The sequence below is a fragment of the Anser brachyrhynchus genome (assembly GCF_964034855.1).
Source record: "Anser brachyrhynchus genome assembly, chromosome: Z".
Classification (NCBI taxonomy): domain Eukaryota; kingdom Metazoa; phylum Chordata; class Aves; order Anseriformes; family Anatidae; genus Anser; species Anser brachyrhynchus.
The window spans coordinates 17,558,026-17,788,516 of NC_137697.1; the positions used below are offsets into that span (position 1 = coordinate 17,558,026).

The window sequence follows — 230,491 nt, forward strand, 5'->3', positions numbered from 1 at the left end:
ACAGTAACAGAAGTCAGAGTGCACCTAAAATCAAGAAGCTGAGTAAGAAAATGTCAAGTCCTAGAAAATAAATCTTCCAAATGAAAGGATAAAGTCCTGATTCGGTAATAAAAGTTGTCAACAGCCCTTGTATTTAACCTGCTGCTATGGACAAATCCTATCTCTTGCTAATCTTTTTTTTCTACCACTGCACCAGCCGTACTGCACCTGATACTTGTGCTCCACTCCGCTTTCAGCACAGGAATCCTCACAGGGATGACAGCCAGCATAGCTGGCTCCATGCAGAACCCCTTGGCATTAGGAAATCACACAGATGGCAGGGAGCATCATCACATGACCATGCAAACTGACCATGCACTTCCAGAACAGACTTGAGGTGACTGCTACAAAAAGTGTGAATTCAGTGGCTGCAGCTATCCAAATGTTCCTCCTTTATTCCCCAGAAGGAACTGTAACGCAGAATGAATTAGACTTTGATCCTCTGAAGGTCCTTGGTACTCCCCTAACAGCAATATCTACTATATGTACTTATCACTGATCACAGTATTCTTTTTTCTACAGTTTATTGGCCAGAGTACTTAGAGGAAAAGGATTTAAACACATACTTCTGGAACCAAAGCTTCCCTTGTCCAGACCAAATGCCCTAACCACTAAGTGATTATGGAGGCACATGAGGTTGTAGCAACACTTTATTGTCAAATGAAAGAAAGATATTAATATCTGTATTTAAATACATTATCAAGTCCAGTAGATGGAATTTCTATGTTCCTCTTTCACAGAAATTCAATGTTTAAGATACGTGCTTTAGCTGGGAGTATGTGCAAGAAGGGGAAAAGCGGCAAATACTAAGTTTATGTATGTATGACTGTATGACTGTAGTGTATCACATCCTTCTGGATCTAATCTCTCTTCTAGATAGAGGGAATCTCAGCCCTCCTTTGAATTTCAGTACCCTTGGCAAATACCTAACTTGAAGATCTGAGTATGGCAATACCCTGAGCCCGCTTAATCCTGGTCTTTCATGAATCCAGCTCCTAGAAAACAAATGTTGTTTGTAGTTATGAAAAATACCCCATTTCAGTATTGGAAAGGCAGCAAGAGCTTTTTGAGGCTACTTTGAGTATGTTCTGTAAGTTAAATGTAACTAAAACCACTGTCCAAGAACTCTTAGTATTATTTAATATTTATGAGATTATTGTATTTTTGTATGTGCTGGTTTATGGAGAGAAGGTATGGCTATAGATATTTTATCATACTAAAATCCTAACATATCAGAGTAAATACCTGATTAAAACTGTGGAAATACTTCTCTTTCACATTATTAGTCACAAAGAAAAATACTTGATGAAATGGTTTCCATTCCTATGTCAATTTATGCCAGTGGTCTCAGCATCCTCCTGCAATCATTACTATAACCTAGATAAGCATTGTTATAATTATATTAGCTATGTTTATGTTGGAAACCATCAGATTTCTCATTTATTTTTATATTGATGAACAAATTTCCAACTTAATACCATAAACAAATTTTAAAAATTTATTACAAGCTACTTCTTTCAAGTAGTGGATTTCAAAATCAATTGAAATTTACCGTAATAATAAATCAGTGGGAATATGAAAAAAATAGTTTAATAAAATGACCAATAGTTAATTATTAAATAACTGAACATTTGTTTCTCAAGTTCAAAAAAAAAAATCTCTGAAAAACAAGAAAATATATTTCTCTTTTCAGATATTTGGTGAATGCAAAAAAATGTTCAGGGTTTATTTCAAATAAATGTCTGTAACAACAAAACCTTTCAACATTAATGGGAAAAAAAATAACACTAACATATTTGTGCTAAAAAAAAAAAAAAAAGAAATCAGTGTTTGACATTACCAGTTTTAGAAGATGCAAATTTTTATGTACTATATTGGCCTTGAGGCTGTTTATGTTGGAAACGTAGAATTATAGAACGGTTTGGGTTGGAAGGGACTGTAAAGATCTCCTCCATATCCTGGGTGGCCAGGTCTACCATTTCCATCTGGAGAGGGACCATTTTCCCTAGTGTTTCTTTTATCATATTCAGTCAGAATCAGAGTGGTTGCAGTTCTTGCTGAGAGCCATAGGGAACATATGCAAAGCCTCCTCTCTCACCATTCTGAGTTGTCACAGGTGTTCCTTCATTTTCTGGGAAATATGACAAATCCTTCCTTCTATAGCAGGCACTGCAGTTTCTGATGTTCTTTTAACTATGTTTTCAAAAGCCTGTGGCAAATTCAAAAAAAAATGTTGTAATAACGTAATATAGATATATGCATTATAAAAGAATAGAATAAAATAATTATATTAACTACAAATCACTTAATGAACTTAAATGTTGATCCAATTCTGTGGTGACTATTGTATATATAATAAAAACTTTAGAACCCAGGTTTTTATTATAACCTAGAAATTTGATAAATAACCCAACCTTCATAATTTCCTATAATTTTATCTTTTGCTTAATGAGAACTCAACACTGCAGTAGTTCAGATAACAACAGATGAGCCAGACACCAGTCTCTAACTACTTGAAACTATGTCAGAATCTAAGAAATAGTATTTGCAAACTTCATACAGTGAAAAGCAGATAACATCTTTCCAGATTACAAAGGCTATGAATATGGAGTGACTGGTTCAAGTTTTCATAGGATGAACGATTCTTCATTTCCAGATCTCTGCTTTCAAACTCATGCAGATGAGTTCAGCCTAAAAGTTAGTCTTACTACTTTGTTTCCTAGAGATTTCTTATATGCCAGTTACATATACAGCTGTTATATGACGTGGACCCCCAAATCTCCAGCTTGAAGGAAGAACAGTAAACCTACATCTGCTGTCTTTTCCTCCAGAAATACCACTAACACTGTGCAGTAAATGCAGTATAGTTCTACATAAAATCGGTTCTAACATGTGGGGTGTACATGAGCATGCAGTGCCAAGGAGCTTTTCAAGTGTTAAATACTCCTGTTGATCCACAGACTGAGAACATGCTGGATATTGTACAAAAGGAGCGTGGTAATAAATTATTCTAATAGAAGAAAATTATCAATGAATTTGAATGGTATGACAAGAGGAGAGAGAAAGCATCCTCAAAAAGAGAAACATTTTTTGAATCTTCTGCATGAGGAAAAAGACTTTAAATATGATGTGGTGATAATGAAGGAACCAGTATGGGATTCAAAGGGAGAATAACCTGACTTGACCTGTATTCACAGGTCAGGGAGCCCATTAGAGAGCCGCAGCCCACTGTTCTTACAAGCCATTTTAAGTAACCTAGGGGCTGTATTAGCTTTGGACAAACTGCAAATAGGATGACTATTTCCTGTGCCCAACATGTCTACTGCCACAGGATCAATAAGGAAAGGTAAGAAAGACATCAATTAGGCCACTTATATTACCTATCAGAAGGTGCTTATGCTAGGAGTAGGTCCAGCAGAAAGAGGGCTGCATCTTTTTCGCTGTCTTTTCAAAGAGAGGAAAAATGGGAATAAAGCATTTCACACAGATGTAAGGAGATAAAGAAGCCCGGCCAGTGAACCTAAGGGAGGATAGTGAAAGAAAGACTTAGAAGGAAAATGAAGGACTTCTGTTTCTCTTCTGACATTTAAGACATCTACTTTTCATTAGAAATCAGATAATTGTTGCATTATCTTGAGCTCTCTATTGTGAAATAGTAATAGTGTTTCTAGGTTTTGTTCTGTGGCTTTGACCCGATTTCCTAAATATCTTCTCACAACAAAGCCATCTACTCCCAACAGAATTTCTGAAACCTTTTAGGACATAGGGTTATAAATTACTTTGGCAAAATTCCAAATAAAAGATTTTAACTGATGTGAATGGTTTGACATGGACTTTTTTGTACTTTTCAGCACCATCCACAGGAGCAGGTGAACCTTTTTCTGTCTAATGTAATTTAGATCTATAAAAGTGGTTCCAACTTTATTCACTTTCCACACCATCCTTTGGATCAGAAATATAGCTGCTTAGCCCAGAATGTCAGGTAGACTCTCCTAGCCTATTCTGGAAGAGATTAAAACATATTTGATACTGCATCTACTATAAAGTTATTTCTCTGTCCCTCAGTACAACTGGTTTGAAAAAACACATTCAGACTTTCCTGTCTGTGAAGCAATACAAATTCTAAATAAGAGTCACAATTGCAGGTCTGCAAGGTGAGTTGAGTGATACAAACAGAATACATCACTTTATTCGCAGTCTTTTAGGTGTAGGGAAAAATAAACACAATGCAAGATAGCCACCATTAGAATGTGACATAAACTGTTCATTTAAGTGCAAAAAACTGTCAAAGACAAAGAATAATGCCTCACTTCTTGAGCATTTTGTATGTCCTTGGCTAAAGGAGAACTGCTTTCTAGACTGTTAAAAGGATTTTACTGTCTTAACCTGCCTGTAAATAAATTCAATTTTTTAGCTTTTTCTTCTGTATTTCAAAATGGGAAGAGAAGTGCAGTTTATTGTTATGAAAATAAGAATATATTTCACTGTGTACAGGCCATGAATAGATGGCAAAAGTCTCTTAAGGAGAATAATTTTAAGTTAGTATTATAATCATCTAAAGAATTCTTTAAATCAGAACCCTTCCCTTCTCATAATTAAATGGTCTTCTGAAAGAAACAGCTTTGTTCAAGCATCACTGGGGAAGAACTTAAGAAAAAAAAACCTGAAGGACCATATTTATATTTGTGGCTGTAAAGAAGAAAATCTTGGGTGGGGGTTTTCAAACCTGACCAAGTAAATCGGGACTTAAAATCTACATATTCCTCTCTAAACTCAAGTATACCAAAACTAAATGGTGTCATCTTCCAATAAGATCTTAGCTCCCTTTAAAGCCTACTTTTCAGTGTTGACATTATTATAAATTCCAACTTTTGTAAAAAGATGTTAGTATTGATGCTTATGAGATGCAAAGAAAGAAAAGGAGATAGTGACACTGTCAAAATATATCAGTAGATCTGCACCCTGCAAAAGCAATTTTGTCACAGACTCTTTGTGAAGGTAAAGAGGGGAATGGATCAGAAAAAGCTTTTGTCCCCTAAAAGCCTTATATGCTAAATCCAAGGCATAGGTATGTTAAACCCACTTCCTCACAGGGGGACTGGAATTTCTAAACAACTTGACCTCTTAAAAAATATTTTTTACTTCCTCCTTTTTCACGTCCCTTCAGAAACCCATCTCCACACACCTGCAGGTGTGATCCCCCCAGAAAAATTAACAGGGAATAATGTTAATGAGCTTGTGTCTGAATATAGTAGAACATATCTGAACAGGTGTATCTGAACCAGTTTTTATCTGAATATCTGTACCTAAACTTATTACCATATTCATAAAGCTACAACTCTGTGGACTTACAGGGTCAAGTACTCAGAAGCTGCCACAGATCTTTCCTTCCTTTTCTCAGCTTTACTCTAGTAAAGTTCCCATAGACTAACTTCTGGTATTTGGTATATTTTATAGCTTTATTTTTATTATTCACGTTCCCAATAATCAGATTGAAAGATGATAATAGCAGACAATTCTCTAAGAGAAATCAGAATCACTCTCATATATGTTAGTTCTATAAATGTACACACTTAAATGACTATTTCAAAATGATTTTGAATTGTAAGATTGCAAAAGCATTTTTATTAAAACTATCCTTTTCCTCCTGATTTATTATAAATATTTTATTCATTGGAAAAGTAAGCCAAAATTGCTTGAAGCTACCTTCTTAAATAACTTCCAGATTGAACATGTACATTTTGCATGCAAATAGGACTGAAGAATTGTGGCTACAAATAGCTATGCTTAATCTGAATATGCAAAAATAGTATTTGCATATGTGAACTCTACTAGAAGATGAGTAAGATAGTTTAAAAAACAGACTTGATATCTGTGTTTTCTAATTTTCTACAGGATGGCAGGAATATTTATCAAACTAAAAACACGTAGGAATATCAGGAAATTAACAAATTTGAAAACTGGTGACATAAAGGGGGAAAGAATAGAATTATAATCCAGTATACTCTCACAATTCAGCAATTAAGCCACCTGTATTTTATGGAAATAAAGCTTCATGAGCATGAATATTTTTCAGAAACTATAAATAAAAAAAATATATATGGTCTTTGATTTTTTACTGAGCCTCCTATAAGTCTGTGCCCCTGTTCTGCATCTGGACCAAGTTCAAATTCTATTCCTGCTACATAAGGAAATCTGGAAGTTAAGAAGACAAATGCTGGAGAGTAAAAAGGAATAAATCAAATTAATGAACCATTCAGAACAATAAATGCAGTAAGAAGCAGACTCAGAGCAAATAAGACATTGTTCAACACACTCTTAAAATAACAAAATTTGTAAGATCATACTTGCAACAAATATCCTACAATGAAGGGAAGGGAAGGGAAGGGAAGGGAAGGGAAGGGAAGGGAAGGGAAGGGAAGGGAAGGGAAGGGAAGGGAAGGGAAGGGAAGGGAAGGGAAGGGAAGGGAAGGGAAGGGAAGGGAAGGGAAGGGAAGGGAAGGGAAGGGAAGGGAAGGGAAGGGAAGGGAAGGGAAGGGAAGGGAAGGGAAGGGAAGGGAAGGGAAGGGAAGGGAAGGGAAGGGAAGGGAAGGGAAGGGAAGGGAAGGGAAGGGAAGGGAAGGGAAGGGAAGGGAAGGGAAGGGAAGGGAAGGGAAGGGAAGGGAAGGGAAGGGAAGGGAAGGGAAGGGAAGGGAAGGGAAGGGAAGGAAGGGAAGGGAAGGGAAGGGAAGGGAAGGGAAGGGAAGGGAAGGGAAGGGAAGGGAAGGGAAGGGAAGGGAAGGGAAGGGAAGGGAAGGGAAGGGAAGGGAAGGGAAGGGAAGGGAAGGGAAGGGAAGGGAAGGGAAGGGAAGGGAAGGGAAGGGAAGGGAAGGGAAGGGAAGGGAAGGGAAGGGAAGGGAAGGGAAGGGAAGGGAAGGGAAGGGAAGGGAAGGGAAGGGAAGGGAAGGGAAGGGAAGGGAAGGGAAGGGAAGGGAAGGGAAGGGAAGGGAAGGGAAGGGAAGGGACCTGGAAAAATCACCTAATCCAACTGCCTGACCACTTCAGGGCCAACCAAAAGTTACGGCATGTTATTGAGGGCATTATCCAAATGCCTCTTGAACACTGACAGGCAAAGGGCATCAAGTACCCCTCTATGAAGCCTGTTCCAGTGTTGGACCACCTTCACTGTAAAGTAGTTTTTCCTAATATTTTTGTATATAGATAGAACAGACCGGATGATCACTCTAGAGGTTTTCCATCAAGAACATGGGAATCTATAAAACTCATTTTCAAGAACTTCCAGCTGTTGTCTTCCTGGAATTCTGACTGCTAGCAGTGGATCTACAACAGGGAGGATAGTAAAATTATTGTGCATAGTAAAAAGCCCTGCTGGGTATACTCAGTTTGAACAACGGGTGCAGAAGTCATTGCAGAAAATAAATTTCCTGTAGGATTATTCTTTCATGAAAGTTTGGCTATATGATACATTTTCCCTACGAAAGACTTGATTCCAGCTGTGGTTTGAGGTTATGCTAAGAAAGAATATGTCTAAAAAGACCTGTTTGAATAACAGTGATGAAGGAGTTGATACTGCAAAGACGTATACACATACTGTACCATATATACATGTGAGGTGAACAGTCCTAGAAAACTAAGCAAGAATACTGATTTAATGATGTCTATAGTGTTTAGATTTTATTTTTTTTTAACACAGCATACAGGAATATATGGAGAAGCCAAATCTTTATCTTAATCCTTTCTGTCATAAAATAACAGTACAGCCATCTTGAAACTAAAGCCATCAAGGTACCAGGTTAAAAGTAAACAAATAAACAAACAGCATATTAGCTAGGAAGAACAGGTAAATGGAGATAGCAGTGCCACCAAAATTGATTGTCTATGAAGATTTAAAGAAGATTTCATTTTGTAAATAATTCGGTAGCTTTTTGATTTAAAGCGTATTTGGCAAAACCAATTGCTCTGCAGATTTAGTAAGATTAAGGTTTTACACATGGGAACAGAAATGTGTTCTCAAATTGCTTCTTATTTGATTGGGGAGTGGAAATAATCACAAAAATATGTTGCTTTTTAGACTACAACCAGGATTTCACCCAAGTTGTTTTGTCATATTACAGTACTGCTGTACTTAACTAAGTATCATTCTTCACTCTTACCATATTTGTTCTACAAACACAATATGCTTGATTCCTGACTTGGATACCATATACTTTAAAAGACAAAACAAAACAAAACAAAAAAACACAACTCACAGCCAGGGAGAATGCAGAAAAGTAGATCTTTTAAGTGATGGGAATCACCACTACAGTCTATACTATAAATATAAAACTTTCAGAATATGTGTTCATATACACACTAGCATGTATGTTACATAAGCTGAAGCAGCTAACTTATGTGTTTCGTTCACAACTAACGTGTTAATACGTATTGATATCGATAAGCATTAGACTCATTTTTACTTTTTTTTTAAATAAATTTACATTCCTAATTACTTCAGAGGTTTCTTTTGTGGTTGTTTTTTATTTGTTTGTTTGTTTTTGCTTTCTCTAATATGACTGTTTCAGAATGCTTTAAACTTCTTTTTTCTCACAAACTCCTAACTTCTGGATTTGTTCTTATTCAGATATCTTGGAAGAGCTATTCCATACTAATAATCCCATACTAAATAATTAAGACACATTTCCAAGGTTAAATTTTAATATATTCCAAAGATTTTCAATTATTAGAAAAGTTTAAATGATGACCAGTTAACTAACATCACTATCAATGACCTAATTAAAATTGTCTTGTGAACTCCAGAGTCTGCTCAGTGGTAGAGAATATGGCAGATAAAATACTACAGCACAGCAAAGAATGATTTATAGGAATCCACTTGTGGTTGTCTTTAAATGCTTTCACTGTTACATAGCAGAGAAAATAGCTTATTTAAATTTAATACGTTGTCAGAAATATTTTTATTCACAGTGGGAATGCACTATGCAATTCAACAGTGATAACTACATACAGAATTTAAGTGTGAAGCTCTGGGGACTGGCGTATTACAGTAATAATATTACTAATAAAAATCTGTAATAATGAAGGAAATTCTTAATTATGGACAATGATCTTTCAATTAGAAAGTCCCAGCATCCATAAACCAGAATGTTATTGACTGCTGCATTCTTTCACTCTGTCATTGCTTTTAACTATTGAATTAGTAGCTATGTCAAGGATAATTTCAATTAATTCATATTAATCCATGTGCTACTCATATAATTCACATACCAAATAATTCATATACTTTTACCCACTAATTCCCTCAGGAATTCAGAAGGTAACAGACAGAGGTGTGTCAAGGGTACTTTTTCTTACTAAGAGTTTTCCTATATTCTCAGATATAGTGATATTTTAGGGTGAAACTGGATAAATTAAAAGATTTCTAAATGCACTTTTAGGTGAGCTTAAAAGTATGGTAAGATGATGTATTGTAATAGTAATCAACTCATGGATACACTAGAGTAACCTTCCATTAAAAATTAAACTGAAACAATTAAAAATAATAGGCCACATTCCTCTCTGGTCTAAGTCTACTGAAGTCAATAGAGTTACATCAGAAAGAAATATGGATCTCCAGTTAAAAATAAATCTAAACTATATTTCTAAAAGCAGGAAAGTCCCCTGGCTGCAATGTAAATACATTACAGATAATTGTATCTAGAATAATGCAGAATATAGAACACAGAGCACAATCTGGGGGGCTTCCCACCCTCTAAATCCACATTCAGAACAGAGAATCATAGAATCAAAAAATCAAAGAATAGTTTGAGTTGGAAGGGACCTTAAAGATCATCTAGTGCTGACACACACACACACCTTGCTATGGCCATTGAGACACCTCCCACCAGACCAGGTTGCCCAAAGTCCCATCCAGCCTGGCCTTGAACACCTCCAGGGATGGGGCATCCAGAGCTTCTCTGGGCAACCTGTGACAGTGCTTCACCATCCTCTGAGTAAAGAATTTCTACCTAATATCTAATCTATATCTACCCTCTTTTAGTTTAAAGCCATTATGCCTTGTCCTATGATTACGCTTTACACTCCCTGACAAAGAGTCCCTCCCCAGCTTTCCTGTAGGCCCCCTTTAGGTACTGAAAGGCCGCTGTAAGATCTCCATGGAGCCTTCTCTTCTCCAGACTGAACAACCTCAACTCCCTCAGCCTGTCTTCATAGGAGAGGTGTTTCAGCCCTTTGATCTTCCTCATGGCCCTCCTCTGAACTTGTTTTAATATTTCCACACCGTTCCTGTGCTGGGGGCCCCAGAGCTGAATACAGTTCTCCAGGTGAGGTGTCATGAGAGCAGAGCAGAGCAGAGGGGGAGAATCACCTCCCTTGCCCTGCTGGCCATACTGCTTTTGATGCAGCCCAGGATACGGTTGGCTTTCTGAGCTGCAAGCACACATTGCCAGTTGAGCTTCACATCAACCAACACCCCCAGGTCCTTCTCCTCAGGGCTGCTTTCAATCTGTTCTCTGCTCAGCCTGTATTTTTGCCTTAGGATTGCCCTGACCCAGATGCAGGACCTTGCAATTTTCCTTGTTGAACCTCATGAGGTTCGCACAGGCCCGCCTCTCAAGCCTGCCCCGGTCCCTCTGGATGATATCCCTTCCCTCCAGTGTATCAACCACACCACACAGCTTGGTGTCATTGGCAAAGTTACTAATGGTGCACTCAATCCCACTGTCCATGTTGCCAACAAAAATGTTAACAGGGTCTGTCCCAATACTGACCTCTGATGAACACCACTCTTCACTGGTCTCCACTTAGATATTGAGCTGTTGATCACAACTCTTTGAGTGAGACCATCCAGCTAATTTCTTACCTTCTAAGTGGTCCATCTGTCAAACCCATGTCCCTCCAATTTAGAAACATGGATATCATTTGTTAGTTGCTCTTCCCCTATCCAACAATGCTGTAGCCCTGTCATAGAAGACCACTAGATTTGTCAGGCATGATCTGCCCTTAGTGAAGCTATGTTGGCTGTCACCAGTCACCTCATTTATTTTAATGTGCCTTAGCACAGTTTCAAGGATGATCTGCTCCATGATTTTGGCAGGCACTGAGGTGAAACAGACTGGCCTGTAGATCCCCAGGTCTTCCTTTCTTCCCCTTTTAAAAATGGGAGTTATGTTTCCCCTCTTCCAGTCAGTGGGAACATCACCAAACTGCCACAACTTCTCAAATATGATGGCTTAGCAACTCATCTGCCAGTTCCCACAGGACCTGTGGATGCATCTCATCAAGTCCCAAGGACTTGTGCAACTTTAGGTTACCTAGTTGGTCTCAAACCTGACCCTCTCCTACACTGGTCTGTTCATCATCTTTCCAGTCCCTGCCTTTGCCTTCTGGGTCTTGAAACCCTGAGGTAGACATTGAGGAAATATTTACTTCACCTTAAGATAAAAAGTTTATATTTAATGCTCAGTCAAATAATTAAGGTAAAAAGTCTCTCTCAGCGTAGTATGACTTTATTTTCTTTATTGAACATGAAATAATATGAAGAGGGCAGAAATAAAAATTCTCAGCACCACACAAAAAACATTAAATAGTATAACAGAATCACAGAGTCACACAGAGTCACAGAATGGACGAGCTTGGAAGGGACCTCTGAAGATCATCTAGTCCAACCCCCTTGCTGAGAAGGATCACCTGGGGCGTGTTGTGCAGAAAGGCATACAGGAATGTTCTGAATATCTCCAGGGAAGGAGACTCCACAGCCTCCCTGGGCAACCTGTGCCAGTGCTCTGTCACCCTCACAGCACAGAAGTGCCCTCTCATACTCAGCCAGAACCTCCTGTGCTTCAGTTTGTGCACGTTGCCTCTCATCCTGTCGCTGGGCACAACTGAAAAGAGACTGGCTCCATCCTCTCAACACCCTCCACTCAGATATTTATACACATTAATGAGGTCTCCCCTCAGTCTTCTCTTTTCTAGGCTAAATAGGCCCAGCTCTCTCAGACTGTCCTTGTACGACAGGTGCTCCAGTCCTCTCATCATCTTCGTAGCCCTCCTCTGGACTCACTCCAGTAGCTCCATGTCCCTCTTGTGCCAGGGAGCCCAGAACTGGACACAGCACTCCAGGTGTGGCCTCACCAGGGCTGAGTAGAGGGGGAGGATCACCTCCCTTGACCTGCTGGCACCACTCTTCCAAATGCAGCCCAGTATCCCTTTGGCCTTCTTGGCCTCAAGGGCACATCGCTGGCTCATGGTCAGCCTGCTGTCCACCAGGACTCCCAGGTCTCTCTGCAGAGCTGCTCTCCAGCAGGTCAGCCCCCAAGCTTGTACTGGCGCTTGGGGTTATTCCTCCCCAGGTGCAAGACTCTGCACTCGCCCTTGTTGAACTTCATAAGGTTCCACTTGGTCCAGCCCTTCAGCCTTTCGATGTCCCTCTGAATGGCAGCACAGCCCTCTGGGGTATCAGCCACTCCTCTGAGCCTACAACAGTAGGCCTAAGAAATGCCAGCCACACTATTTTCATATGTCTGTCTATATTTTACAGAATCCTGCATAAAGGCAGCAGAGTGGTCTTTGGTTCAAATCCTGGTCCTGGTGTAGTCTCTGAAAATGTCCCTGAATATCCCTCTTCCATGAATTATCCAAGAGGGTTCCGTATGCTAAGCTGCTTCTGCAGAGGATTTAATTGCCAAGCCCACATACTTATTAAACCTGAAATAATATTAGCATGAGCAGAAGGACTATTTCATATGACTATTGGTGTGTACACAGGCAGTTTTCTTAGCGATACAACTACCTTACGGTAAGAACTTTTCATTTTCATGCTGTATATCTTCTTGCTTAGGAGTACATGTAGAACAAGAGTGGAAAACCAGTTTTGATCATAAGGAATTTTGTTTACTTCCTAAAAATTGAATAGTTTCTGAGTTTTGCAAAAGAGTAACCAAAAATAGTAAGAACTGAAAAAAGTCTAACTTACCCTTCCACCCAACTAAATCCACAGCCGAAAGGACAGACATTTAGAAACACAAAAAGCACCTATAAAAATAAATAAATAAATAAATAAAGAGAGAGAGAGAGAGAGAATCATCTATTTGACATATTTTTGCTTTTCCTGTTTCTTTTCCTGATAATAAAAATAAAAATAAAAATAAAAAAATAAAAAACTTGCACTTGCTTGGCGATCCTAAAGGCCTTTTGCCTTACCTATATGGGTACTTGCCAAAGAAAATAGTTTCTACTTAATAATTTGGTAGGTTAATATACTGCTATTTTCAGTAACCAGTTTTGTTGTCTACTAGTTCTGAAACTATTTGTCACAATCTCATTTGTGAGTCTGAACACTTGCTGCCCACATCAAAAGCAAAGTCTGTTACATCTGAAGCATCAATTATTCTGTTTATTAAACAGCATTTCCTCCCAAAAGCCCACTTTGTATGGTTTGTCTGTTAATTTTGAGGCAAATTATAGGCCAAACCAAAAATCTTATATAGACTTAAACAGTCTTGGATTTAATTCTCCCTTAAAATAACAGTCACACAGCTGCCATAAGTAGCACTTAAATTAGTGATTAACTGCATTCTTTTTTAAAGAAGCTACTGTTCAGTGATAATTTTTACATTATGGTACCATGCAGCTAGGAGTAGATTTTCCTTTTATTTTATTTCTGAAATTTTAGAGGATAAGTTTTTTTCTTGACTCAATCCTGAAGAGGACACTCCACTTGTAGAGAGGAATTTTGGGGGAGAGGCTACCAAAGTGCATCTCCTACACCCTATGTATCCTATGAAGACATACAGACATACTGTGGTACATCCCTAGCCGGGACTGGAAGAGGGCCAAAGGTGCTGCCACTATACAAACAGCGTGTTTGTTCTGCTGTGACAAAGGGTACACTTCAGCCACTGGATCCAAACAGATTCTACCCGTCACATCGAGAATTTAGGCTGTGTTGACAATGCAGAGACCATGGTCTGTATAAAAGGTAAGAACACAAAGTCCTGCCTGGGATAATTTATAATCAAAAACCTGCAGATGACCCCATACAACTGTGAATAAACCAACAAACCACAGGTATTATGAAATTCAACTTACCTTGTATTTATTTACCAAAGACTGCAAGTGGGCAGAACATTTAAAAATGGAATCATATGTTTTCCCTTTGTAACTACATTTAAAGCTGATGGATTTAAGCAGTGTTCATGAAAAATAATAAAGGGATTAAGGGAATCAGGCTTCTTTGTAGCTGTAGCAAGTACACAAAGGGAAAAACAAACAAACAAACATGCAAAAAATACACAAGCTGTCCCCACTTGATACAGTCTTTTTGCTGTTCATCCATATTTCTAGTTTCCATTTCACTGTTGAATTAATAAAGATTTAGTTTGGCATTATCTCAAAATAAATAAAAATATTTACAGATAAAACAGAACAATGCTTAGAAAAATCCATTATTTTACAAATGTCAGTGGCAGGTGTTCTCTGAGTAGAAAGGGAGGGAAAAACAACAACAACAACAAAAATCTACAGTCAAAATGTGGACTTGCTCTTTTGCTACATCCCACAGACTTGTATTTTCTTATTTTGACCTTCACTGCTATATATCTTACCACTTTCATTTCACTTTATTTTGTAATTCACAAGTACTCTCTATTGCTGTTCAGCTTTTTTCACCCTGTTTCTTCATGTTAGTAAGTTTCTTCTTTTTCCTTTCCCACCTTTCTTCCCCAATTTTAAAAATATTTTTAAAAGCTGTACAAATTCCTGGAATATTTAATAGACTAATACTTCTGTCTAATCACTTCCCTGGTGCTCTGTTGAAAAGAGTATTTCCAGTAAACAAATATTAAGAAATGTTGCTTCCAACAGTACTGAATCTGAAAAGCAGAAAAGATGTTGAAGTAGTGGCAAATACAGTGAAAGGATCTGTCTCCTGAGTTCATAAACTTCCATGAAACAGCAAAATAAGACTAGGGAAGGTTGAAAAAGCATTTTTACCTCCTATGGGAATATTTATAAGTGACTATTTCTTAAAAAACTGACACGATTTTTTTGTAATTCCAAAAAGCACAGAAAAAATAAAGTTGAACAGGACCTAGAGGAGCCTATTAGCCAATTTTCTGCCAAGAGATGATTAACACTACATTCATAGTTTCTGACAGAAGATTGTCTAAACCTCCTAACAACCTTCAGTTAAAGTTTCAAGTAGAAAACTAATCCAGATCTTTACTATCCTTACCATCACAAAGAATTTTCCATTTAACCTGAATGTTCTTGCTGAAATTTACTATGTTTCTGTGATTCCAGATTTTTTTTCCTTTTGCAGCAGCATTTTTTGTACTTGAGAACTGCTGTTATTTTCCCTCTGTCCTCCACTTCCAGTACCTTCAACCTCTATTGAGTTCCCATTTTCTACTCCCCCCTTTAATTGTTTTCTCCACTACTTTCCCTTCCTTCCAAGAGGCCCACATCTTTCTTGAAGTGCAAGACTTCATATTGTACCAGCTAACCCACCTTGTAAAGCCGAGGCTGAGTAAAGATTAAGTGGAATTACTATTTCATGCATCTTAGCTGCACCACTAGTTATACCATGTATTAGGTCTTTTCTTCCTAACAGATTCATCTTCAACTCAACAATAAAAATGCCTAGATCCTGTAATGCAGAATTCTGCATGGCCAACTCTCATTTGTGTGGTGGGTAACTTCTACCAAAATGCTGTGTCTTGCACTTTTCCTTACACAATTGTACAACATTTTTAAAGATGGCATCTTTGCTTTCCCATGATCCTAATAAATTATCATCTATCAAAGTCTGGGCAGCAATCCTTTTCAGATTCATGTCATTTAATTGAACAATTATATTCCCAATACCATCATCTGGGTGACATGAAAACTGCATTCAATGTTAAGAATAACCCACTGATTATATCTTGAGATATAGTTTAAACTGTTTTGTTCTCCCTTAGCTTTGGTGTTCTTCAGGGAAAGAGGAAAGAAATAGTATATGTACGGATATTAATGCATAGTATGTATGTATCCCATATATATATGACATATATTCCAAAGGATTTCTCCAGTTCTATGTGGTTATTCTTGGAGAACAAAGGTGGGACTAGGAATCCAGTCCCGTAAGTCTATCATGCAAAATGTATTTTGCATGTATGCATATAGTTCAATATAATTTAAAATTATTTGTAGAATAAACCATGCTCTCTCACCATGAGTTGAAGTCTATGCAGGGAAAGATATAAATTTTTTTTATATTTGCTGATTAGCACACTAGCTTCAAAACTACAATTTCACCTGTCATTTACAAGAACAGAACATAAATCAATAAACCATTCTTTGAAAAAAACAGATAGGAATATGGACAGCAGAGAAATGTGTGATAATCAAGATGGGGAAAAAACAAGGACAAAATATAGAGTAGAAAGGTAACATGAGAACAAAAGAACAAGTGAAACATGAAAACAGGCCAATTAAAAAAACATGGGGTATAAACCATGAAGAAATTAAATCGAAGCAATAGGACAAAGTTTAAAAAAACAGGAAAAAAAAAAGTCAGGAACAAAAATCAGTTGATGAAAAAACATTGAAACTAAGCACTTACTTTTTTGGTTTTAAACTATAATTCAGTCCTGTATTTTTAGTTATACATTCTCAAATCTTTAGCTCTTTATTGACAGCACAACAGCTTCATGCGGGATTTTAAAAACATGCTTCCAGACAAAGATGTGATATATCTTTCTGAATCTCTGCAGGTCCTCCCACATGCTGCATCTTTTTTTTCAGTCTAAGATTCATTAAAACTTAAGTTGTTTTGTTTTTTTGTCTTCTAAATACATTGCCAGAAACACTGGCCTTAGTGGAAACCCTCCGCTTCAGATTTCATGATTGTGTTTAATCTTTTCTTTTAACTCTTACAAAGCTGTTTATCACACTATCATATAAAGCCCAGATTAGAATTATTAGAAAGGGTTCTTTTATCATCTGTGAAATAGAAAGAAGGAGGACAAATTAGAGGAGACAGATGCACAGCCAGATTCTCAGAAGTGCACGGAATTCAACAAGAACAGTTGCCATTTTTGTTTGTTTTGTTTTGACTTGAAAATTATAGTTATTAAATGTAAAGATAATGGGAATATACTAGGTAAACAAGCTTGGTGCAAACAGATTGATAACTCCCAATTAAGAAAAAGTACAATATAGGAACTTGCAGTATATATTCCTGTTAAGAATGATGTGATTTCCGTCCAGTTACTCACAGCAGCAAAGCTGAAAAGCTTGCAAGGCAGAGAAAGAGCTCAAGGTTCCCCACTGAAATCACTGTTCATTTCTTTCAACTCATATTGCATTTTCATATAAAAATTAACTGTGCTGCACCTGCCATGTACCAAAAGTAGATAAGCAAGCGTTTGTGGTGTGTTGTAATGATTCTTAGATGGAAACCACATCATTTTCTGTGTGATTTAAGCTTTTATTTAAAGAAAATATGAAAATGTGGTTATTAAAATAATCCTCTAAATGTGAAAATTTATTGAATCTGCAGAGTAACAATCCAAATTATGACTCTTAAGAAGATGTAATCTATTTCTATTCATTTCAATAAAACATTAATTTCTAAGTGCTAAAATGATAATTTTAAGAATCAATATTTTATCTTTTCTGACCATTTAAGAACAGATAAACAGAAACTGTAGTCAAAGTTTGCTGTGTAGGACTACAGCTTCTCTTTCAAACTTGTAGCCAGTGAATGGTCATGATGGGCAGAATATTGGAGGTATAAAGCAGTCAGTAAAAGCATTTTCACAAACACCAAATTCACATGGCAGACAGAAGAGGTTTCTAAGTACTGCTGCCTCCAATGCATTTCCTAATTTTGAGCTGTATTCTCATAACACAAACAGGATTTTCTCAAAGTGACTAAGCCTGTGTGTCCAGTCTGATTTAGCTTCCAGATTTTCATTAGGTCACTAACTTTGAGAGTTTTCTTTGAATCGTTCCCTGCAACAGCATAATTGTGTGGTATTCACATCAGATACAGTAGTGAAATTTTACTATCCTTGATTTGCTTTTGAAATCTGAAAATATTTGTTCTTCTTTAAATTCAGATATTTGTTTTTTTAATCTTGAAAGAGAACCACTAAAATATTATAAAAACAATCTATTCACAAAAAGTATAGATGTTTGCATACAACCTACTAGCAAGACCCTTTTTGTTGGTATAGCTTATGCTGGTTGATATCCCATTTCTGAGCACCTGATCCATGATGAGTAAGAGACAGTATTGACATAGTGACAAATCACTTCTCATACTGACTAAGCCAGAAGTTTTATATCGGACTTTATTTCTGATAACTGCATAGGTCTACAGGGCAACCACGGTCACTACAATGGCTATGTATTTTGCCATCTATGCCTCTTCTGTAAAGTATATGACTTTTTAAATGTTCCTGAAGGTACAGTGGAAGGCCTCTCTATTGATCCAGGCATTTTTCCTATAGAAGTGAAGGCAATGAAGCTTATTTGCTTTTCGTATTTACATGTTATTCTCAGGTTCTCAAAAGATTAGACTTGTTTTTTTAAATTGTTTACTTTCCTTCAATAAACAAAGGACAGCAATTTATATGTTTAATATAAAAACACAAACCCCATGTATTTCTCCTATGCATCCATCAAAATTCTGCCAAACCACTGTATGCCAAACTCTGCATTTTCGAAGTAGCAAAGCACCTGTACATTTACAGGCATTAGTTTCTTAAACATCCATTTGACTAGACCTGTATATTCTCACTCCTCTGTCTTAGAGCTCCTCACAAGTCCACTGTATGTTATTTCCTGTATCTATTCCTATTCTACTTTTAATAATAGCAATACTTTACTTCAAGAGTTTAATCTTCACCATTCTGTAAATAATGTACAGATTTTTTATGTATAGGAATTTATTCTAATATTTTACTACCCAGTCGTTTATGAAAATTGTCACAGGACATTTTAGTCACGAGGAGTTTAAATAATATAATAAAAAAATTTAACAACTAGTTCATAAAAGCATATTTTATTTTTTTTCTGTGCTTTATGACCTAAAATATATTTTTCTTGATTACTTTAGTCATACTCATTATTTTATTTTTCTTGATTATTTTATTTACACAAAGATGTATCTGTGGACTTCTTTTATCTTCCACTCAGTGTTTGATTTTGTTTTTATGCCATATTTTCTATCTTAAAAAGAAAAAAATTAGGCAAATTTATATTTACTTATTGCAAACCTTGTGCTTTACTTACTGCACTAAAGCCAAATATAAATTATCTCATTGATACTTTCATAACAAGAAACTGGTGTTAAACTCATTCTTTTCAGAATAATTTCAGATATAATTGCTAATTTCTGCAGTTTGAAGACTTGTAAAGCTAATGTTTATTTTTTTAAGTAGGCATTTTGTTCTTTTTTTTTTTCTCATAACAGGATTGCCATTATTTTAATGCCATTAGCATTATTTTGCTTTTTACTTTACTTTTTTTTTTTTAATATAGAGGTGAAAGAAAAAAAATCTGATTGTATGGGCCATCTGAGCATCTGAGATTTCCTTGTCTTCATATCCTACCTCTTTTGGGCCAAATCTGGATAAATTTGAACCAGGCAGTTATCTGGCTAGCTGTGTTCCCAGAGGTATTTCCATATAAGCTCATGTTGCAATTGCATATGTAAATACATGTTGTAAAAGCAATAGAGAAAGTGGAAAAATATCCTGGATTATCTGATTTATAATTTCTTTCACTCCCTGACTTAAGTAGTAGTTCTTAAGTGCCAAAAATCTCAGTGCAATAATCTCTAACATCCTCAGGGCATAACTTACACATCATATGCAGTGTTTTGCTACGCTTAAAGAAAAGGAACATAGAAGCAGACTAAAGCCATTTTGACATTTTGCTAGTTTAAGCTTGTTGTTTCACACATTCATATCCAGGAGCAACATGCTGATGGGCTGGCAGCTACAGACTCACTGCATTATTTTTTTATATATTTCTACTGCCTGCAAAGCAAGATAAGCCCCTTCCCAGTGTCTCTTCTGCTATATACTGTTTGGGCATTAGTTTCCTAAACTTGTAGATTTGCTGAGACTGACACAACGGGACTTGGAAAAATGTTGGTATTTTCTTTATAGTCTCGTGTAATACAGTGTCAGTCTTCACTGTATTGTGGATATAAATTTCATAGGACAGAGGTATCTTTGCTTTGAGAGATATCTGCTTAAATTATTTTTAAAACATTTAAAAAAGAGACTCAATGCATTTGGGGTCAAAAATACTGTATTGACTTTTAAAGAGGGCAAATACAATATTTTTTCTGTACCTTGTTATTAGAGTAATAGACACTAAAATGTACTGATGTGCAATCTTTGGTACAAATGTTTCAACTTGGTCAGCACTGCATCACTGGAGGGTCTCTGAATTCAGGAAGGCTAAGGCTCAGTGATGGATCCATTAAAGACTTATTTATGGAGCTTGCCAGAACAGTGTATCCTGTGGTTGTCCTTTCCCTAACTTCCCAGCCTGGAGAAAACAATTAATAAAAAAGAAACAGTCACTGAAGCTGTGATTCTCAAATGCGTTATTACATTGTTATTTATGAAGGTTAAATGTTTTTACTCCACTGGAGGCCTGGTACAAAAATTGAATACTAAACCTCAAGACCATTCTGACCCTTCATTTTCAGGGAATAAAGTTTGTGCTCTGTTTAAAACACTCCATATTTACTTAGAAAGAAAGTCAGTTCACTTTCTTTAAACTGTATTTTAAAGACATGAAAAAAAAAAATCTGTTGTTATTCTCAATTTTTCATTTTCAATCTAACTTTAAATCTTATTCTTTATTTTTCTGCCTGAAGGAGATTATACAGAATTACTTTTCTTTTTCTTCCATACCTGTTTCTTGATTTTCTCTTCTGTATCTGTACCTATTTCTGTAGAAATGTCCTCTTCTTTCCTTCTCTGCTTCTTTGCCTCTTTTTCATTTTCTTGTTTTCTCCAAAGTCATCTCCCCACATTTCTCAGCTAATCAGCATTTGTCTCATAACTTTTCTAGTCCATTAAATTCTGCTCACCCTTGGGAAATACTACCAGAAACCAATGGCCAGAGAAATAAATGGATTAGATAAAGATTACAACAAAATGGAACAAAATGGATTCCCAAATAGTTAATCTCAGTTCATTTTTCTAGAATTACAGTGCAGGCTATGTATAGCAAAACCTATATGTTTACCTGTATTTTGTTATGAGCTGTGGAATTCGAATTCAACTACCTAACGAGCCAAGTACTGCCTGAATTCATTTCAAGGTCACCCACCCATGCTCTTTAGAGGATATTGCGGGAGGGAGAAGCAAGCCCCTGCTTGTTGTAATCTATTAACCACTGCTGTCTTCTGCACCTCAGACTGAACAATTCCCCAACTCTCCTGCCTCTCCAACATAACCCTGGGGTGCCACCAAGTCCACACTGTTCTGTGAGGATTTCAGAGGTCAAAATCTGAATTATGAAAGAATCATGAAAGACTTAGTTTTATAAATTACCCAAAGGATCATCGGATCCATCTCCAATTGTGGACATACTGAAAATGCAGACAGGAGTGAACCTCCTCTAGATGACTGGGACTTCAAAGCTGTTCCAAATGTTGGCTGCAGGGCAAAATTCACCTCTGACTCAGCTTTACACGGGGCAGATTTATAACCAGGAACTAAGTTTTTTAAAAGGCAGTGGGACTTCTGCCATTGATTCAAGGGAACAGAACTTCAGCCAGGATAGGTAATGTGTAAGCAAACATGTCACTTTGGTAGATTTACTGTTATTGTTGTTGATTTTATTAGTAGTATTAGTATAAGTATTATTTCATTATTAGTATTCCAGTAGCTCTTAGAGACCTAAAATAAGACTAGAACATATGACTAAAACAATATATGAGCAAAGATTAAAACATTAGCATTAATGTGGCATAGTACTGTTTTAATTTCCCTTTACAAATATATGTGTTTTGTTCTACATACATAATGTGAGGACAAGGCGCATTCATTTTGCTTTCTGCCGGTACTTAAATATTTTCCTTGTCATTAGGTAATGGTTTGTCTGTGTATGGAAGCAATATGATGTCCTGGCTCAAAGCTTGTGTTTATGCAGCACTGAATTCAAACATTTATTTCATATGAGTAATAGAATTAAGTTTACTACAAAAAGAAAATGTGGTGTCCTTAAAATAGCACTTGCAAACTGCAAGTTCTCACTACTCCGGATGCTGAAGATCTTGTAGTATGTTTACAAGTGTAGCATTATAATTACAAGGTCAATTCAGCTTTGCCGAAAGTGATGACAGCGCTTGCAAGCACTGCAAAACCCATCAACGCTAACACACATGCAGCAGCTTCCATTTCCGGGAAAAAGGCAGGAAATGTCTAAAACGAGTTTCAAAGAAGACAAGATAGGCGATGTCCAGACTGAGGCAGATACAGGGTGTCTGTGTTACACTCATGCGGAGCCTTCAGAGGGGTCCTCAGCCTGCTAGAGGGCCTTCACTGGCATATTTAGGCCCCTTGGCAAGGCTGGGTATGTGTGTGTGACACACTTGGTATTCATCAGGTGTCAAGAATGTTACTGATATGAAAGGTTAAAGTGGCATATACAACTAATTATAATTTTAACGTTTAACGTTCTGAAGAAGTAAAATTATACCAGAAGAGAGGTAAAATCCTAAGGAGCCGCAGCCACCCAGATGCAGAGGGGAACAGCCACAGCCTGGGGGCTGGAGCTGGCCCAGGCTGAAGCCACCGAGGAGAGATGAGGAGGGGGCTGTGGAGCCAACCCCGACCCAGCCCCGCCGGTGCCCGCGGCCGGGGGAGAGGGGAGAAGCAGCAGCAGCAGGAGCCTGTTGAAGAGCAACTGCACTGTGCTGGAGCAGAGAGGGAACAATTCCTCCACTCGATCATTATTTAATCTTTAATGCTACAACAAGAGCGGCAGCATCACGCTTACCAACCGCTTGCTTAGAGACCCAAGATAAGATGCCCTTTTTTGTTGTTGTTTTGTTTTTGTTTTCCATGAAAAGAAAACAAACGTGAGCAGCGAACCAAGTCCTCGCAAACACTCCCAGAGCCACCGTCTGGACGACTCAGCACCAACTTCGGCCGCAGCCCCGCGGGCGATGCGCTGACGCCTGCCGGAGCCCCGGGGCGGCTCCCCCGGCGCTGCGGCCCCCGGCGGTGTGGGGACGGGACCGCTTCGCCCCCGCGGCGGCCGGAGGGGCTCTGGGGAAGGGGTCTCGTCCCCGGGAAGGGGGCGGCCGCCGCAGCCGCTCCCGCCCTAGGGAGGCGGCGCGCTGTTACCGGCGTCGGCCCCCCCGGTTCCCCCCGTGCCCCCTGCCGGCGGAGGGGCTCGGAGGAGGGAGGTGCGCGCTCCCCCGGGCGGGGGCATCGGGGGGGCGTCGCCGGCCGCCGATGGCAGGCGCTCTCCGCCGGGCACGGCTGCCGCTGCTAGGGGCAGGAGGCCGGCGGAGCATGCCGCCGGCGGCGGGGCGGTTCCGCGGGGACTGACAGCCGCGCCGCCGGAGGAGAGAAGGCGCCAGCCCCTCCGCCTCTCCCCGCCGCGAGCGGAGGCGATGCCGCAGGGCGCTCCGCCGCCCGGTCGCCACCCGCGCCAGCCGCTGTCGCCGCCGTGAGCGGCGCGGCCCCCGGCGGGACGGGGCGAGGAGCGGCGGGGCTCCGCAGCCCTCCCCGGCCGGCGGCTCCGCGCGGCGGATGCGAGTGCATGAGCTCTGCAGCGAGCGGGCGCAGGAAGCGCCCCCGCTCCGCCGCCTCCATCTTCCCGGGCAGCAGCAGGACCTCGCCGCACGGCCGCGACTCCGAGCGGCGGGGCAGCGGCTGCGAGGGCGCCTGCACGACCCTGAGAGCCCTGGACGACTGCAAGATGGTGGGTACCGCGGAAAAAGAAAAAAAAAAAAACTATTATTATTATTATTACTGTTATTTATTTATTTATTATCTTTTTTTTTTTTTTTCTGAGCCTTTCCGTGGCTGGCAGCTTGCCCATTCCCATCACGTGCAGTTGCACTATTTTTAAAACTGCAGTCCCCGCCGGGGGGCTGCTGCCCTGCCGCGGGAGGCGGGAGGGAGAAGCGAGGTCTCCGGCCGTACGGGTGGGTCGGGGCCGGAGCCCGGCTCCTCGCCCCGCAGGAGCCCGCAGCCCCGCACACGCTGCCTTCGCGGCGCTGACAGCGGGTGGAGTTGCTTTTTTTGCTAGATACGGCCCGATCTGTCCCCAGACTTGCACTCGCTGAAGCCTAAACAGGTGAGCAGTTGCTTTCGCGGCATCAGCACACGCTCCGCTTGCTGTCCTATTGGGGAAAAAAACCAACAACAACAACCACTCTTGCCCTACAATCTTTCTAAAACTGAATCCAGAATTTGAGGCCCCAAAATTTTGTCCCTGACATACATGATACGTGCTTCCAGTCTACCCAGAGTAGCTGACTGCAATTGTAAAATCTCAGGTCAAGCACCCGCATCCGTGCTCTTTTCGGACCGTCACGTTACAATTTGGCATTTTTCTCCATTTGTGCTCAAAATGTTTCGATCTTGACACTTCCATGCAAGCCAGCGGCATCTGGCTCCTCAGGCTACATGGGTGTTGGGCCCCAAAATTGCTCATCTCACCCACCACAGAAAACAAATGAAGTTGCTGCTACTTTACCTCAAAAATTCGGGTCTTGCCACACCTCTGTCCAGTAGCATTGGACAAGTGTCTGCCACTTCTGTTCCGCTGGACTCTGGCAATATTTCTCTCTAATACTGCAAATTGTTCTGGCAGATATCCACTCTGATACTTCAAAACCGGCAGCAGCTCCCAGTGCACCAAAGAACAAAAGCTGCCACCGTAGCTGTATAAATATATCCAACAAGTGGATCCTACTGGGTCCTGCCTTTTCTCTCATTCCCAGTACCTTAATTTGGTTAGTTAAACAGAACCGCTAGCTTCCTTTCTTCGCTCTTTATCTGGTAGAATTCACTGATTAGAAATATAATATGATTTACAGGTGGATTGCCAAAATGCAGTGAGATTCAGGAGATAAAATGAGTGCATTTTTTCTTGTTCTGTCTGAGTGCTGCAATATTGGTATGGTTTTGTTTTCCTTGGCAGTGCTGAGAATGCTCTGTTTAGACAGGGGATATCAGGTGAGAACCAGCAAAATGTGTCTGGCTTACCAGTGGCAGGATGAGAAGCTTTTCTCGTTTTCTTAATGCAGAATAATTATGCCGTGACACAATGTAGTACATCTTTTTATCCCCATTGCTTTCTTGCATCCACCGAAGCTACAGAACAGGAGAGTTGAAGCCACGTTTAGCAGAGTACGAGGATTGTGTCTGGGGCTTTGTTTGGTGTGTGAATTTGGAAGAGGGGGAGTTTGGTTTTTTTTTGTTTTTTGTTGTTGTTGTGGTATTCTTGCGGGTGTGTTGGAAGGCATTGGGATTGTTTTGCTGCTCCAGAAGCAGTGAAACCTATTTGCTACTCTTACAATTAAATTTGAGAAAGCATAGCTTAAAAAAAAAAAAAAAAAATTGGCCCTGATACTAGTTCTTAGTTATGCAGAGTAATTACAGTGGTACTCATGAAGAGCCAGTGTGGAACTCTGCAGGAGAAGCGACTCACTTATTTTCTGCTTCTGAGTATGAGAATTTGAAGGCTTGACTTTAATGTTTGGTAAAACTGATAGAATCCAGGTCCCAGACCTGTTTTTTCACTGTGCTTGTATGCTGGGATATGTTGAACTCCTGGTGGTAATGATGGCTGCAGAATTATTAGCAGTTACTCTCATCTGGTTTTATATTTTGGAAATTGAGGTCAAATTAGCAAAACAAAGATAAATACATATTTTGTTCTAATGCTCCCTTCCTTCCACCCCCGCCACCATGTGGAGCAAATGGTCTGATGTGCTTCCTTTAAGATAGCAAATGCTTTGTTTCCTTAAAATATCATCCCACATTGGCGATCAGTGGAACTAAACAATAATGATCTTTCCATCACTGTAAAAGTAACCTATGTATCCAGTAGCATCCACATGTATCTGCTGTGTATTAAATTTCTGTGAAAATGTTGAAACGTTTTTTGTCCTTTGTCTGTTTTTCTCCCCACATTGGAAAAAGTGCTTTCTAGAATCCTAACTGGAAAGTGTGTATCTGATACATCTTCTCAGCCAATAACTCCCAATCAGTTTCAAGTCTGAAATCTGGGTTAGAGGCCAATGACAGAACAGAAATCATTACAAAATAAATTAGCAAAATCTCCAGTGTAAAAGCAAACGCTACATTCCAATCCCTAAATGTGCTGTTAATCAGGAAGCAGGAGGAGCAAAGGCAATAATTTCTGGAGATATTTTTGTCTTTAATGATAGCAAAAAATAACCTCATGCTACTAGTAAAACAGCTGGTTTTCTGTCTGCTTAATATTTAGGACTAATAACTCACACTTCCAGAGATTAAAAGCAGAAGCACTACTTTCCTGCAAATGAACATTTACAGCACACAGAAGAGGCAGCTGGCGTGGAGGCCCTAGTCATTTATTAAATCTTAGGCACTTGGTCTTGTACACTATGCATGCCTGCCTGGAAGCAGTAGGAACAAGCCCTAAATTGGGCATGTTTTTTTTTATTTAAAAAAAAAAAAAAGGGTTTTATCAGTGTAGCTAATTGTCTCATGTAAGTAAATTGTCTTTGTTTTTCAGCTTGTCCAGGAGTTCAATACCCAGGTGGCTCTATACCGGGAGCTGGTAATTTCCATTGGGGATGTCTCAGTCACCTGTCCATCTCTGCATGCAGAAATGCACAAAACTCGAACCCGAGGATGTGAGATGGCCTATCAGGCTCATCAAAAACTAGCAGCAATTTCCGGGTAGGAGACTACTTATGTTTAATTAAAGCAGTACTCTTACGCACATCTTTGCTAAATATTACATGGAGGAAACATTCAGCAAGAGCATTAACTTGTGTTTCTGTTTTAGTCATAGAGATACATGGCCACAAATCCTGCAGAATGCTTATGTTCTTATTATAGTGCAATTTGGGACCAAATCCTGGTCCCCTTATAAAGGTGGTGTCTGACTGATTTCACTGGATGCTGTTATTTAAGGTGAATGTGTTTTTTCTCTGTATCACTAGACAACTTAAAAAGATTAGGGGAGAAGCCTTGCCTTTCAAAGCCGATGTGGCAATAACTTCCTTCCCAGTTCTTCACTGAGTATATCTAACTGAACAGATAATGACAACTAATTCAGCTCAAGTAGAAACTTAGCAAAACCGGAGGTAAAAATAATTAGGTGAAAACTAAGTCTAATTATTTATCTTTTTTCACTGTATGGCAAGTGGGACATTTATGGTAACATATCTACATCCCGAGTCTTGTCTCACTGACCATGCTTTGTCAGAGTTTTCTGCACCTGCCTTGTCCAACATAAACCACTGCACACCACTGGAAAATCTTTTCAGCAGCTATGACTAATCCCCACTGAAGTTCTTTCATCAGTTTAACATACATGAGAAACATGTCAGAGGTTTAGTATATAGGGAAAGACCAAGAAAACACTGGTTGATCATTTTAGTAGAGCTGTTGATGTTTTCAGATGCAATTTTGAGCAAAGACTCTTCTCTTAAAATATCGCGAACTCCGATTTTTTCCTCAAACATATGTTTTTAAGACACTAAAGTCTGTAAGAATTAAAAAAAAAGGATACAGTTCATTGTAACCAGTATACAGTACCTCAACATTATAGTACTGAAAGTGTGTAAACAAACAAACAGTAGTGAAATTGATTCTGTGTACTTTTAAACTCAAAAGAGAGACTAATACAAACAAAAAGAATACAAAAAGAGTAGCAGAACCTAACTTGGACTTTTTTTTTGTCTTTTTATTTATTTTTTTTTCTTAATAGGGAAAACCATAGATACATGCTTATTTAGAAATAGAGAATTAAGTAATAATTTCACAGCTGGGAGCCTGTCACATACACAAAGATGTCCTGAAGGTTGTGCAGTTGCTGTGAGATTGACATTTAGCTAATCTAAAACTGTTTTAGGTAACTGTGATAATAGTATGATATGCATAACAACTGGTAGGTGTTAGAAACCCTCTGGAAATTACTTGTTTAGTTTGACAGACATTTTACAAGATGTGCTTCACATCCTCACCCTTATACAGCTGAGGAAAGCTATATGAGCCACCTTAACTTATTATTATCTGTGAGGGATTCAGCATAGAAAACAAATAGAAGGAGAGGAGTGGTGAATAAACGTAGAGGTTCAGTCTTTAATTCGGCAGGAAGGGCTATGTAGTGCATATGGCATAGGATCTGCAATGGGAACCTAATTTGGTAGGAAGAAAATCAAGAAGGAAGGAAAATATTTAGGTGCAGGAATGCATTAAATTATCCCCAATATTAAACAGTCAGGAGGGTGGTGTATTGCTCAGAAAACACTGGTAGTCAGGAGTTGAGACAAAGGCTCACTTAGTTTGCTGCTTTAGTTTAGAATCTGTAACACTGTGCTGTGAAAACTTCTGGGTAACACCACATATTTCATCTTCCGAAGCTTGGTAAACATAGCTATTGCTTTCCAAGGCAGAGACAATAATAACAATTAGCCAATTATGTTACTAGACTATAAAATTTCATTACATATCAGCATTTAATTAGTTAAGCTCATCAATAACATTCAGTCTCTAACTAACCCGAGCTGTTGCAGGGCACTCTGAGTTTCTTTCAAGAAGTTGGCGTCACCATATCAGACAACATTAAGTGCATTCGTCTTGTTTGTGTTGATATCCTCCTTGGAAAATTAGCAGACAGCTTTGTTTGGTGCTTCCTGTTTGAATACACTAGGGTTTGAGACTCAGACCTCCTCCTGATTCAGGCAGTACCTGTTTCCCTTCTTGGCTCACCTGGTCTAGCAGACTAGGGAAGGTAACAAAGAGGAAAGGTGCAAAGACTCAGAAGGAAAGAAACAGGAACAACCCACTAGCAATGATAAAGACAGCTCTGGAAGAAAATTTGGCAGTTGTGGGAAGGGAAAGAAATGCTGAGGTGAAGGCGTTACATTATGAACTGGCCAAGAGAAAAGTCATGAAGAAGAAAAGTTTGGTCATGGGAACATCAGTTCTGGAATATTGAAGGGACATCAAAGGAGGACAGAGGTTTAATTCGAACAAAAAGAGAAGACTCCAGCTGTAGCTGCAGCAGAAGTATACTCTTTAGCTACAATAAGGAGCTAGGGAAATGGAGAGATTGAAAGCCACGCTTAAATTAAAAAAAAAAAAAAACTTGAGAGAAAAGAAAGAAAAAAGAAAAAAGAAAGAAAAAAGAAGAAAGATGATGACAAAGATAAGGAAGTAGCAAGGAAACATAAAACCTTATGAGACTGGACTGGATTAGATCGTATCGCCCCATCTAGCCCAAATTTGACAGCAACCAGTAGCAGAAAGTCAGTAAAAAAGAATAAAAAACAGGCTGTACATAGAATGATGCCTTCCCTAGCATATTTGCCACTTCCTGGCAATCAGTAGCTTAGGAGTTTCCTGAGTCAAAGACCATATCTGAACAACTAGCGCCTGACAAATGTAAGCTCTTACAGAAGATTTAAGGATTTGTCTAAATATGAGGGTCTTCTACATAGAAAATGCAGAGGATGAATAATGACATCTATACACTGTGGTGTGTTTGAAAACTTTACAAATCAGTTTATTTAAAAAAAAAAAAAAAGAGAGATTAAGCTGATCGAGAAGAGAAACTGCAAATTCAGTCTCTAACTTAATACGGCCTCATAGCTATTACACCCTCTTCTTAACTTGCTCTGTTATTCTCTATGTAGAGAGAGATGAAATTTTTCTTAAAGAGCAGAGGCATACCTGGGTTTACAAACACTACCATGGCTTTTAGAGAATAAAGATTAGAAATAGAAATATTTTAAATTGAAATAATCTAGTTCTAGCTAATGATCTTTGAGTCAGAGTGAGCTGTTCATTCAATGTTGGTACCTCGGGACTTCAGGTCAATTTCTGCACACTATACTCACAATTCATACCAAAAAATCATATTGATTTTTAATGAGACTGTCTTCTGAGGAAACCGAGCAAGCTCTGGTCCTTTCATTACATTTTCTACTATATTAATGTAACATAAATTAAATAACTGAATTACATTGTGCACCTTGTAGTATCAGAAATTATAACCAAACCTGGAGAAGGTAAAGCAGCAAGAAAATGGATCAGCATTTTTATGTAAAGGAAAGCTAAAAGATTGGGAAAACACTTGAAACAAAAGGAAGAACGAAAAAAAATGTGTAAACCTCTATTTTAGGATCTGTTTTTTGGGATGATAAACACTCTGCTAATATTTTAGATTAGAAGCTATCAAGTAGAGACCCAGCTTTATTAGGTGAAGTACACTATGGGATATAAACAGAATAATAACTCAGAATTGTATTTTAAGATACAGGTCTGCACAACCATGTGCACACTTTTTTAAATGTCCCTTTCATACTCCCAAGCACTTGATATGCTTACATAATGCAAGTATTTCTGTGCACTCTTGGCACGCTGGAACCAGAACTGTCTCTGTGGTGGGCTGATATATATGTTGACAGTGTATTTTTCTTGCATGAAATGAAAGTACGTGAGGAGCCCAGGTGTGCACAGCAATTTATGTGTGTGTGAACGTAACTTTCGAAGTGATTGTCCTCTGTTATTCAGACTGGTGTTGAAAACTTCTGAATCAAGGAAGGAATAACCCCATTCACCAGTACAGGCTAGGGGCCAGCTACCTGGAAGGCAGCTTTGCAGAAAAGGACTTGGTGGTTCTGGTGAACACCGTGTTGAATATGAGCCAGCAGTGTGCCCTTGTGGCAAACAGAGCCAACAGCCTCCTGTACTACATTAGGACGTGTCACCAGCAGGTCAAGAAACATGATCGTTCCCCTCTGTTCAACGCCTGTGAGGCCATCTGTGGAGTACCATGTCCAGATCTGAGCTCCCTAGTAGAAAAGAGAAAGGGACATACTGGAGGGGGCCTAGTCAGTGGCAATGAAGGTAATAAAGAGCACACAGCATACAAGGAGAGGCTGACAGAGCTGGGATTGTTCAGCTTGAAGAAGAGAAGGCTTGGAATGGGAATTCTATCGGTACATATAAATACCTGATGGGGGAGTGTAAAGAAGAAACAATCAGACTCTTCTCAGTGGTATGCAGTGACAGAAAACTCCACCACCTCTCCGGTATTTCTTGGAGAGGTTGTGGAGTGTCCATCCTTGGAGATACTCAGAACTCACCTGGGCATGATCCTTAGTGACCTGCTCTAGATAACACTGACTTCAGCAGGGGGGTGGACTAGATCACCTCTAGACATCCCTTCCAGCCTGTGATAAAAGTTGCAGTAAATCTTCTCCTCAGGAAAATTCCAAAATAAATTTTCATTATTTTACATTGTGGTGCATTCATTGCTTTTATAATACAGTTGTTACATGTGGCTTTCCCTGAGTTCAAGAAAGTTGAGGAACTAGACCTAAAAATCACATTCTGATTGCATTCCTGTCTTTGTTGCAGTACACAGAAATGCAGCCATAGTGTTGCTTTAGTAGCTTTAGTTCATTTCTGCTTTTGTTTTCCATTTCAGTCTACACTAGATTTCTGATGTTTTCGTTAAGCAACAGAAGGTAGTTTCTCAGACCTAATTAATATTAAAGCGGCTCCTAAGGTTGTGTTCAAACACTTTGTTGACACCCGGTTGTGGCCAAATTTGTGTTAAAATGTCTGAATTTTCCCCAGATAATGACACTTTAAAATGAGTACCTACATACTAAAGCACATAAGCAAACAAAAAAGACTTCTCCATAATATTTTAAAAATTAAGAGAAAAAGAGACCAGGCTTGTAAGTTAATGAGAGCTCTATTAAGACAGACGTAATAGAATCCATGTTAACTGTTTAACTTCAGATGTTAAATAAAGCACTGCTGACAGGCAGCGTAGGTCAGCAGAAAGTGAACATAGCAACACTCAGCTCAACAGGGAAGAATTTTTATAATCATGAATCAAAACTAAGGTAATGTTAGCAGACATAGTAACAAACTAGAGCTCTTCCCAAGCTAGATATCAATCATGCAGCATGCATGGAGATCTCTGCCTTCCTCCCATGACTTTACAATCCCTGCCATTGTAGTCCCTCTCTAACCATACGTACCAGAGGTTAACATTGATCCCTGGAGATCTGAACTACAGGCACTGGCCCTGTGTCCTGCCTCAGTTAAAGTCAGTGCTTTAACACCCAAGTGAAAAGGTAAGGATAAGGTAAACTTTTCACAGGGGTTGCACCATGATAATTAGAATATGACTTATTGAGAGTATAATTAAATACTAAAAATAATGTGATAAAATGTAAGAAAACAAACGTGGAAATGTTTTGGGAAGTAAGCTCAGATTCAGATATACCATGAACTAAGTTTTTACAGACAAGCTAGAGCACAAGTGTAAAACAGCTTGCCCCCCTCTGAAGAGAATAAGACTCACATACATTGCTCTCACAAGGTTCAAAATGTCTCTAATTATACAAAAAAATTTGTCCACCTAAAATGATGGAAAGGGGGCATCGAAAAACTACAGCAATTTTCTGTGGAGCTTAGTCAAGATGTGTTCTGTTGTTGAGAATAAAATCTATTTACTCAATTTAAGTTGCAGGAAGAAAAAGAAATCATTTAAGTTGGATGTCTCAAGCTTAATAGGCAAAGTTAGAAAGCAAATAATGGAGGAGAAAACAAGGTTACTTACTAAAACTAGAGTTCTCAAAATAGCTAGCCTCCACAGACTCACTTTTCCTTTGTATCTTTGTGCTGTGCTTTTATAGACAATTGGGACTTAAATATACAAGATATTAATATCTCCCTTTGTGGATTTGGTTTTTGTAACTAGGGCCAGGTTTGGTAAAGGGCAGATGTACCTAAAATTGTATTTAGCATTTACTTCTCAGTGTGCAAAACAGAAATTCTGAAAAGCCTGGAAGTTCTATATCTGTGGTTACACAATATAACGTAGTTTTCAGAAAGTGGAAGAGCTAAGCACCTTGCTTAAGGGTAAACCTAAACAGCAGGCAGAACTGGGTCATTCTTCCTTGTCCGAGCTCTGACAAGCTTGATCCCATAGGCACCATCAGAGCATCCTTCCAGCCTAACAGTTTTGTACTCGCCACACAGGGGCACCCAGCACTTTCTTTTAAGGCAAAGCCGAAGGTGAGTAAACCTAATTTTTAGAGAACCTGTGCCTACCTCCCAGAAAAATGCCCAGACTTCCAGACTACAGTCATGGAGAAGTGGGAGATAAAAGCAGGATGGGCATCATCTTCTTGATCATGAAGAAGTTCTTTGCCCCTTCCTTCCATCTCACGCTCAACCAGCACATTCACTGCAGCTCCCTGGGCAGCATTGCCACTTCCACAACACTTGAGGACCACACAGGCTGGGTAAGGTAGGTAGATAAGCCTGCCTCTTCTTGGAAGGGTCCTCTAACAGAAGAGAAGCTGTGTCCAGCCCTGAAGCCAGAGACTCTTCCCCGTGTTCAGGGATCATTGCAGATAGGCAGGATAGGCATTGTCACTTTTCCTCTGTGCCATGACCTGAAACTGAGAGGTAACTGCAGGGAAGGAAGGGGCACATTGGCATCATCTAGCCCAACTGGCAGAGTATGGTGCACCAGGGAGCAGTATGGTGCAGGGGCCTGCACTCTGCTTCTGTTTCAAGCAGTGCCAGTGTGGGTAACACTGAAAACTCTTTAAGGAAATTCCTTGGTAGTAAGGAGAATCTGTATTCTAGTCCTTGCTCCTATGACGTTTCTGTATTTTAGGCAGATAAAACACAGAAGGATACAGGGGAGCAGAGATGGTGAACTTGCATGAGTGCTGAGTGTTTTTTAGCGTTCTGATTTTTAGCCTGCTGAACTGTAAGTTCACCTACATAAAATTTCGGTCTAGGGCTGGAGTAGGCTGCAGGTTTAGGGTGGTTTGGCTTCTGTGTTGACAGGACTTCTGCATTTGGCATTCCATTCTAGGTTCCAAACTCCAGCGTGGAAGAGGATGTCAAAAGGTAGGATGCTGCCCTGTCTTAAGTCCTCAGTAGCACACGCTTTGATGTTATGCACATGCAGCACTCCACTACAGCTGTGTGTGTGAGAGAGTGTGTGTTTCTCTAAAGCTAACTCAGGAACTGTGCAGTGCTACGTCTGTAGCTGAGCCTATGCTGTTTTGTGCTCCCCTTTTTAGCTATACAAACCTTTGACATCACAAAATTGAAGTGAGAGAAAACAATATGTTTCAAGCATTCTCTAACTTCATGCTCTTCTCTTGCCCCATTTTGTCCTTCTTTCTGAATACCTAGCAACACTGGTGGACATAAAAGCTTTTCAGACTTCTTCTGTGTAAGTAATTTTCTTAGACAGTAATCAGCAAGAGGATCCAGCTGTTAGGTACATCTATAGAAGCAAGAAACGTAGGGATTTTGAAATGCATACAAAAATGTATTGACCTGTTTACAGTTGCTGTTACCTTAGCTTCACTACAAATTTTCTCACACCCTCTTCTCCCTTGTTGTCATGCCTTTTCTGCAGTGGTTCTCTTTCTTGCACTTTTTTCTCCATCACCCATCACCAAACAGTAATGAAATTAATACCACTTTTTGCTGCTGCTGCCACACTAACTCTATCTGGAAACTTCAAGGCAAACACAGTATGTACGTTTTACTATAACGAGTTCACCAACATCCATTTACATTTGTTTTTTTATCATTACCAGTAATAACCAAGATTGAAAAGAATAAAGAATGTTTTGAATATATATGGATTTGTTAAATTCTGGGAAATCTTGAAAATCTTTCATTCAGCCTCTGCCAGATCCTTTAGGTTAATCATGTACTGAATAGGTGCAGCGTTACTTATTTTCTCTGAAAAATAGTGTACGTTATTTAACTCTTCTATCTCAACTTCCAGTCTTTCAAGAGAAAGTATAATATAAAAATACTCCATTTTATTATTGTTACAGTGTTTTCTAATTAAAGCATGTGAAGATTACGTGTTTATCCTGTCATTTTCCTAAATTATTTCTTTAAGATTTGATTTTAAATTATCAGTTTGCTGGAATATTAGGCCCTAGCACTTAACAGCACATAGCGTTCCTATATTTATTTTGACCCATCACAAGTGTAATCAGTCATAACTGAGCAAAAACTTGAATGACACTAACTTATATCTGTAAATAATGCTTGAAAGGGGGATTTAGAAGTAAATTTTAAAAGGTATTAAGAGACTAGAAGACGAAATATGAGGCATCCATATCATGCTAATGACCCTAAACCCACAAAAATAAGGGGCACTGAAGTAGCCTACCATCTGGCTATCATTTGAGCTCATTAATTAAATGGATTTGATATTTTGAACCCATTAATTAAAGAGCAACTGAAAATAAATATTTCATCTCAGTATTTCAAAGAAAAGATATTTTTCTTGGAAAAATTTTGTTAAAAACATCTGTTGAAAAAAAAGGTATACTGAAGCTTCATGCCTAGCTTCACAGATGTAATTGAAAGCTGGTGGGTTGGACTGGTAAAGAACCATCCCTATAACCACAACAGCCAAAAAGAGCTTCTTTATGTTCCATATAGGTCCACTGCTTTGAGATCTGTCTCACCAGCATATTTCAGTAATTTTCTTCTCTAGATCTCTAGTGAAGCACGGCTGTGGCCATGCTGAGATCTAGTCATGAGTTTTACGTGCTTCTTTCATGATCATTTTCTTAAACATTGATTGATTTAAAAAATCCCACATTGCTGAAATTTTTAGTTCTAGACACTCTGCTTACCTTGATTCTGTATTAGCTTTGATTACATTGTTTTCAGAAAATTACTTGGGATTCTCACTGAAGTTCTAGTAACCAGACTATTTTATTGAGATGTTGATATATCCTCAAGGAAGAAAGAACCTGAGATAACAACTGTGTGTTAGAAAGACTTTAACATGGGGTCCTAGAACTACCCATTTTCTGGTGATTTTTTTTGTTGTTGTTCTTTTTCTCCCCCCAATTCCTTAATTCCTTTTTAAGTTTTATGCTGAAAATTTCCAGCTAGCTCAAATAATTTTGCTAATTCTCAGTATTCCTCTAGATTCTGAAACATTGTTCTCTGATTATATTTTTTTTTCTGTGTCCCTCATTGAAATCATCCAGCACAGTTGCTAAGTTAATTGTGCAGCCCATGCAATTAAATGTGTGTCCTTCTCACAATTCATGTTCTGTCATGTGCCTTCAAGTGCTTGACTTCTTGCAGTCTCTTCTAAAAAAGATTTCCTATTTATTGTGACCTCTTTGATGCATGGAGATTTGCTCTAGTAAGATGTCAAGTGCTAAACGATAAAGAATAACTGCTCTTAACAGCATCATCAGTAATTTGCAAGACCAGTCATCCAGCCAACCAAGGAGGATCTCAGACCTGTCAGGGAAAATTGTAACCAAATCTGAATTCATTATAAGTTGTGTAAAATTTGTTCAAGTTTTTCTAGTTACTTTATCATTCTTTTTCATAATAATTAAATATTTGAAATTGTTATCAAGGCATTAAGGTCTCAGCTGGACAAAGCATTAAATTAGGCATTCCTTAGCCAGGAATTGTTCCAGTACTATCAATTAAATGATGTGTAAATCCATGTTTTAAGAGTAAATGTATACTGAAGTGCTTCTGGCTGTTATTGGATTCTATTTCCTCTTTGCTGGATACACTTGCAGATCTACATTTAGATTTTCTACGCCACTTCTAACTAAAAGAGAAATAATATGCTCGGTTATTTGTACACAAACAATTAAATCGGTGTAGTTCTTCCTTTCCTTTCTTTTGTTCTCTGTTTACCTTTTTATTCTTATCTTCTTTATGAATACTTTCTGGATGAACAGCATTTCCTGACAGTGGATTTGGCATAAGTATTCACATGCTGTCACATTATACTAAATGATGTACTCAAAGTTGTTGAAGAAACTGCCTTCCGGTAGGAAAAGAAAAATTTGGATGTATCAGATGAGCAAAGAAAAGCTGATGCTTTGTATCGCTGTCATGCCAAAAGAGATTGTTGCAAGTGATCCGTTGGTAAAGTTGTCAGCATAGGAAATAGTTAAAAGGCAAAACACTGTAAAGTGCTGTGTTTATACAGCAACCCCCAGTTCTGTTGCTGGAGCTGTTCTTGTGGTGAAGCAGAGCTATCCACTTATACACGTTTAACTCCTTCCTCACCCACCCACGAAAAAGCAGTACATGCACGTTGAAGAACACCAAGGCCCCAAAGTCAGGGGTCTGTTTCAAAGTCTGTGCGTTTAATTTAGCTGCAGACTTACCCAAAATAGCATACATATGTCCTCGCTATTCCTTTTACATCATTCAGGAAGTAGAAATTACTAGTATATCTATGTAACAGTTAATGCAAGGAAGACTTTGTGAAGGCATCCTTTTTCCCCAGGAGGAAATAGGCACTTGAGGGGGGAGGGGGGTGCAGAAAGTAACGCCAATTCACAAAGTCAAGTGGAGACTACAGCAGGATTAAAAAACTCCAAAGTGAAAAAATGCAAAGTTCCTTATGCTAAAAAAAACTGCTTCCTGAACACATTTTATCAACAGATGGTTTTAAAAATTTCTTTCTCTCAGTATGAATTTAAACGTTTCAGGAAGCTAATTTTTTTTTCCTTTTTTTTTTTTTTGACACATTCAAGTTTTCTCACAGTCTCTCAGCTGTGATTTTTAGCTTAACTACTCATACAGATTAGATCTGTGAAATATATGGTGTGGCTGTGTAAGATACTTCTTTATACCACAATTTCACATAGAAGACTTTTATGTGAAAGTGTTTGGATATTTGACTACAAAATGGTTAAAAAAAATAACCCAGGGCATAAGTGTGATCTGTTCAAAGCACTCCTAGAAGCATTTGATATGTCCAGAATCCCTCAACCTTATTCTGAGCAACATAGTAGTAATCTACTCGATGGACTGTTTTCCTTCCAGTGTATGCTGCTTCTAGTGTAGCAGTCACATTGACTACAAGTAAAAAATAAATATATATTTTTTAAAAAAGTTTAATGAGAATGTATGGATTTTTCAGTAGTTTTTAATGCAGTATTGTGCAGTATTGTTCTTATCTGAACCCCAGTGAAGCTAACAGAACATTTTACCTTTGGTTTCAATGGTTCTTATTGCAAACATTTCTTTTTTTTTTTTAAGGAAATACAAATATATTTATCCTCTCTTCACATCTCCTGTTTTTCTCATTTTGACATATGGAAATCCAGAAATTTAAGTTACAAAGAGGTAACAGGTATCCAGACCACACAAGTGCTTTATGGAATGCCCTTTGGAAAAATCTTTTTAAAATTTATATTTGAAGTAGGTACTAGAAAAAGAAAAAGGGGAAAACAGAGGTGTCATAAATCAAAGCAGTCATCTGGTTTAGTGTCCTGTGCATGGTCAACAGCAGATGGCATCACTTGCCTGCAGCAGACTTCCTTCTAAACCCCATATGTTAGTAGTTTGTTATGACCTAGATCTTGCAGCACCAAATACCCGAAGCATTTTGTTCATTTTCAAGCTTTTCTGAGAAATCTGACCCATCTGGGAAAATGTGTTCACACCAATCAGAACAAATTTTCATAAATTGTTGCACAATAGATAATTGTTTCAATACTTGTCAAAGATTCAAACATCCTCTTTCCAACTATTAACCAAAGGTACTAGACAAGAGTGTAGATGTGGATTCTTAGCATTTAAGTTTTGCATACTTTTGTGATGCAGAGTTTAGAAATTAATGAACAGTAAGCAACTAAGGACATTTTAAAGAACTTGGAAGCTTAAAATCAAAGGGGAAATCTATAGGCAGTACGAGTTTTATTTGTGTAGGCAAGTTATAAGAGTCAACATAGAAGTAGACAGTGTTTGAACTTGTTGGCACAGGCAACATTTCTGTGTTCTCACTACTGGTTTATCAAAGAAACTTGTTTGAGAATTACTTGCAGATAGATGCTGACAAAGCAGGGTGCTGAATAGGAATTTCTTCAGGAAACTGAAAAATGGTTGCATTCAGCTAATCTGACCGTCTCCTTCTTGGTCATCACAGATGTTTCCTGGAAGGTCTGTGCCAAAGCTTGGGTTTATCTATTAATTAGCAGTGTCTGTTGTTTTTATCTGAGGCAGTGAAGTGTTGAGTCAGATTGCTGGTCTAGATCAGGCTAGAGTGAGGCAAGGCCGATTTGAGAGCTTACCCAAGTGACTGCTTTCATCTAACTTGATGCTACCTCTTCTCAGTGAGGAGCCTGATACCATGCAGAGAGAAAGGTCCTGTTCAGCTCATCATTGGATAGTGCAGAGTCTTATGGATTTCCCTAACATGAAGGCAAAGGGCAATGAGTTGAAGAAAAAATGATGGCTTAATGAGGCTTAGCATTAGTTTCTGTAAAGGTATGCTGGTCATGTTCTGCATTTACTTTTTTCAAATCTTCCAGTAAGCGCAATTAAAGATGCCTGTGCAATTTCACTTGGAACTCTGAGTGCTTAGAAGTAGCTTGTCAGGAATTTTAATGTGTTTTGGTTTGGTTTGGTTTTTAATTTACCTTATTTTCTGAAAAAACATGATAATACAGTACTATTTGGCTGGATATTGTTGCATCATGCATTTTAGGAGAGCTGTATGAGAGACTCTCTCTTATGCCTTTTAGGAGCTCTGGGAAACTTTATCCTTCTAGGATGGACTGGGGTTAGGACCATGCCCTCAAGCAGTAATCTTGGAATATAAGGCCCAGGGGTAACTTGCTTTTGGACAATTGTGATAAAGGAACAGCCATTCCAGGAATTGCAGAAACAGCAATTCCAGTTTTGCCCAAGGAAGAAATCAACTGTCTCCAGAATGCCCACTCTGGTTTAGCTAGTGTGGTGGATTGGCATTGGCCAACAGCCAAAATCCCACCCAGCTGCTTGTTTACTCTCCCCTTAGTGGGAGCAAGGGAGAAAATAGGAGGAACAGGAATGAGAAAGCTCATGGGTCAGGACAAAGACAGGAGGATTGTTCATCAATTACTCTTGCAGGCAAAACAGCCTCGACTTCAGGAAGATTAAGCAAAACAAACAAACAAAAAAGAAACAAAGAAACAAAACCACAAACTTTAAAACAGCACCTTTTCCACTCACTTTCCCATGCTTGGTTTCACTCCTTCATTCCAGACTCCTCTACCCACCCCCCTGAACAGCACATAACAGAGGATGAGGGCTGAGGGATTATGATGAGTCCGTAACAGTTCCTTCTGTGGTGCTCTTTCCACTTTTGTGGTGTTCCTCACCACTTTTCCTTTGCTGCAGCATGGGCTCCTCCATGGGCTTCAGTCCTGTTAGAAAATTCTGCGCCAGCATGGGTTCTCCACAGGTGGCAGTTCCCTCAGAAATATCCATCTGCTACGGCATGGAGTCCTTTGTGGACTGCAAGGAATATCTGCCCTGGTGTGACCCTCTCCACAGGCTGCCAGGAATGTCTGTTCTGCCACGGAGAACCTCCTACTACTACTTTCTCTGACCTTGATGCTTCCTGTCTTGTTTCTCACGCCTTTTCTTCCCTCCTCTCCTTCTGTGGTGTCTTCATCTCCATTTTAAGTGAGTTTTCAGTGATATTTGGCTGTTGGGCTTGGCAGCATCCTGCAGTGAGGCCTCTGTGGAGCTGGCTAGAGCTGTCTGTGTCTGATAGGGGGCAGAGGCCACCTCCAGCACATGCCAACCTGCAGCCCCTGTGGCTACCAAAACCTCCGTCCAGCTAGTCTTGCCTAAGCATACAGCAGAGTGGGTTTGAGTAACATTTCTTATATTAGTGCTGTTCTACCTACCTTCTACCTTTGTTTTCTGGTAGAAAAGTTTGGGTAGGCCTATGATAATTCTTGTCCACACTTGTGCATTCAGCCAATAAAATTCACCTGCAAACACTGGATAACAGCATCTGCAAAGTACATGCAAAACTCTTAAAAGATTTTGATATTTACTTGCTCTCCTGATAACAAAAAGTCAGGGATGTGGAAGAATCACAGTATTAATGAGCATGTAACAAATTAATTTTAAAGGCAAGATTACTGTGTCTGTAGCTATTATCTCATATTGTTTCCAAAACAATTTTAAGACTTCAATAAAATAAATACTATATTTTTATATATATATAGTATATATGTATACTATATGATAAATAAAAATATTTAATGTTTTGTAAAATATATAATACAGTCTAATAAATAGAGGATAAGATATAATAAAGACGTAATAAATATACATATATATATACACTATATTGGAGTGAGACAAAAAAAATAAAAATGACAATGATTTGCAGACATATATCACCCTTTGCTTGTAAGACAATGTCTGTGGAAGTTAACAAGATTTTCCTGAATGGGTTAAAACCAAAAAGTATATTTCCTACTAGTATCATTCTAACTAAACTGTTCTAGCTTGGAAATATCTAAACAGCAGTTAGTTTGGGAGCTAGAAATGTATCTATGATATGAGTTAATGCATTGTGTCTTTATTCTATTTGTGTTGTCATACACCCAGAATGGCTCCCTCAGCCTTATCAGAGTAACTGGAGACTTACATTATTCTGTGACCAAAATCTGGTCACATATCTCCTTCTGTTACTGAGAGCACTCAAGAGCGTAACTGCTTCAAAACAACTAGTTAATGAAAACAACATAGCAACCATTTATAGGTCTACTAGAAGGAGCTTGCCCTGTTCTTCCTCTGATGGACTGGGATGTTGTGCAGAAGTTGTATCACATTATTTCAGTGTATTAGTAGAACAACAACAACAAAAAAAAATATGATAATGAAAATGACAGCAATTTGCATGACATACTTTTATTTTAGAAGAAAAAAATAACCCTAGCAGATGGGAGGAACACAAATAAGAATATTTTCTCAAGATCTCTTCAGAATAAAATATTGTAGTTTGATGGCTTTTCTACTTACATTCAAAAACATGAATGATGAAGTGTAAAAGAAATAATGTGTTTAAGATACAAAAGCAGAGGCAGGTTTATTAGGCTGTTGCACCTGAGCCATAACCAGAGAGGACTTTTGCTGCTTTCCCTCAGTATCTAAGAAGATTAAGCATATACCTTCTGAAGTATTTGTCACATTTTTCACTCTAGCAGAAGAACTATAATCTATAAGGCTGATTTGTGGCATTTTATGCAGTGCCTGTATATTTCTAAATGGCAGTGTCTATGCACCTAAATTAAAAGACACTTTACATGCTAATATTTGTGGACAGTGAAGTGCGTAAGTTATTTTCCATACCATATTTTTACAGGAAGTACATATAAGGGGCATAAAGCAGAATTTGATTAATTAGTTTTCACTTTTAATTTGGCACAAGCTTATTTTCTTTTAAACACACATTCTAAAATACACATTCTTTGTTATATATGTAGATATTTGTTGGTGTGGTTTTTTTTTTTATCTCATGTTATTTTACATCTATTGGTACTGTTAATTAAAATGATACTCTGCCTTATAGTAAAGGATGTAACTTGTTAACACAATATTTTTACCAAAAAAGTATATCAAGCCCTTTATATAACTTACCCATTCTTTTAACCACAGACAATATATCAGCATGTATTTTTAAATGTTGTTGATAGTACTCTTCTATTGTAAATGTTTGACTAAAGTTTTTAAGTTAAAATCAGATTCAGACCAGAAGATTTGTTCAATTTTGAGAGTCTTAAATTTCACTGATTTAAGTGGGCTATGAATGTTGGGCACCAGTGGCCATCCAGGAATATCTGAAAGTGTTTTCCATTTCTAACCAATGTTTTGGCAGTGTAATAAAACCATACATCAACCATTTTGGGGAGAAAAAAATATATATGTATTTCTTTGCAGCTGAAAAATAATATGCATTTTCACTCTTTACCTTTTTATGTTATGGACAGACATTTTAAACATATATTCTTGTATGTTAAAATGATTATTCAAAGCGATGCACTCACCTTTCTTATACCAGGTAGAAAAAATAATGGTATAAGAGCTCCCTCTATTGGTTTTACTTAATATCAGCTTAGGAAAACCCAAAGTAAATACCGCCTCTCATCAGTGCTTCATAAACATAATCAGTTGAACAACTTTATTAAATTTTAAAAATCCAAATTTTATAGAAAGAAAACTATGAGTTTTACCAGTGGACAAAGTATATAAAATATGATAATGCTACAGATTTCTTTATTACAGTTGTATTTAAAAAAAAAATCATTGCAATTTTAACAGCCTGATAAACTGTATAACTTAAGCTACTGGTGTATAAACAAACAAATCAGCATTTTCTGTTTGTAACTACTTTTAATAATTGTAGATATCAGAGCTCTCAAACTGCAAGTGTGGCTCACATAGTAATCTGAATTTCTCATCAACTGAGTAGCATTTACATCTTCAGATAAGGATTTCTATTGTGTGGCACCCTGGTGATATTTTATCCACCTGATAAGTACAGAAATTCTTAGTAAAGGAAGGGCAGGACATTAGAAAATATTTAATATACAGCTATAAACATAATTTAGCAGAGGGAAAAAAAAAAAAAGGAAATTAGAGACAGTTTTTCTTGGACATCATGAAGTGTTTTTAGGTCATGTAAGTAATCCTATAAAAATCTCATGAAGGTAAGTGTAGTTAGTAGTAATAAGTTAACACAGGTTTTCTTTCATACAGAGTTTTTATTATTAAAAAGAAAACTGTATATACATATATATATATATATATAATATTTGAAGGGTGAAGGAGCCCATTTCTCTTAGTTCCATTTGAAAATCAAAGCCTACAGTTCTTTTGTGAAGAACACTCTAAAGTGAAGCCTGGCATAGTTATTAAGCTACATACCAGCTTGTATGGGCCTATAAACAATACCCTACATGTAAAGTGCTTCCTTGAGTAAATTTACGCATCTCACCATTTCCTAAGCACATGTACATTTATCTCACCATTTCCCCTTCCTCAGGTGTGGGAACATGTGCATTTTGCAGCTTCACTGACAAGTCAACAAACAGGCTTTCCCTGGGCAGTTGACTTCCAGCACAGTCTGTCTTTGGTTTCTCCCTGTGTGGGACGTCCGTGGCATTCATCCAGTGGAGGGCAGCAGTGCTCCCCTCTCAGTGGAAGTAGTCCCAAGAAGCCATCACATGCGTGTGCAAATCCCGTAAATGTTACCAATACCTGTTTTTCTTACTTAAGTGCATAAAGAGAAGCAAATTTCTGTTCCATGATGGATGCAGGCAGTGAGCACAATTCCTATTCAGAGTCTTGCAGCAGCTGTGCTCAAATGACAGTGATGATGTGCATAGATGTGTTCAGATGCCAGGAACTGGTTATTGATTCATGGGCAGGTGATCGGTGCTGTGCTAATTCTTGTATGGCCAGCAGCACTTCGTGGTATTAACCAACTCCATTGACAACACAATTTATCACAGGAGTTATATGAGATCATATTATTTGAGATTTTATTTCAATATCTAAGTGGTCTTCATCAAGAAATCAACTGGAATAACTGAGGTAGCTGGTGTTTGGGGTAATAATACATAAACTTGTCTATGTAACTAAACACAGTTTGGTAATGTAGCTACTTTGTAATTAATCTATAATTAGCATTCTGAAAGTTATGTCTGTACCAGTCCCCTGTTCAATATTTCTGGTGACTTGACACTGGACATATAAGCATATAAATCTATTGAGAGAAGTGAATTTGTTGATACTTCGAAAACGCATTTTAAGCTCACAACAGAGAACTTACATCAAGGATTATAAAAGAAATCTTTATAGGCGTTAGCATTTGAGCCTATGGCTTTCAGAGATGAAAATGAGGCTTATATGCATGCATAGGAGAAAATTGTTTGGCTGAAAATTAATGGAATGCTTGTGGTCATTATTGCTGTTAAAGACTAATTAACCCGTCTGAGACTGTTAGTGAGGGTAGTGGCCTGGAAATAATTCTCATTGTATAAACCTTGGATAATGAAAAATAATTTCCTTGGATGTCACTGTTGTTACTCTGGATTTGCAAATGAGAGAAGAATTTTGCCAACAGTCTAATTACAGATGTTCCATACTCCTGGAAAAAAAAAAAGGAAACAAGAAGGGGTCAGACAATATATATATCAGAGATGCCTCTAGTTCATATTCTTGTACTATTCAGAAACCTGAGTTTACAACAAGAATCTATTAGACTTACAACAGAAAAAAAAAAAAAAGTCAATTAAAATACCTATTACTGTGTTTCCCAATTAATGTTACAGCTCATCTGTGAATAGAAAGCCATTGATAAATTAAAATTGGCTTATGTGCCAATCTTCTTGTATATAATTGCTGGTTTCTTCGTTTGCACAATTAAAAAATCCATCAGCAAGTCCAAAAAAGTGGACCATTTTTGCTTCTCAGAAAATAAATAGCTGTATGAGGAGCATACTGTTTTCTCATAACTACGGGCAAACCCTCAATCTTTTTCCCAGTGAGAAGGGAAAGGAAAAAATACCTTCAAAATCATAAATAAAGCTCCCTTAATGATGATGATTCCTAAAAATTCTAAGGATTTATAACATTTGAAACAACGCAGAGAAAGATAGGATGACAATCCAGTCTTATCTAAATCTTCTACAAGGGAATTATTATTGTCTCATCATGTATTTTCCATAGTGATAGTCTTAGGGTTAAAGAATCATTGTTTTCAGAAGCAATAGGTAGATTTAGCTGAGTAGATCTGTAGATTTGTGTCTCCCTGTGAGAAAGTGCTCTCATTACCGAGCAGAAGGAGGTCATTGTTGCCATCTGTGGTGTCTTTATTTAGTGCAGGTTCCACTACGCGCAAGGAACAGTTATGGGGCAATGCCCTGCATGTGGAACGTGCAAATAAATGTCTCATTTGTCCATTAATAGTTGTGTAACTGTTCGTCTTCAGGACAGAGGAAGTCCTGCTTAGAAAGAAAAGTCTAGACTTTTGAGAAGTGCAAGCAGGCTCTTGAACATGCTCGTATGCATATTGGGACACGAGGATTTAGGAATTAGAGGAAAAGAGCAGTAACTCTTAAGAGCTAAATTTTGGATCTGTGTGTTGAATGTGACAAGTGTGAGGAACTACAGTCTTTTTGCAAACCTTTTGTTGGTAAGAATAGCTCAAATGAAATTAATGTATTCCAATAAATCCAGATGATGAGGGGAAAAAAAAAAAAAAGAAAAAAAAAAAGCTGTATCCCCATCGAACCCATCTAATGCAGTAATTCCATGGTGCTGAACTGGGAAACAACGTTCAATGCACATCTAAGAATATAGGTGACACTAAAATGTATAAAAACATCTCATATGTAAGCAAAATGTAGGACAAATCAGTATATCAAAAGCCTCCAAAAGGCCATTTATTACCTAAGTACATATTTTATGGTTCTTACATTCAGTTATCAGAAAAATAAAAACAAGTGTATATATAACCCAAAGTTCAGAAATTTAAAATACTATTCCAGAGGAAGAAAACATGGTGTGTTCTACTTTTGCAGTATTTGGCTAATTGCTTTTTCATACTGTATTTGGTTAGATGAATTCTGTAAGGTTAGATTTAGCCCTGGGACTGTCTCTTGCATCAAACATCAGAATCCTATTCTTCTCTAGGATTTATCCAAACCTGTAGCAACTCTTGCAGAAAATGCTGAAATTACTGGGAGCACTTCATGCAAAATGGAGGGCTAGATAGTGTTCTTGAATATGTTAGTGTGGTTCAGAAATAACAGCCTTCTTCAGAAGAACTATTCCTGATTTATACTAAAACAAATTACATTTAAATCTGAGGTATATGTGTTTTATCTTCTTTGATTAATACAAATATGATTACATTAAAAACTGTTCTGCCATCTGCCAGTTTGAAAAGAATTGCTGTTAAACATATTGTGGTTGTTTATGCAGAGAGAAAAGTCCAATTCTAATCAGCTAAGTGATCACTGATCATACAGGTGCAATTCTTATAGGAGATGTGTTACTTAAAATGACAAAGACAGCAAACAAAACTGCAGAGATTATTGTTAAGATTTAAATCATATTAAGCCAGTACTAGATACTGTAGATTACTGCAAGATAAAAAGTACTACAAAATATTGTAAAATACGTAATAGAACTTAAAAGTGTCTGAGGAGTCTTAATTTATGTACAGTTTTTAGGATTTTTGTTGTTTATCTCAGAGTAATTTTTTGTGCATTTAAGTATGTTTTATTGCTGTGTTTTCTAAGCATTATTTTCAGTTTGAGAATTAGCATTCTATATTCTTTTAAAATACTCCTTATGCGGTCACTGAGAATATTTATTTTCATATCCTTTGAAAACAATGTGGGATTTGAAAAAGGATCCATTTTCAGTATGTGTTTTTATAAGCAATGAAGGACTTGACTCTGTATAAACCAAAATAATAATAATAATAATAATAATGTCTGTCAGGCACTTAATATTTCAGGAAAACTAATCAGGGACTTAAAACTATCAAATGTTTTCAGAGCTGGAATCACTGAAAAGAGTAAGAAATACTATAGCAAACATCAGAAGAAGTATGCTAAAGGTGGATTCCCTTCTTGTTCTGCCCTAACAGCAGTTCTGTATTAACAATAAGCTGCAGAAAATACCATGTCATGTATCGTACAGTTTTCAACAAATGCAGACTTCAGTTTAAAAGTAGAAAATTAGATGTGTCTGAAAAGAAAAGCACATATTATAGCCTAGCCAAAGAAAATAAATCTCCTAGGATGGGCAGCTTTATTATTATGTGTATGGTCCCAAAGCAACGCAGATCACAACAACTGCAATTTCCAGTTATCATCTCCTGCCTTTTTGATGAGTTCTACTTTGTAATGGATCAGAGCAGGTGGGACCAGTCTTCCTTTGTCCCTTTTTACTAAGTCCAACATGCTTGCTTTTCAATCCTATGTCTTTTACAGCCTTCTCTTTTTTTTTCTACTTTGGCTGCATTTTTTGCTTGCTTAAGCATTCTTAGAGCAGCTTATCACTACTGTGATTCTCAACTGTTTTCATTGGTGTGTGCAAACATCAGTAGTCTTCCTTGATATGCTGTGGAAGCGCTAAGGTTGTTCTTTCCTTTTAGGAAGGTTCTAGTAAGTTCTGTGAAACCTTCATAGTTCCATTTGATTTCTGATGTCACTTGGAGGGACAGGAACCATTGAGAACCTTAGAAAACCACACAGTTTCTCCTTCATTGGAGCTAGATAATGGCAAATCCATGCGTCAAATATTCCTTTGAGGTTGCTCCCTTCTTCTGCCCACAGAGCCACATGCACAGAAATAAAACAAGGCCTATCTTATAATGGCCTCATCTATTTTCTTACCTCAGAATATGTCTGAGCATTTTCTTCCTTGGTGTCACTAAAATACGTGGCAGAAGGTACATCCTTTCTAGGCAACATATGGTCTCCTTTGTCAGAAATGATTGTGAATCTCAAATACAAGAATTAACATGTTTTAGTATGCAGTATTCATTTGAACTGGACTACAGTAAAATTGTATCTGCACAAACTGATAGGGTTTTCCTTAAAACACAGTATCTAAGCGTTTCTGACAAAAGAGCTGGACTTCACATTTTGACTGGATTGAGGTACAAATAATGACCTCTTAATTTTGGTCAGAAAGAACCTATTTGACTAGTTTAAAAATGTATTGTCTGCTCTGTGTCTTATAGTCTTTGGCCTAGATTGGTATTAAGAAATCATTTGAGCATAGCAGTCCAGTCTAGCATTGCTGCAAATAATTTATCGGGTAAGTTGCTTTGGTTCCCATGAGGAAATCTGCAAGTCTAATTTTATTTCATATTCAGAAGGGTCTTTTGAAATATCAGTTTAACCACAGGAAATTCAATCACTGTAAAGAATACTAGCAATTGTTGTATTGTGAAAGCTTCATTTATATTATTCATGGGCTAGAAATTTGAAAACATGCTGAGAAAATGTTTTTCATTTCTTGGTAGTAGTATTCAGAAATGCTACAGGTTTACTAGAAAATCAGGTTTCTGAATTGTCGTAAAATCCAGTCTGAGGGGTTGTTTTACCTTTTAACAGCACTATACAGCAAACCAATAGCAAGAAGGTCTGAAGATGAAAAGGCCCAAATCCTGACTCTTTCGTCTTACCAATTACTTCCCTACTGAAAGCACCTTTTGAAAAGGCACTGAGAACCTAATTCTCAGGCTATGACTGGGTAGATCAATTCTTTTGTACTCACAGAAACAGATGAGTTTTAAAAAATTGTATCTTTATGCCCATGCAGCATCCTCAGCCCACAGAAGTGGCTGAATCTGAGTAAATTATTTTCTTAGTGTCTGAAGCAACTAATTGGATGTGTGGGATTACTCTTGATTTCAATTTTTGTTTTCAAAATTGTTATTACTGAGACACCCTGCAAAGATAGCTTTTGTGAAAAAGATCTCTAAACTTCCATTCTCCTCACAGTGTTGTATCACATGACTAATATTTTAAACACTGGGGGAAAAAAAAGGAAATTTGGGCAGAAACTACAGAACCTAAAGACTACAACTGATTAGTTTCCAATCTGAGTGTTTCCAAAGAAGGGTGGATTATGCCTCATCCAGCATTTGTAACCTGAACTGTGACTGTGAAAGTGGCCCTGCAATCTCTTTATGCAGCTGCATGAGGACCAAAGGTAGCTGAAACAGGATGGCAAATGAATCCTTCAATCTACCAGAAAATGTCTCTTCAAAGCTTCTAAAGAGATGGAGAGAGCTCAGTCACTTATTTATGCCTTTTCCAAAAGTGCACAGGGGAATAAAAGGACCGTGTAATCTTAGCAAAGACAAGCCAAGTTCAGCTGTTTTAAGCCCAGAGCTTTATAGAGCTAAAGAATTCATAGAATCACAGAATGATTTAATTTGGAAAGGGACCTTAAAGATCCTCTAGTTCCAACTCACCTGCCATTTGCAGGGATGCCTTCCAGTAGATCAGGTTGCTCAAAAATCATTTTTAAATAGAGTTTAGTATAAACAGCTTTTTCATAATATATTTAGTAGTTTATGAAGTAGATTATTATGCAGTTGCTTGCAACGGTAGGAAGCAGGTTTGATGACTGTCAGGTCCTTCCAGTCCCACTCCTAACTAATTTTTTTCTTTTTTGTTGCAGCCCAGAAGATGGTGAAATTCATCCTGAAATCTGTAGACTATACATCCAGTTGCAGTGTTGCTTAGAAATGTACACAACAGAAATGCTTAAGTCCATATGTCTGCTAGGATCACTGCAGTTTCATCGGAAAGGTATTGAATTGCACAAATATAGAGATGCTGATTTAAACAAAAGAACAGTCTTTGGGAGAATGCTTGGGTGTTCATGAAAGACAAAGCACCAAACTGTAAAAGGAACTATACCACTGAACCTTTTTAGTTACTGAAGAAAGCTGTATTTCCATTTCATTACCATAATTCTTACAGGAGTGTGTCATGTCAGGCATGTGTCGTGTCAGGCATGTGTCACTAATGTCTCTGTAGTTTTGAAGTCTGAGTTTGTTTTTTTGTAAGAGTGGTCCCAAACAAAAACAAAACAAACAAAAAAAATTACTGCCAATAAATCAGTGGAGCCAAGCTATCTTAGTCATTAAAATAACAACTGCAGAATGAAATCTTTAGAAAAATTTTAGTTCATGTAATATCATGAAATTTTGTTTTGGGTCAGGTTTCAACACTTAGATGTGTTTACTTTCTTATGAGCTTTGTCAGAATTATAGCCAGGATACCCTATGTACATGTTTTAATTCATAGGAGAATTTTTCTAGCCAGACTACAGTTACAGTCATGCTCAGTACTCAGAGGACACCTGCAGGACCTTAGTTAAAACAGAAGATAACAAGAAACTTGACCTGTAACACAGGCTGCCTAACAATTTAAAATAACTACCTCTCAAACTAAAGTTCTTTTTTCTGTTTCCTTTGCAACATAAGTTTGTTGTATTCTTCTGTTTTTGTTTTACCACAGAAAGAGTTTTGTTCCCAAGAGTTAACTTTGAGAAAACTACTAATGTGTCCCTAAGTAAAATACATTTTTAACAGCCCTTTGAGAACAGTGGTGTCTCTGTGCCTTATGTGTACTGTTAAGGCTTGACTGGTCAAAGGCTGGACAGAGTTAAGGCTCATCAATTGAACTAGACAAAATGAAGTTTGTTCTCCAGAAATATCTTGACAGAAGAAAGCAAGTTATACACCTCCAAAATTACTTGTGTATCCTGAATAAACCATTTTAAGGCTTGTCTAATCAAGCCACTGTGCTTGCCATTTACTTTACATGAACTCAAGTGCTCCAAAGTCTCAGAGGTATCTACAGACAGAGCATTCACCCATCCTACTCAGACAAAGAAAGCGTGAGAGTACCCTGAGGGCTACAGTGGCAAAGAAGTTCACCCCACATTTCATACTAATGAACAAGTCTCTCAAGTATTTTGGATGACTCTAAAATGTCATCTCTCATGTGGGCTTCCTAGGAATTGTGTAAGGTGATGTCTGACAGAGCTGATTCTGGTGCTGTGTGTTTCCAGAAACGTGATGTCAGTGTGTCAGCTGCTTTAGCCACACTGTCCTTTCTGGCTGAACCTGCCACAGTTCTGTCAAAGAAATCCTGATTCTCAATGGTGCATGTTTTACCTTTTCTAATGGTTAGCCCACCTGTAAGAAGCTGCTGATGAACTAAAGGAGTAGATAGTATAACTTGAAGAACTCTCTAAAATAAGCAGAGCAATTCTGATCACACTGATATCTGTATTGGTATGAAAAAAAAAATAGTAAAGAAACAGCTAAATTAACAGAAGCTGATTACTGCATAATTACCATGTTGAGGTATTTCTTGGGTAAAATATTTAATGGCAAGTGTTTGGATGAGCAGTATGACAGGGTGTTAGCACTAAACCAATCCATTACTATGTCCAGCAATGCCATTTTATAGAAAAATATGGATAAATATTATGAGCATTTTATGATTAAAAGGCCATCCACCTTTATAAAAATATATACTAGATTCAGAACTGGAACCTGCCCAATAGGGTATGTTTATACACAAAGGAGATATCCTTCATTCAGTGAAAATGTGCCTCTCTAATAATTTCACGTTTCATTAGCCATCCGTTGGCTAAAATGTAGAAATGCAGGTAATTTACTGAAAAGGTTACACAGTAACCTCATTATTTGCTGATGGGATACACTGATTGGAACTATATATATGATAACAGTAACTACTTTTTTCCCAGATAATATCTCAGACAAAGTTATTGTTTTGTAATAAACCTTACACATTTCCTGTCATGCTGAAAGATTCTGTAAAGCATTTTCTATATCTAGCTATAGGGTACAGCTAATGCCAGTGGTACTTTTTATTATGAAAATTAGAGGTTTATAACTGCAGAATTGAACTTCTTAGTGATTTTCTCAAGTCAAAAAGAGATCTACAAAATTTAAAGAGGCAGAATTAACAGAGCTATCATCTACCAGCTGCTAAAATGATTCATCATTTTTTAAGACAGAATGTACTACATTTCCTAGCATTGGCTACAGTTGTCAAAGTACTTTATGTAACTGCAGAAATTATGTAGCCTAGAGTGACCCAAGTAACCCAGATGAGTCTGTCTCCCCTTTATGTCTGGATGGTACCTACATGATTAACCTAAACCAAACTTCTATTACATGTCTAAAGTTGGATAAGATGAATTCAGCATCACAGTACGAGCCAACTCATTTCCTCTCTGGCAGTACTTTTGTTATATGCAATACGCATTGGTTCCTCATCTCACCATACAGAAAGTCATGGTAGCTATTCAGCCATTGCTAAAGAGAATAATTTTTATCCTTTAATTATCCTTTATCCTTTAATTTTTAACGTAGAGATAACAACAGTAACTTGGCTCAAAATTTCTGTGACATCCTTAGAGAAAAATGTGAATAGGCAAAAATTGTATTATCACAAGGATTTTAATACACTGAATTGTGGAATGTAGCTAGTAAAATGCTGTTTTCATATATGAAGTACCTGGATACTTACAATGCCTGTAAGTCTTGCAAAGGCATCATGCAACAAAGGAAGTTCCAGTTACATGTTAATTATTTTTGCACCGTGGTGGTGGTCAAACATTGAAATAGGCACCCAAAGAGGCTGTGAAATCTCCATTCTTGGAGATACTCATAACTCAGAGGGACAAGACCCATTTGAGGACTTGCAACATGACAGAAGTTGGCCCTGGTTTCAGCAGAGAGTAAGACCAGATGGCCTTACAGACAATTTTGTTCTGTGATTCTACGTGTACCAAAACAAATTATTTCCCAAGGAGCAGAATAAACCATTTCTTTAATTTCTTTACATCTGGAGAACGGTACTGCAGTGTAGGCAAAGTGCATAAGTTTACCTCTAGAAATGAAAGAGACAATAATTTCACCACTATAAAATATATTGTCATATTGCTAGCATATAGCTTTTACTTTTTTGTCTGTTCAGTTTTTCCACCAGTTTTTCACCATCTGACAAATGATACTAAACAAAATAAATTGTTTCTCTTGTCCATGAAGAGGACTACCCTTAGAAACAGTGAATATTTCCAAAATACGTTAACTTTGATAAATTCATGTCTGGTATTATTCGCTGCATCTAATTTCTTGCTATATCTTGAAGCTTATTTTTGAAGGTAGTATTTTCCATTTGTCTATAATATTTTCTGTTTTTTAGTCCTCTTAACTGTTGGATAAGTGGTTTGTTGGGCAGCTAAACTCCACCTCAATTGCTCTCTCACTCCCCTTCCGCAGAAGAAAAGTATGCTGGAAAGGGAAAAGAGAAAAAAAAAAAAGCCAACAGGTTCAGATAAGGATAATTTAATTAAAGGGAAAGGGAAGAGGGAAGAAACAAGCACAGGCCATGCAGAAGCACAGAGAGAGGGGAAAAAAAAGCTCTCTACTTCCCATCAACAAGCAATGCTCAGCCACATCCCAGGAAGCAGGCCCTCATTATAACTAGCAGCTTTTTGAGAGGACAGACATCTTTGTAACAAGAGCCACCCATCTCCTTCCCCTTCCCCACCTTTTATTGCTGAGTGTGACACCACATGGTATGGGATATCCCTTTGGCTGATTTACATCAGCTGCCCTGGCTGTGTCCCCTCCCCACCTCTTGCCCACCCCCAGCCTGCTGGCTCTGAGGGGTTTGGAGGGAGCCTTGGTGCTGTGCCAGCACTGCTCAGCAGCAGACAAAAAATTGGTGTGATACCAAGGCTGTTCTAGCTACAAGTGTAGAGCATACCACTGTACGGCCTGATGCAGGGAAAGTTAACTCCATCCCAGCCAAACACAGTACAGGTTTTTAAATCTCCTATAAGTTTTCACCAGTTTGTATTCTTATTTTGGAGCCATCAGAGATTAAAGAAGAATAACATACAGACTGTTCTCACCAACCTGCAGTTAATAAATAATAATATGGGAACTGCTATCCTGACCTGGTATCTTGACCAGACATTATCAAATAAACTACAGAACTGATAAAGCTAAAGCAGTAAGCTGATGCTCTTTTCCCAAGAGGAACACAGCCAATGATCCCTACTGGGAAACAGATGCTCTTTTATGAAACACCACGCTGCAGTTCAAAGGGCTGAGCTCTGGGTATTTTCATTCTCTGTCTCAGCACTGATCTCCTCATCTCTCCTTATCTTTCTGTTCTACCAAACAAGCATTACTACATGTACTGCATATTATATATCAAGCTTCCTGTACAGAAATTTCTTGCATATTTACAGTACTTCAGATTAACTTACTACTGTCATACAACCTCTGCTAGAAAAGTCAGTCTGTTATTATTTTTTTTTGAGATGTAAAAGTCATAGTGGGGCCAATAGCCATAAATATTTCCAGCTGTGTTATGCAGTAAGTAACTGAGGTAAGTGGTCTCTGATAAATTTGTTTCTAAGACACATACACCACAAAAGTGCAGTGTTGAAAATACGTTTTGATTGCAGAGTTCAATATTCAAAAGGTTTGCAAATGGCAAAATGAAAAGTGCACTAGTACCCTTAATTCAATCTTTTTGTATGTATTAAGTCTTTGCTTATCTGATCATGCACTTTATTATTCCTACTTTTCACAGTCCCAGAGGTCCTAGATAACTAATACACATGATAATATTACACCAATATTTACTTGGGCGTTTATCTGTCTTGTATCCTAATTGTCATATATTGTATTTATTGCACATAATTCTGTTCTAAAGGCATTCTGTTCTTTCGACCTTTCTTGGTAACTCATACCTTGATGTGAGTGTCTTCATTATGTTGAATAGTGAGGTCGTAGCAATTTTTCCCATTGTAAATGAGGAACAAGAGCATTTAAACTGGAGGGTGATAATTTAAGATTTGAGATTGCAGCATACTTTTTGTGGTGTTGTGTATATGTTTAGAGTAATTTCTCAGTAGCTTCAGTTGCAGCTGCAAGCAAGGAGTCTTGGGGTTCAGCAACCAGGTGCTTAAAAGTATTTTGTCGGTAACTATTTTGAGGACCTGGGCTTAAGCAACTCAGATCACATGAAAACTCTGGTTCAGAGGAAGGTATGTAAGTTCAGTTTTCAGTGCAGCATTGTGTCTTCCTGCAGTCCCTAACATCATGGCCTTAAGGATCTTGCTGTCTTTTTTTGTCAGAACAGGATGACTATGGCAAATACTTACTGATGAGGATGACAAAATGGCAGATGACAGCTCATGTTCCATCTCTTCAAGGAGATACGAAACTTCTCACTGCATTTGTTTACCCAAGCATATTTCACCTAATTTTCTTCTGCATTATTATCACACTCTGGCAGAATTTCTCTGGATAGAATCATCTTTCTCAGACTTTGTCAAGCAACAGATGAGTTCCCTTACCTGGGGCCTGGAGCTTCTATTCTAGTCCTGGTTTTGCTTCATTTGTCCCCCTGTGTCTTCTGAATTATATAGCTTTGAGCCTTAGGAGGCAGTGTCAAATACAGGTCTTAAACCTGGTAATACTTTTAAAATCATAAATTATAGTTTCATGGAAAGCAAGATATTCTAAATTAGTTTAGGTACCTCTCTGAAGTGTTTACAAAATTCAGCTCTGATTTCTTTACATGCTATATATCTTGTTTGTTGACATTACATGTTCCCAACATTGACTATTTTGTTGCTTTTTCAAACAAAACCTGTCTTAGCTCTTGGATATCAGAGGAAATAGTTGACATATTTTCTGTGTATGGAAGCTGCTGGATGTGATGATCCTTTTTCTCAACTAATAGTGAGATTCTCAAGATCCTACACTGAGAAAACACAGAATTACCTCACAGTTTTAAGTGTATTGGTGTATTCAGTCACAAATATTTGTGCTTTGGCTTAAAGGTTTGCATAGATACCTAATAAAGGAATTCATTGCAGTTGAATGTACAAAAATAACAGATAAAAATGCTTTGCTTATTCATATATATACACGATAATCATATATTCCTTTCATTGTAAGGCACTGTAAAATGTTACTATAATCACTCGATCATTATAGCATGTCACTGTAGAAGTATATGTCACTGAAGCTGAATGCCTGTACATGTTTACCTAGAAACCATTAACTTCTTAGGATCATCTACAGATATAATTAGCTTGTTTGGCTATGTAATTACATATATTAGAAAATATTCTAAGAAATTCTAAACTGCAGATTGCAATCATGCTGCTACCTAGTTATGCAGTATTGGAGCAGGGTACTCATTTTTCTAGTTATGGGACTAAGCCCATACAACAAATCTCTGAGTGGTATAATCATAGCTGAGGGCAGAAGGATACCAACACTAGGATACCTGAGTGGTAGCTACATGAAGAAATTCTAGGAATATTTAGATAAGACAGGGAGGAATTGAACACAATGGGAAAATTATGGTTACATGCTATGGACAGAATATACTATGCTTTTTTGATGTAAATTCGTACTCTTTATTTCTTCCACTGTTGGTACATCAGAATGATAATAAGTCACACATAACTGTGTATTATGTACCATACCAGAAGTTCATAGGATAACTGGTGTCTTTCCAGTATGCATTTTGTAATAGAAACATACGTTTCCTTAAAATAACACCTAAAAGTATGTGATAGATTATATTACAGATTACAAAAACAAACCCTCAGTTTAGTGAAAGGATTTTTGTTTTATGTGGCTCTGTTTAAATTGCATGCCATTTAGAATTTTGTAGGGAAAAGGAAGGATTGCTTAACAATCTCAGCATTCTATTTGAAGACTGACAGATAGGTGTGAGAAGGATCAGATGTGAGAAAAGAGAAGCACACGTGTGGAGAAACAAGCACTTACAGCCCCAAGAATCACCCATTCCCATGTGGACACTGTGGAGAGGCCAAAATGAACAGAAAAAAAGCAGACATGGAAGGAGGAATAAAACACACTTTCCTCCACAGACTTTCTGTTCTTGATATTAATATTTACAATGAACCAATCTCTTGAGTTCTGCAGTTCCAAGCGTAGGTCAAGAATGAAGTATATCAAGCTCGTAGCTGTATTTGCAGCAACACATTTCCTTTTTACTTTCTACGTGAGTCTTTCCTATTCACCTTTTTATGTTCTCTTTTTCTTTTATTTTATGTGTGATCTAGTGCTTTTATTCTTAATTGCCAAATTAGAAGTCTGATACAAATGCTGCCTTCTTTTTGAGATGTGTTCTCTTTGATTTCCTTCAAAGATCTTTCCAATTCATCTGCAGTGAAATCTAACTAGCTTTGAGGGACCTATCATATATATATGTATGCATTATGCAAGTTTCTCTGGGACACAGGTGGTGATAAAGGGAAGGCACATAGGGTAGCATAACAGAATCAAATACAGAGGTCACCACAGAAGTGGTAAGGAGCACAACAGGTGAGGGACATAAAGCACAGTGATCACAGGTGGTGCATGTACCCTTACTGGAAGGATCATTTTCTAGCTTATTTATCCTCATTCAAGTAGGAGCTTCAGCATTATTCAATTCAATTAATTTAATTTCACGCTAAAGGTGAATCTCCACTTCTTAAATAAAAAGATATACTGAATTAGAGGCTAGGAGACAAAGAATTCATAGAGTTTTGTATTAAAATATCACCAACAGTAAAAAGAGCCTCTGTCTAATCAACTGGCACAAATAGCTACTGTGTGTCGACACCTCTGAAAACATTGTATGCATGATCAAACTCCCACTGAAATTAATGAAAGTCTTTCCAACTAGTAAATAGAAAGTAAAATTTAGGGTTCATATCTCTTTTTAAGAATTGGTAATATAATACAAAGGATATCTTTACCACAGTAGAAGGGTGAGAAGATTAAAGAGCTTTTGTTTCCCTACGGTGTGTACCATGTAGTACGAATGTTAAGCCTGAGTCATATATATTATTCAAGCAAAGCCTTTATTATTAGCTGACTCTTTAACTGTTTTCAAGTGATTGAGCAGATGCTCTGAAATTCAAGGAAAGCTTCATGAATTGCTCACAATACAACGGAATTACTGGTAAAGAGCTCCTTTCAATTGAAAGGAAATCTGTGCCGTTCATTCTGCTAAATCTGCAAGAGCCTTCCTTTGTGCTAACAAAAAGAACATTAGTCTCAGTCAGTCTGTTCTTGAGCTGGGAAAAAAGAATCTTTACTGTTTTTTCGTCTGGAAGCAGTATTGTTTCCATTGAAATACCTTTAACGTCCCTGATCAATGCATCTATAGACAGGGTTGTTCTTGACAGCATGTCACCAAAGTTCGGGTCAGAGTTCCAAAACAACACTTCAAAATAATGGCAGAATTAACTAATACCAGTTGCAGTAATAACACCTTGTGATAAATTAGTTTCTGTGAAGCAACCCCCTTTTACTCTAGTGGTGAATTATTTGTAACAGTATTTTGTGTTACGGGCTCCTTGTACTGGGAAAAGTAATGAATAGCGGAGCTTACAGAAATGAACAATTCAGATTGCACAATATGAACTACCTTAACAGCATAATCTGCAGTTAACTACTAAAAATAATCTGAAAGTTACACTGTTGTGGTTTAACTCAGCGGGCATCTAACCACCACAGAGCTGTTCGCTCACTCCCCTGAAGTGTGATGCAGGAGAGAAGAGATAAAAGGTAGAACTCATGAGCTGAGATGAAAGCAGTTTAATAAGACAGAAAAGGAAGGGATGATGATAATAATAATAATAATGCATACATACATACATACATACAAAATATGATGCACAATGCAATTGCTCGCCACCTGCTGACTGATGCCCAGCAAGTCCCTGAATATTGCCCCCACCCACACCCAGTTGATTGTTCAGCATGACACTGTGTGGTATGGGACATCCCTCTGGCCATCCTGGGCCAGCTGTCCTGGCTGTGTCCACTCCCATCTCCTGGTGCACCCCCAGCCTCCTTGCTGGCAGGGCAGCATGAGGAGCTGAAACGTCCTGGGCTCTGTGCAAGCATGGCTCTACAACAGCTAAAACATCAGAGTGTTATCAACACCGTTTTCATCAAAAATTCAAAACATGGCACCATACCATCTGCCACAAAGAAAATTATCTCTATCTCAGCTGAAACCAGGACATACATCTACAAAGTGACGCACAATAAAATGTATAATCTGACAAGTAGACTTAGGCTGCTGTTCCACAAGCAGTTGAGTCAGCATAATAGCTTCTTGTCACCAGAAAGGCTTGGATCCCTTAGTTTCTATCTCCCCTCTTACCTTGCCTCCACTTCTTCCTGCCTTTTCCTGCTTCTAGCCACATGATCAACCTCCTTCTGTCACATGCCTGGAACATGCTGGGTTCTTTAGTGACCGGATTTAAATCACTGCAACATCAGAAAACTGTTCACTGTTTATTTTTCCATTTGTTGGGGTAATCTTCTACCATTTGATGGGTTGAAGTGGCTCACAGAGGGATCTGGCACAGCAGAAGCTAGCAGTGGATGCCACAGTAAGCAGCAGAGAAAGGACACAGGACATATTTTTTTATATATGAGAAACAGGTTATGCCATCTCTAGGAATCACAGTTAGATGACTTTTTTTTGGGTGAGAGGAAGAAGCAGGGAGAAGTGTTTCCTACTGATTTTATAGGATAATGAAAACAATAACCAAATATTTTCCATGTTATAAGTAATATCTAATTTGCCATTCAGACAAATAGCTGAGAATTATTTCTTTTTTCAATGAAGGAATAATTTACCAGAATACAACAGTTTAGGTAACCTTCTCAAAAAGAGATTTTTAAGGTCCAGGAATTTCTGATTTTTTTTAAAGGGTTTACAAGAATTCTTATTTGTGATATGGAGAATTAATATGGTATGGTCTGTAATCTTAGTCTCTAATGGCCAAAAATATATATATATATATATATATACTTAAGAACCACTACTATGTTCTTGTTCTTGTTCCTGTTCTTTGTCAAACCTTAAAAGTTACTCAGGTTTGTCCAGATGTGAAAATTTTCCAAGTTGCAAACATCGTTAGATGAAAAAACATTTCCTATTCAACTTCTCAGTACCACTGTTCAAAACTTTGGTGTTTATTTCTTTATTTGTTTCTTTCTGAAATTGATTACATCATTTTGTGAGATAACTAAGAGAGGGAAAACTTTAATTTCTCAATATTGTGTTTGGAATGAACTCCAATTTGAAATTTATTATTTAAATGATGCTTGCAAATAGAATTTGTCCAATCCTATAGTTGGTACCAGGTCTGTACTTGATGCTACAGTGGGTGGGTACCCAACTGGCTGTCCATGAGAGGTTTGCAAAGATACCAACAAATTCCCTGAATACTTAACTCTCTTGCATGCTTTTGCATAGTCCACATCCTATATTCCATTCTGTCTCTGACAAATGCCCTAGCAGATCTGTCATGAAGCCCCCACTCAGTTCCAACACTACGTTTTATTTTCATATAGTAAGCATGAATTACGCAAGTATAAGCATGGCAATTCAGAATATACTGCATATTGGACTGTGAATGGCAGCAGCTATATACAGTTATTAACATCATCAAGTTCGAAACTGCACATTTTTGTCTTTTGCTTTCCCTTAGTACTGCAGTAATACTAAGAGACACGGATTACAGTGTTCTTTAATGTGAGGATTTTTGAAGTTGCTTTTAGAATGTATGCTCTAGTTCTCTATTTATTTTGTTCTGTTTTGTCCTCTGGTCCTTATTTTATGTTACAGCTGCTGGAATTTAACCAAAAATCTTTGTGATACTTAATAAGTAAAATTTGAAGCACCACACATGCCAGCATAATATTTATTTTTGTGCAGTTTGGCAGGAGTAACATACAGCAGCAACATGATTAACAGATTGGTGTGGCCTGCTCTGTCTCTGAATGTTTCTTACTCAGAATCTGGATTCACAAATCTGTCTCATTTATGCCATGCAAGATCAAAACCAAAACATCAATGACATAATCTGAGTGTACATTTTAATTTATTAATAACAGGATTACATATTTTTTAAAAATATTTTAAAGGAAAAGAGCCTTGTGCCCCACCCAAGTTCATGGATAAAGTGGAAGAGAGCTCTGAAGTACCTATTTTGGAAGACACATCATCATCACCAACAGATATTCAACATTTATGGCAGGTTTCCACAGATATTGAAAACACTGAAAGGTATGTGTATGTGGTGGTTTTACTCGGGTGGGTGGCCGAGCTCCACGACAACCGCTCTCTCACTCCGCCCTCCTCAAAGAGGAACGGGGAGAAAATATAATGAAAAGGGCTCAAGGGTTGAGATAAGGACGAGGAGATCTCACAGTAATTATCGTGATGGGCAAAACAGACTCAGCATAGGGAGATAGTAAGATTTATTGCCTGTTACTAACAAGCTAGAGAAGCGAGAAACAAAGGAAAGAAACCAAAAGCACCTTCCCCCCCATCCACCCTCTTCCACCTCCTCCCCCCAAGCGGTGCAGGGGAATGGGGGAATGGGGGTTATGGTCAGTCTATATCGCTTCTTCTCCGCCACTCCTTCTCGGTCACTCTCGTCCCCTGTGCTGTGGGGTCCCTCCCACAGGATGCCGTCCTTCCCGAACTGATCCGGCGTGGGCTGCCCACAGGCAGCAGCTCTTCAAGAACTGCTCCAGATATGGGTCCATACCACGGGGTCCATCCCTCAGGAGCAAACTGCTCCAACCTGGATCCGCCATGGGCAGCAGCTCCTGCCAGGTCACCTGCTCCTGCGTGGTCTCCTCTCCATGGACTACAAGTCCGGCCTGGAATCTGTTCCAGCAGGAGTCTTCCACAGGCCGCAGCCTCCATCAGTGCAGGTCCACCTGCTCCACCGTGGTCTCCTCCACGGGCTGCAGGGTGGAACCCTGCTCCACCGTGGTACTCCATGGGCTGCAAGGGGACAGCCTGCTTCAACATGGTCCTCACCACAGGCCGCAGGGGACTTCTGCTCCAGCACCTGGAGCACCTCTCCCCCTCCTTCTTCACTGACCTTGGTGCCTGCAAGGCTGTTTGTCACTCCTCTCACTCTCCCAGCTGCTGTGTGACACAGCATTTTTTTTTCCCCCCTGTCTTAAATATGCTCTCACAGAGGCTCAAACAACATCGCTTATTGGCTCAGCTCTGGTCAGCAGTGGTGCTCTTACCTAACATGGGGAAGCTTCTAGATCCTTCTCACAGAAGCCACCCCTGTGGCCCCCTGCTACCAAATCCTTGCCACGTAAACCCACTACAGTGTATCATTTTATTCTTAAGTAAAACAAATTTCTGTCTATGATTTACTTAGTCTTTCCCAATTAGGCAGCCATTGTTGCTACCATAAAAGATGTTAGTAAATTAAATAGCTGTTAATATTTCTGTTATATGTAATATCTGAGAGCAAATCCAAAAAGAAAAGCAGACAGAAGTGACATTTTTAATTTGGCTAATTACCAGAGGGTAATTGTCTAAAACAAAGGGCAGGAAACTATGGTGCTTATGGGCCAGGATCTCTAAAAGGGAGAGCTTCCATTTCATCTTAAGTGGCTTCTGATTTTGTATCTAAAATCTGCTTGCCTGCGGTTCTTTATTCATAAAAAGCACAGAACGTAGTCCACAGAGTTGCTTCTGCTCATAGTTATGAATGTGGAAGCCTTAGGAGGGGAAGGAAAAACCATCCACAAGTGGACTTCTGTTACCCTCTTAGCTGCAGTTGGAAGACAAAACTGAGACCCTTTAGTAGGGAGTAATCCTGATTACCAACATTTCTTTGTAAAAATATCCTTTTGATGATTTTGTATTATAAGCAGCTGCTGAGATTGTAATGGTTACCCTGTTTACTTATATAAAATATCTGTTCTATTGAGTAACTTGGTAAACATAACTGAGCAATAAGAAAGACAGTCATGCTGCTTCATTTCTAAAAAACATTTTATATGTAGATGAATGAGGGAAGACCACATTACTTTTAAATCCTGAATGCCTTAAGACATTGTGAGCCTGCACACAGAATTGCTGGTCTGCTATTGATCTGTAAAACAAGAACCTTTTTGCAACTTCCGGCCTCTCTCAGAATGTATCTTTATGTAACTAGCTTTGTGAGATGGTATTTTGTTAGTGTATTTTCAATCTACTGCAAACGTCACGCCAAAGTCCTCCTAAGAGGAGTGAGACAGCCCAGTTTCTAAAATTTTCACTTAATGGCCAGGGAGCTTTAGTAACATAGATTGGCCATATGTATGATAATTGCCTTTTAAACAATGAAACACATTCATGGCACAAGCTATAAAATGCTGATACGGTTAACGTTAGTGTTTGTGCTAATTGTAAGGCATATTGTGCGTTTTGCCACATGGGATCACATTGTGCCCACCAATTCATTTAATATTGAATACTCGGGAGCCAGAATGGATCACAAATTTGGACTGGAAGCCACAAGTTAAAATCAGGCTGGCTTAGAAGTACACCCATATTGAATCTACTGCCCTTTATTTTGGTATGCACCTTCTGATACATGTGTTTGAACCATATGCTTGCCCAATACATTTCTGTATTATTTAGCTTGGTTTATTGCCTCATTATTTCAGCATACAAAGCTATGCTGTGAGCAATTCACCATTTAGAGTCTTCAACTGCTGTTCTATTGTATCTCTTCCAACTTCTGTTTCTACAGAGATATGAGAGAAATGAAAAACCTTTTAAGCAAACTCAGGGAGACTATGCCTTTACCACTGAAAAATCAAGGTAGGTTTAACATTTTCTTCATGTAAGGAAAATTAAAATAATTAAAGGTTTTGCCCTCCATTAAATCTGAAAAAAAAATCTAGTTTTTTTTTTCGTTTTTTCTTTTTTTTTTTTTTATAGAAGTTACAGAAAGAAAAATCTAGGTGTAGTCCCTTCCCTACTGATTCAGTGGAGCCAGAATTTGTGAACTTTGTCCTCTCGAGTTTTACTTGAGAACATTACCCTTCAATGTACATTATTCTGGAAGTTTGTAGATATGCTATCTATAGATAAAATAATAGACTTTTCCTGGTGAGATGAAGGTAACTGATTCCCTGTGTCAGGAGGCTTTCTTTTTCAAATGTAATGAAGGCGTAAATTGCACAGACTATGATGGGGATCATGCTGGGTGATAGGGTTTACCTCTGCAAGGTTTGTAGCTTCTGTATCATGACTCAGTGATAAGAAGACACTGACCCTATACAGAAGAGATACTTGCCTGGAGACTGCTGATAGCTTGCTTCTCCCAGTAGTCAGGTATGAGGCATCCTATAGCACACTGGGAGTAGGATTTCCATCTTATGCATGTATTTAGCAAACGTGCCTCCATTTTGTGGCATAACAGTCAAATATTCGGCACCTATAGGGACTATCTTCATGTGAAGAACAATTAAAAGATAATCATTTCCTTTTTTTTTGTTTCTTTTTGATAATGTGCATTTCTTAAATGCTGCGTAGTCTAGCAGCTGGTGAAGTACACCTAAAGTGTCCTAGAGCTTGTCTCAAGTAACTAAGCAGTCTAACATTCATAATAATGTGTAAAAAGATAAAGATAGAATGGATGATTTCATCATACAAGTAAGAGTTTATGTCAGGGATGGCTTGATAGAAAACCATTCGGAAGAGAAAGGGAATTGCTTAGCACAAGAAGGACATGGACCCATTAGAAAGTCCAGAGGAGTGCTACAAAGATGATCAGAGATGTGGAGTACATCCCCTGGAAGACAGGCTGAGAGAGCTTGGGTTTTTCAGCCTGGAGAACAAAAGGCCCCGGGGAGACCTTACAGCAGCCTTCCAAGTACCTAAAGAGGGCCTACAGGAAAGCTGCGGAGGGACTCTTTGTCAGAATCACAGAATTGCAGGGGTTGGAAGGGACCTCAAGATATCATTGGGTCCAACCCCCCTGCCAAAGCAGGTTCCCTAGAGCAGGTAAAAGGGAGTGCAGTGATAGGACAAGGGGCTGTAAAGCAGAAGAGTGTAGGTTTAGATTAGGTATAAGGAAGAAATTCTTTACTGTAAGGATGATGAGGCTGTGGAAGCTGTGGATGCCTCATACCTGGAAGTTTTTTTGGCCAGGTTGGATGGGGCTTTGAGCAGGCTGGTCTAGTGTGAGGTGTCCCTGCCCATGGCAGGGGGATTCGAACTGAATGATCTTTAAGGTTCCTTCCAACCTAAGCCATTCTTTGATTCTGTTATTCTATGATTATGATGCATGATATTGATGTGCTATTGTAAAGACTGGGAGATTGTCATAAAGTCTGTGCCTAGCCTAGAAGAAAGGAGCGTGGTAGAAATAAAGAATGAAAAGACACATTTTAGTGTATAAAGCATATAGGAACTTGAATTCAGAACAAAAACAAAGGCATACTGAATTCTCTGCAGTCTTGTGTCTATACTAGCCTTCAAGACTGGCACAAAAATCACTGATCACCTATGTGGCAGGCTGGGAAACACACGTTAGAGTTTGAAGGTTCTGAGACATGCCTCAGGATCCAGGAATCACATTTTTTTTGATTGTTTGTTTGGGTTTTTCTTTGTTTTTTATTTGGTTGGTTGGTTGGTTGGTTGGTTGGTTGGTTGGTTGGTTTTGTTTCCTGCTCCCACACAGCACAAATATGATAGTAGTTTACAGCTGACCTCTGAGAGCTGATGCCTCAGAAATGGCCAGTTACACTCATTATTAATACAGAACCTATTTTTTTAATAATCTAAGACCTTTAATTGACAAAATTACATTAAAGTATATGTAAATAGAGCAAATGAATAGCACTATAGGTAATTTATGTGGTCTGGACTTAATTTTTGCTTTTATGTAAATTACAAGCATGGTTTATGAGATGACTGAATGCTATTGAATGAGTTGATCTTTACAAGACCTGATCTTGCTTTAATTTAATTGAATGTTTCACTTTTGACTTCAACAGCCAAAAGGTTTAAGGTTGTAAGCCCATTAAAGCTTTACATAATGTTACTGACTGCTTGCAGACCTGTTTTTTGTATGGAATCATCGTAAGAGAAAGCAGGAACGTTACTATGCTAAGAAGCTGATGTGATTTGTAAGCTTAGGAGCCATAATATTAAATGATGTCTTACTTATGTTCTTAAGCATTTGTATTACAGTGGTGTCTAGACCCTACAACCAAAACTAGGTCCCTGATGTGGTAAGAATAGGAACATTCTTACATTCATTCCTGAGCAGAATATGCTTATTAGCCATAGTTCTTGGTCTGAAACACTGCATAAAGACAATTGAAATTAAAAGTAAATTCTAAAGGTTTTTCAAGATAGTTCATTGACAGTGCATGCGTTCAGATAGGTATAAGCATTTTGAATTAATTTAAAAGAAGGTGTTGTTTCCTTAAGGTTGTGTCATTGAACTGGTATTCATCTTGCCAAAACTTCTGTTGCATTATCAAGGAAATCCTGATAGCATTTTAAGACTCCTGTAACAAGTTCAGGTTATTATTTTCTCTATGCCTAGAACAACAGGATCTAGTCCTTGGTCTTGTAGGTGCTCTGAAGACACATAAAAGATATAAACTCATTTGTGAATGTGCATGTTTATATTAAATTGTGTTTTTTTTCTTTCATCACAGATGATAGCAGCCTCCTAAACTTGACTCCTTACCCCTTAGTAAGAAGACGGAAGCGAAGATTCTTTGGACTGTGTTGTCTTGTCTCAAGTTAGAAGATTAAATACAGAAACACCAAGAAAATCATAACTTTGATTAAACCACTGTCATTTCATCACTGAAAAGAAGAACATTACTACTCTTGATTATAAAATATATTTTCTATGCTGGCCTATTCCTTTTTCTCTGTTGTTCCATCCCCCTTTTCAAAATAAGGGTTTTAATAGTTCAAAGTTACGGTGGTCAAGAACAAGTTGTGGAATAGATCTAGCATAACTAAGAATGTTTTTAAAACTTTTTAAAGTATGTTTTGCATGCTTACTTTCAACCACTGAGAGAAAAAAAAGAAAAAAAAAACATGAATTATGGTTAATAGGTCATTTTTAAGTTTTTTATTGTTTGAACTACAGCAAAAAGTTTGTGCATAGTACAGTATTCTTATTAGTATCATATTGAAATACTTGATCATATTCTAACAGTCTTTAAGCATAGAAAACTATTTAACAGCAAAAGTATTAAACTTCTAAAATATTTAAACAATATTGTAACAGAATTTGCACAAAATCTCCAGTCGCTTTTTGTGCTCTCGTTCATAATTAGTCTTCCACTATATCTCAATTTAAAAGCTTCATAGAAAAATATCTTAATTTATGATACAGAAACCATATATAAAAGTATTTAGAACTTGTAAATACAGAGAAATCATAATATCTACATACTGTACAATGCATAGAAGTAACAGATTTCCTTTTAAGCCAATAGTATCTCTACTGGCTTTTGGGAAAATAAATAAATAAATAATTTATTAAATGAAGATGTAGTAAAATAAACAATGTAAAACACAACACCAACCCATTTTGTTTCCAATAGAATTTAAAGCATGGTGTCTGCATATCACTAAGTATTAACTCTTATAGGGCATGCTAGAATTATCTCAGACTGTAAGATATTAAACGTTTTACATTGTTAATAAAGTTTTTTATTTAAATTATCCTGTGTCTAGTTATATTGCCAGAATATGTGTTTTTGCTAATTTTATTGTCAAAATCTATACAAAGCTTTGATAATTTTTTTCATTTCAAGATGTGTGTTTACAAACAGACAAAATATTATAATGAATATATAAATGCTAAAATGACAGCAAGTAGCAGAAATAGATATGAATACACCAGACTTGTACTGGTATTTCAGGATGGTAGGCAAGATACTAGAAATAAACTTGTGCTAGACAGTCACACTAATCTGTAACTATCATACAGAGCAGGTCACACTAATCTGTAACTATCATACAGAGCAGGTCACACTAATCTGTAACTATCATACAGAGCAGGTCACCTTGCCCATGTAATGCATGAGGAAGGTGACTTTCTTCCACTCCATCGTGACCCAGCATATTAACAGGAATCAAATTCCTTCTTACTGCATAAAGGTTTAGTGGTGGATAAGGAGAAATTGTTTCCTTGTCACAGGAAACACCTATACAGTTATATACTCCATGTGTTTTGTTTGTGGACTATTTTTGGTTGGTTGAGTTTCGTGGTGTTGTGTTTTTTTTGTTTTTTTTTTTGGGGGGGGGGTTTGGTTTCGTTTGTTTTTTTGGCAAGACAGTCCCAAAAACAGTTTATTACAGAAAGCTATTAACTGAATTGTATCTGGCAGCTATTAAATTTGTTCTGACTCATTTTTCTACCATTTTTTTTCTCATCAAAATGCTGAAAAACTTTTTCAGCTGTCTGCTGAAAAAGTAAGAAAACATGCACATTGTCAGAAGCATTAGTGTACTGCATGGCCCAAAAATTGAGATCTAATTTAATCCAAAGAGAGGAAGACAGGATTTTTTTCTTTCTGAACAGTGATCCTATCAAAGGCACACCATTCCAGTTTCAGGAAGTCATTCAACAGAGCTTCCAGCATTTCCCTGAAGGGTTATTTTTCCTTTCACTGAGACACAGCAGACAGTTTTTTGTTGTTCTTGTCATTGCTTTTTTCCAGGTTGTAATCATCTGCTCACCTTTCACTCTTCCAGACAGAAAAAAATATTTTTGAATAATCACCCCCAAATAAATCCTTTAAATGCAATGAGGAAAAATGCATGTAAAAAACCTTAATAGAAATTGTGTGTTTCCATAAGTAAAATGAATTCCATCTGAGGAATGCGTGAATACATACTTCAAGAACACATAGCTGCAAGCACAATTGTATTCTTTAAATAGTACAGAAAAAGGTAACTCCAATGTGTTTTATGATTTCAGGTCACATTCTTCAGAGCATACCACATTTAACATGGGAATACCCCTATGTGGTCACAAAACAGTGTGTGCACATGTGCACATACAGCATGTGCATGTATTAAAGGAGCATGGAGTCAAAATCCACAAATCTATGACAATTTCCCCACAGCAATGTCTTCATTAATCAGATACTAGATTTCTGTAATAGTAACAGAATGTCCAAGAGATGGCAGCACTGACATGTTTCCATTAAAAGTGTTCCAACTGATACATGTGCTCTATACCTCCATCCCCAGAGACAGAACGGGTTTTGCAACTAAGAGAACTGGAAAAAAAACAGCTCTTGATGTTTAATGGTTATTAAAAAATACTGCTTGGGATGATAATCTGTAACTACAGTTAACCAATTAATTTTGATTCAACGTAAGTTAAAGAAACAGACAAACATTATTTAATTAATCCTGTAGACATTGATGCCAAAAAAAACAATGAAGACAACAATACTGTGTATGGAGCAAGAGAGAAAGAGAGAAAGCAGATGGCCTTTGTACAACTTTCACACAAGCATATAGTGTTAATTCTTTAAAATCTTGTTATATTGGTACATACACAGAAATTGCGCTATTAGGTCAGTGTGGTGTCTTTAACTACTTTCAAATAAAGGCAGATTAAGCAGTAGGCATGTCTAGTGCAATACCTGCCCAGCTATTGTCACATGGAATTTAACATGCTATGTTACATGACAGTTCATATCTCTGTATTTTTAATGAATTTATTGCAATGGAATATGTATTAATGAGACAAATGTATACATGTTAATTAATTATGCAAAGCTCTTGACATCAATCTTATCACAGTGAGTTTCACAACTTCAGCTCATCCTGTGATGGAAGAAGATTTATGTACATTGTCTTTAAAGGTTCTAAGTCTTTTTTGTTCTCACTGTTTTGAAGTGAACAGTAGTATGTACATTCTTGTACCTTTTGTTATTCTGTAAACTTTACTTGTTTCTCTTCTAAAGAACTAAAGACGGAACTAAAGACAACTCAAATTTCAATCTTTGTTCATTTTGAAACCTCTCCATAGTTCTAATCATTTTTGCAGCTTCTCTTCAGTCCCTGGCATTCATTATAGTTTACTGATCCTAATGGACACATGCTTTCACTTCCAAGCCTAAAGAATATTGGTGATTGGGAGCTAATGGATTGTCTTCCAGTTATTCTTTAATAGATGGTGGGCATGATACAAGGCCTAGTAAGTATCCAAACTGAAGAGGTGCTAAGGGATAAATTGGCTTCTTCAGGAATACAGAGGATTGTCTTTCACTAGAATTTGAAAGGAAAAAAAGGTACCACAACTCTTCTGCATGGTAAGAAACAATAAGCATAATTTCTGCACCCACCAAATCTTTCTTATTAAGGCTTTGTGCAAAAAGCTCCATCTTTTCAGATCAAAACCAAATCCTTTATAACCACCAGTCATTTGTATTACCCTTCTTCTTTTCACAGATATTTCATTTTGTACAAAATTCCTGTCTAAATACTCAGTTATCTATGTACAGCGTAAGACCTTCAGAGCAAAAGCAAAATACAGGCATATAGAAATAGACAGTAAATACATATTGAAGATTGCAGTAAAATGTTGTTTCTTTGACTAGTTAAGTCTTATTACCTTTTGATCCCTCAACAGGCTTACTTGGGATGAGACACAATACAAAGACATTTATTTTTCACCATAAGATAAATATATAACTATAAATTAAAGGAAATTCAAGAGTTTGAATCCTAGAATTCATTTAGACTGCTTATGGTAAGGCTAGGACTGCCGCAACAGATATTTATTATGTAACCCAAAACTTATTTTATCTGAAGCAGACTTAGAGACTGCAGACATAAAGACTGAAAGTCAGTGGAATGAATACAGTAAACTAAATGAAAACAAATATATCTCAGAACAGTATTAGAGAGCACAACAACAAGCTTAACAAAACTGTTTTTGAGCACTGACATCATATTTACTTAGCCCCTGAGGTTAACCTGTTAATATGCTGTCAAGGAAAATTCAACTTGCAGTGAGGCACTAGCTTCTTCATATGTGAATGAACAAGCATCATAAATGTAAAAGAAGCAAGGCTTTGAATTTAGCAGGTATATAGTGGTAAAGTGGGTAGTTGGGGGTGGAAGTGGGGTGGAGAGAGAGAAAGAGAGAGAAAGCTGTGAGACTTTGACAAGATCCAGATAAATTTAATAAAACTTTAAAGAATACTTTTACTTTCCCATTGTGTCAGAAATAAACAGCAGTCAGCAAGGGATAAATACTTCATTGATTTAGAAGAGCCTGGTGACCCTGCACTTGCAATTTGTTGCAAATATTGACCAAAAAAATATATACACAGCATATTTTTCACGCAACCAGTGAGGTAACTGCAAAAGTGGAACTATACTAGCTTCTATGTCAGTATTTTATAAATGCATGTACTGTTGAGTCTAGATCTATTTACATATAATTCATAAGAGGGACTTATGCTCCAGAAACATTGCTGAATTATTCATATTTAATGCATAAAATATGTAGATGACTTTGAAACATTACACAAATTTGTCAAATGTGTAATGGCATTATAAAACCCTGAACTGATTGTAAGCTATTGATACGTTTTATATTATAACTAGAACCACACTCTGCCACCATCCTGGTATGATAACAAATATTGCTATTGGTAATCCATGAAAAATGAGTTGCTAATACAGAACTGCGTATATGTGGGCTCCTGGGATACAAGGAGTAGGGAATACCTGGCACAGACTGGGGAATGGAAAAGAGAAGAAGCAGTCGGGGTATGCTGGCCCAATTCTTCTGTTAACAGCCTGGGGTTACTCACTCAGATGGCTGAGAGAATAGCAGTATTCTCCAATTCTTAACAATAGAAAACTGCTATTCACAAAGTGATTTCAACTGATTCTGATTTAATATGGTTAATAAAACAAGAGCAGCTGACAGGGAACAGTTCTATGTATATCCACTCAAACTCCTGTTGCAGAAAATGGACAGAAACCATTGACCTCAGGGGAAGGTGTGTCAAACTCTTCAAGAAAGCTAAGAACAAATGGCAACATTTTCAGGAGTAAGAGAGATTTGCATTTGCTTCCGTATGGAAAGCAAATAATCTGACTGTCTTTGTGGGACTAGAGACAAGAAGAGATGAGTTTATCTCATCACTGCCCAGCTCAAGACCCTTGGCTAACAAAGTTGAATCTGGAATTGTAAAGAGGTGATTGGGTGCCCTATAAAATAAGCTGATCTTCAATACCTGAAAGTAGCATGAAACAGGAGCTCAGTTGCTTAGTCCTGTCACGGCAGGCACAGACAGAAGCAGTAGATAAGACACAAAGGAAGTGGTTTAAAACTGCAAACTCAGGTGCTTGATCAGTTATCATTTTCATAATTAAAGCATTGGTCTTTGGCACCTAAATTTGCCTAAGATCTGCTAAATTTTATTTTGGATCTGGTCTAGACATGAGCGAATGGAGCAAGTGTCTTATGCTCTGATTTGGGACTCTTATCTACTTCTAAATGAGATACAGTTTGCAAAGCAGCTGCCAGAATGTGATTTTCTTTCTAACTAGTGCACATCTCAGCCATATGATCATTACTAATCTATATCCTAGCCAAGATTGATGAAGTTATTTTAAACAACAACAACAAAGCTACTGTAAAGTGTTTTCCTACCAATACAGAGCCCAAAAAAAAAAAAAAAAAAAAAAAGTGGTGGTGGGGGGGGGGGGAATATAACTGCTACAGACTTAGATCTTTGTCAAGTCCCAAGCAAGACTCTAGTATTAGCCTTCCTTGTCATGAAAGGCAGTCCAGGAGCACACTGAATTTTACAACATAAAAAGAAATATTTTGAAGACTACCTCAGAGATGTCTAACAGTGACCAACTGATTTTTCAGATTATTTCTATATACTGGCAATTAATCAGTGACAGGAAGTTTGAGGAAATAAAGAGTTTTCTGCCCATACTGTTGAGATCTTACTTATTCAAAGTTGGAATATTTTACAGACAAACATAAACTCATTACAAGAAAAAGGTATAAGAAATTTGGGTAACCATTTAGTTTTTTTCTAGTTGAAAATACAAAAATAAATAAAATAAAATAAAATAAAATAAAATAAAATAAAATAAAATAAAATAAAGCAATACAGTTGCTCTGAAATGATTAATTCCTACTACTAATTATGCAGTAGATAGCATCTTGCAACTATTCAAGGAGTTCTCAAAAAGCATTCATAAGAGGCAGCCCTGTCATTCTGAAGTATAGTTTCAGCTCCATAGCTTGTAGAAGACAAAAAAACTAGTCATGAAATTAAAGAGGTTAATCCAAGTGTACCCCACATCTCTCCCAAATTATCTAAGTACAGAAGCAAGATAACATAAAAATACTTATGAAAACCTTTTTCTAAGATCCTGTGTCATCTACTGGAAGTAAATCTGTTCCACTTTCAGATCTCAGTTCTCACTACTTGTAACTATAATCATACTGAAGACTTTTTAATAAATAGAGAACTTCAAACCCCAGTTTTCATACTGGGTAGCATAAAGCAACAGTTCAGACAAAGACTAATTATTTCTGCATTATCACAGCTAGATCATTCTCCTTGGGTAACTAGAGGTTGATACGTACAACTTAAAAAGTTCTGTGAAGTAAGGCTCAACCACTTGTATCTATGACCAGTTTTTCAGATTAGTAGGACTGTTTGTTCCATTTATTTATGGATGATCCTGTGCATACCCTAAAAGTAGGTATTAAAAAGAAAACAACAAAAACAAACAAAACAAAAAACTAAACCCTACGCAACCTCTGAACTATCTGCTAAAATTTTGATTAGGAAAAGCAATTAGAAAGTGAGCATGACTGAACTAATTTAGAGTGCGATGATTTTTATTTTTATTTTTATTTTTTTGGTTTGTGTTGTAAGCAAGTTGTCAATGTTAACAATTCTTATGCAACCGACGAAAAAGACCATATTTATAGGGCGGAAAAAAAAAAAAAACAGTTGATAAGTAAAAGTATATAAACAATGCTCTTCAGATAACCCTATGTTCAGTAAAACACTAGCTGGATGCCCATGACTTTCAGCTCCAGCTTTTCTTTGACAGTGCATACTTTCTCTGATTTAACTCTGAGATGAGGTATTACACTCCCCAGATGTCATTTCAGAACATCACTGAACAGTTACATTTATTTCTCAGTTCAGTGTCCTGGATGCTATGCTCATGCCAACACTCAGATAGGAGTCCATCATGTCTCCTGTTTACAGTGATATTCCACACCTTCCTAACCTGTTTTTAAATACCATCATGGCCACCATATTTTGATCTTCCTATGTGCAGGATTCCTACAGGATATACTAGATACTGTCTTTATCTTTTGTGCATTTAATGATTTTTCCTGAGCAAATATAAAGGAATGACAGAAGTGTCAAAGGTAAGGCAATAATTAAGAGTTTTGCTTTTCACATTGGCATGTTTAAAGAAGTGCTTGGCTTACGTTTGTCAGAGAACAAATTTTCTTGATCATATGGTTACACTGTAGCCAAATTCTCACCACAAACTGGAAGATCTAAAAACAAAAATCACAACCTTTCTATTCCCAATGTAGAACGAACACCTTTGACCTTCTTTTATGAGCATTGCACAATATGAGAGCAAAAACCACAGTCAGAACTACTTCACAGAAGATGCAGCTCCTGGTGAAAGAATAATGGGAAAGAAAGAAAAAAAAAAAAGAGCCACTAGGCAATTCTAGTGACAGTGGTTAAAGCTCAGCTGAAAGGCACTCACATACTACAGTGACAACAGTGATATTGGAACCCTGACCGAACTTAAAGTTCATGTGATGCCACTTTGAGCATGGTGCATTCAGGAACAGAAGGTTAGATGCCAGATGTAAGAGATTCCTAACGTTGCTGTGTAGTCTTGCAAGTACAAAATCTGATTTTAAGTTTTGCTACACTACTTCTTAACACTTTTTGCCTCCTCAACAGTTTTTGAGGGAAAATAAATAAATAAATAAATCCCAGAGAATTGATTACTATTTTAATTAATTAATTAATATTTAAATAAATAAATCCTGAAGTCAGAATCCTGACTGCAGAATCCATGTCTTCTAATCACTTCTTCAAAAATCCCTCTTCCACCAGGAGCTGCGCCCTCCTCAGCGCGGCCACCAGGAGGGGGAGAAGAGGGGGCGGGAAGCGCGGACGGGCAGGGCGGTGGCGGCGGCGGGGCTCCCCCCGCGGGGCGTCCCTTCCCGGTCGGGGCCCATCTTCTGCCGCTTCTCTTCCCTCCCGACGTCGGTGCTCGGCGGGGCGATGGCGAAGCCGGGAGCTGCTGCGGCGAGCCGGGAGCTTCCAGCCGTGGCGGCCGGACCCAGCCCTCTCAGGGGACGAGGCGCCGCCCGGTGGCGGCAACGGCCGTTGGCGCTGAGGCGAGGGTCGGGGCCTCAGGGCGGCGCTGCCGCGTCGTGTCACCGCACACGCTTCCTGAAGTAAAAACAAAGCCTGAGCAGTTTTGTTTCTTTGGCAGACAGCTCATCTGCATCAACTAGCTTGTAGGAATTTTATCTATATACTCCACGGTGGCATCCAGTCCATCTTGGCTCAGATGCCTATGTATAAATGTGTAAACCCATTTGAGTGTCATATGGTATCTTTTCCTTATGTGAAGGACAGCATTTTCCTCACAGGTTGTTTATCACAAATTGCAAGATCTGTACAGGTGCCTCAGGGTCCTGAGAGCATCTCAAATGGCACTAAACACTTACGTTTGGGCAACTGATTTGGCCTTTTAGTGTTAGCAACATCTTTCTCATGCCAGTTGGGTGAGGTGTGGGTACCCTTCGTAACATGGATGAACCTGCAACAAATTGATTAGGGAAATGCAACAGAAATAGGTTTGCAAGAAGAATAGATTGGTTCATCCATAACTAGGTGGTGTGATATTAGTTGTCATGCCATTGTAAATGAAATTTAAAATTAATTTTTTTAAGTTCTTTTTTTTTTATCTTGATTTGTTTTTCATCCTGTAAGATCTGTCAGAAAAAGGGGAAAAGGCTAAAACCAAACTTTTCCCATTTCAAGAACAATTGCACAGTGATGCACTTGCACATCTTTTTAAAGAGTTTGCTGGCCTTATGTCAGTGTAAAAGTGGGATTCTTCATTACCTATTTAAAAAATACTCTTCCTATTGTCCATCTTCATGGACAAGAGGCAAGAGGAGCTATGGAGACATCTGTTCCTGCTGTTTCATAGAATCACAGAATCACAGAATAACTTGGGTTGGAAGGCACCTGAAAGATCACCCAGTTCCAACCCCCCTGCCATAAGCAGGGACACCACCCAATCGATCAGGTTGCTCAGAGCCTCATCTAACCTGGCCTTGAACACCTCCAGGGACAGAGCACCTGCAACCTCTCTGGGCAACCTTTTCCAGTGCCTCACCACAGTGAAGAATTTCCTCCTAATCTCTAATCTAAATCTCCCCTCTTTTAGTTTAAAACCATTCCCCCTTGTCCTGTCATTATCTGATTGAGCAAAGAGTTGCTCTCTATCTTTTTTCTAAGTCCCCTTTAAGTACTGAAAGGTTGCAATGAGGTCTCCTTGGAGCCTTCTCTTCTCCAGGCTCAACGGCCCCAGCTCTCTCAGCCTTTCTTTGTAGGAGAGGTGCTCCAGCTCCTTGATGGTCTTTGTGGCCCTCCTCTGGAACCACATATCTCAGTTGTTCTAGTCACTGAGGAGATGTGTAACATTGTTTTGGGAAGTTTGTGGTCCTGCTTAAGGTGCAGGACCTTTATGGAAACAACTGACAGGCAAAAAAAACTTTTCCTTTGTCAGCAGGAACCTCAAAGTCTTCCTTTTCTGCTTCAGTAAGAGCTAAGCCAGGTTAAACCTGGGTGGAGAGGAGATATATTCTAGGGATCACAGTGTGGCAAAAGTTGAAAACTCCGACTTTAAACTATTCCACAGCCCAATAATTTATATTAAAGCTAGAAATCTTTTCTTCTGAGGTTCTATTTCCTTATAATCTTTTTTTAATTTTTATTTTTTTTTAAATCTCATTTATTAACTCAGTCATACCTCAAGTAAGTGGTACACCTTTCCCCCTTAGTTGGTGATTGTAACCTTTAATGTATTTTTTTCAAGTTACCCAGCTGTCAGTGTATACATACCTGGAGCTCAGATCTAGCCTTATGCTGCCAGTCTCAGACATTTTCTTTTTTGCTCTCTGAATTCATCTAGCTGTAAACTATTAGTCTCATTGACATTTGAGTTGCAAAGTGCAACAACTAGTGATCTCCCCTTCCTGTAATATGACAACTTTAAGGATTATAGAACTAGGCTTTCTGTGCAGCTTATTTTTTTAAAGCTTCTTTCAGATTTACTGCTCCCCAAACTGCCTGATTTTCTTTAGTTTTTAGGCTGAGTCTCAGACTGGTAATCGTCTGTTGTTGTTCTGAATTCTTCAAGTCTACTTTTATTATCCTTCTGCCTCACTACTACTTGAGACTTCACCTTATTTGTTGTTAAAAAAAAAAAAAAAAAGGAGAGAGAGAGAAAAAGTTGCTGATCCCAGGAGCAACACTCTTTTGACCTTCTTTTTCCAGATTCAAACCATTAATCTCTTTCAGTTGGGAAAAGATACAGTAACAGAAGAAACCAACTGTACATGGAACGGATCTGGCAGATGTTCGAGAGAGAGAGAGAGAGAGAGAGAGAGAGAGAGAGAGAGCATTGTTTAAGATACTGAACACTTTAGAGATTTTGAAAGGTTTGGCAAAACAAATTACTAGAATTTGAATGTAACAGAATAGATTTCCTTAAGGAAGTTAAAGTTATATATCTAAAGAAAAAATATCTATATCTTTCAAAAGATTAAGTCTGCTTTTTCTCCTTTGAAAGAAGAAGAAAAATACACAAATACACAAAGGAAAGGAGAAAAATATACAAATACACAAAAAGACTTTTTTTGTTAAATCTCAATCTTTCAGCTCACTTCCAGTCCTAGTCCCTAGTACAAGCAACCTAGCTCTTAGAAATAAAACTTTATTCTCCTTGTCCTCCCTACTTCATTTATTCTGAAGTTGAGCTTAATGCCACAGTAGATTTTTTTGTTTTGGTTTGTTTTTTTTTACATTTTACAGCATTTTACAAGTGTAGATATCTCTAGACTCCTTGCATATGCCCAACTCAAGAGTGTAACCCACTCCTTTCTAAAAAATGTGGAAAACTGAAGCCTGCACAGTGACATTTGTATGCCACGTAGTCCTATATACCCACGTCTTACATATATTGAAAAGAAAAAGAGTGCCTTGCTACACTAGTTTTGATAAGTTTGGGCATTTTGTTGTTGTATTGCCATGACTTTTTCTGTAACATTTCAGCTGAATTAATGTTTGTGGGTTTTGGATCAAATAACTAATTTTGAGTTTAATCTGTTTTCTCAACAAGTAGAATTGACCCCCAAACCACAGAAAACACATACTTTTCTAACTAATGTAGGTCATCTGTTTTGGAAAAGATGTTTTCCCTGCAAGTGGAATAAAAAAAGCGTTAAGATTCAAAAAAGTGATGAAGTAAAGAGAGAGAGAGGAGGAATGTAACATCTGTAAAGTATTCCTTGGTGTTGTCTTTTGGAGCGTATACAAGATCAATTAAGGTGCAGTTGTCTCACTGTGAAATGACTAAATTTTTCTGCAGAGTAGAACACCAAAATTTTTTTGTGGTGGTACAAAAACTTTGTACAATCATAAAAAATCTACACTGGCTTCTTAAGTCTGGAAAGAAGCTCATACTTGATTTGGCTGAAGAAACAGCTATTTTTTATGGACTTGCTGAACTTTCTGTAAGAGGGCAAATGACTTACAACAAAATAGGAAAATGAATGTAGGGCTTTAAAATAAACACTGCAAGTATGGAGCATAACTTAAACTAGCATTCCTGCTATATTTAAAACCATCTTGAAACTCCCCTTTTCTCAGATCTGGGCCGGATACTAAAGAATCCGTGATGAAATATTTTGAAATAGATGTACATACCAGAAACAGTTGCTGAAGCTGATCAGCTGTTCTTGTTTGCATTGTCTCAAGACCATCTGTCTTCAATTTTAAATAACTGTAGTGGAGTTGTCCCCATAACAAGCTATAGAGATTTTTTTTCCCTGTTTTGGTTTGGTTTTGTTGTTGTTGTTTTCTTTTAACTTAGTGTAATAGTTCTATACAGATAAATTTTGTACCTTGTGAACTATTGTAACCAGACTAAGAGATCCTCCCTTGAGCCCTAGAGGCCCAGTGAGTCCTTTTACACATTTCACCCAGAAGTGAATCCTGGTGTGCTGAAACATCATGACCTTGTGTAATGCCAACTCACATAGCTGAGTTAATTGCACAGGAGGAAATGTTTCTTTAAAGCAACCAGCTCGTGACAAGATATGCAGAACAAAGTGCAGCTGTCATCAGCAATATGCCATCTAAACCGTTCCAGGAGAAGAACCACAATTACAAAAGGAGGAGGGAGGAGTATGTCAAAACTGGGAAAACTCTGCACGTGACAAGTGAGGTATAAATATACTCAAGACAGCAGGAAATTGAGTCCTTGTTAACAAGCACATTGCTGTCCAAGTGGTAACCACCTGCCAGGAGGGGACATATTATTCCATACATTTCTTTCCCAGGGAACTGAGTGAGAGACAGTGCTTATGACAGAGTTGGCAGAAGGGTGAGTGGAATTCCAATTTAGTTCATAGCAGCTAGATAATAACTGTAATTATCACAGAATCACAGAATCATCTAGGTTGGAAGAGACCTCCAAGATCATCTAGTCCAACCTCTGTCCTAACACTAACAAGACCTCCACTAAACCACATCACTAAGGGCTACATCTAAATGTCTTTTAAAGACCTCCAGGGATGGCGACTCAACCACCTCCCTGGGCAGTCCATTCCAATGCCTAACAACCCTTTCAGTAAAGAAGTTCTTCCTAACATCCAAACTAAACCTCCCCTGCCACAACTTTAGCCCATTCCCCCTCGTCCTGTCACCAGGCACGTGGGAGAATAGACCAACCCCCACCTCTCTACAGCCTTCTTTAAGGTACCTATAGAGAGCGATGAGGTCTCCCCTGAGCCTCCTCTTCTCCAGGCTGAACAAGCCCAGCTCCCTCAGCCGCTCCTCGTAAGACTTGTTCTCCAGACCTCTCACCAGCTTCATTGCCCTTCTCTGGACTCTCTCGAGCACCTCCATGTCCTTCTTGTAGCGAGGGGCCCAAAACTGAACACAGTACTCAAGGTGCGGCCTCACCAGAGCCGAGTACAGGGGCACAATCACTTCCCTAGACATGCTGGCCACACTGCTTCTTATACAAGCCAGGATGCTGTTGGCCTTCTTGGCCACCTGAGCACACTGCTGGCTCATATTCAGCTGCCTATCAACCAATACTCCCAGGTCCTTCTCTGCCAGGCAGCTTTCTAAGCACTCATCTCCCAGCCTGTAGCACTGCTTGGGGTTGTTACGCCCCAGGTGCAGGACCCAGCACTTGGCCTTGTTGAACTTCATGCAGTTGACCTCAGCCCATCCGTCCAGCCTATCCAGATCCTCCTGCAGAGCCTTCCTTCCCTCAAGCAGATCGACACACACACCTAACTTGGTGTCATCTGCAAACTTACTGAGGGTGCACTCGATCCCCTCATCCAGATCATTGATAAAGATATTGAAGAGGACCGGCCCCAGCACTGAGCCCTGGGGGACTCCACTAGTAACCGGCCTCCAACTGGATTTGGCTCCATTCACCACAACTCTTTGGGCCCGGCCATCCAGCCAGTTTTTAACCCAACAAAGCGTACGCCAGTCCAAGCCACGAGCAGCCAGTTTCTTGAGGAGAATGTTGTGGGAAACGGTACCAAAAGCCTTACTGAAGTCAAGGTAGATCACATCCACAGCCTTCCCCTCATCCACCAAGCGTGTCACTTGGTCATAGAAGGAGATCAGGTTCGTCAAGCAGGACCTACCTTTCATAAACCCATGCTGACTGGGCCTGATCGCCTGGTTGCCCTGTAAGTGCCGCGTGATGGCACTCAAGATAATCTGCTCCATGAGCTTCCCTGGCACTGAGGTCAAGCTAACAGGCCTATAGTTCCCTGGGTCTACCCTCTGACCCTTCTTGTAGATGGGCGTCACGTTTGCTAGCTGCCAGTCGACTGGGACCTCCCCTGATAGCCAGGACTGCCGATAAATAATGGAAAGCGGCTTGGCCAGCTCCTCCGCCAGTTCGCTCAGTACCCTCGGGTGGATCCCATCCGGCCCCATCGACTTGCGTACATCCAAGTGCTGTAGCAGGTCACCAACCATTTCCTCATGGGTAGCGAGGGCCACATCCTGCTCCCCATCCCCTTCCACCAGCTCAGGGTACCAGGTATCCAGAGAACAACCGGTCTTGCCACTAAAGACTGAGGCAAAGAAAGCATTGAGCACCTCAGCCTTTTCCTCATCTTTTGTAACTAAGTTTCCCCCCGCATCCAGTAAAGGATGGAGATTCTCCTTAGTCCTCCTTTTTGTGTTGATGTATTTGTAAAAACATTTTTTTGTTATCTTTAACGGCAGTAGCCAGAATGAGCTCCAGATGAGCTTTGGCCTTTCTAATTTTGTCCCTGCACAGCCTCGCAACATCCTTATAGTCCTCCTGAGTAGCCCGCCCTCTTTTCCAAAGGTTATAAACCCTCTTTTTTCTCCTAAGCTCAAGCCACAACTCCCTGCTCAGCCAGGCCAGTCTAGTTCCACATCGGCTCGTCTTTATAACTGTATACCGTGTTAATTTGGATCAAAAATTCTATCACAAGTTGAAGTAACTGAATTAATACAGTTAGTTGGTTAACAATTAGGTTGTTTGACTCATAAAGTTAGTTGATTAACTAAGTTGTTTGATTCTCTTTTTTTCAATCATGATGCCTTAAAGAACCTGTTAGCTCTGGCCAGGAGATACTGGTGTAGTTATGTAACGGGATACTGGTGAACTGTAAGAGAGAGAAAATATGCAAATGGAGGCTTGGACAAATTTTGAGATAACCTTGGCAGGGAAGCATGGGCAAACCCTAAAGAAGATACAGAAAAAAAAAAATGTACAGATTCCATTGAATTAGGGTTTGATTTTTGTAAATGGCAAACAGCATGTAAAATGAAAAAAAAAAAGTGCATGCACCTTTATTATTTTTATTTATTATTTTTAGTTTTTATTTATTATTTTTAGGTTTCAAAGGTTGTTGAAAGATGCATTACAAGTAGTTATTGACTGATCTGGAAAGTTATGAGTTTAAAAAAAAAAAAGTAAAAGAATGACATACAGGTAAAGTGATATAACCTTCACACTTATACCAGCATCCTTTAGGGAAGTATAGTACAGCTAGAAATACACCTATCTTCATTAGTTATTGAAGAAAGGAAGAGTTAATTGTTCATAGATGAGATAATAACCCTGAACCTAATGATGACTAGAGGGTAATAAGTCACCAGAAAACTACTAGGAATTGTGACCTTGGAGAACTCTAAGACATACAAAAGGATATGGCTGAAAGGCCAGGGGAGAGTGTACTAAAACGATTATCCCATGCATGCGACAGTGGAGCAGGAAATAGAACCTTCTGCTTGTGGAAGGCAAGGCAAATGAATCTGGGACCAGGAGTATTTGTACATAGATGAGATTAAGCTCCTAGAACTCTATGTTTATTAACATTAATATAGGTAAGAGGGCTCCACCATGCTGGCCTTAAAGAACCAGCTAGTTCTGTGGACCATGGAAAGGGTGACAAGGAAGCATCTGTGCCATTGTGAATCAATCTTGATTCTTTGTTAATAGTTCAGGTTTAATTGAACAAGACGTATATAATTTAAAATGCTATACAGGGTTTTCATGCTGGAGCAACTATTGCTGAACAAAGCTTTTTGGAATGGATATTTTCATATCTAGGTAGATCACTCTTCTTGTTTGTTCTCTTACACCTTAAGTTTGTGATAATAGTGTTGGATAAGAATGGCAACATCTCCATCCTTCCCCACCCATCACAATCCTGAAAGATCACAATGAATCTGGGATACTCTACAATGAGTATTGATCCATCTCTGACAAATCTCTGGCATGAAGACCAAATGATCTAGGAATTAGACCTATTATTTCCTTTACGTCTTTGAGGTTTTAGTTCTGTTGTCTTTTCCTTACAAGCCTAGCAAAATCAGACAAGAATATGCAGGTCTCTGACATACTTAGTCTTTCTTGTTCAGCAGAGGCAGATTCCATCTTGAAAGTTCCTTAAGGACAGCTTGTCACAGCTAAGAACTGCTGCCACCCCATTTGTAGGTCCTAAACAACAGTATAATAGACTCAGACAAGTTGTACTGTACTGACAAGTTCTTAGACATATAAATTGAACTATTGCTTACATAAATCAAGAGCTAAGTATTCAGATCTACCTAGTACAGAAGATACAGATTTCTCAGTCTTGTATCAGTCAGTCACCGAGCTTCTAACAGTATCCTCCCTCGTGTATGTTCCAATTAGCTTAACAGTCAAAGGTTGATTATATTTTTACCAGTACTGTACTTTCAAAAAATCACGAGAAGCCCAGTGGGAACACAGTGGCTTAAGGATCTCCCAAAAATTATAAACAGTTGCACATATATGGTGAGGAGAGGATACACCTTCTGCTTACCTTTTGTAAGGAAGCCAACTGGAAAAGTAAAATTTAAAACAGTGAAATTCACCATTAAATGCCTACTAAAAAACAGGCACTTCCCCTGCATCACTGTGACAAACCTTCATTTCCATTCCACTTCTCCATGGAAGGAGGGAAGGATGTTTCCTCTGTTAGAGGTTCAGTGTTCTCTAGACTTCATACCCCTTAGCTAGAGATTAAGAGCCTACAACTCATGTGCAATCCATGTCAAAACGGGCATAGCTGTAACTGTCTTTGCAACTAGCAGCTTAGAGAATAAGCCAATTTCACAAACCTGCAGAAAATACTCAGGAAAAACTCACAGAAACTACGGAAGCAGAAGGCCACAACATTTAAAAAAAAATGTAAACGTAATAGTATTGGTGTTAATATTCACACACAAATTTTGCTGGTAAAAGGGGTTGGTTTGCATTCTAGAGCTGCTTATAAGGAGTACAGAGGTTGTTGACTCTTCATTATTCTATTACTTTGGCCTGGTGTTGCCTTCATTTCAATTCTTGATCTTGCCACATATTCTGCTTATATGTATTATTTTTTCCTTTCTGAAAAATATGCATTTCATTCTTAACAGATCTGCTGACAATGGATGACAGTCCATGGGGGATGTGTGAAAGCTGAAACTAACAACACTTAGCAGGAGGGAAGAAATAGATGGATTTTTAAATCAGAAGTCTTGCTTCGATACTTAAACCTGCTGAATGCCACTTTTTCTGGAATCAAAGTAGGCATTTTAGTTCTGGTTTGAGTGAAACAATAACATTTGTTATGACACATCAGAATCACTAAAATTATGGTTAAACCAAATAGGAAAAAAAATATAATATTTATTCTAGTATCACTTTTTAAAGATTAGCAAACATTAGCTTGGCAGAGAACTGTTCATTGTAGCATTTCCTTGATATGTCATCTAATACACCTGAAATCTTGAGCACTTTAATTCTGTGGCAAAACCTGTAGACTTTACTGTACATCTTTGCAAATAAAATGGGAATATAGCCTGAAAAACAAAATTACATGATATTCTCTTTGTTAAAGGAATACATGTTGACAATAGTGATATTTAAATTGATCAAATTTTAAAAGCCTTTTCTGAGTATGAAAAACACTCTATTAACATTCTATTAACAAGTGGAAAAATGTGAACATTGAAATTCACACCTTACATACCTTTATGAAATACCATTGTAAACAGGACTGCTGCAATGTTACACAAAAGGTAATCACACTACTATTTAGATAGACAGACTTGACTTCAACAATTAGAGCAACCTCACCACTACTAAAATATGAGTTACTTTTCTGATTTTACCCCTTCCCTAATTTAGTCATTAATTCGATGAACAAATTATAAGCCTGCATACTGTGTAGAGAAATACTCACCCTAATAAGGGTTCCTCAGTAAACTTCTCAGTCATTCTGGTATAGAAGGCTATAAAATTTCCCTTCAGTTACGTGTCTTTAGCTGAAACTTTCAAAATCAAGAAACAAAGTACAAAATCCCATTTCCCAGAGGTGGCATGCCAACATAGGATCATAGCAAAATTATACATGAGCTCTGAAATCCCCTAACTGGAATAACTCTTGCAATTTCATTAAGAAAATTTTAGGCGGGGGGGGGGGGGGGGGGGGGAGTAGAAGAGTTGTGTTTTAATCTGTGGCTTAATTAAGCATTTCCTTTGTTAACAGTACTGGCTTGGGTAGCCCACAACTCCTCTGTTGCTCTCCACAGAATGATTCACTTAGAGAAATGACCCAGTTAAAAATAAGCTCTATTAAGTTACAGCAGCACTAAGAAGATGAGCGTGAACAGGGTGGCCGAAGCCTTTACATTAGTACTTATTAAAAAAAATGTTCCTTACACTATGCTTTTTAATCTTATGTAAAGTCGTTAGCTAATTAAACAGTCTAGTCTTTCTTTAGTTATATTATCAAAGCCCATCCCAGAAATCATGATGTATGAATGAAAGTTAGAGATCAGACCAAATCCAGTAAGAAAAGAGCAGATGCAAGGACTCTTGTCATCCTCTGACAGACCAATGGAGGAGGTTAGAGATTATTTTTCTTTGTTCTTCTGTGGCTTCCATGAGTATTTGTCTTTTATGTTCCCTACCACAGCATCTACAGTGCAAGTGAAGTTGTCCAATAATTGCCAATAATAAAGGATACTCATCTGGGACATACAAGTTTGAAGGAAGGAGTTAGATCTAGAGGCAATGGATATCACTCTTAAGAAAGCTTAAACGTTGCTCTTCCTCGTCTGTTGATCCCCATGAGACTTACCAGCTATATGCCTAATTGCGATGCAAGTGCTACTTATCAGCTGTATGCTACTGGGGTACAAGGTATGAATTGGACACCAAAGTATCTAATTATGAAATTTTGACATGCTTAGAGACTACTCCCCTGACAGCAAATGGTAAATTTTTACCAACTTCAACATGATAGATGCTCACCTCCCTCCCACAAGAGGAAAATAATGTTTCTATGGGAGTTTTATTAGAATGAATAGAGAGTTCAAGATTTTTGTCAGATTTAGTCTTCAAATTTGCTGTTTAGATTCATGTAGTTATCAACAACTGCATACTGTCTTAATTTAGTACTAAGAATTTTGTAAACAATCTTGCTGGATAGTCATCTACTGTTAAGAAATTGTATTTCATAATCTATCTCACATAGATAAAATGGCTGCAATTGCAAAAGAACAGAACCTAGGCAGAAGGAAAGGACTTCAAAATTGATAGTTGCTTACTTTTGTTTGTTTTCAATTTGCTCACAGGGATCCTGTCAAAAAAAGTAGTAATCACACATTTCAAAAATCTATTAGTAGGTCAATTTCAGCTTATTTTGAAGGAGCAAACTTTTAGTTTCTCATTGCCCCTTCCTTCTCCAATTCTGCACCTGAATGCTATTTCATATTTGCATTTACCAATTAGTACATGTAAATAGAAAATGTTATGCAAAACATATACATTTAAGGAATTTAAAAAAAATCATTCAAATATTTCTAAATTTGATTTAACCATTCCAACATTAAGCATATTTACATCCAAATCTTCTGACACAAAGACTTGCAAACTAAAGTGTGCTATATCCTAATGTAAAGGATTGAAAACACAACTAATCACAACTGAACAGAGTCGAAAAACTAGTTCAACTTGCATGGTTGAATTCTAATAAATTGGGAATAGGAGTTTTTTTTAAAATGTTTCATTTAATAATTTGAAGCACTAACATTTCCAAATAGATTTCTTCAAAAAATATACATCATTTTAAAACAACAGCATTGCAAAGCATAAATAGGTTAGATTTAACAGGAAAATCATCCCACTTTAGAAGTGAGAGCAAAAATAGGCCAGCACATTAGTCACTACTAGAGCTGTCTGAACTGTCAGAAGATGAACTTTTTTCCTTTCGTCTCTTCTTCTTTTCCTTTTTATGATGTTTTCCTTTCTTAGACTTATTCTTCTTCTCCTTTTTCCTTTCCTTCTTGTGTGATTTTTGTTTTTTTGGCTTTGGACTATCCTCTTCAGCAGCACTTGATGAGGAAGACCTAGACCAAATTAAACATTGACAGATAATTGGAGAAGGAAAAATGCTACAAGATTTTATTATTATTTCAGTATTCATACAATGTTGCAAATCAAATTTGGTGAAGAATTTATACAGAAGCATCCAGTGGAAACTTTATGGTATCTCAGTCTGCATGTTCAACTGAGCAATGACTTTTCTAATTAGTCTATCATGCTAGAAAAGCAGTATGTTTACAACGCAGATTAACTGATTAGGCGAGTTGTATGTTTTTGCAACCTTCAGTAAGAAAAAGATGAAGAGCACAGACCTCAAAAAAACAAGTGACAGTATAACACTAAAGAAGAGCTTCCAGCTTGTAAAGTATCACATGATCAGTCCCAACAATATGGGAATACCTTAGGGGAAGCCTTCATGCATTTCACATATATAAAAATCTAAGAGAAATAGGTATGACAGATTTGGATTCTCTTGCAGCTGGTATTATTTGTCTCCAACCAGCAGTGATGAGTGAAGTGACTGTATACATGCAAGAATTAAAATGACAATAAAAGGAATGTTTCAATTATTGTGCTCAAGTTCTTGAGTTGTTCAGAATTGCTGTTCTGTCCTATTGTTTCCAAGATAAACTATTAATTTCTTGCATGTAAAGACTACTCCCAGCAGACTAATATTTCTGTACTCTTCATTAAGTGTTAGAGCTACATTATGTAAATAAGGAAGGGGGGGAAATGCCAATACGGCCAGTGTTAAATCCTATTGCTTTATTTTATCTCCAAAGAACACCTTATTCTGTCCTCCAAATACATTTCACATTTCCTGGCTCTCAGTGCAGTTCCTGGGTTGTTATCAACAGTCCTAAAATCTATACTCTCATCTAAAGATCAGTCGGCAGGCCAAAGCTCAAGTTCACAATAAATTGGGTATCGCAACCTTTTCTTTAAAACCAGACTAACGCTTTCTTAGGCTTTTACAGCAACAGGAACATTAAAACTCAATACATGCTTATCAAAAGGAAAACTGTAGTTTTGCCTGTTAAGCTACTCAGAAAAAGCAAGTGTGTGCATATGTGTGCACACATGCACAGAGAGAAATTTAGGGTCCAGTAAGCTTTTCCATATAAGCTAAGCTGGGGACCAACCCCATAATCCTCCTGACTCTTTGTTCTCCTTTCCCCACCACATCTTGCCCAGTGTTGGGTAGTCAAACGAAACGCTACTTTCTCAGAACTGCACACCTCCAGAAACTAGAGTTTTCAAGACTTCCATCGTCCTAACTCCATAGCAGAAGCCTGTGGCTTCACCATTATTCAAAGAACAAACAAGTTCTCACTGGATAATGGGAAGTTTTTTCCGATCAAAAAGGTTCTTGCCAAACCCACTGGATTCAAAGCAGCAACATTTTCTGAAACAAAAACCCCACCCAAACATCAGAATATTTCTAAATTTCTGTTTTGAAATTAAAATAGGTGTATGAAAGAGTTACCTTTTCCTTGGTCTCTTTAATTTTGGTTTTTCTTTGCTTTTTCTTTTTTGTTTCTTTTTTTCCTCCTCCTCATTCAAATCTATGGATAAAAAATAGAAGTTTATGACATTTCAGACTGAATTATGATAAGCATTAAAAGAATGGCCGCAACAGCAATGTAAAGCTACTATAAAATTATTGTTAGAAGTTTTTCTTTTCTCCAAATTCTGGTCTAGTATATTCATTTCAGAAATATCTTGCACAGTAGCAGAATTTAATATACAACTTACATTCCAAGGACATTTATCTGAACACTAAGAATGAAGGACGCCCTGTAAAACATACAACTTTATGGTTTCATATCCATTCTTCTGTATTTTAAAGGACTTGTACTAGTCTGAAATCAGGTCATGTAACTTGAAGGTACAGAAAAAAATAGACACATATTCCCATAGGCTTACTTGAACTCACACAGCCTTATTTCACACTTCACAAATAGCTGTAACTAAGATAAATCTGATTTTACTGTCAATGTAACATCTATGAACATGATAGGAAAGTCACTCTTCATCTGACCTTTCCCCACTCCGCCTACGCAGTTGTATTAAAAGCTATATACAGGACAGAAATATTGACATCCAGGGAAAGAAATGAAGAACAGAGAGCAATTAATACCCAGGTCCTCTCCAAATGAATAAATAATAGGTACCTAGTTTGGCAATGCAGTAAACAAGAAACGTTGACAAAAATAACTGTTGTGCAAAATACAGAGTTGCTCCATCATTTCTCCTCCCTACAAATCATCCTTACTAGAACTGAGTTTAGGGTCTGGAATACGAGAGCAACAGAACAAAACAAGATGTTTAAATTAAGGGAAAGAAGAAAATGATTTCATTTAGAAAATACTATAATAGAACAACCTTCACCTCTTTCTTAGAGGAACAGCCTCTTTCGAATCCAAATTCAAATGAACCAAGGTATCTGTTAACTAATGAACGCACCTTTTTCTGACAAACAGCTGATGCACAGACCTTCCAAAGAGAGAGCAGTACTTCTCCAAATATTAATGCTGAAATTCAGCTGGCTAGCTATTTCAGTCAGCTAGCTAAAACATTACACAGGAACTAGAGAGAAACTGAACTACCTCATTTGTCATTACTTTTAAGAGTTGCTGTCGACTTTAAGATGTTCAAACTATATGTACTCACAGGACAAACTCAAAATATCCATGTAATGTTATTCTAAGCAGCTGCTTATTAACAGTCTTATCTTTTGCATTTAAGAAGCCCTTTTTGGGATGTTCCAAATGGGTACATTATTAATTTCTTATGAAAGGTATTAATAAAAAAAGACATAGAATCATTTCTCTGAAGTGTAAACATAAGATGTAAAAGATTTACCTTTAAAGCACAGACTAAAAGAACCAATAACAATTCTCAAAAAGGACAAGATGATAGTTCCGGCACACCAGAAGACTACTATCTGATTCAAAGAAAATTAATTAATTAAAAATAAAAAACCTACTCTTTTTTTCACGCATGGCTTGCAATCTCTGTAGCTCTTCTTCCTCACTGTCTTCACTGCTAGTGCTGCTAACATCTAAAACAATATCTCTTTGAGGATCCACTCGGAGGAAGTTTCGGCATTCAAATGTCAGATGACCAGCTGAACAAAACAAAAATTCAGAAAGAAATTCAGAAAAATTACCAAATAGTATCAAAAGAGCTTCAGTATTATTCAGTTTTGATAAAAGAAAAAAGGTTAGGCTAGGCTTCAATCAATGAACAAGGCAGGAGAGTGAATACTTCGAAAATGCCTCAAAGAATTTTGAGAGGCTATGCAATGGTATTCCACCTAATGATACTTTATGACCTCTCTCGTATTTCTGTTTAAAAGTTTAAAGATTTTGACCAAACTTCACTTCCTATTTCTTCAATGGTCTCAGATTCTTCCTGAAGAAATTATTTAAAAGCAGGAAGTGAAATATTTAAAAAACTACAAGTGTGTTATGCTGCTCTTTCTGTCTCCCTTTTGTGAAATAGAAGAATTTAATTCTCTTTGATTTTTTCTTCTTTGACACAACATTCATTTTTAACAACCCGTACATAATACTGATCAAGCTATTACTTGACTAGTATTTTTAGTTTTCTAAATTACAAATTACATCTCAGTAATCATGACCAGAGCTAGACCCCTTGAAGCTGCATACACGTATTGGAAATAATAACAAAAAATAAAACAAATTGAAGATACGGGTTGTGAGAAACTAAGCTAAAGACACAGGAGGTCAAGTAGCAATTGAAACAAATGCATCTTCTTATCAAAAAACTTACATCTTGAAGACAGAACTTTTAGGAACATAAACATAGGCTTTGTGATTTGACTACAAGTTTCCTTTTCTTCCAGAAATCTTCTGACATTGCACCTTCAAATGAACCACTAAATCTATTTTGATACTCCTGTTCCTTTCAATGAATGGATACACTGACAAAATTTCTTGGAAGCAAAGTCTTTAGTGAAAGAACCAAGCAAGCTTTTTTCCCTTCAAGCCATATAACATTCAAAAAAATAAAAATAGCCTGAATTACAGTGTTAAAAGTTCAATGCGATTCACAATGGATCAGTGTCCACTCCTCCTTTTTCCAAAGAACAAGACTTAGTGAATAACAAATTAAAATCTTCACTAAGACACATCTACACTCATCAGGAGAGTAGCCACAAACATACTTTTATGAACAGAACATAATGAAGAGCATGAGCTAAATGCTAGCTGCAGAACTTACAAGTAACAAAATAAACTGTTTCTTGCAATATAGAATGCATATAGAAGTAGGTTTTCTTAGTGTAGAAGATGATACCGATTATTTCTTTTTTCTTTCAAAACACATTGGACATTCCTTGGGCAAAAAAGCCTGCTTAAGCCTTCAATGAGACTCTGAAGATGCACAAATGCTGATCTCAGTAAGTACTACAGTATATATCAAAGCCAATGCTTGAAATTCATGTTTCTCAAGCAATGACATTGTAAATTCAATACATATGAATACAATAGCATACTTTTTATTTCTCTTGAGAAACTTAAGTCTTCAAAAACACCAATAGGTGCAAGGAAAAAGAGAATGAAAAGGAAATTAAGTAAAAATATATGGTAGCTTCACCTGACAACTGTCTAGGCAACAAGGGAGGAAACTTTTTCTATTCAAAAAGTAGTTCCATCACCATCAATTGAAAAAAACACTGCATCATCATCTTGCTTACTACAAACTTACGGTAGCCACATTTCTTGCATCCAGCTCTGATGTTATCCTTATTTCCACCTGAAAGATAAAAATCCATAAATTATGTGTTACTAACATAACTCTTTAAGTTCCTTTTAAATCTGGCTTGATAACACCAACATGCAGACCAGAATGATCGCCCCTTAGAATACTGGCAAAGTGGCCTTCTATACCTATGTGAGCCCACAGTTAAGTTAAATAGACGTAGTAAGATGTAACTCAGAAAAAGAGAAGCTTTGGAGACCTCCCCCTAAAAGGATCAGTGTTATTTTAAAATCAGCAGAGTCTATTCACAACGAAAGTCAAAACAGAATTTCAGCAATCAAAGCAAGCCTTTCTGTACTTAAACTGAATAGAGCATGAAAAACACAGCAACAGCTGTATACAGTTTTCAGAATAACTAGTTCCTCCATTTAAATAAATTACCAAACATAACAAGACTTCCATGACAGAAATTAGAGAACCAGAAAGGAGGTACATTAGCTCCACAAGTTTAGACTTTAATTTACTGAGACAAGCATTGTCTCTAGAAAATTGTATTCAAAGTAGCAGACGAGCCTTCAAACCCCAGTCTTCTGTAGACCCCAAAACCTCAGTATTACATAACTTCTTTGTGGTTTACAAATTCAGCAGTGTTTATGTGTCTATTTTATAAGTGACTGTCTTTTAAGGGAAACCCATGAGGAATAAGGAGACAAGAAACACAGAAGAAAGTATCAAGAAACAAGGAACAAAAATGCACCTGCATCTCCCAATGCTATACCAAAAATAATACTTTGAACAGCACCTGCCAGTTCAATTCACCTTTGGACTCAAAAGCAAGACCTCCCAAACTACCTACTTTATCTCAGTTTTCTGAAATATTCAATAAACTTCAGCCCTAGTGTGTAACTAACCTGTAGGTACAGAAAGATTCACTCTTCACGCAAGGGAAGTCAGTACAGTCTTGCACACACTACAAAATCTCCCACTGCATATGCAGGTGCCATTTGTCAGGATTTCCAACAGAATCACCCAGCACATGACCAGAATAGCGCTGAATTTATTAAAACTGGTAGGTCAGAATACTAACACTGGCTCCAGTTTTAGTGGACTGGCGCAAGTCGTATATCCTTACCAAAAGCTACATCACACAACACACACATATTTTTAAGAGAGAAACAGCAGGGAAACAAGCATCAAGACACAACAAATGCGTGTCCAAAAAATCTGGAAAAAAAGTGTATAGGAGCTAAACCTTTACACAGCAGTAAAAGCAGGAATCACAGTAAAACTGCTATCTTACTAGAGCCTGTTGACAAAGTCTGAAAAATTTAAGACGCCCCCACACCATCACCTACCTAGAGGACAGGTTTACTAGGTCTTGATTGATCTTCCTTGCTCCCACAAAATTCTTGAGGCTGAAATTCTATTATTATTATTTTGCCTTTAAATAACGTTGCTAGAAATGCAGTTTTATGGAATTAAAAGCAAATGAGCTACTAGAAGCCTCTCTTTCTCACTTCTTCCCAACTGTTAACACTTGAGAAAAACAGCAACTGAGGGAGCAACAACCATCACTCATTCAATAGACCACAAGGCTGCAAAAAAAAAAAAAAAGCTCTGCAAACCTTTAAATGCAAACGTGAGATCTCTTCCTTAAGAAACTCCCCTCCTAGAATGGGAGCAAGTTTATTCAGTTTTTCTCTTCTTCTTTTGAGAGGGTTTTTTTTAAGCTCTTAGCAAGATTCAGACTTACTCAGTTTTCTCCAGCTGAATAGTCCTCACGTCTCGGGAAAAAGAAAAAAAAAAAAAAAAGAAAGAAACCAGCCGCTATACGTTTGGCTGGCGTAGATCTAAACACCCTGCGCACACGGTGGCCGTTTTTCGGCTGCAGCGTCCCTCCGCTGCTCCCACCCGCCCCACCGAAACAACAGCCCGGTGGAGGCAGGGGGAGAGCCGAGCGTGACGAGAGCCCCCCGGCGGGGCCGCCCCGCGGCGCTAACCAACCTCAGGGCCGGCGGCAGCAGGGCACCAGCCCCGGCAGCAACGCTGCTCGGCACGGACCGCTCCTCACGAGAGGTGCGGAAGAGAAGCGAGAGAAAGAAAGAAAGAAAGAATAAATAAATACATAGACAAGCAAACAAACCGCGCGCGCGCACGGCCCCGGCCGCCCTCCCCTCCTCACGGCCCCCGCTGCGGAGAGCCTCGCCCCGAGCCGCCGCCTCCATCCCCTCACCAGGCAGCGCCATGGCGCCTCCCGCGCTGTCCCCGGCGGCACGGCCCGGCCCGGCACGGCCCCGCCGCCTCTCCCCGCCGGAAGGCTTTGCCCGGCGCACTCTCGGGCCGTGCTACTCGCAGGGAGGACGGGACAACTCAGCGCCGGGCGAGAGCCACAGGGAGGGACTGAGCTGCTTGGAGAGCCCTTCGGATCTTTTTACATAGCGATTTTTCATCATCTGTCCCCGCCGTGCCTCCGGTCGGGGACCGATCCCTATCTTCTTCTTCTTGTCTTGGGCTGCATCCCCCCCTGCTTGGGTCGTATGGGGGCGCCCAAGATGGCGGGCGGATGGGGTCTGTGTCGCGGTTAGAAGCGCGGCTCTGGGCGCGGGCAGGGGTCGGGGCTGTCCCCCCGGGACGCCCCTTTCACCGCCATGAGCAACATCTACATCCAGGAGCCCCCCACCAACGGCAAGGTGAGGCCCCGCGAGGGGCTGGGGCTGTCGCCGCCTTTGGGAGGCTGGGGGAAGGAACCGAGTGCTGCAGGCGGCTAGGGGACAGGCGAGGAGGAGACGTGCGTCCCGTGGGGGTGGCGGCGGTTCCCTTGTGCTGCCTCAGTGAATTGGGTGCGTGATAGCATGCAAAGACATGCTTGAGTTGAGGTCTGTGCTCACCTGAACATGAGCCAGCAGTGTGCCCAGGTGGCCAAGAAGGCCAGTGGCATCCTGGCTTGTATCAGGAATAGTGTAGCCAGCAGGACCAGGAGGTGACTGTCCCCCTGTACTCAGCTCTGGTGAGGCCTCACCTCGAGTACTGTGTTCAGTTTTGGGCCCCTCACTACAGGAAGGACATCGAGGCCCTGGAGCGTGTCCAGAGAAGGGCTACGAAGCTGGTGAAGGGCCTGGAACACAGGTCCTGTGGGGAGCGGCTGAGGGAACTGGGGGTGTTTAGTCTGGAGAAGAGGAGGCTCAGGGGAGACCTTACTGCTCTCTACAACTCCCTGAAAGGAAGGTGTGGGGAGCTGGGGGTCGGCCTCTTCTCACAGGTAACTAGTGACAGGACTAGAGGGAATGGCCTGAAGTTGCTCCAGGGGAGGCTCAGGTTGGAAACGAGGAGACATTTCGCCTACTCAGAAAGAACAGTCAGGCACTGGAACGGGTTGCCCAGGGAGGTGGTGGAGTCACCGTCCCTGGGGGTGTTCAAGGAAAGGGTGGACGTGGTGCTTAGGGACATGGTTTAGTGGGTGACATTGGTAGTAGGGGGATGGTTGGACCGGATGATCTTGGAGGTCTCTTCCAACCGCAATGATTGTATGATTCTATGATACTTACCATTTCAGAACTGTGTCATAAATACTGGAAAAAACAATTGAGACTAAATGATAGCTACCCAGCACATTTGGATATCTACTCCTGTTACTAATGTTATGAATTTCAAAGTATCTTTTAACTCACTTAGAGTATTTGTTGATCAGTGTCAAAGTTGCAAGAAAACTAATGATGAATTTATCAATATTTTTATAGGTTTTGCTGAGAACAACAGCAGGAGATATTGATATAGAGTTGTGGTCAAAAGAAGCACCGAAAGCATGTCGAAATTTCATCCAGCTTTGTATGGAAGGTAATGACTGAATGGCATAGGATTTCTTGATATTACTTCATATGTAATATTGATGTCTTTGTACTTTTTGTTAAAGAGAATTCATAAGTACATTTTAACTTTAATATATTAACTCATTATTTGTATTTATAAAATATTAACTACTGCCCAGGAAGAGGATATATTTCAAGTTTTTTAAGGAGCATAGTGGCAAAAAATAGAAAAATTTTACATGCTTTTGTGAAATGTGGTCGTTTACATAAAAGGCTTAGAAAGCTTATTTTTGACAAGTCTCTGCAAAGTACAGTTACTGCTTTAAAGAATGAATGAAACACCAGTGATGCAGTACCTAGACATCCTCTGTTAAACTTATTCCTGTACCACTATCTTTACTACCTTTTAATTTTTTCAGGATCATTTTTAATATTTCACTTGATGTAGTTTTTCACTGTCGGAAGCTCTGTAACACTTTTCACTTAAGTACTGGGTACCAGAATGAGAAGTTCTGTGTTGGGAAAAGTATACCAGGAATGTGCAAAGGACCTTGCCCTTTTATGTGTTTTCTAGGTGCTGCTGTTATCCCATTTATACATTTACAGGGTTGTTAAGAGTTTTTTTAGCCCTCCTCTGTTAAGGAAAAATAACAGTCTGGGATTTGTGCCTCCTGCACAGATCAAGTCTGCTCTGTGTTCTTACATATTATGTGCAGATGTGGATTTTTTTCTTGCAGTGGTAAATCAACTTCTCAGCCCTTGCTGAGTCCTGGGAGTAACCTTCAGTTATTCTCAGTCGTAAAGAAACTAAGCTTTAATTTCTTTCTGAATTTGTGTGACTGCTGTGTTGGATTCTGTGCTTTGTATGGTAAACTTGAGTGTTTTCCTTGTGAATACCGTAGAGTGTAATCATCCATGAATATATGTACCTGTTCTGCAACTCTGGCAGATCCTGCTTCGCTTGGCAGCGTACTGCAGATTTGGAAAAAACAAACAAACAAACAAAAAAAAACAGGAAATATATGTTGTGTTATATTCTCAAATCTTATGTTTTCATACGATCTCATAACACTTTTCAGACACATCTTATTCTATAATAAGATAGGTAAGTGTATTTATAGAGATACATATACAGAGAGAGAGAGAGAATAAGAAGATAACCTGGGGAGCAAAATATACCACATACTTCACTCTGTGAACATCATTGATCTGTGTACAGTATAGGTGAAAGGGATAATATCTGTGTTCCATGCTGGTGAGTGAAAATGTTAACCACTTGGTGTATGGATATGAATAACTATATATGTGAGATGTTGTCTGAGACGGAACATGGTAGACAGCTCTCTCTTTAAAACAGTATATGTTGGTGGCACTATCTGGTGGATATATGTTTCAGCACTATCTAGTGATGGCACTGAAAAGAAAATAACTCATCAATATAATCTTGTCAGTGATGTGCAATACCTTATGCAGCAGAAATTTATGATATCACAGATTTTTTCATAAATGTAATCAGCAATACTTTGTAGGTGAGATAGAGTCACACTGTGTAAGTCAGTGGAAGACGAGGCAACCTACTGGAAATGGCAGAATCCAGTTACAGTGGTTGTCTTCTAGAACTCCAGTCATTGATGTGTCTGCATAATTTACAAGGAAGTGTGATTTTGAGACCATTTAAATATACTTAATGATCTTTTCCTTTTCTTTTTCAGAGTATTACAATAACACAATATTTCACAGAGTAGTGCCTGGTTTTATAGTGCAAGGAGGCGATCCCACTGGTACTGGATCAGGTGGAGAATCAATATATGGAGCTCCCTTCAAGGTACATAAATGTGTATCTTATGCATTAGTTTTTGATAAGTCCCTAGCGGTTGTTTTTCCTACTCTGTTAGGCTGCAAGACAGCAAACATTATATAAGAAAGGCAAGTTTATTTGTATGCTGTGTTTGCTTTCACGTGTTGCTTCAGTATTTTTGAATATGGATTTCTTAATTGAGAGTTCTTAAATCTATCTGTTCTGATGCTATAATAAATGCATAACCTTACTAGCGTGAACTTCAACAAGGAAGAATGGGGTGGAATTGTTCAGAGTAGGTGTTTGTATGTTTTAACCTCAGGAGGATCAACAAGGCAAAACACAAGGTCCTACACCTGGTTTGGGGAAGTCCCAAGCACAAATTCAGGCTGGGCAGAGAATGAATTGAGAGCAGCCCTGAGGAGAAGGACTTAGGCATGTTGGTTGATGAGAAAGTCAGTATGAGCTGGGAAATGTGTGCTTGCAGCCCAGAAAGCCAACTGTATCCTGGGCTGTATCAAAAGAAACGTGGCCAGCAGGGCGAGGGAGTGATTCTGCCCCTCTGCTCTGCTCTCATGAGACCCCATCTGAAATCCTTCATTCACCTCTGGAACCCCCAGCATAAGAAGGACATGGACCTTTGTTCCAATTTTCAAGAAAGGCAAGAAAAAAGACCCTTGTAACTACAGACATATCAGTCTGAGGAGGGACTCTTTGTCAGGGAGTGCAGTGTTAGGACAAGGATTAGTGGCTTTAAACTAAAAAGAAGGCAGATTTAGATTAGATTATATATTAGGAAGAAATTCTCAGAGTGGTGAGGCATTGGAACAGGTTACCTAGAGAAGCTATGGATGCCCAGTCCCTGGAAGTGTACAAGGCCAGGCTGGATGGGGCTTTGGGCAACTTGGTCTAGTAGGATGTGTCCCTGCTCATGGCAGGGGGGTTGGAACTAGATGATCTTTAATGTCCCTTCCAACCCAAACCATTCTATGATTCTATAATTCTGTGTGGCAGACTAAGATACAGAAATGTATATTGTTTATGTGTGTTTTATCTCAGTTAGCAAAGGTCTCTGAATGTTGTATATATATTCATTTTTATTGTAATAGTGGCATGGCTCATGTCTTGAGCAGGATGTTCATATCCTGAGTGAAGCTATACGTGCACAGCAGCTGTGTTCTGTTCTGCTTCATTACTTTATTTCACTCAGGACAAACACCTTTAACTTGTGAATGAAGCTGCATAGCCAGTCTCTGTGCCTTCTGTCCACCTGATGCAAGAGTAGACATCTGCATGTGGCAAAAACATGGAGTTTGTGGAATAGATTGGTACCTGAGCAGAGTTCAAAACAAATACTCCCAGTACTGTAGTAGCAACACTACTACTAATTAGTGATATTATTCAGTATTACAGTGTTTACAATTCTGATACTTCAATAATATTAATATATTATTTATCAATTTCATCTTCTTCAAAAGTTCTTCTGTCTTCTCGTGGTCCACAAAATGTTTTTTCTTTGGATTTGAGTAATACTGAACTTCTGCAATGTTATTAAACTTCCAGGTTTCTTACATCAATTAGGATTTCCCCTAAATAGAGCAATTAACTGGAATTGTAGTTTTACAAGAAATATACACAATGCAGTTACTTTAAGAATAATTTTTTGTAGTATTGGAGGGAGCATTAATTCCAACAGAAATAATGAATAGCAATTATTAGGCAATGTGTGGAAAAAGTTAACAAGACAACTTAGTTTTTCTTAAATTGTGTTTCTTTCTATTATCAGCATAGTAGCTTATATTTTTTTTCCTTTAACGTTTGTTGGTTATGTGTTGTGGGGTTTTTTTTGAAAGAAGATTGGTCATTTCTTTGCATTATAGGAGCTAAGAGGAAGAACCAGGCAAAGATTTTTTACTGCTGAAAACAGAAGCTTTTAAATGCAATCTTGGCTTTAAAATTACTTTGATTTTGTTAATGTCCTGTTTGTTTGTTTGTTTGTTTGTTTTTAAATGAACAGCTCATTTCTACGTGTGTAAGTTGATATAAATATGTGGTGATTAAATACTTCTTTGTCTTTTCCAGGATGAGTTCCACTCACGACTGCGATTTAATCGAAGAGGACTTGTTGCTATGGCAAATGCTGGGCCCCATGATAATGGCAGCCAGTTTTTCTTTACGTTGGGTCGTGCAGATGAACTTAATAACAAGCACACAATCTTTGGAAAGGTCTGCTACACAGACTAGAATCCCAGTTTGACAGAAGCATCTATGTGTTTCTCTGTGTTCAAAGGCCCTTTTAGTGTTGTTTTCTGTTATATGCATGTGAAACTTATTTCACTCCTTTCTAGCTGTCTCCATTTTCTTTGTTTCCTGTGTCTGATAGAAATGTTTCTGTTTTTTCCCATCGTTATCTGTTTTGTTACTGTTTTTCCTCTAAATGATATTTTAGTGTTGTGCTTCCTTTTGAATAATCTCTTACTAAAAATAATGACTTTTATTAAACTAATCTAATACTAGTAATATTTTATAAAATGCTGTTTGAAAATCATAATTTCTCAAGGTGAATCAGGAAAATGAAAAATGTAAGAGAAATTTACCACTTCCCTGGTTTACCTGAAAGAAAATAAACCAACAATTTTTCTACTTCACAGTATCTTTTATTTTCCTTTTTTCAAAGTTCCCATTAAGAATTTGCCACATTCCACTATATACACTCTCAAAAATACACATTTAGCTACCTATGTTCTTTCAACTTTGCTGTTAATTTAAAAAACAAAACCATTTGTGCACTGTACTTAGCTCTCTTTTAAAAAAGTCTTACGTGCTTATAGTATTTCCTATAATCACTTGTTTTTCAAAATTCTTCACATAATAATTGCCTTGCATTTTTTAGAATAATTAACAAAAATTATAAGGGAGCAGTTTCAAGCCCCTCTTTTTTATTTTTTTAATAAATTTGACAGGTTACAGGGGATACAATATATAACATGTTGCGGCTGGCTGAAGTAGAAGTTGACAAGGAAGAAAGACCACTCAGTCCACACAAAATAAGAAGTAGTGAGGTGCGTGTGTTCTTTTTTAAAATTTGAAATTTTAAGATTGTTTTGTTTGCAGTGTTCAGACAACTATGTTCTAGTATGAAAACCTGGCATATCTTTTATATATTATTTTTTAAATACTGAATCATTTAGTCATAACAACATGCTTATTAGAGATGTCTAAAATATTATTTTTTTCATAGGTTTTGTTTAATCCTTTTGATGACATTGTTCCAAGACCAAATAGAAAACTGAAGAGGGACAAACCAGAAGAAGAAGATAAAAAGCCCAAAGTAAAAGGCACAAAGTAAATATATTCAACAAAGTGGTGGTTATTTTTTTTTACCTTTACTTTGCAGCTTGTTAATTTTCTATTTCTGCTTTTGAAACACAGGGGTTTACCAAAATGCAAGAAGAGTGTTCTTTAATGTTAGCAAAATCTGCTAGCTCTATTTCTTAAAGAGATGGTACAAATCTAGTTGCTCTGATTGAAGTGGTTCCTGTGCATCAATGAGCTATATATACTGTTTTGTACATGCTGACAGTTCAGTACAAAAGAGACTAGAAATATAGTAGTGTAAGCCTGTGGCAGGAATATGCAATCATTCTTTTGTGACTGAAATGACACAGAAGTTAATGCATATTATTAACGTGGGCTCGATTGTTTGAGATTTTTAATGTCTTTTATCAGCTACCAGTTGCCTCCCACTAAAATACTCAGCAAACGGCAAGCATGTAGACATAGGAAACTTCAGTTTCTGCGAATGAAATTTGGTAGATTTAAACATTTAATGAAAAGTAATAGGAAATCTAAACTATGCACATGCTGTCGATTTTGTTGGACAGAAGTAGATCATATTGTAACTAGCTGTTTCCAACACAGGTTAAAAGGAAAATACTGATATTTATTTATTTTAATTACATTCTGTGATTATGTGCATTTAATGCCTTTCTCAGCTGTTGTATCTTTAAATTTTTTGTGTTTGGTACTCGAACATTGCTATATTAGAAAAAAAAATACAAATCTGTCAGCATTTATGAGTCTATGGAAGTTTTTTAATTCTGTCTTGCCATTTTGTAAGTGACTTTAAACTACTCTAACTTGTAGTTACCCTGATTGTTCTATCTCAAGTATAGAATAGAAACATCACTCCCTAAATACTGCTAAAGTTAAGTACTGTTTATTGTAAAAACAACATGTTATACTTGTTAGAAATTGGTATATTTATCAGGGGAAAAAAAAGTTAAAAACAAAATCCTACATGCAATATGGAAGTAAAATGTTTAAAGTTTATGGAATGTTAATGAAACAACATTTAAAGTTTTACTAGAAAATGTGTTTTCTTTCTTAAAGAAATTTTAACCTGCTTTCCTTTGGGGAAGAAGCTGAAGAAGAAGAGGAGGAAGTCAACAGAGTTAGTCAGGTACTGTACCAAACCATCCACACTTTTCAACTTTAATTTCTTCCACAAACAAGTAAATTGTTAACTTTTAAGTTCTTAATATTGTTCTTACATTTAAGTTTTGAACAACAATAACAGAAATGACCTTAGTTTTATGAGTCTAGTATTTTGACGTGTAGAAGAAAAAGAGATTTTTAACTTTTCTGACTCAGAAGGTGCTGTCAGTTACTGCATGGTAGTGGTTATGGAAATATAAAAAATTGTTTCATACTTCATAGTGTAGAGCTATCTCTTCTGTTTAAAATTCTTGGAGGTGATAGATATTTTATTCTTCTTCACCTCCTTAATTATAAGATTATTTGATGGTAAAACAGTTGAACTTGAAAAAGTCAACTTTTTCATTACCAGCAAATTCTTAGGTGTGTTTTCTTAAGTGTATCCATTCTGAGTCCAGAGTGAGGCAGTGATGTTGTGGGAAAAACAGTGCATTTTTATAATTGAAATGTTTCACTAGTATGAATTGTCCATATTCAAAGAACTAGAGTTGCACAGGTAGTCTTTCATCTAGCATTTCCATATCGGACTTTGCCACTTAAATAAGGTTAGTTTAAAAATATCTTTGGCAAATTGTCTTCTTCATTTCTACTACTGACCAAATTATTTCTCTAGAGCTCTGGACTTTCTAATTTACTTGTATGATTCAGGTGCCTAGCTGCTTCAGTTAGTGATGAGACTACACTGTGCTGAGTACCGTACCAACGTAAATTTAAAAACAAACAAACAAAAAAAACCAGTTTTCAGCGTTAAGGATTTAGGTAAAATATAAAAGACAACAGTGAATACAAAGGTGCATGATATTACAGTGAGACAGTGTCAGGGTAGTAAAAGTTTATTACTCAGTAGTTTTAACTCTCTTTTCTTTCCTAGTTTGACTTACCCTGTCAGATTAACTGTGCTTGTTTACCTTAACAACATGTATATCTGCCATTCTGCTCTTGGTACATGTCTGTTTTCTTTAATACTGCATTTAACTTGTTTGCTTTGTTCTTCCCTTTCACCCTAAATACTTGTTCTTCAGTTTAAAATTATCTAAATATAACATCTCTTTCATAACAAGCCTAGTTCAGTATTGTCATGCTGTCTTCCAATTCAGTCTTAAAATTGTCTTGATTAAATTCTGTACTAATTGTATCTGGAAAAACTAAACTGACTGTTTATAAAGAAGTTCTATTAATTCTTTGTAGCAGAATGAAAACTTTTTTATCCAAACCAAATTGCTTATCTCTAATAGGTCTAGATATTAGATCAGAATCTTTATGGTTCTGGATATTCTCTTGTTACATGGACTTCTGCACCAACTTTCATTTTTGGTCTTCAATAAGAAAACGTGAAGTTGAAAGTTGAGAATGGGATTCTTTGACAGCTACAAATACATAATTCTGTTAACTTTTTTTTTTTTGGTGGTGGTTGCCAGATGGAGTGGATCTTTCTTATTTCAACTTAAGAAGGGTATACTTTAAGAACTGAGGTTGAGAGGAAGGTCTGAAAGTAACTGATGAATCTTCTAAAGATCTGGAAAAAAGGAACACTTTCTATTATTTTTTTAGCAAAGTAAAGCTTAGTCAGTTATTACCCGACAAATAAATAAAATCAGTATGCATCAGAATGAATTTTGTATGGTATTTAATAAATAGTTGCATGTTTTTGTGAAAAATTAAGTATTCTTGTCTCAGTCACATCATATTTAGTACAGACTTCAAGAAGATCTGATCTGTTCCTTAGTTTTTTTTCTCCATCTTCCCTTATGAATAATTTTCTGCTCAGGACTAGTGTAGCCCATACTAGATTTAGCTTAAGAGATGGAGTACGTTTTGCCTGTGCTGCATTGTATCACCATATTCATGGTAACTACAGTTTAGATTCTTATCCCTGAAACTGTACTAAAAAGACCAAGAAGAATAATTTGGGATACAGGTGATGGTAACTTTAAAAAAAAAAAAAATTGAGTGATTTGCTGTTTCTCACAATATGAGAGTTAAGATACAAAGATAAATGAGCAAATAAATTACCACAGAAAAAGTGTGGGGTTTTTTTTCCATTTAGGAATTTAAGTTGTGAACATTTATGCCACAGAACATGATGAAAGTAGGAAGTGTATATACTTTCAGAAAGGGATTATATAAATTCATTGAGTTTAGGGCCACCGATGGCTGTTAAATGTTACAGGTCAAATTACATCTTCTGTTATCAGGTGGATATTTAAGTGGTTGGATTATGTAGGGCATGAATATTAGAAAGAAAATATGTGTATTCCAGTAGGCTATAGAAGGTGGAGATCACAGGACTAGGGAGGTTTGTGCCAGGGAAGAGGAAGAGCAGGATAGCTGCATGAGGCTGATTATAACACAGGCTCTGTGTTCACCAACTAGGGCATAGTCCTACAGCATCTGGATACAGCAGGCAGAGCTGGTTTCTAGTAACAGGATCCATTGACAGTCTTGGACAAGGCAGGCAATAACCAAGACAAAGGCGCCCATCCAGGGAGTCTAGCAGGGAACAGAAAGAGATGAGGCAGGAGACAGAATGGAGACAAGGCTTCAATGTCTGTACAAGACCTAGACATAGGCATACCTCTGACATAGCTCAGGCAGTGACTGTATTCACAGGTCTGAGCTGAAATGGTGCTTGTAGGCAAAGGAGGTCCAGGTGACCTTTTATCGCACTCTACAAGTACCTTAAAGGAGGCTGTAGCGAGGTGGGGGTTGGTCTGTTCTGCCATGTGCCTGGTGACAGGACGAGGGGAAATGGGCTAAAGTTGTGCCAGGGGAGGTTTAGGTTGGATGTTAGGAAGAACTTCTTTACTGAAAGGGTTGTTAGGCATTGGAATAGGCTGCCCAGGGAAGAGGTTGAGTCACCATCCCTGGAGGTCTTTAAGAGATGTTTAGATTTAGAGCTTAGTGATATGGTTTAGTGGAGGACTTGTTAGTGTTAGGTCAGAGGTTGGACTCGGTGATCTTGGAGGTCTCTTGCAGCCTAGATGATTCTGTGTGATTCTGTGAAATTCCTCGAGGCCGTCAAGGCATATTAATGTGCTCTGGGACCTGACAGTGTTTGCTCCACAGATTGTCACTTGGTGTTTAAACTGAAGCTTTCAGTGTCCGAATTGCTGGTTTAATTGTCTGCACTTGTTTGGTGCTGTTTATGAAGGCGTTAGGCATCTGTCATGTGCTTCATCTAGTCACTGAACATGCACTCCCTCCTCCTTCCCCTTCCCCCCATTACCTGTTGACAGAAGTAGTTTTTCAAGTTGTCGAATTTGTTAGTCTTTTTCTACCTAAAATTAAAAAAAAGTGTTTATAAATCAGAATGAGGTTTTATTATCCACTCTGTTACTACTGTTACCCCTTTCACCATCTATTCTCTCAAACACTGAAATTTGTAACACCTTTTTTTTCTTTTTTTTTTAACAGAGTATGAAAGGAAAAAGTAAAAGTAGTCATGATCTACTGAAGGATGATCCACATCTAAGCTCAGTTCCTGCTGTCAAAAGGTTAATACAAGATTTCCATGTTCCAGAATAGATTTACTTTCAGGATGTTAGACCTGATGAGCATCACGTATACTCATTGTTTATCTGTTAGTCTAAGAAAGTAATGGCAGTGCTAGATCAGACCAAATGTTCTTCTAATCCCCTATGCTGTTTCCAACAGCAGCCATTGATGGATGCCCAACAAAGAATAAAAGTATGGCAAACATGTCTCCCTGAGTACTCTTACTACTAGCCAGCTGCTAGCTTTCTAGCCAACTACTTTCAGCTCAGAGGACTGTCAGAGTTTGATATGGTTCATCTATTTAGTAATCCTTAAATGGGTTCTCTTCAAAGTATTTATTCAGTCTCCTTTTGCAATGTTTTTTACACTTGCACCTTCCTGTCTATTGCAGGAATAAGTACCTCCTCTTTTTGTTCTGAACCTGGCTGCTACTGGCCTCATTCGGAAAATTCTAGCTCTTATGCAGAAGAGACAGTGAGCAGCCAGTCCCTGTATACCTTTCTTTAGTACAATCCCTTCTTAGGCCATCTCTTTTCCAGCCTGAATTCATAAAACTCACTCAAATGGAAGATGTGTGAGTAGTTGTGTATCTGTGGTTATTCTTGTTACTCTTCTGTGACCTCCTTTCTGTTCTAAAATACTTTTTAAAAATTTGTTTTTAATCTAAAGAAATTAAAGATGAGGGTGAATAGTAAATCTGTATACTTGCATAAAGGTGGTCTTTAGTTTGTCATTCTTCTGGTTTGTTTTTTAAACCCTTGCTGATACATTTTCATGGAATTAAGCTCAATACTCAAGTCCAAGAATTTGTTTATGATCAGTGATGTTCAGCTCAGAGTTCCTTGTAGTTTGTATGATTCGTTTTTGATATGTGCATAGCTTTACTTTTACCTACTTCAAATTTCATCTCTTATTTTATTGTTTCGTCATTCTTGTCCTTCGGCAATTGATCTGTGTCCTCTTGTCTTTACTATTGTAACATTGTATCATCAAAAACACAGCAACCTGGCTGCTTGCCTACTTTGCTACTGAGCTTTGTGAATAGCTGAAAGACTTACCTAGCACGCTACTTTGGAAATAAACTAGTAGTCTTTGCTTCCAGAAGTAACTGTTTGCTCATAACTTTTGTTTCATGACTTTTAACTATTTATTTATTAGTGCATGGACCTCCTCTGCCATCTCAGAGCTATTTAGTTTCCTTAAAAGCCTTTGGTTAGAGATTCTGTCTGGGTCCAAATATATCAGACAGCTCATTCACAATCATGTGTAGCCCATAAGAACTCACGAAGGCTGTTAATAAAGCTAACACGCACGTCACAAGTCCAAAGTAGGCCATTTTACCTTTTACTGTAGCTCCTACTTGTTCAGTACTGACATCAGAATTATATACCTGGATATATCCAAAATATGTAATACTTTTAGATAATTTTTAAAATTCTAGTCTCCTATTAGGAAATAATTACTTTGCAGCAAAATTTCTGGATTATTTTTAAATGAAATTAATGTCATTGGTTCCAACAAGCTCATTGTTTCTTTGATAACCCTGATGAATTATTGATGGAAGAGTGCACACCTCAAAGCCTTGAATTTGGAGACTCTTTCAATATTCCTTGCTTTGTTTCTCTAACATAACTTGTGTGACAGAATTGTAACAAATAGTGTCACAGAAAAATCTTCAAGGGTCTTTATTATTTGTTTGTGACAAATAACAGTGGATATGTTAGCTTTAGTATGTCTAGATGGATTCCTTTTTTTTTTTCTAATGCGCTAAATCATGGCTGTATAACAAATAAAAATTTTTATCTTAAATTCAGCCATCGGTATAGTACAAATAAAGCATACCTATTATAAAGAAGACTTTCTGAAATGCAAAGCATTATTTGCAATGAAATCCTAGGAATTGATATGAGATCAAAAGCAACCATCTTAACAGTGTTATGATTTTTTTTTCTTTTAACAGCAATGTAGTGCAAAAGGTAGTTAGAAGACATGACATACTCACTTGTGTATTTTGTCTGACAGTATTCTTGTACTGTTGTTTAAAATTTTTGCTTACACTCGTAAGACATTGCACTTACATTGTGTCCATTGATTGGTTATGTTTTGGTCCAAATTGATATCCAGAGCTATTCCACATTATTCTATCTACTTGTCCAATCAAATTCCTTTCTTGAGCCAAAATTGTTTGACATAAAGTTTTAAAATAATCCTAATAGTTAATCATTATTATATTTCTTCATCTTTCAAGAAACTAAAAACTTGGCATTTTGTCTTGATAGCTCAAGATATACTTAGTAATAGAATATATCTATTGTATTGTAGCTTGCAGTTTTCTCCTGTGTTTTTAAACATTCCTGTTTAGAAAGGATTATGACAAATGATAGAAGATAATATTAATTGGTACTGTTAGGTTGAATGTGCAGATGATATAAATGACTAGGTTGACTAAAATTTCAAGTAGTTAAACAAAATTTTTAATTAAAGACCTGTATTTTTATAATAATATCTTAAATCTTCTCAAGTAGTTCAAAACTAAAATTCTTATTCTTGTTTTTTTAGTGAAGCAGCAAATGAAGACATGTATTTGAGTGAGGTAAGGAACTTTTTTTGTTTTTACATGTAAGTCTTTGTAGGTTTTTTGTTTGTTTTTATTGTATGTGAATTATATTTTCTTACGGGAAACAAATGCTGCTGTTGAGGATTTTGACAGCTATTTCAGGTCAGATTTTCAGCAAAAGACTGGTGGTTCTTTCAGATCTCTAAGGTTTGGCCATTGTGAACATTGATGGCAGGGTGGAGATGCTTCTGCATGCCACCTGCGGTGTTTATAAAGACCAGATATTTCAGTCAGTAGATGAGGTATATATGGAGGTTATGTACCACAGAGTGACAAACCATTAGTAAGAGTCCTAAAATTGCAGGGGGGGGGGAAGAGGTATGGAGGAATAAAATGAAATTTATCATAAATAATGATAAAACTAAGAAATCTAAGCTCTGAAAGGAAATCTATGAATAAATAAGAATCCTGTTGGAAATATTTCTTCAAGGAAACAAAATTTCAATAAATATTTGTCGCTAAAAATAGTATTGATGAAGTGTCACTTCTGAAAGATGGGAAATTTGAGTAAGCAAGCAGTAATAAATGGGACAAGCAACCAAAAACGGAGGGTATTTTAATTTCAAAAACATTTTCATAGATGGTGCAGGATAAAATTGCTTGCTGAAGTAAGAGTTTGCCTACAGCCATAGGTGATGGGATAGCCCTTTGAGTTGCTGTTGAGACATGGATGTAATATTTGACTGGGAATATAGTCCCATGTTCCCTAAAATGAATCCTCGTAAGTACTTTGCTTTTCATATCTGTCCACTGCATAAATCAGTACCTATCAACTGTTAGTTGGTGTACTGTGGAAGTGAAGGAAAGATGCAGTCTTTCCCATTTTTGCACCTGAACAAAAAGAAAATAGTTCATTGGTGTGGGTTTTTTGTTTGTTTGTTTTGTTTTGTTGTTTTTGTGTGTGTGTTGTTTGTGTGTGTGTGTATGTGTGGTCCTTTGGAGACCCAGGATTTGGACTCAATGACCCTTGTGGGTCTGTTGCAATTCAGAGATTTGTGATTCTGTGATTTCCATCCTGTTTCCTGTTGCATTTTTAACAAAGCATAGTCAAAGTACAGGTTCTTGGACTCTTCTCTCTTGTAATTCCTGTTGTGTAGGAGGATTGAAGTATTTGAAGGGTTCTGAGAATTTAATTAATAATTCTTCATATGTTCAAATGAGCTGGGGTTGGTGTTGGGGAATATTGAGCAGGGACACCCTAGGTATATTTATTTCAATTTTTATTTTTTAGCCTAGTTAATCTGAATGCTGTTACTTTTTCATAGTAATGACATGAAGCAGGAAATAGCGAAGCTTTTTCTTTCCACAGGTGCTCTCCTTAGATTTTATTTCATTTAAATATATTACCTAGAATCTAGCATTTCAGGCAATTACATGAGGCTTGTAAAGGAGTACGAGTACTTTATCATCTCTTTTGGATCTATTTCTGTTAACATGTTATAGGATCACTTTCTCTTTTACATGTCTGCAACACATCGGTAGTTTTATAGTCGTCCTATGAGCAAATAATTCTTCCAGATCTCTTTACCTCCCCAAAATTACAAGTCCATAGTGTGTGAGAGAAATTCTTGTTATTCCTGAAGCTGCAGACCTTGCTGTTCATGCAAATGTCATCTTGTTTCTATTACTGTAGTCCTCAAGGTCACCCGTCCTTTGAGAGTCAGATCCTATGTATTAACAATCCTTCATTGTTGCTTTTAAGCCTCTTTTTGTGCCTAAGTCATTAATGAAAACGTTATATGTAATGAGTTCGCAAGACTGGTTTTTTTTCCTACCAGTGACTTTCTTTTGTTTCCTTTCAGTAAAAACTTATTTTCATCTACCTATTTGCCGGTTAGTTACTGAACAGTAAGTATCAGGTAGTACTATGGATAGATAAGAATTTATATTTTTCTCTCCACTCCCCTAAAATCAATAATCTCAAATGGCTAAGTCATATTAGATACGGTAGCTGTTAGTCATTCTGGCACAAAATCTGCCATTACATTTTAATTTCCAGAGCAAACTGAAGAACGGGAGCAACTCCACTCAATTAACAACAGCAGCAAACACTAGTTCAGCTTCTGGAACACCATCATCCACCTGAACAACAACTTTCCTCCGAAGTTATGTAGACTGCTCTGGGCTAGAAATCTGTTAAATGTATTAGTTGGAAATGAGATGTCAGAAAAAAGTCTAAATGAAGTCAGATGGAGTTAATGAGACAACAGAAGGACTAGAAGAGGAGACTGGGCAAGAGGAAATAAGGGAGCCACCAGAGGGAAAGAGTTGAGGAGAGCTATATCATATATAAAGCCTTATTAGAATTAAATTTGGCCTGAGACGTCAAGGGCAACAGGAAAGGCTTCTATAGGTACATCAGTGATAAAAGGAAGAATAGAGAAATTGTGGTTCCTCTCTGAAAAGCAATGAGAGACCTGGTTACCTGGGATATAGAGAAGGCTGAGGTACTCAATGACTTGTTTGCCTCAGCCTTCACCAGCAAGAGTCCTAGTCAAATAGCGAGGGCCCCAGAAGGCAAAGGCAGGGACTGGGATAATGAAGAACCTCCCAATCTAGAAGATCGGGTTTGAGATCAGCTAAGGAACCAAAAAGTGCACAAGTCCATGGGACCTGATGAGAAACAGACATGGATCCTGAGGAAACTGGTGAACTTAAGTGCTAAGCCACTGTCCATCATATTTGAGAAGTGGCAGTCTGGTGAAGTTCCCACTGACTGAAAGAGGGGAAACATGACCACCATTTTAAAAGAGACAGGATTCGGACTCAGTGATCTTTGTTGGATCCCTTCCAAGTCAAGATATTCTATGACTCATTGGAGTGGGTCCAGATGAGGTCCACGAGGATGATCAGAGGCCTGGAGCACCTCTCCTACGAAGACAGGTTAAGGGTGTTGGGGCTGTTCAGCCTGGAGAAGAGAAGGCTCTGGGGAGACCTTATAGCCGTGTTCCAGTACCTAAAGGGGGCATGCAGGGAAGCTGAGGAGGGACTCTTTGTCAGGCAGTGTAGTGACAGGACAAAGCATAATGGCTTTAAACTAAAAGAGAGTAGGTTTAGATTAGATGTTAGTAGGAAATTCTTTACAATGATGATGGTGAGGCACTGGCACAGGTTGCCCAGAGAAGCTGTGGATGCCCCATCCCTGGAGGTGTTCAAGGCCAGGCTGCATGAGCCTTTGGGCAACCTGGTCTGGTGGGAGGTGTCCTTGCCCATGGCAGGCGGGTTGGAACTTGATGATCCCTTCCAATCCAAAGCATTCTATGATTCTATTATTTTGTCAGTGTTTTTGTAGAAGAAATGTGAAAGAAATTCTGTGCAGGTTGAGAAAAATGGAAGGTTCTGGAAGTAGGGGTTTCAGCTGAGTTGGACAAGTTGAACCATTTTCTGTCTTCCGTTTTAAAGAGGTATCCATGGAACCTCCTGCCTTCCTCACACTTCAGTAATTTTAAATTACTACTTAGTAATTGTGATTAGTCTAGAGTTCTCATTGTTTTTCTCCTATCCATCTGTTTGAGTTTCAGTGAAATGCTCTTACCTAACTCCTAGCCAGATCTCCACCAGAAGTCTGTCTTCGTACCTGGCTACTAAACACCTTGAACAAAGTCCTGTCATGTTCCTTTTCTGGATTCTGCCCCCCTGCCATTAAGGTCTGTTGTCGTCCTGTCTTCCTGATAGTTTAGTGAGTAAACAAATGCTTTGGAAAGTTTATTTGTTTACTCTGTTTTATTTTAAACTCATTTTTTTCTTCCACTTCCCTTCCCTATCTATATGGCCATGGTCATCATGCTATACTTGTCCTGGTTGTCAGTCACACACAAAACAAGTATATTCTCTTTAGAATGCTGACATTTTCTCCCAGTGCTGACATCCTGGCTGTATCCTGGTTAGAGCACAGTTCTCATGAATACGATTTCAAAGTCTGTTCTTTCTCTCTGTGTGGATAAAATGACAGTCATGTAGCATCTTATGCACTCTCTTGCTAATTAGCACCGCTGCAAAGCATCAAGAGATTTGTGATCTAGACTTTGAGTTGGCATCCTTCTATGGAGGATGAAGTGGGCTTCGTCATTCTGTGAAGTGGGCTTCCTTCTTCAAGGAAGCTTTGCTGTGCAGAGGCGTTGGTTCAGTCGAGTTGCTTCTTCCTGATTGTTGATAGGAATTAGTTATTTCTCCCTTCAAATGTCTTTAAATGGAGGTGGTTTATCCCCTTTGTCTCCATCTGCTAGGTCTAGAAGCATAATACCTCTGTAGGAAATGTGGATGATTGATTTCATAGGTTTTTGCAAACTCTTTTGATCCAAGTGGCATTTGTAAATTTCCTCATTGATGGCCAGTCCTATCGTCTTACGGAATCATAGAATCATTAAGATTGGAAAAGACCTCCAAGATCATCTGATCCAACCATCCCTCTACTACCAATGTCACCCACTAAACCATGTCCCTAAGCACCACGTCCAACCTTTCCTTGAATACCTCCAGGAACGGTGACTCCACCACCTCCCTGGGCAACCCATTCCAATGGCCAGCTGCTCTTTCTGAGTAGAAATTTATCTTAATTCCCAACCTGAACCTCCCCTGGCACAACTTGAGGCCATTCCCTCTAGTCCTATCACTAGTTACCTGTGAGAAGAGGCCGACCCCCAGCTCCCCACACCTTCCTTTCAGGGAGCTGTAGAGAGCAGTAAGGTCTCCCCTGAGCCTCCTCTTCTCCAGACTAAACAACCCCAGTGCCCTCAGCCGCTCCCCATAGGACTTGTGTTCCAGGCCCTTCACCAGCTTCGTAGCCCTTCTCTGGACACGCTCCAGGGCCTCGATGTCCTTCCTGTAGTGAGGGGCCCAAAGCTGAACATAGTACTCGAGGTGCGGCCTCACCTCAGCTGAGTACAGGGGGACGATCACCTCCTGGTCCTGCTGGCTACACTATTCCTGATACAAGCCAGAATGCCATTGGTCTTTTTGGCCACCTGGACACACTGCTGGCTCATGTTCAGGTGAGCATCAATCAGCACCCCCAAATCCTTTTCTTCTGCACAGCTTTTGAGCCACTCTGCCCCAGGCCTGTAGCGCTGCATGGGGTTATTGTTCAAAGTTCAAGACCTGGCACTTAGCTATTCTGAACCTCATCCCATTGGCCTCTGACCATCGATCTAGTCTGTCCGGGTTGGATCTACATTCTTGTCTACATTCATGATAGGATAGTAGCCTTGAAGCTGGAAACTTCAATGAGTTTTGTTATCGTTTAAAGGAAGATTAAGGAAGTGTTTAGTGTATTTCCGTGATCAAATTTTGAATCCATGAACAACAATCAGACTAATACCACCTTGTTGTGAAGCTTTCTGCAGACCTTTAGACTTTAAGGGCTTAAAGTCTAGACTATTTTAGTTTTTTAAGTGTTACATAAAGATGTAGTTTGTGTATGATTTTTTTTTTTTAATTTTTGCATTTTTGTTCCCTATGAAGCAAATAAGGGTATACTTGTTTTAAAACTTTGCTTTGAAACATTTTTTAAATGGTGTTTTGTTTTTTTTGTTTTGTTTATTTTAGTAAGGGGTTGTTTTTGTAAGAAGTTTCCATATTCAGAATTCTGTAATTTAAAACAAACAATAAAAAAAACTAAAGGAGACATTTTTTAACTTTAAACCAATAAAGGAGGAAGAAAATGATGAAGATGCTGATAGTGTAGAAGATGAAGCTGCTAGCAATGAGAGATTTCAAATGAAAGAACGTATTGCAAAAAAGTTGAAAATGGATGCAAATGAAGCTGTTAAACCACCAGTTCAAGAGGAAGAAACTAAGACAGAAAAGAAAACAAGCAGTCGCAGGTAACTATCATGCTTTTTTTCTCCCTCCAGCTTGTTTACATTTATATCTTCTGTTCAATTCCGGTTTTCCAGTTTCAACGTTGGTAGGTTAGCATTACATTAAAATATCATTCTCTCTTAACTGTGAAAGGTGAAATTGTTTTCTCATTTCTTAGTTTAGTTTTGCAGTTTAAACCTAAGAGTTAAGTTACATGGCAGTTACACTACCTGAGCACTTTATTTGGGACATTTTCTGTTTCTTTTTCTCTGTGACTTACAAATTAAGAATATTTGTATGCACTTGTCATGCTTTACTTTGTTTTTCTACATAGTTGTAAATACATGAGTTTGCAGATCCTCTATCTGTGATAATATATGGTGGTCATCCACCATTGGGACTTACATGAAGTCTTCCTAGTCCTCCATTGTTTAAATCTGCTTTAATGTAGCAGTTGTTTTACAATGTAGCAGATTTTCAACACTGCAATTGATACAACAGTTTTTAAATACTATGTTGGGCTGTTCTTAGGGGGTTGGAACATGTCTATGTTTAGTAGTGTAACACTATATTCAAATAATTAAACTATCTCTAGTCAAATTACTATGTTTTTGTGGCAATATCAGCATAATATCACATAATGGCATAGGTTCTAGTCATGTAATACTAGTCCTGCTAGTAATGCTAGTCTTCATGAACATCTGCACTGATTAGCACTCAATTTTCAGTGAGTTAACATGCCTGTTTGGAAATCTTGTATCTTGGAAATCTTGCTTCCAGAGCCTGCTTGGGAATTTCTGCATAATAAGAATTTACTAGGAACCATTACTGAGTATTTCAATAAATATGGACTTCAGAAGTTACTGAACAATTTGTAATTTTTTGCAGTCTTTGCAGTCTAAAGGTTCAATGGGTAAATTTACTTTTTCAGTGAAACTTACTGGAGGGTAGGAGGAGGAAGCACCAAAATTAGAATTTTTACTCTAACTGTATACAGTTGTCACAAATAATTGTGTGATGAAATTATTAAGACTTTGCCTATAATGAATTCTGGGTGTGCAGTGGCTATGTTAAATTCTCTTCCAGAACAGTTGCCTCTGAACAGAACTGTCTCTCTTTTTCCTCTCTGCCATATTTAAAATTGTGCTGTATGGCTGCTTTGGAAATTGGTGAATGTACTATCTCTGCTGTAGACAGGTGATCCACAGGAAGTACACTGATATCAAGCAGGATGATGGATAACTCCCCAAATCTAGTTATTAGTCCAACAGTTGAGATTGATACCTAATCCCAGTGATAAATTACATAAATATTTATCTTGTGTCAATTAAAATGAATATATGTCGTTATCTGAGACAAGAATACATCAGGCAGTTTTCTGTCTCACATCTTGTGGAAACATTGTGCTGATGCAGTTCCTGATTGCATAAAGAGGTAGTTCCTGTTTTTCATTGCTGTGCTTTCTGTGGTTGATTCATGCTACGCTCTAACAATGTTTGTGGTGTTATCCATAATATTCCCCCGTACGGAATAATTATAGTCTTCTCAGAGTCAATGAACTGCCTCTAATTATGGAGTCATGTCTTAATAAAATCTGTGAAGTCAGTCTTGGGAATTGTTAAATAATTAAGAATTACCTAGGCTAAGTTCTGGTGTGGTCACCATTGGACAAATAAAAATCAGTGTTAGCTGTATCATACAATGGAAAGGAAGGAGTGGGAAATTAAGGCATTCTCCAAGGAAAGCTTTTTCTGGAAAAGAGCCTTCAGGTACATGGAAGACAAACATCTTTAAAATAGCAAAAGACATTGAACTCTGTACATGCATACTACCTATCTGTCAAACGTGTTAACCAATCTGTGTAACTGTTTGTTGTTTTTTTCAGGGATGCCTAGTAGAACCATAAGTTATATATATACCTAAGTTGTAGTAGCAAGTTCACAGCATGAGGGTGTAACACAAAGCTAGAGCATGCTCTTAGGAATTTTTGTGTTATATTTTACCACATTTCAGAGGCATTTGTGTAAGAATTCTGCAAGCCAGCTGTGCTTGTGGAAGGTCAGTGTGTTTTGCCTATGTTTATTCCACTCTTCCAGGGCAGTTGCAGTAATATTATAGCCAAATGGACTATCAAGACTCAGAAGAGGGTTTTATTGAATGCATTTTTAGCAGCTGGGAGCAATAGCCCAGGGAGACACTGCTTAGTATCACAAGTGACATCAGGTTCTAGAATCTGTTTTTTTCCACTTGATAGTCTGGTATTCTCTGGCATGAAAATCAAAGGCATTGTGTTGTTTATCCACAAGGCATTATTAACGTTGAGCTCTGATATGATGAGATAAAGTCTATTATTTTCATTTTCTACAATAGTGACCTTTTTTGAAAGTGTGACAAAGATGATTGATAATATTTTCATGGGACTTCACCACCAACAGTAGTCCAAGTGTGTGCTGATCAGAGCATACAGAAATGTATTAGGTGGGAATACTAAAAAAAAAAAAAAAATCTACCATACATAGCTTGAAGAGAAATGTCTAGTAACATATTAGAGGGCCAAGAAATGTGTGTTATCTTGCAGATTTGTTCATCTCATCAGATATTTAAATGCTTTAATAAAATAACAGAGCTTCCAAAAGTGTTTTTTCAGTCATGTCTTTTTAACATGCATGATGTTTTCTACAAATCTATATTCATTTGTATCAGTCATTTCTTTTAACACAAATCCGTGCGTGAAATGAGAAGTTTGCACATCAATTTCAGAGAAATAATATGGAAATAATAGTCATAATCTCAAATTCATGGCATTGAGATCCAGGACTGCTTCTTCTAAATGCAGTTGTACTTGGAGTGCTCAGATGGTGAAGTTAATTTTAGTAATTTCAGTATACGTTTGAACCTTTTGTGTATGTTTTTAAAAATAATGTGAAGACACTTTCCAATTTTGTATTCGATATGAAACCTAAGGAAAAAGTATTTCCCACTCATTCTGACAAGTTATTTGAGAAATTCCAGAGATCTTTTGTTTCTATTGATAGATTAAACTTAAACTTCAAAATACAGAATGGTTGTTTGCATGAAAATATATACACATAAAAGAAATGTCTGCCATCATTGCTATAAGAATAAAATTTAACAGCATGACATGACGTTTTTAAAATGTCAGTGGCTTGAGCAGTTAGCTGAATGGACCTTAGTCTGGTAATTAAAAATACTGTTTTACATTTGTTTTCATCCTGTAGGTGGAGCTCACATGCTACACATTTCTCGTTACTAGCTTTTAAAAATTCTCACTACTTTTTGTTTGCAAGACATACAGTGTACAAACAGAGTATAATTTCAGTTGCATCCCTATCACAGATGTGCTATTAAATAGCAATATGAAGTAATTGTGTGGAATAGCTAAAATGAGGAAGGAATGCTGACTTTTCGAGTAGCTGAATCACTTGAATTTAAGTGTTTGTATTTTCTGTTGTGTATTTTTCTCCTAATAATCCTATAAAGCACAGTTGAGCTAAGTAATTTCATTTTTTTTGGTTTATAAGCCATCATCATAAAATGAGTATCTACATATATGTTAAAGGAGTAGCAATATAGTTACTATCACATTCCTTATTTTTTCTTGCGTATAGAATACATATTGCTAGGTAAATTTAATATCATAGTTAAAATCATCTCATGAAGCTTTAGAGGTCTACTGTGCATGTAGGTAAGAAATTACTTGTTTCATTGTAACATAAAACTCTAGACCACTTTTAGAAGTATAATTCCTCTGATGTGTTTTTTTGTTTGTTTTGTTGTTGTTGTTTGTTTTTCCATTTGTTGCAACAACAGGATAAAATAGCTAGTTTGTTTATAGGTAACTGCACTTGGTCAAATGACTGACATCCCCATCTTCACCTTGAAGTCTAGGCATAACAGTAATAAAAATAGCTAGCAGACATGCTCAAATTCATACTAAGTCTATTTCAGACCACTCAGTACAAGTTGTTTAAAAGCAATGTAGAATATAGTTAAGACATCATAACATTTTATTAGCATCTAAATAAACATTGATGCACTGAGTGTGCAATATTTAAACATGTAATATGAACTTGCTGCAAATGCTTTTGGAATACAGACTTCAAAATAGTTTTGTCTGTGATTCTTTACCTTTATAAAAGGTATGAGCTGAAGTATAAGAAACTTCATTTGCAGTTATGAAAGTTGTCTGGGATAGATTGTCTTTTATGATCTTGGTCAGTTGTGTGTGCAGTTATGTTCGTAACACATTGAAGACTGTTATATGAACAATTTTGTTCACAGATTCTGGGGTAAAGTGGTTTTTTTTCCTCTCTGAATGTTGTGGTCTAATATAGTCCTTTGATTTAAATACATTTATTTAATATTTTCCCCCAGAAAACAAATTTATTGATGGATGCATCCTCAGAAATGAGCTTCTGTAATTCTAGCTTACCAAAAAATCAGACTTTTGCAAGACTTCAGCTGTCCGTATTTTAGTAATGGTTTGCTAAAGAAGATGTTTTAGTAAGGCATCTAGTAAGACTGTAATGTTCCTTCATCTCTCTGTCTTTCTGTCTCCATCATAACCAGTGGTTCCTGAATGAAGGGAGGAAGGCAAATAGCAGAGTTTGGATCTTGGACATCAAGAGATTTTTTTTTTTTTTTTTTCGTGGAACTGATAGATGATATCCTGTGGGAGGCAGTTCTGACAGGCCACTGAACTCAAGAGAACTGACAGGTCTTCAAATACAGCTATGGTCTGTCCTAGTACTGGGGACGGCAGAGTGGGGTGGCAGTGGGGAGCAAGCTGATCAGTCAGGAGAGCAGCTAAACTTTTTGTACTGGCATGAGTCAAGAGGGAAGTAATGACTGATGGACAAAATGGATCTATACTGGAGGTGGAAGTGAGGACAGTCTACAAAGGAGGAATACAGAGATACAGGAAAGTGGTCAAGGCATGCAGTGATGTTTTTACGAAAGCCAAAGCTCAGCTAAAGCTGAAATTCGTAAAGAGATTAAAGGGCAACTGGAAGAATTTATACATCTACATGAAAGATTAAACGCAGAAAAATCCTTCTGATTTAGTAACAGTGCACACAGGAATGACTGAGATTACTTGATGCCAACAAGGTCTTCCGGGCTTACACGTCTACGTAAGGTTTCAAAAAAGGGAGGAAGTGCTAATAGTGGTAGAGGATTGAGTCAGGAATTAGTGAGAAATCTCAACCAAGTCTATGGGACTTGGGATGCATTTGAGGCTGCTGAGACAGCCAGCTGATGTCACTGTGAGGCTGCTGTCTATAATCTTTGAAACATTGTGAAAATCCTCAGACTGGAGGATGTTACAGATGTTGTGCCCATTTTCCAAAAAAAAAAAAAAAGGCAATAATGATCTGATCAACCTCATCTCGGCCCTTGGGTAAAACATGAGGCAGATTCACTTGGAAAGTGTTTCTGGGCACGTGAAGGAGAAAAATGCATTTTGGATAGTGAGGTTTATCTGTTTCCATATAGAACTGTTCTTTCTTCGCAGTAATTACAATTTCCAATATATTAACTATTAAATAATAGTTAATATTATATACTGCTAGTATTTTCCTAAACCAGATATCACTGTTACGACTAGGCCTTGTCCAACAATACAGTTTGTCTCTTTGCTTTTCAGTTTGATACCGGGAAGCGTAATATGTACGTTAATAGGAATGGCTGTTGAGTTCTGGAGTACAAACCTTATTTGCAACTGACTTCAAACCTCATTGTACTTAACAAACTGCTGTTATTTTCATATAGTAAACTCAGGTATTGTATTAACAGCATCCTAAGCCAAGGGCGACCATTAGATAAACAATGTATCCTGTGCTGCAATTTACTGCCAGTTACCCCTGTATTGAGCTCACTGTTTGGCTACAGCTGAACAGGAAGGCATTCAGACATAGTTTGTAGATACCAATAGTGTAGTTTGGCCCATATTTGGTTGGACAGTGCAATCTGTTCCAGGCACCTTACCCCTAAGAGTATTTTATACAATTTTTTAACTTTAACTTGCCTGTGTTCAGCTTGCAACCAGTGATTTTTCTTTGCTGTTTTTTCTGAAGTTCACTACAGTGTGCCATGTTTTCTGTTTCTTCAGCTACTTCAGCTTTCTTCAGCCAGTCTTCAGATCATTTTGTGGCCTTTCTGTTCTTTCTCCAATTTTTCAACATTCTTTAAAGAGCTTTGGTCAGTAATCTTATTAGTGGTACTGGTGCTGTATGTAGAGAGCTACAACTTTTTCTCACTTCTGCTCCCTGTTTATTCACACAATGATCACATCAGCCCCTCTTACCAGTATTCCACTGAGATTTTTTATGTTGCTAGGGCTTTCCAGACTGTTTTCAGTCACTGTTCTTCAAGAACTTGTTTCGCATTTTGTTCCTGCTTCCTTGATTTTTCCAATTAATTGTTGTAGGCTTTTGTTTTAGTCTATGTTAACAAGTTCGGATTAACAGGCAATCCTGATAGGATAATTTGCCGTCCTGTGACAGTTTGCATGATTCAGTAGCTGTGGATTTGGTATGGAATTCCCTGGAATGAATAGATACATTTCCAGTGATTTGGAACTATTGGCAACTATTTTAAACAATAAGTCTGTAACCTAGTTCTTATTCAATAAAGATGTTCTTTCATCCTATTTTGTATTGCCGACTTTTTAAATTTTTTGTTTGTTTGTTTGTTTTGGTTTTGTTTTTTTTAAAGGCACTGGGAAGCAAGTTTTTCTGATTTCATGGAATCAAGAGGGGTTATTTGAATTGACTCTAAAATTAGCTGGGGTTAGCAACCAGTCAGGAACTCACAATGAATTCTACTAAGAAGGTATCTGATAGCATATCAGTTCTGATTTAATGCTCCTCTGAAACCTTTTTGGTTTTGATGAGTATGCTTTTCCTGTGGGAACGTTTTTGTTGGATTATTTTACTGTAGCTTGATTCAAGAAGAGTATGTTTTGTGTGTTTAATCCCGTACCAGTCAAACAAAAAAGTGCCAATAAAATTGATAAAAAATTCATTTAAATGGTGAGCTAAGCATATGTAAAATTATTAGTTTTCATTTCATTTTTGGATACATATTGAAACTAATAGCTATACCTACAGCTGGTTATCATACAGGTAAACCTATTGCCTTTTTATACTACCTCCTAACTTTGGGTCCAAAGGTCTTCTGTGCCTAAGACATAAAGTGACAGATTTTAGAATAATGGAAAACATCTGATAGGTTTTAAAGAAAAAAAAATATTGTCATTTGGGAACAAGCTGAGATTAAAATCTGTTGCAAGAAATACTGTACTACTGCAAAGATTATTGCATGAGATTGCCTTGATGTTTGCAGAGTCTCTTGTGTTCTTGCATTTTTTTATACATTATTGTACCTTCAGGTCGTTGTTACTGTGATGGCTGTATTTTGAATTTAATTCCATGTTCTTCAATGTTTTGAGTTTCTACATACTTATAAGTGTTAATAATACTTGTTTTTCATCCAACAGTGGAAGTTTAGTCGTAAATATTTTTATTTTATTCAAAGTCATTAATTACATACTTAAAAGACGACATTCACTTTGTGATTATTATGCTCCATCTGTGTGCATGTTCTTTGAAAACTGGGAGCAATCAAGAGTCATAAACTTGCAAACCAGTTTGTTTTTTATAAGTTTTTGCAGTGGACTGATTTCTGCTCCATTCTAAAAGAAATGTCCAAAACTACTTTAAACTCTTAACAGATTAAATTGAGAAATTCTAATTTTATGAAAAAAATAATAATTTAATCACATACATAGTCATTTTTCCAATATAGTAAATGGTGCATGAAATTAGACTATATCTTTGCTTTGCTAGATAAAGAGGACTATTTTTAAAATACATTGTCTTGGTTTGAAAATAGACTGGGTAATGATGATTACATAATAAATATGACAAAGATATATATTTTGTGTAATATGCTGCAACAAGATGGCAACTGTAGAGTTACAATAATTTTCATTCGAATTCATTGCGTTTTGTGTAGCTTGCATTTCAAATAGGACAGAAACTGGAGAGGTATTACGTGCTTTTGGGGGTAAAAGATATATATATATATATATTTATATTTTATGACAGAACTATATGTGACTTTTCTTCTGAATACTAGTAATTTGCTCTTCTATGCTTCCTTGTATTAAGATATATTGTGTGCTGTACTTCTGCAAAACTATGGTAAACATAAAACTTCCACTGTGTGAAATCCAGCATTCTTTATCCTGCCCTCCAAGTTCTCGTGTCAGGTATAGTATATAATCAGGAAACAATTTTATTTTTTTTTTTATTTTTTCTGGGTACTTATCCAGAGTTTACTAGCAAATTCCCACAGCTCCACCTCTTAGAGTTCTGTATATTGTATACTGAGAGGCCATCCTTACATCCACAACCTCATGTGGTTTGCAAGAGACTGAAAAGTGTTATGGGAGAATCATTTATAATGATTTTTTTGCTGTTAGAGATCAAAGAAGTTATGTTTTGTCTACTACAGTCTCACCTCCTTTAATGTTGACTTGTACTATAATATGGTAACAGAAAAGGTCTCAAATTGTCACCCGGAAAACAGAATTTACAGACTACCCAAGGGATTTATTTTGCTCTTCAGAACTGTCTCATACTATTTGTTGAGTAGAATGTAACTCCTATTTAATAATCCATAAAATTCTAACTGATATTTGTGGAAAAATGCAGAAGTTCATACAATGCTGAGCCTCAAGGTATCATGGAATATCAAATCCTCCCTACTAGCAGTCCTGCTCAAGTGGAGAATATCAGTGTTTATCTTAAATCCTAACCTTTAGTGGCTTTTATTATACTAAAAAACTTGGAAGCGTACTGAGTGTTCTACTGTTTGTTCATCAGTAGTTAATATATTTGGATTCCTATATTCTGCTCTTTCACTCCTGGTGTGAGATGTCATTTCAAAAGCTCTTTGGAGATGCAGTACTTCTTTGATGCAAAGCGCCATGTAAATGAAGCATGCTGATGAATCTTCCACTTGGAAAATCAACAGTGATGTAAAGGTGTGTGGTTTTAGGCTTTTGGTGCTTTGTTGTTGTTGTTGTTTAGTTTTGTTGTTGGCTTTTGTTTTTGTTGCTTACAACTTTATAGTGGTAAAGATTCCACTTTCAGAAAAACAAACCAGTATGGCAGTATTTCAGTTTCCCTGTTGTTGTGTATCTTAATTAACCTGTGTCCTGACAAAATTTCATTAGGTAGTCATTTGCCTTAAATACAGCAGATTTTGTTGTTTGTCATATAAATTCTTCAGAAGGAACTAATTCAAACGTGAACGTGGCTGTGGGAGATCCAGCAAGGACATAGGAGATTATAATTTCAATGCTATGTGTATAGTATCTACACAAATATTTTTATTATATGTAAGGTAAGTTACTCCATTATTTATTAAGTGACTTCACAGCAGAAGATTACAAAAAGCTGCTGCCACATGTCAAAATCAACGTATTTTCCTGTTTTGCTTCATAAGTGTAGATTCTTCTACATACAGTCCTTGCCACACGATCTCAAATTCAGCTCAAGCTCATAATCGTGACATGCTTTAGGTGGTACCTCTACCTTTGAAGAATTTAGACATTATGTCAGAAATGACTTAAAATAATGGCCTATGAAACATTATGCAACAGAATACCTAGTTTACACTGAAAGTATATTGTACTGGATCTGATTTATGCATGCCTACTGTGGCTTTGCAGGTGGAAATGTTTTGAATCCTGAATTCTGTAAGCTTGTGTTACCTGAGAGAACATTACCACAGCTATGGTAAGCAGATGTGTGAGGTGGAACCACCTGTTATAAAAGGGAAGACTTCCTTTTTGCTTTCCACGCTGCGGCATTGCAAAGAAGGACAGACACATATTGACAGAAATTTGGTGCCTAGCATAACAAAATAGTAAGGGTGGTGTTGGTGTATGCTAAGTTATTATGACGTTAGTGAAAGAATCTGAAAGGGAAATGTATTTCGATGTATTCTTTTAAATTAGCGCAGTTCTTTTCCAGTTCCATGGTTGAGAGTGTCTGATTAATGTAGTGGCTGTCTTAAGCTTCTGCCTCTTGAAAAATATAAACATAGAAACTTTCACATAACTAGTATTTGCAATATATAAACTGCAGAGTGTTTTGGTGTCTGTTTGTCAAGGTGTCTTTATAAGTTAGATTCCTGGAAAAGGGATGATAGATATTTTTATGGTGTATTGTTTGATCTTGACTACGGCTAATGTTAAATTAGCAAATCATATGCACAAAAATTCTCTTCAGAATTTAGAGGAGAAAAAGAGGAAAGAGGTTTAGTCCTGTATATTTTCAGGAGTGTCTGAAGGAAGGGGAAATGGTTTCTGAATCTTGTGTTCTAGTACCAGCATCGGAATTTTGTATTGATACCATATACAGATTCACCTGCAGGCTATGTAATACCTTACAGTCATACTTGTCTGATGTTTGATGTCTATGTGCCTGATGTTTGTTTTGATACGTATGCACATTAGTGTGTGATTAGTATGGCTTATGTGGCTTACCATGGCAGATAAATTCAATGTAGATTGAAATATATGCAGCCTTGAAATATAGATTGAAATTGGTAATTTCTAAATTGCCATTTATCCACGGTCATACGGAAATTACTCAGTTCTGCAAATGCTTATGTGACTCAAATTATACCAGTGAAAATACTCATGTAAGTAAAAGTTCATACAAATAAGCCTGAGAACCACTGAAATTCCTTTGGACTGGAATTTGACAATCATCATGTGGTATGAAGGATAAAGGAGAGGAAAGAATATTTTGGGTAAAATGACAGAGCAAATCCGTACCCTTGGGACTCAGTAACGTTTCTTTTTCCTGAGGCTGTCTCAAGAGATTACTGCCTTCCTTTCCTGTTCCCTTGGCCACTTGTTCTTGTCATTTTTTCCTCAATCAGAGCATTACAGTTACTCAAGGAGTTCCTTGTAATATGGTCTCTGATTCAGTTCTGGTGAAACATCAGAAAAGTCAGCTACAGAGGCAGGGCCAGAAGTCAGCTGTCAAAGTTTAGAGAGTTTTAAGCAAGTTTTAATGCTCTAGAAAGCATTCATGACCTTATACCCAAGGCTCACAGTATAAATATATAGGCATCAGTGTTAAGAAAGAATCAGGGACTGCATCTTGCTGAGATTAGAACCTGAAATGCTACTTGTGGTGTTGCTTTCTTTATATTATCCTTATCACACACTTTATTTGTCATGTTTAAATTTTATCCATTCTATTTAAAACCATTGATCAATTCCTTTTTTGCTGATGAGATCCTCTTTTTAATTACTTCAGAAAAGTCTCTTGTTTGGTTTGAAAGGGACCTTAAAGATTACCCCGTTCCAATCCCCCTGCCATGGGCAGGGACACCTCCCACGAGACCAGGTTGCCCAAAGCCCCATCCAGCCTGGCCTTGAGCACTTCCAGGGATGGGGCGTCCACAGCTTCTCTGGGCAGCCTGTGCCAGTGCCTCACTGCCCTCATAGTAAAGAATTTCTTCCTTACATCTAATCTACATCTACCCTTTTTTAGTTTAAAGCCATTATTCCTTGTCCTATCACTACATAATTGAAGGAATGATCTTCTTCTCCTTTGATAAAAATCAATCCTTAAGGTTTCTGTAAGTTTAAGAATCTGGTGTATTCCTTTTCATTTGCATTTTTATGTTTTGTTGAAGAAATTGAATATTTCAGTAATGCATGACTGACATACAGGAAAGAAAGATTACTTCATAACTGGTTTTAGAAATACTTTATTTTTCTGAGGGAGACCGTACACTTAATGCTAAGGATAGCATGATTCATTTATTATTTTCAGAATAATATAGATTTTTCTGTATTCTTTACCGTAATAACATTCATTTTAACAAAAAAATAATCCCAGACATGCTCTTTGTAGAGTTAATGATTGGCAGTAACTTTAAAGCTGTCTATACTATATTAAACACAAACCCAGATTGTTTGGGCACAAAACCCAGAATCCCAGCACTGAGATTTTTCTTGGCTAAGCATCAAAGCGTGTTAATAGGTATAGTGTTAGCCTGGGACAAAGACTGGATTGTTACTGTGGTATATTTCATCCTGCTGCTACTTGGCAAGAGTCAGTGTATTTTTAGGTGAAGTTTGTGTGTGCGTTTGTCTAGTCACCTGGAAAAAAGGATGCGTAGATGACCCGTGAAAATGCAGTTAGCATGATGGAAGGTGAGAATGTGTAATCCTTATTACACAGTGAATTGTTAGCACTATATCGTGGGCAAGATATCATTTCAAAGCACTGGAGTGCTCTCAATTGTTTAGCTGAACATGTGACTTTTTCCTTTTTTTTTTTTTTTGTAACATAACAAGAGGGATTTAACAGTGGTATAGCTATGTACTTTTTAATTGCTAAATGTTCATGCTCCATTTCCTTTCTTTGTCTCAACAGAGTTGAGAAGCATGGGAAGAGACATTTTGAGGGTCTTGTTTCTAATACAGAATACATTTTTTGGTAAATATGATCAGTACATCTTAAAGTTATACTGCAGTGAAGGATGACTACAGTATGTTAAAAGATTTTCTTTATTCTTCACGTCTGCTGTTTGTCTCTAGAGAGTCAAGTCATGTTATTTAATATTTTTACTATTTTACATGCCTCACTAGAAGGCAAAATAGGTAGCAGATATTTTTAGTATACTTTAGAACAAGTCACCTTCGTTATCAGATTCTGGTTTTGGAATCTATATAATGTTGCATAAATAAAAAGAAATGAAATTCAGTTACTGCCCAAAAGGTTGTTACATTTTTTATAGTAATAGTTAACCTTATGTAACGGTTAATAGTAGTGAGTAGTTTGGTTATAGCAAAACAAAATAAAATTATCACCTCTGTGATTTGGGCAGATTTTATTCAGGAACCTTTCAGACAGTAATGATAACTGCTACTAAGCTGTTTACTGTATCACAGGTCCTCCCACCTGCCCGTTGTAGCTACTACGCTGTGTTAATAAACTGGCACATTTGATATGCTTCTGCATCCTGTTTTGTTATGCTTAACACACTGATCATTTTTTGCGTACGTATCTTCACTGAGTTTTACGCAAGTCCATTTGTCACTTGTTGTCAGGTGGGATAATAAATTTTCCCTTTTTTGGGGAGGTGGGGTGCGATGGAGAATCTTAGGAAATTGTTGCCTTTTTAAGCCAATTTTCTCTACAAATCAAAGCATAAGGAGCATTTGAATCTGGATTTCAGTGTTATTTAGAGATGAGCTTGATATAAATTACTATGTAAATCAACAGAGTTATTCAGTTGTAAACTTCTTTCAAAGTTTTGTTTTTTCTTCACTTGGATTAACAGGGGAGCTCAGCTTTCTTTCACTGGAAGCAATGAAGTGCAGGACGGTCACCTTTTTCTTGTGCATCTTTTCTCTTTGTTATCCGTTGCTGAAAGCACTTACCCCCTTTTCTGCATTCTTCTTCTACAGATACATAGATAGCCTTTCCAAAACAAGACACCTGGAAAGGAGAACATTTCATTTACTGCTGCATATGTTCAGCAACACCACTTTCTGATTCTTTGCCACTAGCTGAATTATAATCAACAAAATTTTTGCTCCTTTCCCTTTTGTTGGTAGGCTTCTACTCAGCTTTCAGTCCAGTATCACTTTGCTTTAACAGTTGGGCCTACTGAATATCACTTATTCTTCTTTCCTTTGTAAATATTTCATTTTCAATTTTCTTTGTTGGCTGTTCCTCACAGGAATTTACGTTACTTTTTATGGGTGGGGGGGATTGCAGCTGGCAGTCTGTTGTTAAATAATAGTTGAAATCTACCACAGAATATTTACTCTGATTAAAGGAATCTTTTAATATTGAAGTGGGGGTTATACATCAGCTTTTCGAAGTCACTTTGACAATTTTATGTTAAATTGTGTCAGTTATTAAGTACAATAATTTCTGTACAAAGGTATGTTTAGTATTTGTGAGTGCATTTGTATCTACAAAAAGTACCAGCAGTCTACCTTAGTTTTATGTTTTTCATATTTTAAGAGGACATTTTCATGTTTTTTCACAGATAAATTTATATTAATTATCAATAGTTAGCTGCATTGGTACCTGCATACTTCTGGTGGATATTGCATGAAATGTAGAGATTTGATTTCCGGAATGCTACTTCAGGTTAAGTGATTCTTCATAAATCTTCCTTCGATGTCTCTACCAATCTAATTCACAATTTTGTTGAAGGCATTTAGTATTCTAGCTTAGGAGAAAACTTGATCCTTATATTTAAACACAAAAAAAAAGCTGGTATTTTTTAGAACTGAAGACAAGAATATACTATATTGACCCTCACTTTTCCAAGCAGAAGCTTTGTAAATATAAATATGCATTTTTACTATTAGGAATCTAACCTCCATTGTTAATATTTACCAAAAAGAAAAAAAAAAAGGAATGAAAGAAAGAAAAGCAAACCAGACAGTAAGCATTACACTGTTCTTGTAGTCTTTATCCTTTCTTTAACACTTCCAGGTATTGCTGAAGAGGTCATGGTGGACTGTGTTTAATAGGTTAGCATTCCTGGCCTAAATTCTGCAGTGAAGTTCACAAATCCATACTTGAAAAAGGTTTTCAGTTGTTCTTTATGATTTATTCAGTGATAAATGTGCTGTTTCCTCACAGTTGTGAACTTCCAAAATGAGAAGGCTATGGCTGTGCTTTAATTCAAAATTATATAACAGATTCTATGGAAGTTAAAGCAATGAATGCATACTACAGTTTCTCCCATAAACAGCCCAATTTTTATGGTAAATGGTAGCAGCTGCAATTTCAGCCTGTATTTTGTTAGTATCTTACTACTAGTTGATGAATTTTCACAAACATATTGTTAAATATATGCTATTTCTGCAAAAGCTCTCATAAAAAAATCAGTTGCTCAATTTTTATGCAAAATTAGTCTGTAATATTTTCATAATAAAGTGTCAACAATGTTAGGCTTTATATTCTTTTTGTGAATGTATCTTTGCTGTTGTGATTATGTTTTCGTAAGGAATTTGGAGTTTGGGTGGTTTTTTTTCCCCTCAGTTTCTTCTCTAGAGAGTACTTGCTAGAAATGAGTGGTAGGCTGCATAATTTTCTGCAGCTTGAATTTTTGTATATTCCTGTAGATGCAGGAGTTTTATTCGAGAACAATGGAGTAAAACAGGTCACTTTAAAGCTAGATCCTCTAACCTCTTGCTGCAAGTGTCATAATTTCTGTAATTAATAGTCTTACTAGCTCACTGAGTAAATTCAGTAAAACTGACTAAACATGGTAATAAGCTTTACAATAAGTTTTAGGAGCTATGTTTTAGGGAATGAACTTATGAGGTTCATTGCTGGGCAGACTTTTTATTGGTCAAGAGTCAAGAATATGTACAAACTGAAATACTCCCTTTTTGATCAGAATCCCTTGCACATAATTAAGGCAAAGCTATGTAAATAAAATGGATTGTTTTTGACAAAAAGCACTGTGTTGTTTTATTTAGCAACTGTAACTTTAATGAGTTTCAGTGCTTGTGTTCCATAGAGAGTGTATACAAACTGATTTCTGTTTCTTGTGATCACTTGACTTTAAAGTAAGTTTAAGTATGGAGAGCACAGTAGAGTTTCACGTTAATTATAAGCAAGAGAAACTATTTTAGATGTTTTATAATAAATGTATTTCATGAAAATTACCAACAAAAGCACTTGTATTGTTTAGTTCTGCAATAAGATCTAAGATGTATTAAACAAGATTCGGAACAGAATTTGTGTCGGCAGGAATAAAGAAAACGCAACTTGAGTCCTTATAAGGGTATATCTGCTTCTAATGAGAAGAAGCTGTTTATCTAATGAAAATGGAAAACATCCAAAAAGCCTGGACTTTCAGAGGATAAGACAGAAAAGACTGCTATGATTATTTAATCCAGTATTTTACCTAACAGAGCACACAAGACTGTGAAATTCTTTTATCTCACTCTTATCTTTTGGAGGAAAAATATACCTTTTCAGTGTTGAAAGATACCCCACTAAAATTTATTTGGTTAATTGCTGTTCTCATTAAAGAAAAAAAAATAGGGCTTTTTTCAGTCTGCCTTTTGTCTTGCTTCATCTTGTGGCCATTAGACTCTTGTCCACTTTTGTTGCTAGCCTTCTGTTAGCACATCCATCTTCGCTTGCAAATTGTGACCAAATCACCCCTGAACTTTGTTTGATAAATTGAGTAGATTGAGCATTAACCTTTCCTTTTGAGGCATTTTACTTCTCCCCACTCTTTGTCATGTGTAAACTTGGTCAGAAATCATTCTGTTTTGTTCTTTCGCATGAGATGGTTCTTTTTCTTATGTTCATAAATAGTAAAAGTAAAATTTTACTAAGTTAAAATTAGTAAAATTAATTACGTTTATTTTGTGGTTCTATGTTAATGGCTGTCTTTTTCTTAAGAACAGGTTATTGGTGTCAGGATTATAATAATCTAAGATATATTTTCTATTTGTAAATATTAATGTGCCATTACAGTCATTTTCTCCCTCCTCTATTCCCTCACTTCTCTATAATTCCCATTCTCTTTTGTTATTCACAACCAGCATTCAGAAATCTATTTTTAAGCTTCTTTTTTCTAAAAATCTTGAATGCAAATTGCCTGATCCTGTTGCTTTTTTGTACTGCTTAATTTTAGTAGCTGTGCTTTCCATTTCTGAGGGGTAACTAAAGAAGACAGTAAAAATGTGTCAACTCCACATATCATATCTGGCTTTCTTGGAGAACAGAGCTATTAAATCACTTATTTTCTACGTTGTTAGTCTTCTCTGTATTTTAGACTTTAATCCCTAACATAAAAATAAAATTCAGAAATTTTTTTCTATATCTGGTCGAAGATGCACACCAGTATAACTTTACCTGTCTGTTGCCATAAATAAATGGACAGCAGTTATTTAATGATCACTATTCTATTTAAAAATATTTTTACCCTGTTACAATAACCTCTCTGAGGCCAAATTAAGACTTTTTTTTTTCATTTTTGATACCATTTTTATTTAGGCATAAACAAGTCACAGTATTTTGATGTTGACAGACCAAATGATACAGATTACACAACAGTTAAACGAACCTGTTTCAAAGGTATTGAGCTAAAGTGGTACCTATGTATTTGCTTCACAAAGAACACTAGGAACTCTCTCAGGATACTGGTAAATATAATATCGAGGTACACAAGTGTCTCTTCAGGAGCCAGCCTTGATTCAATATGTGCGATACTGCATTAGTAGACTGACAGGTCATGTTGGAGCTGAGTTGATAACCATGAAGTTAGCTGTCTCTGCACCAAGTTTGTGTGCTTGAAACAGAAGGAGGGCGGCATGACAGACCTGGCCTGGGACAGAAAAGTTGTTGTGAGAGTTTTATTTTTTCTGGTTTCTGTCGTACTAAAGCAATCTTTACTCTTTCCAGACTTCATCTGTCTCTGGAGATGGCTGTTACGTATGAGTCCTGTCAGCCTGTTGTGTTCACACATGTATTGTCTGACAAGATGTTTTGTGAGCTGCTACTGGTTTCTTACAGTTCTTCACAACAACAGTTGCTAATACTGGGTTGGACTAGTAAACCATGACATGCCCCCAGTTGTGTCCATGTGATCAGTAGGGGGTGGATTTTGTAGTAAGCCTCTTGTTTGTGTCCAGGCTTCAGAAGAGTACTTATCTGCAGCTTGCTGCTTCTGTGACTCTGGGGGAGATTCCAGAACACCACGCATCCCCCTTTACTGAACTGATTGCACCACTCTCTGCATTATATCTGAGTTGTTCCAAGTTGTTGTCTATTGACTGCCATGTGGTCTTAAAATGAGTGGTAATTTAATGAACTACATACTTTTTTAGTATATTCCTAAGTACTTTATGTATATACCCTTAGAGATAACTGTAAGCTACAAGCACATCTTTACCTTTGGTGGGCTGTTCGTGGTCCAGAAAATCTGGTAACTGCTACCTAGTGTGCAGTATGGCAGCATTCTTTTTTTGTGTGTGTGAAAAATAAAATATATACCCACCTCAAAGTTAGAGTTTAACATATATTAATCCACTAGGAAGACATGAGATATGGAGATTGATGCAAAATAATATGCAATTATCTTGCCTATGCAGACTTGCAAAAGAGGCACTTTAAAAAGATGAAGCAGTAGTGATCTTGATGGGCCAACTTGATAGTGATGCACATCCTCAGATAAGCAGATCTTTACTTCTTTCCAACATGTTCTGTCTCAAATTATAACAAGATAGACAAAACCAGGAAACTTCTAATCACTGCAAGTTATGTGCTAACTAGTATTAGGAAAGGGCTGTTGATAGGATTATTGACTGATGTAATTTTGAGCTGTGTCTCAAACTGATTTGGACCACCATGGGAGGGAGATGTAGTTGATCGAACACCATATTCCAAATGGTAATATTAAGATATTTTTTCATTCTCACTGTTAAATAAGTACCTGGCTATACAGCAACTACTTGGTTTCTTGTATCTTTTTTTGATCAATTTAAACTGACATATAATTCTTGTAAATTTTTATTAGTTCTTACTGTGTACTTGAAAATTTGTGATCCTCTCAGTAAAAGGGTTAATGCATATTGTTTCACAACTTCCCAAGCTGGAGAACAGCAAAGCATACCATAGTCACAGTTGGATAATTTCACAGTAAAATCATTCTTTAATGAGAAGTATGTCAGCAACACAGAGCTTTTGAAGTTCTTCTTGAGTTTGGCTGATAAGCAGCCATACTGAGCTCATTGATGGAAAAGCGTCATTTGCTGAACAAGCGTTATGCTTAAGACTGGAAGTCACAGTTACGTCATTGCTTGGTTAATTGGCTGCACCTGTCACTTGTTAACAGCTCTAATCCAGTAGCCTCTGAACCACGTGTTGAAAGGTCAGCAGGAGCAGGAAAGAGCCTGGTGCACTGGGAGACATTGTTAGATGTAATCTTAGTTTGGCAACCTGTTGTGCTTGTTAAAATCAAATTGTCGCTTTTCAGTTCATGACGTGAGCTTCTCAAAATGAGAATGTTGCAAATAACTTGAAAGTACAAGTAAATGATTCTTTTAATTAAGCATTGTCTTGAATGAATGCTATTTTTTTACGTGTTAATTTGTAAGTTTGTCTTTTGTAACGAAAAATTCTTTACGGATTTGTTCTCCTTGAAGACAGTGTCATAAAAAATATAAATAAAAAATTCATATGTAACCAGGGAAAACATATTTAGCAATGTTTTGTGTATGTATGCATATACATACACATTTCTTAGTATTCAGATATCTGTTCCGTATCAGAGTTTTAAGTTCTCTGGTGTCACAGCTTATCGCTGTGCTGTTTTTTATCATGTGATCCTATCTGGGGGATTCATTTCTCACTATAGCAATTGTATATGAGTAACTATGTTTGTATTACCTGCTATGTATATACTTATAGTGTCCTTTAATTCTAGTATATTTTTCAGCTAGTTAGAGGGCTTTTAGTTCTTCAGTAAGTCTTCAAAATACTTGATCTCTACATATGTTTATACCATGTATGAATTCTGAAAATATGTCTGAGTATCTTAGACTCCGGAATCTGAGATAACTCATATGCTTTGCAATTTTCATACGTTTTATCATGAGCAAGTTTCCTAGTTTGTTTAGACAATTTGAATAAGCTAATTAGAGCACATAAGTGCAGAATACTGGTACATCTTTTGTTTCAGAGAGTCCTTACACTGTTAAATGGAAATTAGAAATTTTAAAAGTTTCTAAGTTTAAACATTTTGTAAAATTACATTATAAATATTTTGATCTTTATTCTGTTATAAATTTCAGAAAACTATAAGTAAACAGAAGATGTCATAGAACAGGGTTTTGGTATTGATGGCTATTGCTAACACAATAAGCAAGCTAATGAGTAGTATTTTGCATTACTTGACTGATTCTCTTATAACGTTCTTTATCAAACAGGAATGTTCTTGTTAAAAATCATAATGTGAAGCATAATTATGTAATATATGTTAATAGATGTGGGGTGCTTAGCTCAATCTAGAAAGTAAGTCTGGTGAGTCCTGTTTAGACTCTCATTCCTCTTTTTCTTGTTTCTGAATGCGTTGCATTAATTTCAGTTAGTGTGATTCAGAATACACAGAAGTTTTTGGTACAACAGTACATGACAACACATTGTAACATAGATGGCATACAGTAGATTAATAATATTATATTTAAGTAATATGTACATATTGGATATGAATGGTCTTCAAATATAGTACCCTGGCTACCTCCCTTAAAAATTTAATACAGTGCCGTTAGGCCACTAATTAAAGAATTCTGCCTGGATAAACTGGTAAATTCAGGATTTCACTTTAGAGGATAGGATGTGATTTTTCCTTTCCATAGGCACTTTGCAGAATTTGAAATTTTTCCTCAAGTGTTTCAGTAGGATTTTTCATTTGTTTGTTCACATTTCTGAAGCTTTAAGGAACAAGGTTAGTTGCCACTATTCTGTGTCACTGGAAATAATGTTACAGATATCACCTGATCTAACTGAAATGATCCCCATTTTCCTTTAATATAAGTAGTTCTTCCAAATGAAGATGCTTCAAGCAAAAATGTCAGCTCTGTCTTCCTTATTGAGCTGAAATGACATTGTCTTCTCAGAAAACACGAGAGGAGGGTGAGTGGGGACAATAAGGAGAGAGGCATGTTAGTAGTAATAGGCAAGAAGAATGTGGTAGACAGAAACAGGAGTTTGAAGATGTGAAAAGAATACAAGGACCAGGCAGGAAGGAATTTGTAAGAGTGGTAGGATTAGACTGTGATGGATTGTGAGAGAATGAATAAGGAAATTCAAGTGACTGGAAGGATAGAATGGAAATGGATAGATAATGGAGAGTCTGACTGAAGGTACAATGAGTTTATTGTCATTCTTTTTCTCACATGCACAGTATGGAGATGCATGCCTGGCCCTATGGGACACAAAAAGAGGAGTCAAAGAAGGGAATAAGTCAGTTGGTTTTTCATGATGGAATTAAAATCTGAATATTAATTGAGAGATGATTAAATCTAATTTGGAAGTAGTTGATTGTAAATAGAGACTATTTCTGAATGCACTTGCATTAAATTCTATCATAGAACAAGTGCATCTGATACGTTATTTCTGAAAACATTCAGCAAGTGGTAGCAGTGACTTTTAAAATAGCATGTCATTATTACAGAAATAGCATTATGGTAATTGATTTTTTTTTAAGTATATATTGTAATTAGTTCACTATACATGGAGTAGATGATCTTAGAATCATAGAATGGTTTGGATTGGAAGCAGCCTTAAAGATCATCTAGTTTCAGCCCCTCTTCCCCCCTGCCATGGGCAGGGATGCCACCCGCTAGACCAAGTTGCACAGAGCCCCATCCAGCCTGGCCTTGAGCACTTCCAGGGATAGGGCATCCACAGCTTCTGTGGTCAATCTGTTCCAGAGCCTCACCACCCTCCCAGTAAAGAATTTCCTCCTTATATCTAATATATCTGCCCTCTTTTAGTTGAAAGTGATTACCCTTTGTCCTATCACTCCACACCCTGACAAAGAGTCCCTCCCCAGCTTTCTTGTAAGCCCCCTTTAGGTACTGGACGGCTGCTATAATGTCTCCTTCAAACTTTCTCTTCTTCAAGGTGAACAGCCCCAACTCTCTCAGCATGTCTTCACAGAGAGGTGCTCCAGCCCCTTCATCATCCTTGTGGCCCTCCTCTGAACTCAGCATCAACTCGTCCATGTCCTTCTTATGTTGGGAGCCACATACCTGGATGAAGTACTCTAGGTGGGGACTGACAAGAGCAGAGTAGAGGGGAAGAATCACTTCACTTGATCTACTGGCCATGCTTCTTTTGATGCAGCCTAGGATACTATTGACTTTCTGGGCTGCAAGCATACGTTGCTAGCTCATATTGACTTGACAGCTCAGCAAGCAACATGCCCAAGTCCTTCTTCTCAGGGTTGCTCTCAATTCATTCTCTGCCGAGCCTCTATTTGTGCTTGGAATTGCCCTTACCGAGATGCAGGACCTTGCACTTGGCCTTGTTGAACTGCATGAGGTTTGTGCAGGCCAACTGTTGAGCCTGTCAAGATCTCTCTGGATGGCATCCCTTCCCTCCAGCGCATTGACTGCACCACATAGCTTGGTGTCATTGGCAAACTTCGTGAGGGTGCACTCGATCCCACTGCCAAAGTCACCAACAAAGATGTTGGATAGCACCAGTCCTTATACCTGTCCCTGAGGAATGCCACTTGCCACTGGTCTCTACCTGGACATCCATCTGTTGACCACAACTCTGAGTGCAACAATCCAGCCAATCATTGAGGATCATTGAGTCTAATTCCTGGCTCCACACAGGGCTACCAAAAAATCAAGCCAGATGACTGAGAGCATTGTCCAATACTTCTGGAACTTGGTCATGGCACTGAGCCTGCCATCTTCCCTGGGGAATCCTATTCCAGTGCCCAACACCCTCTCTCGATGAAGAACCTTTTCCTAATAACCAACCTGAACCTTCCTTGATGCAGCTTCATGCTATTCCCTTGTGTCTTGTCACTGTCCCCAGAGAGCAGAGCTCAGCGCCTGCCCCTCCATTCCCCTTGTGAGGAAGCTGCAGGCAGCCATGAGGCCTCCCCTCCACATCCTCTTCTCTAGGCTGACCAAACCAAGTGACTTTGCTGCTCCTAATACGTCTTGCCCCCTAGACCCTTCACCACCTTTGCTTTCCTCCTTTGGATGTTCTTTAATAGTTTTAGGTCCTTGTTACATTGTGGTGTCCAGAACTGCACGCAGTACTCGAGGTGACACTACACCAGCGTGTAGATTGGGACAATCCCTTCACTCAACCAGCTAGCAATGCTGTGTTTATGCACCCTGGGATACAGTTCACCCTTTTGACTGCCACGGCACACTGTTGATGCATGTTCAGCTTGCTGTCAATGAGAGTCCCTAGGTCCATTTCCATGGGCCTGCCCTGCATCCACTTGTCCCCTAGTCTGTACATATATCCAGGGTTGCCCTGTCCCACATAGAGAATCCAGCTCTTGTTAAACATATGGTTGGGGATTGCCCAGCCCTCTAACTTGTCAAGATCTCTCTGAGAAGCCTCTCTGCGCTTGAGGAAGTCAACAGCTCCTCCTAATTTATTATCATTTGCAAATTTACTTAGTATGCATTCAAGTCCTGTGTCCAGATCATTTATATAAATATTAAAGAGAACTGGCCCTAATGTGGAGCCCTGCTGAACCCCACTATTGATTGTCCGTAAGCCTGATGTAACACCATTTACCGTGACCCTTTGAGTCTAACCCATCAGCTAACGATAGTAAATCAATAAACTGTTGCCATTTTTGTTTTAGTAGAAAATATAGGGCCATGTTAATTTTTATGAATGTTTGCCCTCGTAACAATAGAATTCTCAAACAAGTAAGTTTTATGTCTGTTTTATCAACTAGAACACAAAATGCGGAAAAAAATTTTTCTACAGTGTACTGAGGTCGGGCCCAGAAAGTAGTGGTGAACAGAGTGAAATCCAGCAGGCGACTGGTCACCAGTGGTGTTCCGCAGGGGTCGGTGGTAGGCCCCCTCCTCGTTAACATCTTTATTGATGATTTGGATGTGGGAATTGAGTTCACCGTCAGTAAGTTTGCAGATGACACCAAGCTGGGGGGAAGTGTAGATCTGCGGGAGGGTAGGAAGTCCCTGCAGAGGGACCTGGACAAGATGGGTGGATGGGCAGAGCCAATGGGATGAGGTTCAACATGGCCAAGTGCTGGGTCCTGCACTTTGGCCACAACAACCCCATGCAGCGCTACAGGCTTGGGGCAGAGTGGCTGGAAAGCTCTGCAGAGGAAAGGGATCTGGGGGTGCTGATTGATGCTCGCCTGAACACGAGCAGGCAGTGTGCCCAGGTGGCCAAGAAGGCCAAGGGCATCCTGGCTTGTATCAGGAACAGTGTAGCCAGCAGGACCAGGAGGTGACTGTCCCCCTGTACAAAGCTCTGGTGAGGCCGCAGCTCGAGTACTGCGTTCATCTTTGGGCCCCTCACTACAAGAAGGACATCGAGGCCCTGGAGCATGTCCAGAGAAGGGCTACGAAGCTGGTGAAGGGCCTGGAACACAAGTCCTATGGGGAGCGGCTGAGGGCACTGGGGTTGTTTAGTCTGGGGAAGAGGAGGCTCAGGGGAGACCTTATTGCTCTCTACAACTCCCTGAAAGGAAGGTGTGGGGAGCTGGGGGTCGGCCTCTTCTCACAGATAACTAGTGATAGGACTAGAGGGAATGGCCTCAAGTTGTGCCAGGGGAGGCTCAGGTTGGAAATGAGGAGACATTTCTCCTACTCAGAAAGAGCAGTCAGGCACTGGAACGGGTTGCCCAGGGAGGTGGTGGAGTCACCATCCCTGGGGGTGTTTAAGGAAAGGTTGGACATGGTGCTTAGGGACGTGGTTTAGTGGGTGACTTTGGCAGTAGGAGGACAGTTGGACCAGATGATCTTGAAGGTCTTTTCCAACCTTTATGATTCTATGATCCGCAGGAAAAGAGGATGAACTTAGTATGTTCAGCTTCCTCTGAACTGAAGCTTTTTGTCATTCTAAATGCACGTTTATGAAAAACTCAAACCGACAGCTACTTCAAAACTTACTGAGGGATATTAATTACAATTTAGTTCAGAAAAATTTGTTGATTTCTTCATTAATGAAGATGCAATCCAGGTTTTGTATTATTTGATAGTTGTTTTACGTACTTTTTTCTTTTTTTTTCCTCTTAACATTGAACAAGTTACTGTTCATTCAATAACAGCCCTAGGCAAACAGTTACTAGACCATCTCTTAGGTAAGTTGTTAACTTTTTTTATTTTAAGATATAACACCTGAAGCTAGCCACTTTGTTAAAGTATCCTAAAAAAAAAAAAGGGGGGGGGGGTATTTTAAGTTTAAAAAGTAAACAAGAAAATTACTTCTGACCCCTAAAACGCAAATTTGTATATCAGGATTATAGTATGTTTGAGCTTAGAATAATCCTTCTTAAAGAAAGTATTGTGTTGTTTTTGTTTTTCATTTGCAGAACTGCTTGAAAGAAAAATAAATCTTTGATTGCTTAAAATAGCTTTATTTTTTATGTCATGGCCTCTCTTGTATTTCATGCTAATGGTACTAACTTTGTGATAAATATTTTTAATGGAAAATGTCATTGAATGAAATGTGGCAATGATCTTTAACTGCTATAAAAATGTAGAAGTTGAATTAAAAGTAAATTATTATTTTTATAAAAACAAAAAGCACATGATTCAATGAAAGCATTCTTTTTAGTGGAAACCGTGTTTTGTTTTGTTTTGTTTTTAATTGCCCTTCAATTTTTCTTTCCTCCCCCTGAAAATACAATTGTAGTTGACGGAATTTTATCAGGATAATTTTATCAGGATTTTAAAGCAACAGTGGAACACCATCTTATACTCTTTCTGTATAACTGAATTCAGACTTCTTGGGGAGGAAAAAAAGTCATATACCTACCAGGAAAACAATATTTATGTTGTTTTTTCTATGAATCAAAAGCCAATAGTGCTTTTAAAAGAGTGTCATTGATACTAAAATTGTTAGAACCTTCTTGCTTAACAATTCTGTAACAAAGTTGGTCAAAAAGATATGATTGTCTTTAATGAGAGATGATTTTTTAGTCACATAATATGGATTGCTCTCCAAGTGAGGTTTCTGGGATGTCCCTCATATCCTGTATGTAATTTGTATAGTTAGAGGCTTCTCTTGTGAAATTTCCAGTGACCAGGCTAAAGAGGAACTGTTGCTGACTGTTATATGTGAGTAGATGTTGGATTCTCCCACTTTTAAAGTTTGAGGAAAAAGATGAGCACATTCAATTTGTTCAAAGTCATACAAAACAGTTCTGTCTGTTTTGGTCCATTGTGGATATTAATGTAAGATAGAAGCAAAACTTATTTAGAGCTGTAGTTGTTGCTGTTTTCTGATGAAAAGTTTAAAGGATTAAGTAGCTGTTCTCATAGCTGTTTTCAATAAGGTATATTGGGAAAGGAATATTGGGGGGAAAAAATGTGTTCATGGGTGTCTGTGTTTTCATTCAAGTACTTCCTCCCCAGATTCACTGCCCGGTAACCTTTAGGTTCACTATGTTGTGTTTTCTTTTTCATTGACTGATGAAATGGTAGTTTCTGCCTTTTGGTGGAAAAGGACTATTTTGAATGGTGGCTATTGATCTGTTAACCGTAGAGCCCCCTGGCTAGAGGATCAGCTTACTAAGGTAAAGTGTCAATGTTGTCTGTTGTTTATGGGAATAACTTGCTGGCAAATTATTAGCAGTATGAAAAGCCCTAAGGGGGTGAAGGTGGGAAAAGCTGTATCATCCTTCATGTATTGCTCAGCAGAATTCTCATTTAGAAGCTAATTAATCCATTAGTACAATCAGTACATACTGGGAAGTATGAACCCTAAATGAATCTCGCATAATAAATATTACTTATTTGTACTGTTATGTTTTATAAAATAATTCTTGAAGCACTTAAAAATCGTAGGATTTTGTTTCTACTCCTCTGCTTACATACGTTATTTTTTTGATGCCAGAGTGTTAGGCATCCTCTAATCAAGTACACTGGAAGAAGCTATTTAATATATATTAAGTAAGCATATTTCTAGCACTCATAGTCCAACGTGAATGCCAAAAGGCTAAATAATAAGCTCCTCTTTTTATCATGCCTCTAAATCTTTGATTAATACAGTTCTTACATTCAAGTTAACTATAGATAAGGTTTGATGCCATCATTGTTTCATTCAAGGCTTGCTAAAACACATATATATAAATATGTAACAAGTATTAGTTGTGGTTAATATAGTGTTGTTTAGGAGCATGGATTTTTATATCTCTGGGAAAAAAATGTACTGTGGGTTTCTTGAAACATTTTAGTATGTATTGAAGTTTGGAATTCCCAGTTTGGTATTTCAGCCTTGCTGTAACGTATGTGCTTAGAAATTTTATAACAAATGTTGAAACTGTTAATTTGCCATTACACACAATAGATACACAACCAGCATGAGGTGAAAATCCAAAATGTTAGGAACTAAAAGTTTAATATTATTTGTAAAGATGTACTTCTAGGCTTCATATCACATATGAAGAAAATACGATAAATGTAATTTGCTCTGTCTTGAGTGATTTATTTTTTTTAATTATATAAAATCATCACTTTACAATTATTGATCATTCATTTCTGTCCTGAAAAACTTTAATAAGTGTATATTGTACTGAAATTGGTGAACTATAGGTGTTCCCTTATGTGTCTGGGCAATTTTTCAAGAGTAAAAAAAGTCGTCACACGGAGTGAACAAATGTGCTGAATAACAGAATTCATCTCTTACATTTTAAGTTCCCACTATGGCTGTGCAGGCAGTTTCATAGCCCTGTATTTGGTTACATTTGTGAAACTGCATTAAGTTTGTGAAACTAGCCCTTACTTTTCAATCCAAATAATGCGTATTGTAATCTAAATGAGTGGAATGAAAATTACCTTCTTTTAGAGTACTTGCAGATGAATGTGTTACACAGCTTCCATTTTTTTGTGAATATTTTGTCTTCCTGGAACATTAGGACTCAGTCTTAAAGTATGTGGGTTGAATACCAATCTTTAATCAAATAAGAAAAATTGTTTAGGCTTGTACCTGAAGGTACAACATGGTTGAACCTGAAGGTTCAAGTCATTCTTAAGTCTTCTGCTTGAGGGCCTGGCTAAACAGGTGAATACAAAACAGTATATATAAACAGATCTATAATTCTTGTGTGGTTACTTTCACTCTAGTGAAACTGTTTTTTCTGGCATAGGTTCATTGAAACCTTTTAGAGCTTTGCCATGAGAGAACTTTTTGCTGTTTTCCAAAAAATGAGCGCACCCACATGAGGAATATACATTGTAATAGCAGTGGTCAGTTGTAGACTAGGCCCCTGTTCTGTGCAAAATCCTTTAATTCCCTTTTTCTGGCTATGCAGAGAGAAGTTCTAATACAATCTTTCATTGACTTTTAATACTGATTTGAAAATATTTTCTGCTGTTCTGTCCTTTATGTGACCAAAATGACATAACCAATCCTATCTCTATGCCCAAAGAATGGAGGAGGTCTCTTCCATCTGCCAGGAGAGTCTCTCAAAAACTGTAGTTACGGGAACTCTGAGCTGATTTCCTCAAATATGCAGGTTCCCGCATTGCCAGAGGAAAGGATTTTGCATACCAGCTGAGATATATTTATTTTTTTTAATGAAGCATCCTCTACCAGTGCAGGGTCAATCGTCTTAAATTTTGCAAGCTCAACAATACATACTGTCCACACCAATCAAAATTCTTGCCATTCCCCTCCAGGACAAAAGATTCAGTATCATTTCACTAGATGTTTAATTGGTCATTCTGATACTAGACAAGAAATATCAAAGTATTCTTTCCAAGCCCTTTTCTCCCTTTTCTAAGTGTGCTCCCTTACACTTTCTTCTCATGCTTAATTTCAGTCATGGCTATATCAGTTTACAGTTTGAAGCTTTAGCATTGCCAGAAAAGAAAAAAACTCATTTTCAAAATGAGTACTTAAATGGAGTTAAGGAGGACTATTGCTGTTGGAAAAGTGTCTTGAGGAACTCTCAACAGAAGTAAAACTTTTAGCTTCTGTAGTTCATGTTTCATAGTATAACAATGTATTTCATATCCTAAGGTCTCTTTCTATAATCTGTAATTTTTCTTTTCATAAATCAGCCAAGAAACTTATTTTAAGCCCGCATTGATAAAAAGTAATATATATAATAATATATATCTTAATATATAAGATATATATATATCTTTCATTCTTAGTTATCTAAAATTAAAGAAAATAGTTTTTTTATTGATACGTGTCATTTATATTTATTGTAAAGGAAAAAGGATTTTTTCAAAAACAAAATAATTTTTCAGTAATCAAGGTGTGATATATGTGCAATTAAGTGAACTTCCCAACAGCATAAATTCATTATACAGGTATTAATCGTGCATATGTCTTCTCTGAGTCTTTTGGTTGCATACTAAAGGTTATGTTCTCTTTAGGCATATAGAAACCAAACAGAAAGTAAATCTGGCAAATGGCATGAATTAGCTTACTGCTAATGAAGTTTTAAAGAATGACCTAAAAATATAAACATTAGAGTGATAACCAGATTACTCATGAAAACATGAACATAAAAATTTATTTGGTAATTCCTTGTAAAATAATTTGCAGGTCTGCAGTTTTACAGGCAGGATTCATTTTCATATTTATGATTATTCGCTCCTGCTTGCACCTCTCTACCATTGTTCAGCCCTCACCTTAATCCCAATGACTTATTTCACTTTTCTGTCAGAAAATTAACTGAGCAAAAGCTATAAAAAAACATGCTTTTGGAAGGAATTTACAAACACCAGAGGGACAAGAAAGGGAATAAGGCTGCCTAAACTAGAAGTTGTGAGAGAGGAAAGAAGAGAAGATTAGGAGGGAACGGTAGTACAAGAACCGTTTTTCACTGTTAGTGGACAGTTAAATCAGCTGAGCTATTCCTGAGACCTTCATAAATGCATATTAGTAAATCTAATCTGTTGTTGGTTTTTTTTTTTTTGCTTGTTTGTTTTTTTAGTATTTCATGATCTTGTTTTCCAGCTGTTAAATTATATTAAAAGCATATTCAGTATTTTCCTGTTTTCTTAACTTTACCTTTCTATTAAATCGTCATTACAGTTCCAGATAGAGATGTTCTTTAACTGTGAATGAGTGATCTGCACTATTGTGATGTTATGGTAGAAAATCTTTGTGGTAAAAATATTAAATAGTATATTGCTGTAGAGTTGGTGCAATTGGAGTACCCACCCTGGAAAAGAAGAGGAATGGCAGACAAGTTATTTTGTTATGGGCAACCCTAACAAATGTACAGTTACGTCTCTCTACTGCATCTGCCAGTCCTGCAATAGTAGGATACAATAGCATCTTCTGGGAAAGATGGAAACCTTCAGCTTCTCATAGGAACTTGTGAGAGAATAATATCCTTGAATTTTTTTAGAAATTATATCCTTATTGACATGTGGGACATGAAAATGAGGGACATTCTTGTTAGAATCTGGGAGGCCTTATATTTCATGATTTATTGCTGATAATGAAATCTTCTACTTCGGTATGCGTGAAAGTACATAAAAGTGAAAGTGAAGCTTATATGGTCAAAGTTTTGTCACTTCTACAAAGATGTTACTGTCAATTCTTCCAATAGTGAGGATGATAACCGAATGCAGAATAGCAAATTTCTTCCCACTGTTTCTTTGAGTACTTACTTTATTTGACGAATTTGTCATGCTGAATTCAAATACATCATCAGATGCTTTCCTTCCTTAAGGCATGTTTTCTGGGATTTGCATGGCATTGATTCTGCTTACTCGTTTAGGTTCAGGTGGGACTGAAATTAATTGAAGAATGTTTTGTGTTTATTTTGTCCTACAAAGTTCATTTCCTTGTCTCCCTTAGAGTGCTTTGAACAGAAAACTGGACAAGTTACTTGTAGAAAATAATGTTTTCTTGTCTGTGGCATACCTACTGTTGTAGCTTTGCTTTTTGAGCAGTATGCCACTGAGAGATCGTACTGTCCCATTTTTAATATCTGCAGAGTTCATTTCTGTGTCCCAGTTTTGTTTCTCTCCCATTTAATTTTTCAGTCTGAGATGCTTTCTAGAATTAAGCTGGTGTTGAGCACTGTCACTTTTCTTCTTTCATCCTCTTCCTCCTGCCTCTCTCCACTTCATTATATTGTCCACTGCTTGGACTGATTTAAGGTTTTAAATATATGGTACTACAAATTTTAAGTATTTTCATTATTTTAATTCTGCCGGAGGTTTTATTTGTTTTTAACGGCACGACATTTTAAAACCTGATTTATTTCATATTGATTGCTTGGAAAATATGCCAGAAATGAAACTCATGTGCTCTTTTCTTTTCAAGCTTTAAGCAGTTCTAACAAGTAAAACAAAAAAAAAATCCCTAATGCAAAATGAACCATATTATGCCCTCTAACTCACCCTCTACGGAATAGTCTAGGGTTACATGAACTTTTTGTGGGCCCATCAATAAAACTGCATTTTTGTCATGGCTGTCATAAGAGTTATGGATTTCATGATTTTCATGTTCTTTAAAAAAATATCCGTGACTTTTGACATTGTGGGTTTTTGCATGTGTGTGGGAGGATGTGATGGTAAACAATTTGAACCATTTTCAGTGAGAACTTTCCGAGCTGCCAAGTTCAGCTTTGAGCTCCATGGGAAGCAAGTGGAGAAAAGGAGCTCAGCAGCAGTTCTGCAATGACACACAGGATTAGGCATGTGAACTCTCAGTGAGAACTTTTAGTTCTTCCAGAGGTAGCTATGCTTCCACTTCCTCAGGAGGGTGCTTTTTTAATACTGTTTTGTTTGTTTGATTTTTGATTGTTATTTAATACTGTTACTTAGGAAGTGCTATACAATAGCTATATAGCAATTCCTGTTGCCCATAAGGATGCAGTTCTCAGACCAAACTCTATTCCATTTTTTGCTTATCTATTTAGTTAGTTAGTTAGTTTGGTGGACTTGAGGACTTGAGCTTCTCGGTTTAAGAAACAATGATAAGTGGCACGTTGCATTGCATTTCTATAATCTTTAACCTTCTAGTCTACCTTATGATCTTAGCTTTTATGGGAAGAACTCTTACACATGGTTGTTGATAATAAACACTTGAATCAATTTCAATACACACTTTTTTATGTTCTGCTTTGAAAATACGATAAATTAAAATATCAAAAACAGTCAGTTTATGGATTTTGTGGTTCCTGAATTTGGCTGGAACTGAGGTTTGCAAATAACTAGGGACATAAATTAAAATTGCATTCGATTAAATAATAGTTTAGAAATTTAATCTGTTTTTACCTTAAATCCCTCCATCCTTCCCACTTGTCTATATACATGTGCCAGTGCATCATAATTTGAAACCTAACAGATTTTTGGATGGCAGACTGGCTTTCAAAATCACTCAAAAATAATATTCAACTAAGATTTGTATTACAGATTTGTCTCAAAGAGAGATTTACATTCGTGTATGAAATGTTTGCTCTTAATACTCTGTGGCACTTTATAATCTTTGTCTCAAATAACCTATCTTAAAGACTGAAAAGAGATGCAAAACCTCTATGGTTAAACCAGTTACCAGGAGCTGTTTTAAACCATGCATGCTTTCTCTTTAGTGAAGAGAGGGGGTTTGGGTTTTGGTTTGGTTTGGTTTTATGTATGTCTAGATGGAGTGAATTCTGCAAATGTGTCACACAATAGTGTTACAGACAGCTTGGGCCACACAAGCTTCCACTTTTAGAGAAGAGCACTGCCTTTGAGTTTTAGTTATGAAAGTCCATCTTTTTCTGTTCATTTTATTAAATTAATTGGTATTTGTGTAACTTTGTGTCAGTATAACAGACACAGTTAACATAAGGAGCTGTATTGTATTACTACTGTCAGAAAAATGTATGATCTTCAGATACTAGTGACTTTTAATAAAGGGGCATGAAATAATTTTTTGTTCTTAGTTTCTTGAAGGTCAGAAAGCATATTAGGTTATGTAATCTGACTTCTTTCATACCACACATTCACTGTCACAGTTACCCACACTGAAATCAATAATTTCATGTTTTAGTCATGTTAGTAACTGATACCTACCAGTGAAAGTTGTCACCAGCACACAAACATAGTATAATAAAAAAAAATATTAAGATTTGCCCAAGTTAGCTTGCAATCTGTAGTAAGAATGTGAACTACCAACATCTCATGTCAGCTGGACTTGTGGAGGAACTCTCTTGTGATACCCAGTTAGGTATTTTTAGTTTTTATCTCAAGATTTATCATAGCATCATCAAGGTTGGCAAAGACCTTCAGGATCATCAAATCCAAGGATTAACCTGACCTATCAAGTCCCATCACTAATCCACGTCCCTTAGCACCACATCCACACACCTCTCTTAAATAATTCCAGGGTGGGAAACTCCAGCATTTCCCTGGGCAGCCTGTTCCAATGTTTGACCACCCTCTTTATGAAGAAATTATTACTGATATTCAATATAAACCACTCTTGGCTCAGCTTGAGGCCATTTCCTTGTTTCCAGTTACTTGTCACTTGAGACCAACAACCTCTTTGCTGCAGCCTTGTCTCAGGTAGTTGTAGAGGGGGGTGATGTCTCCCTCAGCCTCCTTTTCTACAGCCTAAACAGCCCCAGTTCCCTCAGCCGCCTCATAAGTCTTGTCCTCATAAGTCTTGTTTTCTAGTCCCTTCACCAGCTTCATTGTTCTTCTCTGTACACACTCAAGCAGCTCTATATAGAAAGAATATTTTTTTATACTACCTGAGGTGGAGCCCCTCTGATTCTCTGTCGCCATTTTTTTTTCAGTCACTTAAGAAAGTCCTCCAACAAATTGTGTATAATTGGGATAAAAATATTTCTTGTCCTTGTTTGTGTAGTATCGTATTTGATTATCATTGCTGTCTTAATTCAGAATGGCTAATGGCATGAGCATGTTAGAACTGCAACCCTTACGCTTCTCACCATGGACGGTAAAGTGTGCACTGAGAATGGAGATCCATTTGTTTGTTAATGAGCTGTTAAAACAGATCAAAGGCAAATGTTATATTCTTACGATAGCACAGTTTCTGTGTATTCTTATGACATGTGGGAAGTGATTTTAATAAATACACGCTGCCAGGAAGATCTTGGGTAAACAAAGGCATATTCTATTTGCTCACAGAGGCACATTAAAGAATCTAGCAACTAGGTATAAAAGGGAACTTCCAATGCCCTCAGAGCAGATCCCTGCAGATACTGAATTACACAATCCCTATCATGAATTTAATAAGCATGTGTTGGTTTTGTTGTATTTTTGTTTTTGTTTTCATTAATTTAGATAGGTTCCACCACATACGTACATTTTCTCTGTTATATCTGGATCTGGATATTTTTCTTTTTGTCATGTCAGATTTTTAGTTAGGCTTTTTCAAAGTTTTTCGTCTAGAAATGTGATAGATGGCTACGTTCCCTTTCCCAAGCAAACAAGCTGATTACAAAGCTGTCTTCTGTTCTGCTGCTTCTCTCATCTTTACTGGGCCTGCTTCTCAAAATACCTCCTTTGCTGTAGAAATACCTCCTTTGCACTTTTTGCCTAGAAGCCTACCATTTCCTTCAGAATATCTGAAAAATAAAACAGATTGATATATTTCATTCTTAGTCCATAGTTTGTGAGTGACATCAGTGAATTAGATGAGATACAAGAACGTCTTAAAAAACAGAGGCAGACATATTTTCTTCTTAATTTGCTACTAATATGTTTGTGATTATTTGTTTCTTTGTTTTTCTAATACAGTGACTTGTTTTTGTAAAGTTTAACATTCCACTTTGACTCAGAGTTCTGCTTAGACACAGGAATATTTCTGCCATTCAATATGTCAGATTCATACAGAGGATAGAGAGTTCTATCTGTTTATTAAAAAAAATATATCTGTCTCTAAAAAAAAAAGTCTACTGTGCATTCATAAAATGTTTAGTTCAGGAATAATGACTAATGATTTAATAAAAATAAATAAATAAATTTACTAGCAGTCATCATTATAAAGACAAATATTTTTCACATATCCTTCACAGATTACAGAGTCTTTGGGAAGGCTGGAAGAGTGCACTTCCTTGTTGGTCTGCATGACTCTGGCATTAGCTCAAGTAGGCAGGGGGTTTATTAAATTTGCCCAAATATTTGAGCTCAAATATTCTAAAACAGCTTTGGAAAGTACAGCAGTTCCAAGAGATTTTCATCATATTTTCTCTCCAGTTCTTTGAGGAAACTATCCAAAACTACAACATTAGAGTAGACTGTGATGTCTCCATGAATAAATGAGTAAATGGTGCCTGATTCTATCACCTCCATACTAATGATTGTTCAAAGAGAACAGTATGTGACAAAGACTTTGGTCAAAAATCTACTATTTACATGTTTCATCTTTACACAAAGGTCTTTGTTCTGATTTATGAATCTTAGTTAAGTTTGGGCACTATAGATTTTTGAATGCTTGGCAAGAAAATGTGTTTATTTTGGCTAAGAGTATGGAAACATATGAAACTTCCTTTTTTCCCATCGTATAAACTAGAAATAGAAAAAAGTAGCATGGGTATTTGGAGCTATTAGATCATCTAGTCTGACCGTCTGTATTTCATGGTTTGTCCAACTTACCCATATTGTAAGTCCAGTAATTTGTGTTTTCTTAAGACAGAATTTGTGTTCAGTTGTAGAATACTTTTTGGAGAAGCATCTAGTCTTCATGTGAAAAAAAGAAAATGTGGAGAACATACTTCTTCTAGTGATTAGTTCTATCTCCTGTGAAACGTTTGTGCCAAATTTGGTACCAGCAAATATATATTTTTTTTCTTTACACTGGAAGGTCCTTCTCAATTCTCAATTTGTAGACTTAAACTGCTTGTCTTCTCAAATTTTTGACTGATTTTCTGGAAAGACGGGAAGGGCAGCCAGTCTTACATTCATTATTCAAGGCATTTTTTCCAATTGCTGATCAGTTTTTCAGCCTACTTAAAACAATATGCTCATTAGAGAAGACCTGTTTTCTGTAAACTTCTTTAATAACTGGAGTTTTGATACTTTGTTATTTATAAAGCACTTTTTTTCTCATTTTTTCTTCTAATCAGTAGATTGCTGATACCAACAAAATGGCTAATTGGTCTAAAAAATAAACCTGGATCATTCTAAATTTGCATTTTAAACATGGTATTGTCAGTCTTCTCGTATTCCTATGGCAAACTGAAAGATGAGGAGACAGACACTCTAGCAGCTAAGCCTTTTAGAAATTGACAGTTGACAGAATAAAATGTACTTACTGTTTTTCTAAATGATGTCTAATGACTTCCGTTATTGCTGATCGCCTGAACCATACTGCAGCAGTTTTCTGTGGTATGATACTGTGATTTTGTTTTTTGTTTGTTTATTTATTTGTTTTGTTTTGTTTTCCAAAGAGGGAGAAAATAGATAGCTATTTTGTCTTTCTCATTGTTATATATGTTGCACTTTTCAATTTTAGTTGCTGACTTTGCCTGTGAATCCAGTCGGTCTTTCTACCAGTTCTCCTTTTTCTGTGCTGCAGAACTGTGACTTTGGGCCAACTAAATTGCTGTCCTTAAGGACTGTTGGTTTCAATCGCAATTTCTTTGCATTTTAGTGATAGCAATTTTGTAAAAATTTTACAATCTTCCCATGCATTTATAGTAGTGTTAGAATATTAGCTCAAATGTCATACTCTTTACATATTCTTGTGAGGCAGTTTGCTCTTTCTTTTTTCTTTTTAGTTTGTATTTGGTGGTCTCTAGGCAATCAGTCATAATTCAGTAACTGAGTAATCTTCATTGCTCATAGTGAAGTCCAAAATACTTTGCGTTGCATGCAGTATCTGTGATGTTAGAAGGTCATGTTATATTCCTTAAACTCTTAAACTTTGCTTTCATTGAAGATTTCTGTTTTTTTCTCTTCATGTCTTATTAACAGGTAATTTTTAAGTGCTATTTTTCTCCTTTTTTTTTTCTTTTTTTTTTTGAGAAGAAATTTATAAGCGTTCTTTTTTGTCAGGATATTCGTGTTGTATTAGCTATCAGACTGTTCTGCATGTCTAAAGATTTCTTCAGTTCCAGAAGTATTTTAAACTGTTTTCACCCTCTTAACCCTTCTAAACTAGAATTCTGGTTGCTAACCTCCACCCAGAGTTTTCAACACTCCAGTCGTGCATATTGACTCAGTAGGTTTCGGTAATGTCAATTATATCAGTTAGCCTATTATACCAATTAGTGTTGTCTCACTAAGTCCTTGGAATGTGGAATCATACCTACGAGGAATAACGGCATTATATGAAATTCATGTAATCTAAAGACTGAAGGGGTGTATTAGACAGTTAGTCTGTCATCATTGGAGGATGCTTCTTACTTTCCTAAAATTATGTTGAGGACAAAAAGTTCATAGTAATGGTACTTCCATCACTTAATTAAAAATGTTATCTTGCAATAAAAAAATAATCTTTGAGGGGTTTTTTTTTTTTTCAGTAGTTACTAGCAGACTTCCTGGTCAAATAGAAACTGTTTCAGCACTATAGTGGCCTATCTGTATGTCTGTGCCCTACTCTTCTTTTAGATTGATACGCCCTTACATAAAATCCAGTTTATACAGATTCTGCCAAACAGGAATCTTTTTAAAATCCTGATTTTTTTTCTGGTTTTACAAAGAGCTCTTCCATAAGTGAACTTGCATGCCTTAGCCACCATCTTTTCCACTAGGATCGCAAACTGTGTATTTAATTGAATCTCTCACTGTTCATCCATAATTCTTCTGTAACTCTTTACATGTCATCAGACTCCTAAAGGGTAAGAAGTGGTTCGTGTACCTGTCAGAAATGCCACTTAATTAAAAAGTCGGGGTTATAGTGTTGGGTTTGTTTTTGTTTTTCTTTTCATCCCTATGTGTACGTGGATAAAAGCTGTTTCATTTACACATCTTCGGAATGTTTTTTCCTCTCTTTTTTTCCCTGCGTTCAAATCATTTCTTAGTTGTTGTTCTAAATTGTTTTTTATATATCTACAATACCTAAACTGTTAAAATTTTTATTAACAATTATTATAGATTAATCGTGAGTGCATCAGTGCAAATCCTTGGCATCTTGTAATGAAAAGTTACATAGCTGCTTATTGTCTGTTTCTCTCCTTTGGTGCTAAGCATCAGGCTTGCTTAAAATTGGCAGTTTGTATGAGTAGTTTATCACTGGCTTAAATTCTACCCTGGCAGTCAGTTTAAAAACAAAACAAATAAACAAAAACACAAAAAAACCCTTGAAGTGTACAATCTGCAATAATAAAAGTTCTAAAAATGTTTACAAAAGTTCACAAAATTATTTATTGAGCTTGAATGGAAGTAGATAATTATTTACATTTTTTATTATAACAGTTGTTTCTACATGTAGTGTATATAGTTTGCCTTTTGGTGGAGACCTAGAATGCTCTGTGCAAATGTTCTGGTGGAAGGTAAAAGCTGCTGACTCATTGAATTAAAGAGGCTAGGCTTTGGGTTATAGGGTAGGAGGAGAGGCTTGTTAAGACTGTAACAGGAGACAGACAAAACAGTGTCCAAGTCTTAGAACTTCTTATGAAATATATAAACATGTACCACAGAATGGAGGTGGGAGAAGGAGTTTGGAGGTATCTCAAGGAAATGAAGTTATAAGGAAAGGATGCATTTTAATGAAAGCTCACTATGTGTGCTGGAAATGTCTTTTATATGCCCCCCCAAGCAGATGAAAGGGTGCTTTTTTCCTTTCATGAACTGAGACCAAAACATAACATCACTACTCCACTGGAGACTCCTATGGGACAGGTGTGGTCAGAAAAAGACTGCTAACACTGTCTGAAGGGAGTCAATCCGAGTGAGCAATGCTTTGAGACAGTTAACATTCACTGTTCTGTAACAAGTCTGTACACACGCTTCCAGACCAGTTTTTATAAAGCTTACTTAAACAGTGAACACAGTGAACGTAATGTTTTTTTATATTTTCCCTCTTCGTTAAAAAAAAAATATCAATTTTTAAGTTTGCTCTGTTTTAAGTGACGTAAAGTTCTTTGTATATAATTCTAGTCTGTCTTTATTTGAAAGATAGCATGAAAAAGTACGTGATACTGAATTGATCTAACACTGTTATGAGAAGGAACATGGACAACTCAGAAGTTACCGATTACAAGTAACTACTAACTAACAAGTAACTACTAACTACAAATAACTACTTGTAATCGGTACTTAAGTACTAACTGTACTTAAGTAGTAACTACCACTACAAGTAGTGGTTTGATCACCAAGAAGGGCACAAGCATATTTATTCTAGGACCAAGAAAGTATTTTTAGAATTGAGGGTGGGTTGTCAAGCACAGTGAGGTATATCTCTCTAATATAATACTGTTTTACGTTTTTTATTCTATGGCAGAGTAAAATAACAGCTTAATGTTACGTATTCGAATGTTATGTCTTTAATCCTCCAGTCATACAGTATTTATTACCTATTTTAAAAATTAGCATAAATATTTAAAATAGAAAAGATAAGCTAGTTTTGTATCAAGTACAAGGACAGGCATGTCTTCAATATAGACTCTTAAAATACTTACACTGAGTTTAATTGGCTAAATTGCAATGTTCTCTTAAGCCTATTAGTGTTATTGAAAAAAATGCACAAAATAATCAGAGGTACAAGTATAATAAAAGTTTTTGTAACTAAATCAAACTATTTCAGCTGCACGATTATTCTTTTATATTGGAGAATAAAAGAATTGCTGAATAGTACATAAATGCGTCACTGAGATCCACTTGTAGCATTTTGTTTATCCTTCTTAAGAAAAATGGTAGTTGTCAGGAAATTATGTATTTTTCGGTATAGAGCAAGGGACCACAGAACGGTTTAGGTTGGAAGGAACCTCCAGAGCTCATGTGCTCATCTCATCTCAAGCAGGGACACCTAGAGCAGGTTGCCTTGGTAGCTTTTGGAGGTCTCCAAAAAGGGAGACTCCACAGATTCTCTCGTCATCTTGTGCCAGTGCTCCAACACCAGCAGAGTAAAGAAGTGCTTCCTGATGTTCAGAGGGAACCTTTTGTGTTCCAGTTTGTGGCCATTGCCTCTTGCCCTCACACTGGGTACCACTGAAAATAGTATGGCTCCATTCTCCCTTCAGGTATTTGTACTCATAGACGTGCCTTTTGGCAATATTCATACTTTTTTCTGGCTTTTCTTTCCTGATATTTAAAAATTATATGAATTTATGCATGAAGCAGGTACAACAAATAAAAATACTGAAAATCAAACTTGCCACAAAACTACCTGTCCTAAGAGAAAAGCTTTCACAGAAGTTGCATTGAGAAGATACCTAATTTTGAAGATCATTCCTATAAACACCAAACAGTTGGCACAGAATAATACTGAATTTTATTTTCCTGGCAAAATCTATTTTCAGAGGTTCAAAATGCTTTTAAGTTATGTCATTGTTTCTCAAGTCCTAAAATCAGACTGTTCAATTTTAAACCATTTTACTTCCCTTGCACATTCAAACACTGTTAGAAATGTCAAAACAGCACTAACTTATATTTCAGCGTGATACTAGACATACTTCTGAGTTTGATTTATTTTTATATTTTATTTTTAATGTTGATAAAAAGACTCAGCTTTACATCCAGCAAGTGACTTTTTTTAATTAACCCCAGCATTTTACTACTAATCTGTACGGTGATGGTGTAGCTTCATAGCTAACAATCACTTTTTTATATATGTTCCCAGGGAACATATCTTTTTTAAAATACAGTGAACAACAGAACAGCGAATGTTTTTTTTTCATTTTTTCTGTACTTAAAAAGTAGATGTGTAATAGTAATTTAATTTAGTTTTAGTTTGCAGGTTTAGGAAAAAGAGTGAAAAAGAAACACTTGCATGTGTTATCATGGTTTTTGAATTATTCATCAACAAATATGGAGTAACTGTAATAAGTAATACTGCTACTTAAGGTAAAAAATAAAAATAAAAAAAAAACCTCCACCCAAATTAAGCCCTGAAACATGAGTCAAAATGAAGTCAAATGCGTATGTAGCAATATTCTTATAGTTTTTTTTTGAATCTGTTCTCTATGCATATTTAAAACTCAGACTGTTCAGTTAGGAAGTACTGCTTAATGAATTACTACCTCTTCTCCTTAACTTCCCTCTGCCCATCATTTAATATATAAACATTTGCAACTTTTAAGCATGCACTAAAGAGCATATATGACCTCTCCTTTTCTTTTGTCCACTAGACTGTCTAATTTAGTATAGAGTTGTTAATAACCTCTCTTACAATCATTAGTTTCACAAGTAATGAGGTTAATCTGATGACTGAATTTCTCAACATAAGTATGCCAAAATATGCTGAAGAAAATCAGGAAATATTTTGAAGTTAGAGTATCTTTCAGCAAGGATGCTGGCTGGAGCCGTGCACCATCTCTGCACTTACTGCATTTGCATGACGTTTCCTCTTCTCCAGAATTCTGGCTGTGGGACATGGATCGGATGATATCAGAGTGTATATAGCAGAATATGAGGGAGTAAATAAAGAAAGAGTACCCTCAATTCGGGTTGGACATGGTTTAAGCAGAGTATGTTGTACATGGGAAGGATGGGTAGAGTAGCTCACCAAGACTGGAAAAACAGTGAGAACTTAGATTTCCTCTCCCCCTCTACTATTAGGTATTGAGATAGCAGTTTTAGGTATATGATAGCAGTTATAGTTTCAAACCAATAATCATTTTTTACAGGTTTTGCTATCTAATTACTGCTTGTGATTGCATGTCAAAATTACCATAGTTCAAACCTGCTTCTTGTGGTTCAAGTGAAGAGTGGCTCAAGAAGCTCTGGGTACTGCAACTACTCTCTGAAAAATGAGTTAGATTAATTTTTTAAAAAAATCAGCATAATACTCTACTGTGCAAATTTCTTTTTCAAAATTATGTTTTTTTCTCAGCTAGAATACTTTTATAGTAGTCATAAAACCATTCCTTGCCTGCATTGTTTTGTGCTGCTATAGAAAGCATGATTGCCAGTTATCCCAGAAGTATTATCTATATTCAGTTAATATTCCATTGTAGAGGTTCATTTGGTATGGGCTTGCCTTTGCACTAAATTTGTCCCCATAATATTCTAACTTATGTGAAATATGTTTGTTTGTTGTTTTTTTTTTCCCTTTTTATAGTCAACTCTAGAAATACATCTTTTTATGTATGTTCACATATAAAGACATTTGGCAATAATATACGGGAAATACTGGCAATATACACTGGCAATAATATACTGGAAAGAAAAAAAAACACTGCTTTTTGTATGTATATCTATAGTTACATATAAAGCTCCAATATGTAGTTCATGATTATTTTTGACAATAGATCTGTAAATTGCTTTTCTTCATTTGTTGTAGCTGCATGATAGCTTTCATTGGTTCAGTGGTTCTGTCACAGTGATTTGAAAAATAACGTTTAAATAGTTCTGCAGATCTTGAAGTGTTTATCAGAGTTACTATAAAGAATGTATATTCTGCATTAGTTTTGATAGTCTTGATGATTATTGACAGGGAGAGTATCTGGGTGCTACCAAATGTGGCTGGATTGATGTAATTTCAGGTGGGATTCTGTGTTAGCATAGAAAGGATACAATCTTTGCTATTCTACTTGTAAGCTATGGGCAAACAGAAGTGGGGATTATGTATAGATACATATAGAGTATAGATGTAACAGACAAATGATAAGCGCCACATCAGAAGTTTGTCTTTAGAAAGCAATGCAATCTCCTTTCTTCTTTTGTACTATTTTGACAAGTCCTAGTACAGAAAGACAGTGGGGAAAGAAAAAAAAAAAAAAAAAGAAGATCAAGATAGATGGACATCTGTTTACCCATGCTATCTGTTGGGGTTTTGTAGATCTTTTGGCAGAGGATGAGTAACACAGGAGGCTTCTGAGGAAGTGTTAGTCTGTCTGGATTTTATCAGGAATTTCAACCCAGACAGAAAAGGCAGTAAGAGAGAAAGCAAAATAATATTTAGGGGAGGAGCTGAGAAGTTTATGTTCAGAGCTTGATATAGCTCTGATATATTACAGGAAATCTGTGAGAAAAGGGTTAACTGTATCATTTTATTACATAGTAAATACATGAAAGGCAGTTGCCTGAAGTCATTTTACTTGTCTGTAGTAAGCCCAAATTTTCAGATTCCTGGTACATATATAGTCTGATTGGTGTCAAAACACTGCAGTGTAGGGTTGACCTCTCCTTGTACAAATGTAGTAAGCAGTGGACATATGCTGTTACCATATTTAATGTATGAGAACTGAAAAACTACCAGGCAGCATTTTGAGCCAGTAGTTTGTATCACCTATACCCAAGTCAGTCTCTTTTGTTTCTGTAATACGAGTTGTATGTTCTTGGGAAGAAGAACACTAAGAACTGACAGTGTTTCTTCTTACATTGTCCACTATAACATAAACAAAGATAAGACGGTAATCAACACTTATGCTAAATTTTAGTTTGCAATTAATATATATCTTTCAAATATAATATTTGTATATATATCTAACTTGAAGGCATCAGTCCACTCCAGAAGTTGTAAATTCTGTTAATTCAGAAATACAAATGTTCTCAATTTTCTGTTCTAAGGAGGCATTCATGAAATTTAGGTTAAAAATAAAAATTCAAAGTCAAATACACCCTCTTATCTTTGCTTTTCTGAATGCTCTAGAATATATTTCTTGAGATCTACAAATCTAGACAGTATTTCTGCAGCAAATGATATATAACTATATTTTATATATATAATATATATATTTTCAGTGAACCTGAAGAGTCTTACTGTATACTACTAGAGCTGTGAGATGTAGCTAATATTTATACTTCTTTCCAGATGTATTCTCTGGTTTGTTTGCTCTTTTGATAGATGTGATACTTTATTTTAGTGAGATTTATGCCATCTGTTCCTGATTTTGTCCTTACTGTCTGCCTTTATTTGCTAGAGAAGCTTACTACCTACCTTTTTAGTGTTCTCTGTTAGTATCTTCTAGATAAAGGATTCAATACTGAATTTTCTAAACTGCAGAAAAATGCAGAAGTAAATCAGTAGACTGCTTCTTTCTCTGATACTATACTTTGTGAAATGTAGCTAAGAAGTGATATTTAAATATCCCCCTGTAAAATGTATTTATTAATTTTGCCTTAGCTTCTAAAGCAGTACTTTCTCCAGAATGTTAGAGATGCTACTTGCATTTGTCATGGGGTTCTGGTATATCTGCTTAGTGTCAGGGGTGGGTGGTAAGGGCAGATGTGAAGCCTGGCAAGAGAAATCCATGGCTGTACTTCACTAGAACTCATTACTGATCCTGCTTTTTTCACTCTTCCGCATACCTTAAATTGGATGTGGAAAAAAACAGTTCTTAATGAAATGACACTTCTTTTTAACCTTTAATGTATTTTTTTTTGCAAAGGAATTGATAATATAAATATAAATAATATAAACAATGTGTGCTCTTCAGTATCACTTATATCAATCGTAAATATTAAATGAATGCCTTCTGCTTTTTTATTATAAAATATACCACAAAATAAATTAAGCAATAATTTGTAAATACAAAATTGCATCATTTTTTGTAATAAGTGCTTAATCTTCTTGCAAGTAAGATAAAGAGAATATACAAAAGACAGCATTTGGCAGCAGTTTGCATAGGTGAATTATTAAAAAGGGATAGTGGATAGCACCCTGAAAATAAAAAAAAATTATTAAAAAAAAAAACAAAAAAAAACCAGAAAAACTGTTGAAAGAGCAACTACTGGAAAACCAATGAACCATGAGACAAAACTGTTGTCAAACACATAAACACTCAACCATGATGAATAACCAAATTAAGTATCAAGCACTTTTTGTAATCAACAGAAATGCTGAAACTAGACTAACTCAACATTTCGTTTTCAAATGTTTTTTTAGGCTCTTAAATACTGATGTCAAAGATGTTCTGGTTGATGTTGTTTTTCTTATCTAGTAACACAGTGAGACAGAAAAGTTGGGCAGATTTTAACAGTTGTGCTTACACAGAAGACAGACCATATTAAGACCAGACAATCAATGTGACTTGTAAGGAAGACAGGATAGCTCTGAATCCAAGCCACACAAAGCTGACGTTAAGCACCTAGAGAAAGAGCGTATGAAAGCAGCTGGCTAACAGCCAGCATAGGACAGGTTTCACTATCAGGAAGAAATACATTTCTGAGGAAAGAAAGCCTGCAAAGTAACTTGTGAATAAACCTTTAAAAAAAAAAAAAAAGAGTAGATGGAAGCAACCCACATAAAAGATGGATTTGTGTAGCTGTGGGACATAAACACATCAGCGCAGCAGCTTCCATATAAGTGTGCAGTTCAATTTTACTTTCTGTATACACTTTTTATATGTAACATACTTCAAAAATGTTCTTAATGTGGAATTAATAGTTTCATGTTCTTACATTTTTAGGGATACTTTTATCATCTTATGCATACCAGAGTCCAGTAAGCGAATGCTGTTTTTTAAGGGCTTATAATTATATGCAGTTAAAAAAATAATAATAATAACTTACCAGGTTTTAACTTGGAGATTTACTACTATAAGTGTTTTCTGTTAGAGAAAATAGTTTACAGTATCTGTTGCAAACAGTACTGGCTGTTACACAAATTCCTTATTGAGCAAGATTATGAAGTAAAGAAATTATATGGAAGGTGATGTGTTACAAGAAAGTTTCTGTATGTATTGCTTGCTTTGTCGTTGAAGTTTTGTTTAACAGCTTGGTTTTACTAATTGTGAAATTTCCTGCAATATAAATCTCAGTAATATAAATCAATATTTATCTTTCTACGTTTTGTTCTTTTAAGACTTACTTTAAACAAAATGTGCTATGGTTCATGACTGTTTGGTCATTTCTGAGAATAGATACGCAAGTGAGATTATTCTTTTGTATATGGCATTTAGAAAATATATATAATATTTTACTGGTGAAACAATTATAGGCTTTTAAGTCTGTTTATTAACACGGTACTTCAGAATACCATGAGCACTACCCATTTTCCCCACCTAAATTATATGAAATATGAACACCAGGTTTGTTTTGGAAGTCAGAATTTTAAGGATGTGATGGGTGTAAATCATGAACTCATTTAAGAGTATGTTTTGAAAGGCTATGAAATACACATATTTCATATTTTTTCATATTTTCGTATGAAAATTAAACAGGTGCTTCTAGAGTACTAGACTTAACGATATGTAATACAGTCTTGTTATGGTCTTTGTCTTCCATAGTGCAGAACCAGCCAGTTGTAGATCATAAATGTTACTTTTTTATTCTTTAGAAATATTAATCACTTCATAATCTCATGAAAATAGCGATCTAACTTTTTTTACAAAGTACATTTTTTATTGATTTTTTTTTCCTTCTTTAAAATTACCTACTAAAGGATGAGGAAACCTCAAAAGGAGACAGTTGTCCATTAGAATTTTGGAGAGTATTTGAGTGCTAATCTAAAAATCTGTTTGGAAAGTACCTGTGTATCTTTTGTATCACTTAGATTCCACTACGATTAGAAATACAATTGAATGTAATATTAACACATTTTATATAGCTTGGCATACAAAAAAAAATATTAAGAAGTAAATTAATACGGCGCAACTACAAGATTAATTACCGCTGAGCAGCTATAGTTGACATTTTAATTGTGTTTTAAGCTAATACACTTTATTTTGTATTTGTCATTGCCTAAGACTGTACACAGTTCTGATTGGTCTGATACACCATCACTTAGAAAGATTTAGTATCTACTCATGTCTGAGGGTATAAATAGCACATTATTTATCAGAGTTCTTAAAGAACAAGAGCAGAAGAGATTCAGGATGGTAAAAGGAGAGGGAAATCAAAGTATTTGAAATGGATATCAGTAATATTATGAAACATAAGGAAACGATTGTTTCAAATGCTTAACCTAAGAGTAAAAAAAAAAAAAAAAAGGCACTACATATCTTGTAGAAATGAGGAAGCAGATAAACTAAATAACCTACTACATCTTTTCCATTTTCTTCCTCTAGTTTGGAAAATTGCTTCCACAAATTTTGAAGTATTCTTTTTTAGCTATTCCAAAAATCAGTTGAACATTTGTCTTATCATTCTTTACAGTGAAATTTCGGCCAAGACTGTTATGACCAGAATATTAATTTCACAAAATTTTTAAAGGGAACTGTGAATATAGCCACAATGCTGGCTTTAATTAGGTTTGTTTGCATTGTCTGTGGGTTTCATATTACTACTTGGTTCTTCCCATTGACTATCTGTACTTGTAACTATTTTTCACAGATGTTTTTTCTTACACTTTTCAAGACAGACTTCATTTTGGCCCATATTTTAATTTTTATAAGTCTGTTAATGCATTTCTGTTTTCTTACTGGAGATGACAACTATTTAGTGTCTGCAGATTTTATTAATGTGCTGTTTACTGTCTGATTCATAATTTAGCCAAGTCAGTTCACCCATCTCTAATAGCTAGTAAAGAAACAGTGATGAGCAATTGTAACAAATTCAAAACACGGATTATTACTGAAAGGTATGATTTGTGATACTAAAAGCATGGCAAACTGTGTAAAAAAGAGGGGGAAGGGTGGGCGGGGGGCAAAACCAAATATTTCTGAAGTGATCTGGCCACATGGAACAAGCTTATCTCATGTGTGTTGCATCAGTATAACTCCAGCTCAGTCATAATGTGAAATGAAACACTTTTTACATGAATAGTATTTAGTCTGAGCATAAATGTAATTCAGTTTGTGGAAGTGCAATGCATCTGTATTAACAGACACACAATGATTTAAAAAAAAAAAAAAAAAACCTTCTGCTAGCAGATGGTGTCCAACAAAGACCACTATTGTTTCAGCATGAGATGCTTCAAATGTTCTGGGCATTTAGCCCAGACATAGTCATTTTCCTATAGTATGTGACCAGGCAATAACAAAAAGAATGAAAATAGAGGTGTCAGTCCATATAAAAATATTTTTATAACTTAATATATCTAACAAGTCAGTGGCAATGATTAAACCAAGTTAAATTAACAAAACTGATAAGATCATTCATTTTACATTTTCATGTCTGTCCAAACAGTTATTTGGCATTCTACCTTCTAGGAAAAATGAGTTTGGAAAGTTAAGCTACCTGCTGGTACAGTTTAAATGCCCACAGATAACATAACTCAAGTTGCCTGGTGCCTGAAAGTGAGTGTTAGGGCAATCAACAGGAACAATAAAAATCTGTTCAAACAGAAAATCCACAAATCCCAAGGATTTGGAGCCTCCCTATGGATTTTCCACAAATTTTGCTGTTTTCAGCAGAATCTAAGCTTTTATTTTAAAGGTGAACTGCAAAGCTGAAAAGAAAATTGAGTTAATAAAATATGTGCTGAATCCCTTGCTCTCCTTTTGCAGCCTGCTAACTGGGGCCCTCTACCACATATGTTTTAAGTTTTTTCTTAAAAAAAAAAAAAACTCCCTTTTTGACTATCATCTAATACTTACTGGTTAACTTCAGGAATAAACTACCATTATTCTCAATAGTCTATTAACTCTGAAGTGAGTATTTCTTAAAACCATAATCCTTTTCTTCAAGTCAAGTGATTGCCCTCAACTTTCTTTAGTCTTACTCACTTTCTTTGTCTGTGTTTAGGTCTATAGAATGTGAACTCTTGGGCATACCTTCCATTTACTCGCATCCTTTTTAAAAAACAAATTAATTGTGTTCTTGGGAAAATGCATGGATATTACAGGTAGAAAATATATTTAGGATAATATTTTGTTACAGATGGATTGCTGTCATTCCTAATTCAAACTATTTTTAAACAGATGAACTCTCTATTCATCATTTAAAAATAGATGAACTGTCACATCTGTTTTGTGAGAATTTGACTTATGGTGACTTAAAGCCATGAGAAAAAGCTTTACATAAAATTTCAACTGACATTCCTTATTTGACAATATTAAATTATCATCGTTAGTAGATGAGTGAAAATAGGAATATGATTTTATTGACTAATCAACAAATGAAAACCAGACATCAGAATGCTAACAGTGATAAAGGAGACATAACTAATATTCCTTTTAATAGGTATGAATTTTAAAGGGAAAAACAGATAAATTTCTGTATATTTATTATTGTTTTATTATGTGTGCCTTTTATGCTGAAAAGGAGAGCTGCTATTTAAATACTTATCTTTTATTTGTTTTACATAAAGAAGTATTGTTGAAGACTATGGGACCCCGTTGCTGTGTCCCAGTAACCTTTGTTTATTCTAGCAGTGAATAACAGGTGTATTATAAAAAGTATGACAATCTAAAACAGAAGATGCACCCTAATAAAAGTATGGACAAACTTGTTATTATACACTGTTATACTAGGACTACTCTTTGCTATGATCCCTTCATCTTTTTTTCTTCATTGTATTATTTTTCTTCATTAGTATTGGCTAGCAATAAAAGTTCTCTGCCAGTAATTTTAGTAAGAAAAAGAAAACTTACAGAATTACTTGCAAAGCAAAGTAGAAAAATTCAGGTTTGGAGCCTGTACTTATAATGGAAATAATTACTTGGTTAATTATGCCAATCAGCTCTCTCTATCATAAGTAGAATAAAAGATAATGGTGAACATCATAAAACAGATTTGAAACAAGTAATATTCAGTATTATTCAATTACCTGCTTTGCTCTTTAAATTGGAAAAAGTGTTTTAAATTACATCTGGGAGTAAGAGGATCATCTGAAGTGGCATTTTATTACATCATACGATTCAGGTCCAATTTGAGATCTACGGCAAAAATAAAACATATTTTCAATTTTATCTGAATTTCTTTCAGACTTTCTTTAGCTCAATTTGAATATACTTTTTACTCAGTCTAAAGAGATACCAAAATGTTTTTTTTTCTGGTTCTCATGTGCTCCATGCTTAATTGATGTGCAGATGTGAGATAATAATGTGAGAGGCATTTCGGAGCCATTCTTTCTTCAAGTGAGAGGGGAATGGGTAAAGGAAGAGATTAGAGATGGAGCTACTTCATAAGAATGTGAAATCCATCTGGTGTAAGGAGCAGATCAGCTCAAATATTCTACTGTAAAAGAACCTAGAGCTCAGGTTGTACTTCTTACTTAAGAATAAAGATTTTTCCTGTGAAATATTTTTTATTCATTTATAACTCTGAGTTAATGAACCTTACTTTTTGTTCTTCACAGATGTCATAGATTTTAATAGTTGCTATAGCAACGATCACTTTAATTTGCTGAATTATTTTTTACTAATCTGCTAGTGTGAAGCTGATATTTTGGTGATTTTTGTGATTAATTTTATAGTTGAAATAAATACACCGGATGCACCAAATATGCTAGGCACACTGGAATACATGGTTGATGCACTGTGGGAGTCTGGGGGAGTTTTTCTGACTATGTCTGCATCGGTGTAATTAATTCTATTGTCCAGGCATTCACTGGATGACTCTGCATCAGCTGTGGCATAACTGTCACATGTTAACTGCTCAATGGAAGAGCTCCACAGGCTCTAACACTGGGTCCTAATACTGGGTCAGGTACAGATTGTGTTTGAAAATACACCTAGTGTCTATTAAATTCCTTCCTTATTTAACCATCCATGCATTATATAATTAGAAATTTACTTTTGTTTTTGTTTTACCTTTACATATCCCACAGCTGTTGCTTCAAAGTTTTACCAAGTTTTTCCAGTTACATAAAAAAAACACTGATGTTTTTAGAGCTGTGCAAATGCCTACTTTCTCACCCTTCAAAAACAGAAAATGGCATATAATTTTCTCTGAGGAATATTTTTGCGTAAGAGATATTTCACCCAAAAGTAAATTTAAAAAAAAAAAAAAAAGTATTTGTGCACCTCTAGAAAGGGACCTCTCCAATATGGAAAATATCACTCCACGCTTATGTGCTGCTAATTCTAAGTAAAAAAATGTCAGAGTTTTAGAAGTCATCCTTGATTTAAGAATAAACTGTGCTGGATTAGATGAAAAGATCCATTTAGCCAAATATCCTGTCTCTGATAGTGACCAGAAACAGCGTAGGTCTAGGATTCCATAGTAGGAAGGTTGGAATTAGGTGATCTTCAAGGTCTCTTCCAACCCAAACCATTCTACTAGGATACTACTAGGGAGCTTTTCCTGTTTCCAGAATCTAAAGTTTAAGCCTTATTTAGTCAAAAAAATAATAATTTTGTCTGTCGTTAATGGTCTTGTATTTTAATTCTGTGAATATATCTAGCTGCTTTGAACCCAGTCTTTTGGGCTCTGAAATCATGTGGCATTCCTCAATTTAATTTTAAATAGTGTGGACAATATTTCCTTTTGCTTGTTTTAAATCTGCTGTCTTATAGTTTCATTTAACACCTTCAAGTGCTTTTCATATGAGAAATAGTGACTAACTCCTGTAGCTTATGTTCTGTCAAAAACATTTCAGTCCTATATTTGATTGGGTATCATTTTTAGTCTGTTGCAAATCTCTTTTTATGTTCTTATTTGCCTTCCATATGATATTTCCATATCCAGCATCTCTAATTGCTGGACTCTGAATCATTAACAAACTTTGGAATTGGTGAAACATGAGGGATCTCCTCTTTCACTGGACAGTCAGAGGGGCTTGATTGCCCATTCTCACTGAAATCCCAATTTGATATGGTCTACTCCTTCTGTCAGTATGTTTAGATCGAAGTGATCATAAAAATAATTCAAGGGGTTCTTAAAATGTCCTCTTAATCACTGTTGGGTTCTGAGACAGACGCAATTGGAGACTGAGCTATGGTGCTTGACTGGAGAGTGAGCAACAAAGTTTTAACAGAGATAGAGAATGACTATAAACAGTAATCCTTTTCTGTGGTATTACTTGGCCTATTGTGAATGTGTTGTAGAGTACATTTCTGAAGATTAATTCTCTGATGCATTGCATTTCCTGTGCGTGCCTACGTTTTCCTGCCATAAATAGGAAAACAAAGAATAGGTTGCTCCTACCAGAGCATATCATCCAGCACACACCTAGCACTCTCTGTCTTAGGGAACCCCTCATACCTGGACAAGAACTATAATGTGGGCCAAAAAAAAAATTGTTCTGACAGTGGAACTCCTAGCTTTTGACTTCCCTGACAGTCCTGCATCCCTCTCCCATCGCATCATGTGCATGTGGTCCCTTCATGTGACAAGAGGGCTTGGGGAAGGCAGTGCTCCAGCTAGGTTCTTTTCTTGCTGCCAAAAAAATTCTTTCCAGTCTGCTCTCCCTTGTCTGGATCAGAGGAGCCCCTAGGAGAAGGCGCAGCCAGGAAGGATCCTCAAGCTGGATGAATCACCCTGTTGGATCCTTTGAGGCTAAAATAGTAAGGAAAGAGGCAGTTTTTGCTAACTTTGAATGAGGCTCAGTGATTGCTTCTAGAATTGAAACATTCTGCAAATCAGTCCTTAAACTGACATTAAATTGATGACACTTTTATGTACAGAAAAGCAATTTTATGTAATGTTGAGGTTTTAGAAGAATTAAGTTACACTGTTTCTCTTCAGAGATCTGTTCATTTTGAGCCTGTATCTGTATTTACTTCAGGAAGTGAATAGGTAGATCCAGTAGAACGTTAACTGATATTCCAGTCAATTTGGCACTGATCTTGCAAGTACTTCAGCATGTGCTTAACTTTGAGCCTTTTCTAAAGTTAACAGAACTACTGTATACTCAAACCTATCTCTCAGTAGTAGTGTGCAGTAGCAGAGCATTGGAATATGATTTGTTTAAAGTATGCATTATATAGAGATTGCAGAGCAGACTCACTTGGGAATACTGTTGTAGTTTCATAATAGGGAAGGATGCTAAAATCTAAAAATGTCTAGGCCAGCTTACTATGAAACATTTTTGGCAAGATTTTCTTTTTTGAATCTGCCTTTTGAATATAATTACAAATTAAGTAAAGCTGACCATTTGTTTTATTTGAGGCTGCTTGTGTGGCAGAATTTAGGATTTTGTGTAGACAGGTGATACAGCAGGTCAGAAAAGGATTCTGTACGTCTGTGGTTGACTATATTTTACAGTGTCTGATAGGTTTTTATGGAAGCCATTTGGTGATCTCATCAACAACAAGTCTATTGTTTCATTACTATCAGATTCAGTGTGTTTGTGATTAAATCAGCAGAATGGAGAACATGAAGGGAGTGCTGTTCACTTTGCAATCATTTCCATCTGTTATAAATTTTTATCAGATGTTGGGTAACAGCAGGCAAGAGTCAGAGCAAGTGTTTTATCCAATTTCCAAGAAACAGTGATATGTAATTGGCATCTATTGTGCTCTTAGTTTAATCTGTCCATTTAGATATTTAAAATGTCCTAGAGTATACAGGTATTACAAAGCAAATAGAAACTTATTTCCATCTTTCCTCACATTTATTTTCTTTTGAAGGCTCTGATGCTGATATAAATGTTTTGGTACTTAGTAATCATGACCACTGATGACACTTCATAAACTGGAGGGTCAGAGTGAGACTTGGAGAGGAGAATCTCCATTAGGCATATGCTGCTGTCCTAAGTGGTTTTGCCTCGATTGATGATGTAGAAATTGGCAAGTAGAATTGGCTGGCCAGTGGCCAGCATCATTTGCCTTACAGAAGTGGGAGAGGGATCTATCAGTAACAGGCGTAAGCTGACGCTTTAGATGGCATTAGATGGTCCCAAGGAATGAAATTGTACATTTCTTATGAAATTGATTTTTAGCATTAATTATTGTAAAAAGATGTTCCAGTTTTCCATTTAAATATCTGAGATGCTTTTAATTATCTGAAGATTTTCGGTGCAAAATAATAATGTGCAAAAGAGTTGTCTGGTCTCATCTGAAAAATGAAGAATATTTTATTAATATAATTTACTGAGATGTTATCGAATGTATCCCTGACTCAGATATTAGACCTCTGCAGTATTTGTTCTACCCTTTTTTATGTAGAAAAGTCTCACTTTCTTTCTGAAATTAATAATTCCATTCTTTAGGTCAGAGGAAATTTTTAATGGTGGAAATAATCTTTGTCATCCTTTCTGGAACTTTTTGTATGACCATGTTGGCCGTTGTGACGTGGGTTGTCCCATGTTTTATATAGTATTCTCAAATGAGCCATATTGTTGTTTCTTTTAGAGCCACTGTAATACTTGTTGCATTATCCTCCTTTAAAATGTATTTTAACACTTAATGCATTTTATGGTTTTGTTTTCCACAACTACATAATAGTGTTCTTCCCTGAGTTGTTGCTAATAAAGCTCAGAGTCTTTTCATGACCTTGTTCTGAAATATTAGAGCTGTGTAAGGCATAAAAAAAACACACGTTTCCCTCTGGAGAGCCTCCTTCAGTTTTGTAAGGGAATTTCATAAGAATTTCTGAGAGGCTGATTGTGACCATTTATTCCATTCTCTATTCCTCAGCTAAAACTGTAGGAAATCACCATATTTTTTCTGGGCTTGACTGGTCTCCCGACTGGATATTCCAGATATGTTGCTATCAAGTACTCATTCCAGTTTTAGAGTATTTAACTTGAATTATTACCTTTTGCTGTATTGAAAAGTATCTGCTTATTCTTGTCTAAGATTAACTATTTTTTTGCTGTGTATTTTGTTTTCAATCTATTTCTTACCATTTGTCTTCTCTAATAGTACTTTAATAGGCCCTTGTTAAAAGATTTTTTGAATATCTAAAGCTCTTCACCTTGTTGTCCATTACTCTGTTCATCCACACTTTCATTTTGATGCAACTACTAGAGTAGTGAAACAGCATACAGACTCCCTATTTCAGATGGTGTTTATTATTTATTGTTGTTTGAAACCGTTCACAAGAAATTTTTACTGGGCTTTCCTTGGTCATCTCTTTTGTTGTCAAGGTATGGTATTTGTTACTATCAGGTCATTTGATAGAACATTGTTTTTAAGGTGAGTTAGGGGAATTAGTTGTTCTTGAGTTCCATCCAGAGGATGTTCTCTGAAGCTTTACCACATTTTAATTGGTTGATAACTCTTCTTCTGATACCTCTGGCTCTGGTGGTGTCTCATCTTTATCTCCGTATCAGATCAAGTTCTTAGAAAGTTACCTCCCTAGCACCTTCTCTTGAGAAAGCTGACACAAATAAATCATTTATCTTATCAGCAGTGGTTTTGTTTTACTTTATTATTCCCTTTAATCCCATGTGACCTAGTGACCTCTTATTTCTTTTGTTGTTTTAGTTAATTCAATCATTGTAGCATTAATACCTTCATCTGTTTCCTCTTTAAATCTCATCATAGGCCCTTTTATACATCTTCTAATATATGACGTTCCACAATCTATTCTGACAGCCATAGGTTTAAGTTTACAGATATAAAATTATTTGGTTTAAATAACATCTTAAACTTTGTTGTTTAGTCATACTAATTCCTTGCCTTTTTTTTTTTTATGAGCTTTGCATTACATCTAAGACTTCTGTTGTTTTTACAGGAAGCATGTATGTTATTTCTAAAGCATTTAGTACTTTTATCTAAGATATTAGAACTTCTCTGACTCATCCGGTGAAACCATCCTAAATTTTCAGGATGAATGGTTTGCTTTTTCCAAGACTGAACAATATAATACAACGTTCTAGATTTGTCAGTATGAATAACTAAAGACAAAGATTAGTGGCTAATAGAAAAATATGCTGAATTGGTTTGCTAAAGGAGATTATGCCAGACTAACTTGTCTCTAGGACCTTTCTGATCAAAAGTAATCTTTTTTTTCTTTTTTTTCTTTTTTTCTTTTTTTCTTTTTTTTTTCCTGTAGGCTAAGTATTTGATAAAAATTAACTCTAGATTAAGAGGGAATTATTAAAATGAAGGAGACAAAAATTTAGAAAAAGAACTGTAAAACAGGTAAGAAGCTAGTTTAAGAAGAAAAGCGGCTATTGTTTTAAGTCAGATTTATTAGGATAGTCCCTAGTTTAAGTTTTCAGTAACAGTTTAAATGTGGGGGACAGGAACCAACATTTTTTGTTAAATGAAACTTCTAGATAGTATGAGGCTGGAAAGTAATGTTAAGGAGGTAGAAGTAAGTTAGATAGGAATGTCCCAATGGAAAAATGAATTATCTCAAAAGCTTGATTGATAGAAATAGGGTGAATTTTAAGTTTTAAGATTATACCATAGGGGACTAAAACAAGAATTCTTAATGCAAGCCATCATTTGGAAGTGACAGATGAGGACAATATCCTATTAATCACAACTGTGAGTGACCAATGTGTTAAGCTGTGTGACAACAAAGAAAAAAAGGCAAATGCACTTTTATCACACATGAAGCTATGTATTTGCAATAGACATAGATACACCATTGTTCTGGATGAGAGATGTTGGCAGTCTCCTTGAGTTTTTCTGCTTATTCTTTTTAGTTTAACAATGTTACATTGGCCTATCCTGCATTAGCCAAAGGTAGGTTCTTCTTTTACATTGGGAAAAGTTAGGTTCTTATGTCTGTTTCAGAACCTGCTGTGAAAATTAAAGTACAGATAGTGCACAAAATCAGCCTTAAGATAAAACTATGATAAATGCTTCTATACATGCCTTAATGTATATATTTGTAGTTTCTGGCAGCATAACTGGTGGCTGAACAATACAAGTGAAGCAAGCCTTGTAGGGAAAGCTAATACCTTTTATTAAGCTAACTGTGAAAGAAAAATAAACTAGCTGAAGAAGAGTTCATGTGCTCTGAAACTTGTGTGTTTTTTTTCCTCTCCAGCTGTCCTAGTTGCCCTAATGAAATATGTTGCTGTTCCCTTAATACCTTTCTTCTTGCACATGTTTATACTTCATGCTCAGTTTGTAGGCCTGGCTGTTCTGTTAAGCTTCTTCCAACAGAGTAAAATGGTAACATTCTTCATCAATCTCAGCCTATGAGAATTCATTGCCCAGTACTGAGACTGCTGTAGTTCTCTACTGCAAAAACCCAACTTTGTTTCTCACACTGCTAACATAAAATGCAGTTTATAGTCCAGCATGCATAACTACATTAAAATAAAGGTTCAGATAATGTGTATTCTAATTATGTGATCCACTTATTTATATTCAGGTTTATGGGAATGTAAAGACAGCAATGTTTGCCAGTGTAGTCTCTAATAAACAAGCCAATCATATCAGATTTCAGCATTGAAATCATTCAATAGTCCTAGATAAAATACATACCAATACCGGTAATTCATCCATAAACTCTTTCAGTGAAGAAGTTTTTTAAACAAATAGTTACAGTCCTAATTGCAAACTGTAATATAGCAAGTACTGTTAAAGTCAAGAAACAACATTAACTGTTAGCATTAGTGTTAGCACAGGTGTCCATGCACGGCCCAGCACTTACATCAAAATATTTAGTTTACAGGTTTCTAATGTCAAGACCTGGTGAATGTCTTCTGCTATTTTTATATCACCTTCTTATGTGAGATACAACTGTGATGTACCATCTGCAGAAGACAGACAGACATCTGTCTGACTCCTGCACTAAAACCAGGCTGGCAAAAAGACAAGGTGTATATTCCAAACCCATAATTTTCAATTTTCATTCTCATTTTTCAGTTGTAAAATTCTTGCAGCACCAGAGATGAACGGTAATATAATCCATATAAAACAGGATTCTTGAACCCTAGAAAAGCTTTAGATCTATATGCCAAATGGGTAATTTACTGTCCATTCCAAGAATTGAATGTTCTGCAGGTACCCCAAAGGGCAGAAAGGGGAGTATCAGAAAAGACTAAAATTGTGACATTATAGAACAGTCATTTCCCTTGATCCTTCCTCACATTCCACCTATCAGTTAGTTGTACAAACATGATATTTTATATTGCTTTCATTTGTTGTTAGAGATCTCTATGTGGAAACACTATTTATATTTTAACTTAGAGTCGAAATTCTTAAACAGGAAGTTATGCATTTTTAAAGAATATGTAGCAGAAATCAAAAGCTAACACCTTAACAGGGATTCTTCTTCATTGTCCCTGATATTACTGAGATGTCTGTTAGTCAGTTCTAGAGCGACTTTTCATGGCTACTATTGATATAATAGGCATTGAAAATTATCATTACTACGTATAAGAGCTTATAGAATGTGCTTCTTATGGAATTAATAAATTTTGGAAAAGGAATGTGGCTGCCTGTAATAGGAGGGAATTTAATCCAGAACCTCTTTCCAGATTGTTAGCTTACAGTATGAATTATAGAATCATTTAGGTTGGAAATGAAGAGATAATACTGTACTATGGCTTAATTTTATTTTTGTCTAAGCTCAATTAACATAATTCTTTCTGCTATGAAATTCACATGAGCGTTGTTAGAGTACTTTAGTATTGATTTTATTATATATGTATATATACATAATTTCTATAATAGCTTACCTTGGAAATCAGTGTAAGGAAAAATTTAAACTGACAGAAGATGTTAAAGGATGGTGTTCATGCAAACACTATACTTTTACGTGACTATCTTCACATGCCTATATTATTTATAACATTTTAAAAGGACTTTTTAAACATATTTCTTTTTTTTTCTTGTTGTGATATGTTTACTTTGAGCAGCAGTTACTAAATAATTTATCATTTATGTATAGCCAGTTAGTAATTGTCCTTTGATGCTACTGAATGAAAAGCTAGCACAAACAAATGACAGGAAATGGCCTTTAAAAAATAAAAACAATGGGATTATAATATCATAAGAAGAGGAAAGGAAATAACATGTTATGTCATCAAACGTAATAATTTAATACTGATTACTACAGAAAACAGCACTTACCCAAATTAATTCTTGCTTCAACTAAAGCATACCTTTTAGAGAAATACCAAATCCATTGATGGAAAATACACCATCATCTTGTTTCAGTTGTTCAGTGGCCAAGTAGCTTCTTCACTATAAATTCACAATTTTCTGAGTGAATCCTGACTGAAAGACTATCTATATATTTTCAACACCAGCTGAGTACTTGAGTTTTGAAAGAAAGTGGCCTCATTTAATGTTGTACCAAGATCAGTGAATGGCTGTGTGCTAGACTAACCTCAAGCAATTGGGGCCCCTCTGGGAACTTAGGTGGAATTTAGAGGGTCCCCCACGGGCGGCAGCTCCCCCCAGGCCCCCTGCTCCTGCGTGGGCTCCTCTCCACGGGCTGCAGCTCCGGCCCGGGGCCTGCTCCTGCGGGGGCTCTCCATGGGCCGCAGCCTCCTCCAGGCCACATCCACCTGCTCCACCGGGGGCTCCTCCACGGGCTGCAGCGTGGAGATCTGCTCCGTGTGGGACCCGTGGGCTGCAGGGGGACAGCCTGCTCCACCAGGGGCCTCTCCACAGGCCGCAGGGGAACTGCTGCTGCCTGCCTGGAGCACCTCCTGCCCTCCTGCTGCACTCACCTGGGGGGCTACAGGGCTGCTTCTCACTCCTCTCTCTCCCTGCTGCTGTTGAATAGCATTTTTTTTTTTTCCTTTCTTCAGTCTGCTCGCCCAGCGGCCCAGCCAGCGCTGCTGTCTGGCTCAGCTCTGGCCACCAGCAGGTCCAGTTTGGAGCCGGCTGGAGCTGGCTCTGATCTGACATGGGGCAGCTGCTGGGCTCTACCCAGAGGCCACTCCTACAGCACCCCTGCTACCAAAACCTTGCTATGTAAACCTAATACAGTGTACCAAATATATTTCATTAGTACAGATTTTATATAGTCATTGTAATTTATATACATGTCTGCATGAACACACAAGTACAAATAGATATATACATATATAGAAAGAGGGGTCATTTTGTGTTTGTGCATAGCAAGTATAATCCAATGGTTACACCAATATCACAATTACTGTTTACTTCTGTAATCAGTTGCCTTTTCTTATGCTGAAGTGAAGTCGAATATATAACTCGTTTTTGATTTAGGAAGTTGATCAGTAAGTTCAGAAGACACATTAGTATTTTTTTGCAAGACACCTTCAGTGTTTGGCAACTTAGAAACAAGTTTATTCATTTAACTTAGAATATTTATCTAAATTCCCAATTGGTTTTATTCCTTATTAATGAAGTGTCTATTCCTAGCATTATAAAATACAAAAGAAAAAAAAACAGATTTATTAGAAAGCGGAAGCATGGACTGTATCATGATTTAAAGATAACTGTATAAAACCCTGTTATTAAGATAAAAGTTCATTGAAATATAAAGCTTTAATACTAAGTCAGCTTTGATACAGCTGAATGCTCAGAGATGGAAGATGTCTTATAGTAAAGTGAGCTTTCCAGAGGCTTTTAACCAAGCCAGAAACCAACTAATATTGAAATGAAAGGGCTAAGGTACCGAAACTCCATACCACTGCCATAACGTCATGAGTTTTTGGAGCTGTGCTTGGTCACAGCTCTTCAGCTAAGGGTGTTGTATAGCAAGTGTGTGTTTACCCATTTTAGGGGCAGATCCTTTGTGCAGAAGCAAGAGTTATGTTTTTAACTTTTAGTCTGGTGTTCAGTCTGCTGGTTCTTGTTGCATTTCATGAGGATGGAATCTTGATCCACCAAAATACTCTTTCTTTCAAATTCAGTGGGAGGATTACAGGAGGTCAGGCAATCTCCATTCAGTTGTTCATGGATTCCATCCAGCCATATGGATGACTAAGTTTGTAGGGTATTCTTACTTCATCTGACTTGTGACACAAATCTCTGAAACAGTCTTAGATTTGGAGTCAGGAAACTCATGCAATTTTTTGTATTAAGACAGTCAATTAAAAGAATCTTTTCGCCTTGCGATCACAGAATATAGAGGAACATTGAAAGATTTTCCAGTACTTCTGCATGCATGTGGCCTGCTTTGCTATACAGTATATAAAACTGCAAGGCACTTCTGCTGTGCTGAAGCACAAAAAGCTACTTAGTCATTAGGTGCAAGCTGGATTGTTCAAAATACGTTGATCTACTTTATTGCTGGCTTAGAGGTTAGCAGTCAAATTGAGTTCATGATTGGATTTCATTTAATTTATACAACTCAGTTGGAAAATTAAAGACAGAATAGACTGTTACCAAAATATAACAATTGTTCAGGGATGCCCAATTTGGATGTGGAATAAAGTCACACTGGGGAGGAAACATTCAGGTTTAAAAGAAATACGAAATCAGTGAAAAAGCAAAAGGATATAGCAAAGAATGTTTCAAATTAAAACACCTATACCAACTAGAAAGGCCAAAAGAGTCAGTGGAATATTGATGAAATCACCATGAGGCTTAAAGCAAGCAAACAGGCATTTCTGAAACAGTTTAAATTAAAAGGGCAGGGAAAAAATTCTAGGTAGGTTATGTATAGAGTCATCTGCTATACAGAATCATAGAATTGTCTGGGTTCAAAAAGACTTTTAAGATCATAAAGTCCAGTCATCAAAGTGACCTAAGTCCCATCACTAAATCTTTTCTCTTACCACCATGTCTCTTAAATACCTCCAGGGATGGGGACTCCACCACTTCCCTGGGCGGACTGTTCCAATGCTTGAACACCATCTCCATGAAAAAATTCTTCCTAAGTCACACTTGGCACAACTTGAGGCCATTTCCTCGTGTCGTATCACTTGTCACGCGAGAAAAGACACCAACACCCTTCTCGCTCCAACATCATCATAGTTGTAGAAAGTGATGGGGTCTCCCTTAAGCCTCCTCCTCTCCAGACTAAACAATGCCAATTCCTTTGGCTGCTCCTCATAAGTCTTGTTTTCTGGTCCATTCACCAATTTTGTTGCTGTTTTCTTAAAACATTCCACCAGCTCAATATCCTTCTTGTAGTGAGAGTCCCAAAACACAATATTCAAGGTGTGGTTTTACCACTGCCTTGTACAAGGGGACAGTCACTTCTCTAGGTCACAGCAGTGTAGCTGGCCACACTATTTCTGGTGCAGGCCAGGATGGCATTGACTTTGTTGGCCACCTGGGCACACTGCTGGATCAAGTTCAGCTGGCCATTAAGGTGGCAAAATCATTATATAGAAAACAAAAAAAATATTCAGTGTTTATGTTCTAGGTGTGGAAAGTAGTGCATGCATTATGTGAGTAGAATAAAAAGTTCACATACACTGTCAAGGGAGAAGTTGGGCAACACTTTTTAAAATTAAACACTCAATAGACAAGAGGCCTAGCTAACGTAAATGCAAGGACTTTGGTGAAAAGTTGAATGCTTTCTGTTCTACAAATGTTAGTTTTTAATAAAAACAGGAAAATTAAAGAGATTACAAAGAATTAGAGAACGGCCATTTCATAATCTAAATATGGCAAAAGGTGTGCTGTGACAGGGTTACAGCATTGGTGGATAGGGGAAGAGCAACTGTCATCATCTAACTGGACTTGTGCAAAGCGTTTGACACTGTCCCCCATAGTATCCTTGTCTTTAAAGTGAAGAGACATAGATTTGACATATGGACCACTCAGTGGGTAAGGAATTGACTGGATGGTCGCACTCAAAAAGTTGCAGTCAATGGCTCAGTGTCCAGGTGGTGTTCCTCAGGGGTCAGTATTGGGATGGGCGCTGTTTAACATCTTTGTCAGTGACATGGACAGTGGGATAGAGTGCACCCTCAACAAGTTTGCTGATGACACCAAGCTGTGTGGTGCGGTCGACATGCTGGAAGGAAGGGATGCCATCCAGAGGGACCAGGGCAGGCTTGAGAGGTGGGTCTCTGCAAACATCATGCAGTTCAACAAGGCCAAGTGCAAGGTCCTGCTCCTGGATTGGGGCAATACAGGCTGGGCAGAGAATGGATTGAGAGCAGCCTTGAGCAAAAAGACCTGGGGGTGTTGGTTGATGAGAAGCTCAACGAGCCAGCAGTGTGTGCTTGCAGCCCAGAAAGCCAACCACATACCCTGGGATGCATCAAGAGAAGCATGGCCAGCAGATGGAAGGAGGTGAGTCTCTATTCTGCTCTCATGAGACCATCTGGAGTGCTGCATTCAGTTCTGGGGGCAGCACAAGAAGGAAATGGGCCTATCAGAATAAGAACCATGAGAATGATCAAGGGGCTGGAGCACCTCTCCTATGAAAGGCAGAGAGAGCTGGGGCTGTCTAGCCTACAGAAGAGAAGGCTCCAGAGTGACCTCATTGCAGCTTTTCAATATTTAGAGGGGGGCTTATAAAGAAGACAGTAACTTTTTGCTCAGACAGACAATCTCAGTACAAGGCAGAATGGGTTTAAATTACAAGAGAGTGGGTTTAGATTAGATATTAGGAAGAAATTCTTTTTGCAGAGGGTGGTGAGACACTGGAACAGGTTGCCCAAAGAACTTGTGAATGCCCCATACTTGGAGGTGTTCAAGACCAGGTTGGATAGGGCTTTGAGCAACCTGGTCTAGTGTGTAGCATCCCTGCCCATGCAGAGGGGTTGGAAATGAATGATATTTAAGGACCCTTCCAACCCAAGCTGTTCCATGATATGATATATATGGGACAGAATGCTTTGTTACGTACACTCATCTGGAAAAAAAAGAGACTAAAGTTGTAACCAATGCTGGTTAGTATAATTTTGTAATTAGTAGATTAACTATGTTGCCTTTTGGAGAAACTGGAGGGATGGGATAATACTGTTTTAAAGAGTTGACCTTTTTTTATTTATAAAAATAACTGAGTTGGTACAGTGTTTGTAGTATGGGCAGATTTGTACCAAGCATTAGTTTATGAGCCACTGCCGTTCTTGTATTTATTTAAAAAGAGAAAAAGTCTTTAAGAAAATAATAGCGTATACGAGGACAAACTCTTACAAATAATTTGAATCGAATACGTTTGGTTAGACACTGGCTGGGTAGCCGGGCCCAAAGAGTCGTGCTGAATGGAGTTAAATCCAGTTGGAGGCTGGTTACTAGTGGAGTCCCCCAGGGCTCAGTGCTGGGGCCAGTCCTCTTTAATATCTTTATCGATGATCTGGATGAGGGGATTGAGTGCACCCTCAGTAAGTTTGCACACAACACCAAGTTAGGTGCGTGTGTCGATCTGCTCAAGGGTAGGAAGGCTCTGCAGGATGACCTGAATAGGCTGGAGCGATGGGCTGAGGCCAACTGTATGAAGTACAACAAGGCCAAGTGCCGGGTCCTGCACCCGGGGCAACCCCAAGCAGCGCTACAGGCTGGGAGATGAGTGGTTAGAAAGCCGCCTGGCAGAGAAGGACCTGGGAGTATTGTTTGATAGGCAGCTGAATATGAGCCAGCAGTGTGCTCAGGTGGCCAAGAAGGCCAACAGCATCCTGGCTTGTATAAGAAGCAGTGTGGCCAGCAGGTATAGGGAGGTGATTGTCCCCCTGTACTCGGCTCTGGTGTGGCCGCACCTCGAGTACTGTGTTCAGTTTTGGGCCCCTCGCTACAAGGACATGGAGGTGCTCGAGCGAGTCCAGAGAAGGGCAACGAAGCTGGTGAGGGGTCTGGAGAACAAGTCTTACGAGGAGCCGCTGAGGGAGCTGGGCTTGTTCAGCCTGGAGAAGAAGAGGCTCCGTGGCCACCTTATCACACTCTACAGATACCTTAAAGGAGGCTGTAGCGAGGTGGGGGTTGGTCTGTTCTCCCACGTGCCTGGTGACAGGACGAGGGGGAATGGGCTAAAGTTGCGGCAGGGGAGGTTTAGGTTGGATATTAGGAAGAACTTCTTTACTGAAAGGGTTGTTAAGCATTGGAATAGGCTGCCCAGGGAAGTGGTTGAGTCACCATCCCTGGAGGTTTTTAAGAGACGTTTAGATGTAGAGCTTAGTGATATGGTTTAGTGGAGGACTTGTTAGTGTTAGGTCAGAGGTTGGACTGGGTGATCTTGGAGGTCTCTTCCAACCTAGATGATTCTGTGTGATTCTGTGAATAGCAAGTGGTCAGAATGCAACAAGAATCTTACAGTACAACAAAAAGCCAGGTTATACAGTTGGAAATCATAAATGCAGGTTGTATCTGCTGCCTAGTACAACCTCTGAGTGACATCTTGGAAAGAATTGGATAAGAGATGGATTTAGAGTCATTTGGGGAAATAATGTGAGTGCTCAGTGAAGTCATGACATTGTATTCTTTTGTATTTCATTGTATTCCATTGTGAATTAAAGCTAAGGTACCAAGTATGCAATCAGCAGAGCGCTACTGGAATGTTAGCACCCCTCAATGTGTCTAATTTTGAGGTCTACATTCCAACGGGATTGTGGAAATGCTGCAGGGAGTTCTGAGGTATAGAGAAGTGATTAAAGCTAGGAAAACATAATTTCTTTTAAGAAGAACTTAAAGAAATATAACTTACTTAGCTTGCTGAAGAGAAACCTGAGTAGTGACTGAGGTAACAGTGTAGGAAAGATGATAGTTTCCCCATGCATGGTGTCTTAAAGTTGAAATAAGAGATCAACCTGTAGTGCCCCAAGTTTTCATAGTATCTAGATTGTGGAGTTCCCATCAGTCAGATTGATACATACTGATCCATAGTTGAGCCAAGAATTCAAATGAATTCCTAGACTTGATCCCTTTAAGACTTTCTAGATAAAACAATTCTTTTTAAGGAAGTCAACTAAGAATTTTGGAGTTACACATTTTCTTCTGAAACTGTTTTTCTTAATTTCCTGCAGATTTATTTTTCTCATAGTGCTTCTTGGAGCTAACTTTCTTAGAGAGTTTTGGCAATGTTGGAGAAAAATAATACTGTCTGTAATTCTTGTTTTCAGAAACATTCAATATGTAATTTATTACACACATGCATGCATATATATATATACACGTACACATATATACAGAGTTATTTTTTGCTTGATCTCGAATATGGAACAGATGGTTGAGATAGTTGATGACCATTGTGCTTGGCCCTAGAATAGTATAAGCCTTTTGTAAAGTTGTTTAACAGCTGTTATCTTTCAGGACTTCAGTCAGAAAAAGATATCGAGGGTTATGTAGACAAGAGATTGTAGTAATTGGAGAAAAATACTTAGGCTAAGCAACTTCAGATAAAAGGTTAAAAGCTGTTGTTTATACATAAGCTAGTGCTAGCCAGTATTTCAGGAGTTATGGAAAGTTACGGCTTTTATTTACTGTAAAATGTACTTTACATCCAAAAGCAATAAAAATCACTGTTATTTGGAAATTTGGTCCATGTTTAGAAGGAGTATCTCCAAGCCAGAATCCAGCTTGGTACTTAAGCAATTTTACTGAAGTGTTCTTTGCAAAATATGGAGATAAAAGATTGGAATTTTTAAAGAATGAGTTGCATTTCAAAAATTTCAAAAAATGAAATTCAGGAAGGAAATGATTTGTATGTAACGCTTGTACTGCCACTTCAGGAAGCAAAAATGAAGTTATGTTTTATTTTGTTGCATTCCATTTATGGATGAGGGGATGAGTAGTCTGGGGAGGTGATTGCACCTGTTTTGGAAGTCTGTGCTGAGGGAGGGAGGAAATATTCCAGACTACAGGAAGGGGGAAGAAGAGGAAGAATAATGAGTGAGAGCAAGAGAAGAGTCTGTAGCATAACAGTGGGACCAAGAAGGCAGTGAGAAGAGCCTGTACCAGACACACAGCTATGCCTCTGTAGTGACAGAAACTTTCCAGTGACAAGAGGCAACAGTGCAGTGCCTACAAGCTGAGAAAAGCTAAGGTATATAAAATGTCAGCAAATTTACTGCACACAAGGACCTGTGCTTCAAATATGAAGGGTACAGGTACAGGCTGATTTGTAGTCCCTTATTTTGATTATGCTGTACTTCATCAATTTCATGGTTTTCCATTTCAAGAAGTTAGTTATTTCGCATTCTCCACCAGTAAGTCTGGCTTCTGGCTTTCCAATTAATCAGTTCTTGGGGCTTCCTCCTTAGCATGTAGGTTTTTTGAATTGCCTTTCTCACCTACCTAACTTTGTGAAGTGACCCTAGGAATAAAAAATGTAGGAAGTTTAGAGTCTGTACTCTTGAAGCCAAATATCAAAGTCCTATTTTGACCTAGTACTGATCATAGAGGGAGCTTGAAAAATTACTTTATAATTAGGCTCTCAAGGAATTAAGACCTTCTGTGTTCTTTACAGAAACCTCTTTCCACTGGAAAAACAAAAGAGGGAGAGGAAGGCTGAATAGTTATCAGGAGACAGGTTCTTCTTCTTAATTCCGCAGTACTTTAAGATAACTGAGAGTGCGTCCCTCTTACAGAAAGCCTTTTGATGTGCTGGACTGTTGTATTCTAAGTGCCATTTGTAACCCACTCTTGCCGAGTTGCAAAGAAGAATTAGTTTCTTCCAGGAGGAAGAAAGAGCAGAGTTGTATTGTACCTGGCAGCGTACTTTGGAAATCTAGAGAAGAAAGTCCTATAGTTCCCAGGCACCTGGAATATCTTCACAAGGTTTTTGCTGCCACTTTTAATGAGAACTGAATGCATCTTTTTAACTTTTATCGCTATAAATATTTCAGATGTGTAACTTTAATTGATATGTATGTTATTTTGCCAGAATTCTGTAAGAAATACGTTCTTGTAATATACTAGATTGGTGTAGTGATACAGCTTGCTTACTGCATTATCCAAAATTTATATAAATGTTAGGGAGTTATTTGGGTTAAAAAAGTCTCCTAACACTTCCCTTGGTTTTTGTCTTGGTTTTTTTAAATCACGATAGAAAAGTAGAACTGTATTCTCATGTAAAAGTTGTTAATCTTCCTCAGTATCGTTTCTGCCAATTGAAAATTAAGATTTACTGCTGTGGTTGATTTTTTGAGTACCTTTGCAAAGTCAGACTTCTTTTTCTAGTACTTTTCACAAGCTCTGTCTTTGTACATACACAAATGAAAATAAAATTTGAAAGACGTCATCATCCCATAATTCCAAGTCTTTGCTTAAGGAAAGTAACATTGTGGTAACAGAGCTGCAGGAAGGTGCTTGCATGGCATATTCCTGCACTGTAGCTATTTTTGTAATGCACTGACTTTGAATACTAAATAAGTCAAAACTTACGTTTTGTAAAAAGTGGAAAATACAGATTCTGACACAGAAAAACGTGAAGCAGTTACCACTTCTTTAATACTGGTAACCGTTAGATCGGCACAAATAGATATGAACTGAAATTCAAGAAATTCCGTTTAAACAGACAAAAAAAGCTTTTTCACATTAGGGTGGTCAAGCAGTGGAACAGGCTACCCAGAGAGGTTGTGGAGACTCCATCTCTGGATATTTGAAGTCCTGACTGGACAGCGCCCTAAGCAGCTTGCTCTGATTGGCCCTGCTTTGAGGAGGTTACTTGGACTGGATGGTGTTCAGACATCCATTCCAAACTCAGCTATCTTGTGATTCAGTGAAGACAGACATTGTATTTGATGTTAATACACAGTCTTGCAAACTTTTGGTTTCTTCTTTCTAGTTATTTCTGGTTATTTGTTGTAACATTTTAAAACTAAATTAATTTTCATATGTAATATTTTTTCCGTACATACTTGTCATGTCTTCGTTATATAGCAACTACATTGTCTGTCCACCTAAGAAACCCAGGATGCTAGAATTTATTACTTCAGGAAACTGAATTAGAGAATACATGTAATATTCATTTGGCACTGCCTCTCTTTCAAAATCTCTTTGTGTGGTTCTTATAGCTAAATATTACAATATTAAATTAAAAATACAGATGGGAGTTCTTTGTTTTATTATTCATATCCTTGACATATTTCTAATGGGCTCTTAAAATAAGTCATCTGTTATGTTCTTTTGTTGTCTTTGCTAATGAAAATATGAACTTTTCTAGGTTCTAATTGATTTTTAAGCCATCTTCCTAGCATCAGTGAGTCAGTACATTCTCTTTGTTTATATCAGAGATTTACTGCCCATTAATTTTGATTCTGTTTCTCCTGAGTGGCTTTACATTCCTAAAAGATTAAATTTTTGTAAATATTTTTCCCTTTGCAGTGAGGAGCTACGGAAAGAAGCACGACAGCTGAAACGTGAACTGCTGGAGGCAAAGCAAAAAAAAGAAGAGCAAGCTTTAAAACCCAAAGAAAAGGAAGGTAAGAGTATAATATAGCAGGTGTTGTGTGGATTTCCAGTTAACAATACAATTTTAAAGTTGTTTAGTAGTTTTGTGTTTCAGATGGATATATTGTTGAAATGTTGTGGGTTTTTTTTCCCAGAAAATTAGTTTTCCTTAAGAATGAAAGGATGCTAGTATATAAATAAATTAGACAGGTGGCATTTGTTCTTTCAAATGTTCTTCAGTTACATATGTATAGTTGGGCAGGCTTCTGTATTTGAAATAATTTTTTTTCAAATAATTGATTTAATTCTTTAATGGGGACCTACCTATTCTGACCTCCAAAGTGGAAAGTATTCCTAAGTGTCCAACTTGGAAAGGTACTTAAGGGTACACATGATTAACTCTGAACTCAAAGGTATTGACTTCAAACTTCTACACCTCTTCTGAATGATACCAGGGGAACTTAAAATCAAGAAGTTGGTTGCATGTTTGTTCTTCGTAAACCTTAGCAAAATGGGATCTTCAGATGCCCACTTTTTATCAGAATAATTTTATATTCAATTTCTTACTAAATGCACACAAATTGTTAAGTAAACTGCATTTTTAGTGCATAAGGATTTAACACTTCGTTAGCTGAACAGAAAAAAAAAAAGACAGGCTTTTAAGTACTCTGGAGTTGCTAGACACATTTCTGGAGTGGGTTCTTAGTCCAGTTCTCAAACAACATAAAAAATCTGAAAGAAAATATAAAGTCATTGCCAGAAAAATTTCCATTACTCTACTCTCATTTATCATATCATTTTTTATACAAATTAGAAAGTAGAAATCATAACAATTGTTAGAAAATGTCATGGATTCTCTTGAATCTCTGAACTTGATCAATAACCAGTTTGGCAAATTAAAAAAATGCAGTATCTGGAACTTGTATATGAAGTCTGTCACCATATTATACAAAGTAGTGGCTCTGAAAAGCTTCTAGGAATCATACTGTCACTAAATGAATATAAGCTGTTGTTGGCAAGACACTGAATGCAGTCATTGGACACGTTAAAAAAGGAACTGCAAGTGGAAGTGTAGAAAAGAGAGTAGTTCTTATGTACATATATGATAAATGATAAAGAGTAGTGCCATGTATGGCAATTGTAATACCATTGCTTTAACATTATCCCTGTTCCGGTGCCAGTTACGTCAGAGGACTTACTGTAGAATAATTTGAGGAAATCCACTTTACAGTGACAGACTAAATTAATACTTGGATACCACTGGTAGATACAACTATGGTACAATATTGAAGGATACCTTTTATTCAAGGACAGGTAGGGGGTGGGGGAAGAAGAAATGGGAGCTTTATGTATCAGCTGTTTGGGGGGGGGCGTTGTTGTGTGTGTGTTGTTTTTTTTATTTCATTGAATTAAATAGCAGGTAGGAGATTAACCTGTTGAAGAGCTATAGGTAAGAATTAATGGTAAAAATAGTTCTTGTTTTCCTTTTTGTGAGTGCTGTCAGAGCATAAGTATTTGTCTGTTCCAGTACCTGTTGAAAAAGATATATAGCAGGAAAGAAACCATTCAGCAGGTTCTTGGAGTACCTAACTGAAAAGTATGAAAATAAACATGTTCTAAAATTGAAGACAAAATGAAGAAGATGTTAAATGAGATGCAAATAGCAAAGGGGAAAATGATTAATGAAAATACAGTAACAGGAGAAGAATAAGCAAGAAAAGAGTTGGTTTTCTTTGGCAAAACAAAAAGGAACTAAGCTTGAATGCTTGTTTTAATTCAGTCTTTAGCATAGCAGTCAGCTTTGTTCATATGGTTACATGTGATCAGTGACATAAAGGAAGTATTCATGTACAGAACAAACAAACTAGAGACTGCTTAGATAAATTAGGTGCATTAAAATCATTCAAACTTGATGGAATTCAGTGAAGCATATCAGAGTTGGCTCAAGCAGTCCCAGAGACATTAACTTTAATAAAATATTAAAAGAATTCTTAAAGAGAATTGTAATCAAACTGGAAAGCAGGATTCCCAGGAATCTGTTCATTAGTGATCTGGAGAAGACAGCAGATTACCTTTATTAAATTTTCTGGACTAAAAAAATATATTGGTCAGGGAAGGGGAAGACAAAAGGAAAATCAGAAAAATGCAAATTTATAAGAAAAATGAGAAAATAAGAAATAAGGAAATAAGAAAAATGCAAATTTAAGCACTAAGTATGTATTTTCACATGCAGTAGTCAAATTGAAGAGCTGTCCTCCCTTGCACTAGCCCTGGTCTGTGTTGAAGCTTTTACTGACATGATTTGGTTTGTTAAGTTGGAAAAAAGGTGTTCCTTTTTTGTTCCAATTTTGTATTGGATTAATCAGTTCATAGAAGATTAAAACCATGTCAAGGTAAATGGAATATGTGCTTAGGAAAGGGGGAGGTCTGGTGGAAAAAAAACGGTAGTAAGTGGTTTGTATCTCTCTTAGAAATGATCAGTTGTATAAATTCAAGATGTTAGGTAGCGCTTATGCAACTTAAAATCTAATACATATAGTGCCATGCTATTGAAAAAGACTCAAAAAAAGACATGTATAAAGTAGCATGTTGTATGCAAGGCAGACTCATTGTTCGATCTGAGCAGGTCTTCATCTCTAATATATTGCTCAGTTTTGGCCATTCCACTTGGAAAAAAAGATATTGAGACTTATTATAGGAACACAGAAGAGAGTAACATCAGTGACTGATCTGGAAAGCATAACATTTGAACATTGTAGGAAGAGTGGCTGTTTAGTTTAGAGCAGAGATGACTTTGTAAAGGAAGCCATATTAAATACCTTCAAGAATGTTAAAGGCTACCATGGAGAGGAAATTATTCTTTGTAATTTCTGTGGAGAAGACAAGAGATAATAAGTTTCAATTACAGCTAAAGGGATTTAGGTTAAATGTTAGGGAAAACTTCTATTGGACTAGATGACCTACAGAGTGGAACTCTGCAACAGAAGATTAGGCAAATACTTCTTAAGACTAGTTTAAAAAAGGTTGAGCCTCTCTTGTGGGTGGGATGGGCTTAGATGTTCTGTTTTTCTAGATTCTGTGAAGAACATCTCCTTAATAAATCAAAAGAAATATAAGATGTGACTTGGAAGAGGGTTTTGTGGGGGAGGAGAAGCTAAGCATCTTGCTAACAGTGATGGTAGTTAGGTGGAAGCACAACGGAAGGTATTGTGTTTACCATCACTGTTTAAATCAGGTAGTTAAACTCTTGGTTGTAGGTCTGCCAAAATTATTGAGTAAGTATTACTGTCCTTTGTTTTTTTGCTTTCTTTTCAAATAGCTTATACTGGTACTCCAGTGAGTTATTTTATCTACATCCTGAAACAAGCAGGTCAATATCCTAATGATGTTTCCTTTTTTGATGAAGAAAAAGAAATGTAATTCACCATATGATCAAAGGAAGTAAATATTTCTGATGGTAGAGAAACTGCTGTTACAAAATGCACACCAAAAAAGTAAATGAGACTCATTAGATACTCGTAATGAGACTCAAACGAGACTGATCAAACATGCTTGATATGGTCTTGAAGAGGAGTTTAAAATGGCCAATTTTCACTTCCATAGTCTACCCACTGCTTTTTAAAAATCATTCTTTAGATGTTATTCACATGCCTATCAATTTGTTGTCACTTGAGTCATACAAAACTTATAATCTGTATGGAAAGAACAAGTACAGTTATGTGATATGTAAGTTTCTGGTAATAGATGAAAGATGATGTGTACTTCAAGAGCAGCAGGGAAGAGTTGAAATTTTAATAGGAATATTAGCTAAAACGCAGATCTACGTTAGTGTCTTTACCGCAGACCAGATGTGTGCTTTTGGATGTTGCCACAATGGAAGTTGTGTTCCAGGAGCACACCTGATGAGTTCCAACTGGTAGTCCAAAATGGAACAGTCCAAAGAGTATATATTGAGCTGATCAGGGCCTCAGCAAAACTGTTTGGTTCCTGTTTCACAGTGTTATTTGCTAAAATTGAAATAGCCAAGGTTTTTCTGTCTTTCATGAGTTTCATCATTACAAATACAGGTGGCCTGAAGACACAAAGTGATTCAGATCTACCTCTCTGAATTTTAAAAAATGTTTCAGTCTGCCTGAGTCTTTATGTAAAAGAAAACTTCTGTTTTCATCCTGGAGCTAAAAGCAGTTTTCTGAAGTTTTCCATTTTCACTCTAGCCAAATACTCACATTATCTCTAAAGTCTTTTAGAACATTTGAGTTCTAAAGCATCAGTTTTAAAGAAGATGCTGGTTAAAATTTTGAATTTATGTTAGAAATCTAAGTACGAGCCTGTGACTGCAAACCTAATGCTACTGTCTTGCAGTGATATTGTAATAGTAATTTAAGAAGTGTGATTTCATTGAGCAAAGACCTCTAAACTTGCTTAATTATATTAATTGTGGAAACAATTGGAGTTGTTTGTACGTTTTTATAATACTAGCATGATGTAATATCTTAAAATAAAACTTTGTTCTGTGTAACATCATCTCAATCGTAATTTATGGATGGTGTGTATTAAATTAAAACAGGGTTGAGTATTCACACTGGATCCTATGACTATGGGAAAACATTATTAGAAAACTGATTTGTTAATCATCAACAAACAAAAGTGAATGTCACTAACTAATAGATTTTAGTACAGGAAGTACTAGATTAGGGAAGGGGAAAAATATGTGAAAAATGTCACTGAAAATTGAGAGTCATATTGGAGTTTTAATATTTCTTTAAAGAAAAATAATTTTACAAGTTTAATAAATTGGGAGAACCATAGTGGTGTAAACCGTTTCAGGTTTATACTAGAAAAAAAAATGAACATGAATTTGTGTGTGATGCAGCTGTGATTGTGTACTTGTTGCTACAGAGGCATTAATTGTAAAAGCACAGTTATATTATTGCACTTGGTTCCAAGTATCGTACCACCAAAAAAATGTGGAGCAATTGGATACAAATGGAAAAAGAAAATAACAGAAGACAAGATTAATTCATTAGGAGAAATTCAAAGATGTATGGAGTTTAGGTAGGCTGTTGTGGAATCTTAAGTATTTACAATGGTAAATACAAGGAATTAAGAAAGATACTTTACTGTAAACAACCATTTACAACTTAAGGATAGCACAAAAGAATCTTGAAATACTTAGCTTGAATAAAATCTAAGAGCAGTAAATCACAGTGTAGTACCTGAGCAAATAATTTTACCCCCAAATTAAAAGCATTTATCTCAGTTCGCTTGGTGAATTTTTAATCAACCTGAGTTTTCATCAGCGAAGTAGAGCTCTCAAGAGCAAGATTATCTACCAAATGTGTAAAAGTTTACCTATTCTGCATTAGTTTACATACAAGAAATTGCATATATTTAAAACAGTCTACTGTCAAGCAGTGACTGAGCGAATGACTGGTCCTTTGGGGACCCAGGAGTTGGACTCGATCCTTGTGGGTCCCTTCCAACTTGGGATGTTCTATGATTCTGTGACCATAGCAAGAGATTTTTCCACTGTTTTTTCCCTGTCCTCTCGGGGGAGTGTGGAATGGAGAATGAGTTGTGACATGCTGGATCAGATATGTCTATGCAGATGATGCAGACACTTAGACAGTGTCTGTCTATGTTCTGAGCTGGCTTCTTTAGGAAAAAAATGCTAGTTCAGAAGCTATGCAACTGCATTAATATGGTATTCTGCTTGATTAATAAACACTGCATCTCAGCCAAAATTTGCAAGCATAGGGGTAGAAATTAACTGAAGAGCACAGAATAGTATGAGAATGAGGCCTAGGTTGTACTGGACCTTTTGCAGGATTAAGGCTAAAACTGAGATTAAGGTACTGGCTAATGAATGGATGGTGAAAAGACACATCTATTTTACATCCATCAGCAGATTAGTATTGGTATCACATCTTTAAATTGTTCTTTTTACATACTATGCCTACTTTTTTTTTTTTTTCCAAATTCAGAGCATTAGATTAATTAAAGAGGATTGTGGGGTGAAAATTTAAGTGTTTACATTGTTTCAAGAGAATGGAGATTTAAAAAAAAAAAAAAAAAACCCTAATTCCCCCCTTATATGTTTGATTATAACCAGCCTTCCAGTCTTTGAATAAGATTGTTGACTATGCCAGACTGCTGTCAAGACCTTACTTTAAATAAGATGTTTTTCTTTTATGTGACATTTGCTGCATTGATGCCAGAAATTACATCAAACATTTTAATTTGAGTGCTGAATTACTTCAGCATTTTGAAGTACTTAATCAAGTATTTGAAAAAGATATACTTAAAAGTTTCATTGTGTAAACCTGTGAATATACTTGAAATTTGCTTTAGAGAAATACCATCTGTTTTTTAACCATATGTTGGTTTTAAATAGTTTTAAAGTAGTATTTTAATTTTTCTTATTAGAACATTTTTTGTAAACTGATAATCTTTAGATGAAAAAATTTAATTATCACACATAAGAAAACAAAAGTCACAGAATAATAACTTAACAACTAATATAAAAAACAACACTTAAGTTTAAGAATCCTACTGGGGCACAAAGTATTTTCTACTTTGGTTTTAATTGTAGTAAGAGAATTGAATGCTTGAAGTGTTTAGAAAACTCTACAAAGCTAGCAAGGATACCAGTTTGAGATTATGTTTTATTTCTGTTTTATTTTTAATGCTGGGTAATGTCAGTGGTACTTAAAGATTTGCTTAAGTCCTGTCAAGATGCTTTCTTGAAGTCTGAGACTTTAAGAGAGTCGTGCACCCTTGAAAACACTGTGAAAACTGCAAAATCCAAATTTTGTTGGTTTGGCAATTCTGTGGCATAAATGTGTTAGATATTAAGATTTCATGGTATATACTGTGTATCTGCAATATATCAAAGTGTACATCCTGAGTATGTCACTTTTGCAAACGTTTTTGTTTTCTTCCACTATTTCCATTTCTATTTTTTCTCATTTTATCTGTCCTAAAATAATACGCAGCATCCATATTCTGTCTCTTCTCTGCCAAAGTAAATGCTTTTCCCTCTTCTTTCTCTGCTTGCTAAAGAAAAGAGGACAAAAACCTCACTGTAAGCCAACTTTGACTTCAGTAGTAATCTTCAGTGGCTCTTCAGTATTTTAACAAGGCCAGAACTGTAATGACAATAACTGAATAACAGTTTAAGGTGTGAAGGAAATCACAAGTAAAATCAGACAGTTATTATCAGAAATATACTGGAGAGTATGTTATGAATTCTTTCAAGCATAATAATATTAATTCATATTGTATATTCCAGAATATTTATTTTTATGTTACTTTACAATAAATTAATGTTATTTTTTCATAGACACTATTTAATGCTGGAAGAAAAATTCTTCCTGGGTTCTGGAAGACGTGTATTATCTGTCTTAGGTCTTAATTATAAAAATGGGCTTTGTGTTCTTCATCCATCACTTCTGGTAGGAATTCCATTTGAATTCCTGAAATATTAAGGAATATCAGAATTATTTTTATTTTTATTGTAATTCATAAGGATTTTGTTTTGTAAGTCCTATTTTCTGGAAGAAAAAAAATCAAGATTTGAATCTCATTCATTATTTCAGAAGAATGCAGTGTAAGTTGACTTCTTCTGAAAAGCTGAAATTTCAGTGCTGTAAAACCAATGTGTTTTAGGCCTTGTATTTTAAGGCACAAAAACATTCAGTCATAACTTTCAGTTCAAACAAGGAATTGGCCAGGGTTTTTCAGTTTTCTCTTCTCCCATTTGGTATTTAGTCTAGCTATACCATGCATTTATTGTATTTCCATCCAATTGGTCTTCTAAAAAACAAAATGTTTTATCCAAGTTAAATGTGAATGCAGCTGAGATGCTGTCAGATGTTAACTGATTTGCCTCTGATTGCTTTGTGCACTCTCCTTGTTATCTTACCTTGGTTATGCATGAACTAATCATTCTAAATGCTATATGCAAGAGTTAATGGGATTAGTTTTGTCAGAAATGTTTTGTAATGTAAGATACTTATGCCTAGCTGTCTAAAAATCTTCATACTAGCTGTACCTTATCGAGGGAAAAATATCAAAACTCTTTCACTGGTTCTTGTCAGTATGGAAGGTGGGTTTTTTGTGTGTTGGTGTGCTGACATTAAACCTTAAGAAACAACATGCATTTTTCTCTGTCGCAATACATACCATTTCTTCCCTTCTGAAGATCAGTGTGTTTCTGGTAATACTTGCAGCAAACAAAACTGATTTTTATTCCAACAAATATTTTATGCATAGCTTCATTATCTCTCCCTTAATAAGGGAATAAAATTTCTGGGTCTTACATGAGTTCTGCCTCCTTTATTACAAGGACAGATGTTATTACAAGTTTTTTTTAACACTGATACAAATAACAAAATTGTAAAGAACCAAAGTTCATACTGTGGAAAATTGTATGCATACGGTCAGTAAAGGATTTGGCTGAAAAATACTGGTACCTTACCATGCACATCAGTGACTGTTGTGCATGTAAAGACAGTGTTATGCAGTGTAAAGACAGAATTTGAATCTTGGAAAGTGAGCATCAAGCTGAGAAACGAATGTCAGCATAAACAAGGATCGTGTTTTTCTGATCTACCACAGTTAGCAGGCCTAGAACAAATATTTACTGTTTTTTGTAAAGTAGAAGGTAAAATTCAGTTGCAGATTGTGAAATGGAGGTTTTCTGATGCAACTTCTGTTGAGTGTTTATTACACTATTTGATTTACCAGGTGCTGTAGGAATGAAGTTTACAACTTCTTTACCAAGCTTTGTCTTTTGCTCCACTTCCTGTTCTGAACTTAGAAGACTGGCATTCAGTTCAACACTCTTAGAACAAGTTCTCGGGTCTTTGTTATACTTTTGCTATTTTGTATTTAGAAACTGACATCATTTGAACTGTTCCTAATTTAAGTGTGATAAAAATAAACCCTTCTATATTTTTTTTTAAATCAATCTCGTTTCTGGTTTAAAAACTTATGAATCTCATCCTTAGTTTCAGGCTATCATTGGAAACCATGTCTCAAAAACAAACTTTTAGGTTAGATTACATCATCATGTTGGCATCTGTTATTCCTTAAAGGAATATTTCAGGATAGAAGAATCTATCTGAAAAAAATATAAATTACACAAATACTGAAGTTTATGTCACAGTAAGATGAAGGGTTTCTTGGTGGTAATTCAGGCTAGCTAAGGGACAGTAGCAATATACTTAGAAATTATATATTTTCACTATTATTATTATATATGTTATGTATTATATATGTAATTTAATTTATATTTAGAAATATACTTAAGAATGAAGTGTATTTTCAGTAAAGAAAGTGTTGTGGTTTTTTTTCTTTTTGTTTTCCCTAACCTTCCCTAGAATCGTAGAATCATTAAGGTTGGAAAAGACCTTCAAGATCATCTGGTCCAACCATCCTACTACCAATGTCACCCACTAAACCATGTCACTACGCACCATGTCCAAACTTTCCTTAAGCACCCCCAGGGACGGTGACTCCACCACCTCCCTGGGCAACCTGTCCCAATGCCTGACTCCTCCTTCTGAGAAAAAACTTCGCCTAATTTCCAACCTAAACTTCCCCTGGAGCAACTTGAGGCCATTCCCCCTAGGCCTATCACTAGTTATCTGCAAGAAGAGGCCGACCCCCAGCTCCCCACACCTTCCTTTCAGGGAGTTGTAGAGAGCAGTAAGGTCTCCCCTGAGCCTCCTCTTCTCCAGACTAAACAACCCCAGTTCCCTCAGCCGCTCCCCATAGGACTTGTGTTCCAGGCCCTTCACCAGCTTCGTAGCCCTTCTCTGGACACGCTCCAGGGCCTCGATGTCCTTCTTGTAGTGAGGGGCCCAAAGCTGAACACAGTACTCGAGGTGTGGCCTCACCACAGCTGAGTACAGGGGGACGATCACCTCCCTGGTCCTGCTGGCTACACTATGCCTGATACAAGCCAGGATGCCTTTGGCCTTCTTGGCCACCTGGGCACACTGCTGGCTCATGTTCAGGTGAGTTTCGATTAACACCCCCAGATCCCTTTCCTCTGCAGAGCTTTCCAGCCACTCTGCCCCAAGCCTGTAGCACTGCATGGGGTTGTTGTGGCCAAAGTGCAGGACCCAGCACTTGGCCATGTTGAACCTCATCCCATTGGCTCTGCCCATCCACCCATCTTGTCCAGGTCCCTCTGCAGGGACTTTCTACCCTCCGGCAGAGCAACCTAATGATATAATATACACATAATTTTATTTAAACTAAGGAAAAAAATTTTTCTTTGCCTGATGCAATTTACACGTCCTGGTTTGGTGGCTGTAGGGCACATGTGCAAATTCTCTCTAATTTAAACTACTATTTTCTGCATCCTATACTACTTAAATAAGACATTTCTATGTTATTTCAGTGCAGCGCCTTCATGTCGTTGTTTCATTCCATTTTATCTGAATTAGATTCTGCTCTTAGATTAGGGAGTTTGGAGCTTAGATATATTAAAGCTGATGTAATGATCTTTATACTTTGGATCAACAAGCGGGTCCTAAGTTTACCACGCTTGATGTGAAGGTGTAGGCTATTTATAATGCTGTGGTTCCTCTTTTTTCAACTCAAATACGAAAGATTTGGAGTGGCTGTGGGATGCTGACTAGCAGAAATGAAATATTAGCCATGCAATCTGCTTTTGCATTTTGAAACAGTATTTTACGCTTTAAAAGGGTACTTTCAACCAACAGCTCTCTTCCAGACACTTTCTTTTCTTTGATAGTTACCTGAGTTTGTTCATGCAGACACAAAATATTTTTTTCAAAGAATCGCTCCTTATGAAAACCGAATATTTTGTTTATATTAACAAATAGTGTTTATGGTTTTGAGTTGTTGTAAAATGTGTTAAAAACCCATTGTCTTAACAGCTATTGAAAATCCTTCCTGTTATGTTACTTGCTTTTAACGTGGAGTAATAGGTTCTAAGGCCTCATGGAATAATGCAAGCATGTCTTTAAGTCTTTGTAACGAAAGGTACAGAAATATGATGCATACAAGTGCATAACAGTTTTGGTTGACTCACTCTGAAGTTAGTTCAGGTGGATCTCATTATCATTTGTCTGACTTGTGAAAAGGCTTTCCTAGGAGGCAGAGAAAATGAAGTTGAGGATTATAAAAATTATGACAGACAAAGACCCAAGAAACAATAATCTTAAGAGAAAGCTTAAACTGAAATTTAAATTATTTGTGTTAACAGTAAGTTACAATCATATGAGGGTGATAAAAATACACAAACACACAACTTCAGGCCAATTTAAGCTATATGTATGTGAATTATATTTGAGGCCTACTAGATTAAACTAAAATCTTAGTCAAAAGACGTGTGACTAAGAATCGTAACTTTAATTTCAGCATATGTATACTAAAGTTTGGATCACAGCATTGTGATGTTGATGGCCAGTTTGAGACTGGTATTTTCAAGAACACTCTTCCCACATTTTTCACTTGTCATAACTGAACAATTATAATTACCATGGGGTAGACAGGATTCTTTTCAAAACACCCCTTTAGATAATGTCACCTGAAAGGTTGTTTTCTATAGGAAAGCTCATGGGTTTTTTAGGTATTTAGCTAATATTTTCACTAATAGTTAGTCTCAATTTATGTAGCGATATAGTATATATATACGTATATATAAGGTAGTATATTGTTTCTGCACAGTCAACAAGTTTGATTTGATACACACATTTATGCAAAAACTAGTGTTCACAAGGAGTTGGTCTTGAATTAAGAATATATTTTAGTAATTAGTAGAAAAGTCTGACACAAAGAGGGTAAAGATGAATCTGAGCCATTATGATTTGTAGTTTTATACTGTACTTTGTTATCCTCTTTAGTTCCTCCAATATTATGCTGCATGAGATTTTATAGCAGATTTTATTTCATTCATTCAGCTGTTTAACCATCCCCAAATGTCTGTGTATATGCATTTGTCTTATTTGGTCCTTATAGAAGATGACATTTCTTTCTTTCTCTTGCTTTTATCAGTAATTCTCTGTCTGCTCTTCATTATATCCAAGTTGTCAAGAGGAAAACGGGAAAAAAGCAGCTTTTTGTATATTTGTTTAAAATGTTTTGCCAGTTATTCTTCAAATACATGCATGCAACATATAAATTAGGATAACAAAGAAGTAAGAGATTCTATTTATAGGGATATGTAAACAAATATATTTGATATGTAGATACACCTACTACAAATTTATTTCCTCTTATCATGACATGCTGCATTTATGAACTTTATAGAAAACTTTAAAAGAAGTGAGAGGGAAATTTAGTTTGGAAACAGAAATCATCTCTGTGTAGCTGTCAGCTATCATCTAAAAATCAAGGGTTTGATTTATAGTTTTTTCAACCTACAAAACAGAAAAACTAGCAATTTTTCCATAGCTGTAGAACATTAATACAACATACCAGTTTGACTGCTCCATGAAAAGTGTTCAGAAATGACGGTAAACTTGTTAAAGGAATTTCAGCAAGTTCTTATTTCTCATCTTACCATCAGAGTATTTATTTCTGTTACCCTGCTTTCCCTGGCTCAGTGGTAAAATAAAATTGAAACAAAAATTTTTGGACTCATTGTCTGCCCAATACAGTGTTTTGTTTTTAATTTCAGCAAGTAGCAAATCATTCTATTTGCTGAGAAAGCAATACAGCTGAAACATTTTATGGAAGTGTTGTGCTTGGTATTTCAGAAGTCACAACTCTTCTCCAAAATGCTACTAAATTATAAACATAAATTTATTTTGTTTAATCAAATATGTTTTCTTATTTAGAAGAGGAACCTGCTCCAAATAGTGTTGTTGAAGAATACCTTCAGGAGAAGAGAAAATATGAAGACAAGCGGAAGCAGCAGCCAAAGAAAGGCGTTTCTCGTGAAGATCAGGTAATTGTTTGAAAAACTAGGGAAAAAGATTCCAGAAAGAGTTCTGAAAACTATTCTTTCTTCATTTGTGTAAAAATGAAGATTAAAAATCCCATATGTTTCTTTTTCTATAAAAAGAATCTTGCTATTCCCAAGCAAAAATAAGTATACCTGTATGAGTGTGTACTCTCTGATCACCTATAGATTACCCAGATACACTGATACATGAAGTTTCTATGTATTTTTGAAAGTATCATCAGTTTAGTTACTAAAATATTCCAGAAGGAAAAGCTACCCACACAGAGGTATCTTTGATGATGTTTACGTGAGTTTGCATTTCTCTACAATGCTTTCCTTGGCTCTGCAGCTTGCTGTAAGATAGCACTGGGACAGAAGTTTGCGTATTTGGCATCTCTCCAAAGTGCTGTTTTTACATTTGTGTGTGTTACATTTTTTACATGTGTGTTACATTTCAGATAATGTTTTAAAGAGATCAAATTCATCCATCTCATTGGGCATTTTGAAGTGAAAAAAAAAATTATTTTGCAGTCAAAATGTATGTAGACTTCAGTATGCAAATGTAAGCAAATTAAAGTTTGACATAAATATTTGTATTTTTTTTCTAAAAAGACAAGTTTGAAACCGTTAAATATGTGAAACTACCTGTGAAGTGGGAAATAACATTAATGTAAAATCTATGCGGTGCGTCAAATGCATGGGTCTTTTAAGTGCATGTCAATTCAGTTAACAAAGATGTTCGTATTCAAATGTTGAAGTCAGAGAGATTGGAAACTTGAGGCTTAAAAACTTCAAAGCAGCGGCTGGCAAATCTTTATACTTACAGCAAGCTGATTTAGCTCTAAACTAAGAACTTTATGGAAAATTTGTGCATTCAGAAGTCTGTTAACTCTGAATTAAAGAGTACTAAAGATTGGTTGGCAAAGTGGATCAAGGAATTTAAAACCACTTCTAGTGAATTTGTATCAGCCCTGTCCTGGACATCCTAGGGAAACAAGATAAGTTGACAGGAATACATATTTCAGTCATCTTAATTTTTATTTATGTAGCCTCATTAGAAACTATTCAACAATAATTAATCATCTGTTCAGCAAGGATTCATTGACTCTTCAACAATTAATAATCAAGTTCTTTGTATGCCATTTCATTTGTGGTGGGCCTCTTCTGGCCTTGCAAACCTCCTACCTGGTCCTACAGTACAGTTCTATCTTCTGTCCTCTGTACAAGAGTAGGAGAAGATAGGGAAAGTATGTGTCTCTAGAACACCAGACATTGCACATCCTGACCTTATAATTTTGCAAGGGTCAATTTATGAAGTTACATGATCCACCTTATGGCATCTAATCACTCACTGCAAAAATGCCTTCTAAGACACTGAAATTATTTTTATTCACAGGTCTGTTTACAAAAATGCTGGCACCAGAGTAAATTAGGCAAGACACAAGGAATGTGGTTTTGGTTGGTCACAATTTCTTGTAAAAAGGGTTAGTTTGTTTTCATCTGATGGCCTGAGCAGAGATTTGCTCTCTCAGATGTTGTAAGCGTTTGTCTGCAGTAACGTGTAAAACTGCAGAACTTGAATGATTCACAGACTCAAGTATTCTAGAAATTTTCCTTTCTGCCATCTTAAACAGAAGATTAAACAGAAAATAAAGAAAACAAATGCAAACAACAAAAAAAATCCAAAACCTGCCTTTGGCAGTGTTAAAATGTGTTTTTGAAAGAATTCAAAAGCCAGGAAACTCCTAAAGTTAAGATTGCTCCCAGAAGGAAATTTGATTCCAGTGAACACTTCTGGTATTTCCTATTTCTGTTTTCTATTCTTGTTTAGTTTTTATTCTTTTAAATTTGAAAAACTTGACCAAACAAAACTAAATAGCCATACAGAGGTGTTTTACAACATAGGTGGCCAACCTATCACCTACAGATCAAATGTAGTTTACCACATAAATTCAGTCAAGCACTTATTCCCTGACGCTTTCCTTTCCAGGAATGTCTCAAATATCAGCAAGAAATAAGCTGTGGGTTGTGCAAATTATTCTTATGGTCTGCCCTTTTTATGAAGAGCCCTGTGACTCCTCTACCATTGCAAAGCTTATGCATACAATTCTTGTGTAATCAACATCTCTCAAGTGATCAGAAACAAGACCTGTGATATGATCTTCAGATGTCACCTGAAAGCCAGCGACGTTTTGTAGCTGAAAGACTGGGCAATGTCAGCTGGAGAATAAAATACCAAATATAAATTAGTATGAGCTTAATGTATGTAGCATAAGGATCTGTATCTGTAGAAGAAGTTAAGGTGGTTCATTGTATTCAAGTCTAAAGCTTTTAATTTTTTAATGTCAGTACAAAATTAAAAAGATCAGCAATGTAAAAGTATGTAAGTATCAACCAAGCTAGGTCTTCAATACATAAGTCATCTGTAATTTATGCAATGTTTTGCTTTACTAGATTAAAATGGCAGGTTCAAACAGTAAAATTTGTTGTGAGTGGTCAGTATTGTTTAATCAGAGGTTTCTATTCTGTAAGTATAACCACAATTTTTTTTCCTTAAATGTGCATGTTTATTTCATTAGATGGCCAAACAAGTGCTCTCAAATATGTACCCCCAGCACTGCACACTCTCTCACCATTGGTGCTCTCATTTGTGGTGTCTCTGACTCTCTCGCTTGTCTCTGTCTGCAGTGTTTGTTTTTAGTTCATAGAACAGTTCTCTCTTCCATCTCATTGTACTGTGTCTCAAAATGATAATAGTTTGAAGATGTTTTATATACCTGTTATTTATAAATCTATGTAACTTCCTTAAAACCATGTATTTAATTTCAGACACTGGCACTATTGGACCGGTTCAAATCAAAGTTAACCCAGGCAATTGAAGAAACTCCTGAAAATGAGATTTCTGAACCTGAAGTAGATAATGATGAAGGCTGGTAAGTTTTATGGATTTGGATTTCTGTGTTTATTACTGGTCAGGTTCGAGTGAGGAATAATCACACACTTCATTTTTCAATTGTTTCACAAACCAGTCTCTTTTTTCGATTTAATGAATCCTTCTTTCATATCCCTCTTACTACCATTTTACTTTTTAGTGGCTCATTTAGTTACTTGTTTCTTTGCCTTATTTCTTCTTTATTACATCATTATGAGGAAAGAAGAAAGCATGCTTTCTGTGCCAATTATCTCCAGCAGGAATAAGTTATGAAAGGAGTTAGCACCATCTCCCGCCTTCGAATTTACTCAGTTTATCACCTCTAGCTAAACTTCTCTATGTGTTTCTGAAACCCTACTGCACTGGCATGGTCTTACTGTTAAGCCTAAATTTAAGGAGTAGCAGAAACACCAGATGTAAAAAGAGTTGATGCAGCAGGAGTCAGCTAAAACACTGTTTTAGTACTCTGGAAAACAATGCGGGACAGTAGGAAATGTTTTGCCTTGTATAGTCTTAAGTCCTACAAAAACTGTGGAGTGGTAAGTATTTTAAAGACTGATGGATAAGATAAAGACAGACTCACCTGAAATGGAGGGAGACCCCAACAAAGCAGGGTAGCACTGGAATTGATGAAGTGCTGCAGAAGTTGTGACCTCCACAGTCAAAGAAGCAACCTGTACCGTGTTTACTCATGTTAGTCTTTCATCCAAAGAACCCACATTAAGTAGAGAAGGGGAAAAATCCGTATGATTTAAATTGTGATCCTGCAATCTTAGGCAGCAAGCTGTTCAATGATAATAAAAAATGCTTTCATAAAATAGCTATAAAAAAGGGTTTTTTTAGAAAATGTTTTATACAAACTGGTCGTGTTTTTTATAAGACAGGCAATACAGTTGGTCTAATATAATATCTCTGCCTACAACATTTTCCTTAGTTGTACACATAAGCTATCACGGCTACAACAGAACTACCACTAAAATAGAAAATTGAACAACTATCCTGGCAAGTCTTTTAAAACACCCAGAATTTCTATATCTCAGATAACTTAAAATGAGTAAGTAAAAATACATCATATGTACCTTTATGATCTTCCTAAAGGCTCCGATCCTGGGAGTAGGAAACCAATCAGATACCTACCTCTTCCAAACCCCAAACTAGTACCAGTAACTAGAAAAAAAATTGAATTACAATAAGACAAACTAAGATGTACAAAGATGTTTTAAAGTACATTAGAAATCCTTTTTAAATAGGAACAAAATGACATAACTAGTTGTTGTTAAAGGACCCTATGTCTGTTTGAGGAGACTTACGCAAAACAGAAAGATAAACATGCTAAATGAAGTGCTTTTTAAGCATTGGGAGGAAATGCAGACTGTCTAAATAAGTTAGATTTACTGCCATTCTGAGAATGAAAAAGATGTGCATACTGATCTGAGAAAAGACAACTTAAAAAATAGTGGGAGGGAATATAATGTGTGGGAGGCAAAACGTTTTTGTTTTTGTTTTTTTTAATTTTATTTCATTTTTTTTGTTCCACGTGTTAATAAATGAAAAGAAATTCTTCATTTGGACGTTACAGGTCAAATTACAATAACCTGTAATATAAAAATGGTAATTTTTATACATTAAATAAGAAAATCTTAGACTATTTGTTTGAAGATAGATTCCAAAGAAATTTAACAGAAAAAAAAAAAGACGGTAGATAAGAAAAAGCTGAATTGCAAATTATGAGGCCTAAATGGTCTCATAATGGATGATACTAAAATTTTAGATTACTCAGCTCACTTCTCCATTTTTATTTCTATCATATGAATGAATCATTGCTTATTTTTAATTTAGTAAGATAAAGCTACACAGATTCTGCAGCTTTACAGTCACACCTTCTTGCTTTTCACTGAGTAGAGCTGAGACCTCACCAGGGAAATACTAGGATTTTTTTTTTTTTTTTCAGAAAACTTCAGACATTTACTAGCAGAAACACTAAAACTAGTAGTACAGCACTTAGCATAGAATTCTTGCAGTCATAAAACAACATATTTACATATGTAGTGCATAATGAGTGCAATATTATCTTGATATTTTTCTCAATGAAATTTCATTTGAGTTACTGCATACGTTATTAAAAATCCTGTAATTCTTTCAATGCAAAAGCTATTAAAACATCACCAGCAATCTTTTTGCTTTTTATTTCATTGATGATATTCTTTGCTTAAATTCTTTTTTTTTCACAGAAGAACTGAGAATTTCTCTTAGCTTTAGAATCTAAACAAAATTACTGAATATGGTAGTTTAAAAATTCAGACTCTTTTTCTTAAGTTTTCATTCTACTTTTAATGTTAACTCTGTTGTCTGGAATGAAAAGAAGAAAAACAGCCTTGCTTTATTTGCTTTTATTCATTGGCAATTTTAACAGGTAAAACAGAAAAAAAAAATTGCTTTGGTTTCTTGTTTTTGAAAACAGAGAAATTAATTTCCTAAATCTTGCCCCTTTCAGGATAAGTCTCATTACCACTTGTTGTTACTTTAAGTTTCTCTTGTCACCATCTATTTGGTAAATTCTTTAAATTACATAATCTTCCTTCATTATGTCTTTTCTATCTTGGGCATTATGCAGCTCTTTGAGGATGAGGTATAACATATGGCATAAATTTTTTGTCCCTTGGATTTCAGGATTTCACTAATACTTTGAGATCCTTCAGACGTACCAATGTGCTTTTAAATTCTGCAGAAAGTATGCAGCCTTTCCTTTACCTCTGAACACCTGAACGACTGATCTTTCTTTTCACAGTAATATAACCAGTCTGTTAAGGACTTGCAAAGTCTAATCTTCATCGTTTGTGTTCCCTTCTGAGTAACTACTGACATCTAATTGGTGATAATGCTTCTCCCTGTTGGCAACTTAAACTGAAGGAAGAAGATTGTTGTAATTTCAGATTATGAAATAGTGTGGCTTTTTTGTTCAGAAAACAACATTGCATTCAAAATGGCACTAAAACGAAGATTTAGAATAATATCATGCTAAGCAATAGACTAATAATTAACATTATATTATTAGTTTTGCAGTTCAGTAAATGTACATGTTAACATCGTAGACTGGAGTCTTGCTCCATTTTCAATGAATTTACTTCAAAGCTAAATAAGTTGTAAAATATTTTTATTACGCAAATTGGCTAGATCCACATACAACATTAGCAAAGCAATGAAGTCTTCTAAAAGGTATTCATGACTGTTAGAATGGCTTGGAGAGTTGAATTTCATATTTTGGGATAAAGACTTAATGTTTTCATTTCTTCATCGGATTGGATGATTTGAGATAAGTATAGTGACTTGACATTAAAAAAATTATCTTTCTTAATTTCAATCTACTCCTCCAAACATGATAATTCTACTCAAAAACAATAATAGTACTCTATAAGATTTATAGTAAATATAATTAGCGTATGTCATACACATATATGATATGCACAAATTATGTGATTCCTGCAGGCTATTTTGTAGATCATGGCTGCTCTTTTTATGGGAAGTGAAAGCCAGCCACTATGCTTTGCTCTACTGTCAGGGTGTGTTATCTGAGGTAGAATGATTGCCTCTAAGACATTTTTATGTGTCCACAGGAGTGGCCACACATTGAGGTATAATTTTCATTTTCTGTCAAGATAGAAACTATTACCAATTTGTTATGTTTTCTTTTATTTGGCAAACTTTTCTCTGCATATTTGGCTGAGCTGCTGTATTGGCATGAAGCATAGCAGACGTTTGGGTACTTTTCAGCAGCATTCTACTTTTTATGCAGGAAAAAAAGAAGAAAGAAATATGACTCTATTGTAAACAGTGTGTATGGTGTTTGATAATTATTACCAGATTTTACTGTCTAACAAGGCATCTGAGGAAGTGTAGTGAAGAGATCTGAAGAGAAATGAATAATATAAGTTTTAACATGAAATAGCAGGATCTTTGCTGGGATTGCAAACTCTGATGCTAAGTGAGAATGATTATATGTACATGTCTGCAGCAATCAAAACTTAATTTCCCCTGCAGAAATCAAAAATAAATAAATAAACAAGTTCTGTACTGCCAGAAAGGGTGCTTGTAACAATAAAAGGATCTCCAAAGAAGTAGACAAATGCATTTTTGTGGCACCTAGGTACATCAGGAGAATATGCCCGATCATCCTGGTGCACACATACTTGTCCTTATGGCTCCATATCAAGAACTATTGCTTATGCTTTTTTTAAGATTTGCCAGACTACTTTAGTACTGTTTCATCATTATTTGCTATTTATGTACTCATAGTCCATCTAAGAAAGTATCAGACGTAGGACTTCATCCTTTACTTTCACAAAGGTTGTGCAGAGTGCAGCAGAGGTAGATTTGACAGAACATAGTTACTCATTCTGAGCTGAAAGTCTTACCCAGGGCTTCACATGACAGACTTCTCGCCAGAATTTAGTGAGGTGTCTTCTGCTTGGAGACTGAGAACTAAATGTGTGATGGCAGAAGACCCATCTGGAAGTACTATCTACGTGGTACTTCCACTCTGGATTACTGGATATGCCTGAATTTGAAAGTGAAAACCCTGCACGGGTTACACTTCATACAGAACACTGCTACTCATCTTCTTTAGGATTTGGACTTCTATATACATTTTGTTGCATACATGTGGCACCTAGTCAGGTTGTAGTGCCACTTTGGGACCATGATTGTAACATCAAATAGTTACACCTTTAGTAAAAATCAAGTGTCAGTCCAAAAAATATTATGGCAACTATATATAATGAAATTGATGATGCAGATCCTGTGAACATGACATAAAATATCTTCAATAGAGATAATCCAGCTATGAGGATAAAAAAGTCAGATGCAGACAAGTATATTCAAAGATTGACTGCTTTAGTCAATTTAGACAAAATCTTCCTGTTTAGATAGGATAAAAATGATATTTACAACTCTGAATTACTTTCCTATTAAATAATTCTCCACTTAAAAATACATATAGTAACCATATCCCAATCCAGCTATGCACCCAGGAAGAAATACTAGAAAGTTTGTAATGCTGTCTATGTATTCTTATAATTGCCACTAATTTATGGAAAAGGAACACAGATACTGCACTGACAGTGATACATAATCTCCCTGACAGAAAGGTAGCTGATCTGGGGCTATTGTACTTTCAGCTCTAGGGTTGTTTTAGGATTCTATCTTGTCATTCCTGTTATGAAATGTACAAGTCAATTTAATGATGGTTCACTCTACTTTGTTATCTGTTTCCAGGAAGGGTAGGATTAGATCTTCTGCTGCTAAGAAGTGAAACATTTTCCCAGATAACTCATCCTTCTAAGAAATGTCTGTTTATTCTTGTTATCAAAAATATTGCTGTTCAGTTGGTAAGAGTTTTCATTTCTGAAGCCACCAAGAATACTGATTAATCATAGAGTTAACATAAGAAAAGGGCCAGAAGGGGACCTCCAAACGTAATATAATTACACCGTTTCCATAACCCAATGGCCAATGTATCTGCAGTGCACTTTTCTTACTATTAGTCACATTTATTCACTGGAAGTCCAATGACAGAGATTCCCTAGGCAATCTCTTGTAGTGTTTAAATGTTCCTCTTGGTATAGAATATTTGTATGTAATCCATTCTTCCCTGTGATACGAGTGGATTCTAGAAAACTGTTCACTGTCTCTTTTTCAAGATGCTTTTTAGCACACTTGAAAATAATCACAAGCTCATCTCTTTCAGTTGGACAAAAAAGAAAACATTTTAGTCTTTCTGCAGAGATTATTCTTTCTCAATTTGTGATCATTCTTCCTGAGTGGGTCACCTCTCTTTCAAAGCACAAAATTCAAGACTAGATACAAGTCTTTGTCAGTGTTGAGTGAAAAGATCAATTTATTTGTCATTGTTTCTTTTATGCCTGCTTTCTAATCCATTCCAAGCCACAGATCTTTTTCTGCTGAATGGTTGCCTAATCTGTCTCTGTCCTGTACCCATACTATTAATTGTCCTTACTGAAATTCAGCCATTGCACTTTCTGAATTTTATCCTATTTTTCATACTTCATAACTAGTTTGCCAAAATCACGTAAATTCTAAATACTCCAATAAACTTTAATAGAATCATAGAATCATTAAGGTTGGAAAAGACATTCAGGGTCATCTGGTCCAACCATCCCCCTGCCACCAATATCACCTACTAAACATGTCCCTAAGCGCCAGGTCCAACCTTGCCTTGAACACCCCCAGGGACGGTGACTCCACCACCACCCTGGGCAACCCGTCCCAATGCCTGACTGCTCTTTCTGAGAAGAAACTTCTCCGAATTTCCAACCTGAACCTCCCCTGGAGCAACTTGAGGCCATTCCCTCTAGGCCTATCACTAGTTATCTGCAAGAAGAGGCCGACCCCCAGCTCCCCACACCTTCCTTTCAGGGAGTTGTAGAGAGCAATAAGGTCTCCCCTGAGCCTCCTCTTCTCCAGACTAAACAACCCCAGTTCCCTCAGCCGCTCCCCATAGGACTTGTGTTCCAGGCCCTTCACCAGCTTCGTAGCCCTTCTCTGGACTCGCTCCAGGGCCTCGATGTCCTTCTTGTAGTGAGGGGCCCAAAACTGAATGCAGTACTCAAGGTGCGGCCTCACCACAGCTGAGTACAGGGGGACAGTCACCTCCTGGTCCTGCTGGCTACACTATTCCTGATACAAGCCAGGATGCCTTTGGCCTTCTTGGCCACCTGGGCACACTGCTGGCTCATGTTCAGGCAACCAGATCCCTTTCCTCTGCAGAGCTTTCCAGCCACTCTGCCCCACGCCTGTAGCACTGCATGGGGTTGTTGTGACCAAAGTGTAGTACTAGGCACTTAGCCGTGTTGAACCTCATCCCATTGGCTTCTGCCCATCGAGGCCCTTCTTCAAGACCCTTCTTTCAAGACCCTTCTTCACAAAACTTCATATTGCACATGCATTCTATAAACACATTCTTCTCTGTTAAAGTCATAAATAGGAGTGAAGTAAACAACCCCACCAAATTTATTATTTCATGCTTGACACTAACAGTGGCCATCTACTTCTAAACATAGGGCTCTGTACCTGATTTTCCACCAGCTTTATATCCTTATGAAATAGTTGTTTGTTTGTTTTTGTGGTTTTTGTTTTTGTTTGTTTGTTTGTTTTAATCTACACTTTTCCAGATGGAATACCAATGCTTGTGGAAGTTACAAGTTCTCTGCTACAGAAATTCACTTGTAATATACCTAACCAAAATTCTGGACTATCTTCCACTGTTCTCACTCTGATCTTTGAAAACCAGTGTAGAATTCCTGAAACTGCTAGATTTATTGACAACCTTACATATATTTCTGTTCTCATGAGAGTTTAACAGTCCTGACAATTTCTGAGTTGGTAGAACTTTCTGTAGAAAACAACCCACCATTTTCTCTCTTTAATGTTCACCTGATTGCCACATGGGCTTACCATGTATCTGTGAAGGTTAGCAACTGTTTGTGCATTCTCACAAATAAAATGTATGAGAAGTTTTGTGAACAAGCTCCTGTAGCATTCTTGAATATAAAGCTTAGTTGTTAAGATTAAATAACGTAAAACTCACAAGGAACAGCACTCCATACAACCCAAAAATATATATTTATATATATCATACACTAAACCAATCAAGAATTTAGAATATTATATTTCCTGGGTGAAATCTAAGGTGTTAGATGTGAACTTGATCTTTCAAAGAAAGAGATCAGCTTTTTTCTTCCACATGGAACACTGTTATAGCTGTAACTGTAAGAAACGAATGTAAATGAGGCAGTCACTTAAGTATTTTGGGGATGAAGTCTAGGCTCTGAAATTTACTCTTTTCTTTTGATATGAAATAACTAAATAATAACTAAATAAATCTTTTCAGATATACTGTGGGACAAGAAAGAATAAACAAGGTGGGAATTTGGAAAAAATGATGTTTTTTCACGTTTTCTCAGTTTAAAATTACTTTATGCTTAGTTACCTTTGTTGAGTCTGAACTTAGTGAAGAACTTAGATCAAATGAAGTTCACTTGATCATTAATAATTTGATCTTTATTCTGAATGTTACTTAATTTAAGAGATAGGAAAAAAAAGGAATATTTTTAAATCAAAGTAAGCAAGTTAATGCTTGAAAATACTTTTTCAAGTTACAGTGAAAAGGATATGAAAATTATGTGAGTAAAGGTCTTGCATTTCAAACAAGGCATTCAATATCTTGCCTTATAGATAGTGTTTCATATGCAGGTTGTTTAAATACTGAGGCTGGATTGGCTGTTGTTAGTTATTTGTGACAAACCTCATTTAAGATAGTAAAGACTAAAAATGAATTTAATGGAACTGTTCACTTAAACAGACTGTTTAAAATCTTGTGGCTCTTAGAGGGCTTTTAAAGATACCTCCTTGGTCACAAAATGCTATTTTGATTTGCACAGTGCAAATCAGATGATCATAAATCTGATCACCTGATTATAGCCAAGAATAAAGGGCAGGAGTCTGTTTAATTGTTTTTATTACTGCTTCTTTGGACAAAAATCTCAGTGAACTCAGTGAAGGTCAGTGCTAACCATTTAAAGTGCAGCCTGGTTCATACACATCAAATACTATAACCTTTTCCCAGTTCTGAATTTTACAAAACTACTCCTGATGCCAGTTAAATGTTTTAACATTGGGTGCTAATGCTAAGCTCTTTCTGCCAGGACATTCACTGCAATTTGACTGCAAAATTTTTTACCCGGTTTGTACAGAAACTTTTTTTTTTTTTTTTTTTTACAGAAACTGTTTTACTCCAGAACAAACAAACAAAACCTGTACGTTCAGTAAAGGCATTCTCTATCCAGAATCAGTAGTTATGTCCTTTACTTCAGAAATGTTTTCATTTGTAGTACAAGGAAAAATTCTCTCAGAATATTTAACATTGGTGTCAAGGAGAAATCTGTTGCAATCAGGAGTAGGAATACAGTATTCCATTTCTTTCATACTCTTCCAGTAAAAGGTTTTGTATCTGAGAGAGATTTGTGTCTAAAAAAAAAAAAAAAAAGTATCAAGACACCACCTCTAATGTCTGCTCTAGAGAGTAGGCTAGAATTGGTTTGGTTTGGTTTTCTTTTTTCGTTGAAATAGGAATTTCAGAATCAGGAAAATGTTGAAGCCAGTCAGACTGTTTTTATATTACAAAATTTCATTTGTATTAAGAACTAAATCAATGATGCACACTGTTAATATCTACTCCACATAAATCTGTTAATGTCTTCCACATTTTATTTCCAGTACTTCTTATTTTATACATCTGCTATTAAACTTTGCATTGTGAAATCCTTCTGGATAAACACCTAAAAAAATGGTTATATTTCTTTCATAAACCTAACCTTTTTATATGTGTTTTCTAGAATGCTCTCTTTCTTTGCCATAATACCTTACAGATGATTATGAAATATGGCTTCCTCAAGATTAGCACCAGTCTCTGCAGATTCAGCTGCAGAAGCTTAACTGTGACAAACACAGTAAGCTCCTGAAAACTAAGCAGCAGTCTTTTTCACATGCCGATGCTAGCTTGGGGAACGAAAGAAAAAGTGCTGCTGTAATTTATGCCAGTGAGGCACAAAGATGGATTAAAGCCATGTTAGCTCCCCTCCTCCCATCCAGATTTGAGCCAACGTTCCTCCACTAGTCTGGAAAAACTGGCTTTATGTTAGGGCTCTCCTGCTAAGGCCATTGATTTACTCAACTACATTTAAGAAAAAAAAAAAAAAGTTGACAAAATACTTACTTGCTTGTTACAAAGAATAAGTGCATGCCAGAGGTCTGTATTAGAAACACATTGGAAAGAGGGGTTTCTTTTCTGTTTAGCAAAAAGATTAGTGTTTGTTTGGGGTTTAGCATTGTCAGTAACTTTTAAAGGGGAAAAGAAAAAAAAAATCCTCCTGCTCTAAATCGTTTTTCTCCAATTTTCTCTCCACCTTCTTCACCCCTCTACTGCTAGAATGTGGTCAAACCTTGGTATGTAAATGCTAGCTGCTAGCCCACTGCTGAACAGTCAGTAATTTTGTATTAACAAATTGTTCTTCTGCTGAAGTTATATATTTATTGCTTCTAGCTGTTTAGCATGCCTGAGAAACACAGGGCCTTTGGGGTGGGTTTTTTGTTTGTTTATTTTTTGTTAATTCCTTCATGTCTTAAGTTTATTTGGACTAGGCATCTGGGCCTGGAATCGACTACTGTTTGACTTAAATTCAGAGATGATCCATGCTTTACTCAAGGGATATCTAGTATTTCATTTACTGTCTGGAAACCTTACATTTTATTTATTGCCAGCAAACTTAGTGAAGAATGAAGAAATAATCTTCTAACTCTTTAATAGCCTAGCTTAAGCTTCCTGATTATTTACACACCTTTATAAGCACCCCAACTTCATCTCATTCAATGACATGATTAAATCATGTGGATTTGGACGTATTCAGAATGGGAAGAGGGAAGGACAAAAGAGAAGGGAGGGCATCCAGAAAATGTTGAATGTTAAGTTATGAAAATCAGAATATTCTTATGTTAGATACACTCTTCTCTCTTTCCGCTCCCTCCTACTTTGTGCTCTGGTGATACAAGCCTGTTCGTGTTAACCTGGTGAGGCAATTTGCCGACTTCTAGAGTATCAGATGCTGTACAAGCTACTGCCAGAGACAGGATGCTAGACTGGATGGATCATTGGTCAGTTCCGGTACGGCGGTTCCCATGTCCTTATAGTAAAAGCTGTGTAAAGTTTTTCTGTGCTGGTACACTGTCTGGAACAACATCTGGAATTTACATTACTGTCTCCCATACCAACCTACTCTACCAGGAGCAGTTGTCTATTTAAAAGCACCCAGCTTCTTTCATCAAACTACTTAATATTTTTGTGAAGGGGATAAAGATGTACTGTAAATATTCTATATAGGAATTGTTACCAAATAGATACTAAATAATAACTGGATAATTGATTTTTTTAAATTTGTTTTTAGAAAAAATGCTTACAATCAGAAGTCAGCATGGTTTTACGTATTTCTAATTATTTCTAACCATGAGAAAGCCAATCCAATTTTCCCCCAGTGATTTTATTATCTTTTGAATTGGATTATCTTTTTTGTAGTTACGTTGATTTTCCCTTAGAAGGTTACTTACAATTAAATCTTCTTTCAAGAGAAAAAAAAATGCTTAGCAACATCCTGAACAATAGAAAAGGATGCTCCATTACATTAGTCTTTATCAAGAATTGCTTACTTTGTTGGTAGCTTTGCAAATACTGAAGGGTTGGGTTTTTTTATTTTAACTTGGATATCTCACACTTAGTGAAACTACTGCTTTTTTATTATTTTCACAGTGAATGTTTTGGGCAAAAATGAGGATGTAGCATTTGAATAGTATCTCAAGAAAATGGTATGTTAGAAATATCTGCAAAAGTTCCATTTCATTTTATGTGGTAGGCCTAACAGAAGAGTACAGTCTGACTTTGTAGAATGTTTATTTATTTATAATATTTATAAATTATATTTTTATCAGTTTTGCTTGCTTAGAATTGAGGAGATTGTGCAATAACAGCACTAGTATGTCACCTCCATTGTTAACATCTGAGTGCTGAAATACTGGAGGCAAGTAGTACTCCATTGATACAAAAGTTAGAAAATACTCCTTTTAGGTCTTTCAGAAATGACATTTAGCTCAAAATAGTGCTTGGAGGGTGGGAGTTATGAGTGGTATTTATAACGGTGGTGAAAAAGGAGTATTGTATTGATCTTAAATTTCAGTCTAAATTCAATCTGATTTCAGTTTAAAATCTGTGAAGTTATATATGAATATCAATACCATATCTGTGAATGGTAGGTTAGTGCTTAGTGGTGCGAAGTCTACTTGGAGGCCAGTAGCTAGCGGTGTCCCCCAGGGACCAGTACTGGGTCCAGTGTTGTTCAACTTATTCCTCAATGACCTGGATGATGGAGCAGAGTGCACCCTCAGCAAGTTTACTGACAAAACAAAGCTGGGAGGAGTGGCTGATACCCCAGAGGGCTGTGCTGCCATTCAGAGGGACCTCGACAGGCTGGAGGGTAGGACAAAGAGGAACCTCATGAAGTTCAACAAGGGCAAGTGCAGGATCCTGCACCTAGGGAGGAATAACCCCAAGCACCAGTACAGGCTGGGGCTGACCTGCTGGAGAGCAGCTCTGCAGAGAGAGACCTGGGAGTTCTGGTGGGCAGCAGGCTGACCATGAGCCAGCGATGTGCCCTTGTGGCCAAGAAGGCCAACAGTATCCTGGGCTGCATTCGGAAGAGTGTTGCCAGCAGGTCAAGGGAGGTGATCCTCCCCCTCTACTCAGTCCTGGTGAGGCCCCACCTGGAGTGCTGTGTCCAGTTCTGGGCTCCCCGGCACAAGAGGGACATGGAGCTACTGGAGTGAGTCCAGAGGAGGGCTACGAAGATGATGAGAGGACTGGAGCACCTGTCGTACAAGGACAGTCTGAGAGAGCTGGGCCTATTTAGCCTGGAAAAGAGAAGACTGAGGGGAGACCTCATTAATGTGTATAAATATCTGAGTGGAGGGTGTTGAGAGGATGGAGCCAGTCTCTTTTCAGTTGTGCCTAGCGGCAGGAAGGGAGGCAATGGGCACAAACTGAAGCACAGGAGGTTCTGGCTGAGTATGAGAGGGCACTTCTGTGCTGTGAGGGTGACAGAGCACTGGCACAGGTTGCCCAGAGAGGTTGTGGAGTCTCCTTCTCTGGAGATATTCAAAACCCACCTGAATGTCATCCTGCACAACATGCTCTAGGTGATCCTGCTTGGTAGTGGGGTTGGACTAGATGATCTTCAGAGGTCCCTTCCAACCTTGGCCATTCTGTGATTCTGTATATACATGGTATATATATACCATATATGTATATTTGGAATGGTATAGATATATGTATATGGTGTATATATATATATATACCATATATGTGTTATATATGAATATCTATACCATATTCATAGAATCACCTAGGTTGAAAAAGACTTCTAAGATTACCAAGTCCAGCTGTTAACCTAGCACTGCCAAGTTTACCACTAAAGCATGTCCCTATAACATTAGTTCAAAAACTAATAGAAATTGATTGAAACAATCTTATCTTGATATATAATTAAATACTTGTGAAATCAACTTAAATATAGCAAATATCTTTATTTACAGCAATATTTTTCTCAATGCTTTTCTAATGATTTTTTAATCATTTTTTTATATTAGTATCTTCAGTAGAATAACCAATTGTGTGAATCTGGATAGATCTGACTAACAAATCTTGCTAGAGAAACAAGAGTTGAGAAACGGAAGATTTTATGAAGGCACAAAAAGCTTGAGGGACACATCGTCTGATTTTTGGGTAGTCTTTTGGGGACCCAGAAGTTGCACTCAATGATCCTTGTGGGTCCCTTCCTACTTGGATATTCTATGATTCTATGACAAGTGATCTGATTATTTGGGAAAAGAAATGGGCAGAGAGGAACAGAGGAACGTGGAATTATGGAAACAAGCAGTGAAACAAGAAGTCAAATCTGTTAGTGGTGACAATCACAGCAGAATCCTGGTGACCAGAGGTTTTTGTTGGGAGGCACTGTAAGCTTTTTTGAAGTGAAACGAAACCAGGTTTGGCAAACTAGGTCCAAACTGGAACAGTATGTGTGATACAGTGGAAGGTTTAAGTATCAAGTGCTATGGAAGGGTAGGGGCTTTCATAGATAATTTAGCACAGTTCAGACATTATGAATTAATGAGACAAAACATACTCATGGAAGCTTGTTTCTTACACACCTCTTTTTTGTAATAGCAGTGGCTGTGTGAAACATTGAGAATTAAAGAGAAGAGTCTGTGTTTGAAACTCTTTCTATAGCACTCCTTAAATTGTTAACATCCTTTAAGAATCAGAACCTATTTCAAGTACTTGGGGAAAAAACTTCCTTTCATAATCAGTAAGAGAGAGGAGTTTTCATTACAGAATTCCTTTTCATGAAAAGAGGGATGATGGGTTAATCTCTTATACTAAAATAACAAAGCTGGATAGTGAGATAGGACAGAAAAACCAAGAACTTGCCTGCAAGACTTGTGTTACACAAAGTACTTAAGGGTGGTTGCAGGTTTCGTTAGATATACATGTATTTTCTCTGTCCTGCTGGACTATGTTTCCAAAATTATTTGTAAAGCTCTTGGACACTGTTATGCAAGGAGTGGTGACAGCAGGCTAAGCCAAAAGGCTTGTTTTGATTGTAGCATCTCAGTTCTGAAAAAAGTGAAAACTAGTTTAGATTTCAAGTTCTTTCCTCTTTTAAATTTCTCATTGTTTTATGGTTTTAACCATAACTGTTTTTGTCCTGTTCTCTTGTTCTCTTGCCTTGGTTTAAAGTTTTTGCTTGTCAGCTTTTAATTGACATTTTTCTTCATTTTATTTACATTTTGGTCAGTCTCTTTTTCTCTATTTTTGTTTCTCATTCCTATCCTTTTTTTTTTATTCTTTACCTTCCTCGGTTTATTTTTCTTTTTGGCCACTGTTTCTCAACTGTCTCTCTTCCTGTGCCACCCACTACTTTGCTGGAAGTGAAAAGAGTTCCAGTGAGTTCATTCTTCCAGAATATCTAACAAGTTTTTACCTTGGGAGCAAGATCTCATTTGATTTTGTTTGTGCATTCTGTTTTCTCATCTGTTCACATGAACTACATTTCTATCCAATGCCTATGTATCAAGAAATCACTTGGAGGAAAGTGTTATAATATAATAAACCATTATATAATATAAATAATAAACCATTAATGTTTATGGTTTAACAAACACATTTACAGTATTTGAAGGAAAATGTAAGTTACAAATAGAGTATAATGTAAGGGAAGCTTGACTAGTTTTTTTTTTCTAAGCATATGGAACATCGGTTGTAATTGAGAAAAGTAGGTAACATGTCACCTGTATGTGATGTTGAACTCAGAAATGGTAAGACTGATAATTATGGACTACAGTGGTAAAATTATTAATGTTTACAATTTGAAAGGTCTGGCTAAGAACTTTATCCTAACTGAAAGAACATTCCTTTCAACTAAAAGCTAATCGTCTGCAATTGTTTCCAACACTCCCACTTCCAAGCTAAGATAACATTCTGTGTGCCGCTCTTATAGGCTCCACCAAGAGCCATCTTTCCACATGGTCACACGTTCACAGTTTGATTCCTTCTTAGTACTGTGGCAGCTAGCAAGCTAATTAAGGAGCTGATCCCTCCCAGGGACAGGTACTTGGCTTCGTTAACATACAAGTGATCCTCTGGAGTTCATACATCCCAAGGATGGGCACCTGGCTTTTTTAACATTTAAATGATTGTTTTTATAGTAATGGAATTGTTTAATTCATTTAATCTGCATTTAGAGGCAATGTATAATTTTCATTCGTGTTATATATAACAGTTTAGATGTACTATAAGTAGTGCATTTTATATAACACACAGTTCCGCATCTGAAAAGTGAAAAGCTGTGCATTTCTTTTCTCAGTGCCTGTCAATTGCAGAAACAAAAAATCTGTCACCAGCTGCCATGCTTTTTGCAGGTATCTCCAAATGAGCCCTGGCTGCAAATGCTTGAGAACTTACTGCCTCTCTGCCAAAGCTACTGGCTACTGTCCCCATAGCAGAGTTGGCAGAATTTGACTTTTGCCCACACCTGTTGATGATTTGCTGTAAAGTCCAGCTGTTTAAAATGCTGGCATAGGTGAGTGTAAGAAAATGTCCCAGGCTCCCCACTGAAGTGGCTGAGGTGCCAGAGGGAGTGCCATGTATAGTAAGTTGTGCAAGGAAGGTGGGCTGGTAACAGCCAACAGCTCTGTCACATTGATAGCCAAGTGTGAAATTAAGCAATGTGGCTTTGAGTTTTCATTCAGTTAGTGTAAAAGTCACTGATTCATGCAGTGCATTGTACGTGAAGATCAGAGTTTCATCACTAGTGCAAAAGCAGTTATAGGGCTTCCTTGCTACTGCTGATATTGAAAATGATTCAATTCACTGATTGCCACTTTGGTTTCTCCCAAAGGGCAGTTCTGGAAAGGTCAGAGCTGTTTTGATACCAGATTTCTGCTTATGCTACACTTAACATGACTGCCACCTGTCAGCAGCTGACATATGCTTCAGATCCAGTGCATGGCTCACACATCTAAAAATCTGTGTATCATATCTTTTCTTACAAGTACCATCTCACTATAGTAGTTCAAAAGAACATGTTCCATCTCCTGAATAAACTGGTTGAGCCTGCCTGGAGAGCACCATGTAGGTGGGGATCAGTCTTTGCTGTCCAGTTGGCAAGTACAGGTTTGTCTATGCTAGGCTATTGGGCACACAGATTAATCGTACTGTAATAGTTCTTGAGTGTTTTCTAGTCTGCTGAAGTGGTTCTTTTTTAGCCTTGGTTGCAGCCAACATTCTCCCACTTGTTACCTCCCAGAAAGCAATCAAACTGATCACTAAGGTAATGTGTTAGTTACAACACTTTAATGACATCTAGGAGCTAGTCTGCTACTAACTGTGGAGTAGTCTTGTTTGCCAGCTGTTGCAGAAATCATCTGAGAATGAGGCCAAGAGTGTATCTGTGTACCTTTTGAAATCTGTGCTCTCTCTGACACAAGCTTAAATGTGGTCAGGTATTTCAGTCTAATGTACCAAGACATTGCATTTTTGGAATGCAGAAGAAAGCCAAGTACTGAATGTCATTTGAAAACTGAAACATTGAAATGAAGAGTTGCAGATAGTGGTATAGATGCTGCCCCGGTACATGGTATAGAACAATGCTTAAACTGTATGATGCTGTTGTCTGGACAGGGTAGAAATTAAACCTGTCCAATAATAAATGCAAGCTAAGATAGCCAGCTCCGATTTACTACACTCTTAATAAAAGAGGTTAAAGAAATTAATTTGTGTTTATTTTTTCTTCTAAAGAAAGTCAACAGTTTGCACATCTAGGTAATTTAAGCCTAGAACCATCAGCTTTTTTATTCAAACTATTTTTGAACAAAAAAATACTAAGCTGCAAAGCTTTGTTATTTGAGTTTAGTTTAAGAGAAATTACACCTTTCATCCTTTGCATTTTGAAGGAAAAATGTATTTTAAAGTTATATGTCTTAACCAGTGTGTAAGATGAACTATCAACAGCTGGTGATAAGCACAACTTGGATGGTAGGTTCCCAAAGCCCAGAGATGAAGTTAGAGTTTTCATCACAGTGACTGCAGAAGCACAACTGAGCAGGCTGAACTCAGGAGCATGAGGTAGGGAAAAGAGCTATAAACTGAACAAGGAAAACTCTTCGGCAACATGTACTTGTGGACTTGTAGCCCAAACACAGCAATTAGTAAGTTATGCAAGTGCAAGCCTTAGTTGGAGGAGCTTGAGTAGGATTACTTTAAATTTAAATAATTAATTTAGAAATAATTAATAAATACTTCCCATGTTTCTGAAAAAAAATAGTTTGAGGTATGATTTAGCATTTACATTGATGCAAAATATGTATGCCCGTGAACGTATGACCGTTTTGCAAAAATAAGCTAAAGTTCACATTAGAAAAATATTATTGAAAATCTTCAGCATGGTCTTGCATTTATTTTGCTTTACCTATGAGATGCTGCATCTGAAATTCTTTCAGGGATTATCAAAAAACATCTTAATATTGACTTATTTTTAATCACAGCTGGGAACACTTCAGTGGAAAATTATGAATAGGAGTCAGAGACTATGATTTCTTTCAGCTCTTGGAAAGGAGTGAATGTTTCATAGTCTATATCTGCTGCATCTGATTTCAAAACTACCTGGCATACAGTATGGTCTGACCCAAGAATTAGAGATGTATTTATTTTTAATTCCTATTAGTTGTATCCTACAAGTGTGCTATGTGATTGTTTGAAAACCCAAGCTGATGAAATGGTAGAGTGAGAGTACACGTCTATATGCATTAATTAACATCCTCTGAAACCACTTACTGAGGAATGACCCCATGTCTTTGGGACTGTATTTTAATTCAGTCTAGGATAGTGTGATTTGGTGTATAAATATATATATATATTTTTGCGCATCTTTTATAAGTTGAGAAGAAATATGACAAATGCAGAAAGCATGTTAGCTAAACTAAATTACTTCAGTCCCTCCAATGTGAGACAATGTTTTTATAATTAAACTACAAATACGCAGTCATGAGTCACTCTGATGGTACATTATGTTACTCTGAATTGTAGATGTGACTAAGAAAATAAGTTTTGGTGTTACTAGTACATGCAGGGTTATAAACTACTGAAGTTAAACTCTTAAGTATTTTCAGAAGACATGGTAATATGCAGGCACGCTCTCAGTGCTGTTCAGTGAGAGATTTATAGAGCTCTCACGTCAATAATCGATTGTGTTGAAAAATCTGAATTATTGTTACTAAGATTTTTCCAAAACATTCAAATTCCTGTAGTCTGTAGCTTTGAATTTTGTCTGATTTTTGTCTGAATTCTTTAGTAGTACAATATTGTAATCTACAATAACTGATCTGGTTCTCCTCTCTCCCTTTATACATGGAAATCTGTACTAGAGCTCTTTGAAAAACCTGTTTAATTCAGGACCTCTTACATGTTGTGAGGGTCTGGTAATACTTCATCAGCAACAGAATTTTCATTCTGATACTGATTTGTTATTTGTGGATTTTCTATTTCACAAAGACTGTACCAATATCTAATGCTGATATGCTTGTATTCATTTCAGTATTGTTGCTGTTATTTTAAGTTACCCCATCAAAGTCAAAGAAATTTTTGTAATTGATTAATACAGAATCCAAACTTCAGTGTTTTGTTTTGTTTTGTTTTTGCCTGGGCAAGTTTTTATGCGCTGAAAAATCGTAAGTTCAGTTGGGGGGGGTTAATTGCTCAAATTAATTTTAAATTTGTTATCCTGCCCCTGGTTCATAAGTAGCAGCTTTAGTACGATTGTAATCAGAGGTCTTAGTTGAGTGGGTTTTTAATTTAAAATAGTACAACTGTGGTCAAAAGTGTTAAATTTATAGCCAAGTTTTGATACTTAAAACCAGGTCCCATGATACAGAAAAGTAGCCAGGTTGTCAGTAAAGATCAAGAGGTTTAGAGTCGGTCAGCTTGTTATGAGCATCTGTAGTGTGATTTTCTTCTTTTCGCCTTGCCTCTCTTTGTCTTTAGGTAGGGCAAATGATTTCTCTGTTTGGTTAAGATTTTGTCCAACCTAAAACTTGTATTTTTCTAACATCTTCCATATTAATTCCCACTTCAGTAAGACCTACTAATAAGGCCAAAGATGATCAGCTTGAGGCTTTCCTGGCACTGAATACAGCTAACAAACAGATTATTTTGACTCTGGATTATGGTGATGTGGTCAGACTACTGGGAGTTTGCTGAAAAAGGAAAGTATCTAATGGGGAAGATTTCTAATCAACGGCTAAAAAAAATCATTAGTTTAGTCTGTTACTCAAAAAAATAAAAATCATGATCTGAATCAATTTAAGATGGAACAGTAGGACTTAAAGCATTCCCTTGTTGATCTTTGTGTACCTACTTTAAGCGTTTTCCATGCAAGCTCTTCCTTTTGCATAACTGTAATGGTGAAAGGAAGTCCAAAGTGACTAATAGGAAAACTTGAGAAACACTCCCTGTTCCTGGGAAAATTATTCAGTACATTTGGGAAGATATGTTAAATAGAAAAAGACAAGACAAGACAGTTCAGTGCCTGAAATAAAATCCAGCAGAGCAAACGCTAGCTGTATTTTTCAAAATGGGTTTTCACAAAAGTGGTTTTCCTGTAATATTACAGTTTACTGATGGAAGGGGAGAAAAAGAAAAAAGAAAACTTGGATCTTTTCTCTACACAAAAATAAATAAATCATAGGTACTCAAATTTTGCCATGTGTATCATAATTGCAAATCATAACTTTATGTTCTTTCACTGCATTTGAGCCATGTTGTACTTGTTTTGTAGGATGTCACACGTACTTCAGTTTGAAGATAGAAGCAGAAAGGTGAAAGATGCAAGCATGCAGGATGAAGACACTTTTGAGATCTATGACCCACGGAATCCTGTAACTAAGAGGAGAAGAGAAGAAAGCAAGAAGATAATGAGAGAAAAAAAGGAAAGGAGATAAAATGTATGTAATCCTAGCCAGAGCTGCCTTGAAAAGCGACTGCAATAAAGCACTGGCTCTTTTGTAAGCTGTAGCTCCTAAAAATATCACTTGACAAGTGTGAAAAGGAATCTCTCAAGAACCTGTTGTGTGGTTTTGAATCTGAGCTATCATTTGTTTCTTAAGTTGTGCAGTAAACTACTCTCAGTGCATTCATTATCCAAGCTTGCTAAAGTTTTTTATGTACTTAATAAAACAGCTGACTTCAGTTTGATCTGCACTTTAATTACAACAGTCACCATCATAATCAAAAAGTTTTCAATATAATGAATGAGAATTTGTCTCAATAAGGATGAAGTTAGAAGATGAAAATTCCATCTGCAGGCTTTTGAGATATTCTGAAAGTATAATTTTAATTATTTTTATTATTTTTTGAGAAGGCATATAAACATTACAGCAGTAACCACTGACTTCCTGAGCCACTGTCATTGATTTAAGATGATGCTGTTGCAGGATTGGTTAGAATGTTTCCAGCTTTCTTAAACAAACTGTTTGATTTGAGGATTTGGTTAATTTTTCTTACTTTAGAAATACATATTCCATTTCATATGACACCTTGGGATACACAATTTGAGGAGTATTATTTCACTAAGTACCACATTAAGCAACCATTATAATAAGTTTAGATTCTCTTTTTGTTAAACTGCTACAATACTAGAAACCTTCCATTGGGAGAATTTTCACTGTAAAGTAGCTGGTAATTAAGGTTGCTTTGTTAATTAGTCCAGTACAAAAATGAAAAATCTAATCAGTCTCATTAAAAACGTAACCCTGTTTTTAACAATTATTTTACCATCTAAAAATGAACAGCTTTTGAGGTTTCCAGAAGATTACATACTTCCCACAGATTTCCCCCTCCCTCCTCCTCTGGGTGCTAATACCTTTTGCAGAAAATAAGAATTTCCACTGCTACTTCTTCACAGCATTTTCTGATGCCACAATAAGCTTGGAGAGAGACCATATGGGCAATAGCTAAAGAAGAGGGATATGAAGTGAGCAAGGTCATTAAAAAGTGTGACCAAAAGTGTTTTGCTGATGTTGTTTTTAGAACACATTCAGTAAGGTATGGTGTCTTTATCAAGCTGCCACTGACAAATTTCTTGATAGGGTCTGAGGTGTGAGGTACATAAACCTGCATTGGTGGGTTAATATGGCCCAAATGTCAGAGGTTAGATTAATGCACACTATTGCTTTAATGTGCAGTGTAATCTTTGAGATAAAAAGAAAAGTTGGAGGTGTGACATGATATCCTGTATAAAGCTGTCATTATCCTCTTCTTAGGCTGAGTGAATTATACCGTACCGTGGTGTAAAGAAGTCAAGAGGGGTTACATTCTTAAACACTGCCATTTACAACCTACTAAGTCAAAGTTATTTAATTGTTAAGTAATTTTCTACCAGGCTTTGACCATCTTCCAGGAACATCATATGTCACATGCTATGCTATCTCGATTCATTGCTTTGCTTGTAGAAAAAATGCAAGTTTTAAAATAAATGTTACAGGAAATTAGCATATCAGATCCCCACTCTGATGGGATGGGGGAAGAGAGGAAGGATGTGTGTATATAAGTATGCATGTTGGCAGAAGAGGTCAGGGTGGGGAAAGTGAGGTCTAGATCAAGAAAGAAACTTGAGTGCCAGTTACAGGAGATAGCTACTGCTCCTGTAATAGGAAAATGTTCTAATTAAATAATATTCCCGTAAGCTGAAGTAGGATGCATGAGGCAATGAACAGACAAGTTGACTAACAACCCTTTTAGCTGAATGGTGTTTTTTTTGCCAACTCCTGTGGCAGGTCTGTTTGTGCTGTATTTGATGATTCACATTCTTAAATGCTATGGAAGCACAGGGTTTTAAAATTTTAACTCAGGGTTTAGAGCTCCATTCAAGTAGGAAGAGGTCTGAAAGGCTAGTCCTCACAGACACAGGACTGATACCATCTCAAGAACAATAAAGTAACTTAATGCTGACGTCTTGTAAGTAGGTGAAGTGTGTATTGAAAATTAGTATACTTTTTTCTAGAGATACTTTACCTTATATAATTAATGGTACAGTTGAAACCAAATGCATTTCCTGTTAAAGCTAATTTTAAGCATTAATGTGTTACACTTTGTTCTAGGAGAACAGAAAGGCCAGCCACAGCGCAAGGATGCTTACCCAAGCAGCACTCTTTCCTGTGTTTAATGAATATCACTTCAGGTGTAATGGTCATTTACTGCATTAAGCCCAGGTTCGCAGAAGTAAGCTAACAGCCACTGAAACTGGCTGTCTGGATGTAAAAGAGAAAAGCCTTTTGGAAAGGCAGTGGGTTTTGGTTTCAGTTTTGTTAAATGAGAGATAGGACCAACTTCCCTGGCAGTTTGCATTTTGCTCTGTACCAAACCCATATGTAAGGGTAAAGATAAAAATCCTTCAATTTTCTTGTGATTATGAATGGCAAAATCCGTTATAAATCAAACTGAAGCTGAACCTGTTTCAGTTCAACAAGACAATGGGGATTTGTGATTATTCTTTCCCATGTATTTTTGCTTTTACTAATTATATTTGTAACCTTAGAAACTAGTTTGAGAAGCCTACAAGCAAAGCACTCCTAGCTCATCACCATAACGTGCTGCAGGCAAAAACCAACATAGGTGCTACAGACTATTTGGAGCAAAATAGAGAAACCAGGTATGTAGTCTACTATGGCAGTCACTCAGTAACCTTGCCTCTGAAAGGCAGACTTGTTTCTAGTCACTTAGGCTACTTTCTCAGGTCATCTTTAGCAGGCTGATATTTAATGCAGTCTATCCCAAGAAGAACAAATTAACTATGCTGACATCTTCTTGATAGGTGAAATGTCTATTGAAAATTAATATACATTAGTATATTAGCTGATAATAAGGATTTCTCATAGAAAATGTTACAGTGTTTTGGATCTCTGTGATCCCAAAGGATCCTCCATCATCCACATTGTGTGTCTTTTTAGTTATGGCTGTTAGATATATATATATATACAAGCTGTGTTATCAATACCTCCCTTTCTCCACTTGCAAACTTGCTAGACACCATCTTTATATAACCCCAGATGTACAGAATAAAAGGATAAATTGAGTGCAACAGAGAAATAGACATCTACTTGCTTGCTTTTTATTACCTTCTAGAAGGTGACAGGGCAAGTAATAATGCATACATGTTTAAGCACTTCAGGTGTCGTAAAATCACTTAAGGTGGCCGGATTAGCTAGTTCCAAAAGTGGCAGAAGACCTGAAATGGGATCTCTTTACTCATAACTTCCTGGAATGGAATGGAATGGAATGGAATGGAATGGAATGGAATGGAATGGAATGGAATGGAATGGAATGGAATGGAATGGAATGGAATGGAACGGAACGGAACGGAATGGAACGGAATGGAACAGTTCAGTTGGAAGAGTCCTTCAAAGGACTGACAGCTCATTTCATTGCCCAGATAACAAAAACCTACAGAACTGGTAGAGATGTTTTCACCCAGTCTTGGAACCCAAGAATCTAGATCTTGTTCAACCAATTTCGTAAACCTGTTTCATAAAGATGTGTCATGAGCACACCGAGACACATTCTCCTTAATTGTGTGCTGTTATTCCAATGCTGCCAGCCCAAATCAGCGCTGCATCATACTGCGCCACTTCCCAGTTGCACACCTGGTACTAAGCCTCATGACAAAGTCTTCTTCACAGCCCAACATTGGCATTGGAAAAACAGTTTGCCATGCCACAAAAACAGTCTACATTCAGGTTTTTTCTACACTGCAAAGGTAAGGTTCAAAGCCTTTTGCTCTTTTTAGGAAGACTTCATGTGTCAGTGGCTTCTCCAGGTCAAGATCAAAGTCTGCACAGAACAATTACTCTAGAGACTTGGGTCCACTTTAAGTTGATGGAGGACAACTAGAAGTGCCAGTCCCTGGGTGTTTACTGAAGATATTTGGACTACTTGTGCAGTAGGCCACAGAGGTTGGGCTTGGAATCTTTTGCAAGTAGAATTCATCATTAGGAAACACCAGAGAGAAATGCTACAAATAAATCAATTACAGCAGGTTTTGTTTATCATTTCTATGTGATAAAAATATTCTATAATACTTATTTCCCAGAAGTTTATTATTGTTTAGTTAAATTAGTTAAATTCTTAAATTAATTAATAATTAAATTATTAAATTTAGTTAAATTATTGTTTAGTTTCTAAACAATAATTACAAGGATTGTTTGAAGTGATACTAGTCTTGAGGGCTAATCAGCTAATCAGCTTTACACAGTATTTTGCAATGTTCATTTGATACACTTCTCAGCTAAATTGAAATTTCCGTACATTTGCTTTGCTACTAACACAGTGGGTCAGTGTCAACAAACAGTAACTCACAAAGTTTATGAGACAAACAGACCTTCCAGTCCTGCCTACCTTCAGTACAATGTGACCTCTCATTTCATTAAAGGGAATTTAACGGTCCTAAATGAAAATAAAGGGGAGAAAAATGGTCCTACACCTGCATACAGACATTTTGCTGGTAAACCTGAAGTTCTTGTTTCCAGACCAGCTGTATTTCAGGAAGATAATTGTCCTTCTAGGCCACGTCTGTTAACAGCAAGATCTTAAAGTATGGCTTAAAGCCTTGCCTCAGGAATCTTGTTGATGAAACCAACAGCTAGTACAATGTGCCCTTTCTGCTTTGGAGCGTACTGAAAAAAAAAAAAAAAAAGAAAAAAAAAACACAAATAAAAATGGAAGTGGTATATTTCTACCAAATATCCACTACACCTATGCTGTTAGGGGTGTAATCTACAATGTCACCTTATGTAGTTTTCCCTGCTGGCTTGCAGCATGAGCAGGTCTGTGAAGAGGTTGTTCCCTTACTGTCTCCTTCCTGCAGTAAAAAGGTGACTGAACTCTAATGGTTAAAATAACTACACACCAATGTCTGCTTTTGTCTAGAGGACCTCAAGTTTGCAGGAGACAGAGTTATGTTCTGGCAACATAAAAACTAGCTCAGACAGAATGGATAACTCCAGACTCTGCCTCATTCTGGCAGATTAGTGTGCATCTGTCGTTACTTAAATTATGACAGACAAGTTGGGCTGTTAGAAGACAAGGGGACTCCTACATGTGCTTTCTTAGTACAAGATGTAGGTTCTTGCTTACATCTTTCACTATAACAAAACATGAGCTGATCAGATTGGCTACACATAAAATGTCCTGCTGAAGTATACGTAGCACAGAGGATGTAAAGGGAAAAGTGAGAACACATCTCTTTGTGTTTCTTTTCCTGGTGTAGAGCATTAGACCAACCAGGAATACCTATCAAATGTCACCAGTTAAACACAAGAGGCTCGTTACCTTATACAGCTAGCACAAACATTGGAAAGAGATCATAGAATTATAGGATATCTGAGTTGGAAGGGACCCACAAGGATCATTGAGTCCAACTCCTGGGTCCACAAAGGACCACTCCAAAAAAAAAAAACAAAAACCTTTTCACCACTCGCTTCATGAAAAACCTTTTCCTGATATCCAGCTTGAAACTCCCCTGTCTGAGCTCCTTGCTGTTCCCCTCTTGTCCCCTCTTGTCCTAACACTGGTCACCAGAGAGCAGAGCTCAGCGCCTGCCTCTCTCATCCCCCTTGTGAGGAAGCTGCAGGCCACCATGAGGCCTCCCATCAGTCTCCTCCAGGCTGAACAATCCATGACTTCAGTCACTCCTCCATATCTTTATTTTCATATATGAAAACATTGAAGAGGACTGGTCCTAAAATGGAGCCCCAGGGAACCTCACTAGTGACAGGTCGCAATCCTGATGAAACATCATTTACAAGAACCCTTTGGGCCCAACCCATCAGCCAGTTGTTCACCCATCTTATGCTTTTATCTAACTGTATTCTGGTCATTTTGTCCAGAAGGATACTGAGAGACAATATCAAAAGCTTTACTGAAATCCAGGAAGAATACATCGACTGTCTTCCTTTGGTCAATTAGCTGGGTGATGTTGTAGAAGGAAATTAAATTTTTTAGATATGACCTTCCCCTTGTGAACCCATGTTGAATCTGACCAATGTCTGCATTGTCTTTTAGGTGTTTTTCAGTAACTCCCAGAATAATCTCCATAAGTTTACCAGGCACTGAAGTGAGACTGACAGGCCTATAATTGCCAGGATCTTCTTTCTTGCCCTTCTTGAAAATTGGACCACATTTGCCAGCTTCCAGTCAACTGGGACCTCTCCATATTCCCAAGACTGTTGAAAAATAATTGAGAGAAGTCCCACAATGGCATCAGCCAGCTCTGAGTACTTTGGGATGAATCCCATCAAGCCACATGGATTTATATGCATCCAGGTGGAACAGCAAATCCCGCACAAGTTTGGGGTTGACTGGGAGTTTATTGTTCCTGCAGTCACTGTCCAACCCAGGGCGCTGGGGATCCCAGAACCCATCACTGGTGTTGAAGACAGAGGCAATAAATGCATTAAACGTTTCTGCTTTGTCTATGTCCTTGATTGTTAGGTGACTGTCCTCCTCAAGTATGATCCTCATCAAGTATATTTTGCTCTGTTCCTCCTTTTCCCATTAACATACCTTAAAAAAGCCTTTTTTATTGTTCCCCACACTGCTGGCCAGCTTCAACTCTAACTGAGCTTTGGCCTCCTGGATTCTCTCCCTACAAAGGTGAGCAACATCCCAGTAGTCCTCCCATGTCACCCAACCTTGCTTCCAGAAACCATACACTTTCTTTTTCTGCCTAAGCTCTTGAAGTAGATCCCTGCTCAGCCAAGCTGGCCTTCTGCCCGCCTGCTTGACTTCCAACACTTCAGGATTGCCTGTTCCTCTTAGGAGGTGGTGCTTAAAAACCGACCAGCACTGATGGACCCCAATGTCTTCAAAAACAGTTTTTCAGGGGACCTTACTAAGTAGTTCCCTGAGCAGTCTGAAGTCTGTTCTCCCCAAATCCAGGGTTGAAGTTTTGGTGGTAGTTTTCCTCCTCTCACCGAGAATTTTGAATTCAATTACCTCATGGTCACTATGGCTTAGGTAGCCACCTATCTCCACTCACCCACAAGACCCACCCTGTTTACAAGCAACAGAGCCAGGAGGGTACCCTTGCTAGTCGGCTCTCTTAGTACCTGTACCAAGAAGTTATCATCAAGGTGCATCAGGAGTCTCCTGGACTTGTCTCAACTGTGTGGTATTCCCAGCTGACATCTAGCAGGTTGAAGTCCCCCATAAGGACAAGAGCGGCTGATCTAGAAGTGTCTCTCAGTTCTTTAAAGAATCAGTGTCCTCATCATGGCCAGGTGGTCTATTGTAGACTCCCACAACAACATCCCCTTTATTTGCTTGTACCTTGATCCTTACCCAAAGGCTCTCAACCACATTGTCTGCATTGACTGCAAGCTCCAGACAGTCCGGTGCCTTCACTACATAGAGGGCCGCCCCACTGTGGTGCCTGCCCTGCCTGTAACTGTCCGTCGCAACACACCAGTCACAGGCCTCTTCCCACCAGGCTTCACTTAGGCCAGTGATGCCGTAGTTCTGGGACTGGGCCCAGGCTTCTAGCTCCCTTTGCTTGTTTCTCATGCTGCATGAGTTTGCATAGAAACATTTCAGGTGTGTTTCACTGAACCCAGACCCTCGTGGGGCAAGCTCAAGGGTCTCGCTAGCATGCAGTCCCTCAATTATTAGCATGCAGTCCCATAGCTTATCACTAGCGGGGCTGTTTTTGTCCCTTTCCCCCTTCAAATCTATTTTAAATTCAAACCTATCCTTTACCGCTCTTTAAATATAAATAGGTTGATAGGATCTTTCCACTTATAAAACACCATTAAAAAAGAACAAAGACCCTAGGTTAATCATTTTAAATGTACAGACATGAGTGCAGACTACACACAAAATGGAGTCTTCTCAAAAAATAATAATAATAATAATAATAATAATAATAATAATAATCTGTTCTTAAACCTCAATACATCAGAAAAATAAAATATAAAATAAAATAAAATAAAATAAAATAAAATAAAATAAAATAAAATAAAATAAATAAAATGGATGTGTTTCTATGAATAACCACTCTGAATTTATATCAAGGAATTATGAGGTATGGTGAAGTTAGAGGAAAAATCTACCATTCTTGTCTTAGAAGATCACATGGAAAAGAAAACAATTTCTGATGAAAAGAGCTACAACAGTCCCTATTTTTAGTTTGTTAAATGCATTGGCTACAGAACATAGCAAGGTAGGACATTCAGATTCCCCAGTCATTACGAGTCATGAACTTGAAAATCCAGCCCAATATTCATAAGGTTCTTTAAGTTCTACACTTGCTCCCCTTTATTATTTGCTCATAGTAGTAAAAGGGCACAGTTAGAGAACAGCCCTTTAATTTTGGCAGCTTCACTTTGGCAGTAAAAAAAGCATTAAAAGCTGGAGCTCTTTGTATTGAACATGGCCTGAAAGATCACGTTTTTGCAGCAGCTATTTGCAGCAGAATAACTGGCTCTGAAATAGCATATGCGCTTCTTCAGAAGTAATTTTTGAGTCAAACATTTTAATAGAACATTACACTCAAAGGATATTTCTTTCACCTGCTTGTTCTGAGTGCCTCTACATTCTTGGCAAGCAGTGAGAGGTACGGATTCACAAGCAAACTAGTATATTTCCCATTTATTTTTTTTTTTTTCTTGCAGCTTCACTATGTGAATAGCATCTATGATCAGCACACAGGTACTGTGCCCTTCTGTCTCTAAAGTTATTTCACTGGAATGGCAGAGAATAAAAGTCAGTATATGTATAGTCATTTTTTGAAAAAAAAATGCCATTACAGTTACACTATACTCACCCTTACATTTACAGGATATACAAACCAAAAAAATTTCACTCTAAGCATAAGAATTATTTCAACCAATGGAGCATAGGTTGGTCTCATTTGTCCTTATGTACTGAAATAGACTCAGCAACATAATACAGTAAGTATGAAAATACAAATAATGATTCAGATGGATAAGAGGTAAATGGCATATTTAACTATCATATCTGTCACTGCCGTACAGACTACAAAGACATTTTTAAGATGATCTTGAGGGGAAACAGAAATAGGGATGTTTTAACATAGTGTAATCTGTTGTCCTATAACACACAGAAGTCAAGTTCTCCCTGATAACGAATATCACAGAAAAATATTCGAGACATCTGGAAAGGAGAGAGAAAAAAATAAATCTGACCCAACTATGCCAAGCTTATTTACATTTATAATACAGGCAGAAGAGTGTAGTTCTTTCCAGTACTTTATATCATTTTATTTTATGAAGACAAAATCATCAGACAGAAAAACCACAGTAAGCAATGCTTGGCTTTGCCAAACAAAGAATTTACATAAATGTCTGCAATGTCTGTGACTTTAAAAAAAAAAAAAAAAAGTATATTTTAACCTCTAACTCCGATGCACACTACAGTTTTTTGTTTAATTTCATGTGGTTTCAGATGAGACCTTGTATTCCTGGGGGACCACAATATACTACCTCACTGTCATATAATTTAGGCTCAGTCATACCTCAGACAATATTTTTACAAGGTCACTTTGCAAAAATATGTCTAGCCTATCCTCTAGCCTATCCAAATGACAATATTATTTATGCCAAAGGTTTCTCTTTAGGGATGGAAGTATTCCAACTACTGTTTAATAGGTTATATGGAGAAGCTAAAAAAAACATCATTTGTAGCACACACAGCTTATGTATATAGCATAGAACTAAGGAGTACAGACTGATCATTGGAAATATGGCCTAAAACAGGCCTCAGCAAAAAAAGCCACAAAAGCAATGAGCTTTTGAGTTTTCCTCCCTGATATTATTTTTGGAATTCCTGAATGTAACCAGAAATATGACTGCACAACGGAGGAATACGTCTGAATTCTGTAGCTACCTGAATGTTCAGAATGCAAAAGATATTTTTCAAAAGAGTAACAGAGGCATATGGCTTTTTAAGCAAACAGGACAGTATATCCTCATATACAGTCTTAGAACAAGCAGCTGACAGAAAAGGAATGGCAGGAGCTCCAATAGAAACCTTCTTAGAAATACTGCGGTGAAGACAATACTCTGCAGCTCCAAAGTAATCAGAACCAGACCAACTATTTCAGAAAGCAATTAGAAGGTGAAGTAAAACAAGCACATTTCTTTCCTCTCAAGCTCTGTTATTAGAGGCAAGCCTGGCCCATAGAATTTATTTATAGTCAATTTGTGACAGTTTTTCTGCTAAACTGCACTTCTTCAGAGGCTAAAACCTGCTCTGGAAATTCATCGTTACTGACTAAAATTATGGGAATGCAATATATTTTTATGGTGTAAAGTCTATTTAGATATCAATATTGATTCTAGTAACTTGTGCTATTCAGAAGTATAATTTATTCAGGAATTATGACATTTTATTGTAATAACAGGAGTTTTTATTGAAATCTTATCTATTCATAAAGCTCAATACTTAAAACTGGGAAAGGAGTTTGTTCCTGTGACTGTAACATTCTTATCAAGGTTGCTGATATTATTACTTAAAGAAAGCCACTTGCCTGCTGTCAGAATCTCTTCACCAAGTCAAGAAGGATCCTGATTCTCACTCTGTGAGTAGCATTACAAATCTCACACCAGAAAAGCACTGCCATATGCACCAGAATATGACACTACATGAAAATTCACTGGCATCCAAAAATCCCAGTGCATCAGACTCTTCTGGATACTGAAAGTAAGATTTGGAGGAACAGACGAACAAGGGGAGACCTCACAAACTAAGGAAGAAGACGAAGAAATGTAAACACCTTAGGTGGGCAACTGTGCTTCACAGGCATGGAAAAACCTAGCCAGGAGTTTTGAGTAATTGTGTATGGCATAAGTGGCTTCAGAATACATAATATGTCCACTTCTGCATTCAATATAGAAAATTAATGTTTATTTACCCTGCAGAACTGTGGAATAGCTGCAATTTTTCCCTTGTTACTTTGCCATTTATGTTCATGCTTTTTGATTGCTCCAAAGCATGCAGTAATTTGGGGCTTTTTACCATGTCAGGATAACTACAGACATAGAGTTTTTTTGTTGTTGTTTTGGCTTTTAGGTTTTAAGAATGCTTTTTGTGAACTGTCAGTCAAAGCAGCTACATTGCAGAGGCTGGAAGCAGGCAATGGAGTG

The 230,491-nt window shown here is 37.0% G+C and overlaps 3 protein-coding genes across 7 annotated transcripts; 2 read left to right on the plus strand and 1 right to left on the minus strand.

The window, feature by feature from the left end:
- The first annotated feature begins 23,194 nt into the window (after positions 1-23,194).
- Positions 23,195-68,254, plus strand: RGS7BP (regulator of G protein signaling 7 binding protein). The gene is made up of 6 exons (XM_080573260.1): positions 23,195-23,982; positions 26,791-26,957; positions 50,304-50,434; positions 61,672-61,813; positions 64,302-64,372; positions 67,228-68,254. Exons 1-6 carry the CDS (start codon positions 23,821-23,823, stop codon positions 67,317-67,319), a joined length of 765 nt encoding a protein of 254 aa, XP_080429386.1. The 5' UTR covers positions 23,195-23,820; the 3' UTR covers positions 67,320-68,254.
- A 16,827-nt stretch (positions 68,255-85,081) lies between these two features.
- Positions 85,082-94,909, minus strand: SREK1IP1 (SREK1 interacting protein 1). The gene is made up of 5 exons (XM_080574673.1): positions 94,764-94,909; positions 92,537-92,584; positions 90,792-90,932; positions 89,289-89,367; positions 85,082-87,825 (listed from the first exon to the last, which is right to left on the minus strand). Exons 1-5 carry the CDS (start codon positions 94,774-94,776, stop codon positions 87,636-87,638), a joined length of 471 nt encoding a protein of 156 aa, XP_080430799.1. The 5' UTR covers positions 94,777-94,909; the 3' UTR covers positions 85,082-87,635.
- A 172-nt stretch (positions 94,910-95,081) lies between these two features.
- On the plus strand, positions 95,082-225,792 carry CWC27 (CWC27 spliceosome associated cyclophilin). 5 transcript variants are annotated; one of them, XR_013943836.1, is made up of 16 exons: positions 95,082-95,220; positions 96,268-96,364; positions 98,049-98,161; positions 100,217-100,360; positions 101,098-101,196; positions 101,376-101,479; positions 102,527-102,596; positions 106,046-106,125; positions 108,686-108,719; positions 114,393-114,565; positions 183,183-183,280; positions 196,067-196,176; positions 199,003-199,106; positions 219,115-219,280; positions 221,435-223,089; positions 225,393-225,792. XR_013943836.1 is itself a non-coding variant. In XM_080574672.1 (15 exons), exons 1-14 carry the CDS (start codon positions 95,179-95,181, stop codon positions 219,275-219,277), a joined length of 1,431 nt encoding a protein of 476 aa, XP_080430798.1. In that variant the 5' UTR covers positions 95,082-95,178; the 3' UTR covers positions 219,278-219,280; positions 225,393-225,792. The 5 variants fall into 5 exon arrangements, 3 of the variants coding, with proteins under 3 accessions (XP_080430798.1, XP_080430797.1, XP_080430796.1); XR_013943837.1 differs by having other exon boundaries at positions 221,435-221,985; XM_080574672.1 differs by lacking the exon at positions 221,435-223,089.
- The last annotated feature ends 4,699 nt before the right edge of the window (positions 225,793-230,491 follow it).

What these genes read in the sequence shown, in the direction of transcription:
- SREK1IP1 (XM_080574673.1), bottom strand. An exon ending in ATGCAAGAAATGTGGCTACC is followed by an intron (nt 90,933 to 92,536) that starts GTAAGTTTGTAG and finishes TGTTTTGTTCAG; the next exon opens with CTGGTCATCTGACATTTGAA. An exon ending in TTAAAGAGACCAAGGAAAAG is followed by an intron (nt 87,826 to 89,288) that starts GTAACTCTTTCA and finishes AATTTGGTCTAG; the next exon opens with GTCTTCCTCATCAAGTGCTG.
- RGS7BP (XM_080573260.1), top strand. Translation starts at nt 23,821, where the DNA reads ATGAGCTCTGCAGCGAGCGGGCGCAGGAAGCGCCCCCGCTCCGCCGCC. An exon ending in GATATTGAAAACACTGAAAG is followed by an intron (nt 61,814 to 64,301) that starts GTATGTGTATGT and finishes CTGTTTCTACAG; the next exon opens with AGATATGAGAGAAATGAAAA. An exon ending in TTTACCACTGAAAAATCAAG is followed by an intron (nt 64,373 to 67,227) that starts GTAGGTTTAACA and finishes CTTTCATCACAG; the next exon opens with ATGATAGCAGCCTCCTAAAC.
- CWC27 (XM_080574672.1), top strand. Translation starts at nt 95,179, where the DNA reads ATGAGCAACATCTACATCCAGGAGCCCCCCACCAACGGCAAG. An exon ending in AGCCCCCCACCAACGGCAAG is followed by an intron (nt 95,221 to 96,267) that starts GTGAGGCCCCGC and finishes ATATTTTTATAG; the next exon opens with GTTTTGCTGAGAACAACAGC. An exon ending in AAGACATGTATTTGAGTGAG is followed by an intron (nt 108,720 to 114,392) that starts GTAAGGAACTTT and finishes AAACCAATAAAG; the next exon opens with GAGGAAGAAAATGATGAAGA.